This window comes from Emys orbicularis, chromosome 13 (assembly GCF_028017835.1).
Source record: "Emys orbicularis isolate rEmyOrb1 chromosome 13, rEmyOrb1.hap1, whole genome shotgun sequence".
Lineage (NCBI taxonomy): Eukaryota > Metazoa > Chordata > Testudines > Emydidae > Emys > Emys orbicularis.
This window is the reverse complement of record NC_088695.1, coordinates 41,746,600-42,034,957: the sequence shown is the minus strand read 5'-3', so window position 1 is coordinate 42,034,957 and position 288,358 is coordinate 41,746,600. Positions and strand designations below refer to the sequence as shown.

The following is a 288,358-nucleotide window of genomic DNA, read 5'->3' as shown; positions in this document are numbered from 1 at the left end:
TTGCTATTGCTCTTTGTTATTACAGATGTAGTGGGGGCGGGGAGGGATAGCTCAGTGGTTTGAGCATTGGCCTGCTAAACCCAGGGCTGTGAGTTCAATCCTTGAGGGGGCCACTGAGGGATCTGGGGCAAAAACAGTACTTGGTCCTGCTAGTGAAGGCAGGGGGCTGGACTTGATGACCTTTCAAGGTCCCTTTCAGTTCTAGGAGATAGGATATCTCCATTAATTTAATTTTATTTTATTTTAAAGCACCTTGAGGCCTCAAGCAAGACCAGGGCCTCCCTGTGCTGAGTGCTGCACAAACACATAGTAAGTGATGGTAAACTCTGCAGGGCAGGGACTAACTAGACAGACAAGACAAAGAAAGGAAGGATAATCTCAATTTGACAGAGAGGGTGCTGAGGCACACAGATTAAATGATTGGCCTGAGGTCACACAAGAAGTCTGTGGCAGAGCCAAGAACTAAATCCAGATCACCAGAGTTCCAGCCCAGTGCCTTCCCCTCTCATGCAGAAGGCTGCTTGGGGGATTTAGGAGTTACTCATGCCTTTTTAAACAGCCTGCTTGCAAATCAGCAAATTGTTCCAATACAAACAGCAGCCCCGCATTCCCCTATATGTTCCAAAAAATGTGCAGAGCAGGGAATGCGTGAGGGGGGCAGGAATGCCACACATTTTCCATGGGTTCTGTGCGGAAATCCTACCCAGCTCTTTGGGGAAACACAGTTGCATTTATTTAATACAGAGCAGTCTCTGCACAAGGTCCAACGCTGCTCCTCGGGAGCAGGCAGTACACACATTTCTCAGTAATAAAAACCACAACCTGGTTGAATGATGGTGTCACAATGACTTTAAAGAAAACTCTTCCATTCACTAGCAGGTGATTGCCTCCAGGGGCAGGTGGAAGAGCAGGGACGTCAGCAGGCATACTACTGCATTTTTCCTCATCTGCAGGGTTAAACAGGTATCAGTCTCTGGTGACAGCTGCTCTAAAAACGCAGGGAGAGAGAGAAACGAAACAGGGCGTCTCTCTAGATTGTCTTCACCACTCAGATTCCAAGAACAACAAATGGGAGAACTGAACGCCTTTCCCGCCCCCACTGAACCTCTCCAGGGAAGAGTAAAGCGGGATTCTCCAGACCCTATTGGCAAATATTCCAGCAACCCTCACTGAGCAGAGACAAGGCCAGGAGCAGGACAGTGGGGCACTCCAAAAACATTGCGCCCTTGGCTTCGTTTATCATCACCGAGGTGTGGAATTCCCTCCTCTGGTAGGGCTAAATCCGAGAGGTGCTGAACTCCTGATTCTCCCGTTAACTTCATGGGAAGCTACAGGTGCTCTCCTCCACCCCCTGATTCATCCCCTGCTATTACCATTGGAGGGAAAGGGCTGGTGCAGCAGATACCGTAGCAAGAGGCTCTCTGTGAATAACAGAGATGGATCCTAGGGGAGAAGAGCGCTTAGGGCACTCCAGACCCAGTGTCCTCCACTGCAGATTGAGCATCATTAAAGCTCAGGGTTAAGTTTGCTTTACATTACTCAGCCTGTTTAAAGCTGCAAAGAACCTTCCTGGGTAGCTTCATTTAAAGCCTCAACCAGGTGAATAATTAAAAGGATGAAGTGTAACAATAGACCTTGAACTCCAAGCTATCTCCAGTGAGGCAGAGCTCTCCAAGATGTCATTTGGCCTTAGAAGTAGCCAAAGGGAACACACTTTGTGTGTTGTGGCTACACTTTTTGTCATTAATGCAGGCTTATTAGCCCATAAACTCACGATTGCTTGCAAGAGCAGAGTACTTTGTTTTTCAGTAGGCCAAGAAGTTAATTAGTTTTCCCAGCTTTATTACTCCACACGGTCAAATAACGGGATGGAGCTGCTAGTCAACTGGAACCAAGCAAGGCCCAGAGAATTCTCACTGCACCTTTCATGACTATTTACCAGGCCCATAAATCAGCAGCCAGCAAATGACTTTCTGCTCCAGCTCTTCTCGGCCACCAACAGCAATCCTAAATTGTCCTATAAATCGACGCATCATGCCAGAGTTCAACCCTGGGGGCCCCAAAAGGAGAAGGATGCAGCTTGGTTCAAATACATATGCCAACTTTCGCGGAGGCAATTGTAAACATGCTTCCCCATGGCGAGTTCTCCTTGATGGCTGTCACGTCTGGAGAGATTACGTGGCCTTAACACCATGGCTTGTTAAGAACCCATAAATATGACCTTAAGGCAAAGCTCAGTGTCACGGTCTCTGCCCTAACACGTGTCCCAGATCAGGTGTGTGTGTATAAACAGCTCATTGCACCTTTGGGGAAGAGATGTGGTTTGCTCTGGTGTCCTGGGCCTTATCCCCCTCTGCTGTGAAGGGTGGGGTGGAGTGGCTGTCCGCCTTACACACTCCTCTACAGATGCTGTGAAAGGCAGTATATGAAAGTAAGCTAAGGGCTCCCACTCAGCATGTTATTAGCTGTTGTGCATGCAGATAGCACTTCAGAGGTCCCTGCGTTGCTGTCCTGGTTGGAGTGCAACCGATGGGAAATTCACTTAGCTGTATTCCAGTGGGTTCCTTCAGGATGAGAGGCTGTCTCATACACACACGATGTTAGCGAATCCTCTGAAGGTCCTCAGTGGTGACATTGTGGGGTATGGATTTTGTCAAGGGACTGTTCAGTGCAACAAAAGTAAGTCTCCTCACAGGACTGCAGGCTGGGAACTCGCTGCTTTGTTCAACTGCATCACAAGGGTGGGGGGGCTGGGGAGGGGTGTGTGTGGAGTGTGGCCCCATCCCATATTACTCTCGGTAACTCAGCCAACCCTATCCTAGCCACTTTACTACAATGGAGTTCTAGGGCAGACGACAAGGGTAAGATGCCGGACTATGGAACATGCTGACAGACATGAGAGCCATTATGCACACGCAGCCTATATCTGGGTCAATGCAACCCAATATAATTATCCAAAATGGCAAGCAGAATACAGAAAATGGCAAAGCAAATGAATGGCTTTAAAAAATATTTTTAAGCAGTGAATTTAGAGCTAGAGCTAGAACTGGCTGATTTCCCTGGACACCAGCATCCTCTATATATCAACAAAAGTGGTACAGAAAAGGCAGTGTCAGTACAGCCTCCCACACCCTGCTCTGCTAACAGGCTACAGCTTTGCTCTGGAGGGAACACTTCCCAAGCCAGGTTGTCTGAGTGGATCGTTCAATTAAAAAAAAAAAAAAGTCCGAAATAAAATCACCATTTTTGCAGGACCCACAAAAACAATGTGTGAGCTCCCTCTGCTGACTCTGAAATACCACAAAACAAACAGCCCCCAGTGCTGAAATGACTGGTACATGAACGAAGGAGTCAGACAGCATCACCTTTTGTCTCCACTATCAGAAACACAGAAGGCGAGTAGCTGGGGGAATAGACACCAGTACTAGAGGAAAGGAAGGAGGAAGATCCACGAAGGAAAAAGATGTCAACTGACAACATCCTTATATAGAGTCTCTCTAGAAATGCCAGCCAGCCAGGTCTATGTCTGGATTCCCAAAGCATTCCACAATCCTTCCCAAAGGCTTCGCCCAGCAAGGGGGTTTGCTGTTGCCGCTAGCATTTGCTACTTGATTGCACTCCAGGAAATCAGGAGAAACCCAGATGAGAGCCAAGCTAGTGCCCCTACCTCAGACTCCAATGCCACCTGGAGAGCAGAACTATGTTATCACAACCAGGACTCTCTCAAACATGGTTGAACAGAGATTTCGACCCTTTCCTAAAAGCTGTGGTATTAACCCCGTCTATAGATTACGTGGGCTCTGGCAAAGCAGTCAGGGGGGAAAAATAATCCCTGTCAATTGCTCCTGCTCCCACTGTAGGCCTAAATGAAAGCTCCTGTGAAAGGCTGGCAGGAAATCAGCAGAAATAAAACATTTAGTTTCCAATATTTTGGATGGTAGAGCATATCACCTGTTTCTTTGAGGGATCAGTCCTGCAAGGTCCCCAGCACTACGGTGCCAATCCAGCAAAGTGTATTTAAGCACATGCCCAACTTTAAGTAGCTGAATAGTCCCATATAACCACTTAGGTAAGTGCTTTGCTGAATAAGGATCAACGTGCTCAGGACCACGCAGGATTAAGCTCTTGTACTGGTCTGTATCATGTTTCCCGTTCTTCACCTTGGTTGAGATGATTGTCTCGGTCTTGGAAGCAAGCAGTCTGTCTGTCCATCCTCAGGATATCCCCAGCAAACCATCTCATCACAGTCAGATGCCAGAAGCTAGTTTGCTGCAGAGGCCAGGGTCTCTGTTACTCTCAGGGCATGTCTACCCTACAAAGTTAAGTCGACTTAAGTTGACATACAGCCACCGCAGTAACTATGTCGGTTGTGCATGTCGACGTGATGCTCCTTGTGTCGGTGGAGCGCGCACACAGCAGCAGCACTTATATTGACACAGAGCGCACTGCATCATGAGCAGCTATCCCACTGCAACTCTAGCGCAGGGTGTCTTAGGAAGGGGTTGCAAAGTTCAAAGCACAGGGGGAAAGGGTGGGGGGGATATCACTCTGTGATCATAACAAGAGGTACATTTGCAGAGGATAGCATACAGCAACTTGTAAAAGCAGCATGTCTTCGGCTCCGCACCAGAGTGACTGCTCTGGGCAGCGGAGTTGAAAATGGCGACCAGAGCGGTCACAATGGGCATTGGGGGACAGCTCCTGGAGGCCAGATAAGTCATCGTAAGCAATGTACTACATTACGCCTCTCTACAGCCTCTCACGGAGGTGGAGTAATTAAGTCAACATAGCAGGCAAGTGACATCAGTGGGAGGAACATTGTAGTGTAGACACTGACATTATGATGTCGACATAAAGCAGTTTATGTCGACCTAACTTAGTAGTGTGTACCAGGCCTCAGTCTCAGCCACGTCTCCATAATTAAAGGATTACAGCAGGGAGGGGAGAGCTCCTAGGGAAAGAGCTATCCAAGAAGGGCTTGGCTCCAGAGATTTATCAATAGCCATCAGGTATCGGACCCTTGGCTTTTCCTCTGACTACCTAGATTATTTTTACCCATCTGATTGTCTCCTCCCAAAAGCTCCAAAGCAGACGCTACATACAGTATGTCAAGTATCAGAGACCGTGAAGAATGGTTTCTAAAGGGAAGATTGATCGGGCTTGTTTAAAATCAGTTTCACCCATCATTACTCTAGTCACCAGCCGCGTAAGGTTGCCCCGCACAGCTGTTCCCAAGCAACAGCGGGGGGAAAAACATCTCACCAATGCAAGGGGTTTATTTTGGGGTTTGGGGAGGGTAGAGAGAATTAAAAGCTGGAGTGAGACTCCTTCATCTGATGGTTCCCTGACCCCGAGTAGGCCCCAGCATATGCGCAGTGCCAATTATAATCAGATCCCATAGCAACCCTGCCAGGGATCTTTGCGTTTTAAGTGAAAGATGAACTCCCATTGGGGACCCTCTCTCAGAAGCAAACTGTGTGACATGCATGGTGTCAGGTAGTCACCCTGACAAGCGTAGCCTATTATTCAAGAGCAGGTCCTCTGTGGATTAGCTCCAGTGCAGCTGACAAGGGGGCACAGTGAGATGGCAGCCCAGCGGAACATCCCTCTTGCATAATGACCTACTTAGAAATCACTGGCATGATATGGCAACAGCCCTGGGTCAGATGGCAGCGGCTGCGCTCCCTGCTGGGCTGAAGCAGCTGAAAAGGGCCTGAGCTCAAATATACTATATACAGCATATGATGGCCTTGTCAAAGAGGCCTAATGGAGTTAGGTACCCAACTCTCACTGAGCTGGGTGCCTAACTCTCTTGGGGCCTTTGAAAAACCAAGCCACACACAACAGGGGAAGTGAGATCCAACTTTTCCAGGTGAAACTGCAGCATTGTCAGCAGCACACAATTAGCCAGCTGGGAATTTGGCCAGGGCACTAGGCTTAGTGACTACTCTTGCAAAAATGGAATTTACACGAACACAAATGCTCCGAGGCCTGCTCTCACTCCAGCATGGTATCTCCATCCTCAGAGTGCCCCTGGCACTATGCTAAATGACTGGCTCCGAGAAGAGAATGCCATCTACCAAACCACTTGCCTAGGAGGTCTGCACGCTTCTGAGTTCAGGAGATCTGGCATCATCAGACACTGAACAGTTTTCAGACCAGTGCGTGCAGCCACTAAGTTCGACAGAGTGAGGAACTGGAGGCAGACCATAGCCTCAGCTAGGCATTTCCTGGATTTTGTTAGCCTATGTCACACCCACAGCTGCATTTATTTTCTAAACATATACTTGTGGGTTTGCAACAACCACCTTATAGAAACACAGTGTGACCTTCATACCTGAGGGGAAAGCGCTCACCTACCAGATCTCTTGAAAGGTAACTTTGGAAGCCTTTCAAATGTGACAAGCATAAGTGATGATGGGGGGGGGGGAGAAGAGAGAGAGAGAGAGAGAGAGAGAGAAACCTCCAAGTTGTTTTGACTAGCTAGCCAGCTGGCACTGTTCCTATAGAGACAGGACCCGCAATCATATCAGAGTGCTGAGGAGTGAGACTAAGCACACAGGCAATTTGCATTGCAGTATTTGGCCATGTTGCCTCTAAGACTTTAAGAAAAAAAAAAAAAAAAAGATAAAAACCACACACAAGCTTAAACATTAATATTGCTTTAATGGTTTTTCACATGCAGGACAAGATGTTCCAAACAACGCATTAGTAAGAATAAGCGTGTATCTAAAAAAAACCACTCAGCATATTAAACTGAAATGGAAGAGTAAGTATGCCACTGAAAATCACACTGACAACGCTGAGGTAAAATCATCTGAGTGCAATTTGACTTCCATCACATCTGGTTTCCCAGGCATCTCAGAGATGGAGAGGGGGAACAGAAATATATTTTTGTAAAGAAACTTCCTCAAGCTTTTACAAATCCAGAGATGCATCAAGCTGACAATAAACTTGCCTGAGCTGTTTAAGACTGGACTCATCCTTCTAGCATTTTTTCTGTGTATTAATTATATTTATTACAGTTTCCTAACACACTTGGGCCAAATCAACTAGGAAGTGCCTGCAATGTTTGAACATGCAGTCTCTGCACAGGCAAAACTCCCATTGGAGTCAGGGCAAAGATGGCAAGCCGCAGCCCATAAGCCATTTTATAGTCTCCAGATATGCCTATGGAGGTCCCATCAGGTGATCCTCCCATGGTGCCAGCCGAGCCAAAAGAGAAATAAAGCCACTGGTTCTGGCATCATTGGTTGGGAGAGAGGCAGGCAAGTGAAAGGCAATAAGCAGAGAGAGCGAGAGAGAGCAGGATTCTTAACTTAGATCAAAGGGGAGGAATCAGAAACACTCACTCTAGCTCGAAGAGGGGAACCGATCAACTCATTGTAGCCAATCAGCCCTGCCACAACCTGCACTGCTCCACTGCCTTCAGCCAGTCTGTCCAATAGGTCTGGTTGGAAAGCTGTCACCCGCATTTTTCCCCTTAAAAATCAGAAGCGATTCACAGCAATTTGTAAAGAGAGAGAGAGAGAGAGCACACGCACGAGTGTGCGTGAAAGTGTAAAAATCACTGGCATGGTCAGAAGCATCCATTCTTCTAGTCCCACCTGCCAGAGCCCCTGTCTCCACTGGGGTACCCAGTCCCAAATCATGATGGTGGCTTCTATTCCCAGCAGGCTTTGCACTCATGGCTAACAATAACCAACCGAACAGCCTGATGCAATACCTGTTGGGAAGTTAGTGGAAGGGAAGCCAGCCCTGGGAAATGGAACGGCCAATAGAGTGGGGAATCTGGGAGCTGAGCTGCATGGGATGGGCTTCTCTAGGGTAGCTGTTACTCTTGTTGTTTGCGCTGCATGTGGTAAGAAGATGCTAATAATCTGCATGTAACTTTTGTGGCACGTGCATGCACGCACACACACACGCACTGAAATACTGAGGAGCAAACAAAGTAATATTCATTCTAGTATATGTGGCTCTCACCACAGTGATCCATCTAACGAAAGAAAACATGTTAGGCCAGATTTTCAAAGCTAGGCAAATTACATTGAACAGATAGACTTCTTTGGCTGCCTAAATCAGGTGTGCATACAACCAAAGAACAAACACCTGCCAGGTATTGCATGAGTAAGTGACCAGTGAGATAGGATGGTCCAGGGGTTCAGGTGCTAGCCGAGGACGTCAGGGGCCTGAGTTCAGTTCCTTGCTCCAGTACAGCTCTCATAGGTGACCTTAACCACCTCACTTGCTCTCTCTGTGCCTCACTGCCCCATCTGTACAATGGAGATAATTGCCCTGCCCTGGGTGTTGAGAGGCACGCATATAAGAGCCATATGAATACTTGGATCACTCCTTGAATGCTACATGCAGTTCTGGACAACCCCATCTCAAAAAAACCACCAACCATTAGAATTGGGAAAGGTTCAGAGAAGGGCAACGAAAATGATTAAGGGGATAGAACAGCTTCAGTATGAGGAGATATTAAAAAGACTGGAACTGTTCAGCCTGGAAAAGAAATGACTAAGGGGGACAGGATAGAGGGCTATAAAGTCATGAATGGGGTGGAGAAAGTGAATAAGGAAGTGTTATTTATTATTTCATATAACACAAGAACCAGGGGTCACCCGATGAAATTAACAGGCAGCAGGTTTAAAACAAACAAAAGGAAGTACTTCTTCACGCAACACACAGCCACCCTCTGGAACTCATTGCCAGGGGATGTTGAAAAGGCAAAAACTATAACGAGGCTCAAAAAAAGAACTAGACAAGTTAATGGAGGATAGGTCCATCAATGGATACTAAGATGGCCAGGGACGCAACCGCATGCTTTGGGTGTCCCTAGCCTCTGACTGCCAGAAGCTGGGACTGGATGACAGGAGATGGATCACTTGATGATTGCCTGTTCTGTTCATTCCTTCTGAAGCACCTGGGATTGGCCACAGTTGGAAGACAGGATACTGGGCTAGATGGACCATTGGTCTGACCCAGCATGGCTGTTCTTATATAGATAGATGGCCATCTAAAGGCAAACACCTGATGTGAGTGCACAAAGCAGTGCTCACCTGGCTTCAAAAATCTGACTCATGAGGCATTTAAGATCAACTACATTTATCTGTCTCCACCACACCTGGTAGCATTTCCCCATCTCTTGGGCACCTACCCACTCCTCCTTGATGATTGCAGTCTTGGGCCCGCAATGGAGATGAAAGCGGGCCTTCTGGTTAAAGCAGGGGATTAGAGCTCTGTTAGTGACCAGTTGCACCATCTTGAGCAAGTCTTGACTGCTCTGTGCCTCAGTTTTCCTTCTTTCATAGTCGGACGATGATAAATACTCACCTCTCAGGGATGCTGGAAGGTTTAATGTTTGCAAAGCACTTGGAGACCCTCAGATGGAAGGGCACCATGGAATCATTATTATAAGAAAGAGGGATCCATATAGTATCAGCACACAAGAAACTTCCCATCGTTCAAGAAAACAACAACGACACACCACCGCCCACCCTCCCAACACATTCTCTCTTAAAAAAACATACACAGTACAATTAATTTCCATTGACTTTTTCCAACCCAAAGCCCAAAATGGCAGAGTCAAAAGGTTAATGCTGCGTGACAAAGGTCAGCAGCAGTTTGGGGAGGGAGGAGAAAGGGAGGCTTTGTGGTCTCAGACAGCGACTGGCTGCGCCCCCCCACTCCACTTGAGAAATGTAACGTGATGGCGGTTGTGGGAAGAAAGAGGATTGAGAGCCCTACTTAAGCCCCGAGTCTTTGTGGCTTACAATAGACCCTCCCTTGACTCATTAATCGTGTGTTCCATGGGCAGCGCGCCTCAAAGAGCAGCAGATGACACATGTCCAGCTGCCGTCGTTGCCCCCTTCTCAAGGTAATGGGGCAGGTGCTCTCAGCGCCCTCTGCTCGAGACTAATATATTCTGCCTCCTTGTCTTCTCCCTTTCATCTCCTCCAACAGGCCACAATGACAACTGTGAATGAGATTAGACTTCAGGGTATGGGACAGATGCGGAGCCCCCTCTGTGCAGTATCAAATGAGCTCTCCCAGCTTTTAAGTTTCTTTCCCCCTTTTACAAGCCCAATCTTGGTCGGGAAGGAGGAAAAATCCCCTCGCTCCCACAAATGTGCCTAATTCAATGAGCTGGACAGAGAAAGCTAGACCCTGCTTTTAGGGCCTGATCCACAGCCCCTTGGCATCAGCAAGAGACAGTCCATTGACACTTTGATCAGATCCATAGTCCACATTTAAAAAATAATTATCCCCCTCCAGGAGTGTTTCCTAGTTTATATTATATCCCACAAAGTTCTGTTTGTTGACACACTACGCTTAATAGGGACAGTTGTCATGATTAGGATTGGCCAAAAGATGTTTAGTGTTAAAGGGATAGCAACAATTTGACATCTAGCCAATGTTTTAAAGAACTTAAAAGTAGTTTTAGAAAATACTCTGCATCTCCGTGAGCCCCTTGTCAGTTTCTGCAGTTTGATAACCACCATTTTCTTCTTCCCCATCCCTGCTGCCATGTGTAAGACCCACATAAAGAAGGGGAAAGAAGTGATTTTACAGGGCAAATGGAAAAATTGGCCATACACTAAGCACTGTCAATACCTCAAATTAAGCTATCTCACTGGTTTTGCTAGACATAGCCAGTAGATGTTTCCTGGAACAAGAGTAGGGGGAAATAATTCAAACTAAAGTGTGACTTTTAACTCAATAGTGTCCACATGAACAAACTGGAATCTCTTTTATAGCATGGGAAATAGATAGTGTTAAACTGTGTTTAACTATTTGTTAAAATAAAGATAATTTACTTAAAAATAACTCTTTGCCTGAGTTACCACCAACTTTGATCAGTGGCCCCAATTCTGCGAAGTACTTTTCACCTTCAGTCATTCAGGATCCAAGCCTATAGCCAAAAGGACTTAAAAGTCTCATTGACTTTCCCTTGTCTATGCTGTTTGGTTTTTGCATTGCACTCATCAAAGCTAGCCTAGTCACTTTCACTTTCTGGCTGTAGTCCTTTTTCTCATGCACTAGCACAAGGCTCTTGTGTTTGCCTCTCCACAACTGCAGGGAAATGGCCCTTTCCAAGAAAGCTACCTACTCCTTGTCATAAGGCAAACAGCAAGGACTTCGCTGCGAGCAGCTTCTGAAATGGCGGCAAAATGGGCTCAGCTGCACCTGTTCCTAACACTATTGTCGTCAATTTAATTTTCTCTGGCACAGACAAGAATGCCTCATCTGGTCTGTGGTATGTCTGCAGAGTTCTTACTGAGCTCCAGCTTCCCATTAGCTGCCCACACATCGCCTGAGATTCTCAGCAAACTCTTTTTCTCGGATACCATCACACCCACATAGAAATTTCATGAAAGAATCCATGCCTTCTCACACAGCTGCAACAAAAATGCAGCCCAGACTCATAGGCAGATGAACCAAGGTGATGGGGTAGCAAAGGCTTTGTCTATTTAAAGCAAATACCCTGCTGTCACCCACAGACACTGACCAAGGTGTCAAGTATCAGAGGGGTAGCCGTGTTAGTCTCAATCTGTAAAAATCAGAGGGTCCTGTGGCACCTTTAAGCCTAACAGAAGTATTGAGAGCATAAGCTTTCGTGGGTAAGAAGTGAGGTTCTTACCCACGAAAGCTTATGCTCCCAATACTTCTGTTAGTCTTAAAGGTGCCACAGGACCCTCTGTTGCTTTTTACTGACCAAGGTGTGGGTAGTGGGAGGTGGGTACTTAGACATGGGAACCCATCCCATGAACTGATCCTTGGCAGCTCAGACACGGAGGCCTGGATAAAGTGGCACCTGGTCTGAATTACTCCAGCTTTTGGAACCTGACCAATGAGCTGCTGAAAAACCCACACCCTCCCCACTAGGGGAACAGCACAATTGTGGGTCTGTTGTGACAATAAACATTGCACATTTCTATAGCCCACTTTCATCAGAAGATTTCAACACACTTTATCACAGTGATTAAGTTTCACTCATCCCTGAAATGGGGATAATTGGGGCACAGAAAAGTTAAGTAATTTGCCCAAAGCCACAGAACAAGCCAGTGGCAAAGCTGGGGAAAGAACCCAGGGGTCCTGACTCACAGTCTTCTAATTTAACCACCAGGCAACTCTACCTCCACATGGGAATTGAGAAACACCCCTTCATTTCAGTGAGAGAGAGAGAGAGAGAGATAATTAACCGGGGTGTTATTTACGCAAGGCAAAAGACAATGGCCACATTTGCCTTCACGCTGCCAAGACCTGCCCCCCAAAGCTGTCTCTCTGCCCCACCTGCCATGTAATCCATCTCAATGGTTAGCAAGAAATGAGGCCTCTCCAAATGAAAAGCAAATGAGGAAAAAACCAAGAGATCTGAGGGAGGAAAAGAAGAGCCCTGGCATTGCTCAGAGTTAGGATTTTAAATGGAAACGAATGTGTGAAGCGCTCAAACACGGCCTGAGCCCCATGGGAGGTGGCAGATGCGGAGCTAAAGTGTGCGTGGTCGGGGGTGTTTATGAGCACAATAAATAAATGTATGAATCCATATAAAAGTAACCAATGAGTTACTACTGGCTAAGGGCCATGGCCCCAAAATGAAAATGCATCACAGATGGACTCTGGAATAGGAGCTGCAATACTGAAAATCTGTCTGTTTGCTCAGCCCCACTGAAGTCCAGGGAAGTTTTGCCATTGGTTTCAATAAGCCCAGGATTTCGCCCTGGGCCTGGTATATTAAAACCTCACAGAAGAGCTGTCAGTTCTGAACCCACCTGTTTTCCAGCCTTTTTTTAATTTTACTTGTTTAAAACAGAAATTGCCCAACTCTCATCTCAACCTCCAGGATTTTCAGACTGGCTGCCTAGGGTGCAATTCACCCTTCTGCAGGGGGCGACACGGATCATTGGCAGTGATCAGCGAGACAAACTAGAGCCAGTTGCACATTTTCCATCCAAACAAATATATAGATCTTATAATTAACACAAATGGTTTCTGATTAAACGGAAATTTTTGCCAAATTTTGTTTTCATGTTTGGGTGTTTTACACACACACAAAAAGCCAACCCCAAATTTTGTACTTTTAAACTGAGAAATGTCTAGTTTTCCCAGGGAAACCCCCAAAATTTAAAAGACCTTTTTTCAATAGAAATGAAAAATATTTTATCAAAAATTCTTGGGGGAGGGAGAGCAATCATCTTCCTACCAGCTCTAATCACTACATTTATCCTCACGGTAGTTCCATTGCCCTAGCAGCGAGAGCCTGGATCACAGCCTGTGAATTCTCCAGGGCTCCCACACCCACTCTCCAGGGCTTTCACCTGCTCTCCTCCTCCCCAGCTGTTCTCTTTCTCCACAGGAGTGACTGGAGAGACCTGTATGCTTCAGCTAACATATCTTGAGCCAAGTATCAAAGTGGTAAGAGCACAGGACTTCCGGGAAGACACGTCCTCCCTTTATTTTAATGCACACAAAATCCTTGGGCACCTGTTTCGCCCTCCAGACAAACATACAGAAGGAATCAGGTTTAGCACTGTACAACAGAGCTGTATGTTTCAATGCATCTGTGTTCTCTAGCCAGTGCAGCAGAAATCCCTTATATTGACCTCATGTTTCACACAGATTCCAGTTGGCATTAAACAAAACACACTCCTCTCTTGGTGCAATGAATTTCTGGATACAGGGAATGTGTTTCATGACAAACAGCATCTCACTATTCATTGCTAAGCTAATGGGTTTTCTGTCTTACTGATATAATGCTGAAGGAAGACGTCTGCTTTTTGCTTTTGCCCAGAGGCAACAAAGGCTGTATTGATTTACTCAGGACTTGGGACTGTTTTTTCGTGGGTTGCATTCTCTTTGATAATAAAGCCTTATGGACAGGGTTTAAATTTCAGTTGCAGCCCTAATTCAAATGTGGCTAATTATGAGAGATTTTGATTTACAGTCGGTTTCCCTTGTCATTAGGGAAACGTACCATAAATCCAACTGCCATCAAGCCATTTTTAAAACATGACACTCCTGCTGTTCGGTCAAGATCTCTGCACCCCACTTGGAACCTGCCGATTCCTCTCTGAGTCCAAGTCAGCTACAAGCCAAAAGCCCCATCCTGCAAGGATTCAATGACTTCAGAGCCGGGTCAGGGAGCTTGCAGGATATGTCCCAAAGTAAAGCAAAATTTTGAAACAGGGAAAAATTCAGAATGGTTGAAACAAACATTCAAGCCCAACGAACGACTGATTCCTATTGCAACCCCTGCCTTCTGAATGGGAGCAATCCATGTTAATACACAGAATGCTAACAAATTAAAACATACTACAGAGATTTAAATATGATTGACCATTTCAATAATCTAGTTACTACGCCTCCAATCACCAGCTGGCTATGGTGCAGCACACTGACAAATGCTACTCAACCTAGATTTATGGATTAATAATAGATCACGGCTTAGTGGGTTATAAAGGGACACTCGTCATGGCTAGCAGTCAGATTATTTACTGAATGATAACAGGACACCTCTGGCCACAGGGGCATCCCTTTGAGGAGGCTGCACCACAGCCTTTGGTTTTGTAGTTTATTCACATTCAGGAACAGCGTTATTGCCTCATAAAGCAGTGGAGAAATCTCATCAGAACTTTAGTGCTGCTAGAACGATGCCAATGTAAGAGGAACAGCTCACTGACCCAAGGTGATAGTCACACACAGAAGTCTATGGCACTAAGAGCCATAGTTTACAGTTTCATTTTCACAGTGCTTCAGTTTAGAAGCAAGTCAAGGAGGTAACCATAGAAAAATCCTGGTTATAGCTACTTAGCATTTCATGGTGCTAGATGGAAGGAATGCCACAAAGCAAGCATGCTAGTTATAGCATCTAAAATTATAATCCACGCTCCAAACTGAGAATCTGGAGTGTGGATTATAATTTAGATGCTATAACTAGCATCTATGTCAGTGGAGCTACACCAGTTTACACCAGCTGAGGATCTGGTTCCTATACATTTCGTTGATAAAATTATGGATTTCACTGATGCACGTGATTAATTTTAAAAGTAAAAACAAAGGAGCGCATTCTCTGCTGGCATAAACTGAAGTAGCTCCAGTGAAGTCAATTTACCAGCTGAGGATCTAGCCCAAAGAATGTAACAATCATTATGAAGGTGCTGGATTGACAGCCTTGGAAAGTAAGGTCCCCTCGCCAGAGAACAGGTACAGCACAATTGGTAGCAATGCACGCACACACATACACAGACCACACACAGAGCGCCTCAGCTCTGACCTGGGGGAGATCACCTCTATGGACGGTAGGGTAGTTCAGTCTCCAGGGCCCATTCAAAACCTTACCTGCACTAATGGCACTGCCAATGGGGTTGGGGGGGCAGGTAACTGCAGTGGTGGTGTCTATGAGGCGGGCACCAACGCGCTGGGATTTGGATCAAGGCCAAACTCATTTCACATGGGCCACATGTTAAAGCCCTAGTTTGAAAACGTGCGCAGCACAGCGCAGAGGGGAAAGTCTAATGTACAAAGGAAACCGAGCAGGGGTTAAAGCCTTTCTCACCAGAAGCAGGATGATAAAATATGGGAATTGTTCACATACCTGATCAAACAGAGCTTTCCAGTGCTGATAGGTAAGAGGCAATGCATAAAGGAGGAAAAAAGGGAAAAAAAGGTATAAGCAATTATATTCGAGTGCAAATCATTCTGGAAATATACTTTAACAAACAAATAACTGAATGATCTAGTGGACTAAGCATGGGAGTCCTAGGGAGCCAGGAATTCCTGCCGTCTAATCCTGCCTCTCACAGTATCTGGCTGTGAGGTGTCATACCCTCTCTGTGCCTCGTGACCCCATCTGGAAAATGGGGATAATAATGTTAGCATCTGCTGGCAGAGGGAGGCGTTCTGAGGCTTAATGCCTCTGCAGTGCTTCAGGGGTGTCAAGTGCCAAGGGTTTGCCCAATAAATCTTGTGCCATCAGCTGTGCAATTAAAAGAACCGTGCAGGAGTTACCTGAGAATCCCCTCTCTACATACAGAGTCAGGTGCGTGTTTAGCACTCACACCTCTGGTTGTAGCTTTTAAGTGCTTTGGGAACACTAAACAAGCTAATCATTGGCTACATTTTACACAACCTCAGATCTAAAGCTCTCATCTCTGCATCCCCCATCACGCTCACAATCCATCAGAACAGAGGAAGCCTGAGCAACAGACAGCTCCCCAGTAGGGCTTTCAAACCTGACATAACAGCGTCTCACTGCCTTGTTCATATGGGTCATGGTGAGAAGGAAGAAGTTGCCATGTGGCAATGTGAAGGTGACACAGTAACCCAGGTAGTTCCAGCGTTCCTGTAAGAGTTAGTCCCAGGATAGTATTTGAAAGCCCACTCATACCCTTCCCCCCCAGCTGGCTACCCCAGCACAACACTCCTGATTTGTGTCTCCCTCACTTATGAAAGCAAGGTGAGAAAAATATTGGCACCAGATTTCACACAAGCAAAATGCATCTGCTGTTCTATGCAGAGTAGAGCTCTGGTTAAAGTCTTGGCTATTGAGTAAGGAATATTTCCCTCCAATCAATTTTGGAGCTTTGCCTACCTAGTGGAGAGACTGTGGGTTACATATTAATTCACTGAATTCCCACTGAATTAGTTAAGCTGTTGTTTGAGTGGATATTCATGTATAAACTCCCAACTGTCCCTGTAAATCTGCCCAATGCTTTAATGTTTTAGGAAATTTTAAATCCTGGCTTTGTTTAATGTCACTCCAAGTGCTGTAATGACAAATTCCTTTGCAGCCAAGGCTGTGGCAGCATAGCCTCCCTTGTATACCCCCCCACACACCCCAAACCCTTTTTTTTTTTAAGTGATTAGCAATGTATAAGAATCGACTGACTGTGTGTCAGTTCTTGGCAGACAAGCCAGCGATCTTATCTCAAGTTTCCAATTAAAAAAAAAAAAAAGAGAGAGAGAGAGAGAGAGAGAGAGAGAGAGAAAATCAAAGCCCAGTTTGGCCTTGGGTGTGCTTCTAACACGGTTTTAATTTTCAGAGGGTATCCTGCAGCCTGCTAGTCCCAACTTGAAATTCATTGACTGATTACACTGGGGAGGGGGACTTTCACAACATCTTCTGTAACATTTTATTTACAGATGGCACTTAAATGATTCCTGGCATTTCCACAGCATCAGCAAAATAAGCCTCACAACAAGGCTTTCAGGTGGGTGTGTGTTATCTCCATTTTACTGATGGGGAAACGGAGTCACAAGACTTAAAAAGTCTGCTCCAACTCCCGCTGAAGTCAATGGAAAGATCTCAGAGTGATTTCTATGGGAGCTGGAGTGGGCCCTATGTGACTTGCCCAAGGTCACACTGCAAGTTAGTGGCAGCGCCAGGATTAGAATCCAGATCTCACACAGCTGTGTGCTTTTACCTTGAGACCATTCTTCCTCTCCCATTCCTAGAGTCCACTCCAGCACAATGCTCAGCACTTTCAACATCTGTTGACTTTAAACGCATGGGGATGCTGCTGAGCACACTGCAGGATCAATGACTGGATTCGACAGCAGGCTGGAGTAGCTCAAAGGCATTGCTTGCTTCTCTCTCTTCCACAGCAGAAAGGAAACCAGAACTCTCTTTCCTAAAGGCCAGCTAAGCAGCTACAGTACTTACCAGAGAGACCCAAAAACATGATTCTGGATAAATAAGTGCTGGGAGGCTTGGGGCTCTAATTATATATGCTCTATCCAGGCTATCATGTAATGTTACACATGGGGATTCGCCGCTGATCACATATAGTGCTAAAACCCAGAAACAAACTCAGTTCCTGCAGCTAACAACACTTGGTTCATTACCCTCTGGGAAAGAAATCCAGTACAAAACCAGTATCTACATGATTCCAGAAGGATAGGCCCACGAGGACAGAAAACATTCAGAATTTGGTCACTTCTCTCTGTGACTCTGGGCAAGCCACCCTTTGAATGTTATAGCTATACAGAGTGGTCATTTTATATGTTTTGTATTTATAAATGTTATTTTATTTTCTTTCTTGCTGATGCCCCAAGTGCCTTGGTGGAGGGCACTTTAAAATAAATGTATTAATTATTATTATTATACTTCTCTGCTTCAGCTTCCTCCATCTGTCATTTAGGTAAGGTAAACAAAAAAATCTACCTAGAGTAGGATGACCAGATGTCCCGATTTTATAGGGGTCTTTTACTTATATAGGCTACTATTACCCCCCACCCCGTCCCGATTTTTCACACTTGCTGTCTGGTCACCCTACCTAAGAGACATTGCAATGGTTAGATGGGCCATGATCCTGATTTCCTCATGCACCCAAAACTCCCAGCTAAATAATTCAGCATACAAGGAGTGAATGTTCATCTGGCGCATGAGAAATGCCAGATTGGCCCACTAATGTTTGTAAAGCACTTTTATACAGGGAAAATCCACACAACAATTCAGTATTTACATTGAGGGATTCATATGAAGAGCATCAGATTTTGCCTGTGGAGAGCACTGGTGTCTCCCAAGTCACTGGGAGCAGGGGGTGAGCAACTGGGGACAATAACCTGCCAAGAAACAGCAGGACTCTAAAAATAGATTGGTAGTGCAGACTGAGGCTTAAATAACAAATGACTCTTTGACCTTAGGGCCTGATCCAGCACCCATTGAAGTCCATGATGTGAGTGTTTCCACTGATTACTATCAGCACTGAATCAGGTCCTTACACATCTTAGGCTCTCTCAGCACTTTATCACTTCACTGCCCATCTCTACTTCTAGAAGATTCAAAGCATCAAGACCACTTGCTAGCCCAGTATCAGCATTCTGCATGGGGATACGGGAGACTTGGATTGGAATTCCAGTGCCAGGTCCCCCACTCCACAGGTCAACAGAGGTCAAAGCTAAATGGGTAGAGTGAGGAGTTTTGTGCTTCATAAATTAAATAAACAAACTGTTCAAAGGATGGGGGATGCACAGCAAGATGGGGAGGCAGGGAGAGTTCACAAGGGTCGACTCTAGGGGGTTCCAATGGAGATGTGAAAGGCTCCTGGAAACAAACGTTTTTTTTCCTCCATCACTTCCCTGTACCGCTGCTTCATGCTTCAGACATTTCGAAAGGGTCTGCTAGTCTCCCTCCCATTGATGCTAATGAGAGTTACTCAAGCACCGATGGCAGATCAGCCCCCTAAATTTGACCAGTTGGATTTTGCATCAGGAAGTGCAGGACACCGCAGTCAGAAACAGGATAATGAGAAGCCTAACTGTAGCACCGCCAGTGGAATAACTGTCAGAGAAACGAACAGCTCTGTAAGTACTTAGCTGGCTGCATACTTTCCCCAGTATGAATGCACTCATCATGTAGTGATTAATCTTTTAATATCCATGGGTTAAGAGAGATACAGGATCCCTAAATCTTCTGAACAGTTGAAGGGAAGTGGGGGGGGGGGAAAGAGGGAGGAAAGATGTGTTCTCAGACTTATAAACACAGAGATGCTGCTCTTGGTAAATAAGAAGTTCGCTGTTTAAGATTCTTTAGAGATTAAGGCTTACAACTAAGTTAGGCTGCTTACCGGGGACCAAATTTAAGGCGGTGTGTGCACAGAGTGAAAATGAAAGAACATCAGATCACACACCTTGAACATGGACCATGTGGCGCTCATTATAAAGTTCTCCTAAAATTATTGTAGGGACAGATTCCTTTATAATATTCTTGAAGCACAAACAACCTTGTAGTGCCAGAAAATATTTATGCTATCATAAATATTTTCTGGCACTACCAAGTTGTTTGTACCACCTAGAATTCATAGGAAGTTAAGTGTTGGTGGGTGGGTTTAAGTAAACCCACCAACACTTAACTTCCTATGAATTCTAGGTGGTAAGAATGCACAGTATAAAGTAAGCACGGCGACAGAAGAGATGAATGTTTGTAAAGGATTTTAAAATGAAAAAAGCCTAAAATGGGGATTTTCAAATAGAGTTAACTACGGGGCTCCTGCTGAAAGTCAATGGCAGCTGAGTGTCCAACCCTCTTATCCCCCTTTGGATTCCCAGTCTCAATGTATGTAGATAATAGTAGATTATAAGCTTTTAGGGGCAGGGACCATGTCCTCACACTCATCTGTGAAGCAGCCAGCATGCTGCTGGCACCATAGAAATTCCCCCTTCCCAGCTTTATCTGTTGGGGGAAGATTTGGCTCTAGGCAGAAAAGTCATTGGAAATGCTCTTCTGCCCCTTAATTTCACCAGTGGCTTATGTGGTTAAGGGATATGGAGGATGGGGGGCAATTCAAACAGGGTTCGGGGGGGGCTCTATTCTTGCTGACTTTCCCTCTCCCCGGTGTCACCAACCCTCCTCCCTACTTGAAGTTCAGTTATAAATAGGTTGATCCGATTAAAACCGCTGAGGCATGGGGGGGGGGGGGGAATTAAACTTACATCCTCTGTGGCCATAGGCAAGACATCCTCCGACTCCAAAACCTCTATTTCTTCTGCTTCGGAGCTGGCAGCCACGGCAGGGGAAGAGCTGGCGTGAGTCTCCGGCCGCCTGTCTCCCATGCTGGGAAACAGCCCCCCGCCGCCCCGCGGATCTTGACCGCAATTAAACCTAGCGGGTGTCTGGCAAACTTTCAAACCCGGCCGAGCTTCGCCTCCTCCGTCAGGGCTCCTGCAGCCGGGGGGATCCGTGCAGGGAGCCTCCCGGGCGCGCAGGCAGGAGCCGTCCCGCAGACATGCCGGTGACAGCGGCGGCTGCTGCCCGTGTGTTGCGGCTCGGGACGGGACAGGTGCCCCCCGCCAGCTCCTTCGGGAAAGACTTGGCCCCCTGGGAACCGCCGCCCCGCCGCGGTCCTGCCCAGCGCCCCGCACTCCGCATAGGGCCCGCCGGTCATGGCCAGCCGGCCGCCCTCGCCCCGCGCCGCCCGGAGCCAGCACCTGCGCGCCACGCGGGGAGCCAGCTGCGCTGTGGCCCCCGAGCCGGGCTCAGCCAGGCTGCGATCTCCTCCTCCGCTCCCGGGGGGGGGGAGCGGCGCCTCCTCCGGAGCCTGGGAGGCAGAGCCCAGAATTGCAAATCAAGGAGAAGGACGTTCAAAGAGCCGGGGGGGGGGGGGCGGGGAGCGGCGGCTCCGGGCGCGGGGGGAGGGGGGCTGCGACAAGGACGTGGCGCGGTCTCCCAGCCAGGCGGCTCCGCCGGCAGCCCCCGGCAGCCTCCGAGACAAGTTCGCAGACACGCGCCAGGGATCGCGGGCGGGCGGCAAAGTGCACGTGGGAGCCCAGACCCGCGCGGCGCCACGTAGGACCAGCTCCTGGTGGTCCTGACACCGTCCTCAAACTGCCCTAGGCTCACAGCCCCACCGCAACCCCCCCAGCAACCCCAAAGCCCTGGGCTCACCCCTGCCCCACTGCAACCCCCCCAGCCCTGGGCTCACCCCCGCCCCACTGCAATCCCCCTCCCCGGCCCCACTGCAACCCCAAAGCCCTGGGCTCACCCCTGCCCCACTGCAACCCCCCCAGCCCTGGGCTCACCCCCGCCCCACTGCAATCCCCCTCCCCGGCCCCACTGCAACCCCAAAGCCCTGGGCTCACCCCTGCCCCACTGCAACCCCCGCAGCCCTGGGCTCACCCCCGCCCCACTGCAATCCCCCAGTCCTCCCAGGCCCCACTGCAACCCCAAAGCCCTGGGCTCACCCCTGCCCCACTGCAACCCCCGCAGCCCTAGGCTCACCCCCCTACCCTCTCCTGGCCCCACTGCAACCCCCCCCCCCCAGCCCTAGGCTCACCCCTGCCCCACTGCAACCCTCCAACACTAGGCTCAGCCCCCCCGCGGCCCCTCAGCCCTGGGCTCACCCCCTTGCCCTCCGACGGCCCCACTGTAAACCCCCCCACCCGGCTCATCCCTGCCCTCCGCCGGCGCTAGCCCGTCACCCGAGGAACACTCCAGCCCGCTGCACTAGCTGGTCCGGAGGCGGCTCACACAGGTGCGCACCTGCCTGGCTGGCGCCAAGCCGGGGGAAGGCGCAGGGCAGCGGGGGACCGACCCCCAGCCTGGGCCTTTATTTCTGCAGGGCCTGAGGCGGCTGAGCGCGCTGGCTGCCCTTCCCCGGCAGGGAGCGGGTCCCGGGGCGCCCGGAGGCAGCTACAGGCGGAGCGAGCGGGGCTGTGGCCGAGGCTGGGTTAAGCGCATCGTCCGCCGCCCTGCAAAAGGGCCGCGTCCCGCCTGAGCCTCCATCCACAGTCCCGCGCCCAGCACCTCCTCCAGGGCCAGGCTGCAGGGAGGTGACGGAAGGGGAACCCGCTCGGCAGCGTAACCTCGCCTTCGTGTTTGCACAGGGAGGAGAAGTAGAAGGTCCCCAGGCAGCCTGGCTACCCTGGGCACAGGCAGTGGCAGAGAGAGGCGGGTTTGAACCACGGTGTAGGCATCCCTCAGCCCCCCCCTTACTAAGTCTTGCAAACTTCTTCCTCCGCACCGTCTAACAGCCACCTCTTCCTTCTGACCCTGACAGCTGTACTGGCTCTACCCCCAGCAACCCGCCCATAGGTTCCCTTCTCTGAGCCCTGCTGACCTCCACTATGCCCCCCTAGGGGCAGCCCCTGCTCCCTTTTCTCTGCCCTTCGGATGCTGTACGGGTTTTAACATTAAACCCCTTTCCATCCTCCCTTTGCTGAGCAATTGGAAACAGGGGGCAAGCTGCAATTAATGGTTTCATTATTATTTTTTAATCAAGGCTCCCACCCTGGGCAGGCTAGTGAACGTCGTAGTTTTCAGGATTTTTTTTAATCCTGCACTGTAAGAATTTGCCCTGAGCTCACAGTTATGGAGATGTAAACCTTAGCCATCTGGAGTTTGGATTAGAAACTTCAGGAAACCCTGATTGGAAGGAAGAGAAAGCCAGCAAGTTTGGTGTATTCCAATCAAAATACAGAGCTAGCCTATTCTCTAAGCAGGGGTCGTGCAATGTAGCACTACTGAGCCACAAGGGGAAAATGACTTTGTTTCCTGCTTCAGTTAGAGCCAAAGGAAATTAAGAGTCAAAACTCCAGCACCTGCCTGGGGAAACCCAGCAGACCAGTGATAACCAGGAAGAGGTGATGAGGCAAGTATCATTCTTTGAAAACAAGGAAGGACAGAATGGCCCAGAAGCTGGTAATGGGACCTAGAATTTTTAACTTCTCAGTCACTATTTCTACCCAGACCTGGTTTGCAGAAGCTAGAAGAGCTTTACCATTCAGGAGCTACGTGATGACATGTGAAACAAAAGGGTGGCATCTAACTGGTAAATAGCAGATGGGAGTCTACAACACCAAATCCCACCACCGAAGGCACTCAGAGAAGGCAAGGGCAGAGATCTAGGACCTAGTGGCTTACTGTCTATGTATACAAGGCACGCACTGCATGCCTGACTGTTGTGTACTGTCCCGCTGGCAGACCACGGGCTGGCTATGACCTATGGGCCGATTCCATCGGGCCCCGAGGACACCACTTTGTAGAACAAATGTCCATACTGCATGACCTCGCCTGCACCATATGTGCGAGGTCCTGCTGCACCGAGGATGCCATTCCGGACCACCAAAAGCATAGAGTGAGTTGTTGCCTGCCTTACTAAAATGGTCATGGCCCACCAACTGCTAGGACCCCATGGAATCAGTGGGAGCAGGATCACAGCCCAGTCCCTGTCCTTTGACCTCCTAGAGGGGGTTCCTCCAGAAGAAATTTGAGAATCTCTGGCAGGGCTGTAGGGAGAAGCTTGCCCTGTATTGTTTTATCTGCTTTGTGGCTGAATGAAAGACTTGATTAAGTACTATCATTCCAGCACTATCCATTAACCCTGAATTAAAAGAAAAAACTAGGAAGCAAACCATTGTTTTGAAGAGTACTGGGATATTCCTGTACAGAAAGCTCTATGTTGATAAATTGGGCTCTAGCTACATAAATCAAATCTTTAGTCAAAAGCGGTTAGGAATTTTCATTCTAATGCTTTGGAGCTAAAATTGTAAAGCAGATGTGAGAGGTAAATGATAGCCCTGAAGCTTGGAACTGAAGTGTGAAGCTTTTATACCTCTGGGTTACAGGTGCAAATTCAGCCAGGGAAAGTGAATGATAATTCAGTCCTCATGTAAGGGCTGTTCAGTTGTCTTCTATGGAATAAATAAATCAGCGAGTCTATATTCACACGATTAACAACAACAACAAAATCATCCTTGCCAGTCTCACAGAAGAGACCGAAGGTCTGAACCAGTGAAGAGGAGAAATCATTCAGGTTGAAAGGTGATCTTTTCAAATGAGGATTGAGGCAGGTCAATGTAGGGATCTTGTATTGCAAAGGCCTGTCTGGCACCTAAGGAAGGATGTCCAGTGGTTAGGAAATTAGCCTAGAACTTGGGAGACCCATGTCCAGTTCTCTGCTCTGCCACAGACTTCCTGTGTGACCGTGGGTATGTCACTTAGTCTCTCTGTGCCTCAGTTCTCCATCTGTGCAATGGGGATAACAGCACTGTCCTGCTTTAGCAGGGTGTTCTGAGGATAAATACGTTAAAAAGAGTGTGAGGTGCTCTGATATGTCATGCTGAAAAGCTCTACATAAGAGCTAAGTATTATTTATCATCATTCTCTCAAATTAGGATGGGCTATCAATCTGACACCTTTCACAAGTACTAAACTTCCCTTAAATTAGAAACAAAATATTACTGGAAAGTTGAAAGCCTGTCCCATCTCTGAGGATCATTTTCACCAACTCAAAGGTGCAATAAAAATTAGAGTTTTTGTAAAAGAGAAAGATCTTGCATGTGTGAGTTATATTATGTTCATCTATTGGACAGGAAATTAACAAGGTTATAATTAGGAGTTTTATTACAGGCAATTTACTATCTTATACATTTTTGAGAGCTTCATAATTTAGACGACTGTTTCCCACACTCCACAACCTGGCAGCTCTGCCTCGTAATATAATAATTGCAACGCAGAATGTGGAATTGTGGATTGCTGCTGAGGATATGGAGCGTGTAGGTACTTCAGAGGAACATTTTCAAGACCCCATAAAGGAAGCCTTGAGAATATCAACCATGATTTGCCTTTGCTACTTCTTATTCATTTGTATTGCAGTCTTTGTGATGTCTGGTATTCCAGGCAAAATGGTATTCGGTTCTACCCACTACATATGAAGTGGCTGAAAAGGTCAGTTAACATGCAATAAAAAGTTCCAGGAGTAGGAACCTACCCACATGTGACACAAAAAAGTAAAGTTTTCTAAACAAATCAAACCAGCTTGTTAATGGGACTTCTTTCAGCTCACAAAATCCCAAAGTGCTTTTACAAACCTCAGCCTCGATCCTGCAACTGGAGCTGAATGCATAGACCTGTGTAGATCTGGCTGCAGGAGCAGGCCTCAGACTGCATCCACCACTAAAATGCAGCAGCTTCTAGAATTAAACAGAAGTTTAGGACAGGAAGTGAAGAACACTCCTTCCAGCTGAAACTTCAAGAGGAATTTAGATAGAACGTATTTACCCAAGATAGAACTGGGCCAGGACAGTGTGGTTAACCCTTTGTAGTTTCATGAGAAGTGCCAGCAGAACTTGCACGACCACATGTGGTTAGGACTTGGGTTTTACATTTCACCCCAAAGATGGCACAACATCCCACCTAACTCTATGCTGGGGTGTTCATTTTGTGCTGAATCAGGCTGCATACCACAAGCCACTTCTCACAGTGCCTAGATGTTTAGAAGAGGAGTCCTGTCCAAGTATTGCCCAGACCTGACCATATTTAGTTTTAGAGAGACAAGGTGGGTGAGGTAATATCTTTTATTGGACCAACTCTTGACCCGAAGAAGAGCTCTGTGTAGCTTGGAAGCTTGTCTCTTTCACCTACAGAAGTTGGTCCAATAAAAAAATATTACCTCACCCACCTTGTCTCTAATATCCTGGGACCAACACGACTACACCACCACTTAAAACAAGTTATTTAGCTTTGTCATCTGACGAGACCACAACACAGGTTGGTATGGCTTATTCAAAAGTAACAGATCTGTCTGAAATAGAGACCAGTTAGTATCTGAAGGTTAATTGCCAACATAAAACGAAGTCATGCTCATAATTAATTCTGAACTGACAGGCTTTCAGATAGGAGGGTCAAAGCTAAGAGGTGAAGAATGTCTCTCTAAGGAAGATGAATCAAAATCCTTTCCCAATTACTTTACACCAAGTCCTAGCATAGGAACTTCAGAGATAAAAATGGATATGGGGGAAAAGTCACATTTCTGGTAAATCAAATGAAACTACGAGAAAAACAAATATGCTGCTCTTAGGAGTCTGTGATCTGACATGGAACATGACTGGGCCATAGCCTCTCCCAGCCCCCACCTACAGCTATCAGAACAATTATTTCTACCTTGCAGTATTTCAACTTTAAGCACTTTCTTCCTTCCTTCACTCACTCAGAGAATGTCATATGCTGACCACCTCCTGTATCATCCTCCAAGCATCTTAAAGTGCTTTACAGATGATTGACAACTCCATGGATTTTACAGAGGAAACAGATGAAGGGGTTTGGCCAAGTGGATCAGTGGCAGAGCTGGAAACAGATCTTAGAAGTCCTGACTCCCAACTGCCAGCTCTAGGCACTAAACCACTCTCCTTCCCTAAACCAGTGAAGAGGACCGGATTTGGACATGGGTAGGATAGCAATTCTGCTCTTCTTCATCTGCAACACTTACCTTCTCCAAAATGGCGGGATTCTTTGGCGGTTTGGAAAACAATAAATAATACTTTTCACATTCAATGCCTCGTATGTGGCATTAGGCAAATTTTTTTTTTTCACGATAGCATTTCCACAGCTCCCTAGCCACACTGGAAATGAACAAAATAAAACAGAAGAAACATCGCTTCTGGAATGCCCCACTTGCTACGGGATCTTTAAGAGTTTTGAGAGGTTTTTGAGTTCAGTTAAATTCCCCTCATTATTCACTGGTTCTGAAATAAATTTCTTTTCCTCCCTAGTTTTACTGTAGCTCGGATCTCATTTTAAATGGCACAGTAACAATTCTGACAGCTTCCCTTAGATGTTTTTTCAAGGTCTGAGCTACTGCAGAGTACCATGTAAGTACAGGCTCCAAAGCCCTTTCTTCTTCTTCCTGAGGCAATTGAGTTATGTTTTAAGTTGAAATATAAGACCAACTGCAGCAGTAGTAGAAAAATGGTTGAACTAACGATGGTTTAACTCCAATCTTTGTATTATTTAGCTGTTAAGCCCATTGTAAAGTTATCTGGACATTTTTAAGCTATTGATACATTTTAAATTCCTTGTGTCTATCTTATCTGTAGGCAAAAACTAACAGAAGGTCTTTAACAGTTACAGAGCTAAACGAAAAGTAACCGACTGAGTTGAGAACTCTTGATTTTAAAATAATATCCACAGAGAAAGTAATAAAGTACTCATGATAACTTGTGAAAGGTTCATGCTTCTGAAGTTGTATTAAGGTTATAATAATAATAATAATTAATGGAGATATCCCATCTCCTAGAACTGGAAGGGACCTTGAAAGGTCATCGAGTCCAGCCCCCTGCCTTCACTAGCAGGACCAAGTACTGATTTTGCCCCAGATCCCCAAGTGGCCCCTTCAAGGATTGAACTCACAACCCTGGGTTTAGCAGGCCAATGCTCAAACCACTGAGCTATCCCTCCCCCCAATTATTAAATATTAAATAAATATTACCCTAAAATATTTTTAGGGTAATATTTTCAAAAGCTGTCAAGTGACTTAGGAATGTAAATTCCATTGACTTTCAGTGAGATTTGGGTCCCTAGGTGCCTAATTCATTTGGGTGCTTTTGAAAATTTTACCCGTTGCCTCTGAAGGTTGAAATCACTGGGCAACCGTAGGTCTCAGCTCCTGTCCAGCAGAGAGCACTGGCACACATGAAGATATTGTGGAAGCACAATGACAAATGTAGCATGTTGTATATTTTGCATAGGCACATAACAGAAGACATGTTAGGCAGTGTTTTGTTTGAGGCCTGGCCTTATAGATGAATATGTTCATATGATCTCTTCAACACAAGATTTTCCATCGAGTTCCAAAGTGCCCCTTCATTCCATCTTCCCGATTTTCCTCTTTCCTCCCTCAAAGACCCCACGCAGGGGCAAGGTGTCAGGCTAAAAATCAGGAGAGCTGGATTCTAGGGGGAGGGATAGCTCAGTGGTTTGAGCATTGGCCTGCTAATCCCAGGGTTGTGAGTTCAATCCTTGAGGGGGCCACTTAGGGATCTGGGGCAAAATCAGTACTTGGTCCTGCTAGTGAAGGCAGGGGGCTGGACTTGATGACCTTTTAAGGTCCCTTCCAGTTCTAGGAGATAGGACATCTCATTTAATTTAATTTAGTTCCAGCTCTGCCACTGAGCTGCTGTGTGACCATGGGCAAGTCACTTTGCCTCTTTGTGCCTCAGTTTCCCAAGCTGCAGGGTAGAGATGTCACTGTTTTGAAAAGTGCTTTGAGATCACCAGATGAAAAGTGCCAAATGTTACCTGTTTTGGTAATTTGCCATAACCACCCCTAATGCAGATATCAATGGCCAGACACATTTTATCATTAAATGCACACAACCACAGTATTGTGCCCGTATCAACCTTGGTCAATTAAAATAATTGGCAGGTTCTTTACCATACGAACTTGACATAGATCAGCTTTGTCTTCATCCTGAGCCAACAAGGAAAGAGGAGGGCTATAGTAAGGACTCTTCAGGCTATGGTGGGGCAACTTCTGCTCTACTGGTAGATCCAGGGGCCATAATGGAGAGAGGTGGAGACAATGGTAAAGGCACTGCCACGAACTGCAAGTGGAAGAAAAAATCCTGTTGTTGCAGGGCCCTTACTAAACCAATCAAACTTGCCATGCTGTCACACCGCGAGAAGGTGTCAAGGGTGGGTGAAGACAAAATGGGGCCCCCATAGGATCAAGTGTCCCCATCCCCATCCCTTGGAAAAGCGTTCATGGTCCTGCCGGGTCCTTGCCATACCAATGCTATGTCCTGTTGTGTTGTCCCCAGGGGTTAACCCTAGCTCGCTCCAATCTCCAGTTATCATGGGAGTATGTTTAGGACCAATGAAGTGAAGCTGAAGTTTATGGAGTTTGTGTTATTTTATCCCATCAGACAGGGGAGCCAAACTTCTCTTTCCCACTTGGGTTCCATGGAATTTCTGAAGAACAAGGTGGCAAAATGGATTTGACTGAATCAAACACAGAGGGGACCCAACTTTCCTGCTTTCCTGCCTTCCCATCATTGTATTTAACTGGGTTTGTAGTAGAACTCACTGAACATTGTAAATACCATCTGCTTGGAATCCTGCTCATGCTGGGAAGTTAGATAAACATCTTCCTGGAGGGTGTGTTTTTATATCATTCATGCATAATGTAACTTAATGAGTACTGTATCAGGACAATAGAAAATGAGAAATCAAGCCTAAAAAGTAGGTTCAGAGGAATGAAGTTGACCTGCTCTACTGATCGGCCACAGTTGGAGTGGAAGGTATTTTTACACTATGATTAATCTGGGATTTATAGACCGAGAACCTTGCCCAGTTATTCTTTCCCACGTCATGTGTCTCAAATCCGGCATCACTATCCTTTTTGGGAGAGAAGAAATTGCTATAAAATGACATTGCTATAAAAATGGCTTCTAAATGTCAGTTACGCATGGTAGCTTCTCTTCACCAAAGTGGATCCAAGATTCTCCTTGTTTTGCTTTCTGGCACCAGCCATCAGACCAAACATTTGCCATTTGGAAGAAGGGATATTAAAGAAACATGAAGTATAAATAAAGCAGGATTCGGTGTCAGTGAACAACAGCATGAGAAGTGACAGAAAGATGTGGCAAGACAGCAAACATTTCCCTTTAAAGATTATATTCCAGGATGCTCCAGGAGCAATATTTCGTCAGTGCATTTACTTTATCCATCTATTGTTCCAAGTCAGGTCTAAAATCATGCCAGAGCATCTCATGCTAGCTCAAGCCTAAATCTATAGCTGTTCTGTGCACAGAACTCCAATTAACTTCAAGAGGATCTTGCTGCAGTATGTTTCCTGGTCAGTATCCTTTCTGGTCTTACCAAAGACCAAATATAAAACAAAGACCTACAACAAAAATCAGATCATTAATAACTCTGGAAGTTTAAAAGATGGGAGAGGGAGGATTCATTTCTTTACCAGGAATATTTTTTGCCCTCTTGATTTCATGCTTCTGCATTTCTGTTCTCCCCTGTTTGGTGGTAAATTGATGATGCCTCATTGGTGAGGGATGCAAAGAAAAAGGTGGGCCTGGAAAGCAGGAGAGTTTGGAGGTCTGACTGCTGAACACTAAACCCTCACACTTCTGTTTCCAGCTCGTGATCTTTTTCACAGCTCCAGCAGCTCTGCCTATTGTTACTCCTAAGAGAGCAGTCAAGGTCCAGTGAAAAGGTAAGTTGCCAACCTCCCTTTCCACTGTGAAGGGCATCCTGTTACTGAAAATAAAACCTTCCCTCCCTCAGCCCCTGCTCATTTGGCTCAATTCAGATTCAAATTATTTTTGTTTTCCTTTGCCCACTACGATTAATTGAAATACTGGTTACAAAGCTGGAACAAAATTCTGGTGCTTGAGGCCGGACTGCAGCACTAAGGAGGAAGGGGAGAATCATATGCATAACATTGCTTTGTACTACTTAAGCCATTGATCGGCATGATTTGCATAGGTGCTGAGAAACAGGGTAATGCTTCAGCAAGATTTTACAACATTTCTTCCCATCTGCAGCAATTTGCAATAGAGCAGAATGGGCTGTAAATCAGAGAAGTGGCAGGAATTCAGATGAATATTGCAAAGTTTCCAGATGCTCCACTAAAATATTTTGTTCCCCCAGGAGAGGAAGGTGGGAGAAAGGAGGAAGTTTATCCTCAGAATAGATTAGATCTGCTGTGGAACTGCAACTCCTGAAGTTTCAGGATGCCTGTTCTGCGTGCTTGGATAAGCGTCCATTACATCTCAGTGCATTATTTGATCCATTTGCATAGAGGATACATAGGAAAAGCCCTTGTGTTCTGTGTGGCTGTGAGCACTGCTGGCCCCAACTGTTTAAAAATCTGGAGTCAAGCCCCCAAAATCTTGAGTTTTTTAAACCTTTTGGTTTCTGCACCGTTAGGTTGTCCTTGGATCAGGTCTTCCAGCTTTTCTCTGCAATCAAAAGGGCTAGAAACTTACTTCTTTTTTAAAGGAAAGCCGAGATGCTCACCGAATTACACGATTCCAGGAGCTGGGGCTTTTAACAAAGCAACAAATATTGTGAGAGCTGGCAACACTGAACATGCATGTTTATACACACAAGCAGAAATCTGCGCCTGAACACACACATGCCTTTTGGTGCAATAGACCTGCATTCAGAAGGTAAAAATGGGCTCCTCAGAAGCAACTCTGAAAACCAGGTGTAAGCATTGTCCTTGCCAGGGCTGGTTTAGTAGTAACTGATGCAGAGTGGGAGGAAGAGCTCCTATCAGAGACAGGGAAATCCTCCCTTTCCTCCCCTCCAGCTGAAACCCTCTCAAAGCTTAGGGGTAGTTACTGAACGTAGACATACACCATCAGATTGCTGCATTATGTTCTGAGTTGAAGTATTTTCTTAACATGAGGAAGTTTGCATCCCTGGTCAGTGAATTGGTTGTGTTCAGTGGAAACAAAGCACCTGCCTTGCACTGATTTTGTACCTTTGTTCTACAAGGTTCATCTGGTCTCCTTGAAATAAGACCAGCTGTTCTAGTAGAAGCTGAGGATAAAAAAATAACAGGCACCATTACTTTGAGTAAGAGCACGCCATTAAAATCAGTCTCTGGAAACACTGCAGCATGCCAGGTAATGTACTATTATTGCATCAAGGTTGCAGTGGAAAGTAGTTTCAGGGAAACTGAGGTCTTGAAACCACACTGCCCTCTAGTGGCAGCAAAGTCTCATTATATAAATGAATAAGCAAAGCTCTTCAGTGATGAGGCTTCATATTGCTATTGTTGGAAAGATAAAAAGGCTAATCTTTGCTACAGAATCACTCCAGATTTACATCAGCATAACAAAGATCAGAATCTGGCCCTTGGAATCCACATGGGGGGAGGGATAGCTCAGTGGTTTGAGCATTGGCCTGCTAAACCCAGGGTTGAGTTCAATCCTTGAGGGGACCATTTAGGGATCTGGGGCAAAAATCTGTCTAGGGATTGGTCCTGCTTTGAGCAGGGGTTGGACTAGATGACCTTCTGAGGTCCCTTCCAACCCTGATATTCTATGATTCCTCTTTACACAAGGCTCACACACTTTCAGGAATGCGGACACATTTCTGGGCTGCTAAAATGAGGTTTTTAGGAGACCCCATAAATGCAGTGTTTAGCATCTCGGCTACAAGTTCTCACCCTTCAATGAATCCCCTGTGTTAAAAGTAAATTCCACCTAACAGAGTTAGGAGAGGTCACTTTACACAAGGCTGTTTAATTTCATATTCCTCCAGGAATTCCTCCGGTTAGATATTCCCATCGTCTCTAAAAACCCTTGGAAAAGTATCCAGTGGCTGTTTGCTGGCCTTGGCAAGAAGAATTCATGGTCTCGATCGCCTCAGACAAAAGCCTGTGTCACATCAGCCACCTTGGCTAGCAGTGTCTGGAGTCAAGCTAAAGACTGAATGGGAACTAAACCCCTTATTCACTCTTAGAAGTGGTTTGCCCCAGACCAGGGCCGAGACACAGTGGTGGAATGGTGCTATGGGGGGCAGCTTGCGCTGTCAGTGACTGTGCTGTCTCTGGTGTGGATAGAAGAGTTCAGCCTCTAAGGCAGTGTCTCTATCCCCACTCTGCCCCCAAGAGTAGCCCCTGAATGCAGGCTGCTCCCTGGCTGATCTAGCAAGGAGGGCCCTCTCCAGCAACATGGTGACTCCACAGATTTAAGGCCACTCTAAGGCCGAGGTAGCAGAGTTATCACTAGCCCTAGGTAAGGGGCAGTGCATCAGTGCTCTGCTTCAGGAGCAGACACAATGAATGGTGACTCCATCACCATTTGGTTCTGCCTTGCTCCAGGGAGGAATTAAGCTGCACCAGCTTTGCACCTGGCACAGTTTACTCCATGCAGGCTCAGCTGTTTGGGGGAGGGTGATGTCAAAGCCAAGGCCCCTCCCCTTCCCTGCCTGTCTGCCCAGCAGGGCAAGTAGCAACCCTGTGGTGGTTGCTTTCCCCATCACACACAGAGCGGCAATGTGGGTAGGAGGGAAGTAAAGGGGCGCCTCACACTTCCATCACTCCCTGCCTGAGCAGGGAAGACAGCTCAGGACTGAGCCCTAAATGAGCCTAGATAATGTTTTAAACCACTCAAGTCTTTCCCACCAGCATCTTTTCCTCCTGCCCAAGCTCCATCCTACACAGTGGCCAAGTATCATTTCACCAGTCGTCCAGCCCCTAATGATCTATTGAGCCTTGCCTTCAAGTACTGGACATGGGCCTTACAAACAAGCAGATGCATGCATTTGAACTGCTTTGCAGAACCTGCACTGAACCTAAATCAATGTTTAACTGGGGATAATTTGCAAAACTATGCTTAGTTATATCCTGAATGTGAGGTGCTTTCTACACATCACAAAAAAGGGGAATCTACATCACTACGTAGCCTGAGAGCAGAACAGAAGGGTTATAAATACACACAGAACACACAAGATAAATTAGAGCAATGACATTTCAACCCCAAGGTCTTTGCCAGGAAGGATTTGTAAGGGAAATGAATAGACTGGAGAATTCACACTGCTCCTTTCTCCTTGGATATTTGCCATTTTTAAATAAGGCTTCCCCCCGCCCAAACACTCAAAAAGAACAGGCCATTAGCAACAACCAATGTGAGCGGCATGAAAATAAACTTCCTTTGCCTCTGGATCAGACAGACCCACTCGCTAGCTGGACTTGAACTACCTGATCAGATCCGTGTTCAGGATGTGACCACATCTAAAGCATGGCAGTAACAGCTTAAAAACAACTGTTGCAGGAAGTTTACGGGACTCAGGCCGTAGCAGGTAAATAGTTTTTCATCTCACCTTCACTATTTTTTGTGTTTATTGTTTATATGGTGCTTTGAAGATCCGCCACAGGTGTAAATTGTCATAGGTCATTAACTGAAGTCAAAGGATGTTTGTCAGTGTACACTAACTGAGGATGTCAGTGGAGCAACGCCTATTGACGCTAGCTGAGGATGTGGCCCATATCTTGCTATATTAATACCCCGCGCTACATAGTTTGAAAGAACATCCAACTGAACTTGAAGGCTGCTACAGCCAATGCATGGAGTTCTGTTTGTCCGTCTTAGCAACGTGTTTATTTGTAATTAGCTGGCTACTTTCAGTTGCTTCCATCACCAAGTATAATTTTCCTCACAAGTAGCAATGAGTCATTGCTGGCAACTTGCTCCCATCTGCAGGAGCCGGGAGCAGGTCAGATATTTCAAGAAGCTCTTTTCACGTGTTACCATGGAAATAAATGCACATTATCTTTTAATGCTTGAAAAACAAAAATTCAGTACAAATAACAAAAAATTAACCCAAACAGGGAAAAGTTTTTAAAAGCAACAGTGATCCCAGATTGGAAACCTGAGAGGAAAAGCAAAGGAAACCCCATCTATCCAGCTTTGCCTAAAGAGGACTTTTGTCCTGAACGTTTTCAGGGATGGATGGGAGCAGCTCCCTTAAAATTAATAGACTTTCTTTCTTAGCAGCCAGTGGTTCCTTCTGAAGAGCTCAGGGCATGAATTCATCCTCTGCTGGGGCAGCGCTGTTGACAGCAAGACATGGATCACTCTGTGTGTTCTGCGCAACAGAAGTAGTGCAACCAGCTGCTCCATGCTGCTCTTTAGCATCTCCACCAATTTCCCCTAATGAAAAACATAATACAATCGAATCAGAGGAGGTTTCCATGCCTGCAAACTCTCCAGACTGTATTGTGCAAACCTAACTCAGTCTGTCAAACAACAGCTGGGAGAACATTGGCGTCTAACTCCCATCTTCACATGGTCTCTCTGTGGCTGTGCTCCAGCGCCTATGTACCCAAATGATACAGGCACTGAGAAATTACAGAGCTGCAAAAAGTGTTGGGTCCCTATTGATTCAAACAATGGGCTCCATCCTTCAAAGACCAGCTGGATGGAGTGAGGAGCTCTCCACCTTGTTGCTGTTTCTTTATGGTGCAATTTGAAACTCAGCCACTTCCTCAGTTGTGTTCAAAACTATTCCAACCGCCCCTTCTTCCAACTGGCCAGGGGCTTGGCAGAAACTGATGCCTCCACAGCTAGCATCAGTGCCGATGCTTCGCCAGCCATCCAGGATATCCCATTGAATGGAGAGGTCTGGTGCACTCCATTCTGCTGTGGGCAGGCAGAGCCTGCCATGAGGTCCCATGTTCTCTATGGCAGTCTGGACTGACATGCTATAGCAAGATCCCACCGCATGTTTGTGGCTTCCTAGTGCAGGAGGCTGGAAATCCGACAGCAGCTCCAAGTAAGTGTAAAAGTTGAGGGTTTTGCTGAGTTTAATAGGTCACTAAATAATTGCAGTCGTCCAGGTTCCCATTTTATGTTTATATTCATTTTAACCCAAGCCTCTGCCTACATTCTCAGTTGTTGGCATGCCACAGACTTCTGCATCGACAGTACATAACTCCTCTGTACAAGCTGCGGGGGGAAATCTGGAAGCTTTGGGAGTGAAATAGGGCACAGATGTGGCTTTAGCAGCCAGGAAGTTGAGAGAGGCAATTTGGAATAAGCTCATTAGCTACATATTTGTGCTAAAATGATCAGCAGTGAAATAATAAACTTCTTGATTAAACTTTCATCATTAGGTTTCAGAGTTGAGGCCCTGCTGAGGTGAACATGGCAGTTCATACTCAGTTATTGTTTCAGGCTGTCTGCTGACTCAGGAAGACCACAATGTATCAGTTTATATTAAGATTGTCTTCACAACCATAAGGACTAGAGACTTATTTTTTCCTTTAAAGGAAAGATTAGATTCTGAAGCACAAATCCACAGCAGGGGTAGATTCCGTGGCAAATTCTATGGCCACCCAATGGTGAAGTGCCGGAGTCCTGATTTAAAAAAGCTCAGACAACAGTAAAAATGGTTCTTAACACCTTCCTGTTACAATAAACCACCCACAGAATGATTTTCTTCAGCTACTTGAGCTAGGCATTGTTTGCTCACCAATATCATTACTAGCCTCAATTTCCTTTCTCCTGAAACTTGGAATTACATGGGTCAGACCAGTGGTCCACCTAGCCCAGTATCTTATCTTCCAACAGTGGCCAGTGCCAGATGTTTCAGAGGGAGTGAACAGAACAGGGCAATTATCGAGTGATCCATCTCCTGTGGTCCTGTCCTAGCTTCTGGCAGTCAGAGGTTTAGTGACTCCCAAAGCATGGAGTTGCATCCCTGACCATCTTGGCTAATAGCCACTGATGGACCTATCCTCCATGAATTTATCTAATTCTTTTTTAGCCCCGTTATACTTTTGGTTCTCACGACATCCCCATAAATAACAGAGGCCTCATCTTAATTAGAGTCATGAGCTAAAAAATAAGTGAAAAAGAAATAAATAGCAGCACCGTTAACAACAACACTGCTGGCGTTATTCTACTGAATCCTAAATGGTTTAGTCTCCTGTCAATGCACAATGTAATGATTCTATAAAACTTAATCACCACCTGTGGCAACAAAACATAGCTTAGTGTTTCAGATGTTTGTGCTTATGTTGTATATGCTTCAGGGAGTTTTATGGGACCAAAGACCTTGTCTTCTTACTAGAGTTCCACTTCCTGGATAGTGGAAAAATGTGTTTTTTCACTTCGGTGACTGGCTATCTTAAGTAAAAAATGCTTATGAAAATTAATCACCAATATCTAAGGTACTTACCTGACCCCATCACTGTGGTATGTGAGCACCTCACAAGCCTTAATGAATTTATCCTCACAACAGCCCTGTGAAGTAGCGAAGTGCTATTATCCCCATTTTACAGATGGGGACCTGAGGCACAGAGAGGCTAAGCGACTAACCCAAGACCACACAGGCAGTCTGTGGCAGAGCAGGGAAATAAACGTGGTCTCGAGTCCCAGGCTACCACCCTCGCCATTGCACAATTGTTCCTCTCTAATATTAGGAGATATTTGGTTCCTTATTTTGGGGGCTTTTGCTCCATACCTCCTTCCTTTCCCCCTTTCCACTCTTATCACATGAGCTAAAGAAGAACCACTGTTAAGTACAAAGCTGTATTATTTATAGGGCTTATATCCTGTGTAGATCTCTAGCCACTACAGCAGTCTGGCAAAATCACCATAAAAACCCACCAGCACGGCCAAAAGATCTGCCCACCCATCTTTACAGTGATGACGGGGTTACGGGATTGGTGTTGACAGTGGTGGTAGTGATATTTTAATCAGCTGCCATAAAAATACCCATCCAGGCTGAGCAAGCACATAGTATTTTTGCAAACCTGCACACAAGGGTGACCTGATCATCAGCACTTGAGTAGGTTTGACGCTGAGTAGATGGCAGAGGTGCCCACACACACAGTCACGGGTTGTCTAGGGAATGACTCCCATTAATATTGAGAGAGGAAGTTGTACAAGTGCCTCAAGAGGTGAGACACCCTCCATCCCTGGGATAGTAAACTGAGTCCCCAGCAATAGCAGACAGTGTAGGAAGACTACAATAAGCGGAGGGAGATAGAGGCAATCCTCTTAATGCTTTGGAATCCATTTAAATTGCAGAGTAAGCCAATATCACCAGGAAAAAACTGATCAATGGCAGAATCAGTCCACCACCATGGTTACCTACTATTTTAACTACTAGGTGGCAAATGGTTATGGAGTCCGGAAGGAGCAACATGACCTTCTCCAGCCGATTTCTTCCAGATAGATTGGAAAGGTTTCATTGAGCACAGGCATTTGAGGTTTGGTTGGGACCATTTGAATGCCTGAGGGAACAGGTAAAGCCTCCGCCTTTGTTCTTTTCTACCCTTATCACTGTTACTCACCCAAGGCTACTCTCCATACAGATGCTTCAGGAGCCAACTCATCAGCCCAGTGAGATACAACAGCTGATTGCATGGGGGAAATTTAGATCCCAAGCCACTAGGCTGGGAGCACAGTGGAGGACATGCTCTCAGCCCCTGGGAGCAGGAAGTTGGTACCTTGCTTTGATACAATGGGGCTTGTGGTGCTGCAGGGATCCAGAAGCAGTGTAGCCTAGCTCTTCTACTCAATAGGAAGATCGCAGTGATGCAGAGACTGTCCTGAACCCAAACCCAAACCCTTCCCCTTAACACTCCCTACCTTTGGGAAAGTTTGAAAGCACATTAGAAATTAGCAGTTGGCTCCTACCTCTATAGGGAGCCCATCCAAAACCCCCTAACTTTGGAAAGTTTGGATCCAGATCTGCACTTTGTGGTACCATAGTAATTGTTGAGAATTGAGAAAATGCAAATAGCTCACCACATTTCCCACGGTGACAGCTTTAATATCACCACTGTACTCACCTATCTCATCACTAGCCTTGTCTTCCATGGTCTCCACTTTTAGAGTTTCATAAATAGCTGACTCTCTGTCTTCATTAAAATCTTGATTCAAAAGAAAAGAAACAAAAGAGAAATATCAGGTGGACTTTTGTTAATGAACTAATTATTGATTTGTTTGAGTTTCTGAACCAATGGTTTCGATATATGGTCTAAAACTTAGAACAAATGACAGAGTCAGGACACTTGGGTTCCATGCCCAGTTTGCTGCCGAATCCTCTGTAATCTTGCGCAAATAACAACTCCTCTTTGCCTCCCTTCTGCAAAATGGGTAAAATAACATTTACCTACTTGACAAAGATAATGAGCCAGAACATTAATAACATGCTTTGAGATCTCTGGATTCACGGTGCTTGAGAAATGGAAGTATATCATTGTGAATAGGAGTCACAAGTGTAATTGTTTGACATGATGCAATGACAATGATGTTTTAGAGCCAGACTGCTAATGAAACAGCAGGACCCCGTTTCCCCCCAAGCCTTCAGAGACCTCCCTCAGTGTCAGTGGGGTAAGTTACTCAGAGAAGTGTTTGCACATAACAAAAGGCAGAAAATCCTCACTGGAAGCCCTTTGCCTTTTAAGGACATCCATCATATTTGAAACAAAGTTCAAAACTCAAATTAAATATGAAAGAACTCACTAGAGGTATGAAAATCAGTGGTTTTCTTGGTCTCCTCTGATATTAAGAGATCAGTGGCCCTGGATGTGCAGCTAATGGTCTCCTCGACATAAAGTACAGTGTTGTGATGATTTTCTTCCTTATGGTCTCTAGCAACTTGAGCTCTTTCCATCAAGCTAGGAACATCATGCCTAACAAAACAACAAACAAAATGTAAGAACGGCCATATTCGGTCAGACCAAAGGTCCGTCTAGCCCAGTATCCTGTCTTCTGACAGTGGCCAGTGCCAGGTGCCCCAGAGGAAATGAATAGGTAATCATCAAGTGATCCATTCCCTGTCACTCATTCCCAGCTTCTGGCAAACAGAGGCTAGGGACACCATCCCTGCCCATCTTGGCTAATAGCCATTGATGGACCTATCCTCCATTAATTTATCAAGTTCTTTTTTGAATCCTGTTATAGTCTTGGCCTTCACAACATCCTTTGGCAAAGAGTTCCACCGGTTGACTGTGCGTTGTGTGAAGAAAACAAGCCTGACATACCAATTTCGAGCATCCATCAGTCACTGTAGCATATGCTTTCCAGCTTTCACATACTAAAGACATTTCCTGTACATTTGGTGATGTGAGTGTGCTAACAAATGCTGTAAAAATTCAACAATTGGGACACAATTTGCTGCTCCAGTCGGGGTCACCAATTCAGTAGCTCTACACAATTTTGAGGGATTATTTTTTACATCCTGGAGGGAGGAGGAAGACGTCCCATCACTACTGAGGTAAGATGGCGGCTGGGTGGGGGGGGAGGGTGAATATTGTCCAACTAGATAGACAAATTTCCACAAAGGTACCAAAATCAGAAACTTCCCTGCTAACTTTCCATAATAACCTAGAAAGCAAAGGTATGTTCAGGCACTAAATCATGAACTAACACAAGTTACCAGCTGTTAAGGATGCTGTGAATGCAGGATGACAAAATTCCCATTTCTTAGGAAGAGAAAGCAAGTGACTTAAATAACTGAGGCAGGGCTGAAGCTTTCCTAGATCCCCTAGACCTTCTTGCCCAAAGCCTCTAGTTCTTGTCAAGCTGGGAATCGCACTACCTCTAGGAAGATCACCACAGGCAACTGCACGACATTGAATTTACAGCTCAAGTTTTACCACGTGCAGGTTGACTGTTCTCTGCCAGGCCCTGGCAGCTGCATCGATTTCCATAAGATTTCAATCCAGGCAGTACGTAAATCAGCAGATTCTGCAGACTGATCGAAAAAGAAGTACAATCGTTAGGGACATTTAACTGGAAGAAAAGGATAGACATTTTATTGATGCATGTTAATTTCACAAAGCCTGTTGTAACCATTTCCTCTCCACTTCCCCGAGTCCAGGCCTGTATCTTTTTTCTTACTTGTGATCCTTTTCTTTACATTGAGGCTAGGGATGAAAGCTGAACATTCCAAGAAATTGGATAGCAAACTATGAGCCTGATTCAAAGCCCAGTGAAGTCAATGGAAAGAGTCCCACTACAAAGGTCTTTGGCCATAGTCGAGCAATCTTATATCTGTGTACTGGATCAAGTCATTGGATAATGTTATAATAGAGCAACATAGCTTGAGACTGGAGAGAGCTGGGGCAGCCCTGGCTCCACAGTGGGTTAGGGAATACACTTTGGCTACCATGTCACTACAAAACTCACTGAACTTCCTAAGTGCCAGGTATTTGATAGCACCGACATTCTGTTCTTACCAGGAGTTTCTTCTTTCCGTTTGCCATTGTGATCTCAAAAGGGTAATCGGCTTTCACAGCTTGTGCCTCGCGTACCGACTGCACCTAAAAAGCATTTCTATAAAGAAGCCTCCACAAGTATGTGCAACCTCTAAGATTTACTATTAGCACTTTTAAAAAAGTTTTTTAAAAAACCTCTATAATCCTGATAGATGAAAAGACTTAAAACACGTTGGGCCAATTTTTCCAGCAAGTATAAATTGGCATAGCTTCACTGACACCTGAGGACCAGGGCCAGTATGACTTGACCTCTTTGGTTATGCCAAGTTGAACACAAGACCTGCCATACTGGGTCAGCCCAATGGTCCATCTAGCCCAGTATCCTATTTTCCGACAGTGGCAATTGCCAGAACAGAACAATTATTGAGTGATCCATCCCATTGTCTAATCCCAGATTCTGGCAGTCAGAGGCTTCCGGACACCCACAGCATGGTCTTGCATCCCTGACCATCTTGGTTAATAGCCATTGATGGACCTATCTTCCATGAATTTGTCTAATTATTTTTTGAACCCAGTAATACTTTTGGCTTTCACAACATCCCCTGGCAATGAGTTCCACAGGTGGAGTTTAAATTGTGTGTAGAAGAACTTCCTTATGTTTGTTTTAAATCTGCTGCCTATTAATTTCATTGGGTGTCCCCTAGTTCTTGTGTTATGTGAAGAGGTAAATAACACTTCCTTAGTCACTTTTTCCACGCCATTCATGATTTTATAGACCTCTATCACATCTCTCCTTAGTCATTTCTTTTCTAAGATGAACTGTCCCAATCTTTTTAATCTCTCCTCCATAGAAGTTGTTCCAGCCCCTTAACAATTTTTGTTGCCATTCTCTGTACTTTTTCCAATTCTAATATATCTTTTTTGAGATGGGACAACGAGAACTACATACAGCATTCAAGATGTGGGTATACCATGGATTTATATAGTGGCATTATGATATTTTCTGTCTTATTATGTATCCCTCTCCTAATGTTTCTTGAAATGGTTAGCTTTTTTGACTGCTGCTGTGCATTGAGCAGATGTTTTCAGAGAACTATCTACGATGGCTCTAGAACAGCAGTTCTCAAATTTTAGCAACCTGAGGACCACCATTTTGATTTAAAAAATTTTGCAGACCACCAAGCCGGTTTCTAATTTTCTCCAGGAGTGCTCAGCCCCAGGCCCCGTCCCCACTCCACCCCTTCCCCCAAGGCCCCATCCCCACCCCACCTCTTCCCGCCCCTGCTCCATCCTGCCCCCTCCCCGAGCGGTGTGCAGGAGACACTGGGGGAGACGGGGAGGAGTTGATCAGCATGGCCAGCAATCTCAGACATGACTCGTGGACCCCCTGGAGCTGGACATGACTCGCGGACTCCTTGGAGTACCTTCACGGACCCCCTGCTCTAGAATCTCTAGAACCCTCTTTAAAAATCAGTATTAGCTATCCTCCAGTCATCTGGTATAGAGGCTGATTTAAGTAATAGGCTACATGCTGGAGTTAGTAGTTTTGCAATTTCATATTTGAGATCCTTCAGAACTCTTGAATGAACAATATCTGGCCCTGGTGACTTATTACTGCTTAATTTATCAATTTGTTCCAAAATCTCCTCTAGTGACACCTCAATCTGGGACAGTTCCTCAAATTTGTCTCCTAAAAAGAATGGTTCAGGTGGGTTAATTTCCCACTCATCCTCTGAAGACTGATGCAAATAATTGATTTAGCTTCCCTGCAATGGTCACGTCTTCCTTGAATGCTCCTTTAGCCCCTCGATTGTTTAGTAGCCCCACTGATGGTTTGGCAGACTTTCTGCTTCTGAGGAACTTAAAAATATTTTTGAGTTTGTGTGTCTTTTTCTAGTTGCTCTTCAAATTCTTTTTTGGCCTGCCTAATTATGCTTTTACACTTAACTTGCCAGAGCTTATGCGCCTTTCTATTTTCCTCAGTAGGATTTGATTTCCAATTTTTACAAGATGTCTTTTTGTCTCTAACCGCCTCTTTCACTTTGTTGTTTAGCCATGGTGGCATTTTTTTTGGTCCTTATATTTTTTTTTATTTGGAGTATAAATTTAGTATGGTGTTTTTTTAAAAGGTTCCATGCAACTTGCAGGCATTTCATTCTTGTGACTATTCCTTTTAATTTCCGTTTAACTAGCTTCCTCAGTTTGGTGTAGTTCCCCTTTTTGAAGTTAAATGATTCTGTGCTGGGTTTCTTTGGTATTTTCCCCCCTACAAGAACATTAAATTTTATTACATTATGGTTGCTATTACCGAGCGGTTGAGCTATATTCACCTCTTGGACCAGATCTTATGCACCACTTAGGACTAAATCAAGAATTGCCTCTCTCTTTGTGGGTTCCAGAACTGGTTGCTCCAAGAAGTAGTCATTAATGGTATCTAGGAACTTTATCTCTACATCCTGTCCTGCGGTGACCTGTATCCAGTCAATATGGGAATAGTTGAAATCCCCCATTATTACTGAGTTGACTTTATACCTCACATGATCATTTTCTTTGCTCCCCGGCAGAACTACTATAGCCCACTATTTTGTATTTGAAAAGAGAAGTGTAAGGAAGTGCTGCCCTCTGGAATCTCAACTTCTGTCCCTGTGTGCATCAGTCTTAAGGCTTTGCAGCACACCGGCCCTCAACTTCGGGTAACGAGTCAAGTTGAGTCCATCTTACCCTCCTCATTGTCCAAATTCTTAGTAGGCTTCTCAAAAGTGATAGTTGGTCATTTAGGAATCACACAAGATCGGTTTGCATTCTACTCCCATATGCGTACAAAATAGAAAGGATTAATTCTGTGTGGGTCCAATCCTGCCAGCTCTTCTGGTGTGGAATTCGGTAGGTGTCGAGGACTTGCAGGACTGGGCCCTGTCTTTGGTAGGACTGTAAGGAGGAAGTCCTGAAGTCTCAGGTGATACCAACTATCCTTCCAGTCTAGGAGGGCTAACTGCAGTTTGCTCTCCAGCTTGCCAAGGCTACTCTTGCATGGTCCGGGAGGGTCAATAAAAAGCAAGGTGAGATGCAGCATCTGTAGAGAGGCATGTGCCATCTGTACCACTCTCAGCTCCAGAGTGTTAAACTCTGATCCTCCACAAGTTACAGATCCTCACTACTGACTTTAAACATGAAATTGGATGCAGAAACTATCGCCTTGGTTATAGAGGAAATCCTCAGCGAGTTAGTCACTGGAAGATTCCCCTCAGTGCAAATACAAATACAAGAAGCACTTCTGAGAGTCTGGCATGTATCTGATCACAGGTTTTACTTACTATGTATATGGAGTAGCGTCCACGGAGGCATAACTGCAAAAGAACACCATATTATCAATAGGAAAAAATATCCATGCTATCAAAGATGGAAAAAGTAAATAATTTATACACCTACTGCATCTCCATGTTTCTTCGTAAAGTAGTAGAGGGTGGTATTGTGAAGTCGGAACCAATACTTTGCCCATGTAAATTTCTATTTAAACAACAAAACAAGTGGTAGAAAAAACAAGACGTAAATCAGTGGTTGATTCTCTCATGTATTCCAGACTCTGCCACCAACTCACTATGTGACTGTGGGCACTCTGCACCTTAGTTTTCCCAGCTGTAAAATGGGTGGTATGACGCTTAATGTGTAAAGTGCCTTTAGATTTAAAGACGAAAGTCATTGTAGAAGTGCAAAAGTAGTTATTACATATAGATACATGCACACGCACACATATGCCATTCTCTTAGAAGCCAAACGTTTAAGGGAGTTAAGTTCCCAACTCCCATTGACATTTAATAGGAGTTGGGTGCAGAACTCTCACAGTCCCTTTGATAGCCCCAACCTATGTTCCTTTTCATATAGTTTAAGGTCTTGCCTTATTAAAACTGAATGGAATATGTTGGTAGCAAACTGAGAAGGGCTTTTGTAAAGGCAAGTGAATGAAAATGGAACTATAAAAACTTCCCCAAAAATGTTTGTGACTTATTTAACAAAGATATAAACCAGTTAAATATGTTGTTTTGGCTAAACCTACAGTGTATGGCACCAGGAGATGAACAGAGACCCTGTACCCAATAAACATACACATTTGATTTACGTGGAGACTGGCTGGTCACACGGGCTGGGATGAGCCTATGGAGACTTTCTCATCTATAAGTTGCTGCTCTGAATCCTTTTCCATCCAGTTCCTCTCTCAAAAAAAAGCCCGGTGTGAGCATTTGTAGCAGGTGCATCTTAGATTATTAGTGACCTTCGAAAAATAATTTTAAGAACATTCTTTTTCATCTCTTTCCTACACATCAGCAGACTCCCCCAATGGCAGATACTTTTTTTTTTTTTTTTGCATATTCCCTTAAAATAGACATCAAAATTAATCAGCTGTCACATACATGGGAACAAAGTCTAGCTATGTACAGAACTGCTAGCCTCAATTAGCATGGTGTGGAGTTATATGGCCATCTACAAATGACTAGCTAGATTTTCTGGAGTGCTTAGAACCAAGTAGCTCCCACTGAGAATCATGGGAGCTCATGGGTGAAGAGCACTTTCTAAGACCACTTCATTTAGGTGTCTGAATGGGAACTCTTGGGCACTGAGGTCATTCAGCAATTAGACATCTAGAACCTTTTGGGCCATCACTACTCCCCTTTCATCATCTTCCCGTGGAATTCCAGTTAAAAAAACAACTTTACACTTGTATATGCTCTATTAGAAGATCTCAAAGCACTTTACAAAGATGAAGTCTCAGTATCTCAGAGATGAACTAAGGCACAGAGATTAAGAGTTGCTCATGGACATTCAAAAAGTCAGTGGCCAGCCAGGAATAGAACCCAGGGTCCAGGATTCTATCCACTGAGCCCTATTTCCACTCCCTACCGAGCAAGAAGAATTAGACTGGACACTCCTAACAGCACATTAATGCTGCTCCCATAACTTAAAATGGGTCACGGATGAATTATACAAAGTACCATCTCCCACTATCTCTGTGCAGAATTGAATATGGACATCTGGGAATGCATTTACACACTACAAATTGAAACCTATTCCATTTAGTGGCTATTAGAGAACCTTTACCAGATCTCTTCTGACTTCTTTGGAAGGAGTGGAAGAGTCAAAACAAGAGACAGCAATGCTACCCTAAAAACCAGAATAAAAACAGCAGGCACTGAATACAAATTAGATGTTGATACAGGATACAGACCCTGATTTAGTACATGCTTAAATCCATCCCTATTCAGCAAAGCACTTAAGCATGTGTTTAACTTTCATATATACTTAGTTCACACCACCACACTGAAGATCAGTGGGATTTAAGCATGTGCTTAATTGCTTTGAATTGAGGCCATATTCATAAGGCTATCACATATATTCTAAATTGTAGTCAGACAAATCCATGTTCTTTGTTAAATTGAATGAGAATGTAGATAAAAATCCATTCAGTTTAACTTTTTCCAGCTTTCATTATCTCAGCAATCTGTTGGGTTTTTTTAAGTGGTAAAATAAGGAAGCTGTCAGAGCTACACAGAATCTTCCCACTCCTGCTGTGATTAAATCAGCTGGAATAAAAAGGGAAGTTAGAAATGTACACACCAGACTTTGTCCTAGGCATTCTCAGCAACAGTGCAAATATCCATTCCCTTTACAAATATTCTGATAAAATGTCAATGGCTATGAAGAAATTAAAGTCCATTATTGCTATGAAAGCAATATTTTGATGTAAATTGATTTACTGTGTACTAAGTACATTGCTTAAATATTTATACTAAAAATGACTTAAGCAATGACAGCACTTTTAAAAGGTGCAGACCTAGCTTCCCATCCTACAAACATTTAAAGAGATATGTAACTTTAAACTGTAAATGCTTGAAAGAATTGGACAGCAGTAACACTTTCAGATTTAAAAAAAAAAAAAAGATGTCCTTTGAATTAGCAATAAATACTAAAATATATTCCCCAAATACATATTGTAATTTAATGTATTTTTGTATTAATATGCAGGCTACACAGTAGTGAGCACATAGTAAAAAAGGCAATAAAACTTGTTTAAAACTGCAGAAGAATCATTTTACTTTTCTAACAAATATTTATAATCAAATGTCAAAATAAGAAATTCTTAATCCTTTGATAGTCAATTTTGACATGTCACACAGGCAAAGAAATATCTAACTTATTGTATAATCACAGAAATTAAGAGCCTTAAAACACATTCCCTTTAATTATACATTTAACTTTTGTTTTGGACTACAGACCAAAGAGGACTTTAACTAGATTTCTAGTGACTACCTTTCCCATGAAAGATTTTATACCCCAAACCATGCATCTGTCCAGGAAGAACACTAACCATTTTATCTTTTCTTTTCTTCAAGAAGCTTTCAAAAATCAAATCAGCTTCAACAGCCATTGTAATAAAATTCCCTGGGCCAGGAGCTTTTCAGTATTCTGATGTTGAGTAGAGCAGGTGAACTTCCTCATTTATCTTCTCTCTCCACCACTTCTCTTCTCTGGCGAGGTCACAGTGTAGCAGACAGCTATTATGCTTTTAATCGGTTTTACAAGCTTCCCACTTCCTCCCCCACTCTGTTTTGCACATGCCAGTAAACACACGATTTCTCTGCTGCAGCTCATCTCTGTTAACAAATTCCAAACTGGCTAAAGCTTGCCTGCCTTCACTATTTCATGGGAAAGACTTCTGGTCAATGGCAGTTAGATTGCTGTCACCTCTTTGATCTGCCTTGTCTTATTCCAGCCCCCAAACGTTGCAACTGGGCTTCCAAACCTGTCTAGAAACTTTGTAGTTGTTGCTCCAACAGAAATTTGACTTCTGTCTGCAAGTCAACCCTCAGCCCCTTCCTGGGACGACTCCTCATGCTGCTTTTATTGCTTTTGTGAACCTTCTAGGTCTTGTTTTAAATTATTTATGTCCATCTTTGATTTCTGCAAGCATCACCATCCCTTGCTCCATTTTGGGTCAACAGGAATACCAGCTCACAATTTCTCTCCTATGAAGCTAGATCCCATTGCTACCAGTGTTGCCTCTTTTCTACCCAAGTGGCTAGTCAAACTTCAGGGCTATTAGGGATGTTCCAGCTGGAAGCAGAAATTGATGGAGTCTAGTATTTTGTTTGATGCAGTTTATTTACAAGGAATGTACAAAGTCCTGCTCCTCCAAACACAGGAGTAACCAAAAACAAAAGGAGGAGTTTCTAAGCTTCCAGCACCAAGCTTCTTTAGCCAGCAGATCCAAATGTGCTCTCTCTAGCTTTTTACAGGGTACTGTGCTCACACAGGCTACTGCTTGGCTTTCTTACTTGTTGCCTCTGCCTGAGCCCCTCTTTCTGTTCTTGTCTGTACTCAGTTTGTGTCATCTTTTACACATCTAGCCCCAGGATCTAATGGAACCTCCCGCCCACCTGGGCCAGTTTCTGAGCAGATTCTATTAGGCCTTGCTTTAGGTGTGGCCCTTAAGTATTTCTTACGACTATCTTAAGCGAAGGGCATGTTCACACATCAGTTTGTATGAGTTTCAAGGTTTCACCCAGCTTATAACACAAGGAAATACAATACAAAACTAAAATATTTCTCTGCTTTTCTACCAATAACTCTCTCTTCACTGGGCTCAGCATATTAATGCATCCCTCAAAGACCAGCCAATAGTAGGTCCTGCAAAAACCAGCCAGCTATAAACTGGAACCTTTTAATGTAACTTTTGGTCAACACTAGATGGTTATTGCAATTACTCTCCTTAGAGTACATAATCTTGAGAAAAACCTCTTCATTTTCCCATTGCATCAAAATGCATTAGAATATGGTTAGTGATGGAGAAAGTTTGAATTGGCAATATATTCTCTTGTTTCAGTGGAGCTTAGTACCCAACACTGTCTTCCTCTGGTGAAAATCAGGAGTAACTGGAGTGACTGTAAGCCAGAAGAATCAATGTATCCAAGACATTTACATCCTGACAGCTTAAAGGGCTGCTACAGTATTCTCTGTGATGAAGAGTAGGTTTTTACAATCAACAATACCTTTAATTAAAAAATAAAGATATCAAGACAAAGCACATTACACAGTTATTTATTGAAATACTTGAAAAGGCCGGCAATGGAAAAAATAGGTTTGTCATGAGGATTTTATATTCATTAGATTACTTGATCCATTAAAAAAAGGTGCTGTCTAAAGGTAATTCTAACCAGGTATATAACCCACTGTGAACCATGCAACTAATACACACTAAAGTAGAGTAAGCACTGTGTACTATGTTCGTTCTGCCCCATACACAGCTTTTACAAGAATGATTTCTAGTGAGGAATTAAACAGCAACACTTTTTGAATTATAAACATTTATAATATACAAATTGTTTTCCATCGGATTTGAAAGGGCTATAAAACATAGTGGAAAGTGAAGCAACACAGAATTACACAAAGCATATGAAGTCTGTCTGGCAGTTTTTAAAGTTTACTTTTTTCTTTTAAAAGAGGAATCTCAGACAGTTAAACATGTCACAGGTCATGTAACATACAAAATCATTAGGCCACATCTGCCACAGTGACTTTTTCCTTAGAATATAGTTCAGTGGGTAAATTGGCTGGCTCTTCAGTTAAAAAAGAAAAAGAAAGAAAGCCACATATTCTGCCTTGTATATCTTGTAGTCCCAAAAAGAACTTCAGATGCATATGAAATAAATAAGTAATCCTTGAGCAAGTATGATCCTTGAGTTGAACCTATTCTATTGAAAATGAATTCCGATTATACACTCTCACTATGCTGAAACATCTAAGAACAGTATTTCTAATAACTTTTGGGGAAGCAATGTCTTACTGCCTTAATATATACAGTTTATTTACAACATTCCCTTTTGGCCTCACAAATCAGGCCATTTTAGTTGGCTGTTACGATGCAATTTTTTCCACACATTCAATACTGTAGTTATAGCTTTCATTTAAAAGAATCTTATGCACGAATTACAAATATTAATAAAGTAACTCTGCATATATAAATATTTCTAGCAGAATTTAAAGCATTCAGAATGTACATAATTTTTATTTGGTAGGGGCCAGCTACTGCTTTTCAGATCATCGCTGCTTTAATAATGCTCTGTACATGGCAAAACCCAAAACTGCAAAGACTGTAGCACCAAAACTTGCTCGAAGCCAAAATGTGGAACTTTTGAGGTCTGCTTGTGTCACATGCCTGCAGTTTAAAAAGATAAAGAATTAAATTAATTTCATAACAGGAATGTCAGGCAATTTATGTCATGTCAAATAAAAATCTGCTTTTGGAAATGTATTATTAACACTTGTCACGCTTAAGCAGCACACCACTAGGGTTACAAAGTTTTAATCAATGCAAGCATTTATACTTCTCTTAAAGGCTTAGGACCTGATGCTGCAGCCCTTGATCACATTAGTAAGTCCCACTGAAATCAAAGATACTACGCAAGTGAAGAGGGCTGCAGGATCAAGCCATTAGTCAGCTGTGAATGGGGGGAGGGCGGAACAGACTTATTTGACAGCAGCAAAAACTACTCCGTAAGGGAAAGCAGCTACAAATAATTAATTGCCCATCCAGAGCGAGCAAATATCCCAGCACAGTGAAATACTAGTTAGATAATATTTTTAAAGGCCTCAGTTCACATATTTCTGCTTTTCAGAATTAAACCTTCCAAGCAATGTTGTACTACCAGTTATTTAAAGTGCTGTCTTGCAAGCAGTTAACTGACAAGTGACAAGTAATACTTCTCCAAAAGCTAGAACCACAACAATGACAATTTGCAAATCCCTCCCCAATATATAATCACAAAAAGAGCAACAGGTAACTGTTCATCACAATACTAAATTGAAAACTGTTAAGAGAACGACATGCTAGTGGAACAGGCAGTGACAGTGACATGAACAGAAAAAGAAAATGTAACAATAGGATGAAAGTGGTTGGATGACAGAAAAAGCCACATTATTCATGACAAGATAGATACAGCCAATGACCCACATCTCCCAGATACCACAAATAAAGTTTGTGAGCATGCTCAGTTAAACACCGCTAGCCATCTTCAAGAGTCTCAAGTATGACAGCTTACCATCAAGTAGTAGATAAAGCGTTAAAAGTTATTACAATGATCTTAATTTAAAGCACACCAAGTTTCAAACTAATTGTTATGGAGGTGATTTAGAGAACCTACATAATATCGCTGAGTTTATATAGCTTGTATATTTTTATAATAATGGGTTATTGGTTGGACGCTTTAAAAGCAGTTACAGCACAAGGAGTATACAGTTATTCTGTGCATATACCATGTGCAAAAACAGAGTTAGCTGACTATACAATGTGAATTACAGAACGATCATGCTGCTTTATAAAACATGGATTGTGTAATTGTTGCTACCACAACATACAAACCAGTGTAAAATATTGTTTAGCAAACATTTATAGTAATAACAGGTCCTGTATATAAACACTTATTGTACATATAAATTTGCGCACTAGGGCATCACATGCTGCAGAACAGATACGGGTTCTTCTGTTTATTTCTACTGAAGTGAAATGCAGCATATGAACAACCACTCACATCTGCTCTCCAAATTCCTATTCTTATTCAAAAGTTCCCTGTGAGATTATGATCTTGAAACAGACCAAACTCATGGTTTCTTGCAAGCATTAGTTCCCACAACAAATTTCTACAAAATATCTCAGAACTAAATGTCAAGTAGTTTGGTTGTTTTTTTAAAGGGGAAAAATGCAAGATCACCCCAGTTAGGATATTGTTACCTGTCTTCAAGTAAATGTGGATCAAGAGATGACTCCATGAAGATGGAATCTTCTACAGAGCTGACGGCGTGCACCTGATGAATAATACTGCTCTCCTCGTCTGCTAAGAGCATGGCACCCAACTCATCTATATGGAGTCTTAACCTTTTTTACACATATGCACAGTTTGCAGTTCATAGCATGGTTCAAACAGGAAGTGACTCAATGTATGCCACACTTACATCTCACACAAGTTATATTCAGCTGCTAATTTGTTTTCATCTAATCCTTTGCTCTTGTGCAGTTGTTAAAAACTTAACATATAAAAATAGGAATTTGTTCAATGGCTAACTAGGTAACTAAATTAAATACAAAAAAAGAGCATGCTTAAAGACCTAGGAGGCTGCAGCATTAAACAACAAGAGAAAGGAAGCTGCTATAGAAGCTGAAAACCCATGCTTCTTGGCTTTTATTTTACCCCAGGATAGTGCAGTACACCTTACACTGTACACTACAAGCATGTCTTCACTACACACACTAAAAAAGGTATGTTCTTAACCCAGGTTAGCTAACTCAAGCTAAAATAGTAGCAAAGACACAGGAACTCATCTTTTAACTCAGGTTAGCAGCTTGAGTTAAACCTATAAGGGATCCTGGGGTTGGATTCGAGTTGCTAACCTGTGTTACTAGCCAAGCTGCTAAATCTTCACTGCTATTTTAACCCAAATTAGCTAATCTAAATTAAGAACACCTTTCTGTAATGAAAACATACCCTAATTGCAGTACTTCAGCAAAACAGGCTGTGTTAATACAGGAGTATTAGCTCTAATTCTGATGAATTTCCTTTACTACTGTTGGGTCAAGTCTGTACTTTAAGAAAATGTAACTTTAAAATGTTTTTGTAGAGTGAATATGTACACTAAAACCTCAGTTTCAAAACTCCTTAAAATATAGAACAGCGTGTGTATATACACACAAACTTTGAAGGATGTATACTTTTGATATAATTAACAGCTCAAAATGTTTTTAAATTATCTGACAAAATATTTACATATATATTTTAAATGCATCAGTTTAAAAGTTTCAGAGTAGCAGCCGTAAAAGTGTGAATCTACACTTATTTAATTTAGATGCATCTCAACTTGTCTACTGAAGCTCCATCTTTCGTTCAAGTCTATAGTTTGGCCTTTTACAACATTTCTGCACCTGGGAACATTTAACAAGCATTACATAAGAAAGTTATTGAGCATGGTTAAAAGTTATCATGTACCTTTAAAAGCAACTAATGTAATCTCATGATCATGCCAAAATCCTATTCCCATGTCAAAGCATCAGAGAATTTAATGACAGGTTTCAGAGTAGCAGCCGTGTTAGTCTGTATCCCCAAAAAGAACAGGAGTACTTGTGGCACCTTAGAGACTAACAAATTTATTTGAGCATAAGCTTTCGTGGGCTACAGCATCCGAAGAAGTGGGCTGTAGCCCACGAAAGCTTATGCTCAAATAAATTTGTTAGTCTCTAAGGTGCCAGAAGTACTCCTGTTCTTTTTTAGAGAATTTAATGACTCACTCATAGCATAGAATTTTTTTCCCATTTAATCTAAGTCTAATGGTAAAGCAGCTTTTCCTTTAACTAAATTAACCTGACCAAACTCTAAGGCCCAAGCCCTTGCCCACTGAAATCAATAGGAGTCCTTCTATTGACTTCAATGGGAACTCGATCATCCCCTGTACTTTTTGGCAGAAATTCTTCCAAGGGAGCCTAAGGGAGATAGGAGTCCAGAACCAAAATTCAGTGGGACTTTGGTATCCAATTCATTTGGGCTCCTTTGAAAGTCCGAGCCTTTACTTATAAATGTTTCATAACAATCAAAGTACACAGCCAATGGAATCTTTCCGCACCTCAGTGCCATACTCATGTCTCTTATGAAAATAACCCCAAATAACAAAAAGGGGAAGTTTCATTTCTGATATAACCTGTCAACTTTACTGTGGTTATACCACATAACATTTTGTCCCAAAATCTACAGCTTCCATATTAGTATCAAAGAAAGCGTTCACATTTTAGGAGTTTCTTCTGTTCTCAAATACATAGGCAAGCCAAATATATTAAAATAACATTTCAAAATTTTAAAATGATGTGTGTGAGATTAGGAATCTATAATGTATAAATGGTATGTCAGAAGCTATTATACTAGTGTCAGTTAGCCACTAATAGATACTTCCGCTAACTCCAAATGAGGGAAGAATTTGGTCCCTATCTTAAACCGGAAGAGAAAGATTATCCTAAATTAGAACTAGAAACAGATGCAGAGTTTTATGAGATCTTGCCTGCTAGTAATAAGATTTAGCTAGTCAACTTCCTGTAGTTTATTAAGCTTCCAAAATAAGATTTCTATGTTAAGACACATTTGCTCCACATTATATTTAGAAACAGAACCCAGGTTTAAAAATAATTTGGAAAGAAAAAGCACAGAACTTTTATTCAAATTGCCCTTAAACATTGAGGCAAGTAGCTGTTTTATCACCTGCTATTTTAGTGACATACGTTGCAGTCTAGAACAGTGTTTCTTTTAACAGACTTTAACAACTCACAAGAAGTTAGCATCACAAGTAAGCAAGATATTAACTGAGCATGCCTATTAATTACACATGGGAACCGGTTGAGCTGTGGGCCAACATAGACAACCTTTTTAATCAACATTAGTAGCAGAAGAATCCCAAGTTTGGGAAGATAATCTTAATTATAAAAACAAATCTCCAAAAATTATCCACATGCTAACTGGCAAAGAATATAAAAAGAGTAGCAGATGAGGTCAACACAACCTTGTCATGACGGAAATGGACCAGCCATATGGATACTCACACCAAATGATAAATAAGAAGTTAACAAACAGCAAGCAACAGCAGTTTACTTTGACAAACAATATGTTTTAGCCACAAGTTGTTAAGCAACTGAATTTAAAATAAAAAAACACTAAGTATACATGCAAGTTGTTGCGGCTTTCATTTAAATATTACATTTAGGCACATAATTTTCTATGTTATAAACACATTCTGGATATTAGAATTTTTTCCCCATTAGCCATCTAAAATATGAAAAGCAACAAGTGCATTTTAGTGCACACACAATGCCTGAGGCAATGTAAAAAGCCAGTTCAAGATACTCCATTTGTAAAATAGTGCATTAGCATAGCTTTGCAAAATTCTGCTTGGCTATAGCCCGTAATGAGTGGTAGGAAATGGTCAATAAAAGAGCATTAATTTTCATCAACATCATCATGGTAAAAGTAATACATTTTTTTCTTTGCCTGTATAATTTAACAGATTTTTATGGTGATTTTGGAAGGCTGTAAGAACATATTGCCTAAAAATGTAAGTGCACTATACTATAAAGTCTAAACACTTATACTGGATTCAGAGAACTACTCTTTTCTCCATTACAGTTAGTAAATAGTGCTTTTTCCAGATTGGGTTTCACAGAAGGAGGGTTTTACAGGCAACTGAAACTATATGAACAAATCCTAAAACTCTTGAAATAATGTTTTTATGTGCAAGATTATTTTTAAAATATGTTAAATAAAACCCCACTCTTATTTCCACTATTTCAATTTCAGAATCTAAGAATTAAACTTAACTGAAAAAATCTCCCTGATGGAAGGAACCACCATCATTCTCATGCATAAGAATTACTTCAAACATCTTGTTTTTAACCATAAACTCAATTGCCAGAGTAAAATGCAGCTATTGTATAAGAGAAACAAGATGAATGAATTATTTAAAATCAGCAAAGCAGAAAGATAGAAAAAAATCTCATTGAACATTCCAAATAGATGCACTATAGTTTATAAAAAAAAAAAAAAAAAAAAAAAAAAAAAAAAAACATGCCAAGTTGATGGTTAAAAAAGGGTTAGAATTACACAGAAAAATGTTTTTAAAAAGAGGTAAAATAATGTAGTAAAAGGAGAGTGAATGCCAGCCAGACAAATGAAAATGAACACCTAAAGGAAAGAACAAATTAAAAATATAAAAATACAACAACATACGAACAAGTGCTTTCTCTCACACATGCAATTTGCAGTGTTTAGAATGCAGTGCCGTCTTCCTAGTGGAATCTATGAACAAGGATCCTGGGTAGTTCAAACCAACAATCCTGCTCCTCCATAACAGATACATCAAATGGATAAACTTCCACATTTCTCTCAATTTACTTTTCTGCTAAGCTAGGAAATCCCCAAAGAATCTGTGAATAGGGTCAGACCCAAGAGACGTTGAATGTAGGTGGATGCAGGATTTTTCATTTCCACAAAATCATTGCTATTGCGTTAATTGCTGGGTTTGGAATATTAAAAATGATTACAAAATAGTATGTTTGTCATCATGATTATATATAAACACTAACTAGCAACACCAGCTAACAATAGCAATTAGGGGTTAAATCTAAATGCATTTCAGTTTACAGATTAATCATGCATTCCTCTGCTATCTAGACGGTTAATATTTTGGGGGTGGAAGGGAGATCATGACAGTAGCTTCTCCACTCGGACAAGCCTCTTTGCTTACTAGCTAAGTAATGTTTTGCCTGACTTTCTGGCTTAGGGGTAAGCAGCTGTAGAAGCAAGCAGAGAAAACCATACAAGGCATAACAACTGCATTTTATAAACTTCTTAATTCAAATGCATTTTCTGTTGAGGCTATTCTGTTTTATAGACATTAAACAGACATCAAATAATGTTCCCTCGTTATATATCTTTCTTTAAATACCTTGTTTCCCCTATGAAAATGTTCTTTAAATCTACCTATTCTGTTAAACCAGAAAAACACCTCCAGTGGCTCTCCTTGTTAGTCTATAATTAAAGGCTAATCTCTGCTTTCATTTTATGAAACAATATTTCTGAGAATGAACACACATGCTAGCTCTATTTTTCTTTAAAATACATTTATTTACATACACACTACTCACTTCACTCTGCTGAAGTATGGGGAGACTGTGTCAAGCTATGTATCCCATGATCCTTAGGGGTTCAGTAAGGAAATGCTATGGGAGGAAAAGGAAGAGCTAGAAAGGAGGGGAGCTGGCTAGATGAACGTATTGGTGGGCTGGACTCCTACAGTAAAGACAATTTGCTTTAAGTAAATGATCCATACAACAAATCATAGCAAGCAAACATTTTTTCCAACATGGTTCGGGCAGAAGCTCTTCCATGAATTCTCCTCCTCCTAAATTACGAACCTGTCACAGAGAAGGTGGCATATTCTGGGGCTTGTGATTCCCTACTGTACAGTGTCAAGGGCTGGGGGTGACTGCACAGCAAGACTGGCCAACAGAGGATAGCATATCAGCCAAAGCCTCTACTATTATCTTGGATCAATCTAGTTAGGGATCTGATGGAGGATTCTCAAATAGGAAAGCAGCAAGGGGAAGAAGCAGCATGTAGCTAAGAAACAGGGACAACTATCCATGACCATTTTGAAAGGGGAATTGGGTATGGATTATGCGACTCCCCCACCCCTTTAGGGCGGTCACAGCCTTCCTATTGAGGAGTTTGAAGAGTTGCTGTTTTCTGGGATTTTCAAGTGTGTTAAATTGGCTGTGTGGTTGGGATAGAATAAATGAGTTGGGACAAGTTTCAAGGGGATTTGTTTGAGGGACAATTTATGTAGAAAAGATGCAACACGAATGAACAATGTCAAATGTTTCATTGTCATTTCTAAGTCAACAATCTTAATTTTCTGAGCTAAAATGTTTCTCTTCTATAAATTCACATTGTACTGTTATCAGTTGTGCGCTGAACTCTAAAAGGTACATTTCACTAAAACTCTCTCCATACTCTCGACACACAAATCAGAAATACCATCAGAGCCCTTGTATACGTACAGCCTGCATATGCCTACTCTGTTTTATGACTATAATGATCTGAAACTAACAAAAGGTATCACACAAAACATGCAACACAACAAGACTTTCAGGATATAAAAGAATGCATTCTAATCCTGACCTTCCAAGATGCATATCACAACCATCTGTCACTCCAAGAAAAATATGGAACATGAAGCCACTGCACTACAGAATTATTGTTCGGTTTGAACTCCCATTCATTTGCTGGGCCAAGATGACAGAATTTCAGCTGTTAGTAATTTGAGTGTGTCAAAGACAAGGGTTTAACAAACACAGCCTGCAGTACAAGTAAGACAAGATGCAGCACTGTTTTCTATTATGAAAAATGTTATCGAAAACATTTTAATGTTCATTTATCAATTATTTTTTCCAAAATATTTGAATGTTTGGGTGGTTCAAAGTTTTCTACAGTGGCTAATTTTCTTAAAGTGTATAAGCAGGTTGTGTTTTGTTCAAGAGGAGCTGGCTGTTAAAGCTGCAGATTTCTTCACATCATATCCACTAATCTGTACAAACTGAAGATCAGTAAAATGTGTTTTGTATTAACTGCCACAAAGTTAAGTGGTATGAATTGTATTATAAACATAATTACACTGAATAGTACTGCTCTACATAAGCCTTACTTTTGTCTGCAACAATACCTTAAATAAAATGAATTTCTAAAATTCATGTCTAAGAGATATACAGATCTAATTCACACTACATAGATGTTTTATATATTATTCCAGTACTAAACAGATTTTAAAACGTTAATAGTTTTTCATTCTCTACTATCTACCTAAAAAGATAGATCTAATTCTTCAATATTTTGCTACCACCTAATTGACCGAGTTGAGCATCAAGTTGGCAATGCTTCAATACATTACTATTAGATTAAGCCCTCAGTGGTCAACTATACTTTTAAGTTAAAGAGGTCATAAAACTTGACTAATTTTACTGCAAATATTAAGAGAAGCATCTGTCTGGTGGATATGGAGTGAAAATCTGCATCATATAAGGTTATCAATTGCTTTTTTTTTCCTTTTTTTTTTTTTTACGTATTTTAAAAAGCACGCCTGGTACCTAGTAAATAAAGTTAAGGACCTGTTAAGAACTGCAGTGAAGAGTTTGTTCTTTACAGATTGCAGCAAGTCTGAGTTGAGGAAGTTCTGACAGATGCAAAATGTACACCTGTTGCAGGCGCACATACAGCGTAATCGGGCATGGCTGCGAAAACACACAGAAGGACACATGTTGAGATCTTGCTCATTAAATCAGGCACACATTAGGGCTGTGCCAAAACCAAGAGATTTAGGAATAAATTAGTTACATTTGAAAGCGGAAAAGAAAGGTCAGCTGGGGAGGCAAGGGTAGACTAAAGCTGTGCAGAATTCCAGGGCTAGATGTTTTAAGTCTAGATGACACACTAGCGAAAGCATCCTCCTACACAGATAAAAACTGGAAAACACAAACATTAATAAAAATGTTTGTTATATCTGTCTTCAGGAACAAAGTATCATAAAGGTTTAATGGAATGTGTCTGCACAGCAATAGATGATACCCTCTTTTCAATCAAAGGAAAGGAAAATTGAAGGTCACATTTTCTATCACTCAGTAACAGAACACATTTTACTTTATAAAGTGACACAAATAACCAATTTTTCCATACACCCCCCCCCCCCCAACTAATATACACATGCTTGAAAACCAGGGAGGAATAAGGGATATTTATTAAGACAAACAAATACTCAATGCCACACACAATTTTAAATGTCCTAATATTCCAGCACTACCAAATAAACCAAAGTAAAAAACAAAACAGAAATCTTACTGATCTAATTCAAGAGAACCTATTATTCAAATCTAGATTTCTGGATGAAGATGACATTACTTCTCTTTAATTTTAAAGCCAATGCCAGCTGTCATACTAGAATCCATCTGTTATTTAATAATATATATCTAGTTCACCACCATACATAAAGCTCCACCTACCAAATAAAGAGGAATGTAAAGTATGCTTAGCAACAGAGTGAGATGCTTAGTGAGAAGCAATGTAAACTTAAATATATTAAATCTGAAGTCTGACAAATATATATATTTGGGCACCATTTAAAATATGTAATAGCTAATAGATTTGTGAAACAAAGACACAAACATTATTAATTACATGTCCTACATAGGCATTATTAGCCAATGAAACCTCAGTGCGTTTCTAGGGAATTATTGTACACTAAGTAATGTTATGAACCCTAATTGTCTCTGGATCTGAATTACAATAATTGTCAGGTAAGTCAATTTTATTTTTTTATGACTATGACTTGAAAATATTACCAAGCAGTACTGGGTCATTCATCTCAGTGGTTACTTTCATTGCTTTAAACAACCAATAGGGCACACTGTGAATGTGGTGAATATTTAAGATACATTTCTATATATCTAAAATAATTGCTACAAATATGCTATGATTTTACTATTTTAGTAGAACATGGATTGCATCTCATTGCTAAGGGTTATAAAATTTGGTCAATGTTGTGTCAATTCATCAAATATTGATTACCATTTGGTATGTAAGAAAACAGAAAAATACTAGATGTCACTTTCTTAGTTATGCGGTACATGACTGTAGTCTCAGTGACTTTCAGTCTTAAAGTAATCTCCCAGAAAGGCACTTGTTTGTGTTATTGCTCTCAGACTCATGCATCTACTGGATATAAGAAGATAGGGGCATAACATCACCAATAGCCATTCAAAAGCCACCATTACTGTCCAGAGTTCTATATCTAAACATGGACTCAAAAGTGCTGAGCACCTGCAATTCAGTTTTAAGTCAGTGGGAACTGTGGGTGCTTGGCACCTTTGAATCTTAGGCGCATATATGTATATGAAATATTATATTTTAATTGCACTCACTGTTACTGTTAAGACATTTTGTAATAATTATACACTGCATTATTAATATTATTATATTAATAAACTCACTACACTAGTAGTTATGACATATGGGAGTCTAGTCTCTTCTGCATATGCTCACAGTTCCCCACTGACAATGATTAACAGCAATGAGTTATGTATGCACACATGAACAGAACTCTGTGTCTATTGGATTAATGGAACCTTCTAAATCACTGATATCACTAGCACCTCTCTCTGTTGCTAAACAACTCAAATGAGGCAGAGAGTTCCATCCTCTTGATTAAGAATGGCATGCAGTGTTGTCATGATTCATGCAGTATGAAAACTATGATGCTTGACTACTTACGGATACATGGCCATTGTTGTCAGTTTAACAAAGATATCCTTACTCGGTATATCAACAGTGTGACAAGTAAAGGCTTGTGGTGGAGGCATTTTGTGTTTCTTGCAGAAGTCAGCAGGGGAAATGCTATATTCTTGTTTAACTTCATGTAGGTCTGACTTTGCAGCTACCACTAAGCAAGGTATTCTGCTGTCCACGAAGTGTTGCTGCAGATTTAAAGAAAAATATTGAGACAAACAGGAGTTCATGTGTTCAAACAACTTGGAATAGCCTATTATTATTATTATTGTTTCCTGTGGCAACATCAAGCATTCAAGGCTTAGCTGAGCACAAATCTAGAAGCAGAGTGCTCTGCACAGGCAGCTAAACCATAGCCAGGCATTAGTAACAGAAGTCCACTGAGCTCTTACTGCATTTTTAAATGCATCAGCTGCATATAATCAGCAATCATGCAGGAGTCATATGCACTTCTGGTGCCCAATTCAGTCAGTCAGGAATGCTGATAACTGAAAGTGAACATTTATTTTCCCCCTGATTAACCAGTGTAATGAGATACGTACAAAAGATACAAACCTTAAAAATCCTAGCACAGTATTCAAAGGATTTAGGATTACTGACATCATACACCAAGCAAACAGCATCACATATGGTCTCGGCATCAGTTAAAAATTCAGATTCACTAACATCATGTAGCTGAAAAAGGAGGAAAAAAGCTTTGATATTATTATTAATTGCATAACTTTCTCTTCTGTTTTCATTTCTTTTTTATTTTAATTTCCTATTATTCTTTTGCGCAGAGACTGTCTGGTTTGGCCAACGTACATGGCAGAGGGGCATTGCTGGCACATGATGGCATATATCACATTGGTATCACACTGCACATCTACATTCAAAAACCAGTATATATATATGCATATATAAAAACAACCATGATGTAAGTCTTACCAGCAAGTATTTTTCTTGCCCATATACATAGACTGTATTCATCGCATAGTAAGATTTGTGCTCTGCACGTATTTGCCTCTGTCTCTGAAAACACACAGAATTTAAAGATTAGACAATAATCAACAGCAACTTCCTCCCCATAAAAACTGTATTTAAATAATTTTTCAGGTTCCTACACAGTTGCGCCTGCTTAATATCAGAGAACTATGGTGAAGTCTTATATTATGAAGACTTCATAGTATGCTAGTAAACCTGTAGCTGTAGTACATTTTGTCAGTCATGAAGTATCAAAGATTAAAACTAATGAACAAAGCAAATTTTGCAAGGCAGTATCCTCGATTGTCATATCTATTCACCTACTTGATAATTTGTAAAATTCTGCAATCCACGATGGGTCTCCCAAACTTTAGTGCTAACAAGTAAAGTTCTAAGGCAGCTGCATGCTGTCAACAGAGTTTTGTTGCCTAAACTTAACTCTCAATATTATTCAATTACAACTCACATTAAAAAGAAAATGTTTCTTACCATTAGATTTCTTCCAAGAAGTGCCTGGAGAACACCACTTTTCCCACAGCCTTTCATCCCAATAACATTACATCTGAACACATTCCTTTGAGTCTGCTTTTTCTGGAGGTCTATCTTTTTATCTCTAGTTACTTTAAAAAAAAAAAAGTTTTTTAAATTCCTACAGTAAGAACAGTTAAATTACTTAAATCATATTTGAAACATCTGTAATTAAAATCTTTAATATCCCAATGGCACACACTTTTAAAACAAGTTCAAGTCAACAAAATGCGAACTAATTCCACAGGAATCAAGATCGTCTTTTCATATGTGTTGTTTATAAAAGTCATAATCTTTTACATATATACTTTTTTTTTACTTTTATAAACAAACTAGAATGCTCTCCAGGATATTACTCCTTTTCAAAATATGCCTGCGTTCTAAGCAGAAAGGAGAAAAAAAAACTACAAAGGACATTTCATTTAAACTCAATTTACTGCTTGGCAATTGGGCGTATGAAACTGATCTTTTAAAATAAGCTCCCAAACTGTATTAACAACATTTCAGATAATTACCTGTAATTGCTGATGCTTGAGACTCTTGCTCTGTCAGTATTGAATAGCCTAAATAGCCCAAGTACTCCAGGCAGCGCTGTACATCTAAATATGTAGTTAGTCTAAGGAAAAAAAGAGAGGGGGAAAAATCCCAAAACAATCATTCCTAAATTGCCAACATCCACCATTCCAGATTTCTATTAAAAGTACTTGTGCCCTATGTATTACATCTGGCAAAAGCAAAGTGTTCTGGTGCCATACAGTAATGAGAACACACATGTTTGAAAGTTAAATGGCCCTAGTTTTATTAATATAATAAACCCATGATACTATGAGGGCAGCCCCTGCTAAGATCAAACCACTCATGCTGACCATGTACACAATGCTTTCCACATCACAAAATGAATGTGATTGCTCCCCCTCTGTATTCCCAACTCACTGTCAAGAGGAACGCAAACAGAAGACAGTAACATCTTTAATGTTTACTGGAGGTATATATAGAGAAAATATCGACCAACTATTGAGAAGGTGACAATTAATGACTCTTAATGATCATACTACTTCAGGCAGATTTCCAAATTTTGGTGAGAGTCCTGAAGCAGTGATCATTGGACACTGCCCAAATTCCAGAACAGCCTGTAGTTCTCTGAGCAGCAGGCCCCACAGTGGCTCCAAAAAGCTCTATTGCTTTGGTCAATTCTTCAACATTTTGGCTTGCTTCCTTTCTACATAATAGCAGATCTTCAACAGGAAGCTTTAAAATGGGATCTTATAGTGAATGTCCTCAATACTGTTCCTACATGTTAGTTCTCTAAAGTGCTTTGCCACGTGCAAAGGAAACTTAAGTGGTACCTGAAATGGAATCATCCAAGAGCTTTTCTTAGATAAAGATCAAAAATTCTCTCATAGGTGATACACTGATAAACTATGCATTAATTACATAGCAAGTACATGGTTATATTTGATTTAGCAATTATGTAAATCAAACAAACTGGATTTTGGGGGGCTTGACTATCAATGCTCTCAAATGAACTAAGGACAGCAGGATTGACAGACAAAATCCAAAAATATGCATCCCTTAAATATTTTTGTGACAATGGCTGGTTGGCACAGAAAGTTAGTATTTCTGGAGACCTATGTTTCAATCCTATGTAGGTCTAGTAAGAAGAAATTTAGTGATTTCAGATTAGCCCCTTCAAGCATGGATGCTCATATAAAAACCACACCCTGTAATTTAATTTGGCTGGTAAATGTTTGGATAGGAGAAGCAAGTGACAGGATCCAGGTGGATGGGAATACAATGGCAGAGGTGGGGTAGGTGGGTGAAAGGACCAAGACTGGTATAGTCAGGGTGCTGGAGATCAGGACTGATTTGCGTTGGCTGAGCAGTATGGAGAAGCTTGTACATGCTTTCCATGCTATACCTGGCTCTAGTCAGCGATATTAGTCTGCTTCTGAACTAGCAGAGCACTATGAAATCAGTGATAGATATTTAAGTGAATTTCTCTACAAGTCAGTTATGTAAACATGATAGACATAAAAGTTCTGGAAAATGTATTGAAAGTTTCCAAAACAACAAACAAAAAGGAGTCAGCCAAAAAAAATAATGTGAACTTCTCTGAAAGCCCTATTGGAGAATGACCTCCAGCTTATTGAGGAATTACCATTCTCCTCCAGAGTACAAGGAAATTCAACTTCCATTCACATTAAGTCAGCACGCCTCTCCTGGGAACACTGGTAGCTGAGCCAAAGGTGTGCAACAACTTTATAATGCAGACTAAACCCCATTAAGGGAGTAAACTGAAACTTCACCAAGGCATTTCAGGGAGAACCTCTGGCTCCAAATAAAGCATGGTTTCATAAATGGAAAGGACAATGTTTTACTGAGCAAGTAATTTAGTTCTGCAGTCTCTATAGCAATAATCTTTCCTATTCCCTTTAAAACAAGAGCTGTGTGTCTAACTCTGAGAATTACAATCAATTCTCTGAATATGGTTACAGCAGTCTCAGGAACTCATCTGTTAAGTAGATCTCCACAGTTTTGGCACCACATTTGCTAAAAACATTTAAGCAGCTGCACTGCCGGTGCTATCTATATACTTGATTAGATCTGAATGATAACTTAAAAATAAATCACACTGTAAAACTGTGGCATCTTAATTAGCATAGTTATTTAAAAGTATTCAATGAAGCAGATCGCTCTGACAACATTCATCAAAAATTTTTTTACTCTAGACTGATTTTTTCAGTTACCTCACTAGATTTACTATTCATTTTTTAAAATAAAAGATTTGCATAGTATATTTAGAACTACGCATATAAATGTGCAATAAAATAGGTTATTACATCACATGAAGTACTAACGTAAGGCCACTGGTAAGGTCCTAATGTAATTCCTGGGCAACAGCAACATATAATGTACCATACTTACGTCCACTGAGAAAGAAACCCCTGGTATGTTATCCATCCCCTTTCATTTGTACAAACAGTGTTGTTGACATCAGGTCCCCATGGTATATAAGGGAAGACTTTGAACAAATCTTTGAGTTCATCAGGGGACAAAGCACAATCTCGATCCTGGAAATATGCACATAGTTATACATCAGATACCAATAATATTGTCATCAAAACATACTTGCAAAAGTAAAGTATTTCTTGTATGGGATTTGAATGGCCTGTGCAGCATTCATTCCATAAAAACTACGTTAAGGATTTACTTACAATAGGTGGATAATCAGTTTTTTAAAAGGATTCTCAGGACTTGTATACACTAGAAAGGGTAAATATACCAGCTGCGTATACTGGCGTATGAGTGCTTCTGCTGGTATAACTTATGCATTTTCCTGAACAAAATAAGTTATACACCGCTATAACACGAATTCGGATATAACACAGTAAAGCAGTGCTCCGGAGGGGCTGGGCTGCGCACTCCGGTGGATCAAAGCAAGTTCGATATAACGCGGTTTCACCTATAACGCGGTAAGATTTTTGGCTCCCGAGGACAGCGTTATATCGAGGTAGAGGTGTATATACAAAAGCGCTTTTTTGCTAGTGTAACTGCATCTCCCCTGGGGCTTTTGCTGGTATAAAAGTGTTGTTTAAAAGAAAATTGCACCCCTATGTGACAAACGTTTCTAGCGCAGAACAGGCCTCAGACAGACAACAAAGGGTCACAACTATTCCTTTAAATTAAGAATCTGAATACATAAAATGGAGAATAAGCCCAAACCCCCAAAACATTGGATCTTTTGTTAAAGCCTTATTCAATCTTTATTCCTACATAGGCATTTGTCATTTCTAGCATTCTTGATTGTGTGTGTAAAATAAATATTTTTAATACAATTTCATAACATGGTAAGAACATTTTTCCTGGTTTAGGAATATCACTGATCAATACAACATTTAAAAGGGTAGCAGAATCTGACCCTGCATAGGGAAGAGCTGTTCTGTTGACTCAACCTGTCAGGAGTCAGAACCCTCACAGAACTGCTGCCACATTGTAACCAGTGCTGGCTATTCAACTCCAAGAGCAGAGGGAAGCATGATCCTTAGTCCAAGAAAACTGGGAGAAGAAACATGGAAACCCTACCGGAAACCTTAGGAATTGCCAGGCTTCAGCAGAAAGCTTAGGCTGAGTTTTATTCTGTTGTTACTTGAGCTAACAAAGCCTAGTCCCAAGAAGGAGATAAATTGACATCATGTATAGACTTTATATGGAGTAGGGTACTAATGTTACCTGCTCACAGAACAATTTAAACACAAGGAAGATGGCTCTCCCAATATAAAGTATTGATTTAGTTTCCTGTGCCACATTAAAGATGAATATTGACTCCTAATTCTTTCTTTGAGTTTGAAAAATAAATTTGGTTCAGCTTCATAAACTTCAATCCAATCCTAATAGAAGGTAAAAAGGATGGCTGGACATCAGGGGTTGGATTTTGTTGCTAAACATCCCGTTGTACAGATCAAGTCAAAGAGTTAAGATTTAGAGAGCAATTAAAACATTATACAAGTACCACTTAAGTCAGACTAAAAGCTTACCAAATCATGCTTATCAAAAGTGCTTTGGAGAAACAAATACACATGGTGATTCAATTCTGTTGTGCAGTCAGAAGGAATTTTAAGCCTATTTAAAAAAAAGAACCAAAAATTAGTCACATAATAAATAATGTAATTCTTCCAAGAAATAAATATGAAAATAGCATTTAGTGGTTTTGCAATCAGCTCCTTTTCTGTTTCACGGAAAACACAGCAAGCACTGTTTACTAGGCGTTCTAAAATCATCTGTAATATAAGGCACTTTCAGATATAACAGGAATATCATCAGCATTCTATGAAAGAAATAAGGATGGGATAGTCAAAAGAAAATAAGGGACTTAGGCACCTAATTCCCTTAAAATCCTCTGAAAAATCTCATCCTAAAGGAGTTAAATGTCATAAAAAGGGCTGGATAGTTTTATAACTATCCCACTTGTAACTATGCCTGGTAAGAGAATGACCTCACCGCACATTAAGCAGTTGGAACTATTGGCTGGCTTATAGGAGAAGATGTGTGGCCCATTTAAGGACTAGACACTCAGAGAGTGACTTCCTGCAGCAGCTTCAAACCAGGTCAGCAGGGACACTGATCCATCCCCCCCCAGATGACCAGAAGAGAGGGGAGACTATTTAGGCCTATGCCCGGGCAGGAAAAGCCCTCTTTTACCTGGACCAGGTAGAGTAGCACCCACCCTTCCACCAATGGCCATAGCTAAATACCGGGTTTTGTCATGATCCACGGTGGGTATTACACTAGATGCTCCTTTCTTGGGGGACTGGGAAGGAATTTTTTCCCTCACCACATTGGCCAAGGCAAGTGGGTTTTTTCCCCCTCTTCTCCACAGTGGGTAGGGGCTTAGTTGGGGCAAACATGAAATGGGAGTTAGGCTATCATGTCACAACTCATTATGTAAGTGTGGGGCGGATGTCCAGTGCAGTTACTCGGTAGGGAAGGGATATGGTGATCAGATAAAATGGATTGGTAAAGGATTTAAAGGAGGTATTCTTTAAAAGGAGTGGAAATGGGGGACTTGGGGCTCCTATGACTGGTACGGCAAGGCACCTGCCCCCCCTTTACAGTCCCCCTTAACCCTTATTCAAGGGGGGGGAGAGGGGTAAGGTCCAAGCAGCAGGTTGGTTGGGGACCGAGATGAGTGAAGGGGGAAGGTGGACAGCAGCCTCCTCCTCCCCCAAGTACATGTAAATGATTATGGAATTACCTGCACTGCACACTTTTATCTGCTGGGTACTCCCTGATATTTAGGAATAAAATAGTGGCCTAATTAGACCACATCCAGTGTCTCCTGTCCTTCTTCTGTCATAGCTGGACAAAGGATAATTAAGTCCCATGTTCTGGTCATAAACTGATTGTAGTGTTCAGGGAAGGAATTTCCTTCTTTCGCCATCTGACTCCTTTTGTGCAATTGGTTATGAGAGACAAAAGTTTGCTTTCCTCTTAAGAGTGAGATATGAACCTCTGCCAGGGACAGCATTCTGGAGTGAAATGAACAGAGTCTGATCTGGTATTGCAAATCCCTTGGCCTGCTGCTCTCCATATGCAACCCACAATGAAACTAGGTGACACTATGAAACCTAAGTTTAGACATTTCTGCTAACACCCCGAAATTGGAATTCCTTTATCCTTCTACTCGCTCTATATAAAAGGGTATTCTGCTCCAAGTCTGATCCAACACCCAAGGAAGTAATTGGAAAGAACTTCCATTTACTTCTGTGGGCATTGGATTAGGCCCTTAATGCACACGCATAATTGAAGTGACACATACATCAAGAGATTATTATATACTGTATACTCCATAATGTGTTTATGTAAATGTAAATATTGCTGACAAAGTTGGGAGTTGTGTTTGTATAGTAAGTAGTTGATTTAGCAATCCCAAGGCATGACATACAAGTTCTATATAGAGTTAACATGTGAAAATTAACAGCTGAAACATACGGAGGAAACAAATACTCTGGTGTGAGCTCTAGGTCATCATCATATCCAAAGCGGCGTAATACTGTCCAAGTAGTTTCATGTCTTCCTCGCTGAATAAAAAGCGTATGTAGAAAAAGAAAACCTGAAATTAAATGATAATTCTTAAGACTTTGAAGGCTTTCAAACATTTAACATTTACATTGAGAGGAGTTGTTTTTTTTAAATCGAGTGAATATAAAACAAAATACACAAACATAACAGCACAGTGTGGAATATATAAAATCTTAATGAATACATGACATTTTCTGTACCTTCAATTTGTACAATTATAATACTTCTATAATCGGATCGCCAAAATTATTATTTTCTTAAAATTTGTTTCCTAAGTGTTAGCACCAGCATTTTGATTACAGGGTTGGTTTTAATTTGTAACATGCTAAAAGTTTTTATACAGTCTCCATTAAACATACAAAGAATGACAACCTTCAACAGTAGTTCCACGGAAGCATGTATTAGTTTTCCTACGCCAAAATTCAAGAATAATTGCTTAAGTACTTTCCATATCTTACTGAAAATTGAGATTACTCCCCCAGTTCAATCCACACATGATTTTTTAAGGCTGTGTATAGATTAGGCTTTTCCCCCTACAATTTTTCACTTTTGCTTTCACAGCTGCAGCTCCCACAAGTAGCAGAAAAGATATCGCCTTTAATTTTTACCACTTACTCCGAACAGATCTACACAGCAGTCATTAAAATGCTGGTGGGAACCAACACTTTTATCTATGCTAGTGCTCCCTCTGATAAAACTAACCAAATAGCCTATTCTAAATGGAAACGATAGAATTTGCCCAAGAGGGAATTTCTTAGAATCAGCACACTTAATTCAGACATTTTGGTCCCTTAAGCATTCTCCATTGGAACACCATTTCCTTCTCCCCCATTATTCCTCAGTTTATCCCATGCCACAGCCAAGTTATGACCAGCTCTTGTTGCCAAGGGAGCAAGAAACTGAAATCATATTTCAATCCCGTTTTCCTCCTTTAACAATAGATTACACAGGGACTTTTATCTTGTGTCAACTTGAAATGTCTCTCTTCAAACAATACCTACCTTTTAATGTTAATCCATTAGCAGCAACTCCATCACTTAGATTTTTTCTGACCACATTCTTTACATCTTCCAATGCTTGAGGCGCTAGAGGAGTATTAAAACAAATTCTCTAGCAAACAAAGAAAACACATATTAGAAACACTGATACTAAGTCAATCATACAGCATGTCCTGCTCAAAGTGCAGCCCTAAAAGCTATGTTAATTTAATGGTAGGGGCAATTCAAGCAAACTCTAAATGAAAGCAGAGCAAGCAGGACAGTTCCTTGCTCGTTGGTACTGCTCCCACGTAAGAGCAAAATAAGACAGTATCTATTAAAAAGAACAGGAGTACTTGTGGCACCTTAGAGACTAACAAATTTATTAGAGCATAAGCTTTCGTGGGCTACAACCCACTTCTTCGGATGCATCTTTGTAGCCCACGAAAGCTTATGCTCTAATAAATTTGTTAGTCTCTAAGGTGCCACAAGTACTCCTGTTCTTTTTGCGGATACAGACTAACACGGCTGCTACTCTGAAACAGTATCTATTATTTGCTTCAGTTTCCAAGACTGTTAAAGAATCACAGCCACCCAGAGAGGAACAGGTGTTTAAAGAAACTGAAATGCAATACTGGGGAACCTCAGGATTGTATTTAAACCTGCACAAATCAGTAGGGGTAGGGATGTAGAAAAACCCTTTTTAGTTTTTCGAGAAAAATGTTGCAAATTTAAACTGACAAACGCAGGATATTCAATTGAATTACAATCTTAGCAATAGCTAGCCACAATAATGTGAATTCAGGTTTGAGGAGAAGCTTTAACTCTGCATTCCATTTCCTAGCTCTAATACTTAAGGTTAAATGTAGTTCGGTATCTGAAATGTTACACCTGATTTTCATCTCACTCATTTTACGCCAGCGTCATTCCATTGACTTCAGAGGAATAACTCACGATTTTACACCAGCATTCAAGAAGAATGAGGCCCAGTATCTGTTATGGGCATCAACAATACAAAGATGATTTATATAGGGCAAGATTTTGTGCTACCCAGTGGGAGTGTGCAAAGAGACTTCCGCCACCCCACACACAGGACTAAATTACACAATCCCAGTGGAGACACTGAAGATGGTAACAGTTTCCCAAGAGGAACAAGGCCTATGGCCCCTTCCCTAAATCCACATCAGCAGGAAGGATAGTACATAATGCACCTATTTGCTATGTGGTACAGTGCCCGTTGTACTGGCTCCCCTATATCTCAAGGAGAAATTTCGGTCAAGTCAGCCTCCAGTCCCCAAGCACAGGGCAGTGCCTAAAATGGCACAATCTAGCCAGTGAGCAGTTTCATGATTAAAAATAGGTATCCAAACGTTACCAGTCACCTCAACTTGTTTTGATAGTATTTTAGAGCTGAGCTACCATATACTCAGTTTGGAGAAAATAGGGGGTGATAAAAACAATAGTAGGGAGCTACCTGAAAGAAGTTGAGCTCTGCATCACTGAGAGTGCCATCGTTATCCTGATCAGAGATTCTGAAGATGCGAGTCAGGGCTTTTATACAGGCAGGTTTCATCTACAGATCGAGAGAGAAATTAGGACCCACTTTCACAGGGAAATTACCTTTTTTTTTTTTTGGCTTGAACATGAAAATCATCACACTAACAACACAAGAGAGCACTAAATAGAATTCAAATAGGTATTGGCAATTTAATGTTTGATTTGGTTTAGATTTTCAGAATGGGCACCTAGAAAATTAATAAATACAAGAAACAGCAAAACCCGGCAAGAGTAAATTTATATTCCGAAAAAGATTACAAAAAAGTCAATTTTGAGATTAAACTTCCTTAAATTCAATTATATAAAATCTTGAATCTATCTTTGCAGGCTGAACAATCCAAAAATACAAATATCCAAAAATACTTCTCTGTATTTGTTGCCTTATTGTGATGTAAAAAGTTTTTAAAAACTAATTTGTTGACAGAAATTTGAAGAAAATAATTTTCCTACCCTTTCCTAATATACATTGAGGTGCATTAGACAAGTAGTTTTCAACCTGTGGTCTGCAGACCCCTGGGGGGGAGTTGTCTCCAGACTATCTAGGGAGTCCGTGAAAGGTTGTCATTACCATAGCACTGTGGTTTTCAACCTGGGGTCCACGGACCCCTGAGCATCTGCAGACCATGTCTAAGATTTCCAAAGGGGTCCGCACCTCTATTTGAGAAATGGTTCCGCAAATAAAAATAAGGTTAAAAACCACTGCATTAGACTATTATGCCCTTGCTCAGCCCCTGTATGATCATCTTTTAAAATATTTATATTTTAAGATAATACATTACTCCACAAGCAAGCAACAAAACTAAGAGGTTTAGAAAATATGACCTACAAGGAAAGTTTGAAAGAACTGGGCATGTTTAGTCTTGAGTAAAGAAGACTGAGGGGGAAACCTGATAACAGTCTTCAAATATGTTAAAGGCTGTTATGAAAAGGATGGTGATCAGTGTTTCTCCGTGTCCACTGAAGATACACTATGAAATAATCGGACTCATCAGCAGCAATGGAGATTTAGGTTGGATATTAGCAAAAGCTTTCCAGTTATAAGGATGGTTAAGCACTGGAACAGGCTTCCAAGGGAGGTTGTGGAATCCCTGTCGCTGGAGGCGTTTAAGAACATGTTAAACACATGTCACGGACAGTCTAGGTATTCTTAATCCTACCTCAGCACTGCAGGATGGACTAGATGACCACTTAAAGTCCCTTCCAGCCCTACGTTTCTATGATTCTACTTATAATTCGAAAATTAAAGTCTATTTATGTGATCAGACTAGACAATAATTTTCTGTGTATCAATGAAGAGAACTCTAATAAGGCATCTTAAATGGACATTCCACACACAAAATAAATTCAATTCAATGGCTCTAGAGCTACAGTGAACCGTTATTGAACAGGCACCTGATCCATGTTCAACTGGTTTAGGCAGGGTTTCAGGAAGAGCCCCGGGGACAATCACAGTAATTTTAACTGTCCTCTCTCATCTATTAGACAAAGTACTGAGCATATGGACCAACAGCATTTGAGAGGAAAAGCTGTTGAGTTTGCTCCCGGGTGAGAAAGAAAAAAGAAAGCTAGGGAATTCCCTCCCAATAAATAAGATGGTGAGGGGGAAAAAAGAGAAGAGAGAAAACTCTTCTCCGACTACCAGCCACAAAATGGTGAGGAGTGAGGGAGAAAGAAAAGGGATGATGACATTAATTGCACTGTGGTGATACAATGTGACTACACAACAGCACCATGCAAAATCAGGATGTGCAAAGTCAAGCTGCGATTATTTTGTGGCTTTCTATTACTCAATGTTTGAGACTGAGTGGCTTTCCCCACTGTTCAAGATGAAGTGACAATCCACAATAAGTGATAAATTCAGTACCCCTACTATAAAAATCCACATGCACCCGGGTAATCCATTTAATTAGTTTCCTTGTGTACTAAGAAACTAGCTATGGCTGTTACTAGAACACTAGAAAAAACATGCACTCATCTTTCTGAAGCTCTCTTGTCAAAGTCTCACAAGAGTGCTCTGAAATAATTTTGCTTTCCATGACACTGGAGTAAATCTGGAGTAACTACCCTGCAGTAAATAGAGTTACTTAGAATGTACATCTGTGTTAATGGAGAAGGAATTTGGAACCAGTTATATCAGATTACATTTGGCATAAATGTACAACCATGACCAAATCAAATCTGAAAATCAATTTGCAATTGTTTGTACATGTAATTAATTGGGAAGTAAAAATGAACATCTTGCAACATTCTCCCCTCCCAGGATTTAGTAAAAGTCACAACTCTGATTAATGTCACAGACTATAGGCATGACGGACTGGCACATGATGACTGACACTTAGACAGAAATAATCAAATAAGAAATAAATCTACTGGGGTGGAAGTAGCGTAAAAAGCAAGGCGGCAAAAATATTTTACTATTTTAACGTAATTGTCTTCTGAAAAGGGTTTGGCAAAACTAAGTTTATTACTACTACACACATATTGGTTTAAAAAGAAACAAAGTACCTCTTTTTCCTCTGGACAGTAGAGAGGCCCTGTAGGATGTAAAACAGCTTTCTGTGCATAATAGAACAGCTCAGATATATTCTTCAGGTTTTTGGCTGAACACTGGAAAAAAAAGACTTTAAATTAGTTAGTTAACTCTTTTGAATATTTCACCACCTCTTTGGGTGTCTAAATGGAAGCTGAACTCTTGGAAATATGGTCCTTAATAGTGGTCCTTTGAAAAAAAGGGAAATATGGTCCTTAGAAAAAAAAATTGAGACCTATGTGTTTGCAATGACTAGCTCAATGGGGACTAGCTCCAGCTCAGTTGCAACCTCGTAGCACTACTGCGATACAAACAACAACAACAACGTAGTAACTCTGAGTGGCTCTATCACTACTACAATCGAAAAAGTTCAAGTATAAACTTGGCAGCAATGTGGTACTTGTTATTCATTCAGAATGAATTCCAAAATTTAGGAGCATACCTCTACGCAAGTTTCTATCGCTGTGTATTGGTTCATAATGGGAAGGATGGTCTCCATACTGCTATATTCCACTAGATCAGATTTGTTTCCAACCAATATAAGAGGAAGCCTGAAAACATAAGATTTATCAGAGGAGATTTACAAGGAGAGGGAGCTGAAAATATCTATTTTATTTCGCAACTTACTCTACTTCAAAGGAAGTAAACAATCTGCATTTATGTTGTTTCTATGAATAACTAGACATCAATGATAAAGGGCAGGAACAAAAATGAATTAGCAGTTTTAGATTTATTTCATAAGTGTGTCAAATAAATTAATGTGACAAGGATTTAACTTACAAAGTGCTTTACTTGTTTGGGATTTTTTGGAAAAGTTAAACAGTGTGGTTAATTACTTATAAAGCTTCCATTATACACAGTAACACACAAAATTTCATATGGATATTTTGTGGGCATTCCTACTGCACATGCACAGTGTATTACCCTTGTATTACCCTTGAAAGTTGGTCCACTGGGTAAAAATAATCATTTTCCACACTTCACTATAAGAGATCCCCAAGTAGCTCATGATTACTCAGAAAGAGCAGACATGGACAATAAATGGACAACATTCTCACGAACGATTTTTTCCCTCTGGATTTTGTTTTTAAAATAGCTAAACTAGAAATTCACACACAAAAATGAGGGTCTGGCTTAAGCCAACCAAAGGCAGGAAGTTCAGAATAAAAGCTGTCTCTCCTATGCTTAGCTTGTCACGGGAACTTCCTTCAAAGCTCTCCTTTAATTTCTCAGCTTCCAACAATATTTCATAGCTCTGTACAAAACTTAAAATATCTGGTGCCTGAAGAAGCCTAGCCATGGAGGCAGCATTGCGATCAAGCCATGGACTGTCTCTTAGCCTAACTGGCATCAGAAGAAAACTCGTGCAGGCCATTACAGCAGAAAAAGTAGGAAGACATTCACATATATGGTGCAAGTTATCAATGACATTTTAAAAATAGCATATTTGATGGGTTAAAAAGTCACTTGCTAGTTGAAAATATCTGTAAAAAATGTAGGCAATGAGGCTACTTCAGACTAACTTCACATCTGTCTTTTTTTGGCTGAACAAGACCCTCGATGTTATTTAGCCACCCCATCACCTTCATATTTAGGTCTATTTCATGTTTTTTCCTCCCTCTCAGTACATACCTGCTATCTTTGTCTGTTCTTTCACTGATGAGAGGAATCCATCTGCTTGTTACCTAAAGCAACAAATTAACGCTTATCAAGAAAATGTACACTTAGGCTAATATGACTGAATTGCATCCAATAAACTTGAGAATGGCTGGTCCAGGTCTCTTGCTTTCTGGGCTTATTGTGAGTTGGAAGGAGCACCACTTTTGGCCACGAGGGAGTAGGAATTAAAAAGGAAAAGCATAAACTGACTGATAGCAACAATCCCAGCTGATTATTGCATGGCATTAACAAGCTCAGAAGAGAATTTTATCCAGTACTCCTTGTTTGTGAGAATGGCACACCCAACAGAAAACCCTGAGGTGTCAGTGTTAAACAAGGAAAAGAGACGATTGATGGGGAACACCAGAAAAAGAATACTATTGGTAGATAATGTTTTCACCCCTCTACACCATGTAATATTTTCCAGTGAGATTTTATGCACTTTAAATATTTAAGAACAAAGTTTTCACTGTGCCTATCCTCCTGTCACAGGAGATACATCTTAAACAGCGGCTAGATACTATAAAAGGTGTTTTCATCATACCTTGTCAATAGAATTCTTGTTGTTAACAGCATATACTATGCAAATTACATTAGCCTAAAATGAAAAAGAGAAACCATTGAATCCTGAATGTGTGGATTCCCTAGAACAGCAAACAGTTAAAAAGCATACCTAGCAACATCACAACAAAAGAGTAAAAAATGCTTCATTGTTGGCCAGTGTTTGTGCCCCTAGCTTGCTCATACAATTTGAAGCCGGACTGATGGTCTGAAGAGAGCAGGGAAATGAAAGATATTAAGAAATGCCCAAATCAGTTTTTTTGCAGAGGTACATTCCAGTGCAATGGTGGCATAGACTTCTAAGCTATCTACATTTGAGCTGTCACAGATTATCTATTTTTCCTTGGTCCCAGAGCTGCCGTTCTCGAGTTTGGCTACCCACCAAGGATAGGACATGAAAAAACTGCCTCTATATAGAATATACAAAGGTGCATTTAAGATGCTCAGAAAGCACTGAGGGCAGGAAATGAAGGATTCTTACTAGCTCCACAAACACCCCACTGCAGCAGTTCACTTGTAAGGGTAATGCAACAGGTTGACAGGAAAAAAGTTAACAGGATTTTTCAGGCACTGGGATCATTTTGCTGCAAACGCTGTCAGTCGCTCGGTTGACTGCCTAAAAGAAAGCTGATTTCTCCCTTTCCAACCAAGCAGGAACATGAGCCCAAATTGCCAAAGGGGGAGGAATATTGTGCTGAGAGCTGCCTCTTCTCTGGGCATGCTAGTAAGTGGAACAGGCAAAGCTGACCATTTGCAATGGTTATGCAGAAAGCACAGCATCCCCTGGAACTGTGTGTGTGTAACGCTGGCCCTGACTAATATTACAAATGGGAACCAGGAGAGGTGGTGCTATGTGGGTACAGCTGTTTGTCTAGTTTTCAGAGGTTAAGAGGATTTAAGTTTGATTTGGGCTTTGCCATCCCACCTATACTTCACTGTGATCAACCTGGACTCGCCAATATCACATTCTACCATTGACAGGTCACAAGTTTGCCCCTCTCTCCACCATACAGGAACACTGCAGAGGCAGAGGCTCAACCCTCAAAGGAGTAATGATTTGAATTACAAAGCAATCACTTCTCACTAATAGTGATAACTGCTCTGATGCACTTCCTAGAAAACAAACAGCACCCAATCTTCCTCAACCAGAGGAAGGTTTGCTGTGACAAAAGGCTCTAACAGGAAGGTGGGGGAAGTGTTGAGAGAAAAGAATGGGAGGGCTCTCTTCCAATAATTCAAGCCAGAAGCTCTCTAGAGTGAAAGACTTTTTTAAAAGTTTGTTAAACAGCAGAGGAAAATCAAGGAGCAGAAGCTGCCTAATTAGATTCTAGCTAATCCCAAACTGTCACTTACCTGTGATATTTCATGGTGAAGCTGCTCATCACTTTGCTCTGCTTCTGCATGTAACAGGAAAAAAATGCCATTGAGATTCTATATCATCATGAACTAAACTAGAGAACATTTTACAGTACTCATTCCAGGTACAGTCATCCTGGCAATGGCCCTTTTGATTTTTAGCAAAGTGTGTGGAACAAAAATATGCTTCTAATGCAAAGGCAGTGAAATTGATGCCCTTGCCATCAGGCTGGAACTGGCATTTGCACACAAATTTCCAGGATGAACTTTAAAGCTGAATAATTGCACTGGCAAGACAGGCTCCCTCTGGAAAGCATCAAGGATTGGGTCCGCTACATTTTCTGCCATTTTCTTGGGGTGCTAAAGTGATGCTGTTGTTCTACAACGGGGCGGCCAGGAGCCACAGGCGGCTCTTCAGAAGTTAATATGCGGCTCCTTGTATAGGCACCAACTCTGGGGCTGGAGCTACAGGCACCAACTTTCCAATGTGCCGGGGGGTGCTCACTGCTCAACCCTGGCTCTGCCACAGGGCCTGCCCCCACTCCACCCCTTCCCGCCCCCTCCCCTGAGCCTGCTATGCCCTTGCTCCTCCCCCTACCCCCTCCAAGCATCCTGTACACCACAAAACAGCTGATTGGGAGGAGCGGGAGGGGGAGGCGCTGATCGGCTGAGCTACCAGTGGGTGGCACTGGAAACTGGGGTAGGGGAGCTGCTGGGGAGCTGCTGATGTATTACGGTGGCTCTTTGGCAATGTACATTGGTAAATTCTGGCTCCTTCTCAGGCTCAGGTTGGCCACCCCTGTTCTACAATGTCACATTTTATGCTGGAATTTACATTACAGAACAACAGCATCAGTTTAGCACCCCAAGAAGGGGATGGCAGAAAATGTAGCGGACCCAATCCTTGATGCTTTCCAGAGGGAGCCTGTCTTGCCAGTGCAATTATTCAGCTTTAAAGTTCATCCTGGAAATTTGTGTGCAAATGCCAGTTCCAGCTTGGAGGCTATAATTTTACTAGCTCCACTGCATTCCTAGCAAATCAGAGCTTTTGCTATATCTGTCTGAGAGATTTTATATACGAACATGGAAAACCCTTGGCTGCGCGATAGTTAATCCTAAACCCACGGGGAGCTTATCATAAAATACTTTGTACTAAACTGGGAAATAATTGCGGATAGCATCAAAAGGGGACGGAAATATAAAATCATTTGTAAAGCATGTCACAAAGAAGCAAACTTCAAAAGTGTTGTGGGCAGAGTTTGGGGAAGTGTTTGCTACTGAGAGAAAAGTACGGCTCTGTCTTCAAATAGAGGAAAGACTAGCTGCACTGCCACTACTGTTCACATGACAAGACAAACCTGAAACAGGGTGGTGGTAAGATCTTTAGTTAATGTAATAATTTAAAATCACATTTATCATAGGAATTGGCTCATGTCAACTGTAGAATTGCCTCAAGCATTCCCAAATAATTGAGACTAAAAGGAAAAAGACTCCGATATTTGACTTACCTAGGTTTGTATGGTTTAAAATTCAGAGTACGTACTAATATTAGTGGACACAGAACATTAAAATTAACACTGACACACAAACTGACAAAAAAAAGTCAACTTTACCCCTGAGCAGTCATAACAGTTGAAAATCTGTTGATTCAGCCTCACCCTGGATCCCCGCCATTGAATGTCTGAAGGGAGCTTTCCTCAGAGGTTCTTGACTTTGAAATCGCTTTCTATATTGCCTGACAGAGTCTGAGTTTGTTGACTTTTAAGGCATGGCTTAAAACTTAACTGTTGACTTGAGTTTCTGCCTGCTGGGCAATGGTAGGATTTATTTATGCCTTCTATTCGATTTCAGTATTCAGCCTACTAATATTTATTTAACAAGCATCAGACGAGATGGGAACATTTAAAAAAAAATGAAAATAAGAGTAAAGAAATTCACAGAAGTTTAAACTGTTGTGCCAAGATAGCACAGTACATAGAATATGTAAAAGTTGCCTACATTTTTAGTGACTTCTTCACTAAATGGGATGAGAGCAGTTTTGGATCTCCCTGAATTTAGTTGCCTTATGCCTGACCCTGCAAACACTTACTACCATGATCAAACCACCCACTGACCTTATTAGAACATTGCTACTGTTGACTTCAGAGGGACTACCCACAACACTAAGCACTAGGCTCAGTGGAGTTTGCAGGATCGGTCCCTGTCAAACTACCTCAACACCTCAAAAAACCTACATTAAAATAACATTAATTTCATTTCCAGCTCCTGGCAGAAACTGGAAGTTTTGATGAGGCTACTGAAGCAGGAAAGCAATCCTGGAACAGAATAAGTCATATAGCCATGTGTACTATAGAACCACTACCTGAATAATCCACTATGTGCGTTGGCACTCTTTCAGGGGTGACATCAGCTGGGATGGTGATTTCTTCTGCACGTGGAGGAACCTTGATTTGTAAACAAACAGTAAGAAAGAAAAGCCTCTATAAAAACAGTCAATAAAGCAGGTAAATGAACATCTAACAATGGTTTATAAAAAGAGCATAGATAAATTTCTCCACGGATTAGGAAGCTTTAAATAGAAGTGATTATTAATTTTGTTAGATTTTTCAGCAAAAGTTTTTGTTTTCTTTATGTTCTTAAAGCCTCTGCCACTTTGTTATACTGTATTTGCTGTGCGAGGAATTTCGAGTCTAAGCATTGCTGTGCCAGAGTATCATTGTTATGAAAAGACCTGAAATGAAGGCTCAGGTAAATTTCAGACCCAAAATATTAGAAGCAACATTATTACAAGGCACCCTACAAATAAACTGCTGTCTGAATTGTAAATCAATTTACCATATTTAACAAAAATTACACCTTAAGCTTAAATATATCATTTAAGCAATACTATTCTGTAGAATGGGTAAATTTTTGGTTTCTTGTTTATTTCAACTATTAGTACAGATATCTCCACATCCATTTTCGAGGACATTACACTAAACTAGCCATTATGGGTAAGTGTGCAATAACACACCCACTTGGCTGGCCCGTGTCAGCTGACTCAGGCTCATGGGGCTCGGATTGCAGGGCTATAAAATTTTAGTGTATACGTTCAGCTCCGGGCTGGAGCTCAGGCTCTAGGACCCTGCAAGAGGGAGGGTCCCAGAGCTTGAGCCCGAATATCTAGACTGCAAATGTATAGCCCCGCAATCCAAGCCAGATGACATGGGCCAGCAGTGGGTGTTTTACTGCATTGTAGACATATCTTAAGGGTACAACTACACATCAAAAAATGACCTGTAGCAGCAAGTCTCAGAGCCCAGGTCAACTGACTTGGGATTCCAGGGCTCACGCTGGAGGGCTAAAGACAGTGTAGATGTTCAGGCTAAGGCTTGAGTCTGGGGTCTGAGACCCTCCCTCTTGCTGGGATTCAGAGCCCAAGCTACAGCCTGTGCCCAAACCTCTATACTATTATTTTTAGTCCTGCAGTGCAAGCTCTGCAAGCCTGAGTCAGTTGAAACACCCTGCCACAGGTTTATTTGGCTGTGTAGACATGCCAGATTAAAAGTGCTGCCAAAAATCTCATTTTAATTTTTCTGTTCTTTTGCACAAATGACCTATGAGGCCTGATCCTGCTCCCATTTAAGTAAGTGGCAAAACTCCCATTGACCTGAATGAAGCAGACTGGGCCCATGAAAACCACTCTTCTTCTCCTAAGTATGACAAACTTGTCTAATAGTGATGACATGCAATAGATAAAGCTCTCTCTCCCAAAGGTCACAACACGTGGCAGGCTCTTTTCTTTTATAGGTTCTGCTAAATATTAAATCTACAAAAGTTTACAGGGAGCTCAAAAATGATACTCATGAAAATTAATGCTTTGAAAAATTTTGTACATCAACCATGACAGGTAATTTATTCCCCAAATTACCAAATAGTACCCATCCAGATTCAGGAACATGGTAATAAATAAATAAATAAATATATCAGTCTTATATAGTGCTTTTCATCCATGGATTGCAAAGCAGGCCAGTCTCATCATCCCATTTTACAGATAGGGAACCCTGAGGCACAGAGAGGTGAAGTGACCTGCCCAAGGTCATCCAGCAGGCCACTGGCAGAACTGGGAATAGAAACCAGGTTTCCTGAGTCCCAGTACAGCGCTCCATCCACTAATCCATACTGCCTTCCTAACAGTGCAACACCAAGGTGTAACATCAATCTTAAGTCTCCAGGAAATTCATCCAACTGACCACATTTTTTGCTTGGCAATTCTGTCCTTCTATATCTTTATGTTCTTTTAACAAGCCTGACTGCTCAAAGAATGGCCTTGTGTAAAGCTGCAGACCATAGTCACATTTCTGCCAAGAATGATTATGGCAGCACCTGGTGCATGAAATAAGACTACCCCAATGACACATCTACACAGTCCTGATCTGCATAACAAAGATGCATGATTCCAGCAAGTCCTTCTGAAGAGTTATATAGGATACAATTAGGTCTGAAATTATCTTTGCTGTTTTCAGCAATCAGATTGCTGTGCTGAGCGTAGATGAAATTTTCCTTTAAAAAGGTACTTGTTGAAGTGGACTCTACTGTATAAAGACAAAAAGGTCATGTAGTGCTGTAATTCGTTTAGAGGGATAACAATGGCCAGGAGCCCCAGTAGTGACATCAGTAATGTAATAGTATTTTAAAACATTTGCAGCCTTGCTCTTGGACTTCAGACATATACTGCCTTACATTAGGAAATACGACATTGCAGTTTTAAAGAGTGAACACTCATGGTATATGAGGCCAGCTTCAAGTCCCACATTCCAAACGTTAAACATTTACTTAAATAGATGATAAACTATCTTTCCCCTAATACCGTGCCAAGAAAAGGAATCCAGCGAGGGTTAACAATAAGACACTACAAGTTTTATTGTCTGCTGCCTTTTTCCAAGGAATAGCCTGAAAATGTTTTAGTATAATCCAGTCCATAACCAACTAAATAAAACCCAACCATTTCTATATTTATCTGAAAAAGGTTTAGACACAATTATTTAGATCAACAGGTTATGAAAACATGCTTCAAAAAATAACACAATGCAAAGTCATTCTTAATTACAGATACTGACTAACTACTACAGCAAGGGCTTCACAGCTTGACAAGTTTTGAACTCTTCACCTTTATTTATATAATTAGATGCTCACATTTTTACAAGTAATGCCTTCTGGCAGAGAGATTACCCCCCTTCTCCTTCTTCAACATCTTTTCCTCCATTATGCCCTTCTGTTGACTAAAAATAGTCAGAAAATAACATAAAAGGACTAACACTTCAGGCGTACGTGGATCAATAAGAACAAGTGTGAGTTCAATTAAGCATACGAAAAGAATGAGCAAAAATAAGTAACTTAAATATGACTCCTGTTCTCCATACAGAAGTGTTTCTAATCAATTTAAGTCATTCTTCCAGGAGAAGCCAAAACCTTTTATCACCCTTTTAAATACTTTAATAAGAAAAGCTCCACATTAAAAAATCCACTGATAGATTTAAAATTACAAATTCACTAACTTTAACTTACATGCACATTTTTGTGAATGGTAAGTAGCTTTTCTAGCAGAGAAACACAATTTAGAGGACAAATAGGGATGTCCTACCTCTTCTGGAAATTCTTCACTGACAAGAGACATAATGAGTGATGTCTTTCCAACTCTGGCTGCAAAGGGAAAAAAATAATGGAATTAGACTATTTGTTTTAACCTTCTGCTTCACTGAATAGTTACAGTTCTATCTCAAGATGGGAAGTATTTTAAAAACATTTTACAACTTTTAATATTAAAATTTTAACAAAAATGTCCCTTTTAATAAAATCTAAACATGGGTCCTCAGCTCCTTCACAGGGTCGCTTTAAGGACCTTTCTGGTAAAGAAATGTGGGTCAGTCTCCTATGTGTTTTCAAATACATGCCTAAACTTTTCAGCTAAGGGAACAAAACATCAAATCTTGTTTGCCTTGTCCAGCTTTACATGATTAAGGTGAGCAGGATTTAGCCTCAAATTACTACAACATGTAGCACCTCTGAAAATATTTAGGCATGCATACAGAACATTTACTTTAGCACAAGAAATCAGGAAGGAAAGGGATGAAAAGAATTAACGTAACAAGAAAGTGACATCTGCATTAAAAAAAGATGGAAGAACAGGGATGTCTGCAATAAAACCAGATTGAACAGTGAAGAATATACTACAGGGAGCAAACATTTATGGACAGCACTTTCTGAAGTTAGTTTGGATTGTAAACTCCATGAAGATAGGACTTTATTTTTTCCTATGTTTGCCAAAACGCTAAGCACTCTTTTGATGTATAGTTAAAAAAAAAAAAAACTGGTAAGAAGAGTTAACTCTAGCTGACTTTGTGCTTCTCTCATTTCTCATTATTTTAAATATTCTTGTATGAGACGATCCTGTAGTTTCACATGGCTAGCTTCATCACAAGAAAAACATTAAGTAGAGGCAAGTATATGATCATTAGTCTCAACTCATCCAGGTAAAAAGTGAGGTTCTCACAGTTCAGAAAGAAATTCTGCTCATTACAAGAGGATATTTAATCCAACAAGTACCATACGCTATTACTGGGCAAATCAGAGCTGACCCTCAGATTACTGATTAGATTCTGTACTGACTTTTTAATCAACTAGGCTACTGTTGTACCATGTTCTAAAGTGATTAGTGACATGACCTTAGTAATTACATAAAGATGGAGCAAAGGAGACCCGTCTACCAAGTAACAGAGTTTTACAAAGGCTGCTATTGAAAGGAACTTGCATAGTCCTCCAAAGAATATTATGCTGTTGCGTAATTATATATCAAGGATCCCCAAACTTTTTCACAGAGTGGACTACAGCAATTACTTACATTGATAATAAATATTATGAAAGCATTAATGTATTTTTAACTTCTTTTAATGCAATTTAGCAGTTGGAAATGAGGAAAGCAAGTACTATCTGACCAGCCAGCTCTCCACAGATCAGAGGTTAGGAAGCTCCTATATGTTATCCCACTTTTATACTATAGTTATTCTTGACATGATGATTCCACCTCAGTCCCAGATTCTTATTGTCCTTGGGATAAAGGGCATGGCTCTTGTTGGACTAAGAACAATGGACTAAGGCCTGGTCTATGCCTAAAACTTGGGTCGACCTAGCTACCTCACTCAGGGCTGTGAAAGTTTTCGTGCTCTGTGTGATGTAGTTAGGTCGACCTAACCCCCACTGTAGGTACAGCGAGGTAACAGAAGAATTATTCTGTCAATCTAGCTACTGCCTCTTAAGGGGGCAAAAAAATCCCTTCTATCACTGTAGTAAGTGTCTGAGCTACAGCTGCATAGTTGCAGCTCTGGTTCTGTATTGCTTGTAATACTGACATACCCGGAGTCTTCACAAACTGTATTTTGTCTGCTTTGACATTACAAAAGATGGCAAAATGCCTCATGATGTGAAGAAGCTTATTTTTTTTGTTAATAAAAAATTTAATATTTCTAAAAACAAGCACTGCTGAATTTTTTGCAACCAGAAATTAAAAAATGAAAACATCATGGTCATGATCCCAGTTTCTACTCTGTGGCACATAAACTGGGCAGTGTGTCCCGTGATCTGGGATTTTTACATTATCACATTTTGACTTCTTAAGGTGCAAGTGCTTCTGGCATTCCTGAATTTAATTTTGGGGGTAGTGAATGAAACTGCTTGATTACTTCATTTTCTGAGAGCCCTCAACTGCCACTAACTTTCTGCAATAAGGTGGGTGATATCCTGGGACCGACAGGACTACAACAACACTGCATACTAACTTTCTGCTCATTTTGGAGTCCCTAAAAAGTTGTGTTGCTCTGACTGAATTTCTTCTTTGAACCTTCATTTCAAAGATTTTTGAGGCAATTACTTGGAACTACATGAAACTTTTGCCAACATTTGTATGGGAAGAAAGAGACTAATTTATTACAGTTTTGCCAAAAATGTTCCTTTTAAGTTTTACTAAAATATTAACAACTTTAAAGACTTACTTTTATCCCATTCATATATCATTTTCCCTTGTATTTGTGCTTACCAAGCAAGATGTTACATGTATTCATCTACCTACCGCCATTCAAGGCTTAGGGTAGTGCATCTGTTAGAGCAATACATAAAATATAGGCTTATCTTATTAATTGCTGTCTTTTAGGGCTGGTGTTAGTTGTATTCGTATTGAGCTGATCTCCTTAATTGCATATGGTAATACCAGTGCAGGGAGCAACTACACTGAGACAGATTATGTTCGGTTATTTTAGACAGTGCAGAAAATGGTGTGTAATAAAATGAGGAGGAAGTCAAACTTACACTCTAACAACCTATCCAAGTCTCTTTCTGGTATAGTAACAAAGGCCTTTTGCCATCCATACGAGAGTCCCTTTTCCTCACCAAAAAAGGTAGTTTATTTCAAAAAATTAAGAAAAGCAAAGATAAATTTATGTTGGGAAGGGAGGCTACTGTGCATACAGTACTCCTGGGGAAATTCTGCACCACTGCACATGTGCAGAATTTATGTCCCCCTCAGATTTCTTTGCTTCCCTGCAGAAAAATGACTTTTTGATGGGGAAGCAAAGGAAAGCCACATGCAACCCTCCCCAGCAGTGTTTCGGGTGCCCAGGGTAGCCAGTTGAGAGGTAAATCACTGTGGGGCAGGAGGCGGCACTGAGGAAGACCCAGCTGGTGGCTCCTACTCTGTGCTGGGCTCAGCTGCTAGTCACAGCTAGGCTGGGGAGAATGGGACTTCCTCTTCCCCTGCACGGCATCCAGGGCTGGGTCTGACCCATCCCCAGATTTCTCCCCCAGCTACAGGAAGCTCCGCAAACTCTCACACACACACTTCCTACACCCATCACTCCTCAGCTGCTGAGGGAGGAATTCCTATACAGGGAGCTGAGGAGTGATCTGTCCCGCATCTGCCCAAACCCCGTGCATCCAGATCCCTCATATCCAGACCCTCCCACTGAGGCTCACCCCCTGCACTCAACCCCCCACCCGATGAGCCCCACTCCCCCTGCACCTGGACCACCCCAACGAGCCACCCGCACCCAGAACCCCACCCCATAGATCCCCAACCAGTTGCACCTGGATCTCCACACCACTGAGCCCCACTCCCTCAGCATCTGGACCCCCCACTGAGCCCCCAACACCTAGACCCCCCACCAAGCTCTATCCTCCCTACACCCAACCCCCCCGCTGAGCCCCATCCACTTTCACCAGGACTCCCCTGCAGAATCCCATTACTGTTGCACCTAGAACCCCCAATAAGCCCCCGTGCATCCAGACCCCCCCTGCACCCAGATCCCCCACTGAGCCACCTGCACCCAGATTACCCCACACAGAATCCTCTCAACCCACACCTGGATCCCCCTCACATTAAGCCCCTCCACACTTGGATCCTGCTTTGCTGAGCCTTCCTACCCACACAGAAGGGCAGGGCCCTGGGGTGTTTCTGGGGCAGGCTGGGTCCCTGTGTTGTGTCAGGGTTGGGTGCAGCCTCACCGCTGAGTCCAGGTTCCGGGGGGGGGAGGGGAGGAACTGCACAGTGATCTCCCACCTCTGTGCAGCCAGTGGCCTGTGCTCCCCAATGGCATGCTGAAGCCTTATTTTGACAAATAAAATTTGCAGAATTTTGCAGAATTTTAAAATATTGTGTGCAGAATTTTTAATATTTTGGCGCAGAATTTTAAATGTTTTGGTGTAGAAAGCCCTCAGGAGTAATACAGGGAACCACTGCAGTTCTTTTCAGTGCTACCATCTGGATTTCACTTTGGGGAAGTAGCAAGATGGCCGCTACCATATAGGTCTCTTAATCCAGAGATGCAACTGTGCTCTGGTGAGAGGTACTTTCTTGAGTCAAACCGTTATTACTTGCTGTTCCCTTGCGCTGTATACTGTTCTGAGCACACCCATGTTTTATCCTCACATCACCAATTACGACATAGGCCAGAGGTGCAAAATTCTACCTGGTCCCTTGCCTGGGCCAAGTATTTTTTCTGATAGGCAAATAAAATATTATTAGTATAATCATAGTATAGGAGGATGAGCACATACTATTTTCCTTGATTTATATGCAAGGCTAACATAGGCCAGTTACAGCTGTTTTATTTTCAATCACTTAAAAAGCTTATTTGTATGAGTGGTTAGGCAAAGATACTTTGACTATTAAAGAGCTTTTGATACACTTTTTAGAAATAGACTAATGTAAAAAAGCTACGTTTTTAAAGAAACAAGCATATTAAAATCAAGGTGGTCACAGATTAATGAAAAACATTAGCAGGCTCAATTTAAAAAATTAAATAGTGTGTGAAATTCATACAATTTATTTATAGTTAGTTAAATGTGCGGGACAATAAGCTATTTGTTCTTCCCTTCCTCAATTAAAAATAGGATATGTTATTAATTAAGGACTCAAAACTGTGCCCACATATGAATAGTCCTTAATCATGAGTGTAACCCCATGAGACCACTAGGACCATTTGTGTGAATAAGGGTAGGCAATTTTTAGGATCCTGCTAAAGATATATTTTAAAAAATCCTTCCATTGTCATTGGACCCCCTGCCCTTTGATGTACTATTTCCAGAAGAAACCTGCTGTTTCTAGTAATGCTGCTTCAGCACAACGGAGCCAAGCAGCATGATGCCTAAGGTAAGAGGTCATTACAATCTGCAGCATTTGAGCATGAAGATGCATATTTGACAGAGCCCCAGAAAAAAAAAATAGCAGTACCCCATAACTGATTCAGTCTGAACCTGATAAACAAATTACAGCTTTCTCGCAAAAATTGAAAAACAAAGATAAAAGGATGAAATTTTCTATCTAGAACCATGCATTACTATTACTGATCCTGTTCAATGTACCATACTACAATACTTAATTCTGGACTACATGCTATTTATACTACCATTGGAAATATGAACAATTTTCTCCCTGGAGAAGTGGAAATGAGAAACCACTCCAGACCTATGTTAGTCATTATATTAGTTTTACCTTTGGAGGATGCTCAGATACGATGGTGATGAGCATGATATAAGAAACTGAAAAGAAAAGAACTATTCTATTATGTATTCCCTAGCTGCACTCTTGATGCTGTCACCAGGACTTGATGCTGTCACCAATTTGCTCTAACTGAGCAAGATAGTTGCTCTGGCAAGTGGGTGAAACTGAATCTTTAATATCTGCAAGCTTTGCACTTTCATGTTTTTTAAAAAGTGTCTAGTTCTTTTTATTGCAAAGATAGCCTTCCAAACATAAACCTGCCAAATCTGAACCAAGCATAAACAGACACAATGTCATTTTCCTGAGTCTGCAGACAGATTGCATCAGTGCCTCTGCTTCTGTTCATTGCTTTGCCAAGCAGTCAAAGAAGGAAATTAACAAGACTCTGGTCAGGTTCACAGTAGTATATCAGTCCTAGTTGGGAAAGTTCTTTGCAGCAACAAATGCAAGCAATGGAATTACTCATTAGGCAAGAGGGCACAAAACCTGGAGGCTGAGTGAGATGTATACTGTTGAAAAGATCTTCAGCAGCCAGGAAAAAGGGTAGAAGTGAGGACCCACCTTCCCACTCTTGTAGCTGCCAGGCAAGAGAGAGACAGCGTTCCTTCTTTTGCAGCAAGAGGGTGGAGTTTCAAATTTATCAAACTCCATATTTGGTACCAGGTTTGGTTAGTAGGAACTCCCAAGCAGGAACCAAAGGCAGGACCCTAGAAGAAAGCTCATCCCTTCTCAACAGCTTGGGATGGCAGGTCTACTTGCCATTTTCTACTTCCAACTACTAGATGTTTACCAAATGTATCAAGCTCTGGTAATCAATCCCTACATATCTTTGCAATATCCAGTCCTAAATGTCAGGTAATTTCCTTAAACTCGCATCTCTAATGAAACAGAAATGTTTTTTTGTTGAACCTAATTACCATCTTGGCTCCAAGTTACTATCAGCTATTTCCATTGATAACTACCAAACTGGTTCAGATTCATCAGGCAAGAAGAAATCTACATTTATATTTCAAGTTAGATGTGGGACTACAAATTGCTTTGCTATTTACAGAATATTGATAAAGTCTGTTAATTTTAGTCTCAATCTTCCTTCATTTAACTACAAGAGTCTATTGTAAGCAGGCCTGTTGCTTTGTGTTATCATTAAGTCATTACTCATGAAAGACCTAAGTATACCTGAGGTCTTCAGTCTGCCAGCTATTAAAGCAGTTGAGGGAAAGAAACACGAGAGATCAACCTCTTGCTACACATGAGCCTCCTGATAGCTGATTCATGGAGCAAATTTTGCATTGGCCTCAGAGGTTGCACGCACACCCTTCTAGAAAAGGAGGGGAACATAACTGTAATAAAAGCAAAAATAAAATAGGATGAAGGGGTGGGGATCTCAGGACCTCATGGTATTAGCTGGGTTATTTGCAGGCAAGGAAAGAACTATTGTTCCAATAACTGAGTGGAAATGCCATTACTTTTTTAAAAAACTAGACTGCTGCAATTCTTTAAGAGCTGGTTTAGTGGATAAGATTTTGCATCATTTAAACTGATGAAGAAAATGGTTGCAGAAAAAGCGCAGCATCTCTCATAAGGCGTTAGGTGCTCTAGGTCCAGAATGTTACACTGACTTTATTTGTAACATTCCTGGCTGGGTTGCATTTTGTTTTTTTGTTTTTACAGAATGGCTTAGGAAAATCTGTGTCACAGCAAAATTTGCCTGAATGTTTAATCTGGTGGAACCTCTACTGTCTTGTTTCTCTGGAGTTCTACTGCTTGAGATGCAGGAAACTAAATTTATTCTGCTTAAATCTGGGTTGAACATTTATCTTTCCAATTTAGTTTTATTGTTTATTTAGTCTTAGCGATAATAGCTTATCTGTCGGTTAGATTTACTATATAAAGTTTTGTGGTATTGTGAAATGTTTAACCTGGATTCTCTCTTTTCTGAGCATGACAGTTAAACCTTTCACATCACGAAGTTTAAAAATAGCATTCTGGAGCTTCTCTGCAAATTAATGGCTATTAAAGATTCATGACAGCTTGGCTGCTTTGGATCCCAGTATTCGGTTTACAAAAAAAGCCTCAAAATGCAAACCATGGAAATGGGGACTGAATGAATGTGGGGATATAATAGGATGCAACGGTTTTCCCACCTTATGTCACAATCTGAATCTGATTCAGACTGGTATTACCATCTGATGGCTCTTTTTTGGCCTAGGTGAAATGAATTGTGGTTCCAGTCCAACGGATGTGTCCACATCACAAACAAAAAAAACCTCACTATCATCAGTATAACTGGCAGTTTCAGCTGACAAGCCAATATTCAAATGAGCATGTAGACTGAACTAACTTTTCACCTCTATTAGAAACAGTCCCTAAAAAATAAACAGTTGAGGAATATTGGTAGAGATGTTTGAACAACCCATGCTGTATGTATGTGTTATTATCGATACAATACAGTTCCCAATACTATCAATTTGGCATCTCTTAAAAAACCCATACCCCAGCAATCCAATGCACTTTCAGCCATAGGCCTAGTTTGGGGGGAGGGACTGGGAAGGCACTGCCCTCCCCCCCCAAACTGCAAGCCTCGGGCAGGTGTGCAATTTGCCCCCCACACACAGCCCCACTGGCCTGACCGGAGCTGCCTCCGCCCCCCCAATATAGAAGTCAAATGACCCCTGTGCTTTCAGCTCAGTACTGGTCTTTGAAATGCAGAAACACATATCACCTACAAAACATGATCTGTGCCCATTTATCAGATATGAACTGAGCCTTGTGTTGCATCTGTACTTAAATCACTGTAGCAGAACCAGTCCAAAATACTCAACTTTTTATTACTGTAGATCTGTGACATTGAAATATTCTGGTTGTTTTTCTACTAAAAATACACTAAGCACATTTTCAATTTAGTGACCTTGGAATTCGGTTTTTCTCCCAACCATGTTTTTATCTCTGAAGAGTCCTCATTTCTCACATTATAAACATATCTTCTGCAAGTTATATAACATTTAATCTAATATTGTACAACAATGAACATCTTTAACAATTTACATGACTTTATCCTGTATGTTTTCTACCTAATCCACTAGCTAAATAGATTTTTGATAATTCCATGCAATGACAATATATGAAAGACTGTGTAATTTAAAACACGCTGCCTGTTTCCTTACAGAGTGAGCTTCACCTAGACTCAGCCCAATTTTAAACTCTATACTGTCTGTGTATTAGCAAATCAGCTTGGCAGGCAGCGGTACCTCTCACAGTTGTGTTACAGAAGCTAGTAACAAAGAAACTAGGTTAGGGACAGGTTCTGAAAAGAAGTCACATAGGAAAAATTCACTTGTATATTCAAGTGAATAAAGAATATATTTAAAGCCAAATAAACTTGTTATTTTAAAATCTGGCCATGTATTGCCTTTATCTACATTGAGATTTGAAAGCATATTAACATATTTCTAGAGAATCATGCTGTAACACTGTTCTCTAGAAAGGCCCTAAAAGTTTCCCCATACGATGTACACAGGACCTACCACACTATAGAATAATTTTACAAACCATGCTAGGCCTACAGTTGCCAGGGAAATTATGTTAGCAGTACCTTTCAAGCAAGAACTATATTCTTAATATAATTATGTATTATATTAAATACTTGTCACTTATATAGTACTTCTGCTTCCAAGGACCCTAAAGTGCTTTACAAATTAATTTCAGTGGGATATTTGTGTGCTCAGCACATTTGAAACGTAGGCCCCTGATTTAGGTGTCTAAATATGGACCCAGGGACCTAACTTTAGACACCCATTTTCTAAAATGTTTGGCTGAAAGTTCAAGGGATTTGTCCAAGGTCACACAATGAATCAATGGCAGAAACCAGGAGTCTGGACTCCCAATCCCCTGTTCTAACCACAAGACCACAGTGCCCATCTGATAACCGTATTTAACTGAGTGTTTGCAATTTCCAAATTCAGAATATAAAAAACACCTTACTATACTTTCAATCCTGGGCCAGGTCACCACCAAATATAGGAAAGAGACAAGAATTCTGGAATGGCCAGCTCAGAAGTATGCAAGCTATGCATGCAAAGTTTTGTGATAGGCTATGAGTTGGGTATCTGAGCTGTAAGAATTCAAGCCGGTAATTGCAAACTAATTGGATACTCACAGCCTCCTACACTACCTATTTTATTCCTGGTGTGGTTTTAATTAAGCTGTTTGACTTGCACAACAGAACTCAGCTACCTGTTCTCCCTTCACTTTGGTAGGGAGAAGAGATCCGCCAGCTGCGGGCGGGGCAGTCTGCATCACATGGGGGGTGGAGGGTGCGATTTTATACCTTACTAAGGATGGTCTCCGGGTCACACATACAAAGCAAGGCTCCTGGTCACCAGTCTCAGAAGGCTGCCTTGAGATGACCCCACCTCCGAGCCAGGGGGTGCGGGGAGCCCTGGGAAGGGGAGGAATCCCCCCTCGCCTCTCCACCCATAAATACAAAACCGAACTAACGACGAGCCTCCCCCCACACCCCTCGCCTCCCCACACCCCTCTAACCCCCGCCTCCCCTTCCCCCCTACACACACCCCTAACCCCCGCCTCCTCTCCCCCGTCCCAGCCCTCCCCCCACACCCCTCTAACCCCCACCTCCCCTCCCCCGTCCCAGCCCTCCCCTAACCCCCGCCTCCTCTCCCCCGTCCCTGCCCTCCCCCCACACCCCTCTAACCCCCACCTCCCCTCCCCCGTCCCAGCCCTCCCCCCACACCCCTAACCCCCGCCTCCTCTCCCCCGTCCCTGCCCTCCCCCCACACCCCTCTAACCCCCGCCTCCTCTCCCCCGTCCCTGCCCTCCCCCCACACACCCCTAACCCCCGCCTCCCCTCCCCCGTCCCAGCCCTCCCCCCACACCCCTAACCCCCACCTCCTCTCCCCCGTCCCTGCCCTCCCCCCACACCCCCCTAACCCCCGCCTCCCCTCCCCCGTCCCTGACCCCCCACCCCACCCCTAACCCCCGCCTCCTCTCCCCCGTCCCCCCACACCCCTCTAACCCCCGCCTCCCCTCCCCCGTCCCTCCACACCCCTCTAACCCCCGCCTCCCCTCCCCCGTCCCTGCCCTCCCCCCACACCCCTAACCCCCGCCTCCCCTCCCCCGTCCCTGACCCCCCACCCCACCCCTAACCCCCGCCTCCTCTCCCCCGTCCCAGCCCACCCCGCACACCCCTCTAACCCCCATCTCCCTTCCCCCACAGCCCCCTCCCCGACTCACGTTCTCCCACCAGCAGGATTCTCACGTCCTTCTTCATCTCCCCACACCCTGGGCCCAGGCTCCGGGTCCCGCTCGCATCAGGGTTGGGGGGGAGGCTGCGGCCTGCCCTTGCCTCCAGCACGCTCCGGGCCCCTCAGCCGGCTCCGTCCTCCGGCCCCCCAGCGGCAGCGGCTACGGCAGGCCGAGGGGGACACGCTAGCGCGAGGAAAGAGCATGAGCGCGCGAGAACGAGCGCGCCCCCTGGCGGTGAGGGGCCTGTACTAGGCGCGGGGCTCTGCTGGCCGGGCCAGGGAGGGGGACAGTGGTGGAGCCTGTGCTGAGTCTGTCTGTGTTGGGAGTGAGTGAATCTGTCTGTCCGTGCTGTGTCAGTCAGACAGACTCACCCACAGCAGAGACAGTCTGTCCATGCTGGGGCTGTCTGTGGCATGGGGGTCTGTCTGTCCGTGCTCTGTGTCTCTCTCCACGTTGAGGGTCTCTGTATGTCCGTCCATGTAGCAGGCACGTCTGTAACATGAGTGTATCTGTGTATGTTGGGTGGCTCTTTCCGCTCTCTCTCCACACTGAGTGAGGGCTGGCGGAGGAGAATTTCAAACACTGGGGAGCTGGGCCATTGCTATCCCTAGGTGCATAGGGGCAGGGAGACCATCTATGCATCTCGAACCGTCAGGATGCATAGAGGAGTCCTTCTTCTCAGCCGAGTGTGAGGGGCAATACTCCCCACGGTGCCACCTGTGCACCACAATTTGACACCACACAAAATGGACCCTGCAGGCGTAAATGTTACATGGACTTTGTTTCCACCTCTGTTTGTGCCCCAATGTTTACCATAGGCCTAGGCGGTAAGGTGTCCTCACATGGTGTTTCTATTTTATAAAGACAAATAGAAGTATCCGGTAATAGGGTCATTTAGTTACAATAATCAGAAACTTGAATAAAAAGTGCCCGTTAAATACCAACCAGGCATTCGATCACGTGAAATACAACACGCTGACTAGTATTGTGTAACCGTCCCTCATTTTGTATGTGTAACCTAGAAACTAACCACCAAAGCCAGCACTCTTTACTCAGGTGTAAAACTACTGAAGTCAATGAGAGTTTTGCGTGAGAAAAGGCAATAGGTTTAGGTCCCAAGAGCTACATTTTGATTCCATCAAAGTCATTTGGAATTTTGCCATTAGTTTCAATGGGATTGTGATTTGGATTTCAGTAATGAAAGACACACAGTCAGATTTTCATATATTTTAATAAAAATATCATCCACATCAATGACACAAAGTAGGTGTAGGTTAGATAAATGTCTATCAGGGATGGTCTAGACAGTATTTGGTCCTGCCATGAGGGCAGGGGACTGGACTCGATGACCTCTCGAGGTCCCTTCCAGTCCTAGAATCTATGAAAGACAGCAAATGAGACATGCAGACGGTATGTATGAAAAGCCGGAACCAATGTAAAGTGCCCATTTTCAGATTATACAGGAGGATTATTTTACAAACAATGACAAATTACAGTCTCTGAGCTGCCGCGATCAGCCTGCATTTGGGAAATTAGAAGTGCCCAAATCTCGTTCAGTATGCTCCCTGCTTTGTTGCTGCTCTCTCTCTTTTTTCCAAGTCGACTTGGGGAAAGAATTATCAGTGTGGTTATGTGCCAGGGCTAACTTGCTTACATATCAGTCATCCCACGTGCATCATCTCTCACATCCACACAACAGTCCTACATTCCTAGATTCCTGCAAAAACTTATGAATGTGCTTACCTTTACGCACAAGTGTTGTCCTAATGACTTCAGTCAGTGGGAAGACTTGTGCTTAAAGTTAAGCATATTTGTAAATATTTATGAGATCAAGGCCGTAAATGCCAATGTTCTGCTTTCCCTAATCATGCAGAAATCTTCACTGTTGGAAATACACAACTATTGGAGCCTAGATCCTCCATGAAGATCAGAGAGCAAAATTTTACTCTCCGGGCCCTGATCTTGCAAACACTTAGGCACATGTCAATGTACTCTGTACTGCAGCATTTGAATTTTGCAGGGCCCAAAGAAAGGGGAGAGAAAGCAATGGGGAGAAGACAGACTTGTTTGAATACTACATCTCTGCACACCTGCAGGACAGGGCAACTCTGCTAGAAGGGACCCAAAATATGCAGAAGTAGGGTGTGGCAGTCACTAGACACACTATAGCATCTGAGATATCATCTCTGAAAGAAGATCACAGAGGAATGTGTGTACCCAGGTATAGAAGTGTAAATGTATGTTAAAGCCTTGCATTTAGATATATGTAACAACAACAAAGCAGGGAGGTCTCTATGGGAAACACAGGAGATTTATTACTTAATAGCTTTAGAAAAAGTATTCCTAAGAATTCCAAATATTATTAACAATGTTTTTGAGTGTATTAAATGTTTGTGTGCCATGAAAATGTAGGTGCTCTCTCTTTCAAGCTGACTGGGAACTGTTATTAACAGCTACATTCAGGATTTTACATACAATAGCTCTGAGGTTTGACTCTGCCTAATGCTTTCTGAGAAGACACAATTCTGGCCTGTGCTTGAGCAAAAAGTTAAGCTAAGTTAAGGTGCAGGGAAACAGGGAGTGTAACTGAGTTAAATATAATACCCCCGAACCCTGCTTTAACAAAGACAGGGCGGATCAGGCAGGATTTGTAACAAGGAGGGGAAAAATAGAGAAAAGCAGAGGAAGAAAACATATCAGCTGTTAATTTCCCACCATGCGAGAGATGGTGGCCCTGCATCATGATATAAAAGCCTCACATCCAAAACATAAAACTCTATAAGAGCTCTATTCTTGCAACCCTGCAATTCACAGCTTAAATCTTCAGTTTCCATAAGAACTGCAGACTAGTCCCTGCTGATATGATTTATAGTTAAGGATCCTTCTTCATCCAAACCATACAGCCAGAAAGCAGGGTAAACAGGATGTCGGATATTGATTTCAAATCTATGCAAGAGTGTTTCTTTATCAGTGAGAGAATAAAATGACAGGTGCTTGTTTGCAAGATCAAGGAAAACGCCAACCTTCAGGGGTCTGTCTTCACTTAATCGGGTTTCCTGGTTCCTGTGCCATGCTGACAACTGTTTATTCTTACCAGTCCATTCCACACACCAGGATAGTTCAGTTCTCCCCAGTTGATCTTTTCTACCAATATTTCCATCAGCAACTCCAACAGCCCATCCGCCGCTGTCCTTGGTACTTACTTCCCAGTAATGGCGTCCTTCAGAGAAACTTTGGGAACACATCACTTGGCTGATGCAGAATCTCTTGGGAGTTGGTTCATACGGAGGTGGAAAACGGGATACAATCACTTTCTTATTCTCAGATGTGATCTCCAGGTTACGATGGATTCTTTGGAGATCAAAGGTCACGTTCACTGCCCCTAAAGTAGATAACAGAAAATTTCCTAACCTGAAGGCACCAGGGAGACTGGGCAATGAAACATTTTCAACAAAGGTGAAACACAGCCGAAAGTTGAAGTGCCCTCTGCATACTCCTGGATGTGTACCCCATTAGGGTAATCCAAATGCCAGCTTTCTAGTAGTGATCAGACACTGACGCTTAACAAAATAAAATTCATAAATTGCCTGATCCGGCAAATTGCTGAGAACCATTAATTTCCACTGAACTCCCGGGGCCAAATCCAGGGCCCAGTCCTTACTCAAGCAAACTCCACTGACTGGCTGCCAGTACTGAGTAAAAACTCACTAAGGACTCCGGATTTGGCTCACAGACTTCAGTAGAAGCTGAGGGTACCTACCACTTGGACTCTGTCCCCAATCACAGTCTTACAACACAATGATCCCATTAGCAATATAAATGGAATACTTACCACACCCATCAGAATCAGTTACTGTATGGTTTTTAGACTGATAAGTTTGAATAGTGGTTAAGCTACAGCTTCAGTACTTTGTATTATGTTGTGAAAATTTCTTCCTTTAAAATAAATAATGTATTGAAAAGTAAACAGCCAGATCCTTAGCTGGTGTAAATGCGCATTGCTCCTCTTATGTCAATGAAGCTACACCAGATCAGAGCAGCTGAGTATCTGGTCCTGTTGGTGAACATTCTAAAATCCTTCATTTTAATGTTGCTATCCAGTTGTCACATTGGTTTACATACTTACACTGAGAAAACTGACTTGAAACAACTGGTTCTGGATTGTCAGATGCAGACACCACAGATGTGGAACAGACACTCCTCTCCTGAAGTAAACCTACAGGTTCTGATAAATGTGGAGGGGGAAAAAATCTTTCTGTTAGGAGTTTCTTTGAATAAAAGGCAAACAACAGATCTATGAACCAAAATACAGTTGCAATGGCTAATAGCTACAGTACATGTCAAATAGGAAAAAAATAATAGCTGGCATTTTTATAATGCTCTCTGACCTAAATTTCTAGATGAATGTGTATGCAATTACTCATGCAAAGATATTTGTGCAGTTAGTATATATACTTTACATCCACAATTATCAAAACATTTTGCATGCAGCTGCAGTCACTGTACCTATATATGACCAATTAGATGTGTAACAGACCAGTTAGGCATGATATTGTACAAGTAATCACAAATTAACTATCTGTTCTATAGAGGTTCTTATACTGTGCTCATCACGTGTGTAATTGCAAGAGTATTTCTAAAACATTCAATACTTCCACTCATGGAACTGTCTCTAGGATTTGCAGTAACACTGTACCACATATTTGCAAGACTGCCACTTGGAACTCTCTTGATATGTCTGAGTCACTCTCAACATTAGTCGGCACAGTTCTGGTGAAAGTTTTTTTGGCACAAGTGTTTTGGAAACAACTTTGCCTTTAAGTTAATACTTTGTACTTCTATTGCTGCCTGCTGCAAACACCTATATGCATGCTTAAAATTAAGCGTGTGAATAAGTATTTGCAGAATTGGTACCCCAATCCCCACAGTATAAGGACTATACTTGAGAGGAGAAGAAGAAAAAATAGAAAGACTACTCATTGGAAACATTCACTAGGGAGGATCTGCTCACAGGTAACCCCCTCTTGGTTACATTATTCTGGTGTTTTCTCATTAATGGGGAAATGAGACTCTTGTTCAGTTTCTTATTGAATTTGAAAAGTTTTTAGGGCAGGGACCTTGTCTTTATTTCTGTTTGTACAACAACTAGCACATTGTGCTTTATAAGTAATAATTTCTACTATAGGCCTGTGGTCCTTAGGTTGAAGTTCTCCTAATCATCTGCTGAGTGGACAGGCCCCCTTCTTAAGCATAAGAACTGTACCTGAGACACGAGCAAATATTGAGCCAAATCCCAAAGTCCTTGCTAAAGCACAACTCTCTGTGAGCAAGAACTTGGGACTTTGGCCCATTCTCAGTAAAGACTCTACTTCTGGTCAGCATTTCTTTTAGGAAAATTGTTTATATTGATATCTAAAGAGTAAACAGAGAATGAAACATAACCGATCTGTTTCCAAATTGCTTCTAGTCCGTTTCACTTTCTGGTTCCCATGGTCCATGGAATAGCACATTATTATTTTGGTCTTCAAAACTGCAAGGGAATTTGGAACACTCCCTCCCCCTCAAAAAAAAAAAAAAAAAAAACCAACAAAAACAAAAAACCCAGAGTTTTAAAAAAATGCTACAAACACCTCTCTATTTCTATTATACTCAGCAATACTTTTTAAAAACAAATCTTACATTTTGAGCCCAAATTTCCTAGCCGTATCCCTCTAAGTAATACAAGTACAACCCTGCAAACAAGGTGCCGAACAAGGTGTTGACTTCAAAGGGAGGTGACAGTGCGCAGTCTCCAGGAGTTGCTCAGCAGCACCTTGCAGGATCAAGTCCTGTAACAAGCCAAGAGGTTTCACAACAAAAGAAAACACAAATAAAGTAAATTTACCTTGTGGCAGCTGGGCAGGATATTTCTTCATTATTAACATTTCCAATTGTTTCTTGAGCTCTTCTACAGCACTTGTGACAACACTAATCTTCTTCGCATCAAGCATAATTTTATTCATTATTATCGGAGAGCCTATGTACATTTCTCTTTTGGATGATGTATCCTAACAACGACAGAAAAGATGAATGCAAGGGTAGCTCGAGCTAAACAAATGGCAATAATTCCATCAAGAATTTCTGGTGACTTCATAAATCCAGGAGAGGAAAGCACCAGTAAGCTCTCCAGAAAATCTTATACTTTACAGGGAGAGTTTTCTTTATAATATTGTGATCAGAGGAGAAGAACCTGAAACCCTGCTGAAAATATTGAAAGATATGTTCTTGATCAAAAATGAAAACAACATATTTTCCCCAACAGAACTCATACAGGTACTTGTCTCTGTAGTCAGATCATAGTTTGTTTAAATAAACAACCACCCAACCCCCACAGATATGATTTCTTTCTCTCTAGACTTTCTTCTCAGATTCTAGAGATCTGGGGGGAGAAATTAGAGTTTTTAAAAACGAATCAGTCTTAGATTAATAGAGTCCAAGGCCAGATGAGACCACTGTGATCCTCTAGTAAGACCTCCTGTATAACACATGCCATAGAACTTCCCTGAAAAAAACGAGTAGAGCATATCTTTTAGAAAAATATTCCAAACTTTAAAAATGTAAAAATTGCCAGTGATAGAGAATTCACCGCAACTCTTGGTATTGTTTCAATGGTTAATCATCCTTATTTCCAGTCTGAATTTATCTAGCTTCAACTTCCAGCCATTAGATCTTGTTATACCTTTCTCTGCTAGATTGAAGAGCCCATTAGCAAATATCTGTTCCCCACGTAGGTATTTATAAACTGTAATCAAGTCACCGCTTAACCTTCTCTTTGTTAAGCTAAATAGACTGAGCTGCTTGAGCCTTTCATTATAAGGCTCGTGTTCTAATACTTTAATCAACCTCGTGGCTCTTCTCTGAACCCTTTCCAATTTTTCAACATCCTTCTTGAATTGTGGACACCAGAACTGGACACAGTATTCCAGCAGCAGTCGCACCAGTGTCAAATACAGAAGTAATATAACTTCTCTACTCCTACTCGAGATTCCCCTGTTTATGCATCCAAGAATTACATTAGCCCGTTAAATAGCATAAGGCCAAGAAATGATCCCTGCAGAACCCCACTAGAAACACACCCTTTCAGTGATTATTACATTTTTGAAACCTACCAGTTAGACAGTTTTTAATCCATTTAATGTGTGCCATGTTAATTTTATATCATTCTAGTTTTGTAAACAAAATGTTGTGCGGGCCCAGGTAAAATGCCTTACAGAAGTCTAAGTCTATTACATTAGTACTATTATTTGTATCAACCAAACTTGTAATCTCATAAAAAAAAGATGTCAAGTTAGTTTGAAAGGATCTGTCTTCTATAAACCCATGCTGATTTACATTAATTAATTACCCTCCACTAATTCTTTATTAATTGAGTCCCATATCGCCCTCTCCATCTTGCCCCAGATCAACATCACACCAACAGGCCTATAATTCCCCAGGTCATCCTATTTACCCCTATAAAAGATTGACACATTAGCTTTCTTCCAGTTTTTTGGAACCCGCTCCCCCCAGTGTTCCAAGACTGTGAGCTCCTCAGCCTGTTCTTTTAGAACTCTTCAATGCAAGTTATCTAGACCTGCTGATTTAAAAATATCTAACTTTAGCAGCTGTTGTTTAAGATCCTCCTGAGATACTAGTGGAATGGAAAGAGGGTTATCATATGACATGATTTCATCATCTTTCTTTTTCCCAAATACAGAACAGAAATATTTATTGAACACTTCTGCCTTTTCTGCATTATTAATAATTCTACAATTTCCATCTAGTAATGGATCAATACCATCATTAGGATTCTTTTTGATCCTAATATACTTAAAAAACTCCTTCTTATTGTCCGTGACTCTGTTGGCCAAGAAATGAAAGACTCGTGCATTAAGCCACCATACAAACAAGCTTGCCTCCCTCTGCAAAAAAAAAATAAATAAAAATAAAAAACACCTTTGGTTCTGAATCTGCACCCAGAAGCTGTGTCAACGCTAATTTTTTTTTTTTCAAATTCCTCACCTGTAAGCTCTCCCAGGTGCCACTCCACCAGTAGCAGCAGCGGTGGGAGCCCTAGTGTAGACCAGCTGCCGGCGCTGTAATTCCTGTGTTGTCTAACCCTGCTCAGAGCAGGTCTAAATGGCATTGTGGTTATAATGGCAGCATCCGATCTACACTACTGCTCCCACTGTTACTACCCTGGTTGTTCTATACCAGTGAGAGTGCAGCATTGGGAAATCTGAAGAAGAGTACTAGTGCAGATAGTGAAAGTTGCACGTGCTCAGTACACGCTCATTGGCCCATAGATTTCTACTTACACTCAGCTGCTCCATTGCGTTATTTTGCAGCCCGTTTTCCAGCTGGGTTTTGATTTCTGTGAGCGTGTTCACTTTCGCGGCGAGCTGGCTGATCATTTCTTCTATTTTCTGGTGAGACACTTGTTGCTCTTGTTCAATGACCATCAGTGTGGCTCTCTCTTGTATTTCAAGGTACTGTTTCATGGCACAGAAGTCTTCAGTAATCAAGCCTTTGATCTGAGACACGTATTCCTGAAAGGCAGCAGATGGGGAGTGAGTTCTGTTAGCAACAAGGAGGTGAGGAACATCGGCATCTAAAGCCTGATCTAACCCGCTCTGGCAAGTGACCACTTCATTTCAGCATGATTATTTTTATTCAGAGGAAGACAGTGCTCTTAATAAATACACGTACTTGGCACCATCCTGAATTGGCTGCAATGGAGGTTTTGGGTTGCGCTAGGAATACAGGGTTGGGCTACTGCAAGGACAGCAGTCCTCAGCCATTGTCCGAACACAGAGACTGAGATTCTAGCTCAGTCCCTTGTGCTCAGGGCTGCAAGAGGCACAGACGTATCACATGCAACTCCTCCGAGGGAGGCAAAAGAGGCAAATGGTGTCCATAAGTTTGGCGCAACCACTCTGACCAGCTCCAGAGCACAATTATAACAGTTGATGCCATATCCAGCACTCCTCAGAGAAAACCACCAGGGGTGCGGGAGTAAAAGGGGGACTCACAGGTGGATGATCCTGGGCAGACCCCTTGCTCCATGTGGTCCTAAATAAAGGTGGTCATGCATTTCTCAGTGATGGGTAAACGCATAAATTAAGAGGGGTTGATCATGTGTATACGTACATTCATTTCAGTGTTGGCCTGCTTGCTGCTGCTGCTGGCATCTTGGGCCATTTCAATTTGCTTGGAGACCTCACTTATTTCCAATTTCGCCTTTAAAGTGAAACATATGAATGTTTATTTATAGAACCCGGGTAAAAAATGTGATAGGATTAGAGGCCATGATGGGAAAAATACCTGTGCCTTGTTAACACTGCCTTACTTAGCCCCAGGTCCAGCAAACAATTTAAGCGGCATGTGATTAGCTTTAAGCATGATGCTAATCCCATTGAAGTTGATGGAACTACTCACATACTTAAAATTTGTGATAGGTTGAACTGCCTTGTTGGATCAGGGCCAGAGATTGTAGGGACTGTCTTTTCATTGTATTGTGTGTAGGGTGCCTAATGCAACAGGGCCCCGATCTCTGATGCGGGCTTCCTAGAAGCTACCACAATGCAAATAATAAATATTCATAATAGCTAATAATAACTGTATCTTTCACTGCTCTTATCCTCATGGAGCGTCACCTGTGTGAACGAGACACCGGATTTCCGTTGCTGTAAATACACCCCAAACATCCATCCATACCGAGCTTCTTTGACGAGCCAGCCAACAAGGTTCCAGTTGTGGGAATGGTTTTGTAATGTGGTCATTTGTCTACTGGGAAAGTAACTGAAACCAGTAAATTCCATGCAGGCCACCAAATAACCGTCAGACGTTAACAATACTAATCTAGGGCTTAGATTGAGCACTCTGGCCCCTAGCCAGAAAAACATGTACTTAAATCTGAGCCTGTGAGCAGTCCCAGTGAAGTCAGATAAGATCTCCATGCTCATATGGCGGGACCTCCCTGCAGCCTTTGACACAAGGTACTACATGACACAGCAAGAGTAGACGGCCCAGCAGTACAGTCTTTCTAACCAACCCTCTCCAGCAGAACTCAGAGTAGTGCTGGGTAGCTGCTCCTTTTCTCCTCAGGCCCCCACCTGTGGCGGGTCCCATACTCAAGCAGGAGTATGCATACCCCTGGTGGTACGCAGAGATCTTCCGGGGGTCCATCACCTCATTTAAATATTTGCCTAGTTTTATGCTAGGCTACATAAAAAGCACTAGCAAAATCAGTACAAACTACAATTTCATACTGACAATGACTTGTTTATACTGCTCTGTATACACTGAAATGTAAGTACAATATTTATATTCCAATTGATTTATTTTATAATGATATGGTAAAAAATGAGAAAGGAAGCAATTTGTCAGTAATAGTGCTCTGTGACACAGTTGTACTTTTATGTCTGATTTTGTAAGCAAGTCGTTTTAATGTGAGGTGAAACTTGGGGTACACAAGACCAATCAGACTCCTGAAAGGGGGACAGTAGTCTGGAAAGGTTGAGAACCACAGCCATAGGGCTCCTGACGATCCCTGCTTCTCTCCAGGATCTACAGGAGAGGGCTGGGAGAGACGGTGGAATTAGTGGCCAGCAGGAACTGGCTGATGAGGACACTCAACTAGACAGCTCCCTGGCGCCACTGGACTGTCACAATGGCGACAGGAAATGAGCTGGGGGAGGACAAGGCAGGGCGCAGACATAGCTGGGTGAGAGGGCAGGTGCTGCTGGCTGGAAAAGGAGGAACCCTGGGAAGAAGGGGTTGGGGGCGGCGGGTGACAGGCAATAGAAGAAGGCGGTGGGGGAGGGCCAGAGATCGGAGACAGATCAGAATGAAAGAGAGACAGCAAAGCCCGGGAGGAAGAAGCCAGGTGGAGGCAGCACATGCAGGGGGGTGGCCAGGGTCTAAGCAGGGGGCGGAAATTGACTGGTCAGGGGGGGTCAAGCAGCTGGAGGCAGGATTAGGAGAAGGGCTAGATGGCAAAATCAGGGATGGGGGAAAGAGGAGGTGGAGTTAAGCCCAGGAGTGAGGCGCTGGCAGAGAGTGTCAGAGGGCAAAACCCAGCACAGGCAGGGGCAGAGGGGGTAGCAGTTACCCCAGTGGGATTGAGACACCGGTGTTTGTCAAAATAGTTGGTTGGGGGGGGGGCGAGAGGCTTTTTTATTTTATCAAAGTGGCTTTTTTGTATGGTCACATGAACTGAACATGCTCAGTAACATCTGCTGAAGCCACTGCCCTTCACCCTGCCCTTATTAGCCATAAAATTCTGCTGGTAGCAGTTTTATACAATAGCAGTTTCTTACAATTGAACGTATCAGTAACTGCTACCAGTAGCACATTCCTACGCGGAGCAGTTTCATACACTACACCTGCTCCATCCTTCTTCCCCTGGGCCCCGCCTAGGCAGGGGAGGGGGCTCTGCATTAGGAACTGCAGACCCATCCACCCCGCCAGGCGTGGGATCTACCTCAGGGGCTGCAAAGTTCCCTCCCAACTCCAGGGAGTTCCCTCCCAACCCCCTGAAGGGGCCTCCCCTTCTCTCCCTGGGGATTCCCTCACACCGTGGGGCCCCAGCTTGGAGGATACCTTGCCCCAGGGGCTGCAAGCACCATACCAAAGGTAGAGGAGTCTCATTTACCCCCCCCCACACACACACATCTCCACAGGGCTGAATTATTTGCTAAAGCGCCCTGTCCAAAATCACTCGCTACACTAGCATTGGATCCACATGGCCTTGGGAGCAAAAGAGAAACAACAACACTACTAGACTGGGCAACAAACACAGACTGGGCAAAGGACAATGATTAAATACACCTCTTCCCCCCAAAAGGGAAGCCAGTGGTGCCCCAAAATAGCCTGGCCTGCCTGGAGAGACTTTCCCAGATGGCTGAGGTTTGGCCTTGTGAAAGCCACCCTGCACCACTAATGTATTTGTGAGAGGCAAGCCCAGGAAATCTACTTCTACCTTCCCCATCACTCCAACTGCCTGGTTTTCAGCCCAACCTAACTGAGCCTCTCTTGTCAGAGCTGCAGAATTGTAATGTGGGTGCAATTCACACCATGAAGGCACTGCAGCCACAGATTAGTTACTTAGCGTCTAGAGCCCCTAAATTTCACCTGCCGTTATTTGGTCCCACAAAGTAAATAATATTTTTTTAAATTAAGAAATGAAAGAGCAACTGCAGGGAGGATTACAACAAAAGTCGATCCAAAAATACAATATACCCATTATTAATCATGCTGGACAAACCTACCTGCGCTACACCGAGTTTTTAATCAGTATACTGGTCCTGGAGGGATTAAGGTATTTTTGTCTTTGCTATTTTAGTTGGACTGTTTGCTGTTTGGGGAGGGGCACTGTGGGTGTCTATACACAGCCTAGTGCAAGGGTCTCTGATCCTGGCTCAGGCCTCTAGGGGCAACTGTGACACAGATCAGTAATTATTTAGTTTTGAAAAGAAATAAAGTGCAAATAAATAAATGACATTAAAAAACTTTAAGGCTGAAAATTGAAAGACAAGAAGGGCAGGAAATGCAGATGTCACGGCAACATTAACTCCTTCCGCCCACTGAATACGTGGAGTGGTTTTGATTATCTACAGGAGGGGTTCCCAACCTTTGTCTTTGAGGCCCCCGAACATGCTATAATAACTCCATAGCCCACCTGTGGCACAACTGTTTTTCTGCACATAAAACCCAGGGCTGGCATTAGGGGTAGCAAGCAGGGCAATTGCCCTGGGGCTCCACACCACAGGGGGTCCCCCAGAACTAAGCTACTCAGGCTTCAGCTCTGCGTGGTGGGGTTCGGGGCAGCGGGGCTTTGGCTTTCTGCCCTGGTGTGCCCATCATTGGGATATCTAGGTGCCAGTCAGTCAAGTATTATTATTAAGGAGGTTATACCTTGGCACCTCAATTACACCTGGGCAGCCCCGTTGTCTTTCCAATGACTTCAATGGGCTTTGGATCAGGCCCTCCGGCCATTAGTCATTACCAGAAATAAATGCTGCTTTAGGAAAAGTAACCTGCCTTCCTGTTTCCCTTACATCTGCCCACTAACGTTATTGTCATGGTGATGCCGGAAAGCGAACACAAAGCAGTCAGAAAATGCAAAATGAATGTTGTGAGAGCAATATTAACCTGTTGGCAAAGACACAGTCAAACTCTCTTCTCACAACCCCAGGGGAATATATCCTGAATTATGGCCCAGTCCTGCAAGGTACTTACTGAGCACCCTCATCTCCCAACTGACGTCAGGCCCTATAGCTCTTACAAGTGCTAGGTATTATTAATTAATTATTATTATGTCTTTAAATATGCAGCACACAATAAATACCCTGTTCTCCCATGCTCTCCTGTCTGGGGGAAGCCCAGCTTGAGAATTCCGAGCCCAGGATTCACTGGCTTCTTGATCATCTTCACAAAAGAGTTTCAATACTTACTTCCTGGTGTTTCTCTACCTTGCTCTCCTCTCCCTGTTTTTCGGCAGTTCTGTTCAGGCACTGGACTATTTCCACCATGTTGGCCAGCTGCCTGTTTGAGATTAAGTTTTCCTGCTGAAAGCTCTTCCTACAATGAGGACAACGGACGTCGGTTCCGGGATCTTTGCAGTGCTGGGTGATACAGGCTCGGCAGAAGCTGTGGGCACATTTTGTGATTATTATTGGGTCTTTAAAATACTCCAGGCAAAGAGAACAAGTCGCTTCGTCCTGGAGATTTTTGACAGGATTAGCAGCAGCTGCCATGGCCCCCAGGAGAGAGAAAAGACGTGAACTTTCAGTTTCTTTTATGCTTATGAAAGATTGTCCACCAGTGAACTCAGAGGAGGAGGAGCCCTCTATTCTCTTTCCACTCATCTGTTACATAGGAGTCCAACCCCAAGTCGGAATTCTGCCTTGCCAAACATTTGCCATTGTATAATCTAAATCATTAGATCTATAATAATATTTATAAGGATTTGTCCAAAGAGATGGGCTCCAATCACAAAGGCAGATCAGGATCTCAAACCTCTCCAAGTTTGGGGCAGTACAGATCTGGGATCTGGTTTTGGCTGGAAATACGCTTTTCCATGAGATGCCTCCCTCCTTCCGAGTTTGTTTTGGATGTTTGGCTCAATGTCATGCATTGAATACACAAAGCCTGGCTGCCCAGGACTGAGTGTTAGCAACCAGAGATCTGGCTGAAATTAATCATTACACGCTTAAGAGTCTCATTATACAAGAAGCCTCTTCAAGGGGAAGTGAACCGAAATAGTACTGCTCAGAAAAATGTCTCCTTAAAGGTATCGTATCCATTTTCAGCCTGGTCAATAAGTAGAGCCAGCCGTTCTCCCATTCCTTGTCCTCTGCCGCTCTCTTGTGGCCATTTAATTTCACACACAATCAGCCTGATTCTGAAAGCAGCTGAACATCTGCAATTTCTGTGGAAGGCAGCAGCAAACCCTTAACCAGCACTACAGGGAATCCTCCATTCTTCTTGTTAAAGACAGGTTGAAAAGAGCAGTTCAGTATTTAAAATGTACTGAAAAAGACAAGCAGGATAAAGTAAATAAAAAGCAATAGACAAAAATAAAACAAACTGATGGATGGGAATCAAGAGACGAAGCTCTAGACATACAAATAAATTGGGCCAGATTCTGATCCCCTTGCTCACACTGATGGGGCCTACTCCACAAGTGATCCCAGCGGACCACAGAGGCTGCGCTGGGCCAGGGATGGAGTCATGACTTTAGCAATTGGCACTATGGAGGATTGTGGGCTGCTGAACAGTCCTGAAGTAGCTCTAGGAGGTTGACCAATGGGATGACTTGTGGAGTATGGTGCCACTCCACACGAGTATCAGAATCTTGTCCAGAGAAAGCATATAGGACAAGCATGTCTCAATAAGCATGTCCTTTTCACAATGAAGCCCCAAACTATGATTTAAGTTAGAGAGGGGTCTGAGCCACGCAGGTTATGTCTACACTGAAGGGGTGATTGCAGGTCGGGTGGCATACCCACACTAGCTTTAATCTGTACAAGACCACCCAGTCCCCTAGGTGTGTACTCACATTGCTAGCCCAGACTGAAGCCGATGCTGCTGTGTCTCCATTGCTATTTTTAGCTGTGCTAGTTAGATTAAAGCTAGCCCAGGGATAACTACATATGCTGCAATCACACCTCCAATTGCAGTGTAGACATAGCCTAAGTTCAGTACGTGACCCAAACTTCCCCAAAGTTCCGGGGAGCTCTGGTCTGGGGATTTGGTTCAGACTTAACTTTATTTTGAACAGAGAAATAAAACCAGCCATGCAAAACTTTTTGAGGCCCAACAAAATGTTTATTGAAGCTCAAAATGCCTTCTTTCGTTTTCTGAGAGTGAATTGCCTGGTTTTATGACAACACTCATATGACAGCTGGTGACACAGCAGATCTTTGGCCCCCAGCAACCATCAGCTGCAGCGTGGACCATAATTCTCGTGGGTCTGCATAGTTGGTAGCGTATGAGACTTTCCTGGGTGAAATTCTACAGCCTGGGTTATTCAGGGGGTCAGACTAGATGATGTAGTGGTTCCTTCTGGCCTTAAATCAATGAATCGTTGTTTTATGGTTTGGCTTCACAGCGTTTAGTTTGGATAAACTCAGAGCAAAAATCCAGGGACATAAAATCGTGTGGCTCAAAACCGAGCTAGGGCCTGAAACACCATTCGAGTCAACCGGGAGCTGTGCTATTGATTTCACCGGACACAGGATTAGCCTGTTAAAAGATTTTTGAATAAGAGGGTGAACGGAAACCAGCCTGATTCATCGAGTCTCCTGGAGAGGCAGAGGCATGATTATTGATGGGTACAGGGACAAGTAGAGCTTGAGAAGCAGATTGCTCAGGGCTGGATGATGATGAACTCGTTCGGATAAATAAAAGGAGGATCCAACCCAGACCTTTTTCTCAGAGATTCAGAAGAGTTCAGTTGAAACATTTCACCCACCCCCTGGCCTACAGGCACTTCCTTGTTTCAGCAGGAAGAGCGAGCTACTCTGGGTGTTTCAGGCAGACTGGAACATATCCGTAAGTGCAGGCAGCCTCACCATACATTTTGCTTGCAAGATTTCCAGCCTGATCTGCAAACTAAACCAGTCCAGATACAAAGAAAAACATGCAAATGTCTGGCTACTTGACTGGACCAGCCCTCTGAACTTTCACCCAGCCCTAGCAGTGAGAGGAGAGAATATTTCTCCATGGCTAGAGCAGAGGACAAGAGGCCCAATTCACTGTTGCCCAATATTCATTGACACCGGCGCAGAGTGGGGATAAAACACTACGACATTACGCTGGGGTGTCTGCATTCCCTTTGCAGTGGTGGAAGTAACTGCATACGGTGCAGGGTAATGGTGAATCAGAGCCTTGGAGTCATGGCCCCTGAGTCCTGTCCCCAGTTCTGGCACTGATTCACCATAGGCCTAAAGGCAAGTCAAAAGTGGCCTCTGATTTGCTGTGCCCAACTTAGGCCTAATTGTCAAGAGAATGTTGGCCCATAGCCCAAACTGTATTTGTGTGGATTGTGAGGGCCCTGTACTTCTGAATATCAAGCCCAAGGTGCAGGGCCGGCTCTAGGATTTTGGCCGCCCCTTCCCCCCCCGTTTTTTAATTACCCCCACCCCCGGCCCCGCCTCAACTCCGCCCCTTCCCCAAATCCCCAGCCCTGCCTCCTCCCCCCAGGCTCTCAAGCCTGGGAGGGAGGGGGAGCAGCGGCCGCTCGGGATCTCCCCCTCCCTCCCAGGTTTGAGAGCCTGGGAGGGAGGGGGAGACTCCGAGTGGCCGCGGCGCGGGCGCCGCTTCTCCCCCTCCCTCCCAGGCTCTCAAGCCTGGGAGGGAGGGCGAGTAGCAGCGCGCGAGCGGCAGTGGAGGTGAGCTAGGGCGGCCGGGGCACATTTTTAGGGGCGGCATTCTGGTGCCGGCCATGCCGCCCCTAAAAATGTGCCGCCCCAAGCACCAGCTTGTTTTGCTGGTGCCTAGAGCCGGCCCTGCCAAGGTGTCTCCGACTAGATGCCCAAGATCTGTCCTTGCTTTTGACAAAACTTGGCCTTACTCTCCCTGTCTGTCTGAGTCCCCATCTGTAATATGGGGTCAGAGTTGAGATCCTGGGATGAACGGTGCTGCACAGGGATTCCTTACTATTGTTATTACATAGGCAGTCAGAGCAGATCAAAACTGTCTTTTATTTTTCCATAATTTGGGGATTTTGTCACCAAAACGTACAACCCAGCAAAGGGCCTTAGACCCACTTATAAAAAAAGGGGGCAATCCTTTCATTCGAACCCGTGGGACGCATCCTGGGAGGTTCCGAGAACCTGCTGAAGCCAACAGGAGTTAGGGCTGCACAGCCCCTCATCCATAGGCTGGGTGCTCAGCACTGGCAGAACACTGCCCCTGCTGGAGTCAATGGTAAAACTCCCACTATGTCACAGCTGGGTTGTGGGCGGCCAGACCTAATAGAGCCAAAGTCCACGGCCACGAGACAGGAGTCAGAATACCAGGAGGTCAGACGCAAACCACAAGCTGGGAACCAGAGTCAGGCTGGGACAAGATACCAGGGGATCAGAGGCAGGAGACAAACTGGATGTCGGGAACCGTGAGTCAGATGCCAGGAGATCAAGCCAGGGGAGCCCAGACAGGGTAGAGCCCAGTTGTTCAGACAGCTTCCTGTTCCTGCTGCTGGCTTCAGTAGGGCCAACGGGCCAATCAGTTGCCCTGGGACTCTGCCATTTGGACTTCAGGAGCGGAGCCTTACACTGGGGCTGAGGTTCCTGGGTCTCAGGTAACCTGCTGCCAGCTGGCTGCTGGGTGGAGAGCTGGAGCGTGGCTGCTTCCATGAACCTTGTGGGCCCACGTTTGAGACCCGTGGGTCATGACACACTGATTTCAGTGGGAGCAGAGTTTGGCCAGTGCTAAGCCCTTTTGAAAATCCCCCTGTAGGCCTTAACACTGGGATGCGGCGCTCTCTTCTCCTGGTCGCTGGCTCCAGTGCAGTCCATGTCGGGAGCAGGCAAAAGGCTCTTTGGACATAACAGCGGCTGACGGTCCCATGAACTGAGTGTGGTTATCTCTGTCTGCTTCCTACTGCTCAGGTGACCACATCCCACCGATCACCATGGCCCTTGTAGGCTGGACTGGAATGAGCCCTGGAAATGCAATTCCGCGCTCCCCTCTTTCCAGGACAGAAGACAAAGGCAAAAACAGTTGTCAGCTGGTAAAGTGTCTCTGAGTTTATCTTCCCACCTCAACCTCATCTCTCACTGAGCAAAAGGGGACATGGCTAGAGGGCCTCTGTGCTCCAGCTCTTCCTGACTACCAAAATGGCCTGCTGGGGCCATGGGGAGCCAAGTGTAATGTAGAGCGATCCCTGGCCAGCCCCAGAGCTGAGGAACTGCAAAGCGGAAACCACAAACCTTTGCCTTGCTCCTTCCTCCCCACCCCAGGTGCTGTACTGAGCAGAGCTTGGCCAGGCAGAGGGACTGGGCCCTGAGACTGCACCGCAAGCACTTGGGATTTAGGGTCTGGCTTGATGGTGCATTCAGTTACATTCAGGGTATGTGGCTTCCCCCCAGACCTGTGAATTCTCCTTTGGCTCTGCGCCTTTGACCCTCCTCATGTTCATTCCCCTGCTGATTCTGCCTGTCAGTTTTGCGAGCTATTTTCAGCCATGCCTGTGAAGCCCTATTATAGCTGATGCCTCCTTTGGAACATTTCCTACCTGCAGCCAGGAAGCTCTGAGGGCTGAGCCCAGATGACCAGGCTGGCTACACCTTCCTCTCCCCACCCCGCCAATACAGTGCTTCTCTGCAGCTTGAGAGTTATGGTGATGTGAGTCATCAGACCGAACCATCACAGAGCTTCCAAGAAACAGGAACCCTGCCTGCCCCAGCGGCTGGGCCAGCGCCAGGGGACCAGGTTCAGTAGTGTCTGTGAAGCTCTCAGAGGCTCTGGTGAGGACAGCCATAGAAATGCTCCTAAGTAAATCCCTTGTTTGGCCATGATTTTTAAGCTGACGTTGTCCCACTGGTCATGAAGCGACAGGGGGCAGATTGATCCCTACACTGTCACAGTTGCCAGTGCAGAAGCAGCTTGTGCCCCCTCTATTCAGGAGATCTGGAGACCAGTGCAGCCCCAATTCAGTCTAGAGCTTCCCTAAGTAGTTGCAGGGACCCCAGTGGGGTTCTGCTGGGGCACAGGTCCCTCTTGGCCATGCCCGGTACCACCCACACTCTTCTCTGCTCTGCCCATGGCTGCTGCGCTTGGGCAAAGCAGCCCTACCACCAGGGATATTCGCTGAGGGGACCCTAGCACCAGCCTAGCTGGCATAAAGGGGCCACAGAGCAATGATGAACCAGGCACAGAAAGTCCAGTTTTCTAGAACTCACCACTAGTCCTAGGCTGTCACAGGCTGGGAGAGGACTTCATTCAAAGCCGCTATCCACTCCTTCTGCTCCCTGTCATTTTCACACACAAACACAAACTTCCTATGTGGCGTGACTATGGTGAGCCCAGCTTTCCACCTCTTCCCCCTGACTTCTCTGGGCAAGCCAGCCTGGACCTCATATCCCTGCTCTTTGCTTCCAATAAAAACTCGGCCCAGTTCAAAGGCATCCTAGGTAGGAGAAAGCAGGACAATCACGGACCATATTACAGGGGTTCATTGCTGCTCAGGGGTGGCACCATGCTGTCATCGGAAAGGCAGGAGCAATAGGTTCCATATGGAGGGGAAATTGCCCTGGACCCAGTGTAGGTGGACCCAGGGGTCAGGGAAAATCCCTGAGATTTATAAACCCAAAAGCATTCTCAAAATAGGGAACTGCAGATTTTGGAGCTGGCGGGGGCACGCTTGGTCATACCAAGACCACAGGGAGGATGTCCTGTGTTTAAAACACAGCACTGGGAAAGCACAGCGCTGGGGTCCATTCCAGGCTCTGCCTTATTGTTCATCTTACCCTAAGTACCCTAGACAGCTGCTACCCAGGGGCAGGGAGGTGGGCACAGCCAAGCTTTCAAAAGAGCTCAAGGCCAGATCTCCACGTGCTCTGCTCCCAACGTGCACAGCTCTCTTGAAAATCCAGCCACTCGCTACGGGGCCCAAATGGGTGCTGTCACCGGAGGGTGGGTGGGACAGAAACAGCCCCATCCCTTCCCTCTGCGAAGGGGCTCCGCTTACAGAATGAGGGGTCCTCTTACCAACGGGTCTTTAAAGTAGAGCAGGTTCCTCTCCTGGGAGTCCAGGCTGAACCAGCGCTTCTTAAAGGCCTCCTTGTGCTACAGAGAGAGAAGCAGCTCTTTAATGATCGGCTCCCAGGACCAGGGGTTCTGCCAACTCATGGCAGGCCTCTGGTATCCTGCTAACGCTGTGCATTGGCTCAGTTTCAGTTCCGCAGTTCTGTGGTTCACCATTGAGCCTCACTTCCCTTCCCCCTCAATGTTAACACGAGTGACTTATGTACATTCGTTACCAACGTATAATCTTCAGCGTAGGCAGAAATGGAACTGAGCCGCTCGCTCCTCTGCGCTGAGCTAGGCAGGCCCTTCTCTGGGGCTTGCTGCTGCTTCCGCAGAATTTAGACTTTCATTAAAAAAACAAGTGTCTCTAGCCCTCCTGGTTGGGAGCCTTCCAAGGCCAGGTGCCATGGTGCTACCTGCAGGCAGACATACTGAAACAACTCCTGTTTACCCTGAAGCAGCCTAACAAACGCTACTTTCAGACCAGCATTATGTGCGTCACTGCTGATCCTTTAAGCAGTAGCACGGACTCAGGATGAAGCCTGAGTGTGTGGGGGGGGAACTAGGGAATGTCAGAGAAGCAACAGAGCCTCACCACTTGGTTTCCAATCTGACCCCTGGTCGTGATTCCAGCAAAGAAAACTGAATTCCCCCATTCCACTTACTGAACCAGTGGGCTAGGACTATGGGCCTCCATACAGGAGGAGAACAGATAAGGGCAGAGGATTGCATTAGGCTGATCAGCATTGTAATGCTTCTGCTATACTGGGTGTTATATGGTGTTACAGACCTGCAGTTAACAAAGAAGCTCATGATACAGCCACCTCCTTGTGATAAATAATATAACTTTGCAATTCCAGAAATACTGGCCCCAATCATTTCATCACACTTTTAGTTTGTCACACCGTAGAAGGAACCCTCAAAGTTATCTTCATGCAGAAATAAAACAGGATCCCAAAACACTTTATAAACTGAAATACAGTCTATTCCAGGGGTGGCCAAACCTACTGGCCCTCCAAGCCACATACGACAATCTTCAGAAGTTCGAGAGCCAGGGATCACCTGCTGGGAGCCGGGGGTTGGGGCTTCAGGCACCTGCCAGGGTTCAGGGCTTCAGCAGGAGCAGGGCTGAAGCCCCAAGCCCTGGCAGGTGCGCCCTGCAGGGCTGAAGCTCCAAGACACCCCCACCCCCGCTGTGCAGAAGCCCCGAGACCCCCTTCCATGCTGGGCAGAAGCCCCCACTGCACCCCCCTGCTGCACGGCAGAGGTCCTGAGCTTTCCCCCCGCCCCAGTCTGGTAGGTGGAGAATGGGGTGGGGGTCTCCGCGAGCTGCACTTTAATGGTAAAAGAGTTGCATGTGGTTCACGAGCCACAGTTTGGCCACCCTTGGTCTATTTCATTTAACTGGGGCTCACTTAAACATGACTCCTAGCAAACTGCTTCATCATAATCATGGCAGTATTAGCAAACATACTACTTCAGGGGAAGAGTCATGTTTGGCTAGTGCCAAGCATTTAAATGGTGCTTAGCTAGGTATGAAATTCAAGTGGAACTACCTTTGGCCCTGTTTTCTCCATATAGCCTTCTTTGAAATAATTCCTTGTAATCCTGGGTATGAGCTAGAAGAACACAAGAGACATTGGTTACCAGCTCAGTCACACCCAGCGTTCTGGTCTAATTTGTCAAAGCAAACAATCAGCAGGGTTTTGCTTGTTTATCTGTCTGTCTACTTAATAAAGGGAAGGAACATATGTTCATTCTGTTAAGGGTCACATTTTAAATGGAGACCATATTTTAGATCCCACGCTTGATCTACCTTTGTATACTGTATGTATACAGCATGTTCCCCCTTTCTACGTTGTCCTGAGCACTCCCTACCAAAGCTTACCTGCTAACCGGTACTAAATGAGCTGTTGTCTGGTTATATTGGAAGTGGAGACGCTAACCCTACCTATGCCTGATCACGTTGGGGACAGAAGAAAAACACACACACACACACTCACTCTCTCTCTCTCTCTCTGTCATGTCAATGGAAAGGAGAAACACCAACTAAAATGCAGAAATAACCTGGAAGCTGCCCGATTGATTGGCAGACTCCACAGGGTGTCTTTCTGCTTACGGGAGTAACATTCAGTACTACACTTCTGTGTATGGCTGACCATGGAATACTCCACTAGGAAAGGACCAGTGCTAGCATCTACAGGGATATGAAGGGGTTAATGGAGTCTAGCCTAGGTGCCAGAAGATTGAGAGTAACTAGCCATTGGCAGCACTGGAGAGAGAGGATGAGAGGGCCTGATGGGATGCATGGAAAGTCAGACTGTAAGTGACTGACAAATATAACATGGAGCGTGAGGGTCACAGCACATGGACAGAAAGAAAATGGCTAATGGAGAAACAAAAATTCAGTCAAGCCATTAATTCCCCATTATGGGCTAGAGAAGCTTAGAAAGAGACATCTGGTCAGTTTGAGAAAGGATGATATTTTGCCCTTACACAGCGTCTGAAAGTTCCTTTAAAGAAATCATTGAATGATGCTTCACAAGACCCCCCTTCAGGTTGGTCATTATTACTAGATGGGTAAATTGGGGCATGGAGAGATGAACTGACTCAGCTGAGTAAGCAGCAAAGCTAAGAACAGAACCCAGAAGTCCTGGCTTCCAGTCCCTGGTGCTTGCCATTAAACCTGACTTCCCTCTATTTATTTTATTTATAGCAAATGAATCCCAAAAAAGAGAATCCCCAGCAGTTCAGGTTGAAAGATCCTAAGAACATATGGTGCCATGGAGAAAACAGATGTATGGTCTCCCAATAGGTCTTATCTAAACAAGCATTACAGAACTACACTCTACAAAATGGCCTCTATATGTGTTTGGTCGGCAGCTGTTTATACACAAAAGTTACAATTCCCACACAGAGGAATTTTTGCCCATGCCCATCAGGTACTTCGATATCTAAGTACCCAGTCTGCGTGCATCAGGGCCAGCTTCCCACATGACATTGCTTCCACATGCAGATCTTGCAGGCGGAAGTTTGGTGGCGAGGCTGATGTAGGCTGGAAATTAGGTGCCATATGAGTCTCTATCAAAGCCCATCATTGTGGTCCCTCCCACCCCGCAAGAAGGGAAAATGAATGCAGGAGGAATTCCCAACGCCGTGCTCCTATTGAAGAGGGCACAAGCACAGAAAGGAAGATGATGCTTTTTCACGCTTAAAGCACCTTCAGTTCTCACCTCGGCCTCAGGAGCGGTGGGGAAGGCGGTTCTAAGGTAATGGAAACGCGCTGCCCGAATGGCATTGAACCAGTCAACAATTTCCTAGGGGAGACGGTAAATACAGATGTAATGACAGGAATAATGTGGTGGGATAATGCTGCTGCCTCTCTATAGCACCAGTCACCCAAAGGGTCTGCAAACATTTATTGTTTCTTCCAGCAGCACCTCGGGGAAACTGAGGCGCAGAGAGGGTGACTCGCCCAAGGTCACATAGTAAGTCAGTGGCAGAGCTGAGAAGAGAACCCAGGAGTCCTGCCTTCCAGTTCTTAGAAAGACATTTCCTAGAAAAGACCAGCGTCGACTGCCATTAATGGGAAGTAGCACACGTTGCCTGTGGTTCATGTTTGGGATGAATGAATCACATTAACACATTACAAATATAAGGTATATTAATTATCACTATTCATAATCATAGAACCATAGGAACATAGGACTGGAAGGGACCTCGATAAGTCATCTAATCTAGTCCCTGCACTGAGGCTGGACTAAGTATTACCTAGACCATCCCTGGCAGGTGTTTATAATAAATTTGAGAACAATGCTATTTTAGTCACTGTTACAGCAACACCTGTACTGGGATCAGGCGTCGTGGCCTGTTCTCTATGTGTTTCCAAGACATCCCAGATATTAAGACATCAAACATCAAGAATAATTTAGAAAATGCCCTTTCAAGAAGGTTCTAGGTATAATGGGAACATTCCTATTGGGATACTGATTAGACTCTAACTCACAGAGACTGTGGGAATAATTTTTAATTGATTCGATGAGCACTTGCTTAAAACCTTTTGAATTTGGATTTGTCTTGGGTGTGAGTACCTGGCTTGAGGAACAATCATGCTTCTGAGAAAATCAGAAAAACCTCTGTAGATTTGATCTAAGACTGAGAGTTGTTTTGGAGAGAATTAAAATGTACAACATGCCGATACTCATGAAAAACACTGTATAAAATAGAGACCATCACAACACTTCCTTGAATATAATTGCAGAATTGTATAAGTCAATTATACAAAGTTAGGTCCCAATCCTGTAAAGACTCATGCACGTGCTTAACTTTTGGGACAGCAAGTCGACCCATTGACACTAATCACAGCACATGAAGTAAGCACGTGTAAGTCTTTGCAGGGCCAGGCCCTTACTAGGGTTGCCAACTTTCTAATTGCACAAAACCGAACACCCTAGCCCCGCCCCTTCCCCAAGGCCCCTCCCTCGATGGCTCGCTCTCCCCCACCCTCACTCACTTTCACTGGGCTGGGCGAGGGGGTTGAGGTGCGGGAGGGGGTGAAGGCTCTAACTGGGGAGGGAGGCTCCAGGGTGGGGCCAGAAATGAGGGGTTCAGCGTGCGGGAGGGGGCTCCGGGCTGGGACAGGGAGTTGGGGTGTGGAAGGGGTGAGAGCTCTGTCTGGGGGTGTGGGCTCAGGGGTGGGGCTGGGGATGAGGGGTTTGGGGTGCAGGAAGCCTCCATGCTGGGGGGTGGGGCTGAGGGATTTGGAGTGCAGGAGGGGGCTGCAGGTTGAGGGGTTTGGGTATGGGAGGGGGTATGGGCTCTGGGGTGGGGCTGGGGATGAGGGGTTTGGGGTGCAGGAGGGGGCTCTGGGTTTGGGGGGGCTCAGGGCTGGGGCAGGGAGTTGGGGCTTGGGGTTGGGGCACAGGCTTGCCTTGGAAGGCTCCCAGTCAGTGGCGCAGCTGGGCTAAGGCAGGCTCCTTACCTGTCCTGGCTCTGCACTGCGCCTCGGAAGGGGCCAGCTGGTCCGGCTCCTAGGCGGGGGGCCAGGAGGCTCCAAGCACTGCTCTCACCCGCAGGCACCCCCCCAGCTCCCATTGGCTGCGATTCCTGGCCAATGGGAGTGCAGAGCCAGTGCTCGGGGCAGGGGCAGCGTGCGGAGCCAGACCTGCTGGCTGCTTCCAGGGCACAGTACAGTATCAGGACAGGTAGAGACTAGCCTGCTTTAGACCTGCAGCACTGCTGACCAGACTTTTAACGGCCCGGTCAGCAGTGCGTTCCGGTCGAAAATCAGACACCTGGCAACCCTATCCGTTACAGAGCAGCAGGAGACAGATATTAACGGGTACTTGTAGCTCATAATACTGTAGAATTCTGCAACTATAGTCTGCAAATCTCTTGTGATTTCAGCTGAGATTGAAAGAGAGAGATGCAGAGACATCTTCCATGTTACAGACTCAGTGTTCAAGAGTCTACCTTATTAATTACAAAATCAATGTGGTATTTACCTTTCCACTTTCATGATAGACAAAGAGGTTCCTTGTCTGACCTTCTTTGCTGTAGGTGATCTGCAGCCCATGAGGGTTTCTGATTTTCTCCATCTGGAACATTGCGTTCAGATCCTTTACGCTGATCACAGCTTTCGGCCCTTTAGACTGTGGAATGGAAAATGTCACCGGGGCAGCAGTGACCTTACAGAGGCTAATCAAGAACTATGGAGACAAATGACCAATAGGCCCCTGTGGAGCTGCAATGTCTGATGCTGGCAAGGGCACTGAACTGACCACCCAGCACTAACTGAAGAAGCCTGATGCCTTGATTACCCGCGTCACGTATAAACCACATTTTACTCTAAAGAATGACTTTTTCTTTGAGAAACGATGCTGTGCAACTCCAGTCTCTCCAGTCTGATTGTCTAGAGAACCATAAATTACAGGTTGCCATAGATGGTAGACATGCGTGATGCGGGAGGGACGAGGTGGAGTGCAGGGTCCTATGCATGTGCATCGAGAGAGCTCTGCTGGTAAAACCAGAGGTGACTCCTGACAGCAGAACCCTTCTTCCTCCTCCTGCTCAACTGCTCAACTCTCTTTCCCCTGGTTCACCAAAGAGACGGGGATGAGGCTGCCGGGGGGCCAGAGGAGGTGGGGAGAAGGGCCAGGTGCTCCCACGTAGGAAGGGAGCTGAATCAGACATCACAGATGTTACCTGGCACAGGGTCCCCAACCCCCCCTTCAAATGCAGGGTTGGGCCTGGCAGCAAAGTCTAGAAAGCAGCAAAATGTTCAGTAGTTGTGCCTATGGGGACAGTGATGGTGCACTGGTCAGACTGGACACTGACCGGTCGCCGGCTGGGGCACTCACCTCTTTGGTGTAGTACTTCAGCACACCTTCCCTTGCCGACAAGAGGAACTGCCTCTTCAGGAACTGCCTGCTGTCCCGCCCGCGCTTCCACAGAAATCCTTCACGGCTGCCTGCAGACGCTAACAAGAGCAAGGGCGCCTCAGAGCTAGAGCCAGGGCAGCACACGAGCCGGGCAGTTTGTCTAAGTGGATTTCTAGGCACTCATTTCGCCTTGGAACTACGGAGCAGTGGAGAACAACCATCTTTCCTTCAGCCTGACGCCGGGACCCAATCCTGAGAGGCACTGGATGTCTCCCGGGACGGGGTGAACCTCCTGGAGGTCGGTGAGAATTCCTCAGGTCCAGGCTGAGCCTAGCACGTTTTGGGCACTCCTGCCATCTAACTAACACTGATGACATGCTTCCATCATTTTAATGTTCTCTCTTCATAACCCTCCCTGGACTGAAAAGCTCCTTTCTATAGGAGGAATATTAGACACTGGAGTGGAGTGGTTAGAGCAAGGACTTGGAAGTCTGGACTCCTAGATCTTAGTCCTGTTACTTCTTTTGCAGGATCGAAGTCAGTTAATCATTCTGTGCCTCAGTTTCCCCACCTGTACAATGGGAAATCTGGATGCCTCACAGAGTGGTGGGGAGAATGACTGACTGTTTGGAAAGCCTTTGGGAGCCTCACGAGGAAGCACAGGCTATAGCTCTCCTACTGTTCTCTGTTACAATTCACAATCTCCCGGGTAGAGCAAAGATCAGGACCGGATTTTCTCCGAACGAAAAGTGTGCTTCCTTCTAACCCTAGTGGTGTTGCTCTGTATTCCCGTGGTGAGGGTAACTGCTAAACAAATACAAGCAGCTTATATGATATGGGCTGACAATTATAACTCCAGTTGAAGTTAACAGTACCTGCAGGGGCTAAGCTTCTCTGAAGATCAGGCCCGAAGGGAATGTCTAGACTGCAGTTAAACACCCATGGCTGGCCTCTGTCAGATGACTCGGGCTGTAAAACTGAGGGATAGACGTTGGGGCTCATGCTGGAGCCTGCGCTCTGGGCCCCTTCTCCCAGAGCGCAGGCTCCAGCCCAACTGTCTACATTGCACTTTTACAGTCCTGCAGCCCACGCCGAGCCAGGGCAGCCAGGGGTGTTTAATTGCAGTCTAGACATACCCTGCAATGACTTGTCCGAGGTCATAGAGTCAGCCGGAGAGCTGGGAATAGAACCAGGTCTCCCAACCCCGCTGCTCCAACAACGGCCCATGTTGCCTCCCTAAACCAGGCACCTGGGTGCTCACATTGGACTTGAGGTGAGAAAATGACCGTTTTAGTTGCCTAAAGGCCAATCTGAGTGTCCCCATGTGGGATTTCTTATTCAGATGCCCACCCTCAGAAGCTGGGCCTCCCAGGTGAGAGGATTTGGGCTGGCCACTCAGACAGATCAAACAGGACGAGGGTTTCGCAGCTGACTGAAAACAAAGTCGCTCCAGCTACTCCTTGGCATCAGGCTGACACACACAGGGTTCCAGTTCTTGGGACTTGGGCCTCACCAGACTAAAAACCCTCCACAGACAATCACCTGAGGAACCTGTTTCATGGCAGACACTGGTGGCAACAAACGCTTCCCGCTCGTATTTAGCTCTGATCCATTGTTCTTTTAAAACCCTGAAGAGAGGAAAGACGGGTTAGTTGGATCAACCTATGTTTCCTTTCACTGACGTTGCACAGCCCTTTCCAGCGACGTACAGAATGAGGCCAACCAATACTTCCTGACACATAGAAATAGACAGCTTCTGCGTGGTGCAAACTCACTCTAATTCCCCTGACTCCAAGGAGAGCAACTGAGGCCAGCAAGAAAATATAACTGGGAAGGTGGGCAAAACATTTAGTAACCGTTTGCCTAGGTAACACAGGCTGGTAGGAATGGCTATGTGCTGGCAGCAGAACTAAAATCACGCTCATGTTATTTCTCTGGCTGCAGTTTCCAGGCAAGCTGCAAGAAGAATCTTGCTCCCTAAAGGGCAGAGTAATTAACACGTGTGTTTTTGTGGGGAGGCGGAAATATAAGCGGCGAACGGGAGGAAATGAAAACCACCCAAAGAACTAGCCCAGCTTTCCTAGCTCTCAGATACACCAGAGAGATGCTGCAAAATGGAGTTTGGGGCGCATTCGGATCCCAGTCAGAAACCACTGCTCCTGGGAGGGTTCAACACAGAGGAATTTGCAGATTCCCTGCCTGCACCATGCAACCTAAAGCTGGATGACCTGTTCCCATCTCGGATGCTGGGATGTTTGTGAGCAATGCCTTGTACGACGAATCTTTGGGCTTGAGGCGAAGGCAATGTAAATTGACAGAGCCCCACTGATTCGCGGCAGAAGAGGCTCTGATCCTTAGATTGCAAGCTCTTTGGGGCAAGGATCATCCTGTTACATCCTGCTTAGCACAATGGGGCTGTGACCTCTAGGTGCTACTGTGACCCAAATAATAATAGCAGTAATAAGTCACTGTGAATTGTTGAAAACATCTGGGACTTAGAACTGGAAAATGCTCTGGGACACGCTGGAGCTAAATCACAGGCAGCCAAGCCTAGAGTAACACAGGGAGAGTGGGGAGTTTTCTCTGATCGATCCTATCGCTGGAAAAACCAACTCCCCACTTTCTGTTCTCACAACCTTGGGCTCTCCTCTATAGCCTGGGACCAATCCTTAAACTGGGGGAATTCACGTAACAAGGCAGGCTTGAAATAGGAAGTGGAGCAGAGTGAGGGGGTAGAGGAAAGAATCATAAAATTGTAGGACTGGACGGGACCTCGAGAGGTCTAGTCCAGTCCCCTGCACTCATAGCAGGACTAAGTATTATCTAGGGGAACTCCTGTTATGCTGGAACACAGGGCTGGGATTAAGAGTGAAGCCCAGGAGGGAGATCGGGAAAGCAGGGGAACTCCTATAATTCTACAGCACAGACAGGCCTGAGAATGAGGGGGAGTCCAACTAGAGAGCAGATCCCAACAGACCTCTCATTTAATCCTCTCTTTCCTACTTTAGTTCCTTTAACCTTCTATTCCAGCCTTTTGCATCTTCTTAAAACCTCAGGTGACATCTCGGTGCTGACTTCCTGCTCATTCTGAACATGGCCTGAGAACCAGGTCAAGGCCCTAATTGCTTAGCCAAGATTAGGGTGACCAGATGTCCCGATTTTATAGGGACAGTCCCGATATTTGGGGCTTTGTCTTATATAGGCATCTATTACCCCCCACCCCGTCCCGATTTTTCACACTTGCTGTCTGGTCACCCTAGCCAAGATTAATGTCAGAGTCAGTGACAGAACCCAGGAGTTCTGACTCTGCTAATCAAGGACCTGCTCCTGCTACACTGAAGACAATGTCAAAACTCTCAGACCCAGATCCCTAAAGGTATTTAGGCACCTAATTCCCATTGATTTCAATGGACATTAGGCATTTAAATATCTTTGAGGATCTGTGCCCCAGTGACTCTACTGGAGCAGAATTGGGTCTCAAGCCAATGGCGTGCACATGGAAACTTAGTCACGCTTTTACAAAGTTGCTGAGTTAATCAATAATATTTAGAACAGGCCTAATCCTAAAGACGGGAACATCACATCCAACCCTCCTGAGCTTTAGCGCCAGGTCTAGAATTCACGGTCCAGGCCTCTCTCTATTATAGAGGTTTTTAAGGTCAGGCTTGACAAAGCCCTGGCTGAGATGATTTAGTTGGGGTTGGTCCTGCTTTGAGCAGGGGGTTGGACTAGAACCTCCTGAGGTCCCTTCCAACCCTGATATTCTATGAGAGCCAAACTGGTATCCCCAAAACCTATAACTCATAGACTCATAGACTTTAAGGTCAGAAGGGACCATTATGATCATCTAGTCTGACCTCCATGATCATCTAGTCTAACCTTTGTTTTAACATCCAAACTCCAGGACTGCTCCCCATCTCTGTTAAACCTCCTCCACACAAATGCATGGAACTACTGTACCGGTTTAACAACCTTCAAGGTACAAATTGACACTAATGGGGATTGAACCTGTGGTTGTTAGGCTCCTAGACACCAGAAATCCTAATGTTTAAGCCATTAAACCACCTCTCAGAGAAAAAAAGTTTACAACTACAGCCCTCAAACTGAATTCATGGCTCACATGCTATTGGAAACAAGAAGATAAAAACATAAGTCACTTAATGACATACAAGGTATGGCCAAGATACATGATTCTTTCCACTGCAGCCCAGCATGACCTGACATTCATTCAGATTACCGAACATGCTATTGGGAATTGTTCGTGAAGACACATTTATGGGGGGAAGCAACAGTTACTGACTTGCAAAGGTTTGCAGCACTGAATAAGATAGCAGCTTACAGGCAGTCCTTGGAATGGGGGATGTAATAGAAAGGTGGGACTTTTGCCTCATATTTAGCCTTGGCCCAGAGATTCCCATGCGTCTTCATAAACTGCAAAACAAAAGACATTTCAGTTATCTGACTGGCAACCAGAAAAATCAATACTGTGACATGAACATGGAATGAAACTAGGATCAAATGCAGCATTGTGCTCTGCTCAGATTGTGCATTTTGCCAGCCTCCCCATGCCAGTATGTGTTTGTCTCTAGTCATTTATAATCTCCTCTATACATACACCTCTCCACAGGGAGTTGGGAGGCTGAATTAATGTTTGAAAAGGGCATCGGGATGCTCAGATAGAAGACACTATATATGTGAAAATCATTGTGTGCCTATAAAACACAATGTGCACTTATGGGGCTATATAAATAATACATCATAATACTTTAGAGGCACAACCACCTATTAGCGTGCTTTGATTTGACTTGTGGGCAGAGGCAGCCCAGATTTACCAGCAGGGATTAATTTGGCTCCATGTGGTTTTTGTTAATCTGACCAGGCTATTTTGGAACACGGGACAGAAAAGGCTGTGCTGAAATACAGCAGAGTGGGCGTGAATTCTTGCTTTCTCCATCTGTACCTCTACTAGATCATTCTCCCAGAAGTCAAGGCGGATGGATTTGACCCTGCTGACTTCAGGAAGGTTGCGATGAATCCCGGAGCAATTCAAACAAATGAATATTCCAAGCTTGTAAGAGGCCCACTCAGGATCTAAACACAAATTGAAAGAAGGCAATAGTGCAATATATAATAAAGCATGTAGCAAAACACTGAGAAGGGGACAACCATATGCAGGGTTCATCTTCTAATCCAGGGGTAGGCAACCTATGGCACGGGTGCCGAAGGCAGCACGCGAGCTGATTTTCAGTGGCACTCACACTGCCCGGGTCCTGGCCACCGGCCTGGGGGGCTCTGCATTTTAATTTAATTTTAAATGAAGCTTCTTAAACATTTTAAAAACCTTATTTACTTTACATACAACAATAGTTTAGTTATATATTATAGACTTCTAGAAAGAGACCTCCTAAAAATGTTCAAATGTATTACTGGCACACGAAACCTTAAATTAGAGTGAATAAATGAAGACTCGGCACACCACTTCTGAAAGGTTGCTGACCCCTGTTCTAATCAACACCACACTAGAAGCTGCATCAAATCCAACCCATGTGTATGTGGAACTCACTCCATTGCAGTCAATGAAATGGCACCTGCTTACACAAGCAGGGAAAATGGCCCGTTATTCTGCAGCTTTGCCATCAAACATCTGTTTTAAAAATAAATGTGGATGACAAGCTAGAGAGGAAACCTGTACATATGGGCAGGGCGAAGAGGCAGACTGGAGCTCAGTGTGCTGCATAAGTCAAACTCAGGGGGGAGGGCGGGGCACATCTACACTAGAACTCCTGCAGCTGCACCACTGTAGCACAATAGGTGGTTCTTACATCAAGGGAAGGGGTATTTCTTCTGCTGTAGTAAATTCACCTCTCTACATGTAGCGATTCTTCGCTTTGCCTAGCCACCTCTACACTGGGGGTTAGGTCGACCTAACTACAGCGCTAAGGGCATGACATTTTCCCCAGCCTCGAGCAAGGCAGCCAGGTGGGTCTAATTGTTAAGTGTAGCCCAGGCCTCACACTCCATTCAAATCAAATGCAGTGCTTGGCTGCTGCTTGGGATAGCAAGAGGGAGAGTGGAGTGGGGGATGCACACCACTTCCCGGGTGACCAAAGGAGAAGGGGGGGGGGGGGCTAGAGTGTTTAAGGAGGGACAGGGAGGTCCTGAGTGATGAGACGTGACTAGGGACAGAAGAAGTCCTGGATAATGGAGAGGGGGAGAGATCTTGAGAGAGTGGTACGGGGGATGGAGAGAGAAGTCCCGAGCAGGGGGTGGGGGTATGGGCAAGGGAGGGAGGGGTGTCCTGGGGGAGTGGAGATTCAATCTGGACAGGGACTGAGAGACCGCGGGGAGGGGACTTGGGAGGAGGCAGTGGGGAGACGAGGTAGCCTTGCACCCTAGGGACATTTCCTCTTACCGCGTGTCCCGCAGTCTGCGCACTGGGAGTTCCCTGTCCCGGCTGCTCTCAGCAGCTCTAGTAGCAATGTCTTGTTGAACTCCCGATCCACCATCCTGCCCCTCGCCGCTCCGCCCGGGGATGGCCACACGCTGCCGCCGCCCCGAGACTGCTAGGGCGAGTCTCCAGCCTAGCCCGGCGGCAGCAGCACCGGCTGCACTTCAGCCGAAGTAGCCTAGAAATGAGGAAACGTGACTCGTGCTCCAGCCCTGGTGGGAGAGTGGGGGAGGCTCGGTCACCGCCCCTCAGGGCGCTTCCTCCCCCTCCCACCGGCCCTCAGCCCCCCAGATCACCACTGCCCCCTGCCTCTCTCTCGCCCGGGGCTGCACGGCCCAGGGGAGCCCCCCAGCCCAATGCAGGAAAATCATAGCAGATAAGGGTTGGAAGAGACCTCAGGAGGTTCTAGTCCAATCCCCTGCTCAAAGCAGGACCAACCCCAACTAAATCATCCTAGCCAGGGATGTTGTGTTGGTGGAGGAACAACGCTGGCCAGGGCGAATTCTCGGGGGAGGGGGGGGAGAACAGAACAGACCCCCCCCCCTTTATCCTGCTCTCTTACAGCAGAACGTCCCGCTCCTCTCTGCCGCCCCCCCCCCCCCCCGCCGCCTCCCTCGCTGGCCAGGGGAGAGCTCTGGGGCAGTACTGTGGGCAGCCCTCACAGATGGAGTCTAGGAGGGTTGGGGGCTCTGGGGCTGTGGCTCACACAGATCAGACCCTGGCGGGTTGTGAGCTCTGGGTTTGTGGCTTTCACAGATCCGATCCTAGGGGGGTTGGGAACTCTGTGGGCGGTGGGTCACACAGATCAGACCCTAGGAGGGTTGGGAACTCTGTGGGTCACACAGATCAGACCCTAGGGGGGTTGGGAACTCTGGGGGCTGTGGGTCACACAGATCAGACCCTAGAGGGGTTGGTAGCTCTGGAGGCTGTGGAACACACAGATCAGACCCTAGGGGGGTTGGGAACTCTGGCGTTGTGCCTCTCACCCTGGGGCTAGGGCAGTTGTGGCATTGCCCCGCCCCGCTATGTTGCGCTATTCCCCCCGTTTGCTGGCAGTACAGGGGAAGGCCACTGTGGGGAGCCAGGCCCAATCTCTCTACTGCCCGGCCCAGGCTGAGGCCGGAACGTTTCTTACCAGCCGTGCGGGCCGGGGCCTCTTTTGCCCTGACGCACCGGGGGAGTGGGAGGGTGGCCCGGCGGGGTAGGCAGGATGAGTTTCAGTGCCTGGCTCCCGAGCCTCCTCCGGAGAGGTAGAGATGGGGGGGATTCCAAGGGGGGTCGGTCTGTCTGTGGGAGAGGGAGGGATTCCAAGGGGGATCGGTCTGTCTGTGGGAGAGGGAGGGATTCCAAGGGGGGTCGGTCTGTCTGTCTGGGGGAGAGGGAGGGATTCCAAGGGGGGTCGGTCTGTCTGGGGGAGAGGGAGGGATTCCAAGGGGGGTCGGTCTGTCTGTCTGGGGGGGAGGGAGGGATTCCAAGGGGGGTCGGTCTGTCTGTCTGGGGGAGAGGGAGGGATTCCAAGGGGGGTCGGTCTGTCTGTCTGGGGGGGAGGGAGGGATTCCAAGGGGGGTCGGTCTGTCTGTCTGGGGGAGAGGGAGGGATTCCAAGGGGGGTCGGTCTGTCTGTCTGGGGGAGAGGGAGGGATTCCAAGGGGGGTCGGTCTGTCTGTCTGTCTGGGGGGGAGGGAGGGATTCCAAGGGGGATCGGTCTTTGGGGGGGGGAGGGATTCTGGGGAGTGAATCTGTCTGTCTGTCGGGGGGGGGGAGGAATTGGGGGGAGGGAAGGTTTCCTCAGGGGGTCTTCCTGGGAAGAAGTGTCTCCCCCTTTGTGCTGAGCAGGGGGTACCTGGTTATGGGTGATAGGCAACAGCAGAAACCTGCTGCTTGGGAGTTGCCTGGCCCTTATCTGTGCCCTTGGTTGCCCTCCGTCAAGCGCTGGCCTGACACACTAGTCCTGTTGGACTCCTTCCTAGGGGCTGATCAGACAGCACCGAGCATGTTTTGGGGGTGACAAGATTGATGAAAGAGACACGCTCGCCAGCCCCAGAGAGCTCTTCTTTCTTGTAGCTGGAAGCTCATCTCTTTCACCCACAGAAGTTGGTCCAGTAACAGATATTGCCTCCTGCACCATGCCCCTCTAATATCCTGGGACTCTCAGGCTACAACTACACTGCAAACAACGCTTTCTGGTGATCTTTCAAGGTTCACCCACGTACCCGGTCCAACACTAAAACAAACACGCAGAGTTAAGCCTCCCCCCCGCCCCTCTCCAATGCCTTATGGACAGCTTCATAGTGTAGAGGAGGCCTCTCTGACTGGTGGGGGATTTGCCCTCCGAGGCCCATGGATGACACTGCTCTTCTACTGCTGCTCTTATTCACTATACCTTGATGAATTTACCTTGACAGCCCTGTGGACTAAAGTGGTCCATTTGCCTGCAATAGGCAGTGGCAGTACAAACCCCGCTTCTTCTCCAATGGGCCTCAAGCCAACCTTGGTTCAGATTAGCAACCTTTATGGCTGAGAAGGTAATTCAGTCTCCATGCTCCTTGCTGCTGCAGCTAGCATCTGGTGAACAGCTAGTAGTAGTTGTGAATGTGACAGTGGTAGCTTTTGTGAAAGTGATACTTACCCCCTAAGAAAGAGACTGAAACAATCCACTAATTTCACAGGTCATTGAACATCTATCCAATGGGTTTGGGTCATTACTTACCAGGGCTAGATTTAAGTGGGGTCATAGAACACTTAATGGGTGGCAATACATTTCAATTAAAAAACCACCAACACAAATAGCAGAAGTTTAAAATGATGGGTGGCCCTTTTCTCTAACTCTGAATTTTTCTATAACCTGTTTGAAATGTTAGATTTCTGATGCCAATTTTAATTAAAGGGAATTAAAAAGCTGGCCAACACTTTTTCTTTGTATGCCACAGAAGTAAATTTGTGAGGTGGGCGCCTCACAATGAAGTATGGATGTATGTGTTCAGTAAGTTAATGAATACACTGTTTTAACTCATTTTTTCTTCAGGAAGGTATTTCTTTCATGTCCCTTTGGGTTCATGTCAGCTTCAGTCCCTGCACCATTCTTGGTGTCAGAAAAAATCAACATCTGCTGTACAACACAACTGTATCAATTCCCCAACGATGAATCAAACCTTCAAGACACCAAAAGATGCACTCTCTAATTTGTACTCCTCTGAACAACAATCTGCCATCCTGCAAGTGCTCAACACGGCATCTGAGAGAGAGCTTTCCGCCATTAAACTATTGCAAGGAAGAAAGTCTGTCAATGTAATTGAGCATAGGGAAAAATATGGACCATTTCAGAACTTGCAGAGTTTATTGAACGTCCCTCTCTTTCAATATAAAACTGTTGTTAAGGTGTGTAACTTTATCCTCAACCCATCTGAGAAAGGAGATAGAAGAGAGAGAAAAATACAAGACACCAGGCCTTCAATGAGGTTTATTAAACCTGAAATAGAGAGAGAGAGGTTGGAGGTATACAACATTTTAAATTTGATTTTTATCAAGAAACTACTTATTTTCAGAGTAAACTTCTGTTATTCCCATAAATCAATTTTAATAATAATTCATCAATGAGTAGATATAATACATTTATTTTAAGAAGTGGTATTTTTCCCAAGACATCAAATAATATTTAGTACTTAGTGATTTACATCTTAAAAATGCATAATTTTTTTTTTCTCCTTTTCAGACTTTAGATAGCATTGTGTCTGTTGTTTTTGGCACCCGTAAAATTGCATGGGCTCATGTTGATCGAAATCTAGCAGTTCATGACTGGCAACAAGAAAAGTGTGGTAGATTCATGAAAGGAACCTATATTCCAGCAGTATATCTGGAAGAAGTAAGTAGCGCATGCTTGAGACTTTAATAAGCGTCAACTCCTCCCCTTGTAGCTCTGTTAATCTTAAATTGCTTATTCTTAGGGCTGTCATAGTACAGTATGTAAAAATTGACAATTTTCCAAGGCAGGGCCTTTTTAGCAATTCTTTTAAGCTGTATTTATTTTGCTAGTTTGATCTCATTAGAAATCCTTTAGAGTTGAAAACAGACCCTTATAACATTTGTAAAGAAGAACTGTAACTATGCAATCAACCTTTGATAAAGAATCTAGCAGGTTAGTAGCCCTTAAAATGTATCCTATAGTCAATGTGTGCAGGATGCAGGACTTGAGTTGCAGATGGAAATGGGAAGGCTGGCTTCTTTCCAACAGTTTTTTTGGATCTCTGCAAGTACAAGAGTCTGCAAGAAAGATGCACCCACTCCCTCCCTCTACACTGCAGGTAGACATCCGTGACTTGGGCTCACAGGGCTCAGGCTGTGGGGCTGTTTAATTGTGATGTAGACGTTCTGACTCATGCTGCAGCCCCAGCCCTGGGACCCTCCCACCACACAGGGTCCTAGAGCGTGGGCCATTAAACAGCTCTGCATCCTGAACCCCATATGCCCCAGTCATCTGGCATGAGCCAGCCATGGGTTTTTAATTGCAGTGTAGACATACCCTTAAAGTACTTACAAATGCTACGGCTGAGCTGCTTGTAATGGCCACTTTACCACAGTATTTATAGTCTCTGACACCTTCTTAGTACAATTTGTGTGTGCTAGAGGACTGGTTAACTTTCTCCCATTTTCACCATAATTGCAGTTTCTTTAAATTTAGGCTGAAACAAGTGATCTTCAAAGTAATACAGAAGCAGAGTTTGTCAAAAATGTGCAATTTGGACACTTTTTTCATTGAAATTCCCACAAAGTGGGTAAAGTTCTCATGAAGACTACATTCCACTTTTGACCAGACAGTTACGTTTCTTATAAAAACCACCTTCATCTTTGAGAGACAGTAACCATGAAATCTGTTGCTTTGATTTCTGGTTTAAATGAATCATGCTTATTTGTTTCCCCCTTCTAGATTTCTTCAGTAGTTTCTAAGATTCCTGAAGCTGATCTTTATATTCTGGAAAAAAATGGACTGCCTGCTCAAAATTCAAATCTCTTTCCTATAACATTACATCTTCGCACTGTGGAAGCTATGCTGTATGCCCTATTACAAAAGACATTTATGCAAGATGGCCAGCACAAGGTACTAAGTATGGCCCGAAGCACTGTAGGAAAACACTTTGGATTGATGGTAGGAGACTCTCGGTCTAGTGGAATGGACCTGGTGAAGCAGTTTCTCTTACAGTCAATTACCCAAGAACAGCCCCGGTTGTCCTTTCCCCGGAACAAGGTGGTACGTTACAGAAACCTATTTTCTTCAGTCACACAAAACAGAGATGAGGAGATGTGTGATTCATTACTACAGGCTGTAGCCTTCTATGAACTTATATTAAACAACACTACTTAAACCTTTTGCTGTTATGAGTAGAACCACAATAAACTTACATCTAATGTTTTGATCAAGTATCAGATATTTACTGACACATTAAATGATGTGCTGATGAGCAGAAACCAAGTTTATGTGTGCTGTTCACTGCTATCTAGCAAGGCAATCTCAAACTCTGATTTTTCTGTATTCAAAATATCTTTGGAGGACTTGTATGTCACATGAGGCTATAACCTCAGCTGCAGCAGCTCATCCTCCAAATGAACAGATGCTGATTCTTATGCTTTTCTACACACAGAGTTGTTCCTGATTAATTTTGTGTAGAGACATTTATTCAGGAATAAATCCAGAACCATTCCATGTGTAGACAAACGCTTGTCTACAATCAAATATGATGTGTCTTCCAGAGTGATTGTAAAATAAGAGGTGACCTTCCCCACCCCTCTGGTCACATCTCCAGCAGTATCAGTCTACTTTCCTCCTAGTCTTTCCACTTGCCCCAGTGATCCCATCCCGATCTCCCTTGTGCCAACTCCCATCCTCTGACTCTCCCCCTCATACAAACATGTTTTAGTCTCTCCCATCTTAAACAAATCCACCCTTGACTCTACTTGTCTCTCCAACTACTGCTCCTTCTCCCTCTTGATAGACACTCTGGGACTGGTGGTGAACACTTTGGACTTGATGTGTTCCAAGGGAAGGGCTGGAGTAGCTGAGGAGTAACATACCCTATCAGGCCAGAGGTCCACACTGATCAGCCACTGGGTAGTGCACCTCATCAAGCTAGCATATCTCAGCTTTTTGTTATTCCTGGGGGCATTCTGCACCAAAAAATTAAATATTCTACACACAATTTTAAAATTCTGCAAATTTTGTCAAAATAACACTACATAATCACCCCCCTTTCAATTATTTTGGTAATTTATTTCAAAATACCTGTCAGCAAGTATGTCTAACAGTACAGACACACAAAAATTTCTCCAGTGGTAGAGAGTTAAAGAAACCTCTAGGACAACCCAATTCCTGTTTCTCTGGGAGAGGGGCAGAGCCCAGCTGGGGGGCAAGACACCCACAACCCCTCCCCCCCAGAGCCCACCTGCATCCCTTCCCCCCCCCCAGGGTGACCAGATGTCCTGATTTTATAGGGACAGTCCCGATTTTGGGGACTTTTTCTTATATAGGCACCTATTACCCCCCACCCTGTCCCGATTTTTTACACTTGATATCTAGTCACCCTAGCCAATACACCCAAACCACCTCCTCCCCAGAGCCCAGCTGAGGGGCCCCCCTTGCCCAGATGCCTGTCCCCCTCCCTCCCAGAGATCCAGAGGGAGAAAAAGCCTGATGCTCAATCCCAGGCTTGCATGGAGTTGCCTACATGCTGCCCTCTCCTTCCCTCAGAGCATGCTGGGAACTGCAGCTGCCAGGAACCCTCCAGTTCAGGGGTCGGCAACCTTTCAGAAGTGGTATGCCGAGTCTTCATTTATTCACTCTGATTTAAGGTTTCGTGTGCCAGTAATACATTTTAACATTTTTAGAAGGTCTCTTTCTATAAGTCTATAATATATAACTAAACTATTGTTGTATGTAAAGTAAATAAGGGTTTTAAAATGTTTAAGAAGCTTCATTTAAAATTCACTTAAAATGCAGAGCCCCCCGGACTGGTGGCCAGGACCCGGGCAGTGTGAGTGCCACTGAAAAGCAGCTCACGTGCCGCCTTTGGCACACGTGCCGTAGGTTGCCTACCCCTGCTCTAGTTCTCTCTCCCTCCCCCCAGCAGTGTCTTGTGTGTGCAAGCTAGGCTCTGCCATGTTCAGTGGCAGTTAGCAGCACTGCAGCCCATTTCTGTGGGGGAAAGGAAATTCTGCTTGCATGTTAATTTTTGCAAAATTCTGCATTGTGCAGAATTCTTCCAGAAGCATTATGTGCACCATCAGTGGCATTAGAGGCATAAGGGGTATGTGTGTGTGTATGTGTATGTATGTGGGGAGAGGGGAGGCAAAAGGCAGAACTGCAGCACTTCTTGGGTGGAATATTTTTTTGCGGGGGGAAAAAATTCTGCACTGGACATGAAATCTGCGCATGCACAGAATTCCCCCAGGAGTAATAAATGAGGGAGTGGTTGAGAGCTCATCCAGAACTGTAACACCAAACATTACGCCGAGGCCATGCGGGATGCATGTTCCCCTTTCCTCCCCACAAAGAGGACCCAGGGACACTACCCCCACATCTGGGTAGAGGAAGCACTTGAAAAACTTTGAACATTTTTGGCAGGTTGGGGTTTTGTGGCTTTTTTTGTGTTACCAAAAACAAGCATACTTTCTAAACCTAAAAATAAATAATCTGAAATGGGATTAGGATTTGTGTAGTATTAAAACCTTTAAATGGGTTATAGCTACATAAATAACCGTATACAGTAGACACTGTGAAGATAAGTACACATTTACAAACAGTGGGCATATTTTATTCTTTACAAAACTGTACAGAATCAATTGATATTTAAAATATCTAGTGCGTTTAGACCCTTGATACAAATTAAGAGTTGTTTAGCTACCATTTAATAAATATACACCACATTCTGTTGCTTGAAATCCTGCACTAATCTTAAAATAACAATTTACTTTGTCATAAGCATGTTCAGAAGTTAACTATAATAGAAAGAAGCCAGGAAAATGTAGGGTGAAAAAGCAGCTAGAGGGTGCTAAAACAACCGGTCTCCTCAAAAGTTATAGGAATGTCTAATGAATTGATGTGCAATTTTGTGTCCCTATACTGAACCTTACACATCAGTCTTTAGAGCAACACTCCAAACGTGATATTGGCTGTGAAAAGAGGGTATTTAAATAAATGTGTCATTTAGAAAAAAATACTTTCAGGTGATAAAAGGTAGGGGGGTTAGATTACATTTTAAATCTTATCTATCATACTGCCAGAATATAAAGAGTTGTACCAAGGTCTCACCCACAAATTTATTTCCTTTCAGATATAAAACAGATTTTAACCTCAGGTAACTGGGCTGAAGTCTTTCAAATATAAAATACAATATAAAAAAATAGAACACAATATACAAGATTACCAGAAGTTATAGGTTACTAAATAATTCAGAAGTAATACAGATACAGAAGTGTTATTTACAAAATTTTGCCTAATCTGTTTGGGCCCCATCTCTGACTACAGTAAACATTTTCTCCCCATTTAAGATAAACATACTGGCCTGGCAACTGTAAATAAAATGCATGGAATAAAATGAAACTGAGGTATACAAATAAGCAAATTATGAGGCACAATACTTTAATTTATTTCATTTTAAGCATTTTTTACTCAATTTTTCCTAATATATTATTGTGATTAGTTAGAGGCTTACAGTTTTTACAAAAGTCTTGCATCAGGCAGGTTATTTGGCAACTCTTTTGAAGATCCAGGCTGAAACCACTGCCTATGCCAATGAAGCAGTCTTCTCATGGAAAAACACTTTCTTTGAGTGGAACTTGTGGCAATGGTTCATTACTCAAGCACCTCTTGCTACCCAATACATGGATTAATTCTCCTTAATGGAAAGTGCACCTTGAGGGCAGCAATCAGAGGAAAGAATTATAAAGTGGTCCCGAAAGGTGCACAGATAGACTAAATGCTTTTGAACACACTTGGGGTAGATAGAAGCACCAAAAGAACCCACATTTGGATTGTGGAAAGCAATACTATCACAGCAGAAATATACAGTTTGCATTTTTAAATACTCAAAGATTTAATATACAAATCACTTTGAATATACAATAAAAACTAAATGATATGGTAAAATCAAAGTACCATATAGACCAGTCTGTACAAGACACTACTCGTATAAAATATTTTAAGGGAAGTCAGCTGCCAGACTGTAAACTGTTTCTTTGGGTATTTCAAGATGAATTCCTTCAAGATAATGCAGGAACCTGTCAAAAGAAATCAGAGTGAACAGAAGAGGATTGATAATGTCCATTTTCAAAAATTAGGCAATGATTTTGAATGCAGCACATTTAAGAGACAAACTGTTCATGCATTCATTTGATGAAGTTACTTGATAAACGTTTCTAAAGTTTACTAAACACTATCATGCTAAAATGTAACAGAGATTAGGGTAAACCTAAACCTACCTTCTTTTAGTCTTCCCTTGTTCTTTAAGTTTCTCTGACCTACAAATATTGCGGAGGGTGGGCAGGTATTCAGTTATACTAGCCTGCCTGTTAACCAGGCTTAAAGGAGTTCTAGTGGAAAATACAGTTTTGAGGATTTCCAGCCTCTTCTGTGCTTTTCTGTGAATGCTGAAAAGAAGGAGAATGAATCCTTATTATTTCTTGTTCAAACACACAAAAGTACCAGTATAACTCCATGAGGATCAAAAACACTGATTTAAAACTCCACAGAAATCACAGTTGCCAACTTTCATGCAGTGAATAGGCATCCAGCTTTCACAATAAGCCAAAAAAATCAAGCTAATCCCATTTCAAAACAAGGTCAAAACAAGCCAATCCCTAAGAACCCCAACACTCTGTGACTAGATCCCCCCGGTGTGCAGTCTGGGACTGTGGTGGGCCTGCTGTGCACCCCAGACTCTCTCCCCCCCTTGCCGGGAGCCGATAAAAAAAAAGAAGCAACAAGCTAGAACAAACTACAAGCCACTTAAGCCAAAAACAAGCCCCATTTCTGCGTTTTTTTCGCGGGTTTGGCATGTCTGGTCACTATCCAAAAATGCCCCAAACTATGTCTATTACACAGTACTAAATCATCTTATGACTCCAGGAATCTTAGGATCAAAATCTGACTTGTAGGCTGTGTGTAGACCCCCCCCCCCCAAAAAAAAGCCACAGCCAGAGGAGGGACCACAAGACAGAAGCTCTCTGCTCTGCAGATTCTCCAAGTTCATCCGTGAAAAGAAGTTTTGAGGGAGGTCTTTCTAGGCATGGTCCTCATTTATGTTAGACACAGACACCCCTCCCCCCCCAAACATCTGTTCTTGGCAGCAAAGAGCCCTGTGTTGGGGCTAGCCAGAATACAGGCTTCACACTATATCACACTAATTTTTTCATGTCACAACGTGTGCCCATTTTAGACCTTTGCGTCATTTTGATACCATCTAAATACATGTCAACACATTTTTACATTTGAGCTCAATCAGGCAGAGTGACTTGTTTTAAAACAATTTGGAATGGCTAGAAGATTTATTTCTCCATGTATCTATTTTTACAGTAATTAGTTAAGTAGTTAAGTATTCTTTACCATATGTGACAGAAGTTGGTATAATAGGTGATTACTCTGTTTTAGACTAAAATCAAACCTTTATATTAATACTTGTTAACATTAATAAAGACAATTTGCTCTAATGCCATATTCAAAGTTTTTCTTCTCTTGATTTTAAAAGACATACTACAAAAATATCCACATTTGATCTAGTTTTAATGGTCTCAGGCCCCAATCCTGCAAAAGATATGCATGTAATTTGGACTCACAATGACACTATTCACATGAGTAAAGTTATGCACATGCATAAGAGCTTGCAGGATTAGGCTTGCAGGCAGCATCAGTTTGCCTATTCCACTTAATTCTCTAAAATGTGTGGTCTTTTCCAGGCAAATACTCAATTTTTATAGCAGACCAGAATAGTGCTAACACTCATGAGCAAGCTTATTATAACCAGTTGATTCAAAACAATGGAGGACTTTAAAAAAAATCTTAAGTATAGATTACTATTAGAAAAAAAAGTTCTTAAAAATGAAAAATATCTTGCCACTGTCCTTTCTGAGGTGTATAAAAATTAACAATAGGCATACTGGGCCATTTGTTTTTATGCACAAGTCCACATCCAAGAAACAGTACAAATATTAGTGGGATGAGGGCTGGTGAATCCTTCCCCTCCCCAGCTGATATTTGTACTGCATTGCAATGTATGTTAGTGAGGTTTTAGTCTTACCTTAGATCAGCCGATTGACCAAAGTATACATCATTTCTGTCTTTTGAAATATGCAGAGTAATTTCCTCAATTTGATCTCTTCCTAGTGTTTTACAGGGGTTCAAGGAGGCTTCCATGCTTTGTGAAATACTAGTAGAGCACTTATTAAAACTGAGTGCTTCTACAACTGCCTTTAGTTCACTACAACTTTGAGAACTCCACCAATCAATGTTTTCTGTACTAAACTCATCAGAAAGACCATTTTTAATCTTGCCATTTGTCCAATTAAACCCTTCATTTTTACAAAACTCTTTTGGTTTCATTACATTAGTGTTTAGGCAGCAATCTAAGAAAGACATGTTCTCCACAAATTCAGTTAGTGAATTTAGACAATGAGACGCAAGAGCAGAGCTTTTTTTCCTTTCTGGGATTTCAGTGTTGAATTGTTTTTCTTTTTCGTTCATCATAAATTTTAATCCAACTTTGTTTTCTTCCAAGCATGATTCAGGAATGTCTGATGGCAAAGTTATAAATTCAGCAGAGTAGTTCAATTCAGTATCAAATAAATCACTATCATCCAATAAAGCAATCTTTCTCTGGTGCTTCATCCTTTTAGGCTTTTTGACAGGGGTAGCTTTTTCAGAGTAATCACTATCAAGAGGTATGTCATATGAAGAATGTGCTGTAGTCCTTTTAAATGAAGGATTAGAATTTTGTGTTGGCCCTGGAAGAACATGAACTGGTAAAGGCAGAATAAATTCAAGGTTACTATATATAAAATCGACTTTCTTCATCTGGAATTCTGTGAGCAGCTGTATCAGTTTACTCCATTCTTCTGTTGTTGTGATTTTATGCTGTAAAAACAATGTATTACCATAATTGCTTTAATAAATGAAATATGAACCACAGTATGTTATTACACAAAGCTGCCTATTCACATACACCTCAGTAGTAATCAGCCAAGGGATTGTATATTATTGGGTTACTGAGGATTTCCCAATTTGGTTTTTACATAATCCCTGAAGCAGACCTTTTGAAGACTGTGGCTAAACATTTTTGTAAGATAATTGTGTTTGCTATAAATGCTACAGAAAATCATCAGAACATATAAAGAGCTATAGCAAATCCACATATGTTTCAGATAAAATTAATTCAAAATATTAGCAACCAGACCTAATCATGAAGATACCTTAAGAAATGAAAACAAATCTTCTGAAGGCAAAAAGATGTTCTTAAGGCCGAGCAAAGTCTCTATGAAGCCAGTATCGCATTTTGGAAGCTCCATCTCAGTTTGAGGAAGATCATTCTCGGAACCAGTGTTTTCAGTACAAGTTATCTGATCTGTTCCTTCTGGCTCCTCTCTTCCTACTACACAGAAGATATTAGGTTTTACTTATAAAGTAAACAAGTTGTGCATGAAAATTCAGTGCTTAAATTATCCCTTTGTTGTCTCAGGTCATTCTTTTGCATGCTAAAAAAATCAATCCTATTTATATTTTGACTTCTTACTGTAATTTTGAATATTACTGACTTTCCAATTACCGACGTCCCCTTACCCATGTTTGTTCACTCTTCCAAATCTCTCCCTTCCCCTTCTTCCTCCTTTGCTACCTCTCCATTGTAAGCAATCAACTCAATCTCTGCTTCTTGCTCCTTCTGTCCCCCTTTAGGGTATATCTACACTGCGATTAGACACTCAAAGGCTGGCCTGAGCCAGCTGACTTGAGCTGCTGAGCGCAGGCTAAGGGGCTGTTTAATTGCCGTGTATACATTCAGGCTGGGACCCTCCGATCTCTCAGAATCCTAGAGCCCGGGGTGCAGCCCAAGCCCAAAAACCATCTACACTTCAATTAACTAGCCCCTTAGCCCAAGCCTGCTGGCATGGGCTAGTCATGGATTTTTTTAAATTGCACTTTAGACCTACCCAGACTCTTCCTCATCCACTGAAAATCCTCACTTCCTTTTGGGGCCAGGTTTTGCCTTTTCCCCCTTCTTCCTTTCTCCCAGTCTGTTATCTTATCCATACCTTCCCAGCCCCCGCCCCCGCCCCCATCCCCTCTCCTTTTTTCCCCAAGCAGCACTCCTGTGTTGGTCTAACTGCAGTCCGAGGTGCCTATAATCATGGCTGCCTAACTCCCTATGCTGAGAGGGAACTAGGTTGGCTCTCTGCTCTGCCCACTCTTGTAGCTCATAAGAAGAATGAGAAGGGGTAATAACCATGAAAAGCCTTAATCTCAGACACAATTGTGAAGGGCAATAAACAGGTGCAATAAATGCAGACGTCAAAACTTCCAGTCCCTTAATTATTGTAAATATACTGTGAGAAAAAAGCCTAAAGTAAAATTGTTGATTGTCTAGACTTCTGTCAGAAAACGGTCACATATTCAATGGTATTTTAAGAACTGTTTCATAAAAAGTGTAAGAGATCTTCATCTTAGAATGAATCTTAATTTGTTATATTATGGCTGTTCTTTAAAATTAGATCAACTTACCATGCAGTGCTAAACCTTTTTCTTTCAAGCATCCACCTCCGCTCCTAACCCAAAATTGTAGATAAAGAACACTTTGTCTGATGTCACAGTTATTTGTGGTTAACAAAGTAGCAAAGTCTTTTAAATCCGTTCGTAGATTCTCAGCCAAACAGAGCACTTGTAGATAGCTAGCTACGTTTACCTAGAATAAAACATATGAGAAAAACCCGTTGAAAGACAACACAATTATCCATTCAGACCATGGCTAGTCACACTAGAAGCAAATTACTTTTGTATACTGTAATAAGCCAAGAAATTCCCTCCTATCTAGTGTTCTCTCTGGCAAAGAGGACTAAAATTGCTGGTAGACAGAATGGTGATCCTCAAACCCAACTCTAATTCCTACTGTGTGTACACAGAAGGAGGCATCACCATACTGGACTTCACAGCAAATGGGAGTGTAAATTCTTCTGCATGGGTTCCTTCAACACCTAACGGTGACCTCTTTCATTACCATGGAGGGCCCCCACGATCAGTAGTATTTACAGAGCAACATTTGGCCTAGAGGATTTTCTTTCCATTAACTCTTATCAGCAGGTGGTCTAGCAGATTTAAAATCCAAAGACTGGAAAGTGAAGGGAAAAGAACAAAAATATTTTATTTTCAAACATTAGATTCAAGTCTGATTTTAATTTTTTTTTGAAGTTTTTAAAAAATAGGTTTTTTAATATACATTTGGCCTTAATTAAAACTATTTGCCAGTATATATATATATATATATATAATCATATTGGGCTGTTTCTTTTATATAAATACCCTGCAGTAAGGTTCTTTCAGTGACTGACACTAATTTTGGCAAAATCAAGTCTTTAAAATGGAACTTCTACAGATATAAAATATTCTGTATCTTGTATGAAATTGTTTACTTTAGTCTGAAAATAAATCCTTGTACAGAAGTGAAAAGTAATCCATTTTCTGTGGTAATATAATGGATTACATATAACTTGTTAAACCTACAAATTAAAAGTTACAAACTCAAATTTTAGGTTTTCAGTTATGCTAATTAAATCCTAAACTAAAATATATTAACATTATCTGTATTCCAAAAGAAAAAGACTTACCAAAGAGGGTGTTTTAAAGTTGATTTCTTCAAAGTAACCATCAAACATTAAACTAAAAGTTGGATCTACACAAAAGACAAAATTAAACCTTGTGAAATTTTATATCTTCAGAACTATTTTTCCTTATTTTTTAAAGCAGCCATCAAGAAAACAGCAGTGTCTTCACCTTAATATTCAAATATACCATTTGTAAAATAATCCTTTGTAAATATAAAAACACTGTTACTGTTTCAATAGAGAACGCCAGACACATTAACTTTGCATTAATGTTTCCATCCTAATCTATCTGACCCTGATACTGTAATCAGATTTATCCAGGTGGACCCTTACATCTGCAGAGTCCCATTACTGAAATAAGTATTACTCACCATTTGTAGTAAGAATTACAGGCCTCTTTGCAGTGGCCATGAATGTCTTTATTGCACTTAGAAATCCAGCATCTTCATCAAATATTATATCAACCTATAGAAAGTACAAATAAAGTGGAAAATGTTTAGTAATAGTTTCATAGTTATGGAAAATCATGTAGTTTATTTTAACAGTGTCCAGCTTTTACCATTAATATAATTTTCACCTAAACACAGTGAAGCTAAGGAAATATAGTTGCTACAAATAAAACCCACTAGTTTGTACCTAAAGCTTTTAGGACAAAGTCTTATATGTTCAAGTTTTGCAATATTTTATAGCATTGTAGTAGTGATGTTATTGTTAGGGCACTAACTTTCTCCAAATTACATTTTGAGCTGTAGTTTCCCACGCTCATTCTAAACCAAAACAAAATTTTATTTTTATTTGGGGGAGAGGGATAGGTGTGGCGGAAGTGTCATAAAAGCCATTCAGCTCTTTATGTTAAAATATGAAAAAAAAAAGAAAAAAAAATATTTTAATGCCTGCTTAGAAATGCTTTAAACATTATTTGGTACTTGGAGAATTTAAAAAACAAACTTCACACATTGTATTTATGGTTCTAAATAAGAATCTAATAGGTTTGACAGAATTAAAGAAATTTAGTTTAGAACAGCCTTGCAAAATTTTATTTGTCAATTTGCATACTCTGAGTAACTTTTTGATGGGTGGATAAATATATAAGTAGGTTTCTTCACTCTTAATCATCGTGGTACAAAATTAGTAAATTTTTCATCTGGGATAATTTTTGCAAGTCTGGTTCAGAAATACCTATATGGGTGAAATGACCTCTAGCTGAATTAGTTTAAAGGTGGATAATAATCCTTATACTTAAATAAATATGACTGAAATATTAATTTTTCACATCAGTGACATATTTAAGTTTTACCTCTTCAAAGAGTATCAGAGATGTTGCATTTTTTTTGTTGGGTTCCTCTCCTCCCACTTCCTTGTTTGTTGACTTAGTTTGAATATCCACTTTTTCTTTAGTGGAATTCTGAGTATTTGCTGCATATAGACAGAGAATGAGCCATAAGATTAATGTAAAGTTAAAAGATTATTCAAGCAGTTTAATAGGCTACTGTACAATGCATTAGTTCCCTAGCAATGCCCTGTATGTATGAAGTGGAAAAAAAAAAACTGCATCAACATAAATATTCAAACACACCTATTTTCTTTTCTGATGTCTCTAGAGGACAATGATCTGCATAGGTTCCTGGGGATTACTGACTATTTGGGAAATGCTGACTGCCCAAGGTGCATTAACTCTTAAAAATAAAAATTAGATAGGAGAAACTCATTAGGATATCTAGTCCATGCAGGATTGTTGGCTGCTGTAATGCTTTCTTTCTCCTATTCTTTATCAGAATACATAGGCCCAGTCCTGCAAAGACAAACACTTGCTTAACTTTCCACAAGTGAACAGTCTTATTGAAGTCAATGAGGCTACTCACTTTGTAAAGCACATATATAAGTCACCCCCCTGAGTGTCATAAGTTACACCGACATAAGCGCCAGTGTGGACAGTGCTATGTCGGCGGGAGAGCTTCTCCTGCCAACATAGCTTCTGCTGCTCCCGGGGCCTAGAATAATTAAGCTGATGGGAGAGCTCTCCCCCTCAATTTAGAGCGGCTACATTAGAGAGCTTACAGCAGTGCAGCTGTGCCCATGTAAACTCTCTAGTGTAGCCATGCCCTAAGTGTTTGCAGTAACTGGGCCTTTCCAGGGAAGGACCCTTTCCTATTACGTGTTCATACAGCACCTAAAGAAAGGGGCCCCAATTTTGGATGGGGCCTCTAGGAACTACTATGATACAAATAATGTATTTTCTAGTGCTTTGTCTAGTCTGTGTCGTAGCTGATTATTATTCCTCAATATTTCATGTTATCCATTTCTATACATGCTAGCCTATAGTTGGGATGTTAGAATGCCTACAAACAGTTTAAAACGGTGGTGGGCAACCTGCGGGCTGCACGTGGCCCGTCAGGGTAAACTGCTGGCAGGTTGTGAAACAGTTTGTTATTTTGACTGTCTGCAGGCACGGCCACCCACAGCTCCCAGTGGCTGCGGTTTGCCGTTCCCGGCCAATGGGAGCTGTGAGATGCGGTGCGGGCCGCAGGTTGCCCACCACTGGTTTAAGGTATAGATATACATTTGCTTATCATGCTCTCTTGCATTATATTGTCTGTGAAGGAAACAGACAGTATGATTCATCGATTCCAAGGAAAAAAGGGACCATTGTGGTCCTCTCATCTGACCTCCTGTACAGCGCAGGCCAGACAACTTCCCCCAAATTCCTTTTGAACTACATCATCTTAAAATCTAACTATTTTTCCAACCCCAAACAGAGTAACCCCATTATAAACAGTAATACCTACCTTTGTTTTTTGCTTGAGATTTTACTATTTCTTCATTACTCTCAGGCTTAGAAGATATTTTGAAATAATTTGCTAATGTTTTAGGGGGTAAACTTCGTTTTAATCCTGTTCCTTTGGGTGAAAGTGGAGGTTTTCTTGGTGAAATAGCTTTCCTGGGAGAATTTATTTTTTCTGAAAGACAAGGTTTACATTAGCCTTCAACTTCTCAAATACTTCTCAGGTAAACTGACAACAGGGTTTCGTTCAGCTATTTTGTATGTAGTACAAGATAGTCTAACGTAAGCAGCAGTACGCATAGTTACTTTTCTTCTTGTTTTTGTTAATTCACCTATGGTTAACATCCCATACAAGTGCTGCAGCACTTATTCTACAATGCAGAAATAATTATTGGGGATAATCAAATTAAAAGTCACTGTAAAACAGTGTAATTCAGTAAATAGAGTGGGGTGGTTTTTTTTGGCCTGAACCAGTGAAGCAAAAACATTCAGAGTCTGACAAAACTGAGTTTACCACTTTTTATATGAATGTCTTTTAGCTTCCTTCTGATGGCCTCAAAGGAAAAGGTAAGATAAATGCCACACTTACTCGGGGACTTAGTGCTGCTACAACTGTTAAAGAAGCAAGGTTTATGTGCATTTACACCTTGTTTGTCCACTTGATGAGACTGAGTAGCCTCCTTTAGCTGAGATAGGATCTGTCTACCACTTCGCTGGCAAGAGGCATTAACTTCAAATATCTGCAAGAATAATTTATTAAAAGGGAATTCAGGTGCCTTTTATTTAAAAAGTTGTTTTTATACTTCTACATACAAATCAGAAAAGCAGATTAAAAACACACCTTAAAACCAAGCTCCTGAGCACAAGCATACACTGCAGCAGTCTTTCCCACACCTGACGGGCCAGTAATCAGCACAGTATTGCAGAGAGTATTCTCTTCCTCACTCTCAGATTTGTCATCTTTAAAATCCATGCTGTCCATAGAATCTACACAATTATTTCAACCAAAGGAAACAATTTAATAATCATTTTAACCATTATCAATTCTAGCCATTTCACATCAGAGGGAAATAAGACAGTGTGAACACAGAATACTTTCCATATTTCAAAAAAAAACAATTTAAAATATTTTTCAAACAAAGAGTGTACGTCTTTTAAAGTCAGTATTTTGCAAAATGTGGAAAAATTCCAGCACCTTGCTGACTCTCTGTGTCATCTTTTTCATTCTTCTGATTTCTTTTTTCCTCCCAATCAGCTCTTTTTTTCCATTCTTTCAGCCAACTACAGAAAAAAAACCCAGGAGATATTAAATATTACTCAATAAACTGACCCAAGTTCAGATGGAATAGTTCAGAACTCTTTTCAAGGATTCCTTCTTCACTCTCCATTTATTCAAGCCAATTGTAGAAACAATTATATTCATTTTTTTCAAAGAAGTATTTGAAATAAACCACAGAGAATAGTGAGACTGATCAAACAGATCGATTAGTAGTTTATTATTCTAAAGTAAATGGTTTTTAGTAAAACACTCAATGTATGTCTTTGTTAGGGTTTTGTTGAGTTCACAATCTGAATTATTCATTCCCCAGAAACATTGCATTTTACTGTTAAGGCACAATTGATGCCATTACTAAAACTGACAAACTGCCATGATTACAGAGGATGGTCTAAATATTAAACATGCATTTTAAAGGTACGTTCTCTTCACAAAGATTGCTGTTAGTCCTAGTGGTGTTGAGTCACGGACACTTATCTAGGAGCATGATGAAGATCAATTAGGTTTACTACAGGTCCCCAAAACACTTGTCAGATAACATCTTTTAGTCACCACCCGACCTGGGCTGCAATTAGTTACCATTTGTTTAAAATACAGAGCCTTTCATTTGCATCATAAATGAAAAGTTCTAATATAGCACAAATGGTTGTAACAAAAATCATTACCATAAAACAACTATTTGATGGTCTCTGAGACATGAATTGTGGAGGCAGTTTCATCATTAGGGGACAAGTGCTGGGAAACTCCATTGATAGATGCAACCAAAAAATTAGGCGTCCCTATCAGAAGAGCCACCACAATAACTAGCACCCATCTAGGCAGTCTCAAAAGAAGAGCAAAAAGGATTGGATGATCATGAGGACTAAACCATCCTCCATCCTGAAAATAATCTCCATTTTATAATATATCTGTCAGGTTGAGGCATATGTGTAAAAAACCATGGGAGAGCTCTGACTCCTGTTGCACGTTATGCCCATTGTGTATAAATAAAAGATTTCAGTCCCCACTGCTATCAATCTGACAAAATTAAATTTACTGAAATACTAGAAAGCCTGAATATTGGAAACATTTCACTCCATCCAGAATCCAATCTAGAAATTCAGTGTCTGTTGTGCTTTAGTGCCAGAAGGCCCCAATCCTGATTTAGACTCCAATACACTACCACAGGGGTAGGCAACCTATGTCAAGTGTGCCGAACGTGGCACGCAAGCTGATTTTCAGTGGCACTCATACTGCCTGGTTCCTGGCCACCGGTCCGGGGGGCTCTGCATTTTAATTTAATTTTAAATGAAGCTTCTTAAACATTTTAAAAACCGTATTTACTTTACATACAACAATAGTTTAGTTCTATATTATAGACTTATAGAAAGAGACTACCTAAAAACATTAAAATGTATTACCGGCACGTGAAACCTTAAATTAGAGTGAATAAATGAAGACTCGGCACACCACTTCTGAAAGGTTGCCGACCCCTGCGCTACCATAAAATAACTTAGGGATAGCGGATCATTTTATATCAATTGGCATTAAGCTTGTTCCCACAGTATTGCAAAAATCTTATTGCAACACAATACTAAACACTGCAGATCTTAAAAAAGACCCCAAGTATTGTGATGTTCAGAATTATTTTGTTAAGACAACAAGCATAAAAATGTAAGGCTGGAAGGGGCCTCAGGAGGTCATCTAGCCCCCTGCACTGAAGCAGGACCAAGTATACCTAGACCATCCCTCACAGGTGTTGGTCTATCTTGTTTTAAAAAATCTCCAACAATGTGGATTCTACAACCTCCATTGGAAGCCTATTCCAGTGCTTAACTATCCTTATAGTTAGAATTTTTTTTTTAAATATTTAACCTGTCCAACCTTGATGTCATCTGCAAATTTCATAAGCATACTTTCCACTCTGTTATCCAAACCATTAATGAAACTATTGAATGGTACTGTACCCAGGACAGACCCTTGTGGGACATCCTCCCAATCTGACAGTGAACTATTGATAACTATTCTGAGTATGGTCTTTAAACCAGTATTGCATCCACCTTATAGTAATTTAGTATAGGCCACAGTTCCCTGGCTTGCTTATGAGAATGCCACGTGGGACAGTCTCAAAAATCCTCATTAAAATCAATGATAGGTTTATAATAGGATACATTTTCTCATATCTGACCTGTGTAACTTTTTTATTTCTGTTGAGTTCCCTATAAGTTCACCGGAGTCCTGAGGTTGATATTTTTCTGTCCAGAGCACATCTTCCTTTTCACCACCTATAGCGTAGAAAATAGAAATTGTCCATTTTAAACATTTCTGCATCTAGAAAAACTAAGCAAGTTGAGTTCAATTTTATAGCAGGCTTTTTGGAGGAACACTGGAATTAAGAGAATAAGATGGGGAAAATGGACCAACTCACACAAGCAAAAAAGAGCCAAGACACTTCTCAACAAGTGCTTAGAGTCAAACGCTGGTCGTTGCGCACAGCCTGAGTAAGTGGGCTGTGTGCAGGGGATTACATGAAAGTTGGGGGGTAAAGGCAAAGAAAAAGAAAGAACAGAATTCACACTGTTGGAGGATCATGCACACACAAACGTCCAAGTTCATGACAGTCTCTATGCATCGATTCATAGAGTTTAAGACCAGAAGGGATATCCATATCAGACCATTCAATTTCACCCAGCTACCCCTTTATTGGGCCTAATAATGTACGTGTGAGTGTGTGTACACATACACATGGGGCTAAGCAGGATGAAAATAATTATTTTTAAAAAAATCAGTGACCATTTTTTTTAAAATTAAAATTGGCTATTTTATTTGGATGTTACTCGTTCTTTACTTTCTTCCCATTTCATATAGTCTTTCTATAGTGGATATTTTGTTTCTTTAACTAGTTTCCTAGTGGTCAATAGAATTTCAGATTTTACTGAAAGATTTTTTTTCTGCAAAAAAGTTTCACATTTAAAATGATTATTTACAGTGAAAAAGAAATCTAGGACCTCATTAATATCCTTGCTGTGAGAACAGCACAAATTAACACAAAATTGATAAGCAAATAACCTCTGCTACATTTGCAACCAACACTACCTTCTGATATACTGAACTTCCACATGTCAAGAAAGCTCGTCCATCAGGGTTTGCAATCAAGTTAATGGCACTATTCAGGTGAGTAAAATTACAAACCTATTTGCAGGATGATGGCCTTAATTTTCAATAGTTTGGTTTCTCGTTACAAAACTATAGCCATTTTGTAAAATTCAAGTAAGATATCCTACCAGTAGTGACATTTACAAAAAAACAACAATAAAACAGCATTTATAATTTCATTCATTACAAATTTTCATCTAATGTTGCAATAGTACAAATTTTCAAGTTAGTTTTACAAAGTCTCAACCTGATTGAAGTCAATATTTAAAAAGTAAAGCAAGTAATTTAAATCATGATTTATACTGGCTTGATTTAAATCACTCCATTCTGTGGTTAAGTCATTATCTCCAGAGTGGCTTATCCATTTGACGAGATTCCCAACTCTCCTCCATTCCCCCTGTGGATCTGCCAAAGAGACCATTTAGAACTGTTCTCTGCAGCACACTGTGGGGATTCCATAAGCCCCATCTAGGTCCATTCACTTAATAGTATGAGAGCATGTTCTAAGAATTTAAGTAGCAAATGTAAAAAGTTACCAGAGACAGGGTTTAATTTTGATCCAAGTTCACTGTCTTCTATTGTTTTAACATCAGATTTCTGGGGTTTATTTGTTTCCATGTGTGTTACTTTTTCTGTGTCTGCTTGCTTTATACAGGATACTTGGGTAACTATGCTCTTGGGAGTTTTGGATTTTAATTCAGTCTCTGCATTATCAGTTTGTTTTCTTCGTTTTGATTTGTGGTCTTCGGGTCTTTTTCTTTTCCTCTTGGTTTCTTCCTGATTTTCAGAATGCATTTGCTCTAGTTCAGAATTTGTAGTTTCATGTTCTTTCATGCATACTAATGAACAAAGAATAAAATGCATTACATCATTTCAAAACTTCAAATGTACTGATACAGTACATTTCTCACTGTTTCCTAAAATTTTAGAAATACTTTAATCACAATGACCCAAATAAGATTACTGTAGTTTTATTCAGATTATGTTTCTATTTATATATTTTAAAAAACATTTAAATTGTCCTGAAATTTACTTGTTTCTATATCAGTAGTTTTAGTTATATACATCACTAACCTTGTTTTTTATTTTTGAAAAGTACATGTTCAGTTTGCTTTTTCAGAAACTGGTAAAAAACTTTTCTCACAGGAAACTGTGAGTTAGAAGATCTGATCTCTTCCAACAGATACTTCCTTAGTATTTTGGGAAAAACTGGTCTCTGTCCAGACAACTGCAATAAATATAAAATAAAAAGCCATTCAAAATACCCAAAAGCATTGACCAAATAAACCTACATGAAAAGTTTCACTATTAAAGCAGAATTGTTTAACTAGTTTGTTAAGCACAATGACTACATACCCTCTGACATGCTATAACAGGAAGGAGCAAGCTACATTAACCAACTTTGAGTTAAATAAATTAATCATGGGCAGATGCCTTAATTAAGGCCACAGGATTTTGTAAAAGAACAAAAGCCCTGAAAATGTAAACCATTTTGACTGACCCTTAGTTATAGCAATAAAAGACTAAAAATACTAACCACAATTGAAGAATTGCTGCCACTAGGTTTTGAATTTATATCTGAGAATTCACCAAGTGAAATAGTGAGTTTTGTGACATCAGTTACTTCAGTGTTTAGTTCTCTTAGCTTGGTTAGAAGAGGACAGGACGGTGATGTCAACCTCCACACCACACAACCTATGTAAGAATTAAAAGATGGTTAAGAAAAAAAGTACTTAATCCATGAACTCAGCCTCCTAGACCAAGTGAGAAGTAACTGCTATACCCTCAAAGCCAAGCCTATTTAATTTACACTGCAACATCTTCACACCTGGGCTGCTCTGTTTTTTCTTATCCCATTTCCTTTCAGAAAAGAATCAGCTGCTTCCATGTACCACCTGGCCAAAAGCAAGATTTTTACTCTCTAAATAAGTAGTTTTTTCAAGTCCTATTTTATTAGGAATTATATCTTTTAAACATGCTATTTGTCTACTTATGAATTTATATGTTCCATATTACTGAAGTATTTCAGCTCTGTTTTAAAATCTGTATTTGACAAGACTATTTTTAATGCCAATAAACTTATTTAGTTTTGTTATTGCAACACAAAGAAAAAGTAGGAGCTGCCAATTATTCCATCATAGTTATACTAAAAAGCTTGGTCTCTGAAACTTTAATTTTCAGCACAGATCTCCTAGCAATCTACTTGAATTTACACAGGCTCACAGACAAATAAAAACTTACAATCATCCTTCTGCTGTACATGGACAACTCTCTGAAAACAGCAACTTGCCACAGAGTATGCTTCTAATACCGCTGCTTTCTTTGCAATGTGTCTTTTTAGAGACTCTGGCAAACCACTCATCAAAAATTCACGTTTTGCTTTGAACTGCTCATCGTCTTGAGAATTTTCAGATGTATCTTGGCTTTAAATAAAATAAGTGACAATGAAAAGCAATCAAGCTACCAAGCATGCAGAGTTCACAACAGCGTTTAATATGAATAAAGTTTACTTATCCCTACCAGCAATTTGACACATTCCAAACTGTGTCAGATATGCAATGCTGAATTAAGTTTAATACCTGTGGTATCCATTGTATTAAAAATGATACTGTTTATGTGTTATTGTGAAATTGCATATAACTTCTCTAGGAGAAGGGGGATATGCTAGCATAATTCTTCTGATTATCAGACCTTTGAAGTTTCGCCCTGAAGTGGGGACCCACTGTCTGGCTGATTACCTATCCATGGTCTCGTCAAAGGTTCAAAGTGGATTCTTTAGAGACCAACAAACAAAGAAAGGACATAGGGATAAATAACTTGGTGATCAAATGACTCAGGGCTTTTGTTCTGACCCAGCTAAAGGAAAGGACCACTGGTCCATGGTGGGCCCCCGTCCTTAGGGAAGGACTGGAAAGACTTCAGCCCACTGAGGCCCCATAAGACTGGGTGCTTGTTCTGGGTAGAATCTGTGATGAACATGAAACACAAAAAAAACCCTAGGTGGGATTTGAAGGACTTCTTCTGCCAGAGCCTTTGTTTTTATGAGGGGTTGAACTCTGGTAAGCTTATTAGCATGCATTTAGTTTCTTTATTGTTTTTAATATATTTTCTCTGTCGTGCTTTTACCGTAAAAATAAAATATGCTTGCTTAGTAAGAACTGTGTGGTAACTTATAACTGTGGGCAACTGCACTGTTATTACTCTCTAAAAAGAAGGCAAAAAGAAACCTGCTTGAACAGACTGTCTTTTTCTGGGAATAATACACTGAAGGCAGGAAACTGTTCAGCCTGGAGATACCCCTGTCAGATGGGAGATAGGAAGTGGACAAGGGAGCCGAAAACCTCAGAGTGGGTGCCATTGCTGGACCACTGAGTGCAAATATAGGTACAGTTGCCCTGAACAGTGCCACAGATAATTTACATATTACAATCTCTGCTAAACACTAAGGTTTACTAAGAGTAACAAACCGGAAAATGGAATATACACTCATCTTCCTGGTTCCCACAGTTCTAAGGCATATTTTAAGAAGATATGGTAGATGTGGTATATCTTGACTTTAGTAAGGCTTTTGATACTGTCTCGCATGTCTTTCTCATAAACAAACTAGGGAAATACAACCTAGATGGAGATACTATAAGGTGGGTGCATAACTGGTTGGAAAATCGTTCCCAGAGAGCAATTATCAGTGGTTCACAGACATGCTGGAAGGGCATAATGAGTGGGGTCCCGCAAGGATCAGTTCTGGGTCCAGTTATGTTCAATATCTTCATCAATGACTTAGATAATGGCATAGACAGTACACTTATAAAGTTTGCGGACGATACCAAGCTGGGAGGGGTTGCAAGTGCTTTGGAAGATAGGATTAAAATTCAAAATGATCTGGACAAACTGGAGAAATGGTCTGAAGTAAACAGGATGAAATTCAGTAAGGACAAACACAAAGTACTCCACTTAGGAAGGAACAATCAGTTGCACGCATACAAAATGGGAAATGACTGCCTAGGAAGGAGTTCTATGGAAAGGGATCTGGGGATCATAGTGCATCACAAGCTAAATATGAGTCAACAGTGTAATGTTGTTGCAAAAAAAGCAAACATCATTCTGGGATGTATTAGCAGGAGTATTGTAAGCAAGACACGAGAAGTAATTCTTCCACTCTACTATGCGCTGATTAGGCCTCAACTGGAGTATTGTGTCCAGTTCTGGGCGCCACATTTCAGGAAAGATGTGGACAAATTAGAGAGTCCAGAGAAGAGCAACAAAAATGATTAAAGGTCTAGAAAACATGACCTATGACCGAAGATTGAAAAAATTGGGTTTGCTTATTCTGGAGAAGAGAAGACTGAGAGGGGACATGATAATAGTTTTCAAGTAGATAAAAGGTTGTTACAAGGAGGAGGGAGAAAAATTGTTCTTCTTAACATCTGAGGATAGGACAAGAAGCAATGGGCTTAAATTGCAGCAAGGGTGGTTTAGGTTGGACATTAAGAAAAACTTCCTAACTGTCAGAGTGGTTAAGCACTGGAATAAATTGCCTAGGGAAGTGGTAGAATCTCCATCATTGGGGATTTTTAAGAGCAGGTTAGACAAACACCTGTCAGGGATGGTCTAGATCAGGGGTCGGCAACTTTTCAGAAGTGGTGTGCCGAGTCTTCATTTATTCACTCTGATTTAAGGTTTCGTGTGCCAGTAATACATTTTAACGTTTTTAGAAGGTCTCTTTCTATAAGTCTATAATATATAACTAAACTATTGTTGTATGTAAAGTAAATAAGGTTTTTAAAATGTTTAAGAAGCTTCATTTAAAATTAAATTAAAATGCAGAGCCCCCCGGACCGGTGGCCAGGACCCGGGCAGTGTGAGTGCCACTGAAAATCAGCTCACGTGCCGCCTTCGGCACACGTGTGCCGTAGGTTGCCTACCCCTGGTCTAGATAATACTTAGTCCTGCCTTGAGTGCAGGGAACTGGGCTAGATGACCTCTTGAGGTTCCTTCCAGTTCTATGATTCTAAGATGTTTCATATTACAGTCATTATTAACTAAATGCAGGTTTAGATTTTGAGCAACATAAAAGGACTCAACAACAACAACAGTATAAAAATCAGCCTGTAACATTTTAATATGTAACATACCAATTGATATTGAAACCCAAAACATTTTTACTACACTTTGATGTGTACTTTAAATATTATGTAACATGACAGGCTTACAAAAAAACCTGGGTATTTCAATATGACCATGAAAGAATTCAATACATTTCTCATAAATCATACACAATTTGTACTGGACTGACCTGCTTTCATCAAAAATTAGGATTGGTTCATCTGCAATGTTTTGAGCTTTTTTGCCCAGGAATGAAGGCGGGGCTCTTACTTTTCCTTTAAAAATTAAGCAGATCTGGATTAGTACTAACATCCAAATAATTGCTACGGTTATGTTTTCATCCTAATTTAATCTCCATATTAGATATTTTTGTGTTATGTATAGCAATATTCCTAAAATCTAATATACTTTTCTTCATGAAAGACTTATTCTGTAACTTAATTCCCTTAAAGCTTTCTCGCTCTAGAGACACTGTCAACTTAAAAACTTCTGTCTAAAAATATTTTATTTAGCACTGTTAAATATTTTTCTCTAGTTTCACTTTTACCTTCTGAGTCAGACAGTAATTTGTGCATAGTCAGCTTCTCCTTCAGTACAAGTGTATAAAAGTATGATTATAAAAACCACATAAATTAGCAGGACGACGAAGAGGAATGGTGGAGTACCAGAAATTATTTTAGTTTCTTTAAATTAGAGATTTCCAAAATTGTTCTACTCTATTTAAAGGACACTGTCAAGAGGACATATACACATAGTTTCTTTGTTGTTAATTATATATTAGTGTAGCACACAAATCAGAAGTCAAAGTAGGTCTTGGTGTTCAATATTAGCACTTTATACATTGAAATAAAAATTAAATGCGTTTATTTAAATCCAATTACCGTGTGAGCTCTTAGTAACCTTCATATTTCTAGATTTTTTCCCTAATACATCATTTAAACTTCGAAGTTTCTTTTGCTTTTTCTCCACACTCGGTGTAGAAGCAGTGGTACTACTTGGGCTTGAGTCTAAAATTATTACTGAATCCTAGACAGGAAACAAAAAGAAATTGATAAAAAATGAAATACAACTTCCTCCCCAAATTGTTACTTTTACTGTTTCCAATTGTGAACACTACCAATTAATGATAGGTATTGCTGGAACTGATAAATTAGACACTGTTGCAAAGCTCAAAAATTGCTCTATGTAATAGTTCTACTTGTGTTTCCTACAAAGGGGTATATAGAGTAAGTTACAGGAAAAAAAATCAACTCAGGCAGCAAGTACACGAGTGAGCTTTTTTCCTACAAAAAGGAATTAAGGAACATTGTGAAAGTGGTATGATTTTAGAACTTTTTTCCAAAAACTGTCCATGAGATGTCATTCTGTTTAGGAACAGTTATGCGTATAGGTCATATATTTCTGGCCTGCCCCATCCCTTTTGGTTGTAACTACTAGGGATATTAAAGAAACCAAGATCCTGCATCTTCTGGGTAAATGACCAGTTTCCTGTTAATAAAATTGACATTTTTTACTTAAAGTAAAAACCTCAATCAGAACACTATAGTAAGCTATGTCCTGTTAGAGTCTGATTCCACAGCCCATATGGTTGCAGGAATGATCCCTTAATCTTCAGACCCAGCTCATACCAGTTAATAGTGTAAAACCAAAACTATGCTACCACATCATCACCATTCACTTCACATGATCCCATAGCAGAAATATGTACATAGGGTAAGAAATTAAAACTAAATTATTGCTTAAATGAGACTTACTACTCAAAATTTGCAAACTTACTTCATTTTCTTGGAATTTTTTCTTTTCAGCAAGAGCTTGCTGTCGAGACGAGCGTCTTACAGGTGTTGGGGTGTCTTCATTAGCCTTTGATCTATTATGTTGTATGGCCTTTGCTTTTTCAATCAATTGTTTAGCTTTGGATATATTTTTAGAAGTATAGCTCATCTATCAACGAAGTACAAAATAACAAAAACGCCTGACCATTTATAGCCATATATTCTACATTTAAATAAAAATCAGTCTACATAAGTTACATCATTCTTAAAGCTCATGTGGCATACAATTTACAAGGAAATAAAATGATTGTGGGATTCATTGTTTTTCCTTAAAGGAAATCTTATTTGGTGCCATTTTATACAAGCACATTATCAGAAGACTCATTGATTTGCAGGCCAGAAGGAGCCATTGTGATAATCTAATTTGATCTCCTGTATGACACAGGCCATAGGTTGTTCCCCAAAATAGAGAATATTGGCTAAACTGTGATCATCATGAGGACCATAACTCTTACAAGTCTATTGCTATCACTGGATACCACTTTTACAAAGACACCGCATAAGTTATCAGAGCAGAAGGGAGGGGATTGCCATTAAAGATTAAAAAAAAAAAAATTAAGTGTGGAACAGCAGCAGACACTATGGAGCAGACAAGATATAAACATTGAATTAAAAATAATTTACCGCCCATGAAAGGCGCCTAACTGACAGCCACACAAAAAGAGATTTTGTAATTTATCCATGAAACAAACAAGTAGAGCACAGACAATAATAATTTAAGCTTTCTTGTACTGCACCCAATATGATCAACCCAGTTCTGGAGGTACTTAGGTCTCTGAATAATCTTTGCTCCTGCTGCTGAAAATGCCAACTAGAATGCCAGGTAGTGCCAAGTCTAAGGTGGCTTGTTTCTGCCATATAACTGTACTACACTATCATTCTGATAAAGATTTCTCAGGTACGTTGTAGAAAGCAGCTTCACACCTACTGAAACATGTTCAAGACTAAGGTACTGCATCATCATCACAACTGTATACTGGTTATCTGTCCACCTGAAACCAAATTCAGCCCACCCATGCTGGAGGCGTAAACCTATGAGCCAGAAGTAGAGATGAATGAAACTGGGAGGCTCCGCCAGTGAGGTTTGGTTGGTGACAAGAAGCCCAACCTTGCCTATTTGGAACAAGATGCTGAGTTTTGCAAGGAGGCTATCCCTGGGCCCTGATCAGAGACTCTGTATTTTGTATCAGCCTCTGGTCAGAAGATACCTTATAATTGAAGCTTCACTCCCTTCCTCAGAGCAGCTAGAGAAGGAGCTTTCTGGCTCTTGATATCCCTGCACAGCCTCCTCAGTGATGTTGATATCTCTTCCTGACAGACAACTCTATCTTTCCCTCCTCCCCACAGCCTTCAGTATTTGGGTCTTTTTCCTCTAATTAAGAATTCCAGTGCATGCCTCAGTTGCTACTTATGCTTTTCCCAAGCTACAGCAGGAACCTGATATGATTTTTGAGAGTTTTACTGCTGTCCACAGTATCGTGAGTAACAGCAGTAAAACAGAAGTCCCATTTCATTCAGATGTATCTTGGTAAAGCTAATGCCACTGGACCCATCTTCCTGCAGACAGACATTGCATCTGATTACACTAATCTTCCAAATAAGTTTTATTTTTAAAAGTTTAGCGTAAGTTCTGTAATAATTAAAAATTTAGGTCCCCTCATTTACCAGTGCACCTGAGGTGAATGGATTTTTCAAGTCTTAGTTGATTAACTTTACACAATGGGGAACAAGAAGGTGCTACACTTATTTACTTTAATGTTCTACAAGTGACTTTTCAAACACACACATAACAGACTTGATTATTTAAGCTACCTTTATATTTCTTGGAGTAAATTCTTCATTTTCCATTGCTTCAGCTTTGTCAGATTTTTTAGATGCATTAATTCGAGTAAACCTCATTCTAAACAAGGAAAAACATCATGAAATTAATTTTTTTTAAAGAAGGCATCAGTCTCCACCCCAGATTCACTGGAATTTAAGACTGACTCCTATCAACAGATGCAAAAATCCTAATGAATAAAGGAGCTAAATGTATTTTTTCTTTGAGTACAGACATACACCCAAGTGATATTAACATTCATGTCAGAGAGAGAATATTTCCAAGTGTGTCAAGTTACTGTAGTTCATTTATTCTACAGTAGAATAGGAACTTTTGCTTCCCTATCCCATTCCACTGATTTAAAAACAAAACCTGAAAAAAAACAAAAATCAGAATTTTGACTTGGGTAAATATAAGAGGGAATTCTTAGCCGTCTGAGGATACTTAATCTTGCATACCATTTTCTACTCACCTATTGTGATCTGCTTTTCAACAGATTAGCAGAAGTTACAACATCTTCCCATATGCCAAAACTGAAAACATGCTCCAGAATGTAACAATATTCTTTCATCTATGGAAGAAATGAATCTCCAGACTTGGACTAAGGATCTGATGCTGCAAAGGTCTAGGTATATACAGCAGCTGCAGCATAGGGCTCTACTAGTTCTAAGACCAGTAAAAAGTTCAGTTCTTCCATGTTGCTATTCAACCGGCCCGCTAGTTTGTAGGAAACCTAGGAATGCTTCTCAATCCACTTACCATCTATATCCCGCCTTTAATGCTGAAATTTATACAAATAAGCAACCATTCTAGTAGATAAAAATTATTTACCAAAGCAAAATATACCAGATATTCTAAAAATGCAAACTTTTACCTTATTGGGCTCTTTGCATCAAAGGGTACTGTAATCACCTCAGCCTTATACATGTTACTTTTCCTCAAGGATCTATTGCTTGATTTTGGTGTGGAAGCATGTAGGGGACTATCACCTAGTGCATTTTCAGAAACAGTATTACTAATCCTAGCTTTTTCAGGTGTAATGTTTTTGAAGGTTTCAATTTTCTTTTGCCTTAGGCTCCTTCTTAATTCGTTCTGTTTCGGATGTGATAAGATTCTTATATCATCTAAGGTTTTTTCTTTAATATGAGCATTAGCCCCAGTATTTTCGTTATTTCCACTACTATTTGGAACATTTGTTTCTTTAGTCTCCAAAACCTTCTTTCTTTTCTTTTTAAGCATATTAGTTCTCTCCTTAGTAGTACTACTTTTTTTGGTACCACAGTGTGAATGTTTGTCAATATAATCCTTTAGTATTTCACTTTCATGTCTTGTATTTGAGGCTGCTTCACTTTCTTCCATTCCCTCATTTTGTTTTGAAGGCTTTTCACTGACTTCCTTCAGTTTTCCAGGTATTTTTTTAATTCCACTTTTTACCGTATCAGATGTTGGTTGTCTAAAAGCTTTCATAAATTGATGTCTTTCTTCTACAGTACATTTTGGCTTCACAGCTTCAGGACCTACAGCTTCTAGTACAGCTAACTCCAATTCTTCCTCCTCTATAACTACATTAGATTTTCTTTTCTGAGTCATTTGTTCAGTCTGTTCAATCTCAAAAACAGATGGACTGCTTTCTCTTTCTATTTCATACCCTTTTTGCTTCAAAAAGATAGAAGCTATTTTCCTAGAAACCTTTTGCTCCTTTAGCAGAGAGGGAGATTTGGGGGGAATGGGATGAATCTGTGCAAGGACAGTTACTGTCCGAAGAGGTAGTTGCTGAGACTCCTCGCCATTTTCAGGGTCACTGGTACTACCACTTTTGTCTGTTTCACTTGCTATAATAAAATTGTTTAGTGTTGGCATTCTGGTTTCTAGAATTTGATCCACTTTATTTTCTCCTTGACTTTTCAAAAAGTCCTCAAATGACACCGTGACTGTACTATCATTTAACTGTGATGTCTTATCCACATTAACTTCAAGGCTTGAATTACTTACAGTACTCTTACTTTCAATTATTTTAGAAGATGTGATTTGTTTTTTATCTTTTAGTTCCTGTTCATTCAGCTGGTTTTCAGAGGAGGAATTTTCAGACAAATCAGTATCATCTTTGTGCTTTCTCTTCGTTGATTTTTTAATGTAATTTTTTGATACATTTAGTTCCGATCCAGTTTTCTTAGCATCTTTTCTGCAGGTGACAGTGTTTGAAGAGTTTTTGCTTTGCTGATTATTTATTGCTAATTCTTCTACATATTTTTGGGCAAGTAGAGCAGAAGCACTGTTAGCAATAAAACTTGTATTTAAACACTCTTCCTTTGGTTTCATCACATCTGTACTGTCATTGCTATTAATTTCTATCACACATTGATTCTCAGGTGTTTTAATATCTCTTAATTTACTATTTAAATTAACTCTCTTCCCTCTCCTTTTCAGCTTTGAAAAAGATTTTGAAGAAGGTCTCAAAGGTGATTTACAATCTTTACCATCATCAACACACAGCTGGTAAGACTGGTTTATTTTATTTTCTCCAACTCCAATGAGTAAGGTGGTCTTCTCATTTGTAGAAGTCTTTTTAAAATAATCCAATATGTTGTTAGATTTTGGTGGTGACACTTTATCCACTGTTCTTGCTAATGGTGAAAAATATTTTGTAATTGTTTTTATAGGGGGATCTTCCTCTCTTCGTTTCTTGCATGGCTACAAGTAAAAAAATTCAACATTAATTTTAACAACGAGTAACAGTTACTTAGACTAATGAGGTATGTAAGGTGGTAATACTGAACAGTACATTGCCAAACTATTTAACAGGATAAAAGAAAAATTCAAGTCTTTCTATAAGGAAAGCTCATATGTATTTCAACAGATGTTTCAACTTTAGATAAAGCTATCCAGCAACTTGGGTAGGGAAGCTCACTTGAAATTCACTCTGCAGAGTAGACCCCTGCACCTCTGCACAGCCACAAGGACTTCAGTGAAACTCTGCACAGAGGTCTGCCTGCATGAAGTTAATTGCATGATCAGGGCCTAAAATAACTCTGAAAGGATCCTGGACTACCTTAGTTAAGGAAGCCTATCTTCCAGAAAAATTATCTATGACTCGGGGCAGTGACCAAAGTGCACCCTTTGTACAGCACCTAGTCCAACCTGATATTGATTGGGGCCTAAAGGCACTATTGAAATGCAAATATTAATATTAAAATATGTCTCAAGGAAGAGAAACTACATTCTAATTTTTTTCACGAAATAGAAAATAATCTGTTACATCTTTCTCCAATATATGAGCAGTACCACTTATTTGTCATACTATCACTGAACTAACTTCACAATGTACAAATGTCATTATTTTGTAATAAACTGTTATGCTTCTTGCATTTGCCTATGAATTTGATAGTAAGGGATGGTCTACACTCAGTTCTTGTACTACTTTATACTGGTTGGAAACCAGTATAATTAAAGTGGTACAACCCCTTAGAGTGGATGCAGATGTACTAATATAAAGGTCCTTATACCGGTACAAATTATTACCATAAAATTAGGGGAATAAGCTATAATATAATAAGGAACCATCTTTATACCAGTATAACTGTTTCTATAGTAGGGTGTACAAATTATCTATTTCAGTAAAAATCAACCACACTCACAAAAGCTAAAATATTGTGGGTAGATGAGGCCTTAAATATCAACAACAGGCTACACTACACTAGAGTTTTTGTTGTAGGAGATAAATTGAGTGGACTCGTTCAGCCTTCAGGGAATCCACAAACATTATGAATAAAAAGACTGAGCCATAACTTCGGTAGCATTAGTGACGTATAAATTCAAGGTAACAGTTGTTATTTGACATTTACCACTGGGATGCTGGGTTGGTGGGATGCAACAGGACAACATTTTCATGTTGAATCTTCATGTCTTAGCTCAATAATATTTAGCATTTGGAGAAGTTTTACAAACAGTAAAACAACAACAACAACCACCACCACCACCCCACAGTAACTCCTGATGCAGCACCAGCATGAAACATACACCCCCACAGAACCAGGACATCTGTAAAGTGCAATCCCATACCACGGGAAACCCACACCACAACAGCAGGAGCAGGACTCCCGACCCCAGAGCCCTCCACCCCCCCGCAATTCAACGCCAGAGCCCCCGCAAGCGCCATGAACCCCACCCCAAAGCACCTCCCTCCCACAGCCGGGCCCTAGCTCCCGAGTCCCGTGGGGCGGGTGTCTCACCGGGGCGTCACTGTCCTTCCCCGGGGCAGAAGTAGCCGCCGCGGCCATGGTCACTCTCCCCACCATCCCCCCCCGCGGCAGGGGGGAAGCAGGATCCCTCAGTCCCAGGGAGACCCCTGCCCCAGAGCCATGGGGCAAGAGCGCCCGGCCCGGCCGAAGCCGCCTGACAGGAATTAACGCGCGACGGAAGCACCCAGGCAGAAAAGCGCGCGCGGGACAGGTTCAGAGAGCCCGGCGCGAGAAGGGGGCGAGGCCAACAGGCCCACGTGACCAAAGCAGGACTACACATCAAGACTTTCCAGCATCACGTGATGCTGGCGCAGCTCGGGCTGCCCCAGGGACTAGCCTTTCTAGGGTCACGTGATCTAAGCGCCAACTGGTCACGCCTACTCCCTTCGTAAAGTCACGAGGTCTAGCGGCGAAGCAGGGGCTTGTCGCTGTCAGTTGGGTTTTCGCGCCGCCTGCACGTTGATGAAAAGGGGGTGGAGCGCGCATAGCGTCATGACGTAAAAACGGAAGGTAGAAATAGGAGGCAATAGAGGTCAAACTTTCTGCAAATGCAAAGTAGCCTCGTCTCAGTCATCTCGGGGTGGGGTTGTATTGCTGGGGGTGAGGTGGGGGGGGGGGTCCCAGAGGAGATGGTCGTAACTGGCCTCTCCTTAGAAGTGTAGGTCACATGCTCCCCCTCCCTCCTGCGCCTTGAAATCACCCTGGGGTGCCTATACAGTGCACCATCAGTGTCAGAGTGAGCTGGCCCTCTAAGGGGGTTGGGCTTGCTCACTGTGCCAAGTTTGGGTGAAAGTAATGAAAGATAGCTGGGTCACATGCTGGAGGAGCACATGTCTAAGAACCAGGTTTGTTGTATGTACAATGGCTGTCTGTAGCCATTCAGAGGCAATCTGGGAGTGCTTCCTCAGCTCAAGAGGGAGAGGCTCGCTAGACAGCCAGAAAAGGGCCAGTGAGGAGGTTGAGTTGCATAGGTGGGAAAAGACCCTGGGAAAGAAAGAAAGAAAGGGGGCAGTTTGGGGCCTCTACCCTGCAACCCAATGGTTTAGGGACCTATAGTAGAAGGTGAGACGGGACTGACTGGAGCCTAGGAGGGGTAGAAGCTGAGCCCCAGAGAAGGGCTAAAGATTGTTTAAATATGATTTGAGTCTTTTGATTTGCCATGAGCTCTGAAGCAGTGCTTTCTCTGTGCCTAGCACAGTAAGGCCTCAATCCTGATTAGTGCTTTTGGGTACTATTGCACTATAAGACTGTAATTGCACAAAGACTTTTGTGTGTGTTTAACTTAATGCCCTGTGAAACTTCAATGGACTACTCATGGTGCATTAAAATAAAGCACATGTGTAAGTTTGCAAGCGTGGGTCCTAAATATATAGGGGAGAGAAGAGGCAGCATGAGCTAGTGGCTAATGCACTGGATTGAGACTCAGGAGGCATGTTTCTGTTCCCTATTCTGCCACTAACCTGCTGTGTGACACTGGGCAAGTCACTTCACCTCTCTGTGCCTCACTTTTTCCTCCCACCGTTTGTTAGTCTAGTTTGTTTAGACTGGGGCAAGGTCTGCTTCTTGTTATGTATTTGTACATTGCCTAACATAATGGGACCTACTATAATATAATATGATAGGCCCTGGCACAGTATAGGTGTAGAGGTCAACCCAGCTGGAGTTACTTGTAGTATCAGGGTCTTAAGTGCATAAGAAAAAAATTACTTGTCTCTCATGATTGGACAAGTTGATTTTTGCAAGGCCAGATACATCATATAAGGGCTAGTCTACACTGGCATAGCTCCCAACGCTAGAACACTGCCTACACTGGCGCTTTACAATGCTGAAACTTGCTGCGCTCAGGAGTGTGTTTTTTACACCTCTGAGTGTTTTTTTACACCCCTGAGCAAGAAAGTTGCAACCCTGTAAATTGCCAGTGTAAACAAGCTCTAAGTAATTAATACTATGTATCTATCCTGGGTACTTATCTGGCTCTCATTACTTTCCCACTTGAGTGCTTCACAATCTTCAGTGGTATTTATCTTCGCAACAGCCATGTGAGGAAAGAAAGTACTATTATCTCCATTTTCTAGTTGGGGAAGTGAGGCACAAAGCAGCTAAGTCCCTGATTCACAAAGGTATTTAGGTTCCAAGCTTCCATTGAAGTCTATCATAGATGAAATCTAGATTCCACATTGAATCTATTTCCCCATGTTAAGTATCCTCACACGTTCTTGTCAAACTGTCTGAAATGGGCCATTTTGATTATCACTACAAAAATGTTTTCTCTTAATTAATTAGCCTCTTAGAGTTGGTAGGGCAACTCCCACCTTTTCATGTTCTCTGTATGTGTATAGATATCTCCTTACTATATGTTCCATTCGATGCATCTGATGAAGTGGGCTGTAGCCCATGAAAGCTTATGCTCAAATAGAGACTAACTAATTTAAGGTGCCACAAGTACTCCTGTTCTTTTTGTGGATACAGACTAACACGGCTGCTACTCTGAAAACTGAAATCTAAGTGACTTGCCTGAGGCCATGCAGGAAATGTAACCTAGTTCTCCCAAGCCCCAGGCTAGTACCCTAACCCCAGACCATCCTTTCTCCTGTGTTACAGAGTGACTTTTACATTTAAAATTAAAAATAGTTTCATTTTAATGCAATGACTGTATTTTCATTGCTCTAATGAATTAATAGTTTACTAGTGTGTAGACGTGTAAAATGTAGCAATAAATTCAATGGTAATTTATTGTACATATCAATGTATTTGTCTTATGCAACATAAGTATAATGAAGTGTTTGCTTTCAGTGATAGGCCTGAATGAACATAGGTAGCATTGAATTCTGAATGGGCTTTTTGCAATCGGGACCTGGGTTTGGTGACTGTGCTTTCCTTCTGCTCCACCAATGCTAGCTTGTGTGCCATATGTACATTTTGGGGTATCAATAAAGTTTTCCTTGATTTAAAAAACAACAACAACAAAACCCCAAACTTATGCCCCGCCCTCCTGCCTGGCTCATTGCCCGGATGTGGTTCGCTTCCGGGTGTGAGGCCAGCCCGGGCGGCTGTTGCCAGCAGCGGGTCCCCACAGCCCGGGCAGGGAGTGGGATGGATCCGGAGGGTGAGGCGCTGCTGCTGGAGGCTCGGGAGAGCGTGGAGGCGGCGCGGAGCTACCGGCGGGAGCTGCAGCAGAGGCTGCGGGGGCTGCAGCAGGCGCGCAAGCAGGTGGGGCATTGGGGGTTGGGGGGGAGAGCTGAGGGTGCGGGGGCAGGGAATGAGGTCAAGGGGAGCTGGGTACAGAGCTGTGCTGGTGAGTGCAGGGTCCTGGTGCTGGCGGGGGTGGGGCTGTGATGGGGGAGAGGAAATAGGGGGTGGGGGTTGGGGTGACTGGGAGGCGGGCAGGGTAGGGACACACCTAGTCCATAGGCTGGAACACACCACCTCTCTTTCCTGGGACAGATTCAGATTATGTGGCGTCCACGCTTCAATTTAAAACAAGTCTCTGGCACTTTGAGGGGGAAAAATCTTCTGAACATGACCTGAGCGAAACTGATGCAGGTAGTTGCCTGCCTCAGACTGAGCAGGTCTGAGATGAGAACTGCCCCTGTTTTGCCAGCTCCAAGAATTAAAAATTAATGAGTCCGCCCCCCACCTCCCAGATCATGAGATTGTCTTAAAAATAATGAGAGGTTAAAATTTTGGAATTTTTATCAACCTTCTGGTTTGGGGGCTTTTAGAGTTCCCATTTTAAAGTTTTTCTTCTGCAACCTTGAAAGATAGAAATCTGCTTTTAAGGAAAAAAATCGAAGCGAAGATTCTCATATAATCGCCTGACTCCATACCCATGCATTCAGACTCAGGTATCTATTATCTGATTTAACTCTTCAGTGTAAACGTACCCTGAATGTCTTTAATTTTTGTAGACCTGAGAACACCCTCGGTGTTAGTTCATCTTGTGGAGTTATCTTTCATTTATTTTAAATCTTACAGAATTTTTCTCTTGTGATCAAGTGTCAGAGGGGTAGCCGTGTTAGTCTGTATCCACAAAAACAACGCAGAGTCCGGTGGCACTTTAAAGACTAACAGATTTATTTGGGCATAAGCTTTCGTGGGTAAAAAACCCACTTCTTGAGATGCATGGAGTGAAAATTACAGATGCAGGCATAAATATGATGTGCTGGAGAGGTTTTAGCTTGGGGCTGTATGTGATGGCCAGTGGTTTTCTGCTATTTTCCTTGTTGGTCCTTTCCTGTAGTAGGTGACTTCTGGGTACCCGTCTCGCTCAAGTTTTACTTAAATCTACAATACCCACCTGGGGAAGTGAAGAAACAGATTGACAGAGCAAGACAGGTACCCAGAAGTCACCTACTACAGGACAGACCCAACAAGGAAAATAGCAGAACACCACTGGCCATCACATACAGCCCCCAGCTAAAACCTCTCCAGCACATCATCAACGATCTACAACCTATCCTGGAAAACGATCCCTCACTCTCACAGACCTTGGGAGGCAGGCCAGTCCTCGTTTACAGACAGCCCCCAACCTGAAGCAAATACTCACCAGCAACTATACACCACGCCACAGAAACACTAACCCAGGAACCAATCCCTGTAACAAACTCCGTTGCCTACTCCGTCCCCATATCTACTCTAGCAACACCATCAGAGGATCCAACCACATCAGCCACACCATCAGGGGCTCATTCACCTGCACATCTACTAAGGTGATATATGCCATCATGTGCCAGCAATGCCCCTCTGCCATGTACATTGGCCATACTGGACAGTCTCTACGTAAAAGAATAAATGGACACAAATCAGACATCAGGAATGGTAACATACAAAAGCCAGTAGGAGAACACTTCAATTTCCCTGGACATTCTATAACAGATTTAAAAATAGCCCTACTTGAACAAAAAAACTTCAAAAACAGGCTTCCAAGAGAAACTGCTGAGCTACAATTAATTTGCAAATTTAACACCACTAATTTGGGCTTGAATAGGGACTGGGAGTGGCTGGTTCACTACAAAAGCAATTTTCCCTCTCTTGGTATTGAGACCTCCTCATCAATTATTGGGCATGGACCAAATCCACCCTGATTGAATTGGCCCTGTCAGCACTGGTTCTCCACTTGTAAGGTAACTCGCTTCTCTTCATGTGTCAGTATAATAATGCCTGCATCTGTAATTTTCACTCCATGCATCTGAAGAAGTGGGGTTTTTTACCCACGAAAGCTTATGCCCAAATAAATCTGTTAGTCTTTAAAGTGCCACCAGACTCCTTGTTGTTTCTGTTGTGATCAGATAATTTCCTTGAAACTGATCCCATCACCATAGAAATCTGTTGTAAACCTATGTGGGTTAATGCCCTGATGTTATGACCAAGTGGAAGATTAATGTTCATTAATCACAGTGGTTTTCAAAGTTGTTGTTATTGCAAACTGCTCAAGGTAACGAGCCTCATAGATGCCTCTAGTCCAGAGGTTCCCAAACTGTGGAGCGCCCCCCTCCCCACGGGAGGGGTGGAGGACTGTTCACGGGGGTGCAGCTGGGGCCTGGGCCAACCCCCATGCGGGGCAGGGAGGGAATGCCGCCCAGCTCTGCTTCTGACCCTGGCTGCCGGCCCTGCACCCGGGGCTCCGCTCCCGGCCCGAGGCCCCAGCTTCTGCCCACACACCTGCCCCCAGTTGTGGCCTTGGCCCCCTTACCCCTGTTCGCATCCCGTCCCCACTCCTGGCCCGGGCAGGGGGGCAGACAGGGGTAAAGGAGGTATGACCCTGAAAAGTTTGGGGACTGCTGCTCTCATCCAAACTTTGCTATCCCTGCTGCAGTGGTGCTGCTTATTAACATAAAATATAACGGGACAAATGACAGTAAACTTGCATTAGCATGGTGAGTATAACTGCTCTGTTACTTTGGTGGGTGTGACTGCTTAGTTACCTTCACCTTTATTTGTGCTGTTTGTTTCCTCTCCCTGGATACAGAACTTTGCATTCATTAGTACTGAATCTTTCCTTGTTCCTGCGACTTCAGTTGATCTCTTTGCTGTATGGTTCTGTGCTTGTATGCATTTGTTTCTGTTCCCCTGGATTCACTTTCCAACTGTGGGCTCGGTCATCTGCTGAGTTGGCCACAATTGAGTTTACGCTAACGAGATATCTGACAAAGGAGGATATGAATCAACTATGCAGGATGCCTTTGGAAATCTCAAGACTCCTAGGCTGGGCTACAGCTAGCAGGACCACTTAGCATTGCAGCATCAACCTCCATTTTAGGACCATTTTACTACAGTATTCAAATCCATTTTCGAGCCTCTGTGTGTGTTTTTACTTTCCAGTATTTTCGTCCTCTCTTCTGTTTGCACATCCCTAGCTCTAGCATTGAGATTCTGATACTGATTGAGTTTGTATACGCATCTAAAACGGTAATGGGTTTGGGGGAACAACCATTCTCTTCTGTCGTCCTCCACCCCGGCCTCGAATATACACTGCCAAACACTTCCTTTTTTTCTGAAATAGTAAAATAACAAGGGAGGGGAAGCCAAGCTGTGTGGCAGCCGCAGAGGCTTATGAAGATTGCTTGAAGAGGAAATTTACTTTACCTAACCCAAGAGCTTCCTGTGTTGGTTGTCAGTACTTCTAAAGATCTAGAAATTACATCTAGGGCTTGGCTTATATTGCAGCATTTCCTTATGTGTGTAAATCATAAAAGCACTTCATAGTAGTGTATTTAATTCTGACTTTTAGCTCGTGATTAATTTTTCACGAATTCAAATGTTTCCTTCTTTAAAAAAATCATATGCAGTGGGTTCTTAATTGACTTTGTATTAAACTTTTTGTAACAACAACTTTTTTGTAATAAAGATTCTTACAATATCCATAGAATCAAAATGGATATGGTGGCATATTCACTATTCACCCTGACTCCTAACAAAAGAACAAGGGAAACATTAAATGGAACTCAAAGGTGATCCATTTCCAGCTGATTTAAAAATAAAACAAAAGTCCCCTTCACACAAATGTGCAGTTGGCCCATGGAACTCCTTGCACCAAGGTTGAGGCAAAAAATGTAATAAGATTCAAACAAATGATCGGTCACTTATGTGGATAACAAGACTATTCAGAGTTGTAATAGTAAATAAAAAAAAATAAAGTTTTGGAAGGGATTCAAACCCTCACGCTTCTGGGGTTAAGCCTCTAAATATAGGAGGAAAGAAGAGATTTTTCACTGGGGACAGCATATTTCATAACTACTGAATACAGGGTTTCTTACTCTTCTGGAGCACCGGCCATGACAGGATACTTGTCTGATCTGATTTGAGACTATGTGATAGTCTTCTTGTAACTTAGAAATTGCCTGTTAAAGATAAATTAGTGACTCAAACACACAGATGGACAGACCGAGTAAACATTGAAACCATTCTCTTTCCACTCTGTGGAGCTGAATTTTCTCCAAATACTGGCTGGTCATATTTCTGATAGGCCTAAACCAAAGCTCAATGAAGTCAGTGAAGTCTTTCTACTAACTGCAATGGGCTTTGGATAAGGCCTCTGCATGCTGAAATATTCAACTACAATGTGGTGAGCCAACAATGAAGATCTTTGACATGTTAAAATACACACAGTTATATCTCTGTTCTAATGCTGTGTGCTGCAGTGCCATTCTCATTACTAATGTGAGTCCAGTGTGTGGGAAGGACCGGCTGCACAAGGAGTGGATATGTCATTGTCTTAGTGCTCTGGATGGATGGGAAATACCACACTGCTGCTTAATGTGTTAACGCAATGACAGGTCCTGTGCAGTTGCCTAAGACACTCTCTCTATCTAGCTTTCAATACAGAGCCTTAATATCATTGGTTCTAACTCTGTTCTAAAACTTTTTGTGTAGCTGAGCTGCTCTCCCTTTTTAATGCACCTGCTCAAGACTTGCAGCTCTAAGGAGCAGCCTGTAGGTTACAGTAGTGTCTATGGATGTTCTTATTGCGGATGAACACAAATTCTGCTGAGAGGAGAAATTTCCCTGACTTGAGAACAAATAAGCTGCTAATACATTTACTTTCCTCAGGAGACTTAAATAGTTTATAGATACTGGAAAGGAAATCTGTTGAGTAAAGTAGAAGAAGGGTTGTCCAGTGGTTAGGGCACTAGCCAAGGACTTGTGAGATGTGAGTTCAAGTCCCTGCTCTACTACAAACTTCCTCTGTTATGTCAGGCAAGTCACTTACCCTTTTCGTGCCTCAGTTCCTCATCTGCACAATGGGGATAATGGTACTGCCTTACCTCACAAGGGTGTTGTGAGAATAAATACCTCAAGATAGAGATGCTCAAATACTACAGTAATGAGGGCCACACTTTTATCGTCTAATAGTCCCAGAATAAATTGATTTACTTAATGTGTTCTGGCTTGATTTGAATTGGTTACATTTTTAATATGTCTTATTTGCATTGGGCTATTTTGGCCATGGCATACATAGCCTACCTCCTAGTTGGCCAAAGGCATCCTGTTGTCCACATGATTTGTGACCCTGTTACGGTAGGCTCATCACTCTTAAGTGTGTCTTTAGTTTGTTTATGGGGGAGATAATTGTCCTAAAGGATAGTCTCCTCTCTTCCAGTTTCATGTGGCTTTCGTCATTATTTATAATCCTTCTCTAAAAGATTACAAGTTTTGCTTTGCTTTCATCGCTTGTCTTTCTGCTTGGGTAGCCTCACTACCTTTTCTCTCCCCTGCTTGGTACCCTTAATCAAATGAGTATCCTACAATGAGAGTATCCTAGTAGGTTTGTTAATTGTCTGAGAGCCTTTGTAAAAGTTGACCTAGCATAGAGCTTTCCACCAGCAAATGCAGGCAATGTGATTCGCAATGATAAAGGAATATTTCTTTTCAGCTGCTCACCCTGAATCCTTCTCTTTTCTGTTGTCTTGAGTCAGATCAGAGAGAGTGCAGCTCTGACAAGGGATGTACTTGAGCAGCATTTTAATGATTTAAAAGGGACCCTGAGGAAGCTGCTGGATGAGCGACTAGTGTTATTGCTGCAGGAAGTGGATGCCATAGAAGAAGAGAGCATCAAGCCATTGGATGAATGCCAGAAACTAATAGAACATGGAGTCAGTACAGCTGATGACCTGCTCCAGGAAGGTAGGGGGCTGTTTAAAATATACATTCCTATAAGTCTTCTCTTAAAGATTAGTGTAGATCAGTGGCGAGCAAACTATGGCTCCAGGCCACATCCGGCCCATCAGACCTTTTAATCCAGCCCTCAGCTCCCGCCGGGGAGCAGGGTCGGGGGTTTGCCCCGCTCCGCGTGACTCCCAGGAAGCAGAAAACATGACCCCCCTCCGGCTCCTACATAGTACGCGGAGGTGTGGCCAGGTGGCTCTCCGCGATACCCTGTCCGGAGGTGCCGCTCCCGCAGCTCCCATTGGCCACAGTTCACGGCCAATGGGAGCTGCAGAGGTGACGCCTGTGGACGGTGCAGTGTGCAGAGCCGCCTGGCCACGCCTCTGCTTAGGAGCGGAGGGGGGACATGCTTCCAGGAGCTGCTTGCGGTAAGCGCCGCCCAGAGCATGCACCCCTGAACCCCTCCCTGTGCCCGAATCCCTTGCCACAGCCCTGATCCTATCCTCCAAACCCCTTGATCCCAGCCCGGAGCCCCCTCTTGTACCCCAAACTCCTCATCCTCAGCCCCACCCCAGAGCCCACACCCCCAGCCAGAGCCCTCCCCCATCCCTGATCACTCTCCTGCCCTCCAAACCCATTGGTCCCAGCCCAGAGCCTCCCGCACCCCTACTCCCAATTTCGTGAGCATTCATGGCTCACCATACAATTTCCATACCCCAGTGTGGCCCTCAGGCCAAAAAGTTTGCCCACCTCTGGTGTAGATCGTAGTGCATGTTACGAACAGCATGTTTTGGCTGAAATGGGCCTATCCTAAACCAACACTAGTAAAGGTTTAACGATCTCTGCAGAATTGGGGGTGGGGGGAAACATATCAATGCTTGCTTATGAGGATCCATATTTTAGCATTTTGGTATATAACCCTAGGATTATAGTATAAATATAAGTATAAATATAAATGGGCTGAAGTATGGAATGATACAGGGGGAGAGTACCTACTTTCAGAGGTATATATTCCCATAAAGTTAACTTCCAGGCCACCAAAGTAGAAGCAATGGATTGTGTTTGGCCTCTTAAAATAAAATGTATCTCAGATGCCCTCATAAATAACAAAACATCTGTGTTGTTTTTGGTACTGTTAAGCTGGCAGTTTATTTTAAACCTAAGTGGAACTTCAGTGGTGCATAGGTCTTATGCTAGTCCAGGGGTTGGCAACTTTTGGCATGCGGCCCACCAGCGTAAGCACCCTGGTAGGCCGGGCTGGTTTGTTTACCTGCCGCGTCCGCAGGTTGGGCCGATCGCGGCTCCCACTGGCCGTGGGAAGCGGCGGCCAGCACATCCCTCTGCCTGCGCCGCTTCCCGCCACCCCCATTGGCCTGGAGCAGCGAACCGTGGCCAGTGGGAACCGCGATCGGCCGAACCTGTGGACGTGGCAGGTAAACAAACCGGCCCGGCCCGCCAGGGTGCTTACCCTGGCGAGCCGTGTGCCAAAGGTTGCCGATCCCTGTGCTAGTCCTTTGCACAGGGGGTAAATTTCACCCTATGTGGTCTAATTGCTTTTGCTCTAGGAGAAAATAATTTTGGATTTGAGTTTATTTTATATTGGAAAATGAGTTTCTGCCAAAATAGAGTGAATGTTTTTTCCAGCATTTGGGACTGGAGGGAAGTTATTTTGAGTCTGTGGAGTAAAAACATAGTGTACAAAAGTTCAAGGATTATACTGTACTGCTTGTCACTGACCTTTCCCTCCCTCGCATCCCATTTATATCTGCAAGGAAAGTCCTGCTTTTCTCCAGGAGATTTGCAGTTGGGACAGAAAACAATAGAAGTGTCGAAGTGTACCATTAAGGGCGAACTATTCCATATCATTACCAAATAGCTAGTCACAAAGGAATGTCGCTATTGACTGTGTCCCTGCACTGGAGAACCTATTCTGTGGCCTGTTTCAGCCATGACTGGGCTGGTTGTTTCCTTGCATTGTTCTTGTCTGTCTTAGCTTTAACTTTCTTCCACTGTGCTCTCTGGTTTGTGAACTGCAACGCGTCGTACAGTCTGCTACTTGTACTTGGATGTGAGTTTTGTGCTTAAGGAAGTTGCTGGCTTGGCTGTCTGAGTGAAGTCCTGTATCCACCAAAACAATTTGTCACTTTCCAAATAGTTTCGCCTACTCCTGTGAAGCTGGTATTAACACCATCTCCATTTGACCACAGGAGGTGACATAACTTGTATAAGTCTGACTGATAAGCTCCCAGATCCGTGGCTACTAGTCTACTTCTAATCCACTGGGCCACAGCTGCCTATGTGGACAGTGGCAGTAAAAGTTTTGCTATACAGTCGCTCTATTCTAGAGGGGCCACCTCTGAGCAAGAAGGGGTTCAGTCTTCATGCACATTCAATCTTTTGCTGCCAAATATAGTGTGCGTTTTTCTTTTTTCTAAATGTTGGCAACTGTCCACTTGGAACTGGACTGAGCTCACATAGCTCCCACAGATCACTGTACACTCATCAGATGATAAACTTGGGAAGAGTCCAAGCTGAATTTAAGCAGAAGTCACTGTAGATCTTCCTGTAACTTCAGGGGTTTCCACGTAAATGTAGGGGATCAGAGCTGATGTGTTTGAAGAGCTTTCTATTTATCTATCCCTACCTTGAACTGCACAGACTATCATAGAATGTTACATTTGCAAAAAATAAAGGGCCTGATTCTGCACACTGTTGAAACTGTTATAATTTCTTTGCCAGTTTTAGCTTTTTCAGGTTCTAATCAGTAAAGATGCTCTGCATTTTCTGTGATGATGTTTCCCTCTTAAAGTAGTTGGGCTGTCAAGTGATGGAGCCAGAGGATAAGGAGCCCTGATTTCTTGCATCTGGTCCCAGCTCGGTTACTGTCTGGGACCTTGGTCAAATCACCTAACTCTCTCATAGAAGTTCCTACAAAGCTCTTTAAGATTGTCATCAAAGGATGCTATATTGTCATATATTATTAACAGCAAGAACATCCAAGTGTTGAAATTCTATTAAAGTGTCTTGCAGGAGCATTGAAAACACTGAAAAAAATTTTTTAACTGTTTGTTCACTTCAGCACTGGTTATTCTTTGATGTGAAGAATGTTTTTCTTGGACATTTTTCATACTAGGAACATTTTTTTTTTACTCTTTCATTCCAGGAGAGAGTGTCATCCATGAGGTCATCGGAGAGCAGAATGAAAAACTGTGCAACTTTACAAAAAAGGCTTTGCACATTCAGCTGGATAGGTAAGAGACATCAGTATGGTGGGGGGATTTGAGAATGCAGCAAGGATCATGATTAACATGCCTCTACATAGGGTTTTTTGTTTGTTTGTTCCCTTTTAAGGCAATGGACATTAGGGACTTTTATTTCAAAGGTTTATTTCAGGCTTTGCTGTCCCACTTACATATAGATTCTGGAAGGGGTTGGCCTTGATAATTCAAGTAGTGTTCAGTCCTAAGATGGTCTCTCTTGAAATATGGATTGTCTGTTTGCAATAGTTTTCATCAATCCCAATGAAAGAGAAGAGATTACTGAGACACAGATGACATCATTAGGCCTAAAATATTAGCTACTTCCTCAGTCTTTTAAGTCTGAAATCTGGAATTCCTTTAATGTTCTAATTTTTAAAACCAGTCCCTTGAAGTATAGAGTTAAAAAAATAATCAACACCACATGTGTTGTCTTTTAAGTGTATGGCTGAAATAGAATTGTATACAAGCTGCTCCCTTACATGTCAGCAATTTTTCTTTCCTTAGCTTGCCAGAAGTGCCCGCCTTGGTTGATGTGCCTTGTTTATCTGCCCAGCTGGATGACTGTCTTCTTACTATAGTGAAAAATCAAATCTTCAACCATGGGACTGTAGCATCTCGGCCGCCTGTACAGGTAGAAGAACTTACTGAGAAGCCTGGCGGTATCCTAGTCCGGTGGTGTAAGGTGAGTAAAATCTCTTGAATGAATGTAACTCAGATTCTCTTTTAGACCCAGTTTCAGAAAAAAGAAGGTATCCTTTCTCAAACTGAATGTCACTTTCACGCTGCATTTCTTCCTCCATCAAGGGAATCATTTCCTTTTGACTTGGGATTTAAAATACACTGGAAGAAATTGTATGTTATGGTTCGATCCAGGTGCACATAATGGTAGATTTTGAGGCACAAGTGTGTGTGGAGGAAGACTTTCACATGAGAATCCAGCCCTTAGACCGCTCAGTCTGGCACTGGGCTACCTGTGTGCTGCTTGATAGTACCTACTGTCTCCCAGTATCTGCCAATTAGTGCAACAGGTCTGTATACAATCTGTTGTGTAGAAAAGCCAGCAGAGCTAGCTGAAAAAACTGCCCACTCTTCCTCTTTTCTGGGGCCAAACTGTTGGAAATGGAAGAGGCAGGAGATTACCTCCCCCAGCCCTCCCCTCTCCCAAAACACAAAAACCAGCCTATAACACTTCCCACTAAACAGATGAGTGCTACAGAAATATTAATTCTGTGACACTATCAGCTAAATAGCAATTGCCGAAATAGGTCTTAGTGTCATGTATTTGTCAGAAGCACAGATTGACCTAGAAATAAACGTCTTGTAGAATCCATAGTTGGTGGTGATATGTATTACAGTAGGTAATTGCAGGTAGGGCCCCATTGTGCGAGGTGCTGTACAAACAATGGAAAACTCCCATTGATTTCAGTGGGGCCAGGATTTCACTCATAGGGATAAACATTAAACTTCTGCACCCTTAAATATTTGGTACTCTGGTAGGTACAGTGGGTGAGTAAAGAACCTCAGATTTTGTATCAGACGCTTGGCTAATTGCTTTCTTCAGTATTCAGAAGGCATTCCTTTTTTATTCACTAAATCAAAGGTATGGTTGCTAGGTCCATACATATTTAAGTTGCTACTGGATGGCTCTATCTTCCTTGCCATTCCTCCCCAGAAGTATGAAAGAATGTTGTGTTTCGGATTTTGTTTTAACAAAGGCCAACCATTGGTCACCTTACCTTGCGAAGGACAAATGTTGCTAACTTGCACTGCTACTGGGATACATTGTAGTTCAAAGAAATCCAGGGAAGAAATGGTCATGATCCCTTGTTAATGGAATAAATGTCTGTTTAGGTGGATGATGACTTTATACCACAAGACTACAGGCTTCAGTATCGCAAGAGTACTGCCAATCACTTTGAAGATGTGTATGTTGGCTCAGAGATGGAATTCATAGTACTACATATCGACCCCAATGTTGATTACCAGTTCAGAGTCTGTGCCCGGGGTGACGGACGGCAGGAATGGAGTCCATGGAGTATTCCTCAAACTGGCCGTTCTACATTAGTTCCTCATGGTATAAACTTTTGTTGTTAGTCTTCTGAAGCTTATAGTGTTTGTGAAAAACCCATAATGTGCTGTAGATTTTGTGGAGCTGTTTGCTGTCTGAAGACAATGGAATTTGCTGCCTTGCAATATATGGAATTAAATGTGTATCTAGATAATACAAGGTAATTAGATACATACCCTTCTACAGTTGGATTCTTTGCTTAATTTTAACTGCAACTAGTTCTGTAGCACACATGGTAGCTATCAACCTGATGCTTGGGCTGGAGCAGCGCCTGCACTTGGAAAATGCCAGTGTGAGATTCTGTTCTATGTTTCATGAAGAATTTTAAATTCACATTTGTCATTGCCTGTTGTGTCAGAGCCTGTTTGCAGGGGGTTTCTACCTACTTCCCTTTTGTATTGGTTGTAATGAGAAATGGAGCGTTAACTCTTGTTCTGGCTTTCCTCAAGGATTTCTGGTTTCTGTAATAGCCTGGGGTTTTGCTTTCCTTGAGGGTGGAAAGTTAGGCTTCCATTGAGAAATGAGTTCCTATCTCATCGTGATGTTATTTAGACAGGTAGCTGAGGGGTTAGCAAGATTCACTGAATGACAAAACTGAAGATCTTTCCTATTTTTTCCTCATTATTATAGAAAATCTACATCTATTAACTTTGTAAATGTCTATAAGGCTAGTTCTTAAACTGGCTGAAAATGAGAGAAATGCCAGGTTATCTTTAGTCCCAATTAATTTTATAAGGAAACTGTGTAATATGCATTTTTGTCACTTCTTTGTAAGCAATCATAGCCAAGAGTCAAATGCAGGTTAATCTTTTTGGCAACAATCACGATATTGCAAAAAATGCCTCATTTCTCTCTCACTCCTTTTGCACATCAATGAGAGGTTAGCCCCAGAGCTATGGTAACCTGACTCTAACTTGCAGATGAAGTAAAAAGACTGGATGCAGCCAACTGAAGCTCCTTCCCCACATGATAGCCAGTGAAGTAATTCATGTTTTTGTTTTTGTTTGAAGAATGGACAGCAGGTTTGGAGGGTTACAGCCTGAGCAGTCGAAAAAACATAGCACTTCGAAATGATTCTCAGTCATGTGGTGTGCTCTACTCCAAAGCTCCTACTTACTTCTGTGGGCAGACATTAACGTTCAGGCAAGTACATGCTGTATTGCCATTGCATGCGGCACTTACGCAAACGGAATTTCCTGTTTTGTCTCATTTTGCTACCGCTGTGTTGTACAGAGAACTCAAGCCTCACTATGCCTTTAAGTTGTAAACTCCCAAATCACTGACTGAGTGGTGTGTACATAATACACAGTCCCATTTGTGTGTGAAGCCTGAACCTTCCTCTGTTTGCTTCCACCTCCTAGTTCTTCAGGACAAAGTCCAAGACCCTCTTGTAGGATCCATCCTAACCTAGAACAGGAGCTGAAGTGCTCTATTCCTTCCTCAATGAGGTCCCCAAATTAGCCTAGACTGAGTGGAGCTGTGGGGTGTTTAGAGCTTTTTTGGTGCTTCTCAGCAACTGCTATGACCTGATCTAAAGCCCATTGGTATTCTTCCATTGACTCCAGTGGGCTTTGGATTAGGTCCCCTAAACAGTAACCTCTTTCCTTCCCAACCCTCCTAATTCTTCTAGGACTGTTGGAGCGTTGTTTTCATGTGACAGTGTAAGAATGGCTGATTGGCAGTGGAGTAAGTTCTCAAAAAGATACCACCTCCAGCATAATTATAGCTCTGGTCAGATGACTGTTGGTTGCCATCTGTAGAAACTCCTGAGGGGAAAAGATAGCATGGGGAATTTACTTTCAGGGTTAAGAATTTAATTTGGCACAACAGTGAGATTAGAAACCTTGGCAGCTTTTCTGCATTGAGCCCTTCCCTTGAGATGATGCTGTTTGGCTGGGGAAGAGGAGAGTCCCTGTGGAGATGTCTCGTCTGCCAGGCGGTGTCAGTTGTGATTGTAGATCTAAGAGACTTAGCCATAGTTTTTCCCCACCTTTCTCTTATTACAGAGGCACACAGACTGACAGTTTTTGTGTAATAGGCTTGACAATCCTGCTGCAAACTCCACTGGTAGCTTAGGGGGTGTGATTATGGTGTTTATCCATGTAGCTTTTAGATGATGTTACATTAATCCTAACCCTGAAACTTAGATTCTGTTGGCTTTGGATGGTCATAGGGCGAGGGCATATTCAACTGTCCTCTGTCTGCCATGGATGCAAAGAGCTCCACAGCTTCCATCTCAAATAAAACAATAGGCTTAATATTGCCTGGCACAGAAGCATCTGTGCTATTAAATGCAGAGCTTTGAGGCTTTCCCTGGTTCTGTTTCACACCAGTGTCTCTCTTACCTTTTCATATTGGTAACAGAGATGAAAATCCTTTTGATGTGCAGTTTTTTTGTAGTGTGGATTTTGCTCGTTCTCTCTGAGGAAAGATCATGTTTCTGTATCACAGAGCACTAGCCCACATGTGTCTTCAAAAGATGTGATGGAACATGTGTTTTTTTTAAAGAGAATCTCAAAAGTTAGAAAATAGATTGTGTTACTTTCCCCAATCCCCGCAAGAGCTTCCCATTTCAAAGCATATATTAGATTCTGCTAGTTCACTAGATGCAATACTTAGCATTTGGCTTTATCCATCTGTTTCAACAGTACATTCACAAAGGGATAACCAGCCTCCTGGATAGAAACGGCCAAGACTCATGTTACAGATAATCTTCTTGTCATATATTCAGGAAGCATAATAGCCTCTCCAGTGAGTAGCAAAGCTGTAATAAAACCAGCATCTCGTATGTCCCCTTCTCATAACTAGATCTCTTTAATCGGAGTGTCACTAACCAAGACATTTAGATGAGGCTATAATTGGGGGTATGATGTAATTGGCCTGGGCCAACATTATTCCCAGTTCTCTGCTACCCCCATGGAGCTGTGCTTGGAAGGGATGGTGAGAGATTCTCCAGGGTGACCACCCCCTGCTCTTCAGACTGCAGTTGTTTGTAATGCTTATCCTTGCAGTAGGAAGACAAGATTAGTCCAGCTGCGCTAGCAATTCAAGGTGATACAGCCGGGTAAATGAGGCAGTCTGAGAGGGGCGAAACAGTGTGCCCCGGTGACTCTGGCAGGCTTAGTCTAATCTACATATAGCTAATTCATAAATTAGTGCATATGATGGATGGTGGCTTGTGCATCTCTCTGTTTTGAGATTAATGGAAACTGTGGGGTGTTCAATTTCACTAACCATAAAAACCTATGGTTGATCTTGTATATCTGTCTACTCCCTGCAGTTACAAGGAGACGACATCTTGTGGGCTGCATGCTGCCTTCCAACAAAGTGATGATATAGGATTTAAAACATGGTCTGTTAAATAGTATTTCTACTGCATGTTCTAGATACACTCAACAACTCCAGGTCACAAGTTCTCCAAAACTGCAGAGAAAAATAGTCATCCTAAACATGGATTCTAGACCAAATGGTTTTCATTAGTAAAATGAATAGCAGTTTATCCCTGAACACCACTGAGACATTCATAGCTAAGTCTTTCTAAAAGTTCCCTTATATACGACGACTCCTGTCTAGGGCTGTGCTTCCTGGGATGGTTTGCTGCTGGAATTGACAAAAATATTAAGCTAAGAAATGGTGTCCTGCACCAAACCCATAGGCCTGTTAACAATTTAAGCTTACCCCCTTACTGGGGTGCCCAGCCTGCCACCATGCCCATGGTCTTTATAGTGCGTGTGTTGGCATATTATGTTTGTAAGGACTTCCACACTGTTGCCCTTGAATCCAGTGGTTCTGTCCTGCTGATTGTGTAATCGCTCGGTCTTCCCTCTACTACTAGTCTAGCTTGTTTCTTTGATCTGCTCAGTCGTATACGCCAATGTGCATGAAGTGATAGATCAAAGCCATGGATCACTTACTTGAAAATGGGTTTTAAATGTACAGATAAGCTAGTGCACTTGGTCAGCTTTGTGTTATGCAAACATACATATTTCCAGACAAAAAAATCAGAGATGCTGCATTAACTGGAGAGGCATAGAATTGGTGTTCTCTAATGTACAAAGACATTAACGATATCTGAACATTTCTAAGTTAATATTTATAAAACTGCAGTAATGACTAGACCTAATGAACACAACCTTATCTAAGGTTCTTTTGTACAAACAGTTTTCATTGTGGATCAATTCAAAATGCAAAACTTCAAGATACTTAGATTTTTGTTTGTTTTCTTTGCTTTATAACATAGCTTTCAGCTATCTCAGTGATGATTTCCAGAGAACTGAAAAATCTGATAGAATGAGAGTACAACATGGTTCCAATTTGGATTTCTCCTGTACATCTTTAAGGAACTAACTAATAATTTGCCAGACCACTCTCAAATCATAAAATATAATTAAAAGGGGCTTTATTAATTTCCAGTTCTTCAAGAACTGGAAGCTGCTGTTGCATCTTTGTGAAGTTTGACAAATCATAGAAATGTAGGATCTCAACAGGTTATCAAGATGAGCTTCTTAAGCTGAGGCAAGATCAAGTATATCTAGACCATCCCTGACAGATGTTTGTCCAACCTGTTCTTAAAGACCACCAGTGATGGGGATTCCATGACCTCTCTTCAAAGCCTATTCCAGTGCTTAGCTACCCTTACAGTTAAAAAGTTTTTCCTAATATTTAACCTAAATCTCCCTTACTGCAGACTAATCCCATTACTTCTTGTCCTACCTTCAGTGGACATGGACAGCACAGCACAGCCTGTAACATGTTTGAAGACTTATCAGTTCCCCCCTGCCCTCCGTCAGTCTTTTTTTTTTTTTCCCCCCCCCGAGACTGAACATGCCGAGTGTTTTTTCCCTTTCCTCATAGATCAGGTTTTCTAAACCTTTTATCACTGTTATTGCTCTTCTCTGGCCTCCCTCTAGTATGTTCACATCTTAAAGTGTGGTGTCCAGAACTGGACACAGTACTCCAGCTGAGGCCTCACTAGTGCCAAGTAGATAGAGCAGGACATTTACTACATTACACTCCTTTAACCCAGAATATTAGCCCTTTTTTTTGGTGATCCACTGTAGCCCCTAGACCCTTTGGAGCAGTACAGCTGCATAGCTCAGTGTCTTTCAATCTGTGGCCTGTGAACACCTGAGGGGCCACAAACTATGCCTAAGATTTCCAAAGGGGTCCACACCTCCATACAAAATTTTTTTAGTGGTCTGCAAATGGAAAAAAGATTGAAAACACCTGGCATAGCCAGATATTCTTCATTTTGTAGTTGTGCATTTGATTTTTCTTAAGTGTAGTACTTTGGTCTGGTGTTTCATCTTGTTGAATTCAGATCAATTCTCCAATTGGTCTAGGTTCCTTTGAATTCTAATCCTTCTAATTCTAATTGCATCCCCTCCCAGATTAGTGTCATCTGCAGATTTTATACGCATATTCTCCATTCCATTATCCAAGTCATTTATGAAAATATTGAATAGTACTCAACCCCTGTCTACACCGTACATCCTTCACGTTTGACAGTGAACCATTGATAACTACTTTGTGCACCAACCTTATAGTAATTTCATCTATACTACATTTTTGTCAAGTCAAGATTGTCAAGTGGGACTGTGATAAAAGCCTTACTAAAATCAAGATATATCACATCTGCTTCTTCTCCACCATCCTCTAGGAAATTAACCCGTCAAAGAAGGGAATTAGGTTGGTTTTGCATGATTTGTTCTTGACAAATCCATGCTAGCTATTTCTTATAACCTTATTATCCTGCTGGTGCTTACAAATAGATTGTTTAATAATTTGGTGCAGTAGCTTTCCAGGCTGACTGGTCTATAATTCTCTGGGTCTTCTTTGTTTCCCTTTTTAAAGATAGCTACTATGTTTTCCCTTCTTCAGTCCTCTGAGACCTCACCCCCTGCCATGAGTTCTCAAAGATGATTGCTAACAGTTCCAAGATTGCTTCAGCTAGTTCCTTAAGTACCCTAGGATGAATTTCATCAGGCCCTGACAACTTTAATACATCTAATGTCTCTAAATATTCTTTAACCTGTTCTTTCCCTATTTTGGCTTGTATTCCTTCCCCCTTGATAATATTAATTGTGTTAAGTATCTGGTCATCATTAAATGTTTTAATGAAGACTGAAGGAAAATAAGCAATGAACACCTCTGCTGCCTTGATGCCATAAAGTATTAGTTGTATCAGCTCCAGTGAAAACCAATCCCCCCCAAAACAGGGCAGGTTATGTTTTCAAGAGTGCTCAAGGGATTTAGGAGTGACTTTGCCACTTAGTAGTCTGTTGCTTTGAAAGTCAACATAATGTAGTATTCGAAATCACTTGGGCTTTTTTGAAAACTTTACCCAGCATCTTTAAGGAACAACAAAGAGTAACAGAGGTAAATGTATGATTCACGGGACAGAAGAAAACAGATCCATTTATAGAAGTATCTTTAAACATAAAGCTTATATGGCCTCCCTCTCCTTTATAGGCCTGATTATTGGCCTTTGGCTGGGATGTGGGCATTCGTTTTCAATGGTTTGTCCATACACACACGTTTGTTTGGTTGATCACTGGAAAAGTCTATCAGTTCTTTATCAAAATTATAAATTCATCTTGGCAGAAGCCAGGCTTGCAAATTACTTGTTTTAAGATTCTGTCCCCACCTAAGGCATGCTCTCTCTAGCCAAAGAAAGTTAGCAGGATAAGTTAGGGTCCCATAATTGTTAAGGGAACCTGCTACTCTTTATAATAAAAGCTAGAGAAACAGCCTGCAACTGAGGGATTAATCCATGACCCAACACAGGGCTTCATATTAATAGGGCTATATGGCTGGTCAGTCTCTTAGTGACAGTCACTTTATTAGAAGTTAAAGATTAGAACAAAAAAGGGTAACTATGCATATGGCAGAAGTACACCAAGCTCAGAAATTCTGTAGTGGCAGCAGGCTGCCTCTGAGCACTTAGTTGCCCAGATCATGGGTTTATTTTCAATACCCTAACAATTGATATTTGCAAATATCAGGTATGATTCTATTCACATTAATACATTTCCATTCTAGCCTCTCTGCAATGACTTACCCTTTTACAGTTGACTAGCACCACTGATCCTATTTTTCCTTTCAAATAGATGAATGGCAACTCCTTAAGAGTGTACAGTGTTAATCTGATAGAGATTGCACCTTGTTCTTCTGCATGATTCATCCTCCTTTTGTCATGGATATCATCTCTATTAAACCCACTTTCAACCCCTCTATTAGTAACTTAAATCAGGGTTATGTTCTGAGTCCCTTTTAAGGAGCTTTTGCTGCACATAGGGCCTTCTGTACCTGCCAGAAGTGGAGCACTTTGCCTTAAAAATGTGATGTTGACAGTTTGGTAGACAATGACTAAATTTGTGATTCTGCCTGGATTGGTACAAATACTAATAGATGGGACAGCCAGCCTAAGGCCATGTGCCACAACTGTTGAAAGTGGCAGGCCACAGGCCACATCACTAGGGGAACAGTTAACAGAACAAACCAAAAAAAAGAAAATTTTAAGATTGTGAGAAAAGATACAGCTGTAATCTCTAGGCCTGCTGAGCATCTGCTACAAGCTGAAGAGAAGTATATGGTGAAGCTGGTCTTAAGGACCTACATGATCAATTACTCAGTAGAGGTGGTCTCAAAGTTTGCGTGAAATTGTGGTGGACACCTTGGGGCCATTGTAAAGAGGTCCTTTATGATAAGGTAGTGCTGATTTGGTATGAACCTTGCTGCAGTTTTTACTGTTTTTTGTTAATTTAAAACTTCAGAATTTAACAAAACTTTCTTCTTCATAGAATTGAAACAGTTGGTCAGCCAGACAAACGAGACAGTATAGGAGTCTGTGTGGAACAGCAGAACGGCTATGATTCTTTACAGCGAGATAAAGCAGTATGCATTAGTACAAATGGTGAGCTCATTAATATTGCACTATTGAATATAATCTACTTGTTTGTGAAGATCTTGGCTATGTCTCATGTCTATTCTGTGCTTTCCAACATATTTATCTCTAACGGCTGGATCTTTTGCTGAAGTGTTGTTACAGCTTCCAGCAACCTGAGCAGTCGAATTCTGTTGTTTGAAATGAACCACATGGAAGTGTACTGCATCTTTAACATTCACAAGTTTGCTTAACACTGTGTATGCTAAAGTAATTTGCATGTGTTGTTCTAAGACTTCAAAAAAATCAACTCAATTCCTGAGACTAGTCCCCATTTAGGAAAACCTGCTTGGAGCTGGGCTTTCCTCTTACTGACTGCTACTATTGAAGCCTGCCCTGTGTCTTGTGTATTAGATAAATTCATGGAGGATAGATCCATCAATGGCTGTTGGGTAAGAATGCAACCCCATGTTCTGGGTGTCCCTAAACTGCTGAAACTGGCTGACAGTTGATATGGATGGATCACTCAATAAATAGCCTTGTTCTTTTCATTCCCTCTGATGCATCTGGCACTGGCCACTCTCAAGACAAGATACTGGTCTGGATGTATAGACTTGGTCTGAAATAGTATGGTCATTCTTACTTTCTTAAAAAAGAAAAGTACAACTGATTTTTACTTAAGGTTACATTGATAAAAGAGAACAGTACAACTGGTAAGCTTCCATTTTATTCATCAATTACCCAAAACTTTGCCAAACACCACTCAAACATCTAAAAAGAGAGTCCCTGCCCTCAGGCACTTACAAGGAAAGAATTAGTGGTATGGACAACTTTCCTACCTTGATAGTGCAGTCAGTCCATGATAAGCAAATGCACTGGAGATAGGAAGAGGGATAACATGTTATTTTAAAATCATTTATTTGATCTATGCTTTACTGGCGATCCTTTGTTTCTTGACCCAACAATTAGTTTGCCATAGCCTTAATTTTTAATAGTAGATCAACATAGTATATGGTCCTATCTTTGATCATTAATTCTTGTCTATGTTTAATGCTTGTCAATCTCTGTATTTAACTTAAATAGAATATTTAAGAGCTATTGTGAACCCTAGTTTCTATTTTATTGCTGAAAGTCAATGGTTAATAGTTTGGGATAGAGGGCAAGTGAAAACATTTTTAAGTTGATTGTTTCCTGATGTGTATAAGGAATGTAATAGTGGAGCTCTAATGCACTTGTGTTTCAGCTGGTATATTTGCTTATTATGCCAGTGCAAAGTGTCACAGGAACTGTTTAAAATGTTTTGTCAATACCACCTATTCTGTTTTTGGGAAGAGCTAAGACTGGCACAGAATTAGTGTAGCTGTTATAAAGTTCCATTATGATTTTACATGTCAGTTTTCTTTGGGTTTGAGTAGTGAGCAAATCACGTGATGATATGCATTCTGGGGGGGCTGGGGGGAGTGCTGGGGCTTTATCAGTGGTGCAGCCAACTTCTGCCCCTAACCATTATGCACTGTAAAAAAATGTTTAAATATCTTGACTGTTTCAGGGGCAGTATTTGTAAATGGCAAGGAGATGACAAACCAATTGCCTGCTGTTACTTGTGGATCAACTGTGACATTTGACATGGAAGTTGTGCATTTAGGTCCCAATAACAACGAGGGAGGAAACACCAAACTCAGAGTAACCATCAGTTCTAACAACAGGGAAGTAGTTTTTGATTGGGTACTTGATCACTCATGTGGTTCTTTATATTTTGGATGTTCATTCTCCTACCCAGGCTGGAAGGTGTTAGTGTTCTAGCCTCTCTAGTTGTTTGCTCTAAATTTTAAACGTTGAATTCATTTTTCCAGCTTTTAATATCTAACTTAGGTTTAACAAAACTTGTATTTACATCACTTGAAGGTCACTATGTTGTACTTAGATCCATTTCAAAATAATGGAAAACATGATTTATTACTCTATAAAAAGCTAAACAGGCAATTAATTTCATACAGCCTTGGAATAAAAACTGGAAAAACCTCAGGGTACATGTATTGAATGGAATGAACTTTGCTTACTGCTGCTGTTCTGTGAAACAAGCCTGTAACACTTTTGGCTTAGGGTTAATGGTCCAAAGTTTTCTGTCCCACCTACAATAAGAGCAAACTATCTTAGGGCTAGTCTACACTTACCCGGTAGTTCGACGGCTGCGGATCGAAGTTCCGAGTTCGATTTATCGCGTCTGGTGTGGACGCGATAAATCGAACCAGGAAGTGATCCCCGTCGACTGCGGTACTCCAGCTCGGCGAGAGGAGTACCGCGAAGTCGACGGGGGAGCCTGCCTGCCGCGTGTGGACCGCGGTAAATTCGAAGTAAGGTATGTCGAATTCAGCTACGTTATTCACGTAGCTGAATTTGCGTACCTTACTTCGACTTGGGGGGTAAGTGTAGACCAGGCCTTAGTAAATTTCAGAGACTTAGTTACAGAATACTGCAACTCGAACTTTAAAAAAGCAGAACTTTTGTGGTTCTACATAATACATTTTCTTCTGGGTGTGGTACGGGTTGTCATCATTCCCCAAAAATAAGAATGTCTGAGCCTTAAATAAGTTGAAATATGTAGTCAGGCTGTTAAGTGTCATTTCTTTACCAATGTGCCTTACCTTCAAATACTGAACAGTAGTTTTTGTGTCTTATGGAATAAGTTTGATAAACCACATGGACCATGCTTAAGACCCAACACTTTAGTACCATGAACTATGGAACTTAAGTCAGACCATAAAGCAAAGAATGGTAACTTATTTTCTTGCTCTATTATAATAAAGTGTAGTAGTATAGGAATTTACTATGAATTTGAACAGGGTAGTTATAAATGATTGGGTAACAGTATTAAACTAGTCCTGTTTCTCGTCCAGAGACTATTAGTGTTACTTGGTTTACAAGAGCATGTTAACAAAAGAGTGTTTAGAGCCCTAAAATACAATAAGTATATAAAAAACCTTTGCTTACCTCAAAGGCAAATATTGTGTATATAAAGCAATTGTGGCAGTTTTTTTTTTAAATACAGGTGGTGATATTTTGTAAAGCTTTTTTTTAATAGATCATACAATCATAAGATCTTGCCCTATTCCTTTCATTTAAATTTACCCATGGCTGTGGTAGCTACAGATGCCCCATATACTAGTCACAAATAAAGTTACCCCATTTGGACTATGTGAATTTTTCCTGTCTTTACCCTAAAGGATATAGGAGAAGCAAGTTGATTTTAAGACAGGCAACAATTAGGGGCATGGAAAAACTCAGAGGGGAGGGATTATTCACATTAGAGAACATGTTGAAAGTGGTGAGAAGCCAAAGTAGGAACTTTTATTCCCCTTGTTACACAAGAAATATATTAAATGTAAGTGAAAAGTAGAAATTTCAAACAGATACCAAAAATCTCTTCAGCCACCACAGAACTAGATTAAGATTTACTGTGAAAAGATGGTGAGAATTAAGAATTAGCTACAGGTAATAATACCCACTGAGATTTTTGGATCTTCAAACTTCATCATATAAACTGTTCATTGGGGATTAGGAGGAAACTTTGTCTGGGAACAGGTTAAGTGCAGGATTTCTTCCTTTGAGGCAGCTGATAGAGGACATTTAGTGTACTGGATTAGATGGACCACTGATCTGATGCAATTTTTTTTTTTTTTTTAACATAATATAGTTCATCTATACCTAGGAAAGTGCTTTTGAAGACTATTCATGTAGTATCCCTATTTACAGCAGAACAGAGGGTACAACTTGCCAATAGTCAAGTTAGCACTGAAGCTGGTAGCAGAACATAGGTCTGTTTCATATGCCCATGCCTTATCCACTGGATATTTCTGATCCCTTTCCCTGTGAGTCCAGATGTTAGGTACTGGGTGTGTATGATTAACCTCCATAAAACTCTACTTCAAGCAAAGAGAGCCAGATTGCGGTCTTTAAGAAAAAAAAGGGTATTCACTCTAAGAGGCAAATGTATGCCTCCCTCTTCTTGTGAAAGGGCTGGTAAGAATAGGTAACTATCAAAATATAAAATGGAGATACATTATATAGGGCTTTGTTCACACAGTTCAGTATACTCCTACCCGAGATAGTTCTGTCAGCTTGTTCACAGTACATACTACAAACCAGCTTAAAAAAATGTAATTTGTAGTAAGGGCTGGTACATTTGTACAAGATTTGAGAAATGTCCAGCATGGTAAACTAGCCCCTGCACTACTGCAAACCCTCACTCTCTCTAGCTTTTAGGGAGGGTATAATTGAGGTCAAATCAGTCTTACCTGAAATCATGAAGTTTAAGGAGATAAGTCACTTACATTAAAACCCATCTTTTGCCATTATCCAAGATGTCAGCTTCCAGCTGTTTGTAAAGACAGATTTGTTGTAGATGATCACAAAGGCTAGACGCATGAACTACTAGATAGGTACTCTTCAAACACCAAAGTACTCACCTGTACTGTTAATCCTTTTAAAGAACATTACTGTAGCAGTAGCTTCTCCAGAACAATTAAAGGTTTCAGCAGATTGAAGGCTTGACACTTGCAACTGCTTCAAAACATGTTCCACATCTAAATACTAGAGTCATGCAAAAAGCTTGTTGTAAATACAAAACTGCTTATGAAACTTTGAAAGTATGTTCTCTGAAGCCATAATACTCACTTACCTCAATGACAGATGTTTGTCTTGTGAAATTATTTTTTAAAAATAAAAGTTGATCCCTGAACTCTGTTCATGTCTGTTAATTGTTAGCACTGCTTATATTGCTCTCCTCACCCCTCCCTCCGGAATAAACCTCAGCATCTGTTCAAACTAGGTATACATGAGCCCTATACTAGTAAGTCCGTAGATCAGATGACCAGCATAACTGGGTCTGTCCATAAACATGTCTACTCAGACCAAGTGCAGCTTTACTATTATCCTTTCTGTATGGAATTCTTTTCTAGTAATTTTCACAGGACCTGCTACTGAAGTGTACATAAACACTGTTGGTGATTCTTCCCTCTAACCTCAGAAGTGCTACTGTTGGGAAGAACAAGACAAGCATAATTTCTCCCTTTAAGCCACAGCTAGTTCATTTGCCACAAGACCAAAGATGGTATACTTGAAACTTGCCTTGCTCATTATATAGGTCTGCAAACCTTGCCACAACCCGCATTAATTGTTGTTCACGTACATTGCTAACATACCTATGCCTTAACTTCCTCTCACTGCAACTCCTTTCTGTGGCTTCCTACTCAGTTTAGCCTATGCTGGTGCCTCCTTTCATAAAATAAACACAGCCTCTCACAACTCCACTGGCTCCCTTTGTTTCAAGATCCATTTCTAAACTGCATATTTAAGCACTCTATGAACGTTATGCAGCCTATTTCAGGCATTGCCTCACTACACCCCTGCCTTTTGCTCACCTACTATTGGCCATGACTCTTCCTTCCCACAAAAACACAGCTGGTGAAACACCAAGCCTTCCCAGCAGTATCTCCCCATCTCTTCTGAAAACTCCTTTCATATTGACTCCATTTGGCCATTACTATTGTTATTTGCCTACTCCAACTAGTCAAGCAGCAGCTTTGCTGAATTTCTTTGTGTCAAAGTCCACCTTCCTTTGAAAGAAGTATCAAGAACACCACCACAAGTGTTGGGAGGTGAGTGTCACACCCACACACAGAGAGAGAGAGAACGCGCGTGTGGGGCATTGCCCCTTTAACCATGCTGCTCTTTTAAGTAGACCGGCATGTCCAGATGCAGCAGCAGCTGCCAGCAAGTTCCCTCTGTCCTGACCCGTCATGTGTCGTCCCCCCCAACCCCGCTCTGTGGAGATGGGGTACAGGGGCACACCCTGACATCAGTGCTCCCCACCCTGCACAGCAAGCAGGAGGCTCCCAGGAGCAGCTCCAAGGCAGAGGGCAGGAGTAGCATAGCAGTGGGGGGAGGGACACCTGAAGTGCACAGCACTTGATAGCCTACTGGGCAGCCGCACAACTTAGAGGGGCCTTAGCTCACAACATATACACCATCTACCCCAAACACCCACCCTCAAAAAATGATGAAATAAAAACCTGTAAATGAAACAAAAAATCTCAAGCGGATTTTTTTAAACCTTCAAAAGAGCAAGAACCAGAGACTCCCTGAAAGTCCATTAGGGATTTCAATACTGATTTTATGGGGAAGGCACTCAGATACTACAACGATGGGTGACCATATAAAACTCTAATATAGACAGGAGAACTGTAACAACCTGACAGATGGAGATTGTAGATGATCCAGATTTGGTCAAAACTGAAAAGAAAGTTACGTTGTTCAGACAAGGTATTATTTGTGGCCTTTTTGCACGCACACAAAATGACTGGACAACAATGGTGGCAGATTTTATATTACTGAACTTTATGTACAAAATCTGATTTCAAATAAACATTTAATGTAAAAACAAAGGTTCATTTAAACAACTGAACTTGCTTCTTTCTTTACATCTACTGTACCATTCAAATGCTTTTTAACCAGCTTACATGATTTCTTCAAAATTTCTTGTTAAGGGTACATATAGAAAAGGCATCTTTATTATAAATAGAAAACAAAGGGATTTTTTCAGCTTTTATTATAAATTGACATGACATACAAAGTTTACTGGACAGAAGTAATTTCATTACTTTTTTGGGGATCACCAACTTTTTGTGCAAACAATGCTAGCCTTCTTTTAAGCATTAAGAGCATAACTGCTTAAGAAATGACATAAGCAATAATTCTAGAACTACATCTCCCCTAAAATAATCTATTTTTTTTACATATGTGCACAGCTTTAGCAAATTAAAGCCAGAGAGAAATGCTTGATGTACTACCCAGAGGCATAATTAGAGTTTGCTATAACTCAGAACTGACAAATCAAAGAGTTTGTAATGAAAGCTGCAGTTTCCCTCTTTCCTATTTTTACACAAAATCAGTGACTAAGAACTTAATACTGGATGACAAATCACATCCACACCATTAGTTAAATAGTCTCACAGTTAAACACATCTTAAGGACCATCAAAATCAGTATTTACATTTTATAAATTTCTGAAGACACCATTAGAAAGCTTATATATCCCTTAAACAAAATAGGGAAATGCATCTTATGGTGATGGAATGAAATAAAAAAATTAAAAATACCTGTATTTACAGCAGCATTGTTCCTTTATAAATAAAGAATATGAAAAATGCAATATCTTAAGGATAATAAAAAATTGAGGTGATGTCACAACCACAGTGCTTGCTTGAATAAACCCTTCGGTGCTGATACTGTACCAGTAGTGAAACCACTTTCCATTGGAAAAAATCTGTAAACATATGCATAAAATGTGTTAACAGCAGTGCAAAACTGCTCAAATATATTTAGTCAGCATCTTAGTATCTGTATTGAATACAATACATCACAGAATACTTGCATAAGAAGTGCAACACATTTTCTGGTCCAATTTTACAGTGCATTTTTCCTGAAGAGTGGTATCTCAAAAGCCCAAGCTAAATCTATTGCCTGATCCTGCAGTCTGTACTCAGGCAAAACAGTATGCATAACTCCAACTGGAGTATTTATCAGAGTAATGAATGACTACATACTGACTGGGCCTTAGCATGGCACACTACGATGCAACCCTTTAAAAAAAGAGTTAGACACCAGATAGTTCTTTTGTAGCTGTGTAAAGGTGTAATAAAAATAGAAAGTAGCTAAATGTTCAAGTTTAAAATGGTACACTGGGCGATCAATACATCAGAATTATCCACAAAAAACAAACTGCCAGTAACCTCAAAAAGCCAAGATGGTATTTCACTGTGTCTGTAATGTGAAAAGCCAAGGTCTTTCCAAACAGGCACAAGACAAAGAAGTGCTATGTTAAATTTGCAAACTTTTACAATTTTAGTGTAAAAAAATTATCAATTTGTGGTTTATGATGATCATAAATTGATAAATGATTCCAAAAAACAAGGATCAAGGTTAAACTTTAAATAATGATGCATATTTTTACAAAAAAGCTAACTGGAGCATTTCTAAATTAAAAAAAGCAAATTGTATCCCAATCCCTTCCCAATGTTTCACAACTTCATGGTAGGAAAAACAGCCAGGTACAGATGCAAAAACCTTAATATAAAAAACTGTTTTACATATACTTAAATTATGTAAATTCAGTAGAGTTCATAAGATACTAATTACTAAAATTACAAAAAGATTTTTGTATTGCTCTTCATGCTCAAACTCTTAGAATATTTTCATTACATCACCAAAACTGATATACATGTAGTACTTGCATAATTAACTGAATAGGAATCTGTTGTAACAATATCCTTGTTGAAATCATTTATTTCCATCCAACAGTGCCTGTTTGGAACCTGTGTAATTTTTTGTTTAATTCTTTATATAGCTCATGCACCCTAGAATGTCACTTCAATGTTTGTCCATTGAATGGCATTTGCCTTTTCCTTCAGAGCTTTTGTTTTTTGCTCTGTTTTGTGACCCCTGAGACACTATCTGTTTCTGAAACTCTCTCTCTCGTGTTAGTTTCACTATATCCATTTGTTGTCCCACTTTGTTCTTCAGAAAACTCCTCATTTGTTGGGGTAGTTGATTCTCCTTTTTCTAACTTCTGCTGCATTTCTCGAAGCTTAGTAACAGCTTTGTCTATTGACATTATGCTAATGAGGTTAAAGTCATGCATGCTGACCAGATGAAGCATAAAATTTCTACATAAGTTCTTCTTAATAATTTTCTGTCCGTAATTTTCAACAAACAGCATACAGGCATGATTCATTTGATTGTCAGCAATAAACCTGTCAAATTAAAAAATTGTCAGTATGGAAGTAAAACATTTTGGAAATCAAAAGCAATATAACATGTAGTTCACATCACTAATAGTAATGTCACTATCAGAGCCTGGGAGCTTCCAGATATAAAAGCTTTCAAAATTTCCAGAGATTAATCTAAAATAGTAAGAAAATGCAAACACACTGCAGCACATTCCTCTTTTAAACTGATCTCCCTTTGGATTTTAAGTGCTCTATATCTGTTCAGTGAATTACAAACTAATCAATTAAATCATGGTAGAGACTTGTTGGATCAGTTTCAGAATATGTCGTCATCCTTAGTATAAGTAAATAAGAATGTAGAGATAGTTCTAAAAGAAGTTATTTGTGGGACTTATATTTCGGTTACATCAAACCACAGGTATACTTCACGATTCCTGGGTCATCATTGATGCAATACAGCTGTGGTCTTAGCTATAGAAGGTATTTGACTTGCTGGATTTATGTTTACACCACATCAGATGTTTGGTTTTCCTTTTCAACTTGGCTTTGAAAAATTAAGGCTAGAAAATAAATACACTAGGTGTAGAGAAAAATTCCTTTACACATGCTACACTGTTTAGCAAAAGTAGCGTCTCATCCAAGATCCTAGGCAGCTGTGGCTACTGAAGATTCTACTGGACTTTTTGCAAGAGAAGGGAGAGTTAGCATAGACGTTCTGGCAAATTCCAATTCAAGCAATACGAATTTGCCTACCTAAATTACCTCTTCCAATTTCCATTGAATACAATATGTTTACGTCCTTTCTAAATGATGTCTGTGCACTGTTAAATAGTTGCTCCATTTCTCCCCAGAGCTGGTTGTAATTTAGTGCTATGTGAAGCATTTCACTCAGTTTTAAAGTACTTTGTGATCCCTCCAGGATCAAAGGCATAATTAGAAATAGCATCCCAAATGCCCCAGCTTCCAGAAACTGCAATCAAAATGCAGGATTTTAATATCCTCTGATAAGGTACTGTTCAAGATTGAGTATAGCGAGTAAAGAGGAAAGGAGGATCCACTACATTTAAAAGGTTAAACACATACAAATTAATTGTGTATTTTAAGTCAACTTCGATGCAGCAAAGAATGGTATAAAATAAGTCTATTCTAGTAAAAGTTACAAGAAACTATCATACCCGTGCTTCATAACATGTAGATTCCACAATTTCATCACTTCTTTCTCTCCTTCGTTAACATCAGAAAATTCTTCAATTTGCTGCAGTGAAAATATCAAACAAACATTAAAATCCCAAGGTTAGCAAATACAGTACTTGTTCACTTTGAAGTTCCTTTCCTGGTTTTCAATCACCTATATTTCACAGAAACAACTGCTCCTGTAAATTCATCAAAATACTCTTCAGTCAGGGTAGATCATGGTGTAAAAACATCATGTGCAAGTCCTTTATTACTAAACCCACATTTCCGTATGTTTCCTATTATCAAGTGGTATTCCTGCACTAAATAATAGCAACATATGAAAATGAAGGGAGCCTGTAAGATTATGTGAACTGCAACTGAGGACAGACTTCACGTTCACTTTAGTGCCTGCAGTTCAAATGGATAAACATTTCATGTAAGTGGTGCAACTCTAATGAACTCAGGGCTTTAATCCCAAAGGCTAGGTTCCATTTGACTAGTCTAATAAGAGCAGGTGTGTGTATATATACACACCACTATTTGGATTTCTGACTGATGGAAAACTAACTCTGCTTAGCAAAATTGATAAATTGTTTGCTGGATAATTTTAATAAAATATAGGCAAGGAAAATTCATCTAAATACATTTTTGTACATAAATAATTTACTGTAATAGTTTTCTCTCTCAGCCATTCAGGATCTTTTTCATCTTCACTGTCTACTTCCATTTCTTGTGGACGGAGAGGTAAACAGGTATCACTGTGGAAATATAACCGATTGTGTCCACTGCTGTATGTTCTTTGCTGTTCCACTTCTCCATCTTCTGATTCAAGAAATTCTGACATACTTGCTTTTGTACGCTTTGGCCTAATGAAAGAAAAAAAATAATTAAGCATGCTTTACATGTTAGTTTTCAGTTCTATCAGACTTCAGCTATGCAAACACTAGTCACCAGTGGTACTAATTACTAATACTTGTCATTTTATTGGGTTGTGTATATTGTAGTTTCCAAATCTAATACAAAAGATTAAGCATAAAAACCATATTAGACCTCAGAATAAGTTATTGTGCAAGTATCTGAATAATATAATTTAAGAGCGCAGTTACAGTCAGATTAAATAGAATATGAAAATACCATATTCTTACTTGACTGAACATACATGAAGAGCAAGGTTTGTCATATCTGCTTGCTTCAGTAACAATACCCTTTTACTACTTTTTACTCCTGTTAGCATTAGAGAGCCAGTACATATAGAAGACTCAGCTGGATTCTTTTCTGTCTCTCAGAGATTTGTAACTATGCTCCAAATTAAAAATCATCATTACTGGTGAAGCACAAGAAAAAGAACATACCTTATCTTTCAGAACACAGGATGAGCTGGGTATGGCTGGCAGCTATGAAAGCACCTTTTTACTTAAAAAGTGAACTAGTTTTATATGGAATCACTGGTGATGATAGCCCTCAATACCACTTTACAAGGTCACTTTTCAAAATACAACTACTCGTTCACTTTGAATTTCCTTTCCTGGTTTTCAAACAGAGGAACAAATTCTACCCTCAAACCATGTGCAACTTTACAGAAACCAATGGATATATAAAGGCAGAGTTTGGTCCATGCAATATATATAGAACACCACTTCACTTTTTATTCCCCTACCTGCATACAAGGATGTGTGTGATAGGAGTTCTTTTGACTGGTCCATTGCGACTGAAGGCAAATCCAGGCTGACGATGAATATCCTGAGGATTTCCTGCATAGGAGCCATCATAACACTCATTGATAGAAACATCTATCCTAGCACCTTTTGGATGATACTGTAACAAACAATAGTAAATACATTTAGCATAATAAAGGAAAGTCACTATTGCAACAGGATTTATCCTCTTTTTCTCAATCCCTCAAGGAGTTTTAGAACAGTGACTGTTCAAACTCAAAATGCCTTACAAAATCATTGCATCCATAGTATCAAGTCTCACATGGTTCTAGTTTTCTCTTCCTTCCCCAGAGATAGTGAGACAACTTAAGAAATAATTTTTCCTTTAGATGCAAACAAAGGCCTCTTCATCCTGGATGTTTCATTCTCACCCTTTTCATCCAAGGATTTTAATACAAAGCCATCAGTCTGGTTTGAAAAACTCAATAAAAGTAACAAGTTTAAAAATTAATATTCAGAAGCTCACAAATACAGAAGTGATTCAGAAGAGTGCCTCAAAAGTTTTATGAATCCTTTAGGAAACCTGCCAGTCCTTGCTCTATATTCTAACCAGATCTCCAAGTGCTGAAGCTACAATATGGACATGATATAGACAAAAAGAGGAAATAGGAATCTTAGAGTTTAAAATGAAGGAAATCAGAAATAAATTTAGTGATTTGAAAACACTGAAAAAATGCATTGGAAAGGAAACATTTCTTAAGTAATCTTTTGGATAAAGTCCCTTACTAAACTAAAATTAACAGGACTTGGAATCGTTAACTGCTTCCTAAAATCTCAAGAAATTCCTGATTTTAAATCTAAGTTAAATTACTGACTACATCATATAAACGAATACACAGTATCAAAAGACAACTACAGTGAAGAAAAATATTCTAAACTGAAGTGATTCTCCTGTACTGTTAAAGATTAAGTCAATCGGGGGGTGGGGAGGGGGAGGGATCGATCTCTTGGGGCCCAATTTTGGCTTCACATACTTAAACAGGGAGCTGACCCTGACTATGTTACTTACAACAGAATGGCAATGATGTCACTGCGCTATACAATATCTATGACAGACTGTTTCATACTGATAACTGTTGAGATTACTTACAACATAATTAAAAATAAATCTGCTGTGACAAAGCTTAAGATGTTTGAGTAAACTATAAAGTTTGCGGCAGTTCAACGTGCACCAGGGGCAATGCAAGTCATCTCTGGCTTCAGTCTGCTGTCTTGTATTGTTGTTATACAGGAACTGATGCCAAAAAAAAAAAAAAAAAAAAAAAAGGTTGGTATTAGCATTATCTGAAATATTTCATTTATTAGTCCTCCACCCTCAAAACCCAGTTAAAAACCCATCACTTTAGCGCACACACATATTCCCTATGGGAATGATCTAGGGGAAGTGCTATTCTGCTGAAGTGGCAACTGGGACAGTGCTGCAGATATAGCTAAAAATGCCTCCTCTTCCACACAGATGGGAAAATCTGCATAAAGATCAGGCCTGAACATTTAAATTCTATAATACTTATGTACTCCTCCATTCTTAATGGTGTTAAACTTCCAATACCTGGTAAAATATTCGTAACTTTTGTCGAGGTTCATTTAAAACATCTCTCTCTTTTCTTGTTTGTAGGTCTGTTGGCAAGGATTCTTTCACAGCTACAAAAAGAACATATGTATAAAGACATGCACACCTGTTTAGCGTGATGGGAAAAGGACATTGTTTCTTACCTGAATAGAGCAGCTCTGTAAAGGGTTCCCCCATTCTGGAGGGAATGAGCTACTTCATTGTACTCTGAGTTGGGTAGCTCACCAAACAACGAGTCTTAGTGTTCAGCTTCCTTCTCAAATCTATAGTTACAAATATCATTTAAATACCAAGTGGCTCTCCAGATTGGGGGAACCCTTCAGATTACCTGAACATTTCAAGTTAAGAACAATGTTCTCTTTTCTGGTCAGGGCTTCTCCATTTAAGTTAAGACATTTCTTTAGTAATAGTCAAAACAGACCTGGGTGGGAAACACTGAAAAATATAGCTTCAGATGACTGCACTCAGAACACATTGCCTAAATTCAAATTTCAAAGATTTCTTAAGTCAGACAAGAGAACACACAGTATCAAATGCAGCTATAATGTAAAAAACAAGTATATAATTTAGAATTTTTGCCTGAAATCAAACTTTTTTGGTTAATATTAGGGTCAAGTTTTGGCGTCACATATGCATATAACAATTCCTTAGTTGACAGTGCGATTCAATCATCAAATAGGTGCTTGGCACACAGTCTCTACCAACAGCTTCCCTTTCAGCCCACTATGATCATTCCTTTCATTCAGCATAGTAACGTGATGCCCACTAGGCAAGTTACCAATAGTAAGACAGAAAAATTACATGCAATACGTAGACTCAAATGGAGGTCAGAGACAAGAGACCTAAGTATACAACTTGATCCTTAAAAAAAGTCTACCCACTAAGAAGCGAGACCAATTATAAAACCTACTTGCTTCTGAATGGTCAACAAAATGGGTCAAAATTAGTCTCTAGCCACTAAATATAGAATCTTGATTTTCAAGCTGTTTACAAAATGCAGACAATCCACACTTAAGATTTTAGGAACAGGTGAAAATGTGCATACCCTTACTAGAATTCCAACATAAAAGCAAGAAAAGGACCTAAACCCCTTGTTCTTTGTACCACCTACAAAGAACTAACATTCCATGGGTAGTAAGCTTTCTTACTGGTTTTCAGGATTTAGCACAGGGTCAACCCAATGTTCTGAAAAGCTTTACTGTCTTAGAGAGATCCTTTCACAAGTCTGCCAGGAACACAGCTGACAACATTCAGAGCATATTTATCCTTCAGAAAGCTGCATCAGATCCTATCCTTTGATGTCTGGGTTCCACTACAGACCATCCCAATCTGCAGATGTTATAATCAGGTATTTTCTGTCCATCTTCACTTCTCAACACTCAGGAAATAAGATGTAGGTATTAGAAACTTCTTTCCACTATAAAAAACAACTTGTCAATGGTCCAAAGTGCTGGGATATGAATCTATTGCAGAATCTTGAAAGTTTTGTTTTAGTTGATAAATATACCTTCAAGATCGTCTATTGATTGCAGATTGCTTTGGAGCACCTTGCCTGGTGGGATCTCTTATCTGGGAGAATATGATCTTCTGCTTGATAAGCTGCTCTGATGCAAGACAAATTAGCAATGCAGGTTTTCTGGCCAACAACCTGTTTCTTGTCCCTCTCTGTTCATTTCTGCAGTCAACTGCTATTCTGCTCAACAATTCCACTGTTAGCCAAGCCCAGAGAAACAGTGGACCACCAGGAGACCTGGCATGGAGAAGCAGTGAGAAAGAAGTGGAACTTTGCCAGTTGAGGGGGAATACAACTTCCTCCTGAGGGCTTCCTCTACTGGGACTTATCCAAGTTTATCTGGGCTGAATTAGCAGTCCCTATTTCCAGTCACGAAGTAGCTCCTATCCAATCTCTAATCCCTAGTTTGGGTGGAGGATTAATCAAAAGGATCTGGCACTAGGAAGGCCTTACTGAGGACAGCATCATTTCAGTGCTTTATTCTGGACAGCATCTCAGATTCCTAGAAGGTGCAGCTGCCATTCCGAGTATGTCTGAGAACGTTAAGGTTCATCCTGTGAAGGTTGGGCATGGACTTCTGGACAGCTGGGCACAGATGCTGTTGCTGATTGGTGTCTGCATTATTATACAGAAGAGCTGAAGTAGTTAAATGAATTCCCATCCCTTGGAAGAAGCTGTATAGAGATAGGGGCCACTTGTGACCCATGTAGTTTATTACTGTATAACGCAATAGTTGGGCAAATTATAAAAACATGCACCTATTGGAAACAAATGGCCACAAAACAGACCTTCTCCTGTTATTACCTCCAGCCACAGACAGTTACTATTCCAATGGACCAAAATCAGCAAACAAGAGATTAAATTAATGCATCTTGCATTACCGTCCTAAAGGCATCAGACTTACGCGAACAAGAAGAAACAACTCCAGAACAGAGGAGATTCTAAAGAGAATAACTGCCTCCTGCAACCTCTAGGAATTAAATCCTGGTGGACAGAACTGCATTCCAGCTAAAACCTATGAGGGACACGGGAAGTTTCCAAGCCAGTTAAGGTTTTATAAATAATACTATATCTTGAAAATCTGAATAGATTTGCAAGATTTCAACGATGATGCTTAAAAGCAAGGCTTATTACAGGAGTAAAAGGTAAATTTTCTATTTTGAAGTTTTAGGACCTTTAACTAAGAAGTGTCTTTTTTGAAAAGAGCTAATGTCATTTTCATACCTTACCTCCAACACTATAGCTATGACAGATGCCTATATTAATCCCTTTTACAAGGGCTTTCTAATATAGCCACTATAATTCTCAATGCAAATCAAGTCTAGGTATAATTTTATATGCAATAAAAATACACTTTCAAAAATGACCCCCTTACAAATTTAGGTGACAGCTTTTAAATAGGTACTGAAGACATTTCTTTAGGCTTGTGTATAATTTTGCCATTTTATTTTTATGTACAGGCATTTCAATAGTGCTCATCAAAATACTAGGTTTCAGAGTAGCAGCCGTGTTAGTCTGTATCCGCAAAAAGAACAGGAGTGCTTGTGGCACCTTAGAGACTAACAAATTTATCTGGAGCATAAGCTTTCATGGGCTACAGCCCACTTCTTCGGATGCATAGAATGGAACATATAGTAAGGAGACTCCAACGAGAAACTGCTGATCTTGAATTAACATGCAAACTAGATACCATTAACTTAGGCTTGAATAGACTGGGAATGGCTGAGTCACTACACAGATTGAATCTATTTCCCCATGTTAAGTATCCTCACACCTCGTCAACTGTCTGAAATGGGCCATCTTGATCATCACTACAAAAGTTTTTTTTTCCTCCTGCTGATAGCAGCTCATCTTAATTAATTAGCCTCTTAAAGTTGGTATGGCTACTTCCACCTTTTCATGTTCTGTATATATATATCCTTACTATATGTTCCATTCTATGCATCTGAAGAAGTGAGTTGTAGCCCACGAAAGCTTATGCGCAAATAAATTTGTTAGTCTCTAAGGTGCATCAAAATACTAGTTCATATAAATTAAACCAATTTAACTATGCCAGATGAATGAAAAAATGTCTATCAATAGGTTATGATAAAACAGGTCTCTGAAGAAGTAGTGGGCCAGATAATATTGACAAAAGTGATTTAAATTTCTACTTGCACAATAGCACCAACATCTATATATAAAAACCCAATTGTTCCACTAATATTGCATTGAGTACAAGAGATTAAGATTAAGTAAATGCAAAAATATAAAGTTAATACTACCATTTAAAAATTTTTTTAACTACAGTAATCCATTAAAGTCTTCAATTCTATTATAAATTAAAATGGGAATGAAACAGTGAACATTTCAACAAGTCATTTTCTTAACTGAAGCATTCTGAACTAACATTAAATGAATTTGAAAAGAGCACTCTAGCCAATATTGCTTGACTTTAATGACATTTAATGCAGTGATGAAGAAAACATTTTAAACACTGACATTGTTACAGTTTGAATCTAGACTCCCAATCCGTTACGGGAAGACCTTACAGTAAACGCTAACAGGTTGCTGAGGGGGGAAAAAAAGAGAAAGTGTCAAGAGAAAATTCATTTAACCAAAATGGAAAGACAGAACAAAGTTTGGAAGATTTTTAATATCTAGAGCTCTGATCCTTAGAATTACTAACTCTTCCACTAACAGGTTGCTGAGGAGAAAGATGGTCAAAAGAGCAGTTCAATAATAAAAAACACAAAAATCTGAGTATTAAAGCTTCACCTATATTCTATGAATACTAATTTACCTCAGACAATTACAAATGACTAAGTCAGCTTTGTTCTAATTTACCAACAGGACATCAGTACACAGTTTTACCGCTGAGCATTATGAGTAGAAATTGGAGCTACTGCAGCTCCTCTGAAGGCTGAGTTATTACAATTTTCAGAACTCCTCTTTCATGTAGATGGAAAGTACAAGTATGATATTCCAAGAGTAAGTAATTTCCATCAGCTAGTCACATGCAAAGTATCGAGCAAAAAGGGCAAAAAATTGAAAACCCTGACAAGTGTCTAAGAAACTCATCTTACTTGAACAGTAAATATAGTTCAGGTTTACAATACACTGTATCAATTACACGTCAAGGGGATCATTACCAGTTCAATATCATTCCCAGACAATGTAAAAATTAGCTCTAGAGATTACAAAATCTCTATATTCTGATGAATGCCAAATGAAACATCCGTCCCTTAAACTTTTATCAAAATGTATTCTGACTTAAAGCACCAACTATTTCAGACAGTGTTTTTCCACTATGTTAGAAACAACTGGGTGTTAAGTGTTACACAATTGTCATATAAATGCCAAATTCTGGACTAATGGGATCATTTTCACCACAGTGCATGAGTTGGATGAAATTTCAATTAATAAATTAGAAAGATTAAGGCAATCTAGGAAAGCAGAAAATCCTAGAAAAAGTATACTTAGGCCTGGTCTATGGGGGTGGGGGGCGGTGTGTGGAGGGGGGGGGGGGGAGAATGATCTAAGATACGCAACTTCAGCTACAAGAATAGCGTAGCTTAAGTCGACGCATCTTAGATCGACTTAGAATTACTTACTTCGCGTCTTTGCGTCATGGGATCGACGGCCGCGGCTCCCCCGTCGACTTTGCTTCCGCCTCTCGCAGAACTGGAGTTCAGTAGTCGACGGGAGAGCGATCGGGGATCGATTTATCGCATCTACACTATAAGTGATAAATCGATCCCCGATAGATCAATTGCTACCTGCCGATCCGGCGGGTAGTGTAGACATACCCTTAGATTCTACCACTACCGTTCCAAAGACTTATATCATATCAATATGTAAGATAAGCATTTATCTATCTGCTTATGAATATTTAAACCGATCTCACCTGCTAGTCTTAAAATAAACTTATGTGGACAGCTATTCCATGTTCTGCTTACCTTAAAGTTCCATTAAAAAAATCTTCAGTAAAGCAATTAAAATATAATAATCCTACAAAAAATGAATTAGGAAAACCAGTACATACACCACTTGTTTCAGCTGCAGTGGTTTTACATAATCTTTTATAGCTCCGCTGGTGTAACAAGGCACCCCACAGGTTTGTTTTTTAATTTAGTAATGCAGCAATAAGGAATTCTTAAAGTGAGCATTTCAGTGTAGAAGAGCTCAAAGAGACCCAAAAAAATCAGTGTCCCCAAAACATAAGAAACTGGGTGTTCACTTACCTATAGTCTGAGCAGGTTTAACAGAAGTAGGCTTGTTTTCTTGAGGGAGACTTTCTGAATTTCGTGTTGCAAGAGGTTTGGCTATAGGAGCTGTAGATTTATCATTTGTATCTCCTGTCCAACGAAGGGTAAACTGAAGTGTAGGTCCCTGAGAAAATGTTTCAAATGGAGGTAACCTCTGGGGGAAAACAACAACCCATGTTTTTACTTGGGAAAACACTGAAATTACTTTGCATGAAAAAGCTTTTATGGGTGAAGTGACACTTCCCCTCCCCCCCCCCAACAAATGAAAATGAACAAGTGGCTTTTGATCATAATTGTAATCATTTTCTAAATTTAGACTCTTGTACTCTCAAGATAAGCATTTAAAAAAGTTTACATTTAAAAATGCTAACACTAACGGACAAATTGTGACTCTCCCTCCCTGTCTCCTCACACACTGGTGTGCAGTTACTTGAAAAGTTCTCACCTCAATGGGCCTACTGGTGTGAATAATGGCTCACCAATATGAGTGAGGGCCCAAAAGTCCATGATCACTAATATTCTTATGATTGTGTTTTTATGCTCCAGCTTCTTTTTCTAGAAGTTCTTTCTCTGTCTTTTTTTTTTTTAAAATGTATTGTTTACTATTTTCTTTCTGGACCGTATTCTTGTAGGTTTGCCCGAGTCAAATGTAATATATAACTGATTTTCAAATTAACGTGGCACTTAAATGAAACACCAAGTTCCATAAAAACAGTTACCTACCTTCTCGTAACTGTTCTTCAAGATGTGTTGCTCATGTCGATTCCAAGTAGGCATATGCATGGAATATACTTACTATAGGTAAGCACAGTCATCGTAAGGTTTTCCCCCTAGCAGTACCCTTTGGGTCAGGCTGGGCACCCCCTGGAGTTGCACCTTCATGGCGCTGCATATAGGTCCCTGCTGACCCGCCGGCTCCTCAGTTCCTTCTTGCCAGAGTCTCTGACAGAGGGGAAGGCGGGTGGGTCTTAGAATGGATATGAGCAACACATCTCAAAGAACAACAGTTACAAGAAGGTAGGTAACCGTTTTTTCTTCAAGAGCTTGCTCATGTCGATTCCAAGTAGGTGACTCCCAAGCAGACCGTCTGAGGAGGGGTCGGAGCTCACAGATTCGCTAATTGAAGCACCGCTCTGCCGAAAGCTGCATCACTCCTGGCATGCTGGCATAATGCAAAGTAAACGTGTGGATTGAGGACCAGGTCACTGCCCTGTCAATCTCCTGTACAGGGACTTGTGCCAGGAAAGTGGCCGAGGAGGCTTGCGCCCATGTAGAATGTGCTGTTAGCGTCAGGGCTGGCACTTTCGCCAGGTCGTAACACGCCCGAATGTTCCACGACAAAATTCTTTGGGATGATACAGGGAGGCCCTTCATCCTATCCGCTTTGGCAACAAATAGCTGGTTAGACTCCCGGAACAGTTTTGTCCTTTCAAAATAGAAGACCAAAGCCCGCCTCACATCCAGGGAATGGAGTCTTTGTTCCCCGCTGTTGGTGTATGGCTTAGGGTAAAACACCAGAAGGAAAATGTCCTGACTTATGTGAAACGGAGATACCACCTTTGGCAGAAAGGCTGGATGGGGCCACAACTGGACCTTGTCTTTGTAGAAGACTGTGTATGGAGGTTCAGATGTCAAGGCTTTGATCTCAGACACCCAATGCTACTCTCCATGAGAGGTAGAAGAGTGAGCATGTTGCTAAGGGCTTGAAGGGAGGTCCCATTAAACTGGAGAACACCAGGTTAAGTTCCCATGCTAGTACTGGCTGATGGACTGGAGGGTATAACCTCTCCAGGCCCTTGAGAAAACGACCTACCATTGGACTAGCGAAGACTGATAGACTGTCCACCCGAGTGAAACGCCAAGATGGCTGCTAGGTGAACCTCTAAGGATGACACCGCCAGACCTGACTGCTTCAAGTGCAACAGACAGTTTAAGATGGAAGGTATTGATGCTTGAGTCGGAGACGTTCCCCTTTGCATCACCCAAATGGAAAATCTCATCCACTTAGCTAAGTAAGTGGCTCTAGCATACGGCTTTTGGCTGCTGAGGAGGACCTCCCTGACAGGTTCAGAGCACGCCAACTCCATGGCGTTTAGCCATGAAGCTTCCATGCTATGAGGTGGAGAGACTCAAGGTTGGGGTGCTGGAGGCGACTGTGGTCTTGGGTGATGAGATCCAGCACCAACTGCAGGGCGATCGAAGCAGCTACTGACAGTTCTCACAATGTGTGCCAATGTGGGCGGGGCTAGGCTGGCGCTATCAGAATGACTGACACTCTGTCTCTTCTGATCATGGGCAAGACCTTGTGAACAAGTGGGAAAGCACAAAACAAACGGTCCTTCCAGAGGAGGAGAAATGCATCCTCAGTCAAGCCCGGGCTGTGATTCAGGAAGGAGCAAAACTGTTGCCACTTCCGTCGCAAACAGGTCCACCTGGGGAACTCCCCACAATTGGAAGATACTGTTCACAATGTGCAGGCAACTCGACCACTCATGGGCATGGAAGGATCTGCTAAGATGGTCCCCGCCAGCTCATTCTGGGATCCCAGAAAGTAAGATGCCTCTAGGTATATTAAGTGAGCTATGCAAAAGTCCCACAGCTTGAGGGCTTCCTGGCATAGGGGAGAGAAGCGTGCTCCACCCTGTCTGTTTCTGTGAAACATCGCTGTTGTATTGTCCGTTATGACCATGACACACCTGCCCTCCAGGTGGGATTGGAAGGTTTGACAGGCTAAGCGAACCGCCCTCAACTCTCTGACATGGATATGGAGCAAAAGTTCTGTTTGAGACCAGAGGCCTTGCGTCCTGAGCTCACCTAGATGCGCATCCCACCCTACGCTGAAATGTCTGACTAGTGACATCGCTGGTTGCGGTCTAGAGAAGGGCACTCCTGTGCAAACTGCCTGAGGGTTGAGCCACCACCAGTGAGATTCGACAACTCAAGGAGGAAGCAAGACTACCGTGTCCAAACTGACTGTCTGGGCGGTATACCGAAGCCAGCCAGGCCTGAAGGGCTTTGAGCCGCAGCCTTGCGTGCCAGGCTACGTATGTGCAAGCAGCCATGTGACCGAACAGCTTCAAGCAGCTCTGTCGTGGTGGTGATGGGGAAACGTTGAAAGTCCTCTATAATAGAGCACATGGTCTGGAAGCACGACTCTGGCAGGAATGGCCTGGCTTGGGTGGAGTCTAGCACAACTCCTATGAGCTCTATCCTCTGGGTTGGGGATAGGGTGGACTTGGGCACATTCAGCAATAGCCCCAGACTGTCGAAGCTCAATCGTATTAAATGTACATGTGCCTCTACCTGAGCCCTGGGGCAGCCCTTGACAAGCCAGTTGTCAAGATACAGGAACACCTGCACCTGCTGTCTCCTTAGGAAGGCGGCCACGACTGTCATGCACTTGGCGAACACTCGAGGGGCCGCAGACAAGCCGAAGGGAAGGAGTGTAAACTGGTAATGGCTGTGATTCACTATGAACCTGAGAAAGTTTGCGGGACGGGACTATCAATATGTGGAAGTATACGTCCTTCAAGTCAAGGGTTGTGCACCAGTCCCCCGGATCCAGGGATGGGATGATGGCAGCCAAAAAGACCATGCGGAACTTCAGTTTCTTCATGAATCTGTTGAGGCCTCAGAGGTCAAGAATGGGTCTGAGACCCCCTTTGGCTTTGGGGATTAGGAAATATCGGGAGTAAAAACCCTTGCCTCATAGCTCCTGAGGGACCTCCTCTAAAGCTCCTGCAGCTAGGAGTGTTTGCACCTCCGGCGTAAGAAGTTGGGACCAGGAAGAGGGATGGGAGGGAAGAGCAATATTGGAGAGAATATCCCATGTCTACCATGTGGAGAACCCAGCAGTCTAAGGGTATCTGGGCCCATGCACAATACAAGTGGGACAGACAGTTCAGACAACAGGGGGAAGGATCCGGTGACTCAAAAGGCGTGCTTGAAGCCAGAGGACTGCTTCACCGAGCCCTGGCCCTAATTGGGCAGCAGATGGGAAGGCTTGCATCTGTTATTCATGCCCCGCTTCCTGGAGAAGTCCCACCTAGGCTGGGGAGGGTAGAAACACGGAGGAGGTTGGGGCTTAAAATGCTTCCTCTGGGTAGCAGGAGTGCGCAGGCCCAAGGACTTCAATGTTGCCCTTGAATCCTTTAGGCTATGGAGTTTGGAGTCCGCCTACTCTGAAAATAACCCCAACCCATCAAAGGGCAGGTCTTGTATTGTCTGCTGGACCTCTGGGGGGAGACCCGAGACTTGAAGCCAGGAACTTCTCCTCATGGCAATGGCGGAGGATATGGTTAATGTGGGCATGTCTGCTGTGTCCAGGGAGGCCTGTAAAGAGGTCCATGCCACTGCCTGGCCCTCCTCCACCACAGATGCAAATTCTAGTCTAGGGTCTGCAGGGATCAGTTCCTTAAACTTCGTCATGGCATTCCACGAATTGAAGCTGTATCAGCTTAAGACTGCTTGCTGGTTAGCAATTCAAAGGTGGAGCCCCCCCGCCCCGGTGGAGTACACCCTCCTGCTGAAAAGGTCCAGCTTTTTTGAGTCCATGGATTTTGGGATTGGGCGCTGCTGCCCGTCTTTCTCTTTCATTCGCAGCAGCTACACTAGCAACCCCGGCTGTGGATGAGTAAACAGGTATTTGTACCCTTTTGAAGGAACGAAATATTACCTTTCTACCCCCTTAGCTGTAGGGGGTATAGAGGCAGGAGTCTACCACAAGGTCTTCATGGTGGTCTGGATAGTTTTTATGAGGGGTAATGCTATCCTAAAGGGCCCCTCGGGAGCTAGGATGTCCACCAGGGGGTCCACTGACTCAACCACCTCCTCAGCCTGTAGCCCTAGGTTTTGAGCCACCCTGTGCAGCAGCTCCTGGTGGGCTTTATTGTCAATGCGAGGCAGCACAAAAGAAGACGACCCCGCCACTGCCTCGTTGGGAAAAGATGACGACGACGTCCTAGGCAGTACTGGGCCCTCCTGACCCTCTGGCTCCCTGCTATCTTCCCGCTTGATGCCTTGCTGTTTGGTGCTGGGGGCGGCTACGGTGCCGGTATCTGGACAGGGCTCTGCGCTGGGATCCGACGCCATCTCGGTGCCTCATTATGGGAGACAAGTCCTGGGGTGGTGGAGGGACATGCCCTTCGGAAACTTATTGTGAGCCCCTGGAATAGGTACCCTGGGCCTGATGGTATGGCCACAGGGTCCAGAATGGCTATTGCACGGGCCCCTGCCACTGCACCAGCCACAGCACCATAGGGGGAACTTGGCCTGCCTCCTGTCTATAGCGGCACACATTCCGACCGGTGCTGGCTGCGCCTTAAGTAATAGAACTCTGCCTCTGAGTCCAATGACTGAGACTCCAAACACAGAGACCATGCCGGTACTGAGCGGGATGGTGCCGCATCACTGCAGGCTTGCCTCTGGACAGCACCGCACCTTGCAGTGCCTGAGGTCTATCTCGCCTGGTGGGGGACTGCGGTACCATCATGGCCATCTGGTCCCTAGCCACCTCGAATTGTCCAGAATGGAAGGGAGCTCTAACTCCTCCACTTGGCACCCTCTAGCAGGAGAGTCCACCGGCGCCAAACTGGACAAACCCCTCTGCAAGCCTGAAGTTGACGGTGCCGTTTCCTGCGAGACAGGTGCCGGGTGCCCCAGCATGGGTCGCACACCACTAGCGCAGTCAGTCCCGGCTGCTCTCATTGTGGGTGAGTGCCCTCTTTTGTTCTTCTTATGCCTCTTCTGCATGTGAGCAGTGCCGTATTGCCACAGCGGCCTTTGGTGCCGGGTACTGACTGTGCCAAGGGTTTGTGCACCAAAAGTTCTACCTCGGTGCTGTAGCTTCTCTAATGGAGGCTAGCGTGCGTCACACGGAGGTGCTGTGTCCTGCTAGCCCAGAGCTGGCTGAGGATGGAGAGCTGCCTCCATGAGGAGTTGCTTGAGCCTGGAATCCCTTTCCTTTTTAGTTCTAGGGCGAAACCCTTTGCAGATCCTGCAACCATCTGTTTGATGTGCTTCTCCCAGGCACTTTAGACTGGAGTTGTGGGGATTGCCCTTTGGCATGGGCTTGTGGCAGGTCCCACACAGTTTATATCCTTGGGATCAAGGCATACCCTGAGCCCCAAGAGGGGAACAAACTAGGGTGGGGGAGAACCCCTAAATACAAACTAACTACAACTAAAACTAACTATTTAAAGATTGAAGATACAAAAATCACTAGGGGAAAATGCTTGGAAGACCCTTAGCTCCAACAACCAACACTGGTGGTAAGAAGGAACTGAGGAGATGGTGGGTTGGCAGGGACCTATATGTGGCGCCATAAAGGCACGACTCAAGGGGGCGCCCAGGCCGACCTGACAGGTGCCGCTAGGGGAAAAACCCACGCACACACCTACTTGGAATCGACACGAGCAAGCACTCAAAGAAGAAATGGAGAATTTCAATACAAGTTTAGTGTAGTGACCTTAATTTTACTGTAGTTAGAGTATTATTGAATATTTGTATTGTGGCAGTGCTTAAGAGCCTTAGTCATAGACCAGGACCCCACTGTACTTGGAGCTGTACAAACAAAAAGGATTCCTGCCCCAAGAAGCTTACAATTTAAGTACAAGCCTAGAGACAATAAATGATACAGACTGAGGAATACAAGTGAACAATAAAACAATATTGGTCAGCGTGACCAGCAGTGATCTCAGCAGCTTAACTCTTAAGCATTCTGTAGAATAATGGGACAATGGTCCATACCTTCCCATCGAGTATAGTTTCCCATGTTGCTCTTTTCTTGCTAATTGGACACTCTTCCATTTCCTGCATTGCTACTTCATATTCCCCATCCAGAAGCTGCAAGCGCCTGTACACACAAAGTAATATTTTATTCACTGTCTGCTGAAATATATTTGACATTTTAAACACAAGTGAATATATTTCAATGAAACTTGCACATACAAATCTCTCAAAGTAGTTCATTTGCATGAAACTAATGCAACTCCCCCATAGAAGTATATTTGACAACACAGCCTGCATCTCAGCTAAAACAAAAACTATGATGAAAATGGGACACCTACTAACAATACATGAAAAAAAATCCTAGAGAACACAAAACCACATGTGATATGAGAAAATAAGCGTTAAATACAAAATTAATGCAATGATTAGAATCTTCCTGTAAACGAAAAACCTATTGACCAAAGGTCATCAAAAAATGCCCAAATTATCCATGTTCTAATATTAGATGTTCCAGTCAGGACATCAGATCAGGACTCCTAAGACTGAAGAATTTGTCCCACTCACTACCAGTGCCATTTTCAGAAGCCATCTTTCAAAGACACTGTTGGTTTAATGAATGAAGTTCTCAAAAAACTCCACAAAACACCTTTGTCTCCACTGGAATAAACAATTCAAGCATGATACTGTGCTTTTTCACTTCTGTCCAGACATTGACAATGTAAGTAAGGACAATGCCAAAGCATGTGCATTAGATAATCTGTATAAGCATTTCATCTCAAACACGATTATTCTAAAGTCAGCCGCGCAAGCTCGGCTGCTGTCTAAGATTTCTACAGAAAAATATTTTATTAAGTTCATGGCTGTCACTCATGTTGAACAGCATGGAGGAGCAGCAGAGAAGTGACTAGGAAGTAAAATTTGAAGTCATATACTAGAAAATGTTTAATGGCAGCACAAGTTTCTATGACACTTCTGAAGGTATACAGAACCAACTAAAGGCATGTCAACATGGGATGTTACTGCACGGCAAGCCAGAAAATGAATCCACAGCAAACTAGCTTGCTGCATAGTAAAGTCCCACACTCTCTGACTTACTACACTTTACAAGTACACCTCTACTCCGATATAACGCTGTCCTCGGGAGCCCAAAAAAAAAAATCTTACCGTGTTATAGGTGAAACCGCGTTATATCGAACTTGCTTTGATCCGCCGGAGCATGCAGCCCCCCCCCGGAGCGCTGCTTTACCGCGTTATATCCAAATTCATGTTATATCAGGTCGCGTTATATCGGGGTAGAGGTGTAGTAGCCAAACCACAATAATGCCCCATGTAGACAAGCCCTAAGTATTCTGTAATGTCAAAATACAATCCCATGTACTCACTTCCTACCAAGATGTTATATTTTGCTTTTCAGAGCACTATTATTTTACTAGCCACATTCCAATTCCTATCAAGAGCTCAAAGTTGCAAATGCATAATCCATGTCTGAAAGAAACAAACTTAAAAGATTGCTTGCTAAATAGTTAAGTGCTACTTGAGTTTATCCAGACCATTTTATCAGTATTCAATATAAGAATCATGCCTTGCAGGAAAACAGTATTGCCTGTATTTTTAGATGTCTCATCATGTGATACTGTAATAGTTGCTTATTGACTGTCCATACTATTTGAGAGAAGCTTCTACCTGTCTTTCCTCAAGCAGACACAAACAATACTCTTCTTCCATGCACACGCAGATTGAATATACTGTTTCCCACACTGCTGGGCACAGCAAGAAAACTGTTTGGACAATATTGATGGAGAAACATGGACTTTAACTTGGGAAAGGATGATCTACAGAACGAAAATCATTTCATCAGAGAAGTTCACTTGCAACACGTACAATGTACCTGACGAGAGCTCTGACAAGTCACAGGTGATACTGTTCTCCACATCAAAGGGGTAGCCGTGTTAGTCTGAATCTGTAAAAAGCAACAGAGGGTCCTGTGGCACCTTTAAGGCTAACAGAAGTATTGGAGCATAAGCTTTCGTGGGTGAATGCCCACTTCATCAGACACCTGATGAAGTGGGCATTCACCCACGAAAGCTTATGCTCCAATACTTCTGTTAGTCTTAAAGGTGCCACAGGACCCTCTGTTGTTCTCCACATGTCTATCACCAGAGGCATACTTCCCCCAACAAGTGATGAATTGCGCTATCACACCCAAAGAGCTCACTTTCAATCCAGGGTCTGGAAATAGGCAAATGGCAACCATCCCACACTACCCCTCACCAGTGAATATGGATTGGACCAAACAATAGAGAACTGGCACTCCAGCTAAGGTCAGTGGAGCTAGTCCCCCGACAGCTGTGCAGAAACTTATCTGTGGATATGTTGAAGGGGGCATATCATAGTGCTGTAGTTGCAGAAATGCCACCAGGGGGCCTGTAAATGCAAGGAGTGTGTCAAAATATGTAGGAACTGTTAAACTATGCTTGTCTAAATAATATGTAGGATATACAGTAACTGCAGTAGAATAAAAAACCATAGAAATTTACCAATTTTTCAAATGTAACTTAAATTTTGAACTCCAATTTAGAATGTGAAATATTCAAAATTCAGCTTGGTAAACTTTTTTTAGATTCAGCAAATTCAAGTTATGAAAGATAACCTGTTTAACTACTTGTGCCTCCTACATCTTATTTTACAGAAAATGTGCCCAGCCTATTTAGCAGGGCGTCAATTATAAAGATATCCTAGTTTATCTACAGTCATCAGTAATAAGTCAGACTACGTTAATTTAAACTCCATTGAGAAACTAATGTTTAATAGAAAACAAAATATTGTCAAGCTTCTAAGAGGGCACAGACTAGGGTAAAGAACGAGTACATGGCACTGCTCCTTAAAAATCCTTTGTTTGAAAATTTTGTTTGGATAGATATGTACTTGGACAGAATTACTGAGAGGAACAGACAAGAATTACTAAGGGACATACTCTATTTTAGGCAAATAATTTGTATGGCTATAGATTCAAGTTGCTTTTAACTAACATTCAGAGACTGATCTAGATGACCCGCAGAATGCCATTTGATCCAATTGCAATAAAGGGAATTCTATATTAATAAGCCATACTTCCATCTAATCACAGCACACAGCTTGTTTCTCATCCCAGACTCCAATATTTTAAGGCTGTAAACAAGCAGATCTCATCCTTTGCTATCACTGGCATTTATTGCATGACTTTCCCCAAAATAAACACAGAATACTTGAGTATTCACTTACACAAAGTAACGGTAACGGGTATCTTCTGAAGCATTTGGATTGCTTTAGGTTGTAAATAAGTGCGAACTGCCTTTTTAAAAAAAACTAAGTACACTAACTAGTGCCATGTTATCTTAATAAAAACAAATCATTTAGTGAACGTTTTATGATAACCTAATAAAGCAAATCAATAAAAACACAACCCAGTTTTCTTTAAACAAACCTGCATAATCAATGGTAACTGATATTTACAATGAAGCAGCACACACGCTTGTTGTTACTCAGATAAATAATATGCTTTTGATAGGAGAAATATGCAATTACTGTGGTGTTACTGAGGTAATGGATAACTAATCTATCCTTGAAATGATCATGGAATAGTATATGTGGCTGCATCATCAGGGTAAGGAGAAAGTTCCATCTCAACAAATAAAATATTAGCTACTGTACTTAAGAGTTATTTTCCCAATTATGCAGTCACTGGTCCATAAGACTACAGAAGTTACACCTGCCTCTAACAACTGATGAGGGACACAGATTTTATGTTGATTATCCGCAGGATGATCTTAAAACTTGTTTTAGCAGGGAATATGTTTTCTGCATTGGTTATAAAAGAATGTTAGATTTGAAGTGTCCTCTGTGAAATCTGCAAACTAGTTTTTCAAGGAGTTTACACTTTCACAGCAAAGCCCAAGCTAACACTAGTTTCAGCCATCCACTGATGTACACATTGAAAATGTAGAATACAAAAATTGAGAAAAATGAAATTCAAAAGTAGATTTTCATTTAATATCAAAGTGCATGAGTAACAAAAGAAAACACCATTTGATTTTCATATTACCTGTTTTTATCAAATACTGTCATTTGTGCCACAAAAGTCTTTTCTCCGTCTTCACGATTCGAAGAATTACGTTTTCTTCTAGCGGGAAGCTCCTCATTGACATCTGCATTTAACAAATATTGCATACAATTGTTAAAAATGCAGGCAATTCCAGTAAATTGGGAAGTCAGTGTGAATAAAGACCCAACTATATACTGTATTTTAAGTTATAACATTTGTGTGATTTTTAACTAGTAACAGAGGCAAGGATTAATGTAATGTAATATGATAAATTTTTGGGGGGAACTTTATCATTAATTGAATATTAGTAACATTTTAGGATACCCCATTCTTATAGTGTTAATCACATGTTTTAACTTGGTGTTAGATAAACTGGCTTACAGAATTTGAGCCCTGTTCTCCCTCCCTTTTCATCCTGTATTTTAACAATTAAAAGCAAAAATTTAAAAAAATTGACTATTTTTCTCTAAACTACCATTAAAGCGTTGATGTTGGTGGTATACTATAATTCTCTGATAAAATTAAGGTATTAGATTTAGTCAGTTTTATTTTAAAACAAGTTTGCTCTGTTAATGAAAGCCACAGCAGTATCTGTGGAATCCGTTTAGTTCAGTCACTAGTAACCTTCCAGCAGTGTTTTGGCAGGACGATTAATCAACAGCAGGAATGAAGAGATTCCAGAGTTCTGTTTTATATCAACTCTATGCCAGAGCTAGCCTTTACTATTTTATGCATATTACCATACATCTTGATAAAAGTTGCTATTACATGTGTATACTATACCAAAAGCCATTATATATGGGTATTCTAGTACTGTCTTGAGCAGACATCTTTATAAACTAATGAAAGCCAATTAAGTCACCCATATTTGATTCTGGATCCTACTGAGCATGACTAATCAACCTGAAGTTCTGAAAGACGATATATAAGCTAAATGACAAATGCAAGTCAAAAACTGAACTTACCTATGTTTTCATTAGTCTCACCATTGATCATTCCATTAAATTCTCTTCTTCCTGGACGAGTTACTCTGAATAATAATGAGTAAGACTTCACCATATGGCTGTTGCTGGGTTCAAACTCATTGCTGGAAACGGCAAGTGATGGGAAGTTGCCTGGCTTTATTTGGTTGATGTCTGGGTTCAAAGGCACCTGCTTTTTACCTGTAGGAACTTGCCTTATTGGACAACTGACATCCTGCAAGCATAAAAGAAAGTTTTTAAGGTTTGGGATTTTTGTTAAAAATGGAAATTCTTCACTATCTTGAAAATATGTAAAATTTAACTGTCTGCTCTACCATCATTTTGGAAATAATGGTGCTGCCTAAAACCATGCATCCTCTTGGTATGACTAGATTCAGATTTCAAGGAACTACCAATCTGAAACAGCAATCTCAGGTTTTGCATGCATAAACAGAAATTTGAAAAAGTGTAGTTAAAAATGGCATTTTATAAAGAGCAGCCATCTTTTTGGGAAAGTGATTAATTTGTTACACTATCATGCAGCATTCAATAAGACTGTAAAGTAGTTCTTAGTCCCAATTTAATTCCATTTACTTAACAAAAGATTACATATTTTCATTATATATATTGTAAGGGCTCTCCTGTCTTGTCCTTCCAATATTACAAAGTGCTCTTAATGAAATGTTTGGGAGATAAAGAACTACTCAACTTGGGTTTGCCATATGCAGTATCTCCAAAACAAATCATGAAGCACTTTGCCATATTGGATGTACAAGGCAGGAAACCTTTAGAATGATTAAACTCACAACAAAATTTATATTTAAAATAATAATCAACAGTAGCTCCCATCATTCTACTTGTCCACCCCTAAGTAGTAACAAACACTGTTGAATTACATGACAGATCTTAAAAGCAGGTCTGAATGTCTGGCATCTAAGAACATTCAGTCAAAGTACTTTCCCTAATTTTAAACCTAAATGGAAACAGATTTACAACTTGGCTTCCACATTTCCATAGTCATGAGGGATTTAAGAGTATATAAGGAAATGTCTGGCTAGGATTAGTCCGGTTTGATCCTGGAGATCAATTATCTGGATGGCTAATTTCAAGAAGTGAAATTTGCTGGTAGCCGGGATGTAGCATTAAGTATAATTAAAGTAGCAAGCTAACTCAGAGAGGCTTCTGCAAATTACTGTAGTACACTAAATTTGTCAAACAAAAATATTTCAGAAAAACAATGTAAAAAAATGAACACAGAACGGAGCAAGGGAAGGGAGAGAAGAGGTTGCAGATGATTGGGGAATACAAACGGTTTTAAGCTCCTTAGGACAGCAATTATCCTATAATTTTGTACAATGCCTAGTTTATTCTGCCTCTGGACATCACCACAATGTAAACAAAATACATGGAGATAAATTAGAAATATGGATTTAGATTGGTGACGGGACAAAAATTGAAAATGTCTTTTACATAAAAGATGGTTGAAAAACAGCAAAATTAAGTGAGATGTACAAGGAGACTAAATTATATGAAATAAAGCTGAACATGTCTTTGAAATTTGAGAACCTCCACTAGAGTCATTATACTCTAAAGTAGGTTTCATCCAGGAGAAAAAAGCTTGAAAAGTTTTAGCCCACTTACTAGTCGGGGCAGATACAAATGCATGTGGCGTAGTTAAAATGAATACGAGTGCTGGTGTGGCCGCCAGCAAAGTCCAAGGCAGTGGCTTTGTGAGAAGCCCAGCTTCTGAGGTGGTAAGAAAGGGTGCTATGATTTATACCAGAGTCCTGTCCCTGGACTCAGTTTGGGACACCATCTTTTATACTGGGCTTCAGCGGTTAGATATCTGGAAATCTGAAGCTTTAGAACTCCTCTACAAATTTTGAAAGGAGGTCTCCACTAATGTACTCTTTTTCAGCCTAACTGATGCTACAAAAGAAAAAACTGCATTTTTCCACTCTTCACCTAGTTTTCTTTTGGGGGGGCATCTCATCCCCTGTAAATCATTTCAGTGCCTATCTGACACTGTTCATAGCTATATGCAACTCAGAAAGACATGCTACATTTCGTAAGTTATCTTTAGAACAATACAAGCTAGTAACGGTGTTTTAAATGCAAACTAGATTTTTTTTTTTAATTGATGCAGTCTTAGCCCACCCACATTCATGAGGGAAAGTTTACCACTTAGTCAGATTTTTCAAGATCTGCAAGAAATCATCCTGAGAATTACAACTTTAGTTGAATGAAAAAAAATTGGGCCTCCTAAAATATAAATATACCCAAAAATATCTTGGCAGGCAAAAATGGAAAGTGAGAAGTTAAATTTCCTTCCAAACACGTCTAGATTAAGGACAGCATCCATAAGTAGAACAGCAGGCAACAAGTTAAGTAGCTTTTCCTAAAAGATTATTTTCAACAGTGCTCAGTACTGGTCAACTCTGCTCCTGCAGAAATCAGTGGTAAAACTCCCAGTGACTTCAGTCAGAGCAGAATAAAGCCAATGTTAAGTGCTTTTGAACATTCCATCCATAATCAACAGAAAGTAATTTAGACAGCTACTGTTCTCTAGTAGTAATGTAAGTTTAAGACCAATTTAATCTCTTAACTGAAGCATCATGCTGTCATTAACTAACATTACCAACCTGGAGGCTAAAGAGATGTTTAGGAATCAATTAAGTTTTGCACTTTAACATTTATTAAATGTTTCTCAAGTCATGTTACCTTTCTTTTCTTGTGGCAAACTTTCACAAGCAGTACTTCCAGGGTTACGGAATTTTGTTCATTCTCTGAGTTTTGTGATGGCTTATCTAAACAGAAAAATATTTTAAGTCTTGAAAAAGTAACAACTCTATTCAGTGCCATAAGTTTACTGGAGATTTTTTTTTTTTAAATCTCTGCCATTTTCAGAAACAAGGACTTACTGCAAAGTTCTGAAGTCACACACACCCATTGAAATTTCAGTGCTCCCCATCTTGAGAAAGAACCTTACTTTATAATTGCTCCATTATTAGCAGATTAAAAATGTAAGTTGATCTGTAATGTTTGAAAGTTTAACAGAAAAGGCCAAACTCACTTCCATTGGTCTTTTTTTTAAGCTCTTGGTTATTAGTAAAGTACAACTCTAGTTTTAACTCTCCTTTTAAATAAAGGAAACAGCCAGTAAAAAACTGAAAAATGTACCTATAACTGGAGTTATCCAAATAAGTCTCCCCCACAGATCCACATGCCAAAATACAGTTTACATCATAAACATGTACCCAATACTGCTATAACTGTAATTGAGGGTACTGTACAGGTTCATAGTACAGCCCAGAGGCAGAGCAGAACATTCACCAACTACAATCTTCTAAAGCAATAGGAAAGAAAGGGCAAATGTGGATTTGTTAAGAAAAGCCAGAAAACTCCAGTTTCAGGTGAATGATGTAAATTATTTCCCATAAAAAATTATTTACTCCTCCCAAATCTACAATTTACTTTGCATCATTGCCAAGGACCCAAATGCCATAAGTTAGAAATCTCAACTCTCAACCCCAAGAGGAGTGCCAGAGACTGAGAGAACTGGGGGAAAAAATGCAGTTTAAAATAATTTTACAATTCCTGTGCTACAGATTTTCCAATTGATGTAATCTTCAAGGTGTTTATTACCAGTAGTACGATCAGCAATGCCAATAAAAATCTGTGTTAAAACACATTTACAGTATAAATAAAGGCCTCATCATGTGAATTTAAGATATTATCTAACAAGAATGCATTAATTTAGAATGTGTGTTTTGCATAAGAAAACAATTTCAAATTTTACTTTGCACATGATCTAAAGATGAACTTTCTGGAAGACAAGTTCAGTCTCTGGCAATATAGACTGACCAGTCCAGCACTGAACAGATCTAATGCTGTTCTCTTAAAACTGAAATTTAGAACCATCACAAAGTAAAATACAACTATTTCAGACAATTTGAGTGTAGTGTGAACTAGTCTATTTTACTGATCCCCTGGTTATTAAGTAAATTAACCTCTGCATTATATCAAATCCTTATTAAATTAACTGGCAACATTCCTGAAGTCCAATTCTTTTCTTCCTTACTCAGCTGAATAATTTTATTTCTGCAAGTGTATGTCAGAGCACTATTCATGGCTCTAGGTGCTTGTGTAAATACGAATATAAACTAAAAGATTAAAAAAATCCCGAACCCAGTAATTTATTTATCCAAGCTAACTCCAGCCAAAATAAAAACTGCCCACAGCACCCACTATATAAAAAAAGTACATATATCTCACACCATGGCTTCATGAAAAGCAGTGAAACAGATGGCCTTACAATGTGCTTTCTGCATGTTGCACCACTGAACTGGAAACCATATTCTTCACTAACTTGAGTTAAGATGCATCCCCAGAGAACATCATAATAGTATGACGACAACAAAGGCAGATAACTGTAGAAAGGTCTACATCCAAAAAAAAGAGGTTTTGCTCTTGACCAGCACAGATTTAACTGATAGTTCAAGGTAGCAGCTTTGACCAAGACTATCAGTGCCAGCTAGATGCTAACACTTAAAATTGCAGCAGTATATTCAGTTTGTTACTCAGTTTCACAATCAAAGGACTTTCATAATCTGCCCATTTCTTCTAGTTGCCACCCCCACCCTATTACCTCAGGATACACCCGTCTGATCTGTGTTAAGCTTAAACCAACTAGCCCTCACCCAAAGCCAAAATCTCAGACACCAAGTAAAATGTTCAATCACACCTATCAGAACAGATGGGATGGCAAAGAGTTGTGAGCATACTAGAGACCATGCCCTGTGTCTCCTAACTAACCTTCCTACTGGCATTATATTCACACTGAACAAGCATGATCTGTTTTTAATTTAGTAACAATCTTGGTAGCGCATCTGAAAATTTTAATTACTTACAGGGACATTAGCAACCTTAAGAATTGTAATGGATTTACTTTCTTTTTAGTTTTAAGAGAATCTTTCACTGTTAATTTGAAAATTAATCCTGTTCAGGCAAGTATGCAAATGTTCACAGAAAGACATTCCTATCAAAGAATACCTACCAGCAGATATACAAAAAAAACCATAGCCGTGTTTAATTTGCAAAATAAAAAATAGTTAGCATTATTCTGAGAGCTTCTGGAATCATTTTTACTATCACACCAAAAAAGCATGTCAATGGCTACTCTGTCATAAAACTTTCTATATTTAGTATTCACTACTGCTCATGAGAGATGTTCTTTAGGATGAACATGCAATCATATTGTTCTCACTATGCATAGTCCTCTACTGAAATAGCAGCACCAGCGTATGAGGATTTCATAGTTAAACAGCACAGTCACATTACCAACAGTCATAGAATGACTTACAGCAAATATGCTAACAGCTTGAAAAATCTGCTCAAACCTACTAACACAGGAAGTCTAAGTCAGAAATTAAATTAAAAGACAGGGTCTGTCAGCAGGGCCCACAGAGAGCACCCGTGCATCCCCATTCTATACATCGACTATTTGAAGTTGTGTATAGTATGCTTCCCATTAGGTGTTGTCCATAGGCCATACCTGGGAGGAATGGATCATTAGGTGTCTGAAGCTAGACTATAGCACTATGCATTCCTTCCCCCCTGCCCCCATCCTCTGCCAGGCCCTGGGGAGAAACAATGATTTCTTTTGCTTCTGCTCTCACCACAGGGTATGGGCTCCTTGATCTCCTTGTTGCTTCCATGATAAAGCATTAGAGTAGAGGCAACAAGTTGAAAAATTCCTGAGGGAATAAACGGAAGATGAGTATTCCCAAATGGAATCAGGGCAGCAGTGGGACCAGCACTCTTCTTTGGATATTCCTCTTCAAATCCACAAAAGGAACACTCAGAAGTATTCCTAGATCAAGGGAGCAACACGCACTCACCAAAACAAAATTCCTATTTATCACTGGCAAAATAGTTTTTCAAATCCAGATGCTACTAACCATAATTTAAGTGTATTTTGGAACAATTTCCAGGCCAAGTAAAGTATACAAAATGTTCAGAGAGCATAAATGTTTGCAGACACCATTACCCATACTAAAAATATAGATCTTTAAGTGAGCTGAATATTTTTTGAATAATACAAAAAAGGTCATTAACAGAATACGTGTTCATTTAAAAGTTGGAAATAAATGTTTTAAAATAAAATATTTGAAAGTCATCTTCTTTTACTTATCTGCAAAGAACTGAATTCGGGTATGTAAGAGTTAATAAATTAACTATCTAAAGCACCATAAAGAACACAGCTTCCTGTTTTAACTGAAGGAGAAACAGAACCATGGACTCAGGTCTTGGTAGTTCAAGAATTCTATTAACTTTTTGTGAAGTTAAGGCTGCACATATTATACATACAGATATTTACAACCGTAAATCATTAGCAAAATACAAGATTATTTCAGTTCATCTTTAAAGACCTAGGTATAGCATTTTCAGTCTCATTTCTGGACTATATTTTATATCAATGAAAATATTCTTCCAACTTTGTGGAACCTCAAAATATGAATTTAGCATTTCTTGATTTTTTTTGTTCCACTTCAAATTCCCAAGAAAACCTGAAGAATTCCATATGGATACTTGCTTAAAGAGAACAACTCAACTCTACTTTTATCTATTAATAACTGTTTAAAAGCACGACAAAGACTTTAAGCTTTTAATAGAATCTGCATGTACTGAGTGAAAGTTTGCAACATTTTATTGCTTAGTATTAAGTCACAAAGCACTTATCTAAAGTACACATGAGAAGGTACACATTTTTCTATTGTAAAAAGTAAAATATATAAGTATTGTGCTAGTGGGATAGTTGAACTCAAAGCAATTAAAAAATACTGTACAAACATCTGGGATTTTAATATATGGCAAATCTATTCAGCTCAAGTGTACTGTACCCCCAATACTGAACTTTTAAGAGGTTTATTACACATTATAATCTAGTTGTATAATGAATTTTAACAGACATACCATTTTTATGGAAGAAACCAGTAAATGTGAGTTGCAGATGGGCAGACAAGCTAAACAGGAAAAAAAAGTTGTTAGAATAAATACGTATTTTCGCCTCAAAAAAATCACAGGTTATTCAGTACATTATTCCTCAGAATCAATCTATAACCAGAATCAGATCTATAATCAAGAAGTGAATAAACTGTCTCCCAGTCACTTAGTAACTTCTAAAGCTTCAGCATATTTAATATAGGAGTTGGATGCAAATTTTAAGACAAACTTCTTTGCATATAGAAAGGTACCCCTGCGTGGATCAGCATTTTCAGAAGGCAGAGGGTTTGACCACTACCTTAATGAATACTCAGTGCCTGAAGACAAGGGTTTGAGGGTGTATTTTGTAATATACTACACACAAAATCTATGCTAAAAGAACATTCTGATTGAAACGTCAGGCACTCAAAAGTTAGGGAGTGATAGAATTAGAGTTGCCTGTGCATATGCACTATGATACAGTCTTATATTACATAATCACATACTATATTTTCCCCACAGGGCCCCAGTATTAGTGCACAGGATTAACCTGCTCTGGGGATGAATCAGGACTGCGTAAAAAGAGAGGCTGCTATCTGTAAAATCCCAACTTCATCTGCTGAAGTTAGAAGATGTGTGGTGTATAAGGCAGGGGACTGCAGGAACAGAAAGGACTGTCTCATGGTTATGGCAGTTGAAAGCTGCCATCCCAACTTCCCTGTCACTCTTCTGTCACCTTGCCTCCAAGTCCCAGCCCTCCACCCCCAAACAGTCTCATCCTCCCATTTCCCCCTCCCCCAAACCTCCCCAGACTCCTTGTCACAATTTACTCCATTCTTTCTTCCCAGTCTGGCTTTTGTCCCCTCAGCATTCCAATCACACTGCTTCCTCCTCCAGCCTGGGTTCCAGCAAGGTGGTTAATTGAGTGACATGACAGGCTCCCTGCTCACAGTTCCACTGGCCAGCTCCAGCCCGCAGCAGCCATTACAGAGAAAGTCTGGCTCTCTCACCTGTAGCCCTGGGCTGAAGCAGACTCTGGGTACGTCTATACTTACCTCCGGGTCCGGCGGTAAGCAATCGATCTTCTGGGATCGATTTATCGCGTCTTGTCTAGACGCGATAAATCGATCCCGGAAGTGCTCGCCGTCGACGCCGGTACTCCTGCTCCGCGAGAGGAGTACGCGGAGTCGACGGGGGAGCCTGCCTGCCGCGTCTGGACCCGCGGTAAGTTCAAACTAAGGTACTTCGACTTCAGCTACGTTATTCACTTAGCTGAAGTTGCGTATCTTAGTTCGAAGTGGGGGGTTAGTGTGGACCAGGCCTCAGTCACTGTGGCAATGGCACATGCAGTCTGGTGAGCACAAGGAGCTGTGAGAGGCTCAAGCATGCGCAGTGAGAATAGGATCTTCTTGGATTTTAGCAGCTAAATCTCAGAAGTCTCTACTAAGCATACGTGAACTACAGTTTTTCAAAGGCTTACTATAACTTGATAAAATTTGGGTCTATTTTCATGGGATAGCAAAAGGCACAATTCTGAAGTCAGGTAAAATTATTAGCAACTGAAAACTGGATCTTATGACAACTGATGGTCAACCTTAATAGGTGGGACTAGCAGCCCCACCTTTAATACACATACACCCTCCCACACATGCAGTTAATGGTTTGATTACTGTGTATTTTATATTACTGTAGTTTATTATCCTACTTTTCGTATTATACTACTTTAAGATTTGGATAAGGTGGATTTACTAAACTCAATGAGGTAATTTAATACATTTGGATAAGGTTGAAAAATTAATATGAAATTATTCTGGAAATAGCTGTCACTCTATGACCAGAGGTTAAAAATCTGAATATGCTTAAGTCTTCTACATATAGAATCTATAATATTTGACGAAATATTGTCATACTGGATAGTATCCCATATAAGTCACAACAGCATTAAAAACATTTAATTTGGGGCAGTTGGCCATCCTGAATAACTTCACTAATTTTTTTTTCTAATATGGCCTGTGAGGCTCCAGAACCATTTATGAACCCAGCAGGAGAAATAAAATTGATTTATAAAAAATCAGATTTAAATTGAATTTTTTTATTTAAATACTTTTTCCCCAAAACTATTTAAAGTTAAATTTGAAATTATGACAATCTATGTTAAGGTCTAAATATACTATAATATTAAGCAATACGTACTTGCTGCCAAACTTTTAATGAAAATCAAACCACTGAACTGGTGGAAGTCATTGGCTAAGCCAGTGGTCTCCAAAGTGGGGTGCGCAAGAGGATCCTCTGGGGTGCGCGGTAGGAGGAGCCTCTTTTTTTTTTTTTTTGCGCGCGCGCTTGGGGTGGCAAAAATGGTAGAGCCCTGCGGCGTGGCAGGGGGTGCATGCTCAAAATTTTTTTATTGATAGGGGTGCGCGATCAAAAATGTTTGGAGACCACTGGGCTAAGCAACTAGAACCAGAGTTTGCTGAAGTGCTAAACCAGCTTTTGACAGCAGCAGCCTCTTCTGCAGTTGCAGAGAGACTATATTTTTCATTTCAGTTTATTCAGCTAGTTCAGTTCTGTGACTATTTCACTCAAATTAAAAACTGACGGGAAGCTGAAAAAGCAGGAAAGCTTGTTTTCCCTCTTCCAATGTATGAATAAACCTAGGTATAAGAGAATGACATCTACTTGTCCTAAAATACTGAAGGACATGGTGACCAGAAACATTCAGTTCAATTCACGAACGATAGAGAATACTTGCTTAGTTTTAAATGCATGTTTTATAAAATGTTTTATATTTTGATGAATTTTTATTCTTATGCATCTGGTATACTTAAAGTAGTTTTAATAAAAAAAAAGGTAGTTTTGTGCATTTTAAATTCTAATTTCCATCCAAGTATAGCTTGACAAATCACAAGTAAAAAAAAAGTCTAGTAAATAAGAAACGCATCATTCAGCATTTTCTAACATATAAAAACAAAAATCAAGTATCTAATAGATGTTATTTAAGAAATATATAGAGAGAGAGCGCGCGCTCGCGCACTAGGTTAGCAAGAAGTACCACGATATTTAGTGTAAAGGCTAAATTTCATTGTAAATCAACATGTTTTAACACTTAACTCTTTAGAAAAAAAATTAAAAAATAAAATTGCAAAAACAATTAAAAATAGGTTTAAAATCAAGATTTCCTGCTTGATTTAAATCACGATTAAAAATGGTGATTTAAATGGTTTTGAGTTAAAAAAATCAAATCGACCCTAGAACACAGACTTTCTTGGAGTGCTTGGTCAGTGCATGACAAGTATTTCCTGAAATCCTCAAACTATTGATGTTTTAATAAGTACCCCAATTGCTTTATATTTACAAGACAATGCTTAAACTGATTTGTATACTACATCAGAATGAAAGAATGTTATAGTGCCAGACTGCATTATCATCAGGAGGATGAGGACTTTATTTTATATTTTTAAAAGTTAAGGTTTAGTAGAGGGAGCAAAGCAAAACATTTTGGTGTTAGGCCAAACAGAAATGAATTTTAAACTTGGATATTTTGATTCAGTAAGATCACAGAACAAGCCTTGGAAACCAGAGATCCATCTGGCTTATTTCAAGCAAGCAATACTTTTACAATTCACAATTGTAACCAAAACCAATTTAACTGGATTAGTGAATAAATTAATAGTGTTTAGTTACTGATTTACACAATTCCCAAAATAAACTGATTTCAATGTAGCACATGTGCTTCATGACCAATTTTCAGCTAATATTTTACAAAACTTTGCAAAGCATACTTTCCCTCAGAGGCCTATAAAGAAGAGTGCAAAAGCACATCTGAATGATTCTCAGTTTGTGAAATAGCTTCTCTAATGTTCTGGTTGGTCACGTATGTTACAATCTTTCCATTGTCTGGCTCTGTTCCATAATTTATAGAAAGCATAAAATTTCATAAACCATTAAACACAACCTATAGAAATGTTTTAGCTGATTATCAATAGTTTTTGCACTAAAGGAGAATATAAAGCCAGCATGAAGAACTAAATGTGACCTGCTCATCAGGATACACCATACCCCATAGCAAAATAATTACTGTGGACATTCATAAACAGGGTTAATGAAATTCCACCATATTCCTTCCTAAAATAATAAGGTAGCTCAATGTCTAATTTAGGATAGGGAAGAAATTCTAATTTTCATTCACTGGAATTGCACCTAAAACCTCAGAAGTACAATGTATGCTTTAGTGTCTTCCCATCATAGTTTCTACCAACTGCTTATATGTTATTCATTTGCTCTATTAATGAATACAGATTTAATATTTGTGGATTGATAGAATATGGTGAAGTTTTCTGTACTTATGATATCCATCAAATAAAACTGTTAAGCCTCTATTACAAATCTTGTTCATTAGAGTATAGTGCACCAAATGCTTAATAGTAGCAAAATGGTCACAATGTCACCAATCTCAGAATACTGCTGGAACCAAAATGCATAATCACCAGCAAAATCTTTAGGGGTCTGCAATTGAAACTATTAAGTGCAATTGTAATTACTGAGGCATCAAATACTTATGAAAGGAGCAGTGTTCATTGCATATGTTGGGTGTCTGCAATATTAACAGCTGAAAGGGAATCCAACCCTTCCAATCTGGTACTGGAAAGTAAATAGAGAAAACTAAATTAAAATGCAAGTCCGCACAGATTACTGATTTGGGGATTTTTATTTTCAGTTCACCTATACAAGTCAAATTCAAATGAAGTATATATTGTGCACATTCCAAAATGCTGACAGTAAATGGGACAGATATCAACTTACTTTCAGAGAAGTGTGATTTCTTTTATCAGCTACTGTCACAAAACACTAATTGAGAGATTAGATATTTTTAAATTGTTTACTTTTTGCATTTGAGAGTTCTCTGCAAGCAATCAGTTTCACTCTCCCTCTCAAGTTTGAGAGTCTTTCAGTACAGCAGAAAGCAGCTTTATAAAAACAGGAGTATAGCTATAAACTTACAGTAAGTTGCTCAGGATAGGTATAGGATGTGCAACTATTTTTAGCTATGTAAGAGACACTTTCATTTTCTTAAAGTTTCCAATGTTTTATACCTGAGCTGTTTAAAGTTGATTTGCACTGTAATTTGTTATAAAAAGTCAGTCCAGATACACTTCTTTGGAAGTCAATTAAGCTATTAATTGGATATAGAAAACCAAAATAAAATTATGTTTCAGGGACCTTTGGCCCACTGTTGGCCAATTTGTCAATAACTGTTTGTGGTTTATGGAGACAACATACTAGTTACCTGAATATCTGTTTTTCTACAACCATCACAATGTCAAAATAAGCAGAATTTTGTCACTCCAAGTTTTAGATTTGCTATGTTGAACTTTGAAGATTTCTAATTATGTCGTCAGACCTTGCAAGTAAGAGCTGACATCTCAAATACTTATATTGGAGCAGGAAGATGCATACCTTACTCTATTTTAAATGTCTTCTGTACAAGATCAAAATGGGAACAAAATAAAGCTAATACTCTAAAGCAGTGGTGGGCAACCTGCGGCCCGTGATGGTAATCCACTGGCAGGCGGCAAGACAGTTCATTTACATTAACTGTCCGCAGGCACGGCCGCCCACAGCTCCCAGTGGCTGCGGTTCACCGTTCCCGGCCAATTGGAGCTGCGAGAAGCAGCGTGGGAAGCATGGACACGCTGGCCGCCGCTTCCCGCAGCTCCCATAGGCTGGGAACAGCAAACCGCAGCCACTGGGAGCTGTGGGCAGCTCTGCCTGCGGACGGTCAATACAAACAAACTGTCTCGCGGCCCGCCAGCAGATTATGCTGACGGGCCGCAGCTTGCCCACCACTGCTCGAAAGGATCCAAATGCTTTTCAAAAAAATTAGATTCAAACCTTTAAAATTGTTTAGAAACTTTTAGTTCCACCTACATGAATCTACACAAGTATGCTTTTCATAACTCCACATTTTAAACTCACCTGTTTGCTTACTTCCACAATGGCAAACTGCAAAACTTACTAAACTTAGCTATGCATTCATTAAATCCACCATTTCATTGCTTAATAGCATAACTTTTTTTTTTTTCTTCAAATGCACAGCAACAATTCCCACTGAGCAAGTCAAACATGATGTTCACAGTTTAAGATCAGCCTCCTTTCTTCTCTGCATAAAAAACATTTAAAATGTTTCTTTAAAGCAAAGTCCCCCCCGTCCCCACCACCCCGACTTGCTTCAACAGTTCAAGCACTGCTGAGGGAAGCATATACATTTTTTTTAAAAATGTACCTATGTAGGCTCAGATCAAACACAGAAAGCCTCAGACCAAAGGAGTTTTTTCCCCACCAGCAGATGAGAATAGAGGGTTATGGTGGAAATCTTGCAATCTTTAATGAACAGCTTTCACTACAATGAGCACCATAATAGAATAAGAAAAGGCCATTAAAGGTAATGAAATTAATAGGGCTGTCAATTAATCGCGGTTAACTCACATGATTAACTCAAAAAAATTAATTGCGAATAATTGCAGTTTTAATCGCACTGTTAAGCGATAGAATACCAAGTGAAATTTATTAAATATTTTTGGATGTTTTTCTACATTTTCAAATATATTGATTTCAATTACAACACAGAATACAAAGTGTACAGTTCTCAGTTTATATTAATTTTGATTAATATTTGCACTCTAAAAATGATAAAAGAAATAGTATTTTTCAGTTCACCTCATAAAAGTACTGAGTGCAATCTCTTTATCGTGAAAGTGCAACTTACAAATGTAGATTTTTTTTGTTATATAACTGCACTCAAAACCAAAACAATATCAAACTTTAGAGTTTACAAGTCCACACAGTCCTACTTCTTATTCAGCCAACTGCAAAGACAAACAAGCTTATTTACATTTTCAGGACACAATGCTGCCTGCTTATTATTTACAATGTCACCTAAAAGTGAGAACAGGCATCCGCATGGCACTTTTGTAACCGGCACTGCAATGCCTTTACGTGCCAGATATGCTAAACATTCATATACCCCTTCATGATTCAGTCACCATTCCAGAGGACATGCTTCCATGCTCATGACATTCATTAAAAAAAATAATGCGTTAATTAAAATTGTGACTGAACTGTTTGGGGGAGAATTGTAGGTCTCCTGCTTTGTTTTACCCGCATTCTGCCATATATTTCATGTTATAGCAGTCTCGGATGATGACCCAGCACATATTGTTAATTTTTAAAACACTTTCACTGCAGATTTGACAAAACATAAAGAAGGTACCAATGTGACATTTCTAAAGATAGCTACAGCACTCGACCCAAGCTTTAAGAATCTGAAGTGCCTCCTAAAATCTGACGGGATGAGGTGTGGAGCATGCTTTCAGAAGTCTTAAAAGAGCAACACTCCGATGCAGAAACTATAGAATCCGAACCACCAAAAAAGAAATATCAACCTTCTGCTGGTGACATCTGACTCAGATGATGAAAATGAACATGCGTCAGTCTGTACTGCTTTGGATTGTTAGCGAGCAGAACCTGTCATCAGCATAGACGCATGTCCTCTGGAATGCTAGTTGAAGCACGAAGGGACATATGAATCTTTAGCGCACTTGGCAGGTAAATATCTTGTGACAGTGGCTACAACAGTGCCATGTGAACGCCTGTTCTCACTTTCAGGTAACATTGTAAACAAGAAGTGGGCATTATCGCCTGCAAATGTAACCAAACTACTTTGTCTGAGTAATTGGCTGAACAAACACTAGGACTGAGTTGACCTGTAGGCTCTAAAGTTTTAGATTGTTTTATTTCTGAATTCAGGTTGTATTTTTTTACATAATTCTACGTTTGTAAATTCAACTTTCATGATAAAGACAATGCACTACACTACTTGCAATGGGGGAATTGAAAAATACTATTTTTGTTTTTTACAGTGCAAATATTTGTAATCAAAAATAAATATAAAGTGAGCATTGTACACTTTGTATTCTGTGTTGTAATTGAAATCAACATATTTGAAAACGTAGAAAACATCCACAAATATTTAAATAAATGGCATTCTATTACTATTTGATCGCACGATTAATCTTTTTGATTGCTTTTTTTGACAGCCCTAGAAATTAAGTTTCTTTTATTAAGAGCACTGTAAAAGTAAATTACAGAGTTCTAAAATACACGCACTTCAATATTTAAAAAGTTGTTAAATTCATTCAATGAAAAATTTAATCTCTTTTCATAAAGACCAGGAATAAAGGAACCTGTGAAAGCAGCAAGCAGAGCAGAAACTAATCACATGAAAAATGAGAATATTACAGTCAGAATCTTGCTAAATAAAGACAATGCAAATCTTCTCCACTGCTTAAATATAATTTTCATGGATCAGTTGCTGACACTGCAACTCAGTTAAGAGCAAGTTTGTTTTTATTTTTTAAAAGCTAACAAAGACGCTTAAGATGCTTGAAATATGAAGAGTAGAAATACTGGAAAGTCTATCCCAACAGAAAGCCAGATCCTTTGTAACCCGGTCTTTTATGCTCTCAATTTCTTATATTTTGCAAGTACTCAAACTATTAAGAGTGCATACTCATCAAATATTAATTGGATGCTACACTGCACTCATGTGGCAGGTACTGCACCTTGTAATAATCACTCCCTTTTATCCTGTTCCCTCATTGACAGCCATACATGACTTATTGATAAAAATATGAGCAGGTAATACCTGTGAGACTCTTGCTCTCCCTTCATTTTCTCTACTTTTGATAACATGTCATCTACTTTGAACGTTTTCCTGTGGAAAAATAAAATGCATGAATAGTAGGTAATTTTCATTTTTAGAGGTATTTCCTTTATATACAATATTAACTGAAATAAAAATTCTGATTCTATTAAAACAAATTTCAGTATACACATCAGCTTCTTCAAATATTGGTTTAACCTGCTGTTCTAACTTCTCCCCCCTAAAAAGAGGCCCGAGAAGTCAAAGACAACTGCTTGAAAAGCTGCACCTCAGTATCATAATCACAGGACTAATTACTAAACTATCAGAAATTAAAATTATAGAATTTTGTAGAGCAACACAATTTAATGTTAAGACACACTTCAATATCAGCAAGACAGCTAGTTAGGAGTCCATTCAAACTTTGATACAAATATGTTTTACTAGAAAAAAAAATCAACCTCCTTACACTGATTGCCATGCCAACTATCAATATACAAATTTTCTCTCAGGTTGTCCCAAATTAACCATATACAAGGATTAGAAATATGGTTACTATGTGGCAGAAGCAGGTCTATTTATATTTAATTCTTGAAAGATTATTTCTTTCCTCAGCAAGGTGAATTAATGAACATAATACAAAAATGACATTCACAAATGGACCAGTTGTAGGAATATTTTTCAGAGGAAAATGAGTTTACAGCTTAAGGAATAATCACATTACATTTTTTCCCCTGTAAGGTATTACCATCAGCCTATTCATCCTTTTCTATCTTATATGATACAGTATTCACATTCCTAGGCAAAGGTTATTCAAAATTTTTCAGAAGTAGTCTTCCAATCCTCTTTAATAGGAAGACTAAAGTTCCATCCTGGATTCCAGCAAAGTTCTTTAGATTGACTAGTACTAGACTCTCAGGATAATACTAGATAGTACTAGACTCTTATTCACTCACTAACAGCAAGTGCAGCCCCGCTTTGCATTTCTCTTCATGAAGAGAAGAAAAGGGAATATTTTTCTGCCCGATAAATGGTCTCTTACCATAAAACAGGCAGTGAATGTGAAAGGTTTGTCTACACTAGGTTTGGGGGTTTTTTGGCCAGAAGTTTCCTCCAGCAACAACCATGGTCGAACCAACAGTCCAGACAGGGCTCCCTGCAGATACCACATTAACTACCAAGTTGTGTAACTCTGTTCAGAACAAGTCTACATGGCACAATAGTTAGAGCTCCAAGTAAATCTTATTGGTATGTCTGCACTCGTGCCCTTCCATTGCTACCACCAAAGAAGCTGAGCAGGTGGTTATCAACAGTGGGATATTTATGGTAAAAGCCTAGATAAGGCCTAAGCAACAAGTGATCAGAATATAAAACCAGAAAGTCATTTTAAAGCAGTTAAATGAGCACTTTCTAGCTCTAAACTGATGCACAATAGAGATGCCTTTATAAAAAAAGACTGGTGTGTAAACTTATTGAATCCTCATCCCCAAAGTCACAAAAAATATTCCCTTCAATGCTATAGGTTATACCAATGTAACTTTACACCAACAAGATTTTCCACATTTAGATTTAGAAAAGGCAATACTTGTATTTCTGGCAGTCTTGTTTTGCTGACATTTCACTGACTAAATGGTCACCAATATTAATGTAGATATTTGTATATTTAAAACGCAAGGTGAAGAAGGGAGACCAAAACATTTAATTAAAAGGCAAGTGTGACTTGGCAGCTTATCAAACTGTTATTCTGATTCTTAACTGAACTGTAAATACTTTATTCAAGTCTTACTGACATTCAAATAGCATTTAAAAAATAAAAGCCTGCTATTTCAAAATGTACCACCAACAGGGCCAAATGCAATATTTACTATACGGACAAGTGTACGAATACCCTGAAAGTTGCCTTCACATCCATAATTTTTATTTTGATAACTTGCAAGTATGGTTTAATGCTATAATCTCAATATAAACCTTTTATTAACTTTAGCATAGTTTATCCTATTCCACTGCAAATTTCTCATCTCATACTTCCTTTCTTTCTCCAGTTGCCTTTCTGAAACATTTACAAATTTAGCTCCAATTCAATTAATTTATTAAGGAGCTCTACATTGGCAGTGTCATATTTATTACAATGTTCCCAGAAATAAAGCTATTTAACACTTTATATGAAGTTCCAGCTTGTACAAAATTTCAGTTGCTCAAGCTTTGATTTATGTTAAGCTGCTCACTTATTTGAGTGATTGTTTAGCTAAAAATAGATGCATATTACTAGCAAACCCACAACAAAGTGATAATACAGTATTGGTCAAGCAACTCCCACATACAAACTGACTCTCTCATATGCTGGTGACATTGGTTAGAAAAGCAAACCACTACTTTTTTGGAATAATTAATTCTAGACCATGAAACAGGAGATGTTCCACTCAAACTAAGGCTCAGTAACAAAAGCAACTTTTTTCAACAGTGGTTCAACTATACTTACTAATAGTCACCACATTCTCGGGTGAAGGATTACCAAAACTAGCACTGATATATTAAGCTTTGGGGGGAAGAGAGGGTTTTTTGTTTTTCTGTTTTTTTAAAGAGGAATTAGTTAAAAAAACCTCACAACTTTGAAACCAAGAGTGAAGAAATTAAAAGTAATCAGATTTGGCATGTGTGTTACTTAAGCATACCTTAACTTGTAATAATTAAAATCAGCTACTATTCTGGAGAATAGCACATGTACAATCTTTAGAATGGTCCTAGGGATTATCTGGAATTACAATCCAGTGACCCTTACATAATACCAGATAAAGCAGTAATAAAAAAAATTAATTACTAAACGCCTAGGTGAACATAAGGACAAAATAGCATAACTACTATACATGAAAATTCTCTCTCTCCAGTGTACTAGAATTTTTTAGCATATCAACAAAATACTGGATAAGGAGAATCAGTAAATTTATTTCGATTCCCAAGAAGCCTTTTACAGAATCTATTAAGAAAACTAAGGCCTTGACTACACTTGGAAATAGTCCCTGTTTGGCAATCAGTGAAGCAGCACCATTACTAACTCAAATGTGGACAAGGGCATGCAGGGTTTGCATACAATCAAGGTTTACCCCTACTAGTAATTGGGATTTCAAGCAGTGAGAACCTTGGCATGCCCTTGTCTACAGTGGTACAAGCCAATACCAATTGTTGAATGAGGGCTATTCCTCACCCTAGACAAAGCTTTAGCAATCATGGCTCAAGAGCAAAGTTATGTCATTGATTAAAAAATGGCTAAGTGACAAAGCGAAGGAATAAATGGTCAATTTTCAAGACATCAGAAGGTTAATAATGAGATGCCCCAGGTAGCTGTACTAGGACTGATGTTTAGTATATTTATTAAAGATAGGGAAAACATGAAATAGTGAAGTAGCAACATTTGCATATGACAAAAGTACATTAGTCAATGCAAGAGAAAACTCTGGTAATTCTGAGGGATGCAACAAAGCTGGTGAAGGGGCAATATGATAAATGAAATGCAATGTAGTGCATATTTAAAATTATCTAAACTCTTAACACATTGTTAAATTTTAAACTATAGAACTCAGGAAAAAGAAAGTATCCACTCAACACAAAGAGATAAGCATCCTGTTTTGTTTTTTGCCTAAAAAATGGGATAGAATATAACTTTGAAATATGCCATATGATATAACTTCATTTTAAGTACCGTTCTGGTCATCCCATCAAAGAGAGAGCAAAAAACAGAAGGGGTCCAGAGACAGACAAAGACAATGATTAGTCATGGGAGACTTCCATAACAGGAAAGTGAGAGAAGAGTAGAACTAGATTTGTGTCATGTTGGACATTACATAACATGATAAGCACAGCTGAAATATTTGAAGACTAAAATATGTCACATTGCCATTGCAATGATTTTGTCATAACATGCAAGATTTTCAGTGTATCACCATTTACTGATGCTTGCAATACTGTATCTTAAGTGTCTCCCCCCAGTCAAGCAGCACACATTTAACAAGGTAATAAGAATCAAAATGGTAGTGTGCCTCAATATTAAAGCACAAGTTTCTCCAAACATCTTTAATATTAACATTTTCATAATAAGGATTGCTAACCAAAACCGACTTAGCAGTCCACTTATCTTACCAACTTGGTCACCCTTCTGCACTAAATAAATCATCACAAAACACAAAATACGTATTTAATTAAATACCAGTTTATCCTCAATATACATATATGCAACAACAGTATGACTTTTTGGGTATTTCCCCCCCCCCCAAAGGTAAATTTTTTAACATTCACCACAAACTTGAAAATAGTTTGAAAACTAGAAAAATTCATGCTCACTGTCTAAACTACTGCTTGAGTGAACAGGGAAAGTCAGTTCTGTCAAAAAAACCACCCAAAACTTAATTTTTGCTGGATTACAAGCACAGAATAAAAATTTGTATCTGACACTGTAGTGAGACTAGGATGAAAATGTTACAGTTCAAAAAAGATTAAAAAAAACAATAAAATGCAAAATGGATTGATCCTTAATTACATCAAAGCGAAGCTTTATTGAAAACTTCATTTCTGACATGATAGTTTCTATCCTCCTGAATGACCTACGGTGTAAGTGATTTAGTTACAATTTGTCTGGCATTTTTTGAGATATTTGAGAGACCAGGGATATTAAGAGTGGAGATGATTATTATTGTGGTATGTAAATATATCATATGCAGTTGCAGATGTTGCTTTATATTGATAACAATTATATATTACTGTAAATACCCAGAGCAATTAATAGGCTTTTTAAATATAAAAAAATTGCTAAGCAAAAAAAATCACTTGATACAATGAAGTATTTACTATATATGCATTGTGATTTATAATAGCTTTTCCATAAGTACCATTTCTCAAGAACTAATGAATCCACTAAAATTTTCATCATGTTCAAGCTCTGTATACAAATTCCCCACATAGAAGCCTCAGTCAATGAGATTTTCCGCTCCCCCCTTCATAAAACAAACAAAAAAAATCCTTTCAAGCTTCTTGCTACCTGCAATCACAGTGTCTGATGTACGGAGTAGGTAGTACATAATGCTCTTAGTAAGAGCTTAATTGGTTGCACAGATTCCTGTTGAATAAACAGTGGCAATTAGGGTCTGGCCTACATGTTTGCCAGTACTGCTATACTGGCAGAGGTATATACCAGCAATCCTCGCATTGGAGATGCCGTTTATACCAGCAAAATAGTTCTTTTAAACCAGTTCTTTGAATGGAGTAAGCTATACTGGCAAAAGGACTTTTTTGCGGATATAAAGTGCATGAACACTAGGGCTTTTGCTAGCATAGCTATGTTGGTCAGGAAAGGGGGGAAAAGTCACCACTCCTGACACACACTGCTATGCTGGCAAAAGTTTAAGTTTAGATCAGGTCTAACAAGAGACCCATCAGCAAGATTTGGGGGAAAATGCATTTGTGGATAAGCATCTTTAGCAGTTTAGTTGAAAAAACATTTCCCTTGAACATTCAGAAATACCGTGTAAATCTACTTCAACAGTTGTATTACATTTGTTTTCTTTACAAAGTAAACAGTATTATACAGCTTTGCCTCTCCATTTTTCCTACATCTAATTACTGACTTGATTTCAATGGAGCAGATTACTTTCAGAAAACCCGAACTTTTAGTTATTATAAATGAAATGACCACTAACCAATTCACTACATATGGAAACAACAGCTGTCAAAGTAGATTTCTAGACTTTAAAAGATGGTATATTTTACCCATTAATTAAGGTTAGTAAAGATAAATATTTGTTTCAAATAGAGAATCTGGGCATTACTTATCCCAGCTGAGGAAAGAGAAATTTCCTATTATGAAAGACAGCAGCAAATAATGCTTAATGTACATGCAAAACACCACTTGTGGTTGCTTGGCAACAAACAAGAGGCATCTGGAAAAAAAAACCCAACAAGTTTCAGGTAATGGAGGGGAGACATTTTAACTATCCAGAATGAATACATGTGATAGTTTTCACAACACAAATCTGTTTTTGCATATTGTATAGTTTGCTTGGTATATCCGGTAGATACCGATACGATTTAGGCTGAGACATGGCAGTCTTTGGTACAGGACAGGTTGCTTGAATAGCCATTGGAGAACTTGCTGGAAAAGGAGAATGGCAGTTTGAAACTATGAGCTGGCCCCCTAGCCCCAAAGCAGTCTGAAGAAACAGTGAACATTATTTCTTAAAGTCTGGCTTTGCGCCAATTCAGAACAATTAAGGGGGAGAGTCAAGATAAACTATCCAAACCACTGCAGTAACTGTCATGAGAAATAAATAATAAAAAAAGAGTAGCTACAAGTTAACTCATGACAGGAAGTCAGAACATGCTTTCAGCTCATCCCCTATTGGGAGACAATAACTTCCTTTTAAGAAGGAATAACGGGTTGTAGGTGCAGATTTAAAAAACAAACAAACAAACAAAAAAAACCACTATCTTCAATTCACAGGCAATAAGTGGAAATGACCTCTACAATCCTAAAGGGCAAAGAAATTACATTAAATGCTGATTATTAACTAAAACAAAATATGAGAATGCGAAATACAGCCTACTCACAGAATTTGCACTTTATATTTTTTGTTGGATCAAATACAAGACTGTCCTCATTGGTTGCCAATTTTATTTACTGCCTACACAACCATTTGCTGCCTATACAACATCCACTCAATGTGAAGCAGCAGTTAAAAAAGTGAACAGAATGTTAGGAATCATGAAGGGATACATAATAAGACAAAGTATCATATGGCCTCTATATAAATCCATGGTACACCCACATCTTGAATACTGCATGCAGATGGAGTTGTCCCATCTCAAAAAAGATATATTGGAATTAGAAAAGGTTCAGAAAAGGACAAGTAGTATTAGCAGTATAGAACGGCTTACATATGAAGAGAGATTAATAAGACTGGGACTTTTCAGCTAGGAAAAGAGACGACTAAAGGGGGATATGATAGAGATCTATAAAATCATGCATGGTGTGGAGAAATTAAATAAGGAAGTGTTATTTACTCCTTCTCATAACACAAGAACTAGGGGTCACCAAATGAAATTAATAGGCAGTAGGTTTAAAACAAACAAAAGGAAGTATTTTTTCCACACAACACACAGTCAACCTGTGGAACTCCTTGCCAGAGGATGTTGTGAAAGCCAAGACTATAACAGGGTTCAAAAAAACTAGGTAAGTTCATGGAGGATAAGCCCATCAATGGCTATTAACCAGGATGGACAGGGATGATGTCCCTAGCCTCTGTTTGCCAGAAGGTGGGAATGGGCAACAGGGGATGGATCACTTGATGATTACCTGTTCTGTTCATTCCCTCTGGGGCACCTGGCATTGGCCAGTGTAGGAAGACCGGATACTGGGCTAGATGGACCTTTGGTCTGACCCAGTATAGCCATTCTTATATTTTATAACTATTCCTTAAATAGCCATCATTACAAATGTTCCAGTCCACACTAATACTTTTTTCAAGCAATTCAAACGTTGTTAAAATATCTTAATGGATTAACTAGTAAAATTTTTGCCTGCTAACTATCAATAGAATAGTGAATGATTTGCTGTTTGACTAAGGAAATAATTCAAAGAATTTGTAATTATAACCACCAAACATTTTGTGCCTTTCACCCAAAGAACTCTAAGCACTTCAGTCTTCAACTATAGAACTGCAGATATCCAGAAACCCTGTACTGAATCATATGCAACTCAATACAACCATTTTAAAGAAAAGATATGGTTCTAGAGCCTTTATATTTAAAAAAAATCTTAGTTAAAATTAATGCTTTAGTGCAAGTCAAAAATAAAGCTAAACAGCTTTCAAAACAATTACAGAAAAGTAACACTGATTTAGTTTCCTACATAAGTAGTTTAAGCAGAATTCCCAACATGCTCATTTAGCTAACTAACGTGGCAGTGTTCTTTAGAAAAATATACATTGATTATCTAAGTCAGAACTTAGATCAGATTCATGTAATAAAGCATAATTGGTTTTATAACCTTGGAAATTGGGCCTTCATCCATTTATCTCTTGTCAAAGGTTATTGCCAACAACAGAAATTTAAACTTTATTGAGAATTTAGGCCCAGATCCCGCACATGCTTAACTTGCATATTTAAATATTCCTAATGAAGACGATGGGAATATTCCCATGCATAAAGTTAAGCATATGCTGAACTGCTGGGAGGATGAGGTTCATCTTTACAAAAACAAGTCAGTTTATAAACATGCACTTTTCCCCTGCAAACTGTATTTCAAAACTGAGCTGGTGTGAATCTTTTAACAACTTCAAAAATGCCTAATGCCTCACACTACATCTGAAAAGACCAATTTAAAGTGCAAAATAGAAATGGAGCAATGGGAGAGAATAATCAGTTAACATTCAAATATCAGGAATAGCTTTCAAACAGAATAAAATTACCTTTTGATATTTGTTCGGGAGTTTCTGTGGGACATGTACGTGAGAGTTCTGTGCAAAAATATTGGCTGCAAAGAAATGGAAAAATAATTAAAATGCTTAAGCTGGAGATTCCTACAAATTCAAAGTGAAGAAATAGACTAATATCAACAATTACTTACTGCTATGAGATTCCGGGTACGAAGAAATCTATATATCTGTGTTGGTTCTATTGGAAAGAAATACACATTATCTGGTGTATCTTATACCCCACAAAAAAACTAAGCGTACAAGTAAATACTGAAAATATACAGACAATTCTAAATAGGTTTCACTTAATGTATATTTAACTTTAACAGCACCTATTAAAAACTATGTTACAACTATAATGTATAAATCATAATTCAGATTAACAGCAGTTTAAGTATCCACTTGTTAGCTGTAACATGACCAACATTTTATTTAATCTACTACACTATAGCATATATCAACTACAGTATTGGAACTCTGATCTACCTTTGATTTTTCATCAAAAGATGTAGTCCCTGTTGCACCTTAGATCCTTTAGAAGGTGAGCAGAGGCAGAAAACTGCTAATTATGAAAGTAATCCCAAAGCATTCTTTAACACTCAGCAAGTTTTCTCCCCACCCAATCTAGAATGTCTGATATATAGCTTAGTCTGCTACTAATGTATCAGACAACTTGAGATTGTTTTACTTTGCTGTAAAGCATGAAGACATCACTTGTGAATAATTACATGCCAAAAGAGTGTCTTAATTTAGAGTGGCAATCATAATGACCTATAAAACTTACACATGTACAAAAATGCCTGATATAAATGGTTTTAGGCTAGGACAGAAATATCAGAAAGCTCTCATGTCCACATTATGGGAAAACGTTAACTTTAGTAAATTAACAACCATTTCAACAGCAAGTTGGCTCTACCATAACTGATTGGTGATAGTGGGTCTATGACTCTATAATCATGCTGTATGCTAACTTCTTTTTGATATAATGACTGGTAGCCACCAGTCTAGAGACTGAGCCTTGTCTACATGAGAAGATACCTGTATTTTGACCAGTGTGTCATTTTAAACCAACTTAATTAAACCAGCTCAAGAGGCTACACAAAGAACTCTTCTTTCAGTTTAGGTTAATTCAATTAAGAATCAGTTTAAGATAAAAAGGAATAAGTAACTTAAACTGAAATAAGAATATTCACCAATTTAACACAAATGGGGAAATACAGAGTAAACTGGAGTGCGTGAAATGAGTGGAAAATTCCTATACAACTCCTGTGTCCCACTGTGTCCCCCACAAGATTATTTTTAAAAGTAAGGGAGCCATCTCAATATTTTAATTCAAGTTTTAGCCGCTTATTTTTAATATTCCTGACACACCTAATTTGTTCTAGTGACTGGAAGTTATATTGTGATTTGATGAATTTTGAAAATAGCAAATGAACAAGAAGGACGGTGCACTACAGAAAGTATTCTGTTCACATTAATTTTCACAAATGTAATTCAGTTTTACTTGTAAGTACTTTATTTTAAAAATCAGTTCCACATAAAGCCTTAAGTAATCTCAGTCCTGAATTCTGCATATCCCAACTGAGAAACTGAAAGATTTCACTTTGTGTTCATTATAAACTGTGATTATAATTAAGGTTTTACTATGCTTAGGACCAAGTTAAAAAACAGAACCGAAGGGAAAAGATTAAGGATGTATCATAGAAAATAAAAATGTTTTATGGTCATCATTCTTTTAAGAGAATCTTTAACACCTTAGCAACCCAAAAGTAAAAAATAACTACCACGTAGAAAGACATGAGAAAACCAAGTGCGGTCGCAGAGATTTAATATTTCATTTAAAAACAGTCTATGACTTCTTGAATTTAAACTCTGACTTCCTAAAGGAATGAGTGAGGAGTGAAAAAACACAGTATAGCAATACTTTATTAGACACTTTTCCAAGAATACCTATTAAACCACATATATTCCACAATCCTACCATACTGTCATGTCAAAACCAAAAATAAATTATCCTCTTTAAAAATCCACACAAGTGTTTATGATATACACAATTGCTAGGTTATAAATCCTAATAATAATTTTTATTGTATTCTTTTCACATTAGTGCTATAAAATTGAATTCACAATTAGACATTCAAGTATAACTTATACAGTATTACTTATTTCTACTCATTACATGCCCAAATTTAAAACCATCTTCTCAAGTAGTTAGAGCAGGGACTAGGAGCAAGTATTCTGGGTTATATTCTGAGCCCTGCCACTGATCACTTGTGATCCGGAGCAAGTCACTTAATCCTCCCTACATCACTTGACCTAATGCAGTATTTACATTCCTTCCATCTGCATTGATGGGGTTAATCAGCAGTTGTAAAGAATTTTTAGTCAATGATCTCAAGACTCCTCACAAAAAAACATTAAAATGATAACTACTATGTATTACAAATAACTGCAGTGGTGACAAGCTCATCCCAAAACAACCCCTGGATTTAATATTTTATTTTTCCTTCAAACCATGTAGACTGCAGGGCTTGGGATACTAGGGCACAATGTAAAAGTTAATTATTAGATTGGGTGTTCGGACCAAGCTTGTATCCTGCATCCGAAGTGACTCTCTGCCTACCTGGAACCACCGGGGTGGGGGTGACTTAAATTTCCAACTTAACTGAGGATCATAATCTTCCCTTAACAGCCTGAGACGCAAAAATCACCCAAAGGAGCAACAACCGAAGGGGCGCAAATACCCCCCCCCTCCCGCCCGAGAAGCGTCCTCGGGCTGGGGAAGAGCAAAAATAAATCGCCTTTGAAATCTTCCCAGCTCAACCGTTTCCAAGAGGCCAAATTCAACGCCAGGAAGGCGCTTCAGTAGAGGACGGGTACAAATGCGCCGTCCCCCGAAAGGGGCCCCGAATCTGAAGGAAGCGCCTGCCACTTCGGGCTTACCCGCACCCCAGCCACCCCCGATCCCCGCTTCCGCTCCATGCGACGAACCTCTCTAGCCCCCGGACCTTCCTCCCTCCGGGAAGTCCGGCCCCGGGTTCACCTCCCGCCCCACACCCTACCCCACGGTGCGATCTCGTTTCCTTCCCCCGACGTCCCCCTTTACCCGCCTCCCTGCGCCCCGTTCTCGCCTGCGCTCACCCCCAGAGCCTCCTCTTCCCCCCAGCCCCTCCCTCTCCCTTCCTGCGGCCGCTCCCGGTGCTCACTCTCGAAGGCCTGCAGGAAGAGCTCGTGGTCGGCCTGGATCTGCTCCATCTTCGGCTTCTTCACAGGGGGCAGCGCTGCAGCCGCCGCCGCAGCAGCCGAGGAGGCCGAAGAGCCTCCCGAGTAACCGCTTCCTCCTCCTCCCCCGCCGCCTCCTGGAACACCACCGGATTTACCGCCCGGAGCCGCGGCAGCCGCGGAGCCCCCGAACCCCCCGCCGCCGCCTCCTCCACCGCCTCCTCCGGCGGCGCCGCCAGCGGAGCCCGAGCTGGGCCCCGCGCCTCCACCGTGCTTCTGAGGAGCCATGGGCCTTTCCCCAGAGCGGGCCCCGGCGGGCCGGAGACCGAGCGAGGAGGGAGGGGGGCGGCTGGGGCGGGCGGGGTAAGGAGGGGGGAGGGGAAGCACCGAGCTCCAACTCCTCTAAGTCTCCTCCGCTCCGTTCTCCTCAGCTCTACGGGCGACCAGCCGAACCCGACGCCGACACCGCTCCCGCCTCCCCCGCATGCCCATTGGCTCCGAGGATGGCGCCGCACTGACGGATTGGCCGACGGTAGTCCCGCCCCTGCGTGACGCACAGATGGTTCTGGAAGAGTTTGGTTGGTCGGTGCGCTTCGCCGCTCGGTGCTTTCCCCCTCCCCCTCCTTTGAACTGAATTCGCGGGAAAGGGCCGCTCGTTCCCCCTCGCTCTCCGAACCGCGGGGCATGGTGGGTAAGCACTGGTTGCCTGCAGCCTGGGAGTCATCGGCAGTCCCCGCGGTGTCTCACGCCTGCCCTGTCCGTCAGCTAGTAACAGCCTCTTCTGCCCGCGAGGTGCCCACTCAGAGCAGCCCCACGAGGCCCTTCTGCGCCCCGCTGATCTCACCCCGGCCCAATAGGGTCACCCATCTCCTCTAGCCCCAAAACTTCCCCAGCAGCTGCCTCCCTCCACCCTCATGCCAAATGCCCCCCGCTGCCCCAGCTCTAGCAAATGCCCTCCCACAGCGCTGCTGCCTCCATCCCCAATGCTGCCCCACAGAGCGGTCATCCCTTGTGCCCGCCATAGGACTGCCCCTTCCACCCACCCGCTCCCCGGGCCGTGCTGCCCCGCAGCATGACCTCTATGAGGTTTAATCGGACTAAGACCATTAAAAACCCCAAAAGAGCCAAATGAAGCTGAATTATTTGAAATAACTACATAGGGGCTTGGCTGTAAATAGCCATTGGTTTGAGCACAGGAACTGGATCAGCTCATACTGTTCCTGCCCCTCCAGGAACCAAATATTTCCCTACGTTTTCTTTCTTTTTATTTTTTCTCTCCCCCCCCTTTTCTTTGCCAAGACAGAGGGAAAAATCAAGAAAAAAACAATGTTGTGTTACTGCACTTATTTCCATATTTACACATACCAGTACTCCCGTGTGTACAGTTAGGTGCATAAATTCAGGATCAGGGCCATAAAGCAATCTATAATACACACACCCTTTATGTGATAAAACGAGATATTATTAAAAGATGCATGAAGACAAACTCACTGAAATAAACTGATGCAATTCCACTTACTTTATTTAGTAGTGTTACTCCCACTTACCAGCAATATGGTTGGCTCCGCACATAAAAGGTTTTCATGGTCATCCAACTCTATTCCCTATCTCTTGAGAAATTAAACATACTGACAGTGATGATATGAGAGAGAAATGCCACCTGGTTAAAAATGTACTACCCATGAATATAACCTTGAATTTTGATACAGCCAATAACTAGATCCTCAGCTGTTGCATTCATATGGTTCTCTGATGTATTTTTTTATTTTTAATGTTTATGTAAAGAAATAGAAAAGCAGTGTGAAGAATAAACTTTTCAAATTATTGACTCCATGACATCAAGCCCAACTGTGTTAAAACATACAATACGTCACAAGGGAGAATTCTAACTTTATATTGCAAACTGATTCTGTATGATTACCTTTGTTGTATTTTAAGAATTTACGTTGTATACATTTGTATAAAAACCTGGCAGCAAGTGTAATACAGAAACAAAAGCTACCGTCTTTTCTTGCTTCTCTTTGCAAAGTCCATGCAATCATTTCAGATGTTTTTCTGTAAAACCTTCATTTTGTTAACAAAATTCAAAAGTTTTCATTATGAATAACCCTGCAATGAAACTAGTGAGTACATATCAAGAGAGGCAAAGGGAATTTTGTTCAATGAGAAGATATTTCTGTTTAAAGTATCCAAGGAATGATTATAAAAATAGATTTAAATATTTTTTTTAAATATTGTAAGAATAGATTGATAGTACCCTTTTACCTGGTCACTTTTTTCTCCTTGCTTTTTTACCTATTCTCTTTTACTCCTTTTTTTTCTCCAACACCATCCACCTTTCATCCTTTTTTTCTGCAAAACTGTTCCTTTCATAATTGTTTAGCTTCTTATTTATTTCCTTTCTTATTTGCTCCCATTTTTGGTCAGAAGCTGACATTTTCTGTAAACAGTCTTCTATAATTTATGTTATTTAATGTTCATTTATCTTTTTTCTTATTTCATTTTAAATTTTCTCCCATCTGTCAATGTTATGTCTCTCTCCCTCCTTCCTTCCTCCCCACCCCCATCCCCTTTTGGCCTTGCGATCTCTTTTCAAACAAAAATAATGGTACTTAAAAAATCCTTTGCATTTATACCATGCTCACCGTCATATAATCAGAATACCCGACTTCCATTTCCCCTGATTATTCAATTTCCAGGAAACTCTTAACTTTCTTTCTCTGCTACTCACTCAGGATTATTGCTGATTATATCTTGTGCTTAGTGAGCCAGTTGCATCACAACTGCTTGATGCACTGTAATCTCAAAGAGAGCAAGGTAATCTAATAGGGTGGTCTTCTCTTCCTTCCTAATACTATGGTGTTTGTGCTGTTGTACATGAGCTGTCTGTGTGCCACTCTTCTGATGATGCACAGCGGAACAGAGGCAGCTCAACAGGTGGGGTTAACATGTGAGGACCACCTCTGAGAGTTCAAAGTTTGGTTGTGGGGCGTGTGGTACCCTCTGCCAAGTAACCCATAGTGCCTCATATGGGCTCCTCCTCTTTGCATCACAATACACTCATCCCTAAAGGTCACCTATTGTCTGCCACCCTCCTACAGGCTCCTGCCGCCTACATGAGAGGTTCTGCTGCTTCTGGTGACTCACCCTTCTAAGTTGGAAGCCAGGAGGTGGAGCCAGAGGGCTACTTTCCAAGCAGGGAGAAGGAGGACAATTGGGGAATTAATCTCTGACAGTGGAGTCAGACAGGCCTCTGAATGGAGAAACTGAGGCTGACATCCCAGCCTGGTGAGTCAGATGTGTGCATGTGGGGCTACTGGAAGTACGGGACCCTATGTGGCTGCATAATCATAAATATATCCTGCCTACCAAGAAATAGACTGTGGAGTACAAAGATGCTTTATAAAAGTTCTTTCTGTAATTAGAAAAATAATAACAATAATCTTAGAAGTGGTGCCTTGGCCTCTTCTTGTGCATTTACATCAATGAGTGCAGGGCTCAGCACAGAACTATTTGGGTGAAATGTAACGGCCTGTGGTATGCAGGAGGTCAGACTGGATGATCTTTTGGCCTTAAACTCTTATGAAACACAATTCAGACAACTTTCATTGGAGTAGCATAGGAAGAGCCCCAAAGGCTGTGAAATGTAAGATTTGGGGCTTTGTGGTGTGGGATGGCCAATAAGAGAACATGGGATGAGGGAAAGGAACATGGGTGGTATGTGAACTGCTAGCTGGGGAAGGCTAGCCCCCAGCCCTGCCCCTTCCACCTGAGGCCCCGCCCCTTCCATCTGAAGCTCCGCCTTTTCTGTGCTCCCCCTGCTGGATCCAGACCCCCCCACCACGGCCCTGCCCCAGACTAGTGCCCCGCAGCCCTGGAGCACCAGGAGGGCGGGTGGCGCGGCCCCAGCCTCCCCAGCCCCAGAGTACCAGGCGGACGGATGGTGTGGCCCCAGCCCCCGCAGCCCTGGAGCAACAGGAAGGCGGGCGGCGCCGCCCCAGCCTCCCCAGCCCCGGAGTGCATACTGTGTGCAGATGTGGTTACTCCATCTCAAAAAAGATATATTGGAATTGTAAAAGGTTCAGAAAAGTGCAACAAAAATGATTAGGGGAATGGAACAGCTTCCGTATGAGGAGAGATTAATAAGACTGGGACTTTTCAGCTTGGAAAAGAGATGACTAAGGGGATATGATTGAGGTCTATAAAATCATGGCTGCTGTGGAAAAAGTAAATAAGGAAGTGTTATTTACTCCTCATAACACAAGAACTAGGGGTCACCAAATGAAATTAATAGGCAGCAAGTTTAAAACAAACAAAAGGAAGTATTTCTTCACACAATGCATAGTCAACCTGTAGAACTCTTTGCCAGAAGATGTTGTGAAGGCCAAGACTATAACAGGGTTCAAAAAAGAACTAGATAAATTCACAGAGGATAGGTCCATCAATGGCTATTAGCCAGGATGGGCAGGGATGGTGTCCCTAACCTCTGTTTGCCAGAAGCTGGGAATGGGTGTCAGGGAATGGATCACTTGATGATTACCTGTTCTGTTCATTCCCTCTGGGACACCGGGCATTGGCCACTGTTGGAAGACAGGATACTGGACTAGATGGACCTATCGTCTGACCCAGTATGGCCATTCTTATGTTCTTATGGGATAGACAATACTGAATAACCATTGGAATCAATTATTCTGACCCTTGCCTTGTGATGGGTATAACATTTTGTAACTCTGAACTGTCTTGTGTTTGGGCCTGGCAATAAAGATCAATCTCATATCAATATTCCCATCTATCAAACACTTTTATTACATGGTGTGCAAAGAAAATTAAATGGTTGGCAAAAATTGAGCAAATTAAGCCACCTGAATCCCTTAGTATGGAAAGGAACTTGAAGTTAGTCGCGGCCCTTCCAAATTTTTCTGAAAGCAAGTGGTATAGGAGAGAAATTGTAGAGGGTGAAATTCTCCATGCTGCTGGTGGGCCCAGAAGCACCGGGGATCTACAGTACATTCCAGAGGAGCATGAAGAAGACTACAAACTACTAGATATAACTATTCAAGAAATCCTTTGAAGAAGAGCTTTGTGTAAGCTCTAAAGCTTGTTTCTCTCACCAACAGAAGTTGGTCCAATAAAGATACTATCTCAGCCACCTTGTCTATCTGGGAACAGCACATTTTCTTTGCAAGAAACTAGCTGCCAAGTGAGATCACTGACTATATGTCATAGGAGACCATTATGTCATTGGCCTACCTAGCAATCCTAAATTGTGTGAATTTTCACAGCTAACAGATGCACTAATTAAAGACCAAATTATTTGTGGTATAACTGTAAACTAGGTCAGAGCAAGATTATTAAAGGAAGTTGAGGTTAGTGAAAATGATGCTTCCTAAATTAAAGTATTAGCAAGTAGTAAAAGTATTGCAGTGCATCTTACTAAAAACTTATACCAAGAAATAACAATAAAAATCAAGGGTAAGCAAATGACAGAGAACAGTTTTGTTTGCAATAATTGTGTAGGAAATCATGTGACAATGCGAATGCATCCAGCTCAAGCGGTTCAGTTTCAGGCATGCAATAAAAACAACCATTTTGGAAATGTCACGTGTGTCAGTACAGTACAAATTGTCAAGAAATACTTGGCTGGGATGATTTTATTATATATATCAGAGTTTATCATTCAAAATAGCTGGTCTAGTCTTGTTTTCATATACTAACAGTGTGGCTAGCATTCAATATCCAAAATGTCAAAATTTGCTTCTTGCCAATTAAAAGCATATGCTTAATCCCAGATCCCTCTTATCCCAGACCTCATTACAATCTACACTCATCTTGGAATCCCTCTGAACTTTTGAAGAATTGAATAGCAGAGATTTTGTACCTTCTGACTTGTACGTGAAAAAATATATACATTTTTATATATTTTATCTTGAACTTTTCTCCTCCCTCCACAATTAGATGTTTTTCTTGCTCCTTTACAGAGCTCATACAGTTGCACTCTTCTGTTTCTCACAGTTCAGCCGCAGTGTTCCCAGTCCTCCATATTACAGCTGCCCAGTGTTGAAATGACCCATCTGAAGAAGGAAACCAATTACCCCTTACAGTAGGAAGTCAGAGTAAATTGAAGTTCTGGCAGCCTAATTCTGATATTGCTGACACCATGGCTCCGAGCATGTGCATGCCTGCCTATATATTTAGAAGCTGTTAATAACTACCAGAAATAAATGGCATTTCAATCAGTTCATTAGTACTGTATGTGGCTTCACTAGCACAACTGTGCATGTTCTGGGTTATTTCTTTTTTCTTGTCTGTCTTCTGACTTTTTTATTTTAAATAAGAAGTCTCAGCAAAAATAATAGCTGAATACGTATAGTCCTGTTGCTCATCCACTATTAAATTCCTGTGCTAATTCAGTCTTTCATGAAGGCCACTATTAGTAATTAACAGGGAGTGCGACTTCAGGACATCTGGGGAGTGGTCAGTAGAAAGCTGGGATCTGCTGTGCAGAAAGTGGTAGAGAAAAACAAATCTGAAATGCAATTATCAGACAGCTGGAATATCGTGGCCCCGATCCAATCCTGAAGGCATTTTGTGGGAGTTAAGGACCAAGCACCTCATTGGGTCAGACTCTATGTATTCGATACCCTCTACGTTTTCAATTTTTACTTCTTTCTGCTAACATCTTTCAAGTTTCCATTTACCCTTTGTCATCCCACTTTTTACTTGACTACTTCTTTCCAGGTGGAGAGTGTCATGTTCCTGTACCAGATATGGACTGGCTACGGAGCTTGCTTATACACACCAGATGTGTGCATCATAAGATCCTTTAGTGCTCTGCCAGGCATGGCTGAGGTTCGTTTAAATAAGGTATTTTATACACATCGCCACCTAGTGGCCGAACACTATAATATAATTTAACATTCCATTACCTCTCCCCTTTAAGTTCTACATTCCTACCATTTACAATATTTACACTATCACACTATCTTTGAAGTTCAGTACATATCCGTCTGTTAAGCATCTCTGAATCGTACTGGTTTTCTAATTACACGAACTGAATGTGTAATAACTTGGTCATCTAGCTGTCTATTACAGTACACCCTTTCTATAATGAACACGTCAGGATCCAAGCCATTCGTTCATTATAGCCAGGGGTTCGTTATATTGAAAGAGCCCCACTGTTGGGGGGAGGGGCTCACAGCTCCTCCAGCTCTCAGCTGCGGTGGGGGCTCACAGCTCCTCCAGCCCCGCTGCAGCTGTGGGGCTGGAGGAGCTGTCAGCCCCCACTGCAGCCGCAGAGCTGTTGTCCCCTTCCACAGCTGCAGGGCTAAAGGAGCTGTCAGCCCCTGCCGCAGCTGCCGGGCTGGAGGTGGAATCCAGGGATAAGGTTCATTATAGCCAAAGGTTTGTTGTTATGAAGGGCGTTATAGCGAGGGCGTACTGTAGTTGCAACAATTGGCTGTGGTCAGTTTGGAATCCTGGAGTAGTTGTCTTCTTCTTGTTCTGCATCTGCCATGTTTAGCGTTTGCTCTGTTGATTGTTTTTCCGAAGAACAAACTGTAGATGTTGATGGTTTCTGCTGAACTTCCCATGGTTGGTCTCAATCACATATGATCTGGGTGCTGAATTCTTTTTCTTTATAAGAAAAGTTGTCCATCCTTTTTCTCCAACCAGTTTGACATGAACACAGTCACCAGGTTCTAGCAGTTCTCTAACTGAATGTGGTCTGCTGTAAAAGTGTTCATAGGCTCATTTTGCCTTTTTATCCAATTTGGCTACTCTCTTCATTTCTGGCCACTTTGGAGATAAATTCTTTTCCAAAGCTGAAACAGTAGTGCTGAGTTATCTTCCCATCAGGAGTCGTGCAGGACTTGATCTGTAACTCAGAAGAGCAAAGAATGGGGTCTTCCTGCTGTCGAATTTTCTTGGCCGTCTGTACAGCTCTCTCAGCTTCTTCATTTCCTCGTGGGTAAGGTAGGCTGCTAGTAATATGATCAAAATCATATTTAGTTTGGAATGACTTAAATTCTCCTGCCGTGAACTGTGGTCTGTTGTCTGTCGCTAGTTATTCTGGAATATCAAAGTGAGCAAAAGTGCACTTCAGTTTCTTGGTTTTAATTCACACCCTTTATTTTGATACAAGTCTGTGTGTGGACTTTCTTCATAGGAATCCACGTGCATTATTCAATTTTGCTTAAGTCAATAAAAACTTGCGTCTCGTATTATATTGGTGAGTTTCAGATATCTTCTTCAACAAGCCTAGTGGCAATGGCCAGTAATAGAACCCCAAATCTTTGTCTAATGCTCTAATCATGAGATCTTGCTCCTCTTTCCACGTTGATTGCATTTTTGGAAGGTGAAAGAAGCCTTAAAACCCAGTAACATTATTAAGTTTATTTAGTATTAGCAATTTTCAATAGGTTCAAACACAGACTATCCGTCTGTGCAATCCAGAGGGCAAGAAGTGATAAACATTTCACAGTAGCTGCTATTCAGCAGCATTCAAAACAAAATGTGAGGAATGTTTTAGTACTGGTGCTCCTAGCAGAAAGGACATTGAAACACATCTGCCTTTTATAGACAGACATGACAGTGCATGCAGGGGTATGCACACAGGGTGTGATACTTTCTTTAATCTGGGCCTTTGTATCTCCTTCATTTGAGGGAATGTTGTCTGTCAACTTGCAACAGGGCCCTACATTTTGATGTTAACCCATTGAGGCACAAGGTGATTTTTAGGCTTAGATTTTTAGGCTAACCAGGGCAATCTAGCATGAGAGTAGGAAGGCCTGACCCAGTAATTCACATGTTTTTGCTATAGACTGAAGCTGGATGTATAGTTTTGCCAAGTATATTTTGTTGCAGGTAGTTGAATGTGCTATAGCAGGGGTCAGCAACGTTTGGCACGCGGCTCGCTAGGGTAAGCACCCTAGCGGGCCAGGCCAGTTTATTTACCTGCTGACGTGGCAGGTTCGGTCAATCGCGGCCCCCACTGGCCGCGGTTCGCCGTCCCGGGCCAATGGGGGCGGTGGGAAGCGGTACGGGCGAGGGATGTGCTGGCCGCGGCTTCCCGCCGCCCCCATTGGCCCAGGACAGTGAACCGCGGCCAGTGGGGGCTGCAATCGGCCGAACCTGCCGCGTCAGCAGATAAATAAACTGGCCCGGCCCTCTAGGGTGCTTACCCTGGCGATCCGCGTGCCAAACGTTGCCGACCCCTGTGATATAGGAAAATTCAGATCATACTAATACTACAGCAGATCCATACACAAAACTCCCATTGACTTAAACAGAGAGTTGTTTGTTTTGAATGCTGCTTAAGAAGCTAGACATTTCCCTGTATTAAGCATTTAGTCTTTCATTTTAAATTTATTTCTAGATTCCCTTTTTAGTAAAAATCTCTTCCTCCATCCCTGCGTACTTTGACCCATTGGTATTCACTGGACGTTGTGCCTGCTTACAGTTGGACTGAATTTAGGCCTTTCTCACAACCATTAATTCAGTCTTCAAAGTGTTTTCCTTACACGTACATTAACAAGCACATCCAAAAAACACAAGCAACTGTAGCTTTCATCTCCAGTTGTCCCCATAGGTCTCTGGACATGTCAAGTGATGCCTCTATTACTTTGTCTGGTCCACTTCCATTCTAATAAGGCTAATCACTATAGCAAATGTTAATTATCCCAGCTATAATGACCACATGCCATCTGTTTATTCTATATTGTACTTGCTCATGCCTTTTAGATTATAAACTCTTTGAGGGAGAGACTTTGTTATTTGTTCAGCACACAGATCTGGCTTTGGTCCCATAGGCTACATGGAGCCGTGCAACACATGCTCACAACTGACTCACTGGTCACATTCCCAATTACCCATTTTCAGTCCATTGTGACTCCAGAACCAACAGGCCATAGAAATTATTGGGATAACTGCTCCCCTAATACACTTAGGAAGGTGCAATTCAGCTCCCACTCCAGCCCTCCTAGTTCATATAGAGCAGGGGTCGGCAACCTTTCAGAAGTGGTATGCCGAGTCTTCATTTATTCACTTTAATTTAAGGTTTCACGTTCCAGTAATACATTTTAATGTTTTTAGAAGGTCTCTTTCTATAAGTCTATAATATATAACTAAACTATTGTTGTATGTAAAGTAAATAAGGTTTTTAAAATGTTTAAGAAGCTTCATTTAAAATTAAATTAAAATGCAGAGCCCCCCGGACCGGTGGCCAGGACCCGGGCAGTGTGAGTGCCACTGAAAATCAGCTCGTGTGCCTCCTTTGGCACGTGTGCCATAGGTTGCCTCCCCAATATAGAGGGTGGTCAGCAGAAGCTATGAAATCTTGCAAACTGAAGAAGCCTTAGGGGATGAAGCAGTGTGGGAGTGGGTGGGTGAAAGTTCATGGGTACGTTTTGGATGAAGGGATCACATAACAGTGGGTTGGCAGCTCATAGTCTCAGTTCCATACTCTGTCCATTAGGGTCTAGGGTTGCTTTATTTTAATAGGTAGAGAACTGAGAACATCTTAGGCAGTTTAGACCAGAGGTCCCCAAAGTGTGGGGCATACACCCCGAGGGGGGCATGGAGGACCGTCGGCGGGGCGGGGCAGGGCCCAGGCCAGCCCCAGGGGGGGAGGAGCGGGGAAGAGGGAGCACCACCCAGCCCCTCCTCGTCCCCAGCTTTGCTTCGGTCCAGCCCCCAGCCGTGTCCCCAGCTCCCAGCCCCGCGCACACCTGACCCCGTCCCCAGCCTCGATGGCTGGCTGTGGCTCTGTTCCCAGCCCAGGGCCGAGGCTGGGGGGCAAAGCTGGGGGTGGAGACGCACCTGCCCATGAGCCTGGCTGCTGGCCCCCACTGCAGCCCAGTTGCGGCTCTGTCCCAACCCCTGTCCATGTCTCCCCCGCACCAGTCGCAGCCCTGCTCCCGGCTCAGGAGGGCAGGGGGGACACAGACAGGGGAAAGGGGGGACGCGACCCTCAAAAGTTTGGGGACCACTGGTTTAGACGGACTAGAGTATGGCAATGGGAAGAGTTTAGACAGTCAGCTCCATGTTCTTTGCATGGTTTTGGATGCAATTTCTGTGTGGGGAGATTGACAGAGAAACCACTTGTGATTCTCAGTTTTGTGTTTAGGTGGGGACTGGCTTTTGTAGCAAGCTATTCAAATGTATTGCAGCAGCAGCATTTTCTTTTCCCATGCCTCTCCAAAATGCATAATCTCTGACACCCATATAAGGGACTTGCTTCTCTGAGAATGCTAATACACCCACCATGTACAACTCTGAGTGAGCAGATTACTCAGGGGGCTGACTCACTGACATAGGAGAGAATGAAATGTGCATGCAAAGTACATGTTGCATCTTCTGTATTGACTTGCTTATCCTTTATTTCGTTACGTTGGGGTTTATTAGACACACCGTAGCGTTATTTTGATCCATTTTTCCTGACTTTCCTATGGTGAAGTTCCTTCTCTGTTGTCCAGTTCACAATTTATTTATTGGTGTGTTTATGAAGCAGTATTGTTTGTTGTAGTATCTAGACAGCGGAACGGATATACCAGAATAGCAAGTAAAGAATACAAAAGGCACACACAGCTGTTAGTAACAATGAGCACTCCTGGGCCCCAGCAGGCTCACAGATCTGTTATAGATCATTCTGGTATAAGCCTAGGAGTCCACACGCTACTAATTGTAGCAGAACTCAGTGGAAAAAACTACATAACGCACACTGAACTACTTGTGATAAGAAAACTTTGTCACATTAAAAAAAAAAAAGTAAGAGAAAAATCCAACATTGTTTAAAAAACGGAGGGCCCAATCCCAAAGTCTTTACTCAGGAAAAATTGTCACTCAAGTCAAAGGGTGTTCTGGCTGGCTAAGAGTTCTGTAAAAACTGACTAAGGAGTTCAGGGTTAAGGGTGAAATTCACCCCTGTACAGAGGATCTGCATAATGCCCCATGTCTCACCTAGGCCCCAACATAAGAACTTGAGTGGTATTTAAAATAAACAACAAGGAGTCCGGTGGCACCTTAAAGACTAACAGATTTATTTGGGCATAAGCTTTTGTGGGTAAAAAAAATCACTTCTTCAGATGCATGGAGTGAAAGTTACAGATGCAGGCATTATATAATGACACATGAAGAGAAGGGAGTTACCTTACAAGTGGAGAACCAGTGTTGACAGGGCCAATTCGATCAGGGTGGATGTGGTCCACTCCCAATAATAGATGAGGAGGTGTCAATTCCAGGAGAGGCAAAGCTGATTTTGTAATGAGCCAGACATCAGGAATGGCAACATACAAAACCCAGTAGGTGAACACTTCAACCTCCCTGGACATTCTGTAACAGATTTAAAAGTAACTATTCTTGAACAAAAAAACTTCAGAAACAGACTTCAAAGAGAAACAGCAGAACTAAAATTCATTTGCTAATTTAACACCATTAATTTGGGCTTGACTAGGGACTGGGAGTGGCTGGCTCATTACAAAAGCAGCTTTGCCTCTCCTGGAATTGACACCTCCTCATCTATTATTGGGAGTGGACCACATCCACCCTGATCGAATTGGCCCTGTCAACACTGGTTCTCCACTTGTGAGGTAATTCCCTTCTCTTCATCTGTCAGTATATAATGCCTGCATCTGTAATTTTCACTGCTAGTGCCCAATCCAGCTCCCAATTAAATCAATAAAAATCTCTACATTGTCTTCACTGGGAGTTGGACTGGACACTTGGTTCTGAATTTCTAAATCCAATTTGTAATTATTTGACAAGGTGGTAGGGGCTATCTTGATAAACAGTCCTTTCTCTCCAGTCTTCAAAGTGACTATAGGTTTCTGTCATGATTTAACTGAGATGCCCCTTTTAATTTTACTTTAAAAAAAACCAAACAATAGGTTTTTGTGGCTCTTAATCTAGTGTTGATTTTAAAAGCAAATGTATAGAGCTTCTGCATGTGATAAATCCACAAAGAAGAAAAAAAGTAATATACCTTGTTTGCAAATAGTCTCTGACTCCTACAATCTTTTTAGTCCAGAACATAGCAATAGGAATTACAATAGTTTAGAAAAAAATAATTTAAAAAACCCAGGGCTTGTAGGTGTAGGTTGTGATGGGTTGCCCCCCTTAAAGGTGCCACCGGATGTACTGGGATACCACTGAGCCTGCCTGTTCCACCACCTGGGCCCCCTTTACTCTGTCTTGCTGAGACAGGCACTTAAGCCTCCTCCAGCACACCCACAGGCAGGGCCACAACCAGCTACAGAAAGACACAGACACTGAGATCAGCTCTAGGAAGACTCATCTTAATGGACTTGCTCCAGCACTCACGTGCCCACGTCCCTTGGAGTGCAGACCCAAAGGTATATTGTCTTGTGCTGTATAGAAAGAGCTGCACAGCACAAGCTCATAAGAATTCACCCTCTCTCTCAATGTGAAGAGAGATATGCACAACTTCTTGCCCCCCCAGATATGGATTGCACAAACTGGGTTATGTTATAAACAAGAAATAAGTTTATTAACTACAAAAGACAGATTTTAAGTGATTATAAGGGATAGCAAACAGAACAAAGCAGATTACTAAGCAAATAAAACAAAACACGCATACTAAGTTTAAGATCTTAAAGAAACTAGTTTCAAGAAGTAATTTCTCACCCTAAATGCTATTTTAGGCAAGTTGCAGAGTTTCTACAGCTTAGAGTTCCAGTTATTTCTTCTTACAGACTGGACCCCTTTCTCAGTCTGGACTCACCCCTGCCTTTCCCCTCAGGTTAGTTCCTTTGTCCCTCCAGGTACTTTCAGCAGGCTTTCTTCTTGGGTAGGCAATGAAGGAGAGTCCTGTTTGCCTTCCTCCCCAGTCTTAAATACGATGTACATACGGCGGGAATCTTTTGTTTCCCAAACTTTACCTCCTGTTAGTGGAAAATTACTAGAAGTCCAAGATAGTGTTTAGTACCAGGTGACAGGACCACCTGACCTAGTAGTGTCACAGCTATGTCCCAGGACGACTCTCAGGAAGGAGAGATTAGTATCTTCACAGTCTTGTTGTTTCTTCCTAACGGCCCATCAAGGCTGATGGCTTGTTGTCTGGTTGGTGGCTCCCAAATACACACCCAGTTGTAACTGTTACATAGCCAATATTCCTAACTTCAGATACAGAAAAGATACATGCTTACAAATTGGATAATCACGTTCAGTAAATCATAACCCTTCCAATGATATCTTACATGAGCCATGTTGCATAAAGTATATCTTAGTTATGCCATATTCATATCATAACCATATTTCTATGAAGACTATGGGGTGTAACATCACATAGGTAATACTTATTACAGGATTCATTTAAAAATAAAATAGGTCAGCTTTCAGGAGTCGGATTCTATTCATCAGGCCATGGAAACAGTGAAAGATAGGGGAAGTGAAATGCTGGGGCTGTTGAAACAGACTTAGTAATTAAACACAGAGATGCAGAGATGAAAGGGGAACTGCATGGGAAGATGTGAAAATGAAGTCTGTTACAGATGTGGACTGGAGTTTCTCTCCATTAGCTCTGTTTACAGTGGAACATGAGGCTGTCTACTAGTCAGAAAAAAATACAGAAAGGAGGATCAAAGGAAAAGTCAATAGATAATAAAGAGGTCAAGATGAAACCTCCCTAAAATAATTATCCAGCAGCCTAATTCAATGTTTTTTTGTTTTTCGGAATAAGGGATGAGTTTTAACACTCAGGGTAAAAAATCCTGATTTTGTGAGTAAGGAGACTCCAGGAGTAAGTCAGGTGTGGAGAACTTCTCTCTTTATTGCCAGCAGTGACCTCACTGATAAATTCTGTGCAGAAACTCTTTCTCCTCTACTCCACAGTTTACTCAGCTGCACCAAATTCATAAGCATAAAAGCCTAACTAAAATTTCTCTGCAAAATATCACCATGTGTCTTAGATTTTATATAGTGCTATTGCCATAGAAAGCATTTACAGGATTTTACCTCATGTTCTAAGTGCTGATTGAGGTGCATCACCCTTACTCACAAGTGTAATCCTTACACGCAAAAATAATCTCATGGATTTATAAGGTGCTTAGGTATCACGATTATGGTCACAGTGTTCTTGGCTAAATCATGGTTTTGACACAAGGGAAGGAGGAGAGTTGCACAGTGGAAGGCAGATTGTGTCTATCCCTGCCACAGCCTGTGTTTCCTGGGGCACTAGTTAAACTACAGTAGGAGGCACACTGGAGGATAGAGCCATTCCTCTGCCCATTCCTCACAAGGTCCTACCCATATGCACAGTGGAGAGGGGATGTGGCAACTCTGCGAGGCATCTCCCTGCTTTGCTACCCACCATATGGATAGCCCGTACAGAGGCCTAAAGGGGTGCCTTGTGCCTCCTAACTTCTTTGCAAAGCCATGCAAGCCAGGCCACAGGTTTGCCCACTTTGAGAAACTAGACAGATTAGACAGAGAGTCGTGTGAATAAGGTTTTCCAAGATCGTGCCTGAGACATTTGTGGGCAAACCCCTGAGTTAAAGCGTGTCTGCAAGAAAGCATAATGAAGAGATATCTGCAGAAGTTGATCAGTTTTAGAGTGTTATCAGTGTGGGACTGATGTAGGAATTATTGATTAAATATTAGATTGTGGCTATCACACGGGCTCATATACAAATGATCCAATACAAAATCATCATATACAAATCACCAAAAAGTGTAAAAAAAATGTTTTGACAAATGTCAACTACATACTAACAGGCCAAGTGTCAAAAATCAAAGCAAAGGTATAAATATAGCTCCCACCTTCTCAAGCAGGCAGAAGACTGAGTAATCGGATGGGCTTTGCATCACGCCCCAAAAGTTAACCAATTGGGGAAACACATTCCAGAGCTGCTGCTCCTCCTCACTGAAATGTCCCTGCCTACAGATGTTCAAATCTAGGGGTGACAGCAGAGACACAGAACATCTGAGAGTGAGTAGGAGACAAATCTGACTCAAAGTTCAGGCTCAGAACCAATTTACAGCAATGGGTAAAGATCCTGCCAACACTGAGGGATTGAGTGTAAGGGTGAGTATTCTGATATCAGTTGTGTCCAGGCTCAGGGCAAAAGGCCACTTATGCCCATTTTCACTGCTGCTGGTTGAAAAGGTGAGTGGTGAGAATCACATTTTGGGAAGTATAGCATGCTACTGCTGTTCCTTCCAATCACAGCACTGATAAGGAATCAGAGACAAACAGACAGTTTGCATTGACACAGACAAGCATTTTTGCTATAAGAATTAAAATGATCACACGGATCTAGGAAAAGTACATGTACCAACGTCAATGTAGGTACAAAATCAGTCTGACAGGCCCAAATCACAAAGCTGGATTTGACCTTGGGGAAGTTTGGAGATGAGCATCACAGTTGGATCCGCATCCTACATTGGGTCAAAGCAACATTTACAGTGACTGCTTGCCTGTTTTGGCAGATGCAAAAACCAGTTATGCGAACTAGAAGAGCTAACTATTTTTAACTAGAAAATTAGGAGAGCTTCATGTATGTATTGGAGGTAGGACTATTCCTCTCTCAAGAGCAAACTTTCAGTTGCTTCAATTAATGGGCACATCCACATCTTTTTATTTAATTATTTTCTTTATTAAAAAAAAATAATAATAATAGTCTTTTTATTTAATTATTTTTTTATTAAAAAAATAATAATAATAATAATAATTAAATAAAAAGATGTGGATGTGCCCATTAATTGAAGCAACTGAAAGTTTGCTCTTGAGAGAGGAATAGTCCTACCTCCAATACATACATGAAGCTCTCCTAATTTTCTAGTTAAAAATAGTTAGCTCTTCTAGTTCGCATAACTGGTTTTTGCATCTGCCAAAACAGGCAAGCAGTCACTGTAAATGTTGCTTTGACCCAATGTAGGATGCGGATCCAACTGTGATGCTCATCTCCAAACTTCCCCAAGGTCAAATCCAGCTTTGTGATTTGGGCCTGTCAGACTGATTTTGTACCTACATTGACATCTCTTTTGCATACACAAAAATCTCACAGTTTTGTGGGTCCTAGAGGCCAGCTGAAAATGAAACCTTAAGGGTGAACTCCAATCTCAATTGAAGTCAATGGGAGTTTTCTGTTTTGTTTTGTTTTTTAACAAGGTCAGGATTTCACCCTGAATGTTTAAAAGTGGGTCTTTAAAGTTCATGTTCTCCTGCGTTCCGTTGGTGAGATGCTTATGCTTGATCTATCTTAGAAAACTTTAATTGATTTAAAATCTACTTAGTTACCAGCTCACACCCTTATTACAGATGTGATTTTGTTTAATGCACATTAAGCACATAGACAAGTCCTTAGAGAATAAAAAAAGTAAATCAAAGTAAGTTTAAAAAAAAAGGTAAATTAAAATGACATTTTTTTTCCAGATCATTATGCGCCACTTCGCATCGGAGGATGTTTACAAACATTACACTCAGGCAACTTGCTAGAACTTTTACCATGAGCATTTTTAAAAGAGGCATTATAAAAGCAGCAGTAGTAGCATCAGCAACAGAGCATGTGAGCCCCACTGTATGGAAGCAGCACTCTCTCAGATCCTCCCGGTAACATTTCTGAGACTCTCCAGACCCACTCTCCTTTATCTTTAATGGATCCCTTCTTCATTTGCACTGATGCATTTAGAATGTATGCTTCCAAAACAAGGCACATGGGAGGCATTTAAAGTAGATTTCCTGAAAGGGAAAAGAACAAAGGGCATGTCAGGTTCCATTTTGATTTGCATGACAAATTCACTGAGCAGTGTTCTGGTGGGTCAGGCTGAGCTCGCCTGCCACGCACTGCATTTGTTACTTTGGTTTGAAAGCTTTTGACAGTCCACAATGTTAATTGTTCTAAGGATCATTTTGTTAGGGTAGGGGTGCTTTTATTTGTATACTTAATCTATTTAGGTGAAGGGAGGGCTATTTGAGGAAATGAAAAAACTATTTCAAACTCCTTCTCGCAGTTTATGAAAATAGTCCTGTCAGGTCATCATCATCATTTTAAATCTCATTATTACTCTGTGTGTTTGTGGTTTTGGCAGGGAAATGTTGAGTCCCCAAACTAAAAACTTGGGGATTCTATTGTTTTGGTGCACACCATTCTTCCTTTCGTTGAGTCCCACAGCGATGGGTCATGCAGAGTTGTTTGTGCTTTGCCTGTATGCTCCTATCAGATGATATTGTGGTACTTTGACAAGTTCTAACAAGGGCATTAATGGCCCCAGGGGCATAGCTGGCCACATATTGTTACTCTTGTGTGAATAGGACAAGAATAACTTTCACATCTGTCAAAGATCTGATGGTAAGATGTCTGATCTGGCCTCAGGATGACTGAATCCTTCTGGAGACACACTTCATGGTAGAGATTGCGGTTAGCCCTGGCGGCGTGTTTTCTTACTTTTAGGAGGCATATGCGTGTGCATCTGAATAGCACTGATTCGACTCACTTGTGTAAGGGTTGGTAGGCTTGTGGCACATATTCGTATTTGAGCCAGGATCAGAATTCAGGAGCGCCTGGCTTCCAAACCCACAATAAGGCTTTTAGACTGTACCGTTCCTCATTTAAAAAAAGACTTTGCCAAGTATGAAGCAAACCTGTTGGCTCTATCAAGATTCAAAAAATACACAGGAATCAAAATGCTGTTTTAACTACTAATAAATACAGAAACAAACATCTTTGCCAGCACTGACAAGTAATTCATAGCCTATTCACTGGCATTTTTCTAATATTAACATAATTGAAGGTAAAGGTCTTAATTTAGTATTAGCAGCCTGGCAGCAAATGTTGATCCCCCCACAAAATGTTTTTAGGGCTGTTAGGATGGTCAGTCAAAAGGTTTCAAGAGATGACTTTGTTGTTTTCATTTGTGTCTTTGCTTCACTTTTATCACTGTATTTCAACCAATGGCAAGCTCAAGGTTTTATGAACTGGGGGAACCGGGAATCAAAAATAGAATTTTCATGAGGTTTCCAGGTAACCGTGGAGAATGGCTGCATTGTAAGCTTTGAACTCCCACACTGGATGTTGATCTGTTCTCATTTTCATGCTACTGTCTGAATGCACAGTAGCAGATATGTTCTAAATTCGGATTGGTTTTATATTGTAAAGCCAGGCTATTGTATGCACAAGATAACATAAAGAAATCACGGACAAACAATTGAGTGTAGTCATTCCAATCACTTATTCATTCATATACTAATACTTGATCATTTTCCATGCCAAATTCAGTGCTGTTCTAAGTACAATTCCACTGAAATCAATGGACATTCACCAGGGATAACTTGGCCCAATATCTTTCAAGCACTTTACAAACATGAATGGATGAATTCTCATACCACCATTGGAGACAGGCATTATTACCTCCCCAAATATGGAAAAGGGCTTAAGGGCCTGCTTTAGTGAGGTGCTGAGGACCTACAATTTCAGCTGAAGTCAATAGGAGCTGCAGGTGCTCATGCCTCTGAAAATTAGATCTTAAGTGATTACCCAAAACTACATTAGCAAAACCGGGATTAGAATTCAGTGGTTGTAGTTTCAATCCCATGATTAGATCACACTTCTCCCTAACACGTTCCTGTTCCACTGTTTTTTTTAAATAGTGTCAATTTTCTGTGCTTACCTGATACTTAGAGGGACAAATTTTGTCTGACTCTCTCCCCACTAAGACCATATTTTTACCATTAAAATTACTAATACTGAAAAAAAACCTGTGAAACAAAGTTGTAACAGACATAAAAAACTAAAGACCGAGAACTAAGGACCGTCACAAACCTCATCACCTTTTGCTCCAACTGCAATGTGCATTTCTTTGATCTAGCCTTGTCTAACATAAACACATAGCAACAACAGGTATATTGCGGGGGGAAAATCTACCAAACCAAGGCACTCCACTGCACATGCTTCTCCCCCTGGGGAGAGGATAAGAAACCAAATACATGACAGATGCTTTCTCCCATGCTGTTTCTCACTCTTGGGAGAAGCTTCAAGCTTCCTGTAAACATCCACAAAACTAACTCATTATCCTCCTTCAAATCCCTCCTTAAAACTCTCCTTTGTCAAGATGCCTACAAAAAACTTGACAATGGCTAGGGCTGCTGGTGTGGTGAGACTACTGCCTATCATGCTGACCAATATTGTTTCTTTGTACTCCTCATTGGTCTGTCTGTATCCAGCTGTTCTCTTTTGTCTTATACTTAGATTATACGCTCTTTGGAGCAGGGACTTTTTGCTCTGTGTTTGTACAGCACCTAGCACAATGGGATCTTGGTCCATTACTGGGGCTTATAGGTGTTGTGGTCAAAGACACCCACGCAGTCATTTTAGTTCAAAGACTCAAGCCTGAGGCCAGTTTATTGACATACATACCAGTGCACTGGGGTGCAGTCCGAAGACTGACACCCCGAGCAGCAGCTCGCAGGCTGCTTTATTTCGTCAAACCGCAAGCAAAGTACAAACAATAGTCATGAGTTAAGAAATTAGGGTTGGGGTTAGTCCCTCCCCCAAACCGCAAGTTAAGAAAGTAGGGTCGGGGTCAGTCCCTCCCCCCCCCCCCCCCCCCCGTACCTTCCTTATTAATTTCCCGAGAAGTGGTTTTCCCCAGGGGTGGTACTTGGCACCAGTTTGGGTACATTTCTCAAGACACGTTATTTTCCGGGGTCTTTTGGTTAAAGATTAGGCGGGGGGGGGGGGGGGGTTCCATGGGACGCCTAAAGAGGATCTATGATTGGCTATTTTTGCAGATAGCTGGAATCACGGAGTGGGTCACAGATCACGCAAAGGAGAAGCTGCATGAGTCAGTTTGCATTTAGCTAAAGTTACCTATTGCTTCACACAAGCGGTTATTATATTTCATTAGCCATGAACATATTTCATTAGTGCTGCTGCTGGGGCTTTTTTATTCTTTCCCTCCTTGCCCCTCCTTACCCCTCCCCCCTCATCTGGACATGACACTTGACCGAGTTTGGCAGAAAACTGTGTAGTTTTAGTCTAGTTCAGGCTTTAGGCCTGCCCTACTCTGTGTAAAGGCCATCAGCATAACAGATCTCTGTTGGAGGGTTTATTTGGGGCCCACAGATTCAAAGCTCTGGCTATCAAAAAGAAGGCCCCCCCCTCTATTTCCCCACATAGGTGTTACTATAATACAAATAAATAATAACAATAAGTAATACATTACTGGAAGGTTCACAGATACTATGTTGCTGAGCGAGGTAAAAGAACATATATAGAATAGAAACATCCACTACGTTTTATAATAGTTGTCATCTTTTGTTTTTCTATACCCACCAATAACCCAGGGCCCAAATCAGTCCCCAGTTATAGCTCTTTAGGCCACTCCAGTGGAATTAAAAGGGCAGATGGTTCCCTGCCCAGATATGGTTGGCAGAGCATGGATGCCACCCACCTGTGCAGCTCTGAGCATAGAGGTATCATGGGTGTGCCGAGGATGGGGTGATTTAAATTAGGGCAGGGATATAGACCAAGCATCTGGAATTTGGGAGGCACAAAGGTGGCATAAGGTGTAATGTGAAGCTCAGAATCTGTCTCCTAACATTGTGTGTGCTTGATCCTTCTGCTGACATCAGTGATGCTGGTTCACACGCAAGGAAGCAAAAGCAACAAGCTTTGGCATTGGGCTTAATGCCCTCTGGCGTATCGGGCACACACAACAATTCTGATCACCCAGGCTGCAGGCATTTTAAACCGGCTGGGAGACCGTAGTTTAAATTCTCACTCATTGGTGGATGATTTATTTTGGATTAATTTTAAGGGAGTATTTTTTTTTCTTTTAAAACAGCTCGCTCTTTATGCTGAAGGATCTAGCTTTGTTTTCTCTCACTAAGAACAGAGGAGACATGGGCTCTATTTCCACCACTGTCACTGACTCATTGGACTGCCTTGGGAAAATCAGCTCACCTCTATGTACCTCAGATTCTGGATCTGTAAAAGGCAGGTAAGAATGCTCCCTCCCTAAATCCTCCCTGCTTTGCAAATCACTTTAATCTTTGGATGAAAAATTCTATAGGTTAAACTGTAACTGTCCAATATCTGCTCTAAGTAAGGGGCAGCAGATATCTACACTGCCACAAGAACAGACCAGGGACTGAACAGTGACTCAGAGAGTCACAATTCCTCTGCAGAAGTTTATCCCTTTTTGTGGAGCAGTTTATGCCATCTTGTTTACCCAGCCAGCTATGTTGGCTGGCAAGTATGGGGGTAGAAGGGAAATACAGCCGGGGATCCTCTGACTTGTTTCCCCTCTCTGCATCTTGCCTGCCCACTTGCTTACAGATAGAGTATCTCCTTTCCATAGCTGGAGTTATGATCTGAGCACGGCTAAGCATAGGATTAAGAACCTAACAATGCCTATACTGGGTGAGATCAATGGTCCATCTAGCCCAGCATCCTGTCTTCTGACAGTGGCTGGTACAAGATGCTTCAGAGGTAATGAACAGAAAGGGCAATTATCGAGTGACACTCCCCCACTGTCCCTGTCTGGCAGTCAGAAGCTTAGGGACACCCAAAGCATAGGGTCACTTCCCTGACCATCTTGGCTAATAGCCCATTGATGGACATATTCTCCATGAATTTATCTCATTCTTTTTGGAAGCCAGTTATACTTTTGGCCTTCACAACATCCCCTGGCAACAAGTTCCAGGGGTTGACTGTGCATTGTGGAAAGAAATACATCCTTTTGTTTTAAACCTGCTGTCTATTGGTTCTTGTGTTATGTGAACAAGTAAATAACACTTCCTTATTCACTTTCTCCAAACCATTCATGATTTTACAGATCTCTGTCATATCCCCCCTTAGTTGTCTTTTCCAAACTGAACAGTCCCCATCCGTTTAATCTCTCCTCATATGGAATCTGTTCCATACCCCTAATAATTGTTTTTGTCCTTCTATGTACCTTTTCCAGTTCTAATATATCTTTTTTTGAGATGGGGTAACCAGAACTGCATACAGCATTGAAGGAGTGGGCGTACCATGGATTTATGTAGTGACATTATGATATTATGATTAAAGGATGTGTTTTACTCCCACAAACAACTGAGTAAAGGCTGTGACAATCTTGCCCTATATGAGTACTAAATATTTAAAATCCCATTCGTAATTTTTTAAAATCAACCCTAATCGTCTCAAAGATTCCTGATTTCCAGGGCATCACTCATTTTATAACCATGGTTCCCTACAGTCTACACAAATTTCATGTCCCCTACTGTTGCCAATTCTTTATATCAGAAACAACTGACCATGGAACTGAGGTTATAGACCCATTGGAAGAAATCACACAGCATTTTAAGTTCCCTGCATGAATAATTTATTTCTCTCTCTCATTCTAGGTCTTTGTCACACCTTGATTGTGCCCCACATTTTGGCTTTGATAAATCAGCTAGAACTGTTCAAAAAATTTCAAAATTAAAAATGTCAAGCCTTTTTTTGTCAGAGTGTTGACCAATGAACGAAGAAACAAACAAAAGGATGAAATTTGGGACCAACTCTTGAACTAACCTAATTCCAATTGTTCCAGTCTAAGTGCAATTTGGGAGAGTTAGGCCCTGCAAGGAGCTCAGTTCAGGAGGGCAGTATTACCAACCACTAGTGTTCAAAAAGCATGAGTCAGGCCTTGAAAAAATCGTAAAGATTACTTTAAAAAAAACTCAGGATTTTTAAAATTAGGGGTTCTTTATATTTGTCTTCTGGTGGTTTATTGAGCCTTGAGGGGTCACATTTTTCAGATTTCCACTTGAAACTGCTAGACATGTACTTTTTGTTTAAGCGAAAGCTAAGCGTCTCCTACAGCCACAGGGCCCCTGAGCTGGGGGCTTAACAAAACCCACCACCTACAAACAACTCCCAACAAGAGCTGGCGATATACAGCCAGCAGCTGCTCCGGGTCCCTGGGATTCCAGCTCCGCTCGGATCCACTCGCCGGATCAGGGCCTGTAGGAAACGAGCTTTAGAAAGGTCCCCTGGAAACACATCCAGTCAAACCCTCCTTGCTCGGCGGGACCTGCGCAGGGGCTGGGGCGGAGCCCGGCTCCTGGGGGCTGCGGGGCGCCTTGGCTGCAGCAGCGGCGGATGCCTCGGGAGCCGGCGCTGGCCGCAGTTGCTGCTGGAGCCGCAGAGGGGCGGCAGAGCCACGTGGCCGGCGCAGGGGGAAGGGGAAGGTGGCGGCTCCCGGGGCTGAGGCCCAGGCCGGAAGCCGCGCGGGGGCTGCAGAGTCGCACATGGGCCCTGGTTGCTCCGGCCCCTCTCCCGGCAGAGCCGCTCGCCCCGCGCTGCAGCGCCCGCCATGGCGGAGAGGATCGAGCAGCGCATCGAGGGCCGGCTCCCGGAGCTAGAGCAGCTGGAGCGGGTCGGGCTCTTCACGCGCAAAGAGATTAAGTGAGAGGGGCTGGGCTTGGCTGGGGGGATCGGGGCCGGGGAGGGCCGGAGCTGGGGTGGGCAGAGGGTTGGTTTCATAGAGTGTAAGGCCGAGAGAGAGAGAGATCCGTGAGTAGCGTGTGTATCGCAGGCCATGAACTATCCAGCAGGACCCCTGTATTGAACCCAATCAGTCTAGTTGGGCTAGTCCCCGGGATACAAAACTGGTCAAGACCCCCTGCAATGGCAGGGAAAGGGAATTGATTAGGTAAGGGATGCCCAGGTTCCCAGCCGGCCCCATGCTGCAGAGGAAGTCCCCTCTCCCCCCAGGGTCCCTGCCAATCTGACCTGGGGAGAGATTCCTTCCTAGCCTCAAACCTGGACATCAGTTGGATCCTGAGCATGTGAGCAAGACACAGCAGCCGGGCAGCTAAAATAGAGGTTTCTCTGTAGCACCTCACAGCATTGATCCATTGTCCCATCTCTGCTGTGGCCATCCTCTGAGCTTCAGAGGAAGGTTGACTGTTCTCCACCCCCACTCCCAATCACATAAGACCAATTGTGCATTGGGGAAAACAAAAATCCTTCCTGACTCCTCCAGGCATGGTTTGAAGACCAGAAGCATGAGATTTGATTACAGTCATTGTCTGAATGTGGACCTGCAAGTGCTCTGAGTATGTTGAGAGAAATAACAAGCAATCCTATTTTCTCCATGTCCCATGAAGGCAAGGGATGAACAGGGAGATTAATAGAATCCAAGGCCAGAAGAGATTATCTCCATCGGCAAGTTGAGCCCCTGCACACACAGCCTATAAAATTTTCCCCAGGCTGGACTAGAGCCCAGTGGATGGGGCCTTTGGGGGTCAGGGCAGAGACTGGGCTGGAGCCCAAGGGATTAGTTTTAGAGGGACAGAGCCCAGGTATTGCGGGGGAGGGAAGGTTGAGCTTGAAGCTGGGTTATGGGGTGGGAGCTGAGGCTATTGGGGGTCTGAGACAACAGCCATATTGTTGGGGGGATGTAGAGACTGAGCTAGAACCAAGGTTATTGGGGTCAGAGACCAGGTTATTAGGGGAAGGGATGGAGATTATTGGGATGAAGAGCTGAGCCAGAATCGGGACCCACAATATGAGGCGAGAGGGAATGGGGCTGCATTGGAGCTCAGAGCCCAGTTTATTAGGGAGACAGGAGTGTAGGACACTGGTTGTGGGAGGCAGAAGCTGGACTGCAGCTCATGTTGTTGGGGAAGAAGGGGTTGAGCCTAAGCCAGTATTATCAGGGTCTGTGAGGAGGAGCAGGCAGAGGCTTGGGTAGAATTCAGTTCAGGTTATTGGAGGGTGGGAGAGGACCCACCTGGGTCCGGTTATGGGAGAGGCCAATGGAGGCTGAAATAGAGCTCCATGCGCATGTTGTTGGAGGTGGTGAGCGGAGTGCAGGTTTTTGTCAGGCAGGAGTAGTAAATACCAGTTTAGCAACTAAACGAAAAAAATCCAAGGGATGTAGGCAGTCATTTGCCAGAATTGTGATTAAAGTTTGAAAAGGGAGGTTTTTGGCTTAATTTTAATTTTCTCTGTGTCAGAAGAAGCTGGGTGTGGACTGGAAATCTGTCTTGTGTTTTATTTGAGGCTGTTGTAACAACTTAGCAGAAATGTGCTTGGCTGGAGTAGTATGGGAGACGGTCCAAGAACCCAAGGTCCAAAGAGACTCAGTGCCTGTAACTGTAGGATGTCACAATGGGCGGAGATAGAATTCAAGAATGAACAGAATGGAGACTGTGCCTGCATCACAAACATGTGTAACAATTTGACACTTCATTGTTTGGTCATCATTTGATTCTTGCCACATGGAAAAGGAATGACAAGAACAAAACTGAACTTAAAACCTGCCCTTTAGAAAATGCCTGTGCTGCTGTACACTACAGCAATGTCAGTTTTTCGGGGATTAAGAATAATTAAAGAATGCCTAAAAATGGAATTTTTACATTTCTCCAGGGCAGTCATTAAGAAAGCCTCAGCTCTAGAATACAAAATACAGAGGAGAGCTCTCCATAAGGAAGACTTTATCAATTACATTCAGGTATGTTTTATTAAGGGTTATTGGCTTAGTCAGGTCCTTTAATAACACTAACATTACATGAGGAAGCATGTGCTAGTGGTTAAAGTACAGGACTGGGAATCAGGTGTTCTGGTTTCTGTTCCTGACTCTGGCACAGACTTGCTATGTGACCCTGGACAAGGCACCTAATTTTGCTGTGCGTCAGCTTCCTTCTCCATTCAGAAATGTTGAGGCTTAGCTAAGACGCTGTCCTAAAGGTGCTAGAGAAATGGAATTTATTATTAATAATAAAGTGTGACCTATTTTGTGGTAGCATTTAACTTAATTAATTGAACTTTTGAACTACTTTAGGGTGCTTGAGAGTGTTTGAAATGTCACACCTGAAATAAATAGTCCAACTGGAGTGCTGGCAACTTCTGTAGCTGCATAACTGACAAATGTTTGGCTCGAACTTGATAGCTACTCTCATGGATATAATTCTTATTGTCCACCTGATTAGCTGTTTAACAGCTATAAAGGGTTTGACTTGGAGATTAAGTTTTTTCTTGCAATTACTTTGTAATTGTTTTCTCCACTTCCCCTAGTATGAAATTAATCTGTTGGAACTGATCAAGAAAAGAAGATCAGTAAGTTGATGAATTCCTTACAATGCAAAGTATCATAAATCAAATCTTGACAGGGCTGGAAAATTAACTATTATTTTTTCCCACCCCTCAGCGCATTGGATATTCATTTAAGAAGGATGAGATTGAGTATTCTATTGTGCAGAGAATACATGGCCTCTTCAGGCGTGCCACAGAAAAATGGAAAGTAAGCACATTTCCTTCTGTAGGTCCTGGCAGTATTAAACAACCTCTTGATGCAATGTGATGTAAGAGAATAAATACAAGCATAACTGCTAACAAGTAACTGTGATAATGCAGGAGAATATAAAAGAAAAGTTAAATGGATGTTTGTTCAGATGATGATAGTTTAGGGGTAATGCTCCAGTATCTGATACCCAGCCTCTTGGAGAGACAATATTCTGTCCTGTGAACAGATAGACTCTATGATCTACTAGGTCTTTCTCCTCTCTAGCTGCTGTAGTTCTTTATATTGCCATGTGAATTTGTCTGGCAAGGGCTGGAAACTTGGAGTAGTTTCAGGTGAAGGGTGTTTCCTTGAGTCATCCGGCAGTAATACCTCTTCAGGGTGATGAAGGAACTGTGCTGATGAGTTCTGTATGGTGCAGGCAGTTGATGGGGAAAGATGAGACTGTATTTTGGGATTGAGGGATGGCATCCTTGAGGCATCCTTGCAGGGATGTGGGGATTTGCATGCATGGGTGGAAGGTGTGAAGGAAGGGAGAACCACAAGCTGCAGTGACTGCTCTACTTCAGTCATAACAAATGTACGGTCTGTACTTTTCAAACGCACAAGCAGTTCTAAAGATGTATTATTGCAGTGTTGTTTCTTCCTAGTTAATCCTATCTCCTTGCCTTTCCAATAGGATGACGTGCAGCTGTGGTTGTCACATGTGGCTTTTTGCAAGAAATGGGTGAGTATTCAAAATGTTACTTTTCTGTAATTTTATAGAAGTAATGTCTTTAATGCTGAACAAATATGAGGAATACCATTCCCAAAAGGCAATCTTTTTCTGGGCAGGGAAGTTACTAAAAATAGTGGGGTTGGAATGGAAATGCCTTTTTCATCACAATGTAGTGTGGCTGTCAATGCTCCCTAATGCATCTTTGTTGCACATGGTTTCAGTTCACTGCTAAAATGTTCACAACAGGTAAAACTCAAGGAGTTCTCTTGTCTTTACAGAATAAAAAAATTCAGCTTAGCAAGGTGTTTTCTGCCATGCTAGCCATTCATCCGAACAAGCCAGGTACAGTAAAATGCTTTTTAGTGTCTTGTGTTCAAATCAGCCAGTTTGGTTCATTTAGAAGAACAATACAATATGCTAGTGTCAATCCAACCTACTGCTCTTTGAGATCCCAGTTCAACTCCTTAACAATCCCTCTCTTGCATTTTGCACCTTGCTGCTCCTCTAAAGGGAATGTCACTGCAATGAGAGGGCTCTCAAGGAAGGCTCATGCTAGCAGATCAGGAAAAATGGTGTCTGTAGGGGTCCTCAGGTCTCAAAGGCCCTTCCCCTAAGGAGAGCAGGGAACTACACAAGGATCCCTGAAGTAGAACACTTTGAACGGACTAAGCTCCCCCTCCCCCCGTCCCCCCTTGGGTTTAAAGTCATGTATTGTATTTCCTTGGTGGTACCTTCCAGAATTGCCTCTCTTCTCCCATTAGTCTGGTAGCAGAGACTGAAACAGATCCATTTGTGTGTTCCATTGTAGCATTGTGGATTATGGCTGCCAAGTGGGAAATGGAGGAACGCCTCTCATCCGAAAGTGCCAGGCACTTGTTCCTTCGTGCATTGCGCTTCCATCCAGAGTCTCCAAAACTGTATCAAGAAGTGAGTTTATGGTTCTGCTTCTGTGTATGGTTATGTTTGCTTGGATCCGTCTTGCAAAGATTAGTTTCCCGTTGTCCTGGGAAGCGTGGGTAGATGATTGGTTTTGGACTTAACTGGGTAATATTTCATGACAGTTTTGCAAGATTGGCTTTAAACAAATCAGAGTAAAATCCTCACACCTACAGTTAGGAGAAATTCTGAGTTACACTTAAACGCCTGTTTCTAGGCATTGGGAGTTCTACAGGAAAAAATTGCCCTGGGGTAGAGCTTGGCATCCAAACTATGTGCTGGGGGAGTTGTTTTATCTTAACCAATTTAGTATAAATAGCCTACATTGCGATCAAATTTGCTTTAGCCTATTTTGCCCTGTCCCCTCACATGCACTCACTTAAAGCCTAGTTCTCCAGGAGTTTTACACTTCTGTAACTCCATTGACTTCCGTTGAGTTGCCTCTAACTTACAACAGTCTAAATGAGAACAGAATCGGGCCCTTAGTTCTGGTTTTCACACCATTAGCTACGGGCGAAGCTTACTGGTTGAGAAAATGAGACTTGAGGAATGACTTCTGTAGGGAGCCAGTTTAGAAGTCAATGAAGGTTCCTACTTGGTAAATGTGAATTCCAGAGAAGAGAGAGAGTAAGAGCAGCTTTGTAATTACATTACTGCAAGGTTGCTTAATCACAGGAGGCCTGCATTCCCTCCTCTGGCGAAACTCCCATTCAAGTCAATGGGAGTCTTGCCTGAGTGCGGAGTATGTCAACTTCCTCTTCGTTAGTAGCATAATAGCTGGCATTGCATTGTATCTAGCACTCTTGTTATTTATGTAGTAAGTGAGCTTTCCCTGGCAGGAGCAACCATAAACACTGAGTACAAAACAAATCCCAAAGAGGGGCTTAAGTGGTGTGTTCCTGGAGCCTTTGGCAAAGATTAACTCCTACGAAAGTCAATGCTGATTGTGGGTCATGAGATTCCTATTATAGGAGATGCTGTTTCTAAAATGGAAAAAGGCTGGTCGTCTGTCATCTGATTTCAGTGTACATACGCTTGTTAATTGGATCTAGGGCTATACAGTGATCCCTTGATAAAGTGCACATGTCATAATCTATATATATAATGGGCGGTGTCCCCCTCACATCTCAGCAAAGATGGAATAGCAGATGCTGCAGTGAACTGAAATATTACTAAGATGTAATTGTTTTTGCAAAACGTTTTACTGTCCACTTGCTAATGCAGTGTTATCACAAATAAAGCTATATTACAGTTGCTTAAAATAAGTCAGCAAACTACATATTGTGATGCATTAATCCTATATTTTTAAAATAGCTGTTTCATTGCTATTTCTCAAAACGTAGTCATTCATAATGGGACTCCCAGACATTGGTGGGAAGTTCTTACTTGCAAATCTTCACAAGGCTTGCTGTAGTAAATGTACACGTGTTTGTTTACGTGCGCCATAAATATTTACCCCCCTCCTCCCTTCCCATTTTATCCCCCCTATTGCCTGCAGTATTTCAGAATGGAACTGATGCATGCTGAAAAGCAGAGAAAAGAAAAGAAAGAGTTTGAACAAGCCAAGATGGACTTGGTAGGACACTTGCAATTTCTGTTATTTAAAATGGATTGTTTTGTAGACAGGCAAATGCTCTTTAAGATAGATGGTTTTAGAAGTATATAGTACAGTAGAACCCCGTTTCTCTGACCCTCCATTATTTGGCTCTCTCCATTAACTGAACAACCAGCGCACACAGATCCAGAAGCGGGTGATCACTCCTGTTGCCGCTAGATGGCGCTGCAACCTTGCACTTTCCCGTTCTCCAGGTTATCTCAATTTTTGATTATCTGATCTGCCCAAGTCCCAATTAGATCGGATAAACGAGGTTCTGCTGTAATTGCCTGAACTGCTAGAAGTGCACCTTTTAAGTGTACTGTTTGAGATCTATAGCCATTTGGAGGAACCAGTCTGTTTGTTCAATTATAACTTATGTTCCTGTGGATATCAGACCTTTGGCTACAGGTTTGTGGTCAGATCACATGGTTTATACCTTTATTTGACTTTCCTTAAGGGAACACAACAGTTGTTGGTAAAGGCCTTTTATTTTTGTTTGCTTTCTGTACCCACCTGTTTAAAAGTAACTACCGGTTTCTGATGAAGACTAGTTAAACTGGTTTCCTCTCTTTTGTAGTAGGGATTGATTTAATTCTAATCTGTCTCTATAAACTAGACAGGGATGTGTTGTGGTGGAGAAAAATTTCCATCACCAGTTCTAAATCTTCTTTGCTGAGAATGGAAGTTCAAAAAGAAACAAAATTCTCTAAAGTTAGTTATCTCACATTTTAGGGCGAGTTCAATTATTCTGAAGAGGTTCTTAATGGGGAAATGGCTCGAATAATCTACAGAAATGCTGTTCAGAAAATCAAAGGTAATTGAATGCTTCCCTTCCCCTCTTTAATGGAAAAACGACCACGTTGGAGTGAGTCTCTGGTACCTATTGTGGCTAGTCCTGGCTTCATTGTATGCATGAAGATGTGTCCTCAATTGGTAAAATTCACCCTTTCCTGCACAAAACCTGAGCAGTATGGAGGTACTAAGTGGGTAGCACTAAATGGTAACTCATAGCCATTTTTCAGGCTGGCACCTTCTCTGGCTCACCTGCCTTTTGCCTGAAATAGCAGCTGTTGCCCTTCCACACCCCTTATGTTTGAGTTCACAATCCCTAGATCTGCATAAACACAAGATCAGGCCCATAGATATTTGTAAAAATCAAAAAATCTCTTCTGGATACAATAGTGATTTTAATACAAATTATAAAGCACGTCTCATTAACCCCTTCTCTCTTCCCCGCATGCTCTATTGTAAATCTGCTTTTTCCACTATGACCTCGATTAAAACCAAGCATAGAAATATTTTCAGGATCAAAAAGGATGTGACTCAATCTGCAGTCCTCACTCAAGCAAGAAGTGCCGTTCCCCTCCAAAAGACTCCTGGTGACAGTATGGGTTGCAGGGTCATGGCCTTGCTTGTCCAAATGACTAATGTGAAACAGACAGTGAAAAATAAACAGATAAATAACATCTGGTCTGCCCTAATATATGCATTAGAATGATTACTTTTTAGTAGCTGGATAGATTTTACAATATTGTATCTAGTTTCTTGGAAACATGTGTAAAACCTTTGAAAACCAGCAAAGATGACAGAAATGCAGTGTACCAGATGAATGTAGTATCTTACTTGTCATTGAGTTTTTTTGCTCTCTTGATCTTAGGTGCTGAGTTCTGCCTGTCCTTGCTTTCAATTGCAAAGCTATTTGATTTTACACAAGACTTGCAAAAAGAAATTCTTGAAAAGTAAGTTGATTTAAAAATAAATAAATAAATACATCACCAGCGAGGTCCTAATTTCTGGCCAGTTGACAGTTTGGTGTCAGAGACGCTTTACTGGGGAAGTTGGATGTCAAGATCTAACAAAACTTCCTTTTTAAGAAAAAGACCAATTTTAGTGTCAAACAAACGAACTTTGGTGCCCCAGGCAAGCCAACTTTCTGGAGGAGGATGGTGTGTGTGTGTGTGTGTGTGTGTGTGTGTGTGTGTGTGTGTAATGCAAAATTAGCTTCACTTGAGATCATGCTGATAAAATGTGGATAAAAAGCGCTTGTCCTCGGAGAATGACTTTTTACACTCGGGATAACAATTTTCAGGAAATGTATAACTTCCTAGTTCACTTAGTTGTTTGTAATTGTGTATCTTAAGTTTTCCAATGCATTTCTTTTTCCAAAAGAGCTGCTTCTAAAGCTGACAGTCAAGTTCAAGCACTGTTGCAAAGAAATAGGCCAAAATTTTGGTTAGCTGCCTCTTATGGAAGGGTGAAACATTTTATCAATGAAATTTAATTCCTTAGAATTGTCCCCTTGCAGTAAATGGCAATTGGCAACTTCATAATTGCACTCCTGGAATGAGCTTAAAGCAAGATGGCAGTTTGCACATGATGACATCGTGGACTGTGTGTGTTAGCTTGCAGGCTGAGCATGCTGGTGATCCTCTTACATGGGACTACATGGCCCGTCGGGAGCTGGAGCTGGAGATGGGGTCCTTGCCATCCCCAGAATGTTCATCTAAACAGATGAAAGCATCCGAGGTGGCCCAGAAAGAGGAGCGGTGCTGTGCAGTCTTTGAGGAAGCAGTGGCAGCGCTCCCCACAGGTTAGAAATTCTGCTTTGATTTTAAAATTGGTTTTCTCAATATTTTTGTATACTAGCGCTTGTGAGAAATGTTCAACAAGGCTTCCTAAACTATCTTATAGCAGGGCCTCAGATCTTGGGGAAACCACCTCCTCCATATCCAATTCTATGGGCCATGTCCCTGCACACTTGTAGCAAAGGCAGCAATTGCTTACATGGAATAGCATACTGGAAAAGCATTTATTTTTAGCTTTTTTTGGAATGTGACTTAGTGAATGGGGAGTCTGAAGCTTGCAACCAGCCCGATCTCTGCAGACCACTGTTTGGAAACCATTGATAGAGAATAATCAGTTTTAAGCATCTGTCTGATGGAAACCCATAGAATTCAAATATATTGTAACTAAGCAGCATACATAGAATGTCAATGGAATGGATCTTTGTAGTTGGCTCCCACCTACACTAAACATGATTGCATTTGTAAATGCAATTGTGGCCCAGACATGTTTAAACGGTTTCTTTTTATATAGCTTATTTAGGAAATGACTATAGATTTACCAGCCACTATCTCTGGATAGTGGTATCTCTGGGTGGCGGCCTGTGGGAAGACATGGGCTGTAGTAGAATCATAGAAATGTACGAATGGAAGGGACCTCCAGAGGTCCTCTAGTTCAGCCCACTGCGCTGAGGCAGGACCAAGTCTACCTAGACCATCCTTGACAAGCGTGTCTAATCTGTTCTTAAAATCCTCCAATGATGGGGATTCCACAACCTCCCTTGGAAGCCTGTTCCAGAGCTTAACTACCCTTAGAGTTAGAAAGGTTTTCGTAATATCTAACCTAAATCTTCTTTGCTGCAGATTAAGCCCATTACTTCTTGTCCTACCTTCAGTGGACATGGAGAACAATTGATCACAGTCCTCTTTATAACAGCCCTTCACATATTTGAAGACTTATAAATCCCTCCTCCGTCATCTTTTCTCAAGACTAAATGTGCCTAGTTTTTTTAACTGTTCCTCGTAGGTCAGGTTTCTAAATCTTTTTATCATTTTTGTAGTTCTCCTCTGGACTCTGTCCACATCTTTCCTAAAGTGTGATGCCCAGAACTGGACACAGTACTCCAGCTGAGGCCTCACCAGTGTTGAAGAGATTGGGACAATCACCTCCCATGTCTTACATATGCACTCAGCATTACTACCACCTAGCCAGTTATTCCCCACTTTGTAGCTGTGTATTTGATTTTTACTTCCTAAGTGTAGTACATGCACTTGTCTTTATTGAATTTCATCTTGTTGATTTCAGACTGTTGCCGGCCCAGATGGGCCCCGAGAGGGCAACAGGGTTTGTTGCCCGGTGTGCTTCACGCCAATAATTACACCAGGTGTGGAGAAGCAAACCAAATTTATTTAAGAGCTTTGAATAGGCACTAGGAGACCAACATGTTTTAAATCAAGCGCAGCACATACAAGCAAGTTTTTCCTTTTATATTCCAAGCAGTTTCTGTGTAAGCTTTTGTTTTGTTACTTTTCCCCCTACCCCTCCTTCTCCTCCCTCCTCAAGCAGTTACAGCAGGTACACATTGTGCATGTTAGAAACATTTCCATTCGCCTGCTTATTTTTGGCCTTGCAAGGCCTGTGCAGCAGTCTTCCCCGTCTTATCACTACGTTTCTGTTAGTGCGAGCAAAACAGCAGCTGTCTGCTAGAAAAAAGCTGACCATCACATATTCTGCTTCAGCCTGCTTCAGCATATAAGCAGTTAGCATAAAAGTAGGTGACAGTTCACAAAATGGAGTCACTGTGGCTCACTTAGACCCAGAGCAAAAGAGTTTCATCGGCTCTTGTGGCCTTCCACTCCCCTGAGTTACCTGGTAGCTATGCCTAGTGACACCAACAAGACCAATTCTCCAATTTGTCAAGATCATTTTGAATTCTAATCCCATCCTCCAAAGTGCTAGCAACCCATCCTGGTTTGGTGTCATCCACAGATTTTATAAGCATACTCTTCTTTCCATTATCCAAGTCATTCATGAAAATGTTGACTAGTATCCGAGCCAGGACTGACCCCAGTAGATATGCCCTCCCAGTTTGACAGTGAACCATTGATAACTACTCTTTGAGTACAGTCTTTCAATCAATTGTGCACCCACCTTCTAGTAATTTCATCTAGACCACATTTCCCTAGTTTGCTTATGAGAATGTCACGTGGGATTGTCAAAAACCTTACTAAAATCAAGATATATTATGTCTGCTGCTTCCCCCTCCATTCACTAGGTCAGTGACTCTGTCAAAGAAGGAAACTGGGTTGGTTTGACATGATTTTTGTTCTTGACAAATCCACATTGGCTATTACTTATAACCTTATTTTCCTGTAGGTGCTTACAAATTGATTGTTTAATAATTTGTTCTAGTGTCTTTCCAGGTATCGAATTTAGGCTGACTGGTCTATAATTCCCTGGGTACTAGGAGCCTGGCCTACTGCTACTGTGCTGCTAGGTCCTGGAGGATAATCTCCAACCCGTGCATTTGTCCCTCACTTGGCCTTCGTGCCAGGAACCACGTTTCATCCTCATTTTGGCCCCAGTTCAGCAAAACACTTAAGTACGTGCTTCAGTTCCATGGATTTCAATAGAACTGAAGGATGCACTTAAAGTTAAGCATGTGCTAAAGTGCTGTTGTGAATGGGGATGGACTTAACCCTGTGATTAAATGCTTTACTGACTTGAGGCCTGAATGCTCTTCAGAGTAAACTTACAATTGGATTGAAGGGTATTTGCTAAGCATTAACGTCTGTAGTTCATATTGCAGACAAGTTATTTTAAATATTCATTTGGCATAATTATGGGTGCATTATCTATAGTATTTATAATTTGAGTAGTGCTTGACATCTCACCCTTCCCCCTCCACAAGACAGGTGTCTGTGCTTTCTGCTATGGGTTTGTTCAGTGTTTGTTCACTTTGCAGAGGCCATGTGGAAATGCTATGTCACTTTTTGCCTGGAGAGACTTAACAGGAAAACCAATAGTGAGGAATTGAGACGGAAGGTACGTGTTCATCATACATTCATAGTACCAAAAGCTCCTGCTGTCACTGACTTCCATAGTCTGTCTTCGTGATACCCTTGTAAACTAGGGTAGATTTCCAGCAATTTGAAACAAATAATGCAGCTCATGTGAGAACAATTGGCTAGTTATTTGGACCGATAGCTGTCATTAAGGATCAGTTGTTCTCCCTGTTAGGCATCCTCCTTCAGGGCTATATAAATCAGTCTTCCCATTTGGTCACCTAGCTGAAAATTGGCATGCATGTACCCAGATGTGAATCAGTCTTGTTCTGTATGGGGTGGGAAAGCCTGAAACTGATTAAACATTTTTCATTCAAGTAAATGACCAGAAGTTTGGGGCTTTCTTTGAGTTCCTGAAGTGGGGAGGAAAAAAACCTTAATCATAAAACCTGAACTTGTATGCAATGCGAGTTAGCAGCTTTTGCTTAAGTTTCTTTACTGATACTTTTTATAAACAAAAGCTATATAAAAATAATGTTGAGTCTACAGCAAAGAATTTTTTAAATTTCATTATATTTATAACAGTTTTCATCCAGGGATCTTAACTTTCCCTTCTAAAGTGGTTTAAGTATCCACCCCATTCTACAGATGGAGAAACCGAGGCAGAGAAAGACTTGCCCTAGATCACACAGTGGGTCAGTGAAAGAACTGGAAATAGAACCCAGGTGTCATTGCCTCAGCCTCTGGACCATGGTGCCGTATCTGGTTCCTGTCCAGTCTCATTACAGCATTCTCAAAAGAGATGGTGATCTTTAATATTCAGAAAAATGTAGTGGCCAGAACTGGGCACTGGAATCCTTGGCTCTCCTGTATTTCCAGGACTGCTCTGTGACCGTGGCCTATGGCTTGATCTTTCTGTGGCTCAGTTAACCAATCATAGAATCATAGAATATCAGGGTTGGAAGGGACCTCAGGAGGTCATCTAGTCCAACCCTCTGCTCAGAGCAGGACCAATCCCCAACTAAAGCATCCCAGCCAGGACTTTGTCAAGCCTGACCTTAAAAACCTCTAAGGAAGGAGATTCCACCACCTCCCTAGGTAACTCATTCCAGTGCTTCACCACCCTCCCAGTGAAAAAGCTTTTCCTAATATCCAACCTAAACCTCCCCCACTGCAACTTGAGACCATTACTCCTTGTTCTGTCATCTGGTACCACTGAGAACAGTCTAGATCCATCCTCTTTGGAACCCCCTTTCAGGTAGTTGAAAGCAGCTATCAAATCCCCCTCATTCTCTTCTTTCTGGGTATAATACGTGTTGGCTTCCCAGAGGGCAAAGGAAGCTTAAAGTTGGTCAAGTGCTGTGAGCTCCTTTGAATGAAAGGCGCTGTAGGAGCACAAACTTCTTAATATGCTGTACCAGCACTGCAAAATCGTACTTGCTTAGAGTGAGCATTATTTTGATGGGTAAATAGACAGTTTTTTCATTATATGGATGAACAGATTTTAGTGCCTGTACTGCTGAATCTTCCTCACAGCTCTTCTGTGCTTAAATTGGACTGGCTGAATTAAGAAAGCTGTTGCCTTAACTATTTCCCTTGCATTTGACTCTTTAAATTAGCTATTTATGGTTTGACCTTGCCCTTAAAACTGCAAGGGAGCTTTGCTATGTTTCTTGTACAATCAGTCTGCAAGGTACCTGTATGCATCTGTCTCTAAAAGAAGGATGGAACCTTAAGGCTGAGGAACTTGATGTCACTTGTAAGCTGGAATTTACAAAGGAGGCTAAAGGGTTAGGCATCCATCTTCCATTGAATTTCAGTGGGATTTGGGCTCCTTAGAAAGCCCCGACCTTGAAAATGTAAGCTGGATTTTGGTAGACTCTGGCATGTACAGCAGCAAAGCTTATTTTCTTTCTCTTTCAGAGGCTAGAAAGGACTTTGAGTGTATTCAGCGGAGCCCATGAGTCCACCTTGCTGCCAGAGACTTTATACAAACAGTGGGTAAGGATATATGCAGGAAACTAGATTGGGGCCCTGATTCTGAATTGCTTGCACTCCCAAAATTGCCATTCAAGTAAATAGGAGCTTTGGATGTGCAGGAATGCCAGATCAGGGCCTAATTTCTTGATAAACTATGTGGACCTGCCTTGTTGATTAACTTCAACTGCTGTTTCAGTTTCACCTGTTACTGGAGGTTGGCCTTTCTGAGAAGGCAACAGAGGTAGCTGCAACTGCAACCAAACGGTTCAGCCAATCGGTGGAAATGTGGCACACGAGACTGCAGGTGCTAATCAAACTGAACAGCAGCGATGTGGCCCAGTGTTTTGAGGAAGCTGTGAGACAGGTGAAATCTAAGGTCTGTGACTATTTTAATCTATTGCACAATACTCTATGACAAGAACCCTCTGACCCGTGGCTTTATATTTACTTAAAATTGTAAAGCCCCAAACCAGTCTTTAAAATAAATATATATGGGCTCACCATTCAAAATACACATTACGTTCAGGTCTGTCAGTGAAATGCAAACAAAATCATGACTTTTAAAAAATTTTAAACTTGAAATTCAAGGATTTGAACAATGAATCCTGGTGCTAGGTTCCATGTCCTTTTAGTGGCCAACTGGCATTCCCTCTGTCCGCCTTGGAGAGGCACCCATGTGTTCTTGCATCCCAGCATACCTGCTTTGCATGGCCGGGCAGCTGCCCCCGAAGTGCTGGGGGTGGGAGGGGGATGGAGTGTAGTGCTTTGATCAGCTGGCTGGGCATTTCCCCCACCCCGGAACTGAACTCCAGGAGGTAGAGGACACAGGAAGGGTATATATTTCCCCCTTCTGCTGCCTTTGGACTTCTCTGTCTGGCGATACAAAAGGACCCACTCCAAGCATGATGTCTAGCAGCTGTTAAGCCAGGCAACATTTTCCACCTGGAAAGGAGGAAGATTATGGAGGCATATGTAATCTAGCTGCTGTTTGTGCCTGGGGACTAGTCCTTTGTTCATGACAGTCCTTTTTGATGGGTGATTTTGCATCCAGATGTACAGCATCTAGGTTAGGACATGGTGGATGTTGGCTGGAAATGTTTGTATAAAATTGTTTTTAAACTCTCTGGTGACTGTTACATTTTTATGCAAATCAGGCTGAGCCTTGGCCCTGAGCTTTCACTGCTTCCTTTTCTTTTATAGGGCTGTTTACCGTTATGGACTCTATGGGTGGAATGGAGTGAAGGAGCAAACAGCAAGGAAGACACACAAGCCCTCTACCAGGTATTTGGCCGAGGGAAATATAATTCCTCTTACTGTGTGAAATGGACTAGAAAGTCAATAATGGCCATGAGGTACTGGGACAGTACGTGGGGCATGCTTAACAAGCGTTTTCTACAGGCAGCCCTTGTCTCAGGCTTTGATCACCAGTCTGAATGCAGTGCTGGTGAAACATTTGGGGAAAATGTTTAAAGAGGACTAAGTGCCATAGGCTCTAAGGGTATGTTTCTGCAGCCCGTGACAGTGAGCTTTCCAGCTTGGATTGACAGGCTTAAGGCAGTGGGGCTAGTGCTCTAAAAATAGCTGTGGAGAAAGCGCTTTGAAGTTGTGGCTCTGAAGTTTAGGGAGAGGGGTGGGCTTCAGAGCTCCAGCCTGCTGAGCCACAACATCTACACATCTGTTTTTATCATAGTAACGCACGCCCGTCTGCCAGCCCGGGCTGGGAGGCTTGCTGTCGCAGGCTGTGTAGACGTAATCTAAAGTGTCATTGAAAATCAGTTAGACTATGAAGCATAAGTCACTTCTGAAAAGGAGGCTTAGGTTCCCAAGTCATTTTAAAAAATTTACCCCGATAATATCTGTGTGGCTTCCGATTTGTGTCCTATTTTCAACTGTCAGTTTGTAAAATACTCTTTGCACACCTAACCTGCTTTATGAAAGCATGAATACTGTACCAGAAAATTAGAGAAAAACATTTTGGTTCTAATCCCAACAGAGATCCCCTGAGTAGCCTTGGACAAAATACTTCACCTCTCTGCCTCAGTTTCTCTACTTGTAATGTAAAATACTTGCTTCTTATGGGACGTTTGAGAATTAATTTGTCTGTAGAGCATTCCAGATGAGAAGTGTTATGGAAATGTAAAGCATTAACTTTTTAAACTGACTTGAATATTGGAAAGGAAGACATTTTAGCTCTAATTTAAGTTTAGAGGTTTGTAGTTGAAAAATATTGGGTTTGCGGCATCTGCCATTTTTCAGCTACAGTTTAGGATACTCTTTTTTCCAATACTTGAAATTCAGCCTCTTTCTCAGGAGACAGCTATTTGACGCCAATGTATTTGAAAATGGAGACAAGGAATTGAAAGGAATTATTTGGTATAGTTCTCTGTAGTTACTTTGTAACTGTAGCAAAGATCCTGTGTGTTTAACTTGCAGAGATCCTTATTTGTCATAGCCCCAGCTGACTCAGTAACCATGAAAGAGAAGTACCTTGATTGGGCCTACAGAGATGGCGGTTATAAGAAAGCAAAGAAAGTCTTTACCAGGTGAAAAATAAAAATCTGAAATCTGGTCTTTCTAACATATGTTTGGAGGAGATCTAAATTCTAAAGTTCTTAATGCTTTCATTTTAGCCTGCATGAAAGTCGCCCATTTTCACTCGAGTTCTTCAGGAAAATGATTGAAATAGAGAAGGAGCAAGTAAGTATTACATATCAACTTAGTATTGTATTTTGTAGGACATGTGTTAGAGCTTTGGAGTTGAATAGGAAGGGGTAGTTGGCTGAGTACAAAGTAATTAGGTTGCAGTCATCTCCATATTTGTCTTCCAAAGTGGATCCACACCATTTAATATAAAACTGAGTATCATGCGGTAACTAGTCTTTGAACTTCTGAGCTGTGTGTGTAACAGTGTAATTAAAGTATCTAATCATGCAGCAGCTTGGTTTGTTCCTGTATACAATCAGTGATCTTTAAACTCTTCCTTTCTTAGGAATCCTGCAAGATGCTTAATCTGAGAGAATACTATGAACGTGCCCTGAGAGAGTTTGGTTCTACAGATTCTGGTATGGAGGCTTTTTTGTTCAGTGTCTGTGTTTCCATCAAGCTAAGAAAAGTGGGGTGATCTTCCTGCCCATATGTCTGCTAAACCGCATAGTGCAGCTCGCTGATGCTGTGCCTTTAATAAGGATGGCACTCCAGAGTGATCTTGTCTCATAGAACTTTTAGTCTAGGGGCCTGATTCCAACAAATACTCACGTGGGTAGTCCCACTGAAGTCAGCGGGATTACTTGTGTGAGTCAGGGCTTGTGGGGTTTGTTGACATTGGCTGGCCTAGGGTGAAGCAGCCATCTGTAACTCACTAGTTTTTGTAAAAAGTACAAATCAAGCGTGTGTAATTGTATTCCTTTACACAACATCCCTTTGAGGATAGTATCTCCATTTTACAGATGGTGTGCATATAGGTTAAGCATGTCTCTGTCACAGCTGGGAAGAAAACCCAGTTCTCTGGACTCCATGTCTGGGCTATAACTCCTAGGCAAAGCTTCCTCTGTAAAAGGAATCAAACAGTTGGACTTCACTATATTCACATATGTAACATTTTAATGTGGAGAGCCTCTAGAATGTAACTAGATTTTTTTTTTTTTTCTTTAAAAGATCTCTGGCTAGATTACATCAAAGAGGAGCTAAACCATCCCCAAGGCAAACCAGTAAACTGCGGGAACATTCACTGGAGAGCTATGAAGATGCTAGAGGGAGAGCTAGTAGAAAAATTTGTTTCCAAATACACTTTGCTGCAAACTGGACACTTGTGAAAAATGCAGATTACGCTGAACTTGCAAACGTTTCTGACAGACAATATCAAAGCGCAGAATTTCTGGAGTTAGTTGGTTGTCCACATTTTTGTACAAGATTCTGAAAATAAATACGTTCCTGAACCATCCTACTACGTACGCTGTGTTCAAGTATGTTGGAATTCATCTGTGGTCCTAACACACAGCTGCTACTAGTGTTGCATGTCTCAGTGGTGAGTTCCTGTGAAAGGGTACAAATCCACAGTTGAAGAAGAGGAAAAACTCATCACAAAGCAAGTGAAGGCATCTATCAATGTATTTGTAACTGAGAACTTCTGAGAGCAAACGCTCCCAATAGTCTACGCTATCTGGTGCAGTAAATAGCCACTATACATCAGATTTCACACATTTAAAAGTTTATATTAAAAACTAAAACTAAAATTGATGCAAAGAAATTTAATTTCAGTAGAAACTGAAGCTTGGGTATCAGGCCCCTATAGAGCAATGCAAAATGGAACATAAAGCGACAGTAATTCTGAAAGAAAGGGACCAACTTTCAAAGTGAGGTTTGGTGATAGAGGTAATTTGAGTATTTGCATGTAGTGAACCTTGCCCCTTTCCAACATAACAGGCAGTCATTTAATTTACTAAATTGTAACTTATTGCAATACACTTTTTCATGATTTTATATTTAAATAACTCTCTCAATATGGCCAATTTAAACTTTCCATAAACTTAAAAAAAGAAAAAAACAGATTGTCCTGTGTAAACTTTTAGAAGCTATTTTTCTGCTCCACTTATTTTGCTCTTTACTGCTGACAAAAACATCCTACTCCTGTGTTTTCTGATGAAGATGAAATGTAATATAAAATACAGGACAAAGGTCTGTTTACTTCCTTCTCCGAACCAGCATCAATGCTCTAGCTGTAGGGGTAATATTTGCTTGTTAATATTGGACATGCAAATTTACATATTTTGGGGATCTCCAAAATGTGGGGGCTATCTTTTTTTTTTTTTTTTCTAGTTTCTTGGCAGAAAATTCTCCCTTCATTTCCTTCTTTTCATTTTTTGTTGGGGTTTGTGTATGTGGCTTGTTTTTTGTTCCCCTCCAGCCCTAAATACAATTGTAAATGGCCAGTTCTGAGAATCAAAAATGTCAAATGGAGAGATGAGCTGGGATCTGGGTTCTTATGACCCCCCTTCAGTGTGGCAGCTAAGCATTCTCATCTATATTTATACCCACTTGCCCACAAAAACAGAACTAAAATAACACCCATCTCACAATTTCTGCAGAGAATGGTGACTCTCGCTTACAAAGCCATGATTCCAGGTCAAGCTGAGTAATGAATGATACAGTACTGAATCAACATGGAAAAACAGGTACATTCAAAAAGGTGGATGCAGAATGCCATTTTTGGGTGCATGAGATTATCTAAGGTCTTTCTTTGAACTGGTGAAGATGCACAGTATCTTCAAAGACTCTTCCCTCCTCCTCCCCCCATTGAATGTAAGTGAAGTATGACATGGGACAGAGAAGGTACATGCTATAGGCGGACAGAAAATGATGGCACACACACAGAATGTTTATCCTGAGCACTGTAGAACAAAACGAATATTCAGTATACTTGGCATAACGTCCATTATTAAGTCACTTCATTTCTAAATGGTCACATGAAAAATCAAATGGTTTAGGCTTATGTTTTGCACGCTTCTGGGGCATGTGACCAAAATCCTCCATACTCGGATGTATTTTACTTTTCTCCCCCTGCTCAGAAGCAGCCAGACAGTGTCAGATTTGAACAAAGTGCCTTGTGGTGTTACTGTGGCTGCCCTGCTAACTGAGTGAGGTGAGAAGCTGTCAAATTTGTCAGTGCATTTGTTGGCTTCTGCCTTTAGGCATGATCCAGTGCCCATTAGAGTCTCTTGGAATCTTCCAACTGATCTCTCTGGTTACTGGATCCAGGACCCCTGACTGGGGGTTTAACATGGCATGCATCCTAATTTGGGGGGCAGGGGAGGGGCAGGAAGTTATCTGGCTACAGAACTAGTAATATTTTGCAATAGTGGAAACTGCTTCCAGTTACAAAGTTGTTATGAGGCCAAACACTTATACTCCATTGTACTATGAGCCCTGGATCCTTTGCTCCAGAAGGGCTTTTCTGTAGAGGACAAGGCACAGAATGAAGAGGGCAGGGGCGGTTTTATGGTGGTATTGAATCCTTACAGTGGATGAAGGTTGCTTCTGTTTTATGCTGCCTGTTGCCCTCATTTGCCCCCACCCCAAGTATGATATCAAGTTTAATTTTAAAATGGAACATAAAATGTCACATTAAAGAACAGAGAAATATTTTCTCGAAATTTACTAATTGCAGTGCACAAGAACGTTTAAAATAATGTTTCCTAATGATACAGGGAGTGTCCTGGACACTGATGTGCAATAAAGAATTGCTTGAAAAGAGTTTGCTAAGCATTACAGATTGCTCTGACTTTGCATTTGACTTGCTACCTATGATTGATTCACCACCCCTGAAAATGATAAACTGCTTGTAGAGCAGGGGTGGGCAAACTTTTTGGCCCGAGGGCCACATCTGGGAATAGAAATTGTATGGTGGGCCATGAATGCTCAGAAAGTTGGGGAGGGGGTGAGGGCTCCAGGGTGGGGCCAGAAAGAAGGAGTTCAGGGTGTGGGAGGGGGCTCCAGGCTGGAGTGAGGGAGTAGGGTGCAGGGGGGTGAGGGCTCTGGGGTGAGGCTGGGGATGAGTTTGGGGTGTAGGAGGAGGCTCTGGGCTGGGACCAAGGGGTTTGGAGGGTGGGAGGGGGATCAGGGCTGGGGCAGGGGGTTGGGGTGCAGAGAGAGGCTCAGGGCTGCAGGCTCCGGGCGACGCTTACATCAAGCGGCTCCCGGAAGCAGCGGCCGTATCCCCACTCCGGCTCCTACGCAGAGCTGCGGCCAGGCGGCTCTGTGCACTGCCCCGTCCGCAGGCACCGCTCCTGCAGCCACCCCCTGGAACTGCGGGGGTGGCGCTTGGGGTGGGAGCAGTGTGCAGAGCGGAGCTCCTGGGCTGCCCCTACACGTAGGAACTGGAGCGGGGCCATGCCACTGCTTCTGAAACAGCAGAGAGCAGCCCCCGACCCTGCTCCCTGGCTGGAGCGCCGGTGCGAGGCAAGCCCCAGACTCCGCTCCCCAGCAGGAGCTTGAGGGCTGACTTAAAATGATTGGTGGGCTGGATCCAGCCTGCGGGCCGTAGTTTGCCCACCCCTGTTGTAGAGAGATTCTTCAGAATCTAGTAGACTAACAGTTTTTTCATTTTAGGAACAGATCTATTGAAAGTCACTTTAACCATTCCTTACTTTTTAATTTAAATTATTTTGATTGTTAATTCCTGGTGCTATTTTTTCCAGCTGTGCTCTTAAAACATAATTTTCACGATGCAGTCCAACTTCTGATTCTCTCAAGACTGAAATTTGATGTCTCAACCTTTGATTTTCTTGGTTAACATTAGCGAATTGCTGTGTTAACAGTAAGTTTTCTTCCATTAAGTTGCCTCTTTCGACTGCAAGCCTTGAAATGTCTTCCTGGTTCCTAGAAAGCGACATTAGAAGTGCCCCTAAAACGACCAGAAGGATCACAACTAAAAGTATCAGAAAGACTAGGATGCAGATGAGCACTCTGTTTTTTTCTTCCAGTTCATGGTCTCTTGAGGCACCACAAAATAAGGCAGCAGGATTAGCTTTCTCCAACCAGTAATTCATTCTCATCAGCTGCCTGTAAGATAGGATTCAGTTTTTATGGCACTCTGCTACACTAAAGTGTTTCTAATTTTACAGGAAAACCTACAATTAAAGAATCTACAAACCATCACTCACATAAAATCAGAGACAAGCAAATAACTTTCAATAGAGTAGCCTGTTTGGAGCACGGATACATCCAAATCTTGCCACGTCTTCCTCTACAACATGTCCGAGATATATGCTTTTCTGTCTGGGCCAGGCCCCCTACTCCTCCTGCTTTGTTTTGTGTGTGTGCTGTTTGTGTTTTTTGTTTTATAGCTGCTGCCTCTGTGGCACCCCTCACACCCACATTGCACCCTTGCCTCATTTAAAATCCA

General features: G+C 41.8%; 8 protein-coding genes across 12 annotated transcripts; 3 read left to right on the top strand and 5 right to left on the bottom strand.

Annotated features, from left to right (window-relative positions):
* Window positions 1–49,032: 49,032 nt before the first annotated feature.
* Window positions 49,033–83,216, bottom strand: RHOT1 (ras homolog family member T1). 5 transcript variants are annotated; one of them, XM_065415115.1, is made up of 20 exons: window positions 83,166–83,216; window positions 79,905–79,986; window positions 77,540–77,583; window positions 76,170–76,223; window positions 75,599–75,651; window positions 74,409–74,517; window positions 73,942–74,043; window positions 71,354–71,452; window positions 69,904–70,012; window positions 68,813–68,933; window positions 66,859–66,943; window positions 65,249–65,394; window positions 62,839–62,939; window positions 62,285–62,415; window positions 61,760–61,843; window positions 61,388–61,507; window positions 60,818–61,020; window positions 58,642–58,785; window positions 51,703–51,846; window positions 49,033–50,130 (listed from the first exon to the last, which is right to left on the bottom strand). In XM_065415115.1, the coding sequence occupies exons 1-20, from the start codon at window positions 83,196–83,198 to the stop codon at window positions 50,013–50,015; spliced, it is 2,082 nt and encodes a 693-aa protein (XP_065271187.1). In that variant the 5' UTR covers window positions 83,199–83,216; the 3' UTR covers window positions 49,033–50,012. The 5 variants fall into 5 exon arrangements, with proteins under 5 accessions (XP_065271187.1, XP_065271185.1, XP_065271188.1 ...); XM_065415113.1 differs by having other exon boundaries at window positions 58,663–58,785; window positions 83,166–83,198; XM_065415116.1 differs by lacking the exon at window positions 51,703–51,846 and having other exon boundaries at window positions 58,663–58,785.
* Window positions 83,217–96,679: 13,463 nt separating this feature from the next.
* On the bottom strand, window positions 96,680–107,722 carry RNF135 (ring finger protein 135). The gene is made up of 6 exons (XM_065415613.1): window positions 107,309–107,722; window positions 103,002–103,091; window positions 102,170–102,400; window positions 99,718–99,880; window positions 97,960–98,058; window positions 96,680–97,215 (listed from the first exon to the last, which is right to left on the bottom strand). The coding sequence occupies exons 1-6, from the start codon at window positions 107,720–107,722 to the stop codon at window positions 96,680–96,682; spliced, it is 1,533 nt and encodes a 510-aa protein (XP_065271685.1).
* A 5,549-nt stretch (window positions 107,723–113,271) lies between these two features.
* ADAP2 (ArfGAP with dual PH domains 2) lies at window positions 113,272–126,996 on the bottom strand. The gene is made up of 10 exons (XM_065415744.1): window positions 126,903–126,996; window positions 125,451–125,581; window positions 124,830–124,921; window positions 122,033–122,118; window positions 120,470–120,588; window positions 119,615–119,761; window positions 117,344–117,427; window positions 115,667–115,729; window positions 114,072–114,149; window positions 113,272–113,490 (listed from the first exon to the last, which is right to left on the bottom strand). The coding sequence occupies exons 1-10, from the start codon at window positions 126,994–126,996 to the stop codon at window positions 113,272–113,274; spliced, it is 1,113 nt and encodes a 370-aa protein (XP_065271816.1).
* A 1,102-nt stretch (window positions 126,997–128,098) lies between these two features.
* Window positions 128,099–132,352, top strand: TEFM (transcription elongation factor, mitochondrial). Its single transcript, XM_065415765.1, has 4 exons — window positions 128,099–128,188; window positions 129,963–130,432; window positions 130,650–130,799; window positions 131,862–132,352. The coding sequence occupies exons 1-4, from the start codon at window positions 128,149–128,151 to the stop codon at window positions 132,294–132,296; spliced, it is 1,095 nt and encodes a 364-aa protein (XP_065271837.1). The 5' UTR covers window positions 128,099–128,148; the 3' UTR covers window positions 132,297–132,352.
* Window positions 132,353–136,125: 3,773 nt separating this feature from the next.
* Window positions 136,126–162,033, bottom strand: ATAD5 (ATPase family AAA domain containing 5). The gene is made up of 23 exons (XM_065415616.1): window positions 161,964–162,033; window positions 158,609–160,425; window positions 157,728–157,815; window positions 155,860–156,024; window positions 154,965–155,109; window positions 154,274–154,358; window positions 151,222–151,403; window positions 150,518–150,675; window positions 150,055–150,208; window positions 149,517–149,819; window positions 148,013–148,109; window positions 145,765–145,850; window positions 145,411–145,556; window positions 145,159–145,309; window positions 144,574–144,744; window positions 143,085–143,203; window positions 142,159–142,252; window positions 141,791–141,855; window positions 140,691–140,871; window positions 139,388–139,566; window positions 138,220–139,052; window positions 136,406–136,573; window positions 136,126–136,204 (listed from the first exon to the last, which is right to left on the bottom strand). The coding sequence occupies exons 1-23, from the start codon at window positions 162,027–162,029 to the stop codon at window positions 136,126–136,128; spliced, it is 5,532 nt and encodes a 1,843-aa protein (XP_065271688.1). The 5' UTR covers window positions 162,030–162,033.
* Window positions 162,034–164,984: 2,951 nt separating this feature from the next.
* On the top strand, window positions 164,985–186,332 carry CRLF3 (cytokine receptor like factor 3). Its single transcript, XM_065416107.1, has 8 exons — window positions 164,985–165,182; window positions 170,888–171,095; window positions 174,241–174,328; window positions 174,842–175,019; window positions 176,189–176,411; window positions 177,416–177,548; window positions 184,208–184,320; window positions 185,840–186,332. Exons 1-8 carry the CDS (start codon window positions 164,985–164,987, stop codon window positions 186,091–186,093), a joined length of 1,395 nt encoding a protein of 464 aa, XP_065272179.1. The 3' UTR covers window positions 186,094–186,332.
* A 6,378-nt stretch (window positions 186,333–192,710) lies between these two features.
* Window positions 192,711–242,720, bottom strand: SUZ12 (SUZ12 polycomb repressive complex 2 subunit). Its single transcript, XM_065415612.1, has 16 exons — window positions 242,417–242,720; window positions 239,363–239,409; window positions 239,205–239,269; window positions 230,755–230,823; window positions 222,045–222,094; window positions 217,791–217,876; window positions 215,073–215,304; window positions 214,108–214,210; window positions 210,045–210,150; window positions 203,274–203,451; window positions 197,517–197,608; window positions 197,058–197,201; window positions 195,910–196,067; window positions 194,920–195,118; window positions 194,252–194,331; window positions 192,711–193,100 (listed from the first exon to the last, which is right to left on the bottom strand). The coding sequence occupies exons 1-16, from the start codon at window positions 242,718–242,720 to the stop codon at window positions 192,755–192,757; spliced, it is 2,259 nt and encodes a 752-aa protein (XP_065271684.1). The 3' UTR covers window positions 192,711–192,754.
* Window positions 242,721–266,662: 23,942 nt separating this feature from the next.
* Window positions 266,663–284,401, top strand: UTP6 (UTP6 small subunit processome component). Its single transcript, XM_065415729.1, has 19 exons — window positions 266,663–266,818; window positions 268,787–268,871; window positions 269,435–269,476; window positions 269,568–269,660; window positions 270,340–270,387; window positions 270,657–270,720; window positions 271,187–271,305; window positions 272,813–272,890; window positions 273,644–273,725; window positions 274,569–274,650; window positions 275,314–275,501; window positions 278,439–278,518; window positions 280,402–280,479; window positions 280,655–280,834; window positions 281,659–281,739; window positions 282,892–283,001; window positions 283,089–283,155; window positions 283,448–283,520; window positions 284,113–284,401. The coding sequence occupies exons 1-19, from the start codon at window positions 266,727–266,729 to the stop codon at window positions 284,268–284,270; spliced, it is 1,800 nt and encodes a 599-aa protein (XP_065271801.1). The 5' UTR covers window positions 266,663–266,726; the 3' UTR covers window positions 284,271–284,401.
* The last annotated feature ends 3,957 nt before the right edge of the window (window positions 284,402–288,358 follow it).

Coding starts and splice junctions, on each gene's coding strand:
- RHOT1 (XM_065415115.1), bottom strand. CDS start 83,198: ATGTCTCTTGTCAGTGAAGAATTTCCAGAAGAG. Junction 74,044..74,408: donor CGATAGAAACTTGCGTAGAG/GTATGCTCCTAA, acceptor TTTTTTTTCCAG/TGTTCAGCCAAAAACCTGAA. Junction 62,416..62,838: donor TCAAGCATCAGCAATTACAG/GTAATTATCTGA, acceptor TTTTTTTTAAAG/TAACTAGAGATAAAAAGATA.
- RNF135 (XM_065415613.1), bottom strand. CDS start 107,722: ATGAGTGGAAAGAGAATAGAGGGCTCCTCCTCCTCTGAGTTCACTGGT. Junction 103,092..107,308: donor AGGTAGAGAAACACCAGGAA/GTAAGTATTGAA, acceptor TTCACTTTAAAG/GCGAAATTGGAAATAAGTGA. Junction 99,881..102,169: donor ACGCAATGGAGCAGCTGAGT/GTAAGTAGAAAT, acceptor TGTCGTTGTTAG/GATACATCATCCAAAAGAGA.
- ADAP2 (XM_065415744.1), bottom strand. CDS start 126,996: ATGGTGGATCGGGAGTTCAACAAGACATTGCTACTAGAGCTGCTGAGA. Junction 125,582..126,902: donor CGCAGACTGCGGGACACGCG/GTAAGAGGAAAT, acceptor ATTTGTGTTTAG/ATCCTGAGTGGGCCTCTTAC. Junction 124,922..125,450: donor GGGAGAATGATCTAGTAGAG/GTACAGATGGAG, acceptor TTTGTTTTGCAG/TTTATGAAGACGCATGGGAA.
- TEFM (XM_065415765.1), top strand. CDS start 128,149: ATGAGTTTCAGTGCCTGGCTCCCGAGCCTCCTCCGGAGAG. Junction 128,189..129,962: donor CCCGAGCCTCCTCCGGAGAG/GTAGAGATGGGG, acceptor TTTTTTCTTCAG/GAAGGTATTTCTTTCATGTC. Junction 130,433..130,649: donor TAGAGAGAGAGAGGTTGGAG/GTATACAACATT, acceptor TCTCCTTTTCAG/ACTTTAGATAGCATTGTGTC.
- ATAD5 (XM_065415616.1), bottom strand. CDS start 162,029: ATGGTGGGGAGAGTGACCATGGCCGCGGCGGCTACTTCTGCCCCGGGG. Junction 160,426..161,963: donor GGAAGGACAGTGACGCCCCG/GTGAGACACCCG, acceptor TTTTACTTGTAG/CCATGCAAGAAACGAAGAGA. Junction 141,856..142,158: donor TGTAATTCTTACTACAAATG/GTGAGTAATACT, acceptor TCTTTTGTGTAG/ATCCAACTTTTAGTTTAATG.
- CRLF3 (XM_065416107.1), top strand. CDS start 164,985: ATGTGGTTCGCTTCCGGGTGTGAGGCCAGCCCGGGCGGCTGTTGCCAG. Junction 174,329..174,841: donor TTGCACATTCAGCTGGATAG/GTAAGAGACATC, acceptor TTCTTTCCTTAG/CTTGCCAGAAGTGCCCGCCT. Junction 175,020..176,188: donor TCCTAGTCCGGTGGTGTAAG/GTGAGTAAAATC, acceptor ATGTCTGTTTAG/GTGGATGATGACTTTATACC.
- SUZ12 (XM_065415612.1), bottom strand. CDS start 242,720: ATGGCTCCTCAGAAGCACGGTGGAGGCGCGGGGCCCAGCTCGGGCTCC. Junction 239,270..239,362: donor GTACCCGGAATCTCATAGCA/GTAAGTAATTGT, acceptor ATTTCTTTGCAG/CCAATATTTTTGCACAGAAC. Junction 214,211..215,072: donor TGAGACTAATGAAAACATAG/GTAAGTTCAGTT, acceptor TGTTAAATGCAG/ATGTCAATGAGGAGCTTCCC.
- UTP6 (XM_065415729.1), top strand. CDS start 266,727: ATGGCGGAGAGGATCGAGCAGCGCATCGAGGGCCGGCTCCCGGAGCTA. Junction 268,872..269,434: donor ACTTTATCAATTACATTCAG/GTATGTTTTATT, acceptor CACTTCCCCTAG/TATGAAATTAATCTGTTGGA. Junction 283,156..283,447: donor TTGAAATAGAGAAGGAGCAA/GTAAGTATTACA, acceptor TTCCTTTCTTAG/GAATCCTGCAAGATGCTTAA.